This window comes from Schistocerca nitens, chromosome 2 (assembly GCF_023898315.1).
Source record: "Schistocerca nitens isolate TAMUIC-IGC-003100 chromosome 2, iqSchNite1.1, whole genome shotgun sequence".
Classification (NCBI taxonomy): domain Eukaryota; kingdom Metazoa; phylum Arthropoda; class Insecta; order Orthoptera; family Acrididae; genus Schistocerca; species Schistocerca nitens.
In genome coordinates this window covers 1,040,002,611-1,040,290,968 of record NC_064615.1, presented here as the reverse complement: position 1 = coordinate 1,040,290,968, position 288,358 = coordinate 1,040,002,611, and the positions used below count along the sequence as shown (strand labels likewise).

Below are 288,358 nucleotides of genomic sequence, written 5' to 3'. Positions count from 1 at the left end.
TGTTCTATTTCTGCATTAGTATTACCAAAGGTTGCTGTTGACATGATTTATTACCACATACACAACATTGTATGTCACAATGATTATTGAGTAGGCACGATCTGTTTAGAGTTAGCATGTAACAGGTCTAAAATCCGTGGCACTTCCATACACCAGACTGTTACTCGTCCTGACGTCACACCTATCCATGGTTCATGGCTATTTCTGGGCGTGCTCTGTCGTAGCAGAAAGCAACACCAGCTCTGCTGTGAACACCCGTGACAGGAATGTGACGTTTCTAAATAAATGTATATCTTTTAATAGTAGTGTCCTTTTTGTGTATACTGGCCTGATCAAATGCGGCCCAGACACCGCCAATCGGCCTAGCTAACGTATGAACTGTCCTACATTATGATACTGTGATACTGTGTGTGTGTGGAGGGGGGGAGGCGGATGGAGGGGGTGTACACATGCATAGCTGTAAAGTACAGTGTATAGTGTTGAGTTACAGCACGTTTAGAAGTTGAGGATGATGCAAAACAACAATAATAGTCTCGAATTCATAGATACACAATGCAAACTACTTTGTGGGTTTTATTATTTCAGAGGGAATGGAATTTTCTTGTCATCAGTCATTCCAGTTTCATTCGACAATTTTTTTGGCATATCACGTTCCTTATATCTAAATAAATTCTTTCTAAATGACTCTACATACTTTAGAGATCCCCACGACCACAATTTTTTTAGATCTTCTTCATGTTTCCAGATGTTACTGCTTAGTTAAATTTAGGTCAAATACATAACGATACGGTAAGTATAAGATTTATTCTCAGATTTTCTCATAATATTTCCGAATTAATTCTTTTACGAAGGATGACATTAAGAATAATATGTTATTTGGGTAGAGGAAAGGCTGCACAGGAAACTTAGACCCTCTTATTGGATTATCCGTTCACAATTGGTGGTGGTGATAGGCATGATAGTGAAGATTATCGCAAAAGTGCTTCTACAGAGTTTGAGGAGATGGACGATTATTCAGACTGAGAACAGACTAACGTAAAATACAGTATGCTATTTGAAGAGGATGAGACTGAAGAGTTTCATGCAGCTATGAGGAGGAAGAACAGTAAAGGCATAGAATCGTTACCATGAAAAAGGCACCAACAAACAGCTTTCATGTGTGAAGGTTGCAATCAAAAATGGTGTACCAAAGCATATTAGAAATCTAGTGTCTTATCCAAAATAACATACTGACACTGTGAAAGCAAAATTTTAAGTCACAAAAGAGGAGCTAGGCAGGCTGAATACATTGAGCTAAAGGCTTTTCAGTGGCTGGCTTGTATACAACAGGATCAATGAATCTCGATTTAATGTGGGATTCGCATGGCTTCAGAACTGAATTGCACTGAAAATTTCGCAATACTAGCAAATTGTCCAGAACCAGTACGCAAGTTCGGATATTCGCCCATGAAAATCTAGAAGAAATTGAAGAATATATTAAAACATTATAGAGTTAGTGGAGGAGGCTATTCAACAAAACTTTTCAATCTCTCTCTACCAAAAATAAAAACAGATTACTGAATTCAACAGACTTTTATTGATTTCCAAAATGCTATTTATTTAGTTAACAGAAATTGCAGATAAAATATAACTTCCGGAGTAGAAGCTGGATGATGCACCTTGTAAGTTCCGGACGTATTTCCCTTAATGGGCTATAGGAAAAGGTAAAACGCTCTCTAAAGTCATACATCAAGCCAAGCTAGTCTTCCGAGCCCATATACGTGTAAAACGAGCTATTTGTGGTGCGGACTCAAGAACGTCCTGCTGAGGGCTGTTTAAGGAACTGTCAATACTAACTACTGTTCTCAATATATTTATTCATTAATGAAGTTTGTCATTAAAATATATCTTTTTTTCAAACGAACAGCTCAGTTCATGAATTAACTACTGTCACAAAGACATAAACTCACTATGGTTCAGAAAATGTCCACTATTCTAAAACACACATTTTCAATAACATATCAGCAGCCATAAAAAGTTTACCTAGTAAGAAAGTTCAGTTTGAGAAGAGACTAAATGATTTACTGGTTGCCAACTCCTACTCCATTAATGAATTTCTTAGCAGAATTCATTGATGTATGTATGGTACTCATTGATGAATTACTTAGCAGAACCGACTGGCCAGGGTGGCCGAGAGGTTCTAGGCGCTACAGTCTGGAACCGCGCGACAGCTACGTTCGCAGGTTCGAATCCTGCCTCGGGCATGGATGTGTGTGATGTCCCTAGGTTAGCTAGGCTTAAGTAGTTCTACGTTCTATTGGACTGATGACCTCAGAAGTTAAGTCCCATAGTGCTCAGAGCCATTTGAAGAATTTGAACCGACTGATGCATGTGTGTTAATAATATCACATAATGTGGATACTGTGAACAATCTGACTTCTCTACAAATTTTTTGAAATAATGCGATCATTGCAATTAAGTGTTGTATTTTTTTTGTATTTTATTATTTGATAACACGTGGCTGCAATAGGCTAAGACTTACCATATACTACCAAGTGTATTGAACGATTAATATTTGGTGACATATTTTATTTTATTTTAAATGTAAATATGCCTAAGCGTTTTTTTCTTCTTTTTGACCAATTCCACACTCACAAGGGCAACTTCATTTGGGATCTTTGGAAGGTACTTTAGCGTATCTGCTCATGTTTTGTAAGTATTTGTTGTGAAACATGGCAGAAAACAAGAATACACATCACAGAGGATCCCTCACTATGGGTTAACTGGTATATAAAGTACAGATAATCTAATCTCTAATCTATACATATAGGATGAGATATTTTTGAGGACAGTGAGCGAGTGGTCTAGTGAGTAGAGTGGCAATTCCTGGACCTGGGTTCAGTTCTTATTGGCACTAATTATTGTGCCATTTTATTTTTTTCTTCTCAATGCTAAACTACTCATTATAAAATTTAAATATGTTTAAAGAATAAAATTTATAATATGCTTGTTTCAATAAGTAACAGATTCCAAACGAAGTTGACAAACGACCTGCAAGTGATTGAATACACAATAGAAAACAATGAAAAAAGAAAATTGCTACAAAGAAATCCCGGTGCATCTTCCCAACGACGCCAACCAAAGTTACACAGAAAAGATCTCCCCTTAAGAGATATAGTAAATTGTAGAAACGCTCCCACTTACCCACTTGCAAGATAAATGTCAAAAATCTTATCAGAAAACTACAAAATGTAAGAGGTCAGGACTATCAGAAAAACCACACAACTGATTCAGTACATAAAAGACATACAACTTCCAGACACAGCCACCCTCCTGTCATTTGATGTAGAGAGTATGTATTCCAATATACCAATAACTGTAACAATAAACATTATAGAAGAAAATCTTAAATCATGCAGTACACTTCCATATGAATACATCAAAGAAACAGTCAGGCTTCTAGAGCTAATAACAGAACTATTTTCAGTTTAATAATGAATACTATTTACGAATTGAAGGATTACCAGTGGGATCCCCAGTGTCTGGAACCATAGCAAACATATCTATGAACCAAGTAGAATAGATTATACTTAACAAACTAGTGCCAGATAGGTACAACATCCTATACTGGATTAGATATACAGATAACATCTTACGCCTGACAGATTAACCAAACAATAAAATTGACCAGTTACACACAGAGATAAATTCTATTCATGAAAGATACATTTTACAATAGAGAAAACAAACAAACAGATAAAACAAACAGATAAATTTATGGGAAATCACCATAACGAATAAAAACAACCAGTACACATTTGACATAAAAACCGACAACAGACACAGTTATACATGAGACATCGCAATGCTACAGTTCTCAAAAGCAGGCAGCACTTGGATACATGCTCCACAGTCTAAACACAGTACTATTAGATATAGATAATTACAAAAAAGAAATGAGTACCATAATTAAAATAGCCACAAACAAGGGACGCAAAGAGAACTTAGTAACAAAACTGGACAAGAAAATCAAGAAAGAGAAAAGAACAAACGCTCGGCTGTCACCAACACAAGGACAAAATCAAACACAAACAAATACACAAAATACAAGAATAGAAACAACACAATTCGTGAAAGAAACATAAAGTAAAAAGTAGTACACAGTGACATACAACCACAAATATACACACAGAAAATCAAATATTTTCAGAAAACGATACACAAGAATAACACGCCAAACCAACAACTCAATTCAGAAATACTTCCCAAAAACAATAGGAAAAACTTATGTGTGTCATAAATCAGGAATATACCAACTGACATAGGTCAACCAGGGCGACATTTGACGCCAGAAACAAAGAACATATAAGAGCATGGGACAAATCACTTACACCAACACCAACATAAAATTACAACAAGAGACACTGACATAGAAATCGTAAGGATAAACAGCAACAACAACACCCCCTCACCTTACAAGATAACTACCACAGCCAAAAAACCATAACAGAAAGAAAAAACTCATAAATGATCAGACCAACTTGGCAAACTACACGCTCTTTAAATTGATTCACCACTCACTATAACATTCAATGTACACATATAACTACAGGCTCCATTTACCACTGCCATCTTCTCTCAGATTCTGTCATATAATCACCGTCCAGGCCAATCGCCGAATTCGCCTTCAACCCCCCCCCCCCAACCCCCTCCCCCCACTGAAAAAAAGGTCAACCTCCCCCACTCCTCTCACGTCTCTACCAACATACAACACAATTTCACTATTTCTCTCTCTCTCTCTCTCTCTCTCTCTCTCACTCTCTCTCACACACACACACACACACACACACACACACACGAAGAAAATACAATAGTTTCACAGGGTCGCAACACTCACAATGTTAACGAAAACAAACAAACAGACAAAGACTGTGGCAGTGCGTAATGAAAAACAGTTTAAGAAAGTGAAATCTTTCGACACCAACTGCTGCCAGCAAGGAGGGAAGGAAAAGAATATGTAAAGAAGCACCGTAAGTAACTTGTACACCAACTTTATGAAGAAAACGCTGTTTTAATCTAAAACAATCAAGATTGCACAAACGTATGTATTCAATGTGAGGAATATCCACGGAAGGTGCTTTATAAATAAAAGCGAAACGCGTCTGGTGTAATTATTTTTAATTAAATTGCAGTCAGCTCAAGACGGATAACCTATAGTAATAGAATGAAATTTATAAACATGGAATTAGTATATTCAGTTTAATTACGATTATTACTCTTGTAAGTCAAAGGCCACTACATTGTATGTAGCACGATGGTATAATTTTGCACGAGCCGCTACTGTATATTGGACAGCTAAATTAGAGGTAGGCATACATGTTGTCAGTGGATAGCACTAACCCTAAGTGAACAGACATTCGAAACAAATTGAAGCAATTTGTAAGCTTTATTACAGTAGTTTTTTATTAACATCTGACGACTACTTAGAGCCTGAGGTTTGCAGAGTAGTACTTTCAATACAGTTTATTCTAAAATAATTGTCAAGGGCTGCCATTGGCAGTGACCATGACCTTCATCTACTACAGCGGGAAAGAGTCAGAGATTTTACTATCTTCCAAAGCAGCCTTCGTTGACGTCAACAAGATAAGACGGTTACTTCACTGTCAACAGTGGCAAACAGAGTCATCGCGCATGACAGCCGAACAGATGGATTTCTTTTAAAGACTCTGACGTTAGCACACCTAGCGAGAATTACTATCAATTTATCAAAACTCTATAGTGACTGAATTTTAACTGAAAATATTTAGTATTACCGATTAACTTATTAGTGGGAAGTTGTCTCGCAGTCACCATTTGGAAGACTAGCGAGAATTACTATCAATTTATCAAAACTCTATAGTGACTGAATTTTAACTGAAAATATTTAGTATTACCGATTAACTTATTAGTGGGAAGTTGTCTCGCAGTCACCATTTGGAAGACATGCTATATAAACATAATTAAACGTATACCAGTTCTTGTGTATCAACTAGTGATTCCTTGTTTCGATGTCTAACATGGCTTTCATGACAGTAGGGAAGATTAACAACCGTTTAGCAAGACTGAGCACAAGGTAGAGTAACTACATGGCAGAAAGTACAAAAAACGGCAACATTATATCTGTTGTAAGTCGTTCAATAATTTTACTAAATAAAGACACAGAATATATTGTTACAATTGATAATTGCTCTCAAAAGTCTTTTTAAATACTGTATGTTTTGTTTCGTTGGAACGCTTAACAAATATATGTGAATTAAAGAAAATGAAAAACCACCCTTTCATTTCAAGTAATTTTCGTATCTACAGAAACGATGAAAAGCTTGTAAGGGGGTTGCAGGGTAGGTTTTATTGAGAATTAATTATTAAGAAAAAAATTCGTTCAAATGCGAACATTCTTAGGTTAGGCTTTACCGTGACTGTTACTGACATTAAATGAAACAACAAGTTTACTGTTACCAGTCACCGCTTTATTTTATTTTTTCCACGACGCGTTTCGAAGGTTTAAACCTCCATCATCGGGTGGATTTACATTAGTTAGTATTACATATGTGTGTATGTTGTGTTACGATTTTGGAGGAACTTGTGGCACTGCCTCCAGTGGTCACAGGTTCCTTTTTCTGTCGTAACACTTCACATGTATACTGCCACAGACGTCTGTGGGTATGTGAGTTACCACTAGTAATGCCCATCATCAATTAGGATGTGCCTTTCTTTCAGAAGTTATAAATTTAAGCTAAATGAGCAAAACCTAAGGTCGTTCGGTTTGAGGAAAACAAACGAAGAACACATTTGGCGATACTTTGTCTGACAGACTGCTTGAATGTGCGCGCGCAATGATCTGACGGCCTAACTTCAATGCTAATTAAATCACTAAAGGCCCAATTTATTTTTATGCTACCATTTATTTCTCAGCACATCTTACCCCGCAACACCCTTAAAAGCTTTTCAGACTGGACTGCAAAGAAGGAATCACCGTGTTCCATGTGCTCCTTGTGATGAGCAATTGACTACCATGAGCTGATCTTATTCCCCAGTAAAACAAAGTGCAATTGAAATAAATCGTTGTAGTTTCATCTTAAGTTACATTGAGAAGTGTCTGTTTTTTATTTCTTAATGGTGACTAGTTTCGGACACTTGTTTCAATTTGCAAACCATCCGTGTAATTGTGACGAATTCAGGCGATGTACCATGTACAGAAACTACTCCTGCAGTAATGAAAGTGCTATATAGCAAATTAAACCACATAAGAAAGTGGTATACGCAACTGAACAACAGCAAATTACAGCACGTTTAAACGTCTTACGTGGTGCAATTTGCTGCTAAGTCGACCATACGCTACTTTGATAACTGCAGGGACAGTTTCTGTGCATGTATTTGTCACACATCACGGATGGTTTGAAAAAAAAATTTCACAAATGCGCGAAACTAGTAATCATCAAGAAATAAAAAATAGAACCTTCTCAATGCAATTTGTGACGAAGCTACAAGGATTTATTTCAATTACAAGACAAGCTGCGGGCCTATTGTTTCACTGCAGCATGCTGCAAGTTTGTAGAACAAATAGTGGTGTTGCGATTGTATATCAGATGTTTTTAGCCTATAGTGTCTTCCGATAGCCGGCCGAAGTGGCCGTGCGGTTAAAGGCGCTGCAGTCTGGAACCGCGAGGCCGCTACGGTCGCAGGTTCGAATCCTGCCTCGGGCATGGGTGTTTGTGATGTCCTTAGGTTAGTTAGGTTTAACTAGTTCTAAGTTCTAGGGCACTAATGACCTCCGCAGTTGAGTCCCATAGTGCTCAGAGCCATTTGAACCATTTGTCTTCCGATAAGCGGAAAGATACGCAACACGAATGCCAAACAAATTGCTCGCCAAGTTGTATATTTCGCGAACGGAAACGGAGACTGTACAATGAAACGCCGAGATCTCATCTACATCTACATGGATACTCTGCAAATCACATTTAAGTGCCTGGCAGAGGGTTCGTCGAATCGCCTCCACAATTCTCTATTATCCCATTCTTGTATAGCGCGCCGAAAGAGCGCGTACGAGCTCTGATTTCCCTTATTTTATCATTGTGATCGTTTCTCCCTATGTAGGTCGATGTCAAAATATTTTCGCATTCAGAGTAGAAAGTTGGTGATTGGAATTCCGTGAGAAGATTCCTCCGCAACGAAAAACGCCTTTGTTTTAATGATGTCCACCGAAATCGTATATCATTTCAGTCACACTCTCTCCCTATTTCGTGACAATACAAAACGTGCTGCTCTTCTTTGAACTTTTTCAATGTACTCCGTCAACTCTACCTGGTAAGAATCCCAGCTCTAGGAAAAGAATTGGTTGCAGACTACCTGTAGAGAAGAAGAATTTCAAATAAAGATTTTCTTCTATCTGTCATACAGGCACTCTGAAATTCTAGGAAATAATCGGGAAGGGCGAGAAACCGATACAAGTGAAACCAAAAAAAGTACTAGAAACGAAGTCACCCCAAATACATAGGGCTAAAGCTCGATCGTGCCTTAACCTAAAAAACAATCCTGTGAAAACACAGACAGAAGATATGCACCATCCACAAACTGACAAGCACCATCTGGGGACCGCTGCCCAGAGAATTCCACACATCGTCACTAGCTCTGTGTTGCTCTGCTGCCGAATGAGTCACACCAGTACGGAGGAATTGTGCACATGCTAACCTGTTTGATGTGGCTCTTCATGAGGAAGGTAGCGTGGTCACCGGCTGCCTAAGACCGACGCGTCACTTCGTCACCGAGATATTTCCCTCACGGGAGCAACACCTCCAGACGTAAGAATACAAGTAGCAACAGAGATGAAATGAAGAAGGAGGGGAGAGATCCGAGGCATTCACTGTCCGGAAATCACGCTTATCCATCACGACTGAAATCCTGCTTACAACGGCGCCAATATCAACTTCAGCAGAAGTCTACCGCACTGAGCTTTGGAGGATAAAGTCCCCCGGAGGATTACGGGCCACTAACGAGAAGCTACCATCAGACTGCCATCTCCAGGTCGAGCTCAGGGATGACAGAATCTAATTTGAAAAGTGGGATATCAGTGATGACGACTTTTAGTGAATGTGATACAACGCAGAATTCTGAACGCTTGCTAATTTGCAATAATCTGAGCGAACCCTATGACGTGGACGACTACATTGCTGGTAAAGGCTGTGACGTTCTTCCTGATGGAGATTTCTGTCCATGTATGAAATTCTCGGTATTTTTATTATGAAGTTTTTAGTTGTATTGTGCTTTAGTATTCTTTGGACTTGGAAAAATGAAAATACCTACCTTACTGTGGGAACTTCTGAAAGTATGGAGAAGAATCATGGGTATGATAATTGCTTACGTTAACAGCATGGTGGGGAAACTATGTGATCTGTACTTCGATGATCACTGTATCGAAAATTTAGAGATTTCGACTGCCGATTCTGTTACGAAATTTCCTACTAAAACTATGTCTCCGATCAATACCCAAAAACGGAGCTTTGCCTTTCATTTCTACTGTAATTCCTGTACATCACACTTCTGATCTCACGCTCTTTTCATTGATCATCCTTCTTTTAAAGCAGAAATTACCCCTATAGTCTATCAAAGAGACACATGCAACGGCTTACTGTGCCGACATTATAGATATTCACTAACAGCGTTAAATGTTCTCACACGGCTCACAAATTGACAGACTTTTGTTTTTGATTTCTGGAGGCGCCCATTCAGCCAGCTCAGCAGTGCAATGTCAGTCAGGATGATACGAACGTAAGGACAACACAACACTCAGTAATCAGGTGGAGAAAATCTCCGACACGGCCGGGAATCGAAACCGTGTCCCTTCTCTTCGTTATCCGGTGCGAGGACGGCGCAGCTTCTGAGGATGACATTTGATAGGGACTTGTAACGCCATTTTTAATATTTTAAAAACTGAATACTTTGACCAGATGCATTGCCATAGGGCAGTGAACTGATCACAATTAATTACTATCATACATGTAACGAGGGGCTGATTAATCATAGGATTAATCTAGATACTAATATAAAACCGAGTGTGAACAGTACGTTTCGTATAGCAAAATAGGATCATTAACTACTACATAATACACTCCTGGAAATTGAAATAAGAACACCGTGAATTCATTGTCCCAGGAAGGGGAAACTTTATTGACACATTCCTGGGTTCAGATACATCACATGATCACACTGACAGAACCACAGGCACATAGACACAGGCAACAGAGCATGCACAATGTCGGCACTAGTACAGTGTATATCCACCTTTCGCAGCAATGCAGGCTGCTATTCTCCCATGGAGACGATCGTAGAGATGCTGGATGTAGTCCTGTGGAACGGCTTGCCATGCCATTTCCACCTGGCGCCTCAGTTGGACCAGCGTTCGTGCTGGACGTGCAGACCGCGTGAGACGACGCTTCATCCAGTCCCAAACATGCTCAATGGGGGACAGATCCGGAGATCTTGCTGGCCATGGTAGTTGACTTACACCTTCTAGAGCACGTTGGGTGGCACGGGATACATGCGGACGTGCATTGTCCTGTTGGAACAGCAAGTTCCCTTGCCGGTATAGGAATGGTAGAACGATGGGTTCGATGACGGTTTGGATGTACCGTGCACTATTCAGTGTCCCCTCGACGATCACCAGTGGTGTACGGCCAGTGTAGGAGATCGCTCCCCACACCATGATGCCGGGTGTTGGCCCTGTGTGCCTCGGTCGTATGCAGTCCTGATTGTGGCGCTCACCTGCACGGCGCCAAACACGCATACGACCATCATTGGCACCAAGGCAGAAGCGACTCTCATCGCTGAAGACGACACGTCTCCATTCGTCCCTCCATTCACGCCTGTCGCGACACCACTGGAGGCGGGCTGCACGATGTTGGGGCGTGAGCGGAAGACGACCTAACGGTGTGCGGGACCGTAGCCCAGCTTCATGGAGACGGTTGCGAATGGTCCTCGCCGATACCCCAGGAGCAACAGTGTCCCTAATTTGCTGGGAAGTGGCGGTGCGGTCCCCTACGGCACTGCGTAGGATCCTACGGTCTTGGCGTGCATCCGTGCGTCGCTGCGGTCCGGTCCCAGGTCGACGGGCACGTGCACCTTCCGCCGACCACTGGCGACAACATCGATGTACTGTGGAGACCTCACGCCCCACGTGTTGAGCAATTCGGCGGTACGTCCACCCGGCCTCCCGCATGCCCACTATACGCCCTCGCTCAAAGTCCGTCAACTGCACATACGGTTCACGTCCACGCTGTCGCGGCATGCTACCAGTGTTAAAGACTGCGATGGAGCTCCGTATGCCACGGCAAACTGGCTGACACTGACGGCGGCGGTGCACAAATTCTGCGCAGCTAGCGCCATTCGACGGCCAACACCGCGGTTCCTGGTGTGTCCGCTGTGCCGTGCGTGTGATCATTGCTTGTACAGCCCTCTCGCAGTGTCCGGGGCAAGTATGGTGGGTCTGACACACCGGTGTCAATGTGTTCTTTTTTCCATTTCCAGGAGTGTAATAAGAAGTGTTCTTCTCTTATGCATTTTAAATTTATACACCAAATTCATCAGTAATTTAATTTTCAAACACTAAATGCAAAACTAATTAGAGAAATCATAATCACATACAGAAATTACAATCACGTGATAGCATTCGACAAACATTCATCGATTTCTCTTTATTATTATAATACAGTGAAATTGCTTCCACAGCTTTCCACGAATAACTGAATAAAATAGCTATTTTCACCAATCACTTCATGAAAAACTAGCTAATTTCCGCTGCACTGAAGAAATAATCGGTAGCTTTAAATAACTTGGATATTGGATAGTCTGTGTACATTCAATAGGTGCACCTTCGTTACCTGTGTTCGATGGTGGTTGGGAGAGGGTCTTAAGTATTACGTTTCTGCCCTGTAACATGCTACAGCACAATCGCAGCTGATAGTGAGTTAGTTAACTCTTAGGGTAATTCCAGTTTACCATTTAATTAAAAGCAAGAAAGAGAGTCCTTCTAATGATTTACAAAACTCCTATTTATTAGGAGGTACTTCATGGTCAGCTTTTCAGCAATAATATTCAACATCCCGCTACATGTAACACAATCAGTTTCTCCCATGTCTTTTGTACTTAGTTTACTTTACCTCGTGATATGCCACCCTTCATCAGAAGTATTTTGAATGTCTCTCTTCTGCTCTGTTCTGCTTCGTTCTCCTCTATGTACAACTTCTGCACAATGACTTTAGTTATGGGTTCTATACATTCCACTGTCCATCTACAGTTTCGGCCTCTACAGCTTCCTGTAGTAACATGTAAGTTTTCTTAACATGTATGCCATATCTTGTTCCACCTTCTAGTTAGTGTTTTCCATGTATTCCTTTCATCGCGCATTCTGCGGAGGAGCTTTCCATTTCCTATCAGTTAACTTAATGTTCGACATGATTCTGTAACACTGCATCTAAATCCCCTTCAGATTCTCATCTTTTACAATTCCACACAGTTCATGAATCCGTATAACACAACATTCGCTACAGAGGTAAGATATTAGTAACTTCTTTCTCCCCTTTTACAAAAGAATCATCGATGCACAAAGCCACAGTCCTGTATCTTGCTCAGGTGAAGAATTTTGGAATATGCGTTTTGCTCGCGTATTATGACGAAAATGTCCTCTGTAGGTACCAACATTGCTTCCGAAAGCGACTGTCGTGTGAAACCCAGCTCACTCCTATCGTCCACGAGACCAAGAAAGTCGTAGAAACAGGCACCCAGGTAGTTGCCTGTTCCAAGACTTCCTGACGCATTCGATACAGTTCCGCATTACCACCTAATGAACAAAATTCCAGCGTACGGAATAACAAATGTGACTGGATTCAAGAATTTCTAGCAAAATAAACACAATATGTTATTCTGAACGAAGAGAAGTCTTCAGATGTCATAGTAACATCGAGAGTACCCCGGGAGAGTCTTACAGTCCCATTACTTTTCACAGTACGGGGTGTCCCACAAAACTCAGCGAAGTCATAATTTCAGAAAAAAACAAAACATGAGAAATACTGTTGGCCACTGATGCACCTATGCCAGGGGCTCACAGATGGGAGGGAATGCATAATTCATAAAGGTCAACGTACGTCACTTTGAACACAAAGATTTTAAACGACACTTTTATTGTGTTTCTAGACAAGAAAGCTAAAAGTACTATTAGTGATGTCAGACTTGGTTTCACTATTCTAAACCTCACACATTCTGAAATATTAGACTTTAGAGGATGTCTTCACAAAAGAAGACTAAATATTCCAGAATTCGGATCGAGAACAGCTGCCAACATGAGTAAAGTAGAAGTAAATATCCTCAGAGTAGTGAAGCAACTTAAATCACTTAATAAAAGCAAGGCTTCTGGTCCAGACGGTATACGAATTAGGTTCCTTTCGGAGTATATTATGCCTTAGCTCCATACTTAACAATCATATACAACCGTTCCCTCGACGAAAGATCCGTACCAAAAGACTGGAAAGCTGCACAGGTCACACCCATATTCAAGAAAGGTAGTAAGAGTAATCCACTAAATTACAGGCCCATATCGTTTAACATCGATATGCAGAAGGATTTTGGAACATACATTGCTTTCAAACATTATAATTACCTCGAAGAAAAATGTCTATTGATACAGTCAACATGGGTTTAGAAAACATCGTTCCTGTGAACCACAACTAGCTCTTTATTTAGTGTTGAGTGCTACTGACAAGGGATTTCAGATAGATTTCGTATTTCTGGATTTCCGGAAGGCTTTTGACACTGTACCACACAAGCGGCTAGTAGTGAAATTGCGTGCTTATGGAATATCGCCTCAGTTATGTGACTGGATTTGTGATTACCTGTCAGAGAGGTCACAGTTCGTAGTAACTGACGGAAAGTCATCGAGTAGAAGAGAAGTGATTTCTGGCGTTCCCCAAGGTAGTGTTATAGGCCCTTCGCAGTTCCTTATCTATATAAACGATTTGGAAGACAATCTGAGCAGCCGTCTTCGGTTGTCTGCAGACGAAGCTGTCGTTTATCGACTAATAAAATCATCAGAAGATCAAAAAAACTGCAAAACGATTTAGAAAAGATTTCTGAATGGTGCGAAAAAAGTGAGGTCATCCACATGAGTGCTAAAAGGAATTCGTTAAACTTCTGTTACCCGATAAATGAGTCTAATCTAAAACCCGTTAATTCAACTAAATACCTAGGTATTACAATTGAGAACAACTTAAATTGGAAGGAACATATAGAAAATGTTGAGAGGAAGGCTAACCAAATACTGTGTTTTACTGGCAAGACACTTAGAAAATGTAACAGATCTACTAAGGAGACTGCCTACACTACGATTGTCCGCCCTCTTTTAGAATACGCTGCGCGGTGTGGGATCCTTACCAGACAGGACTGACGGAGTACATTGAAAAAGTTCGAAGAAAGGCAGCACGTTTTGTATTAACGCTGAAATGATACAGGATCTGGGCTGGACATCATTAAAAGAAAGGCGTTTTTCGTTGCGACGGAATCTTCTCACATAATTCCAATCACCAACTTTCTCCTCCGAATGCGCATATATTTTGTTGATCACCACGATAAAATACGGGAAATCAGAGCTCGTACGGAAAGATATAGGTGTTCATTCTTTCCCTGCGCTATATGAGATTGGAATAATAGAGAATTGTGAAGGTGGTTCGATGAACCCTCCGCCAGGCACTTAAATGTGATTTGCAGAGTATCCATGAAGATGTAGATGCAGATGTATACAACGGAGCCACTGTATCTAACCAGGGCAAGGGTTGCCTACACTGCCATGCAGTCTCCTGTAAACAGATCACAATTAGTAGGAACGATCTATTTACACTGTCCAGTCAAATAATATCTCCTGCTCGGGCCTACTGTACTGCCGTCTGTGTGAAACAGAAAAATACGCTGCGACCCATTTCAAGTACTTTTGAGACACTGTTTTCCCTGTTTTGGATTGGCTTGTGACATGTGTGGTCATCTCGTCGGTATGTCGGTCTTCAATAATGAATAAGAACTAGGTAAGTCACGATAATTCAGCAACAGCTCTGTCAGTAGACGCTGAGCGCTGATCAGGTCAACGGCGTCCTTCAAGCCATAGCATTTCCAACATCTGCACGTCCCGTGGAAACAAGCATCTGGACACCTACGAAGCATCAACGTACAAACACAGCACCTAACAATGACATCGAAGTTGCTGTTCTGGCTGCTGTAGCTCACAATCCTAAGATGAGTGTAGACAGATTACGTGCGTTTCTCGTATAAGCCGCAGTAGTGTGTGAAGAATTTTGCATACGCATACTTTCATTCGTATCACATCTCACTGTACGGGAATGACTTTGAAATTTGCATTTAACTCTAACGTTTTGCACCTCAGCGGTTGGAAGGTCATCTGACTTCCCACGTGACACGTTGTTTACGGATGAAGCTTCGTTCACAAATCATTGTCATATTAATCGCAGAACATGTGGCAGTGGGCCGTGTTAACTGTCCAGTGGCTTCGCGCGGCAGCTCATCAACGACAGCAGGGTGTCATTGCATGATGCGGCATCATTGGTAACCGTATTGTAGGTCCATATTTATCAGGGAACATTAACCGGAAGGCGATATGCATGGCTTGTGCAAGACACTCTACCCCTTCTCCTGGAAGACGAGATCGGAAACGCTTCTGCCAGCAGAACTGATGCCCCACACACTAAGCACAGGTTTCTGGGAAAGCTGCCGATGCCGTAGACCCAAACAGTCGGATAGGACCGGGGATTCTGTGAGCCGACCAGAACGGTCCCCCGAGGTGAAGCCGTTAGATTTCTTTCTCTTGGGCGCACCGGAAGAACGTGTATACCAAGAACCGCCAACGATAACAGAGGATCTGCAACAACGTATTACCGCTGCGTGTGGAAACACTACAACCCGTGCAACGCTCACTTGTTCACTGTCTCTACAAGTGTACTGATGAGCACGGTGAGCACTTGACACGCCTGTTGAGGTGACGCAGGTACATCGGACGTGACGTTACCGGTCGTCTGTGAGTGCGTCTCCGTACTGGATATTATGCAATAGCTGTGTTTAGGAGACTTCAGCCACTTATTTTTTACTAAATTGTACCTCTCGTTTTCAAGTCTGTAGAAAAAATACGTTTGCCATTTAAACAGAGACCTAAGTTTATGGTAAAAGTGACGTTCGTCGACATTTTTCACATTTTGTTCCATTCCGGAAATACACTGAAGGTCCCATGAAACTGGTACACCTGCCCAATATCGTGTAGCGGTGTAGGGTCCCCGCGAGCACACAGAAGTGCAGTGACACCACGTGGCATAAACTCGACTAATGTCTGAAGTGGCGCTGGAGGGAATTGACGCCATGAATCCTGTAGGGCTGTGCACAAATCCGTTAGAGTAGGAGGGGGCGGCGATCTCTTCTGAACAGCAAGTTGCATGGCGTCCCAGATATGTTCAGTAATATTCATGTCTGCTGGGTTTGGTGGCCAGCGAAAGTGTTTAAGCACTGGAGAGTGTTTCTGGAGCCACTCTGTAACAATTATAAACATGTAGGGTGTCGCATTGTCCTGTTGGAATTGCCCAAGTCCGGCGGAATGCTAAATGGACATGAATGGTTGTAGGTGATCTGTCAGGATGCTTACGTACGTGTCACCCGTCAGGATCGTATCTAGGCGTATCAGGGTTCCCATATCCCTGCAACTGCACACACCCTACACCATTACAGAGCCCCAACAGCTTGAGCAGTCCCCTGCTGACATGCAGGGCCCATGGATTCATGAGGTTGTCTCCATACCCGTTCACGTCCATCCACTCGATATAATTTGAAACGAGACTCATCCGACCAGGCAACAAGTTCCCATTCATCACAATCCAATGTCGTTGTTGACAGGCCCAGGCGAGGTGTAAAGCTTTGTGTCGTGCAGTCGTTAAGGGTACACGAGTGGCCGTCGGCTCCGTAAGCCCGTATGGATGATGCTTCGTTGACTGGTTCTCAGCCGGCCGCTGGTGGCCGAGCGGTTCTAGGCGCTTCAGGCTGGAACCGCGCGACCGCTACGGTCGTAGGTTCGAATCCTGCCTCTGGCATGGACGTGTGTGATGTCCTTAGGTTAGTTAGGTTTAAGTAGTTCTAAGTTCTAGGGGACTGATGACCTCAGATGTTAAGTCGCATAGTGCTCAGAGACATTTGAACCATTTGAACTCGTGCTCACACTGACACTTGTTGATGGTCCAGCATTGACATCTGCAGCAATCTGCGGAAGGGTTCCACTTCTGTCACGTTGAACGGTTCTTCCAGTCGTCAGTGGTCCCGTTCTTGAGGTATCTTTTTCCGGTCGCAGCGATGTCGCAGATTTGATGCTCACGGTGCATTCGTGAAATGGTCGTACAGGAAAACACCAACTTCATCGCTACCTCGGAAATGCTGCTTCCCATCGCTCTTGCGCCGACTGTAAAACTACGTTCAAATTCACTTAAATCTTGATAACCTATCATTGTAGCAGCAGTAACCGATCTATCAACTGCGCCAGACACTTGTATTATATAGGCGTTGCCGACCGCAGTGCCGCCTTCTGCCTGTTTACATATCTCTGCGTTTGAATACGCATGCCTAAACCAATTTCTTTGGCGTTTCAGTGTATATGAGGTGGCAGAGATAGGTGGCGCATCCTGTATATATAAATAAATGACATACAGGTTAGCATACGAAGTTGAATGAGGTTTTTGGCGGGTGACGCTGTTGCATTCAGAGAAGTCATGACACTAGGAAGTGGTAAGGAAATGCAGAAAGACTTGTAGACGATTGACGCTTTGTGGAAGGAGTAGCAATTGCGCCTCAACATGAACAAATGTACAGTATTGCGAATACATGGTCAAAGAGACTTTGTTGTGTGACTGCACAAACGCTGAACAGTCACTGGAAGCAGCTACCTCTGTAAAATATGTAGGAGTATGCTTATAGAGCGACTTGAGATGGAACGCCCACACAAAATTATTCGCGAGTCAGGCAGATGCAAGACAGATTCATTGAAAGAGTCCTCAGTAAATGTTGTCTATCAACAAAGGAAGTGCTTACAAAACACTCGTTCGACCAATACTGGAATATTACTTGTCAGTAAGGGCTCCATATTAGATAGGACTGGTTGAGGAAACAGAAGATCCAAAGAAAGATACTCAGCTACCTCCAGTGGCACACGCTGCAAGAGAGGCGTTCTGCGTCACGATGTGGTTTATAGTTAAAGTTACAAAAGCACATGTTCCTAAAAGAGTCAACAAACATATTGCTTCCTCCCACATGTGTCTCACGAAAAGACCACCAAGATAAAATTAGAGAGCTCTGAGCCCACGCGGAGGCTTACCGGCAATCGTTCTTCCAACGAACTTTTCGCAATTGGCACAGGAAAGGAAAACGTGAAACTGGTATACGAAGTACCTAGCGACACACTCCGCAGAGTGTCTGGCGGAGTATATTTTGCAGATGCAAATGTAGAATACATACTTGGAGACGTACCTTAATACATGAAGATATTCGCTTGTCATTGTAATAAAATCGTAACGGGTGTCTTGCCGCATAAAAAAAAGTTATGCAACAAGAAACCTGTGACGATTTTATTACCTTAATATGCATACACTGAGCTTCCGAATTCGCTCTTCTGTCTCACTGTGGCCCATGGCTGCACCTCGGAGAGAGAACACTTTAAAGCACTTCCGTACAGATATACTTTATATGCCCACAAGTGAACACTGTCGTAAGTTTTAATTTATGCCCTGTTTGCTTCTTTAAGATGACTGGTTCATGACTTAAAGCTTAGCATTACTTCATCAATGGCTAATTTTCTCTGTACTTCATTATAAAGCGTATAAATGTTAGGTGTTACGGCGTAAAGTCAAGCGCCGGCACGCAGTCGGGATCCATTGAGCGGAGAGGGCTGTGAAAAGTTGCCAACCAATTGCACGCTGACCGACCCATCTCCAGGACGACAACGCGACAGCACCGGCATCTATGCGAAGGGAACATAAGTGCCGCGTCCGACTGGCCGCGGCCCAATTCTGCAGCATCGACAGGACTAATAACTAGGACAGAAGCATTAAAGCTTTGCTCGTACATTCTGTGTAGCTCAAACTTGGAATTGTTATACTGAAGAACAATGATTATTTTGCATGTCGCCATTTGCTTGCGACACATCTATGTATACCGCAAAGTTAAGTATTATCGTTTACTTTTCGTAATAAAATTCATTAATACGATTTGCTTGAATTGTCTAGCGATCCGAGAAAACAGGTTTCCTGGACACCCCATGTTCGACGACTAGGCACGATTCAACATTATGAATAAATACCTCAAGTATGTTCTGTGACCTATGTACGAATTGACTTCAATTTTATTTTGTCTCAGTTTTGCTGACTTCGTATTTGATAATATGGAACCTTTGAAAACAAAATAAAATAATTAACTGACATGCATCCACAAATATATTTTGTCATTTGGTTATTATGTTAGCGTATGCCAAACTACGAAAACCCGGAGTCACGTCAAAATTGGTACACAATTACACAGGTTTGTCAAAGGTATCAATAATATTTTATATAAATGTACTTACACTCATCTACACGGAAAAAGGACACATTTATATTGCTCATTTTTTCATAATTCCAAAAACAAAGTACATCAAAGGATATGTGTGCACTTATGAACAATTTTCCACTACCCATACGTGGCATTAGAATACGCATTAGCAGTTTCACGCTGTTCATTTATTCCTGACTATCAACATACATATACGTATTGAAGAGGTGGATATATCTTCTCTGAAATTCGGAAAATATAAAAAATTCCAGAACACCTACGGAGGTGAGGTTGATACTCATACAATTTTTGCTTCAAATACGTTAATCAGCAAGAATGTATCCACTACCTCACCTAGGGAATTAGAGGGAGTACGGCCGAAGGTAAGGAATAAGATTAGTTTCGCAGTGCGTCTACAAATTGAAATCTCGTACGAAAATACCGAGAAAGTGCGTACGATCGGTGACTCAAGTTCTATGAAATCGTTCACGACGTGCGGCAGTAATTCCATATGATGAAAGTATCCGCAGGATGGAAATCAAATTTGCTAACTTCTGGTCAAAAGCAAAAGCGATAATGAAGCTGGAGCAATGTCTGGACCGTTTTCAAAATGTGAGATGGGCCCAACACTTAACGTGAGATACAAAATGTAACTCACAACAACCAGTGAAACATGGGGATCTTGGACAGAAAAACCTGAAGTCGAATCCATCTTCCGGAAGAGGTTTGCCGGGAGTTTTCTAGAGTGAATAAAGAAATTATTCGTACAGATAATTTAACAATAGCTAGCGAATAGCATATTAGACTTCTGGGTCATCTGCTTTAAGAATTCCAGAGAAGAGACCTGAACTGCAAAAAAGAAAAGAATGTCATTATAAGAATGAAAGGTTAATATTTTCAGAGCGTCTGCCTTAGATGGTAGGTACTTCACTGTTGGTTATACCGTACAAAACATTAAAGAATATCCACATTTTGCAACTGCATTTTATTTTTGTGTTTAAACTAACATGTTACATGCTGTAGTGTTATTCAGTGGTATACAAAAAAAAGAATCATTAGAGAGAAGATTGTGCTATTCTTTTTTTAAATTTTCAGCAATAATGGAAGTATTAATGAGATGGTTTTAACATGCAACGCAGCTGAGGTGTACACTGAAATAATGCGTACAGGGCTAAATTTCGGTGCATACACGGAAAATAATACTCAGATCACTTTATATTAACATACATATAAATTGCAATTTGCCTGGAAATGGCACCATGTTGCCAGAACGTATCTTGCTAATAACTATTAATAATAACTGACAGAAGCTGTAAAAATTGTTTCATATACAAAGAGAATGTTTTTAGTAACTATTTCTTCAGCTATAAATATTTTATTTTGGTATTTAGTACGTAGAATTCTAGTGTTTCATAGCAGCATGCTCATACAACGTAACACTGACATTTAAATCAAAGACTGTAGACTGAACGTTATTATTAGTAGGTAAACAAATAATAATTTAAAAATTATTTCCTTTGTATCATACTTAACACACCTAAAAGGAGTTTATCTGAAAATGGAAGTGAAATTTGGTTGCAAAAGTCGAGTAATGTATAGTCTTCTCTACAAGATAAGGTAGGAAAGTCATTAAGCAAAGGGAAAAGTAAGGGATCTGATACACGCGTTGTTGGATGATACACCTGTTTACGTGATTGTGTTTTCTCTAACGTCAACCTATTTCAGCACCTAAGTATATTCGTATTTTTCAACTGCTCTGAATTCAATGAAGACGTTATGGTACTCATAAATGAGTATTCTCCAGACCTTCCTGCATCGCACTTCAGACTTAAAATACGCCCGCTTAAAAGGGTTGATCACTGCGCATTGGCCTAGAAATGGACTACGTCGAAACACATTTGACCAAAAAAAACGAAAGCTTCCACTGCCATGACGAGAGATTCTCGTTACTCAAAATGGATTACTTCGAAACATATTTGACAACAAACACTGAAAGCTTTTACTGTCATGACAAGAGATTCTCGTTACTTTCTTAGAATTACCGGTAAAAACGTACTATCGTTACTGATGTGTCGGCAGCTGGGCCAACACCTTGTAAATAGAGGTGGCTAAAAAGGGCACGCGAGACTAACGCAGACGGGCGTGAAGTACTGGAACAGGATACGTAATTAATGCTATGAAGAAAAGAAAGGAGCTTCTCATATACTTATCTTTAATGTCTTCTTGTACATCTCTATGGTGAACACAAGTGAGACTCTAATTACAATCACTGTAAGGCTAATGGCGCCTTGCTAGTTCGTAGCCATTAACTTAGCTGAAGGCTATTCTGTCTCTCGGCTAATGAGAGAGAAAGGCTTAGTACGTCTAGTCGCTAGCTCTGTCGTCCGTACAACTGGGGCTGAGTTCGAGTCAGTCTCTCGAGACCTGCCCTGTGGTGGCGCTAGGTTTGCGATCACACAGTGGCGACACGCGGGTCCGACATGTACTACAGGACCGCGGCCGATTTAGGCTACCACCTAGCACGTGTGGTGTCTGGCTGTGACACCACAGTTACAGTCTGAACAAATAAAGTACATGAGACGACGGCGCTATGTACAGGGGACGTACGAAAATACGGAAACACCGAAAACACAAGAGGTTACCATGCATAATATAGTGTAGGAAAACCACTGGCGTTCGAAACAACTTCCAGTCGTCTCGGAGTGGATCAATTTAGATCCCATGTCGTTTTTAAGAGTGTCTTATACTGTTCATTCTTTCGGAAAATAGTTGCAAGTTTAAGTAACTATGGTGGAGATGGACAGCGTATCCTTCTCTCCAAACTCGACCACAAAGACTCAGTAAAATGGTGGTCTGGTAACTGTGGTGGCTAGGGGAGACGCGACAATTAATCCTCTTGCTCACAAAACCAGTTCGGGACGATGTGAGCTGCGTAAACAAAGGCGTTGTCTTCTTGGAACGCTGCATCGCCGCTGAAGAACAAACAATGTACCATGGAAGGTATCTGATCGACGAAAACCCGCCACTTAATTTTTTGTGGGTAATGGGACCTTACAATCATAGGGCTCATGTTATACTACGATTTGGCTGCCCAAATCAACACCGAACCCGTGCCATGTTTCACTCTTGGGTCGTAAACTCGACCAGAAGCTGTAAATAGTGTCCAGCACGACTCTTCCACAGTCTGACACGTACCCTCAGGACGAAGTTTTATTAGCAGGGTGTATCAAAAAGAATCATCCGATTTGACACTATATCTCTGAAACTAAAACACATATAAAATGAATTCTGTTTTTTTGATGAACGGGAAACTCAAAAAGTTTTTTTCATACCTTTTCATAGGTGTTCAATATGCCCTCCTTGACATGCACAGCATATGCCAATACAGTACTGTAATTGTTCCAACACTGCAGCGAGCATATCTTGAGTTACAGCTGAAACATCCCCTTTAGAAAAATATTAATGACTGTGCTGATGAAACCTCTTACGTTATTTGATTTTCAAACAGCTGAGCAAAACTGAGCGTACTCAGACATTTCTTTCTTTACTTATTCTGATCAACACTGAACTGACACACAATATTTTTAGCGCAACGCAATCTGACTTTTAATAATCCCTACAAAAGAATGGCCCTGACTAACATTAAACTATACCTTTCACAAATCACTTACCTCACAAAAATCTTCGTTACTCGAACTACTGCAATATAGCGAGCTGCAGTACTGCCAGGTAAATAAACGATTCTACTATAGGCACTAACTACTGATAGGCATAGTTAGCAAATGAAAGATTTTGGTAAAGAACAAACAATGTATGTACTTTAATAGTGTTCAAAAGTCATAATATATATATATATCAGTTCATGACATCCTGTCTTACAAATTTCCTTTTTCTGACGGACACACGTCCAGATCGTCCGCTCTCAAAATTCTGCCATCTCTCTCCCCACATCCACCAATGCTGTCTCTCTCCCCACATCCACCACTGCTGGCGGCTCACCTCCAACTGCCCAACGCTACGCGCTGTTCACATCCAACTGCCCAACACGACAATAGCGAATATTCCAACAATGCAAATCAACCACAGACTGCACACAGCACAGTCAGTGATTTTCATACAGAGCGCTACGTGGTGTTACCAACATAAAAACCTTAACAGGCTACTCACACAGCTTCCACAGATACTGTTATGCGCTATGTGAGTTCACTCACTGTTGTTGGTAACGAAGGCACATTAACAGAGTCTTTTATAAACTCCGCCAAGAAATAATCACATACAGTATGGTCGGTGACCTTGGAGGCCAGTAATGTAAGGAAGAATCATTTCGTCTAGTGCGATCGATTCATCGACAATACAGAACTTGACACGTTGTTCTTTGTCATCTTCACGAAGAGCTTGCAGTAGCTGAATTTTGTATGGTTTCATGTGTAAACGTCGGCGCAAACACACGCCAGACGGAGGTCGGGGGCTTGATGAGCTGTCGAGCATTGTGAATCTATGGCGGATGCATTCGACGTCTGCGTTAGACACTCGGGTACACCCCATCGATTTTCCTTTACACGAACAACCTATTTCTCGGAATTGTTCATGCCATCGTCTACTGCTTTGTGCTATACGAGGATCCACATCATACGTAGTAGGAATGTCGTGCTGAACAGTTATTACCGACGCACACTGCGCAAAACACAGAACACAATACACTTTCTATCGTCCTGCACCACTTTTACTAGAATTCAACGGGGCGTACACTGCTCCTACTTAGCGGGAACCATGTACAACTCGAGATTTTGCTCTTTCCAACAAGTACGTTGTTCACACACGTGTCTCAAATAACATTATAGTTACGATTTTTTAAAAATCTGATGATTCTTTTTGATACGTCCCATACAATGCGACAGCAGCTCTCCAACTTCTGAATACAATGCCGTATCGTTTATATTGATTAGTAATTCAGTTTTTACACAAGGGAGCGTATGTAGTGCAATAAAAATCGGCAATAGTTAACATATTACACGACAGTGGACGTTATTTAGTTTCCTAAGCAATCTGAGAGGTATGAAACGGCTCTTTTACTGAACAATGTCGTTTTACGTCACGCACAAAAATTTAAAATATGAGTTGTGGACACCAGAAGTCCTGTACTTTTGGAGGACTTAGGTTTACCCAATAATGTGAAGTTTGGTTCGCTACATTTCAGCCAAATCAGCGAATGTGGAACGTAGGAAACTTGTAAGGAATGTAATAGGCCATTGACGTGTCACATAACAAAACGTCAAAAGCATTGAAACTGTTTCCTAATAAAGAAGAAACCGGTTAAGTTATTGTTGCTATCTGTGTTCCACAAACGAAGAGAATTTTAGACACAGGAGTGTTCTGAAGTAAAGGAAATTGTATTTAGAAAAACATTCGTCCACTAGAATGTCGAGTAAAACGTAAGAATCAGCGACTCATCATTCACCATACCAAATTGTTACGTTTCAAGGAAAGTACGTATCATAAAGACAACAGAAACCAACAAAAATTGATGCTTCTCATGGGTGAAATACGATATTAATCTTGTCTTGCTTTCACCTGAGTGTGCAGTAGCCGAAAGGACTAATTCAAGAATACGGTGTAGCTCATGTCAATTAATCACTGATATTGGGCTGCTTTTAATTTATCTCACTATCACCCATGGCTCTTGATATTACTCATGCTTCGAATGCAAAAATATAAATAACTATTTATTTAGTTTATTACAAATACAAAACTGAAGAGCCAAAGAAACTGGTACTAATATCGTTTATGGCCCCAACGAGCACGCAGAAGGGCCTCCACACTACGTTGCATGAACTCAACTAATGTCTGAAGTAGTGCTGCAAGGAAATATCACCATGAATCTTGCAGGGCTGTCCATAAATCCGTAACAGTACGAGGCAGTGGAGGTCTGTTCTGAACATCAGTTTGCAAGGGATCACAGATATGTTCAGTAATGTCTTGGGAGTTTGGTGGCCAGCCGAAGTATTTAAATTCAGAACTTTCCTGGAGCCACTCTGTAGTAATTCTGGACGTATGGGGTGCCGCATTGTCTTGCTGGAATTTCCCAAGTGCGTCGGAATGCACAATGGACTTGAATGGATGCAGGTGATCAGAGAGGATGCTTACGTACGTGTCACCTGTCAGGATCGTATCTAGGCGTGTCAGGGGTCCCATATCACTCCAACTGCACACACCCCACACCATTGCAGAGCCCCAAGAGCTTGAGCAGTCCCCTGCTGACATGCAGGGCCCATGGATTCATGAGGTTGTTTCCATACCCGTGCACGACCAATTTGAAACGAGACTCGCCCGACCAGGCAACATCTAATGTCGTTGTTGACGGTCCCAGACGAGGCGTAAAGCTTTGTGTCATGCAGTCATCAAGGGTACATGAGCGAGCCTTCTGCTCTTAAAACCCACATTGATTACGTTTCGTTGAATGGTTTGCACGCTGACACTTGTTGATTGGCCAGCCTTGAAATCAGTAACGATTTGTGTAAGGGTTTCACTTGTGTCACATTGAACGATTCTCTTCAGTCGTCGTTGGTTCCGCTCTTGCGTGATTTTTTTTTTTTTTTGGGGGGGGGGGGGCAGCGATGTCGAAGATTTGATGTTTTACCGGATTCCTAATATTCACGGTACGCTCGTAAAATGGTCGCAAGGGATAATCCCCACTTCATCGCTACCTCGGAGATGCTGTCTCCAATTGCTCGTGCGCCGATTGTAACACCACGTTGAAAGTGACTTAAATCTTGACAACGTGTCATTGTAGCAGTAGTAACCGATCTAACAACTGCGCCAGACACTTCTTGTCTTATATAGGCGTTGCCAACGGTAGTGCCGTATTCTGCATGTTTACATATCTCTGGCACTTCAGTGTAACTAAAAAGAAGCATTAAACTTATGGCTGGCTTTGTCGCCGCTACGTTCCAGCCGTCAGACGGTTATGACTTTCACAGCAGTGGGTGTCGTGACTGCTTATGTTAGACGGTGACTCAGCCGACCAAATGACGTTCTTACATTGCTACATAGTCCCGATTTTATAACTTCGCCACCAACTGAACCTGTCACGGGAAACTACGTTACCGACGACTGGTTTTGGATTTCCAGCTCGCCCTGTAATTCCCTGATTATGGAGCTTCCTACGTGTCGTCTGGGTGCTGACGGGGTTTGTATGTGTGATATTCACTTCTGCAGTGACTTTTGCAGCTGGCGTCCTTTTATTTTTCGTCACAACCATCTTCAATGACCGTCTGTCACGATCACTCAACACACGCTTCCGACCGCATTGTGTCTTAGCAGATAGTGTTTTTCTGCTTCTCCTGCATGCAGTGTAAATCTTCGATACGTTTCCTCTTGAAATACCAAACACTCCGGCTACCTTGGTTACGAAAGCATCTGCCATACGAGCCTACGTTCGAATGCACTTAGCTCCAACATAAAACACTCACATCCACACAGGACACTGTTCTGACCACGACTCACACTTTTAACATATCGAGGACATTACACAGATGCCGCTCATGGTCAAATACATCAGCGTAATCTGCAGGTTTGGCTAGATTCTGCGTCCACTCTCGAGCAGGAATTTCTCGCGGTGTTCCCACGTATTTGCCCGGGCCCTGTACACACCCTTGAAACATTAGGCTGGCCTTTTTTCTCGCTTCCTTTCCTACGTGAGAGACATGACACATTACTTTCAACCATACGGTCGGTGTTTATGCTCTTTAAGTAGGGTATTATTACACAAGGTTACGTGCCTCAGCTGCAAACTTTCACTGCTCTCTACGGCGTGCAGCTACCTTGAGCAAGAGTCCATTTCCTAGCTTTGTTCTCCGATGTCTTTCCGCACACTTCGCTTCTCGCGCAAACAATTTTCGCAGCTGACAATGAGCACTAGACAATGAACGAGGTTTATCTAGCATTTGTGTTTCTGTACGTACAAACAGTATAATTCAGAGTAAATCGCGTCCGCTGAGAAACTGTCATTTCATTCTTTATTTATTTTGAGTTGGTTTCTCGTCAATAAAAAAAAATGGTTCAAATGGCTCTGAGCACTATGGGACTTAACATCTGTGGTCATCAGTCCCCCAGAACTTAGAACTACTTAAACCTAACATAAGGACGTCACACACATCCATGCCCGAGGCAGGATTCGAACCTGCGACCGTAGCGTCATTAAAACATCCAGTGTAATTAGCCGATGCCAAAATTTTGTTATTTATTCTGTAACAGTATTAGTGGTCTTCCTTGAAACACATTTGCAAGGATATTGTGCAGGACAAGGAGGTGCAATTGAAGCACAACAAAAATAACGTATTTCAAGAGATGTAAAGGGATAACATGGGGACAGCTAGTTGGCCGTAGACTCAAAGTAGGAACCACTCCAGCATTTAGGGAAACCATGCAAATCTTAGCCGGCCGCGGTGGTCAAGCGGTTCTAGGCGCTCAGTCCGGAACCGCGGGACTGCTACGGTCGCAGGTTCGAATCCTGCCTCGGGCATGGATGTGTGTGATGTCCTTAGGTTATTTAGGTTTAAGTAGTTCTAAGTTCTAGGGGACTGATGACCACAGATGTTAAGTCCCATATTGCTCAGAGTCATTTGCACCATGCAAATCCTAAATCACGATGGCCGGAGGAAGAGTAGGATCTCCGTCCTTTCGAATGCAAGTCCAGTCTGTTTACAACAGCGCTACATCGTTTGACTTATTCCTAGAATACGACACTGTTGTGCAAAGAAGTTATTAAATAATGTTAAAAGCGACTGCTATATCATTCCTTCATTTCATAGTAACAGATCCCTATCCCCGACACTTTTGATAATGTAACACTACACACGCCATAGCTGAGAGCAGGATCATAGCGAAGATATTTGATTTCTGTTTTGTGTACAGCAACATCCCATTTGTTAGCCTGAAAAAAAGTTAGAAAACAACTTCTATTACGAGTGAGATGTTGAGCTCTAACTGCTAGACAGACACACACATACACTGCATGTAGTATCTATCAGTGACAGTGCTGTTCTTGTGTAGAATGGGAAGGTGAGCAATCTTTCTGAGTTGTACCGAGGGCAGATTCTGATGGTCCGGAGGCTCGCTACGAGCATTTCGGGAACTGCACGACTTGTCGGGTGTTCTAGTGCTGCGGCGGTGCCCTCATCACGTGGTGAAACAGACGTGAAAACATGTCCAGACGTCGTGGAATTGAGCGGCCATCCGTCACTACAGATGTCAGACATCGTAAGCTGGGCAGACTGGTAAAAGAGGACAGGCGGCTAACAATGGCGGAATTAACAGCAGGCTTTAATGCTGTGCAAATTGCGTCTAAGTGTACCAAACGATGGTCCTCCGCAGTCTACGCCTCATGCATGTGCCTATGTTAACACCACGACATTGGCAACTGCGACTGAAATGGGCACGTGGCTGTTGGCACTAGGCTTATGCTCAGTGGCAGAGCACATGGTTTCATGAATCCCGATAACTTCATCATATCGATGGGAGAGCGCGAATCTGCCGTCTTCCAGGGGAACAGTTCTTTGACACCTGTACTGCGGGGCGAAGACAATCTGGCGGCGGATAGGTTCAGTGGAGCTCGTGCAAGACCCCATAACAGCCAAGGTGTATCATACACTGCTTGCATTTTGTTGTTGTTGTGGTTTTAGGGCGCACAACTACAGTGGTCATTAGCGCCCAGACTAAATTATGAATGCACTGCGAGGCACAATGCTAAAACAGCAACTAAAAAGGACATCACTATAAAAGGCACATTAATAGGCGAGGTATTAAAAGAAAACAGCATAATCAAATGTCCTTAGACAGGTATGTCAAGTGGATAAAACGAAGAACGCGAGCAGCTGCTCCTTGGTCATACGCTAAAAATTCATCCAGAGTACATGGCAGCCCAATATCAAATGGTTCAAATGGCTCTGAGCACTATGGGACTCAACTGCTGAGGTCATTAGTCCCCTAGAACTTAGAACTAGTTAAACCTAACTAACCTAAGGACATCACAAACATCCATGCCCGAGGCAGGATTCGAACCTGCGACCGTAGCGGTCTTGCGGTTCCAGACTGCAGCGCCTTTAACCGCACGGCCACTTCGGCCGGCATCAATGCGAAATGTATTAAAATTCGGACAGGACGTTAAAATGTGGCGTACCGTCAGCAATTGCCCACATGGACAGAACGGCGCCGGCGCAGCCGTCAGCAGATACCGGTGGCTGAACCGGCAGTGTCCAATCCGTAACCGGACCGAAACGACCTCCTCCCGCCGAGAAGGGCGTGAACAGGTCGTACAAGCCGTGAGGAGAGGTTTCAAGGCTCGAAGCTTGTTTTCAGTAAGTGTAGAAAAATCGGCATGCCACAGCGATAAAATGTGCTGACAAATGACCCTGCTAAAATCAGATGAAGGCACACAACAAGAATATGTCCAAGGCTGGAGGACCGCAGCCTTGGCCGCGGCATCTGCAGCTTCGTTCCCAGGGATACCGACATGGCCACGAACCCACATAAAGGTAACCGGAGAACCGTCGTCCGCCAGCTGGAGAGCGTTGGATCCGATGCACGAAAGGGTGAATCGGATACGGATCACTGAGGCTCTGGATGGCGCTCAGAGAATCAGAGCAGATGACATAAGCAGAATGTCGGTGGCGGTGGATGTAAAGAACAGCCTGATAGAGTGCAAATAGCTCAGCTGTGAAGACTGAACAATGGCCATGGAGCCGGTATTTCAATCTGTGTGCCCCGACAATAAAAGAACACCCGACACCGTCATTGGTCTTAGAGCCATCTGTATAAATAAAGATCGTATTAGGGAACTTCGAACGAAGTTCGACAAACCGCTAGCGGTATACCGAAGCTGGGGTAACCTCCTTTGGGAGCGAGCTGAGGTCAAGGCGAACGCGAACCTGAGCCTGGAGCCAAGGAGGCGTTTGGCTCTCGCCCACTCTAAAGGTTGCAGGGAGTGGAAAATCAAGTTGCTGAAGGAGGCGACGAAAGCGAACTCCAGGGGGTAGCAGGGCAGATACATACAACCGTCAACAACTGTCGAATGTAAGACCTAAACATTTTGTTGTCACCACGAATGGGAGAGCAACGGGACCGAGGTATAAGGACGGTGGGAGAATCTCTTAGTAGCGCCAGACGTTGATACAGATACGGTCGAGAGAGTCGTCAAAAAAGACGGGTGGTCGGGCATGGATAATAGCGACAGGCATACCGACAAAGCAGTATATTGCGCCGGTAGGTTAGTGGCAATTCACCGGCTTCAGCATGAAGACTCTCGACGGAACTAGTAGAGTCCGCAAGGCGTAACCCCCATGTTGTATAGAGGTGAGGCGGCGTTAGATGGACGGCCGTGCAGAGGAGTATACAAAGCTCCCATATTCCAGCTTTGAGCGGACGATCGACCGACATAGGCGAAGTAGGACGGTTCGATCCGCTCCCCACGACGTACCGCTGTGAACACGGAGAACATTTAGGGAACGGGTACAACGGGCAGCCAAATATGATGCATGTGGAGACCAGCTAAGTTTCCTGTCAAATTTAAGACCTAAAAAATTTTGTTGTCTCCACGAATGGGAGAGCAACAGGACCGAGATGTAAGGACGGTGGGAGAATCTCTTTGTAGCGCCAGAAGTTGATACAGACCGTCTTCTCGGCAGAAAAACGGAAGCCATTGGCGACACTCCAGGAGTAAAGACGGTCAAGACAACGCTGAAGACAGCGCTCCAGGAAACATGTACGCTGCACGTTGCAGTAGATGGTAAACTCGTCCACAAAAAGGGAGCCTGATACATCAGCTGGGATGCAATCCATTATTGGATTGATCGCTATGGCGAAGAGAGCGACGCTCAAAACTGAGCGCTGTGGCACCCCATTTTCCTGGCGAAAGGAGTCGGATAGGACAGAACCCACACGTACCGTGAACTTTCGATCCATCAAAAATGCACGAATAAAAAGAGGGAGGCGACCGCGAAGGCCCCATGTATGCATGGTGCGGAGAATGGCCGCCCTCCCGTGTCGTGAGCCTTCTCCAAATCAAAGAACACACACATCTTTCAGACTACGTACACCCTTTCATGACAATCATGTTTCTCGATGGAACTAGTAATTTTTAACGCTATAATGCGCCATGTCACAAGGCAAGTAGTGTGTTAGAGTTGTTAGAGGAAGACCCGAGCAAGGCCCAATTAATGTGCTGCCCCCCGCCCCCCAACTTTCCGGATATGAATCCGATAAAACACATCTGGGATGTCATGGAACGTGACGTCAGAGCTCATCGTTCCCCTCTCCGGAATTTCGCCAATTAGCTAACTTGTGTGTGCATATGTGATGTCAGCTCCCAACAGCAATTTTCTATAACCTCACTGCTTCCATATTATGACGCATCGCTGCTGTTATCCATGCCAAACGTGGACACACCGACTATTAGGTAGGTGGTCATAATGTTCTGGTTGATTATATATAGGACGTCCCTCCCAAGAGACGTCAGCCGCATTTTCTCTGGTGTTTCAGTAGATATCTGTAATTTCATTTTTGCAAAATGTAACTGTAGTCAACCACAACATATAGCCCTCATCCCATTGTCGACGAATATGGCCGATTTGTTTTCAGTTAAAAACAAAAAGACATTTAAAGTGGAATTCTACGTGACAATTCCATAGAGGGGTTCCAGACTCGTCTTATGCGTTGTTTGTTTTATCGTCATCTATTATTAGGGGCCGTAAAATACAAAGAACAACCGATACTCCAGCTGTCCCGACCCATGCTGACTGCTACCGCCATGGAACAGCGCTGCTCAGTCGCTGCTGGAGTATTGGTTATTCTTCGTATTTTAATGTCTCTTGTAATATATACCGATAAAACTAGTACTGTAAGAAAATAATTTGAGATCACTCTATGGAATGTACGCGTAAAATGCTGCTTTAAAAATCATTTTTTTTTGTGTTAAAAAATATATCGGCTCAACCACTTGTTTATAGTGTAAAACACTAAGATTGATGCGTTTCGGAAGCCAAGCTTCCATCACCAGAATAATGAAAAGAACCTGTTAAAACTCGCTAAAATGGAACATGCACCAGGCAGCTTGGAAGACACGGCTGCAACAAGGGAAGTAGCCACGATGTTTTGATTTTATTATCAATTGTGCCTGGTGCATGTTCCATTTTAGCGAGTTTTAACAGGTTCTTTTACTTTTTATTATTCTGATGATGGAAGTGGGACTCCCGAAACACGTCAATCTTAGTGTTTTACACTATAAACAAGTGGTTGAGCCGATATATTTTTTAACATTGACTTTCACAACCACGACCTCTCATCCAGTATGGATAAAATCAAAACGGCATTGTGTTTCGCATGAAAGACTTGATGAGCAGCACTTGGTTCAGTTGACTTCAGCTACACACTGGTAAAATGAAGTTACAAATATCTCCCAAAAGATAAAACAAACCGCGTATGATATTACCCAGTATATAGAACGTGCATTTTACACGAAGAGTCAGCGGCCCCTAGCGACGTCGTTGCATGTGACCCGCAGTGTTACATACATCTGGTCTTCGTCAACGATGCACGACACTTCCATATTGGTTCAAATGGCTCTGAGCACTATGGGACTTAACTTCTGAGGTCATCAGTACCCTAGAACTTAGAACTACTTAAACCTAACTAACCTAAAGACATCTCACACATCCATGCCCGAGGCAGGATTCGAACCTGCGACCGTAGCAGTCGTGCCCTTCCAGACTGAAGTGCCTAGAACCGCTAGGCCACTCCGGCCTGCGCTTCCATATTCTCTCGCTCGCTACGTAACAAATGAACATGATCTTTTTGAATGAAATTCAATATGGTTAAATTTTGTACTGGTATAGATTTTCGCTGGAGGCTTCGGTTTTCGAGCTATTCAAGGAAAATATACGTAAGTGGCCTTCAAATACACCTCCAACTCCACACTCATCTCTCACTAGTCAGGACTTCGTATTGTTCGCGGTACTCCCTCCTACCACTGTACAAAAATTTCCGACTACAGCAACTGTATGCGACCTTTTGCTTGTCTGTATTGATTGGGCTATTACACCACCACCATAGTCGACTATTTCATCAACATTATTAATTACCCGTGAGAGTAATGTAGAAAACTACTTTTGTAAACGTTACGCTAAAACCAAACCAGACATGGAGACAAATTGATCTAAACTTAACGTTTAGAAGCCCAGTCGTTTCGTAGTCAGACGAACTGACGGATACATCGATGTAATTGATTATTTTATGGTATTAAAATCCGCAAAATTGTCAAGTAATCCTAACATAAACGTTAATTTTCCAGTTTACACGTGTTACATTAAGCCAGTTGCTTAATAAGGCCAGCTAATGAAGATCAAAAAAGGTCGAATGAATGAAATAATTCGTGCTGTCGCCAGTTTCTGTACAGTGGTAGGAAGGAGTGCGATGAACAACATACTGGAAAACCTGACCGGTGGGGGCTGAAAGGGGAGTGGGGATGCGTTTGAAGGTCACTTTTGCACGTTTGTCTTGAACTGGAAAACTAAGGCTTCTAGCGAAAACGTATTCCAGTACAAAATGTAACTACATAAAATTTCTTACATTTTTACGTTATAGTACACAACTCAGATTTGCACTTCTACTTCTCCGGTCGTTGTTTTTCATGACGCCAAGATCAACGATCTTACTTACAGACGTAAACGCTTCTATCGTTTAGCTGCTATCTGCTTATAATGATCTTTGGCCTCCGACGAGCTTACCAACGACGTTTTTCAGCATCTTTCATTCCATTATATGCCAAATTTTAATTGTAATTTCAATTTATCTGCCGTGTGCCGATTATTCCCAAACCAGTTTGTTGATCTGAAAACAGAAAAACAGGCGCACTGAATCACATTTCTGGATGCGGACGAGAATTTTTTCATTGTTTAATAGGACGACTCAGGCCTTTCAGTTTCTGGTTCGTAATAGATACAGAAATCTTGTAATATGTAGCTGCGAATTTATTCCACAACAAACAGTCGAAATTAGAAAACCACCCCCTCACAACAGTTTTACACCAATTGGTGCACTGACCCCTTCTTCCCCACAGCCGAAACAATTACCTTTCATTCGCTGCTCAACACTTTTCTTTTAAACCTGTAACCGGTGTATCCAGAGAATATTTGCATCTCTGGAATTTGTACATACTTTGGTTGTCTCAAACGCTAAGCGACAATTCTGAATTGCTTATTATTTGTGTGCAATCTCTAGTTAGAATATTGGTGTCGCTGGAAAACGTGCTTGATTCATTATCACTGACCGGCAGCAACAGTGAGTTGACTGTTGATGGTTGGAGTGCTGACACATTATCTGCGAATCCAGTAATGCTGCCACCTGATGGGTTATACATGTGGATCGTATCAACCTGTGCCACATCAAAACAGCCTGAAGATGACGCAATGAAACGTCAAAACTGGTAGCGACTAAATAAAATAAAATCTTAAGGACGGCTGTAGGCGTTTTTATTTTTTGTCACGATAGTAAAAGGCCGTAGTCCCAGAAACTTCCTGCTAAAAGGATGGACATACAAAAACACATTGAAAGTACCTCAGTGAACATATAAATGTCCCTTGGCGTAAGCCTGAAGGTACGCTACTGGCCACTGAAATTGCTACACCACAAAGATGACGTGCTACAGACGCGAAATTTAACCGACAGGAAGAAGATGCAGTGATATGCAAATGATTAGCTTTTCACAGCATTCACACTATGTTGGCGCCGGTGGCGACACCTACAACGTGGTGGCATGAGGGCAGTTTCCAACCGATTTCCCTTTACACAAACAGCAGTTGACCGGCGTTGCCTGGTGTAACGTTGTTGTGATGCCTCGTGTAAGGAGGAGCCTATCGCGATTGCAGTTTATCGTATCGCGACATTGCGTTGGTCGATATCCAATGACTGTTAGCAGAATATGTAATGGGTGGGTTCAGGAGGGTAATACGGAACGCCGTTCTGGATCCCAACGGACTCGTATCACTAGCAGTCGTGATGTCAGGCATCTTATCCGCATGGCTGTAACGGATCGTGCAGCCACGTCTCGATCCCTGAGTCAACAGACGGGGACGTTTGCAAGACAACAACTATCTGCACGAACAGTTTGACGAAGTTTGCAGGAGCATGGACTATGAGCTCGGAGACCATGGCTGCGGTTACCCTTGACGCTGCGTCACAGACAGGGGCGCCTGCGATGGTGTACTCAACGACGAACCTGGGTGCACGAATGGCAAAACATCATTTTTTCGGACGAATGCAGGTTCTGTTTACAGCATCATGATGGTCGCATCCGTGTTTGACGACATCGCGGTGAACGCACATTACATTGGAAGCATGTATTCGTCATCGCCGTACTGGCGTATCACCCGGCGTGATGGTATGGGGTGCCATTGGTTACACGTCTCGGTCACCTCTTGTTCGCATTGACGGTACTTTGAACAGTGGACGTTAACATTTTAGATGTCTTACGGCCCATGGCTCTACCCTTCATTCGATCCCTGCGAAACTCTACATTTCAGCAGGGTAATGCACGACCGCATGTTGCAGGTCCTGTACCGGCCTTTCTGGATACAGAAAATGTTCTACTGCTGTCCTGGCCAGCACATTCTCCAGATCTCTCACCAATTGAAAACGTCTAGTCAATGGTGGCCGAGCAACTGACTCGTCACAATACGCCAGTCACTACTCTTGATGAACTGTGATATCGTGTTGTAGCTGCATGGGCAGCGGTACCTGTACACGCCATCCAAGCTCTGTCTGACTCAATGCCCAGGCGTATCAAGGCCGTTTTTCTGGGTACTGATTCCTCAGGATCTATGCACCCAAATTGCGTGAAAGTGTAATCACATCTCTGTTCTAGTATAATATATTGGTCAAATGAATACCCGTTTATCATCTGCATTTCTTCTTGGTGTAGCGATTTTAATGGCCAGTAGTGAAATTTCACGCAGTATTATATCTTTCCGTTGAGAACTACTACTTCGGTGTAAACGCTACGTAGACCTCAGTCACATCAATTTTGTTCACTTAGGGACAGCGCGAAACTATCAACGTCTTCCAGAAGGCGGGGAACATGGTATCATCTTCATTAAACTAACTCGATGATTGAAAACCTTTGCAGGCATCTTAATCATCATCATCATTAAGATCATCTTCGACGAATGGTTAGTGATGTGGATTCACAGAGCTGAAAACAGCAAAGTAGAAGTAACAGACAGTTGCAGAACGAACAAGCATGCACCGTACTGTGTGTGCGTTGCATGAGGCGGGTGGATGGATACAGCCTGGTCGCTTCCGCTCCTTGCATGCCCCGAAGGCATTAAAGAGAACGGAGCGGTGGTTAGTCACGTGATTATCTCTCCATCTCACAGCAGCACTTACCTGTTGGAGGCTGCTCTCAGAGAGGTACGCTTCCGCCTTCGTTAGCCTTTTTATGCGACGTATAACGTCAGTACGATCTGATTCAATTAGACAATCCTACTTTACAGCCTTACACCTACGTCACTGTGAGAGTACATTCAGCGCTAATAAGTCAGATGTAGATAAAAATGCATTTAATTGTAATTTTTATCAGCCTGCATTTAATGTAAATGCGCCACGCCGCATTTAATCAGATGCTCAAGGTCTTGACTCCAATTAGCGTTTCTGGAACCATGAGTTATTAAATTGCAACCGACTACGAGCGTGTATATTAAATTCTAAATTTTGTACTTGAAATGCATCACGCCAGACCATTCCGCATCGTACTGCATCCTCGATGAAACGTTGAAATTAGTGTACATCGCGTATTACAGAACGTAAAGTGAAATAAAACTTTCCGGCACTTTTCTACAAAATCTGATTTTATTAAGACACATTTTCTAATTTTGGGGAATTTAGATTAAGCAAATAATATCTAGTTTTTCTTGAGGTAATTGGCAGACAGTAAGATTTCAGTTGTGGCAAGGATAAGATATTAAGAAAATGTATTTCCAGCTGAGGTGGTGTAGTCAACCATTCATCTGATGAAGAAGAGGCCGTTCGTTGAAATGACTTTGATTAAGCCTTATTTAATATTTAAATTATTTACGATTATGGGATTAATGTAATCTACAAGTGGTCCATGTAAGATTTAATACCTAAAACATTATAGTTGAGCAATCAGTCATATAGACAGTCGATGGAGAGTAACTAACTAAAGACCTCAGCTGTAAAAAGTGATGATGGAGCTGCTAATTTCGAGAAAATGCGTGCTAATATTTTAATAAAATCTCATAAATTATACATTTCAAGTATATCCATTGGGGTTATTTATTCAGATAAGCCATTGTTTTCCAATGTTTCTGGAGTAATGATATATTTTTAATACCGAAATCTCTGTCCAAAATTTTTTTCTGAAAAGTACGTCATGATTTAACATTGTTTACTTGCATTGACTTACCACTGTTTACATGCTTCACGAGTTAACGAAAAAATGATGTTAATGTGGTGTCACCGCTAGACGCCACACTTGCTAGGTGGTAGCTTAAATCGGCCGCGGTCCGTTAGTACATGTCGGACCCGCGTGTCGCCACTGTCAAGATCGCAGACCGAGCGCCACCACAAGGCAGGTCTCGAGAGACGAACTAGCACTCGGCCCAGTTGTACGACGACGTTGCTAGCGACTACACTGACGAAGCCTTTCTCTCATTTGCCGAGAGACAGTTAGAATAGCCTTCAGCTAAGTTAATGGCTACGACCTAGCAAGGCGCCAGTAACCATTTGTAACGTTGCACGTACCTCAAGATAGAGTCTCACTTGTATCATCCAGAATGCTGTATACCAAAGGACAATATAAAAGTTTAGTGTTCTAGTAGCTACGTTCTTTTCTTTATCACATTCATTACGAATCCTGTTCCAGACTTAACGCAAGACGGCGTGAGTTGACACGTGCCCTTTCGGCTACTTCACTGTGGACTGGCTGCCTTAACAGTCCACTACATTGGCGACGCGGATTACTCAGGATCTTGTTCTTTCTCATTGCTTACATTTACTTGTGTCATGGCTTCGCCACATTCTCCAGATGTACTGTCCGAATTTTATCGCTTGCAGAATCAGCAGACGCAGGCCTTATTGGATGCCCTTAGACAGCTCGTCCAGGGTCAACGCGCGCTGCAAAACGATGCGGCCGCTTCATCGCTACCGCAGCCACACCATGCTGTTGCACCTCAATTTAGGCCCTACGAGGCGGCCAACGAGACATGGCCGGAATGGTCCCGACAATTTGGATTTCATCTCGCCGCCTACAGAATTCAAGGTAATGAGCGGCAGCCGTTTTTGCTTTCGTGTGTAGGTGTGTCCACCTACCGTGTGATAGTGAAATTGTTTCCCCGGCGCGACGTAGCGACTCTGTCATACGAAGAAATTTTGTCTGCTTTAGATGCCTATTTCAAAAAAACAGTAAATGACGTTGCAAAAAGGTATGCGTTCTTTCGTACAAAACGTACGGCCGGTCAGACTAATAGGGAGTGGGTTGCAACATTGCAAGGACTTACTAGGGATTGTGCGTTTGAATGTGACTGTGGGCTCCCTTATTCGGATACTATGGTGCGTGATGCAATTGCACAGAACGTTTCTGATGTTCGCATATGGGAACAGATTTTGAAACTAGTTAATCCCTCCCTTCAACTAGTGATAGACATATTGGATAGGCAAGACACACTTGACTTTGCTCAGGACTCATTTGCAACTTCGCCAGCCGTGTGTCACATTAACCGGCCCGCCGGGCCCGCTGCACGGATCGCTAACCTGCCCTCGCGCACGTCCGCGCAGCCACGTGTCCCGCGCAAGTAAGCAAATGCAGTGAAATCATGCCCGCGGTGTGCAACTAGACATTCGCGTGCGAACTGCCCGTCACGCCAAGCTATTTGCTTTTACTGTCATAAGAAAGGACATGTTCAAAGTGTTTGCCAGACAAAGCTCAGATCCGACACTCCCAACCATTCCAGGCCCTTTGCTTTGCGCCGGAATCGACCCAAGGACAATCGGGCTCGTGAACCTTCGCCCATGGACATTCATGTCGTTAATTCCACCCCATCCAGTGCCACTTTCTCAAACAGTGCCTGTGTTCGTCCCACAAAAAGTGTGCGTCGACGTCGACGGAAGTCCCGTCCCGTCGCGCATGATTCTGTTCCAGTGTCTGTTCAAGTTGCACAAAACAGTCGCTCTTGTCGTCAGCAGGACAATAAACTTTTTGTAGATTTGGACTTTGCCGGACAAGTGATACCGTTCCAGCTCGATACCGGAGCTGCAGTTTCATTGCTCAATCACGCCATGTACAAACAACTGGGCACACCTCCGTTGCGTGCTGCACGTGTTAAGTTAAATGGTTATTCCGGACAAGCTATCCCTGTGTTAGGACAGTGCACTCTTCTTGCTACATACAAGGAACAAACAAAACTTGTGTCATTTTACGTTCTTCGTTCTTCTACTGCAGTGAACTTGTTTGGTTTAGATTTATTTCAGTTGTTTAACTTGTCTATCGTCAATCAGGTCCTATCAGTGAATCAGACTGTGCCTTCCGCCAGTGTTTCTAGTCTATGTGACGAATTTGCAGACATTTTTGCACCGGGCCTTGGTTGTGCTAAGAACTATGCAGCACATTTGGAACTGAAAGTCCACGCGCAACCGAAATTTTTCAGAGCGCGCAATGTTCCCCACGCATTGCGTGATGAGGTCGCCAACCGCTACGATATCTTCGATCGGTCCACTTCTAAGCACGGCAACGCTGATGCGTTGTCCCGTTTGCCTGTTGCTGAGGATAAAGCATTCGATTCTTCCGAATTCATTGATTCGGAACCCGATGACGTGGTCGAATCGTTTCCGATTGATTTTCGTCATGTAGCTACAGCCACAGCTCCTGACCCTGTCCTTGCTACTGTTTTACGTTTTGTTGCTACGCAATGGCCCTTGTCAAAGTCGCGGATCGAGGATCCGTTGGTTCGCCGATTTTTTGCTCACAAGGAGAGACTTTTTGTACGACGTGGTGTTTTGTTGTTGCGTTCTGATAATGATCAGTCCAGAGTAGTGGTCCCACGTTCGTTGCAGTCCTCTGTCTTACGGCTTCTTCACCAAGGACATTGGGGTATAGCGCGCATGAAACAACTTGCTCGTCAGCACTGTACTTGGTTCGGAATCGATGCTGCGATTACGAATATGTGCTCTTCTTGCATGGCGTGTGCCGAACAACAATCCGCGCCGCCGCGGAAATTCTTTGCATGGCCGAAAGCCACTTCCCCTTGGCAACGCTTGCACATAGATTTTGCCGGTCCATTCTGGAATGCTCGATGGTTGGTTGTGGTCGATTCTTTCAGTAATTTTCCTTTTGTTGTCCGGATGTCATCCACGACGTCTTCTGCCACCATACAAGCGTTATCCGCTATTTTTTGCTTTGAAGGTCTTCCGCAGACTATCGTTTCCGACAATGGCCCGCAATTCATGTCCGCGGAATTTGTCATTCTGCAAGGCCAATGGTATTCAACATCTGACATCCGCGCCGTTTTCGCCTCAGTCAAACGGTGCCGCTGAACGATTGGTCCGGACTTTCAAGTCACAGATGTTGAAGTTGAAAGAGTCGCATTCTCGGGAGGATGCGTTATTGCTCTTTTTGTCCTCGTATTGCTCTCAGCCCCGCGATGGTCGCTCGCCGGCTGAGTTGCTCCACGGTCGTCCTCATCGAACCTTGATGTCTTTGCTGCATCCGCCGCATCAGGTTCCTGTGCAGCGGCAGACTCCTGATTTTGCTCCTGCCGACGTTGTCTTCTATCGCAACTATCGGGGTTCATGGCGTTGGCTCGCAGGGCGCATTCTTCGCTGCCTCGGCCGCGCGATGTATTTGGTTTTGGGGGCCTCTGGTGAGGTGCATCGGCATCTCAATCAGCTGCGCCTCTGCCGTCACCTGGGTTCTGCCGCTCCCCGTCTGCTTTCAGCGACGGTGCCGTCCGGTCAGCGCCCTGGGGACCCATCTACTGGCTCGCCTCATCCCCAGGTGTTACCGACGATGCCTTCCATTTTGCCCCATGGCGACGCGCCGCTGCCGCCGCCGCCTGTTCTCCCGCCGGCGCCGCCCGCATTGGACGCTTCGCAGCAGCCGCCCAGCGCCTCCCTGGGTCAGGCGCCGCCGCTCGCTTCCGTGACCAGCTGTCCTCCGCCATGGAACTCTTGCCCGCTCCGGCCCAGATGTCGTCATCGCGCGTCGGATCCCCCGACGCAATGGAGGTCGACCCTTCGGCCCCTCCTGTATCATTACGGGCGCATACACCGCATGTTGACGTGCACCCTGGACTAGGCTTTCAGGTGTTTCCTAGCTCCCCTCGGACCGAATGGCCGGGTGCAGGTGGCACAGCCTCGCCTGTTGTTAGGCTCCCCACCTCATCGCATACGTCAACATGGGGTCCTCCCCACGGCGGGCGGAAGCCTTATAACACGACCGTTCGCCGATTTGCGGGGGAGGAATGTGGTGTCACCGCTAGACACCACACTTGCTAGGTGGTAGCTTAAATCGGCCGCGGTCCGTTAGTACATGTCGGACCCGCGTGTCGCCACTGTCAAGATCGCAGACCGAGCGCCACCACAAGGCAGGTCTCGAGAGACGGACTAGCACTCGGCCCAGTTGTACGACGATGTTGCTAGCGACTACACTGACGAAGCCTTTCTCTCATTTGCCGAGAGACAGTTAGAATAGCCTTCAGCTAAGTTAATGGCTACGACCTAGCAAGGCGCCAGTAACCATTTGTAACGTTGCATGTACCTCAAGATAGAGTCTCACTTGTATCATCCAGAATGCTGTATACCAAAGGACAATATAAAAGTTTAGTGTTCTAGTAGCTACGTTCTTTTCTTTATCACATTCATTACGAATCCTGTTCCAGACTTAACGCAAGACGGCGTGAGTTGACACGTGCCCTTTCGGCTACTTCACTGTGGACTGGCTGCCTTAACAGTCCACTACAGTTAAGAATCACAAAAAAAGAAATTTTAAATTTCCAAATTACTTCGGCTTATGATACTGAGATTTGCTGTACAAGTTTTTACAAAAATAAAGCACAACAACCTCAAAAATTAAACAAGGATTCAGCACAATAAAAATTAATTTTACAGTCATCTTACTACAGCACCGAAACGAATCTAAGGGTGGCCCTTAACAATTCTGCCATTGCACTGCCACGTAAACAATCATTAGGAACGCAACTCAACATTGTTTGCTTGGGAAAATAATTATTAATATTAACCCAATTAGCAACAACTTTTGAAATGTATTGGCCCACAGGAATATATCCAGGATCTTTATGAGAGTCTTAGTTATTCATATCACCCTTGGTTTTGCACAAATCGACCCTGAAAAATATTTTTCAGGTACAAACACTGCACACGTCACTAGTAATTGCTGTCATGAATTCGGCATTTACCACTGTTTACATGCACACCTCCTGACAAAACTGCCATTACCGAGAGCCTGAAATTATGGATAGAGGTGCCATTTCCCGGTTCACTGTGGAACTCTCAACTAATATGAATATAGCACATCACGTACCGTACTTAACATGCGGTAACTCTTACTCACTGTCTGTTCCTTGTCACTGTTTACGGCCGAGTTCTTCAACCATGTGAAATGTGTATGGATAAAACGATAATAAAAATTCATCACCAAAAGAGAACAATAGTTGTTCTGATCTACCAGACAAAAAGTACTGAGGCATTAGCTAAGGAAGTATGACAAGAAATATTATCAATACCGAACAAGAGCTTTTTAAATTTTCTCCGATGTTGTCTGCAGCGCACTGTACACCATTGTGTCGAAAAACTGTCAAATATTAGCTTCTTATACAGTTATGGCAACTTTTTTAGTAGTCTCAATTGCAAGAAACAATGTTTTCTGATATTTTATTTTATTTAGCCATACTGTCATAATAAAATCTATACACATCCAAGCGTAAGATAAAAAGATAATAGACGCTTCAATAAAAAAGCAAAGGCTATGTAAGTGAATAAATCCAGATAAATGCATTGATATGTAAAAGTATCTGTCATTTGTTAAACAGTGGAAGTGTGTTGAAGGAAGAAGCTCTTCCCGTTAACCCCTATCGTTTGTCCCGCTTGGGAATGTAGAAATAGAGACGTTGTGTCAAGAAGGGCAAGTACTTTATTCGAAAGGCATCAGACTGAACGCAAATCGCGTCTTGTTGTTTGAGCACTGTATTCCGAATAGAAATAGCAAGTCCGATTCAGTTTTGCTATAACTGTTTCAGGCAGAAGTTAAATATCTTTCACGATCAATCTACTTGTTGAACAATGGTACTTTCATTAGCATCCACTGCCTGATACATTCATTAATCAGTAAGCGACAGCTATTTCATTTTTCACTGAGCTAATTCATATTTTCAGATGTTGGGATGTAAATCTTTAATTCATTAACTGCATACTATAGTCCGTGTAAAACTAGTAAATAGTTTACGACTGTCAATTGCCGCCACGGTGTTGCCAAATCGGCCGCCGGATATCGCTCGGTTACAGGTAAAACACAAACATGCTAAGTCACTTCACAAATGATATTACTGTGTAACGCGGAGCAGTGTTGGAAGCGACCGATGCAAGGTATGTCGAAAATGCGAGATGTTCTGTCGACAGCTGATTTGAAGCGACCGATGACTGAACTGTGACAGGAAACGCATTTTGTAGCCCCGAATTGAAATCTCATGTCGTAAGCTGACCGCAGCGTCGTGATGTGCAATGTATCCGAGAAAGACCTTTGACAAGATTCGAACCTACGATCTTCATCAAGGTAGGTAAATAGTCGTGACGCTGAATCCAATCTGGTGTGGAAGCATCCAGTTGTTTTTAATTAGCACTTTGTATGAAACTTGTGTATTTCATTAGAATCGTTATGTGTGTGTGTGTGTGTGTGTGAGTGAGTGTGTGGGTTTGTCGTATGATGTATAATGAAATAAAAGTACCAGACTCATGATTCGGGATCGAAACACAACAAGAAAGAATACCAGACAAGGAACTGAAAGTGAGCTGACCAACTGCTGTGGCACTTTGGCAACAGATAACGGTTGGGGCGCGTCGTTGAGCGCTCTGTTTGTAGGAAACCAACTCCAAGGCATATAAGTGTCAATTATCAAATAATTTAAATCAGACTATAGTTGGGAGATTCATTGAACTTTGTCATTTTCATACTAACTCACTGATTCCCGACTAAGGAAACGTTACACTGGAGGCCGCAACAGACGATTTCGGATATTTCTAGATGTTTTAGGAATATTAATTACTGTATGTACATGTATGAGAAGTTACTTCATTGTTGCGTGACGACGGAAATAATATAAAAGGCAGACAAAGAAAAGGAAGAAACTATATAAAATGATATTTACATGGATTCAATACACACACACATACTCACACACACACACACACACACACACACACACACACACACACACACACACACATGAGAAACACGATTAGAGAGGAAAATTTGTCAGCTCATCGAAAATTGGGCAGCTCATCAAAAACAGTTTACCAGATCAGGACATTTTACGTTTGCTTCTTAGCATCAGCTCATGAATCTTGAAGTTTGCGGGAAAATTGTCCTATCCCATCATTAGTTATACCAGTTTATAAAATGCAAGAAATTTAATTACAAGCATTGTTGAGTTCAGTGTTTGTGACAAGAAGGCTGCTGACGCGCATAGTGCTTAAGATATCGATGCGACTCTAGTTTGACATCCCAGTACGCTCCTTTACGCGAGCTGAGCGAGATAATGTAACACTGCCAGCTGCAGTAATTATAAGTACGCTTGTGTTGGCAAAGCGAGTAAATTTAATCGTAAAGTATATTTTGTAGTATAAATGTTCGCCTGCTTAGCTGGGTGGTAACGTGCTTGCCTCCCGTGTAGTGGTCCCGAGTTCGATTCCCAGCCGGGTTCGAGACTTTCTCCGCACGTGCACTGAGTGTTGTGTTGTGCTCATCATCATCATCGGTATCACCGGTACACAAGTCGCCCAATGTGGCATCGACTGAAATAAGACTTGCACTTGGCGGCGGGACTTCCCCGGATGGGGCCTCCCTGCCAACAGCGCCATACGCTCATTTCATTTTCATGTAGCATGAATAAAGCTGCCAAAGGAGAAATCGTAGGTCCTACAAATTGAGTATAGGATCTGGATCCTGAGGTTGTAGGCACGACCGCCATTGACGTCGAGCTGCAGAATTGGGGTAGAATTCTTAAGAAAAACGAACAGTGGAATTGATATTTCTCGTGGTGTGTAGATTTTAAATGTTGATGACGAAGAAATCGTTTTGGAGATATTGCGGAAGAAAGCACGATGTAGCACTGCTGCCAAGGGAAAAGAATAAAGTTAATAGAGAAGAAATTTATGTATGTAAACGTAATATGGTCTCACTACACCGATGGACCATAATCACGTAAAGATAACAGTATTGGTGCAGAAACAGACAAGAACAGTGTTAGGTATAAGGTATCACAGTCGCAGTACCTCAATGCATCACAGGATGCAGATCTAAACAATGTATGTAGTGAATATGTGAACGGATTTTCGAAAAAACCTGGGATAATCAAGGGATACCAGAATAGTATGGAAGTTATACCTCTCAAAGTCTACTGTTCCTCAACATACCCTATTCTGTAGACAAAGCGTAAGACTGTAAAAAAATAAATAATGAAAATGCTTAACTGGAGGGTAATAGAATGATCATTTTTGCCATACAATAGCACCATATTGGCAGTAGGGAAAGCTAATGGAGAAGTACACCTAGTTCTGGATGCATGTGAAATAAATAAAATAATCGTGTCCATAAGAACACGACCAGGAATGTTAGAAGAACACATTCAGAAGTTTCATGATGTACGATACCTGATGAGCATTGATCTCCTAGATTCCTATTGGCAGATTTTATTGACAGAATGTTCTAGGAGATACGCTCCATTTTTACTCGGAGGTTGAAGTCATCAATACTTCGTTTTTCATTTTGGGCTTAACGTGAGTGAGAGAGTTTTTATTACAGCCTGTGTTAATGTGTTGGTTGCGGAACTGCTAAGTAAAGTCACACATTATGTGGATAAGTTGGTCATTGCTAGGCATTGCTACATATACGTGGGAGGGTCACCTGGAAATAACAGAGACACTGTTGAATAAACTTCTCCGTTCTAGAGTAACCGTCCATTCAGAAAAATCCTAATTTGGAAGGGAGAAATTAAAGAGCCTGGGTCGTACTATCTCCTTAGAAGGAATGATTCCAGATCCAAACAACACTGAAACCATAGAGGATTTCCCACACAGGAGATAAGGCGTTACTGGGCCTCGCTTCGCTTTTAAGTCATTTGGTGTCACTCATCGGCGACAACCTGTTAAAATTTTTAAGGAAAACACCACATAAACCGGGTATGAGTAATCATTTCTGTATAACTATCGATGTGTCCTACTGTGGATTGGATTCTTGCCTGTTTCATGTAACTGATAATTATGGATCAAATTAAGTGCGCATTATTGACTATACGAGCCGAGTATTAACGGAATGCGAGCGATCCTATTCAGCAACAGAACTGTAAGCTTTAGTCATGATATGGTCTTTCAAGAAGTTCAGTATGATACAGGATGGTCCACTGATAGTGACCGGGCCAAATATCTCACGAAATAAGCATCAAACGAAAAAACTACAATGAACGAAACTCGTCTAGCTTGAAGGGGGAAAGCAGATGGCGCTATGGTTGGCCCGCTAGATGGCGCTGTCATAGGTCAAACGTATATCAACTGCGTTTTTTTAAAAAATAGGAACCCCCATTTTTGTTACATATTCGTGTAGTACGTAAAGAAATATGAATGTTTTAGTTGAACCACTTTTTTCGCTTTCTGATAGATGGCACTGCAATAGAGATGGTTCACTACTCTAGCAGTAACGAAACAAATATTTTATTGTGTTGGTATTGTACGTAAATGTATCCGTGCTCAGAGACATTTAAAAAAAAACATCACTGTAATTCTAGGAGTCTGAGCGTTGAGACTGAGGTTTGTCGCAGGAATAGGTGAACGCTTTAAAAACCAATGTTATTAGACTATAGCCAAATGTAAACAAATGTCAAGATTTACTCGAGTCCGTCAATTAAACAATCGAACATAGTCTCCAAAGTGACAACTTGTCAGTTTATGAAGCAGGTGTACAAGAAATGGTAAATTTAACATCAGTCCAACTGAACGATCCCCATGTAAATAGTCACTCTTGGCTGAATCATAGAAGTAAGGTCATGCATAAGGACTCAGGGAGGCAATCATGGGTAAGAAAAGAAATACTGTGATATTATTTTTAATTTATCCATACTGTCGTAGTAAAATACAAGTATATACCCACCCAAGAGTAAGATAAGAGGTAATAGACGCCTCAAGAAGAAAAGCAAAGCCTATGTAAGTGAGTTAATCCAGATAAATGTAGGCCTATCGATATATAAAAGTATCTGTCATTTGTTAAACGGTAGAAGTCTTTTGAAGGAAGAAATTCGTTCCCATTGATCATTCTCCTTTGTCCCACTTGGGAATGCAGAGACGGTGTGTTAGGAAGGGTAACGTACGTTGTTCGAAAGGAATCAGACCGATGGCTGATCGCGTCTTGCTATTTGGGCATAGAATTTCGAATAGAAATACAAAGTCTGATGCAGTTTTGCTACTATTGTTTAAGGTAAAATTAAAGAAAGTTTTTTCAGAGTCAATCTGCGAATCGAATAATGGAACGTTCATCAGCAGCCATGGCCTGATACATTCACTATCAGTAAGTGGTAGCGATTTCATTTGTCCTACAGGAATCCACATAATACTGACAAAGATAATATTTTCAGATGTCTCGATGTAAATCCAATAGCCATATTGTCGCTTCTGCGATGTGTCCTTCAGGCGGGAAATCTTTAATTCGTGTGCTGCATACTATTGAGCTGATTCATTTAACTTTGTCATTTTTCATATTCGCTCAATACTGCTCGACGGAGGATAGATTACAAGCCCCTGTACAATATCGTTGATGAATCATAACACAAAATATCAGTTTTACGAAATAAATTAAGACGAGACTTATTTTCAAATTATTTATACTTTTCTGAAAAGCATGTAATAAAATCTAAAGTGAAAAAAAGTCTAAAGCTACCACCAGACCGATTGATTTGAACACCAACCTCGTGGCTTACATGACTCCCAGCCTTTAATAATGGGACCTAGCGTTCATGATGGTGATCGAGCCACGGTGCAAATTAGCTCTTTACATTTTAACAAACATTACGAGAGGTAAGCGAGAAATGAAAACCTACGACTTACTGGGGATTGAACAAGAGACCTGGGAATCTATGAACTGACACTTCAACACTGAGCCACCGGACACTGTTCCTGAAAATTGTCTGAATAACGTATAAACTATTTTGGCTATATGGAATGTCAGATATCACATAAAGAATAGTTCTGTCTCCCCAGACCAGTATTCGAGACAGAGATCTAAAAGTGAGAGCATTTACTATGTTCTTCGAACTTCACTAACAAGTTTTAATAGAATGAAATTACAGTGTAATCCAGAGCATTAGCTGCTTACAAGCGTTGATAAATATCAGTGGGGACTGTTGAAATTGTGTGTCCCGATCGGGATTCGACCCAGGATCTCCTGCTTACGTGGCAGACGCTCTATCCGACATTTTTGTAAATGGATTTTTTTTTTAGATAATGGTGTAACAATAAACAATATAGTCTGCTTCTATCAGTACAAATCAATAAAAGGCCATGTCCCTCTCCTTGGGCGTGTTCTCGCTAATCGTGTTATACGTCGCGTTGGTGTCGGGTATGTCTTCACGTATGGTGGTGGATCCTCTCCACTATCCTGGTCCTTTCTGGTTCTGAATAATTACAGGCAATAATTACATTCTCTTACCCGGTAAACCAGAACTGGGTGGGAGATCAAGCAAGGCACTCCATAAAAAACTAGCTTAATATGTTCCATATCTCGGATTTCTCATAATCTGTGAGTGATGTTCCTGTAGTACGGACCAAAAGTCGAGTACATTCTTACTCCCCTCTCGGAAAATGTAAAGCACAGTCAGACTCCGAATCCAAGTCACTGCGTTTGTCTTCGTTCGGGGATGCAGTTTTGCTACTATTGTTTAAGGTAAAATTAAAGAAAGTTTTTTCACGGTCAATCTGCGAATCGAATATCTGGGGGAAGTAGTGTCCGTGGTTCTATTGCTTGCGGCACCACCCGAAGGAGGAAGGTGATCATTTATTGGACCAAACAATACACGACCACCGCCGGCCCGTATATCAGGTAATGTTCCTCTGTGTCTATAACATTGCACTGTGGACACAGTGGAGCATCCAAAGTACGCGCGTCCCCGTATCTTGGTGTACATGGTACACTGACCATGTCACTTTTGGCTGTCGGAGCTCTACGGCATTATTCTGCCGTCGTCGAGGCAAGATGAGATGTACGTCACGTGCGGTTGCCGTCCTGGTAGTCGGTAGTTCCATATGTACATAACTGTGTTCCGCAAAAGAGGTTCGTATGTGGGCAAGCGATGATGAGATGTGAGCCACCACTACCGGTGTCAAACGAGAACGTGGAACCAGTTCGTGTACCAAGGTGCCCGTCAGACTTGTCCGGTGTCGTGTCCACATCGTGCTTCCGTAAATAGTCACTGATTGGTCGCGGACGTGGACTAGTCCCAGACCTCCACGACTGCTAGGAAGGGCGAGGGTTTCGCATCCGACCCTAAAAAGCGGACCTGTGCTCACAAAATATCCTGCCAGGATTCGGTGCACCAACACTCCCAGCGTAGGAAGAACTTGGGCCAGGTTGAGGATTCGAGAAGGTAGATAAGTAGTGGCGAAGGTGATCCGTTGTATCATGACCAGAGCCCTTAACCTGGGACTTCTGACATTCGCACGAATTGTTTGCAGAAGATGTCTGTAGCTCAGTGCCGCCGTGCGTCGAACGTCTGTAGTGAAGATAATTCCTAGGCATTTCATCTTGTCTATTGGCTGTAATGGCGCTAGACTTCCTGTCGGGAGTCCTCTCCCGATGTTCATCGCTCACGACTTTGCCGTTTTCATACGACTTCCCGTAGCCAAACCGAACAAATTAATCCAGTGCTGCATATAAACTTGTTGTGCCTCATCGTCATTCCTTGAGGTCGATTTCGGAGCCCGCAGAGCAGCGGCTTGACAGCTGTGGCATACAGTATCGTAGACAGCGGGAACCCTTGCCTGACCAATCGTAAGATGGGCCCCACCATGCACCCATTGATGAGCACTCTGGATGAGCCGCTGTGGAGTAGTCGCTTAACGACGGTGACAAAACTCTCTGGAAACCTCGTATGCGTCATCACTTCCACGAGATAGGCGTGGCTCACCCTGTCAAAGGCGCGATCGAAGTCTATCGATATCATGCACCCTGGAACCGACATGTTGTTGCCAGTTCGATCACATCCCGGTAGTCGCTGAGTGCAGTTTGTATATAGCTATACCCTCCTAGATGACTTTGGTCGAGTGATATCACTTGGCGTAGTACGCATTTAAAGCGTGCTGCAAGTATCCTGGAGTAGATCTTGTAGTCGCAATTAATAAGGGTCAGGGCTGATAGGCCTGAATCCTTGTGCCACCAGACGGTTCGTGGATAGGGATGATAATCCTTTTAAGAAGGAAGATGGAAGAGACAGATTGGAAGAAATCAATTCGTTGTACATGTCATTCAATCGCGGAATCATGAGAACTTTAAACGTACGATAAAACTGTACCGGAAACCCTTTGGGCCCCGGCGACTTGTCGACGCTCCCTTTTCGAGCTCTTCTATGACGTCGTCTTCTGTGACTTCCACCGTTAACTCTCGGTCGGCCGCCGCGTCGAGGCAGGCGAATAGCGTTCGTGGCACCTCATGAAAGGCTGCCTGATCGTGTTTCGCTTCTTCATAGAGATGACCGTATTGTCCTCAAAGGCGTTGGCGATGTGTTGTTGCGTTGACATACGGCGACCGTCCGGCAATACGACCGCCTGTATTAAGGTTCTGCGGCTACGTTGTTTTTCTCTGATAACGTGATACATCGACGGTGATTCTCCACGGACACATGCCCTTGCGCGTACTGCAACACCCTCAACACGGCGTCGCGTTATGGTAATTATTTAGGCCTGCTCTCGATTTATAGCGGCACTCCGATCCTGTGAAGGCGCTTGTAAAGAAAGTTCCCGGAGAATCGTGAAAAGGGAGATACAGTAGCCACATAGGTAAAGGAAGTTATATATATATATATATATATATATATATATATATATATATATATAACATTCCACGTGGGTAAAAATATATCTAAAATCAAAGATGATGTAACTTATCAAACGAAAGCGTTGGTATGTTGATAGACACACAAACAAAAAACACACACACACACAAAATTCAAGCTGAATTTTGTGGGTGTGTTTGTGTTTGTTTGTGTGGCTATCAACATATCAACGCTTTCATTTGGTAAGTAACATAATCTTTATATATATATATATATATATATATATATATATATATATATATATATATATAACAGGGTGAGTCACATAACGTTACCGCTGGATATATCTCGTAAACCACATCAAATACTGACGAATCGATTCCACAGACCGAACGTGAGGAGAGGGGCTAGTGTAATTGGTTAATACAAACCATTAAAAAATGCACGGAAGTATGTTTTTTAACACAAACCTACGTTTCTTTAAATGGAACACCGTTAGTTTTGTTAGCACATCTGAACATATATACAAATACGTAATCAGTGCCGTTTGTTGCATTGTAAAATGTTAATTACATCCGGAGATATTGTAACCTAAAGTTGACGCTTGAGTACCACTCCTCCGCTGTTCGATCGTGTGTATCGGAGAGCACCGAATTACGTAGGGATCCAAAGGGAACGGTGATGGACCTTCGGTACAGAAGAGACTGGAACAGCACATTACGTCCACATGCTAGAACCTTTTTATTGGCCTTTTTCACTGACGCACATGTACATTACCATGAGGGGTGAGGTACACCTACACACGTGGTTTCCGTTTTCAATTACAGAGTGGAATAGAGTGTGTCCCGACATGTCAGGCCAATAGATGTTCAGTGTGGTGGCCATCATGTGCTGCATACAATTGCAATCTCTGGCGCAATGAATGTCGTACACGCCACAGTATATCTCGTGTACTGTTGCCGCAGGCTGCCGCAATACATTGTTTCATATCCTCTGGGGTTGTAGGTGCATCACGGTACACATTCTCCATTAACGTACCCCACAGAAAGAAGTCCAGAGGTGTAAGATCAGGAGAACTGGCTGGCCAATTTATGCGTCCTCCACGTCCTATGAAACGCCCGTCGAACGTGTACCTCACCCCTCATGGTAATGTACATGCGCGTCGGTGAAAAAGACCAATAAAAAGGTGTTAGCATGTGGACGTAATGTGCTGTCCCAGTCTTTTCTGTACCTAAGTTCCATCACCGTTCCCTTTGGATCCCTACGTAATTCGGTGCTCTCCGATGCACATGAGCGAAGAGCGGAGGAGTGGTACTCAAGCGTCAACTTTAGGTTACAATATCTCCGGATGTAATTAACATTTTACAATGCAACAAACGGCACTGATTACGTATTGGTTTATATGTTCAGATGTGCTAACAAAACTAACGGGGTTCCATTTAAAAAAACGTAGGTTTGTGTTAAAAAACATACTTCCGTGCATTTTTTAATGGTTTGTATTAACCAATTACACTAGCCCCTCTCCTCACGTTCGGTCTGCGGAATCGATTCGTCAGTATTTGATGTGGTTTACGAAATACATGCAGCGGTAATGTTAGGTGACTCCTGGAAATTGAAATAAGAACACCGTGAATTTATTGTCCCAGGAAGGGGAAACTTTATTGACACATTCCTGGGGTCAGATACGTCACATGATCACACTGACAGAACCACAGGCACATACACACAGGCAACAGAGCATGCACAATGTCGGCACTAGTACAGTGTATATCCACCTTTCGCAGCAATGCAGGCTGCTATTCTCCCATGGAGACGATCGTAGAGATGCTGGATGTAGTCCTGTGGAACGGCTTGCCACGCCATTTCCACCTGGCGCCACAGTTGGGCCAGCGTTCGTGCTGGACGTGCAGACCGCGTGAGACGACGCATCATCCAGTCCCAAACATGCTCAATGCGGGACAGATCCGGAGATCTTGCTGGCCAGGGTAGTTGACTTACACCTTCTAGAGCACGTTGGGTGGCACGGGATACATGCGGACGTGCATTGTCCTGTTGGAACAGCAAGTTCCCTTGCCGGTCTAGGAATGGTAGAACGATGGGTTCGATGACGGTTTGGATGTACCGTGCACTATTCAGTGTCCCCTCGACGATCACCAGTGGTGTACGGCCAGTGTAGGAGATCGCTCCCCACACCATGATGCCGGGTGTTGGCCCTGTGTGCCTCGGTCGTATGCAGTCCTGATTGTGGCGCTCACCTGCACGGCGCCAAACACGCATACGACCATCATTGGCACCAAGGCAGAAGCGACTCTCATCGCTGAAGACGACACGTCTCCATTCGTCCCTCCATTCACGCCTGTCGCGACACCACTGGAGGCGGGCTGCACGATGTTGGGGCGTGAGCGGAAGACGGCCTAACGGTGTGCGGGACCGTAGCCCAGCTTCATGGAGACGGTTGCGAATGGTCCTCGCCGATACCCCAGGAGCAACAGTGTCCCTAATTTGCTGGGAAGTGGCGGTGCGGTCCCCTACGGCACTGCGTAGGATCCTACGGTCTTGGTGTGCATCCGTGCGTCACTGCGGTCCGGTCCCAGGTCGGCGGGCACGTGCACCTTCCGCCGACCACTGGCGACAACATCGATGTACTGTGGAGACCTCACGCCCCACGTGTTGAGCAATTCGGCGGTACGTCCACCCGGCCTCCCGCATGCCCACTATACGCCCTCGCTCAAAGTCCGTCAACTGCACATACGGTTCACGTCCACGCTGTCGCGGCATGCTACCAGTGTTAAAGACTGCGATGGAGCTCCGTATGCCACGGCAAACTGGCTGACACTGACGGCGGCGGTGCACAAATGCTGCGCAGCTAGCGCCATTCGACGGCCAACACCGCGGTTCCTGGTGTATCCGCTGTGCCGTGCGTGTGATCATTGCTTGTACAGCCCTCTCGCAGTGTCCGGAGCAAGTATGGTGGGTCTGACACATCGGTGTCAATGTGTTCTTTTTTCCATTTCCAGGAGTGTATATATATATATATATATATATATATATATATATATATATATATATATATATACACAGGGTTGTCCATTGATCGTGACCGGGCCAAATATCTCACGAAATAAGCGTAAAACGAAAAAACTGCAAAGCCGTAACTTGGCTAGCTTGAAGGGGAAAACAAGATGGCGCTATGGTTGGCCCGCTAGATGGCGGTGCCATAGGTCAAACGGATATCAACTGCGTTTTGTAAAATAGGAACCCCCATTTTTATTACATATTCTTGAAGTACGTAAAGAAATATGAATGTTTTAGTCAGACCACTTTTTCGCTTTGTGATAGATGGCGCTGTAATAGTCACAAACATATAGCTCACAATTTTAGACGAACAGTTTTTAACAGATAGGTTTAAAAAATTAAAATTCAGAACGTAGGTACGTTTGAACATTTTATTTCGGTTGTTCCAATGTGATACATGTACCTTTGCGAACTTATTATTTCTGAGAACGCATGCTGTTACAGCGTGATTACCTGTAAATACCACATTATTGCAATAACTGCTCAAAATGATGTCCGTCAAACTCAATGCTTTTGGCAACACGTGTAACGACATTCTTCTCAACAGTGGGTACTTCGCCTTTCGTAATGTTCGCACATGCATTGACAATGCGCTGACGCAAGTTGTCAGGCGTTGTCGGTGGATCACGATAGCAAATATCCTTCAACTTTACCGACAGAAAGAAATCCGGGGACGTCAGATCCAGTAAACGTGCGGGCCATGGTATAATATGCTATTCAATACCACTTCAACAGCACGCGAGCTATGTGCCGGACATCCACCATGTTGGAATACATCGCCATTCTGTCATGCAGTGAAACATCTTGTAGTAACATCGGTAGAACATTACATAGGAAATCAGCATACATTGCACCATTTAGATTGCGATCGATAAAATGTGGTCCAATCATCCTTCCTCCAATAAGGCTGCACTATACGTTAACCCGCCAAGATCACTGATGTTCCACTTGTCGCAGCAATCGTGGATTTTCCGTTGCCCAGTAGTGCATAATATGCCAGTTTACGTTACCGCTGTTGGTGAATGACGCTTCGTCGCTAAGTAGAACGCGTGCAAAAAATCTGTCATCGGCCCGTAATTTCTCTTGCGCCCAGTGGCAGAACTGTACACGACGTTCAAAGTCATCGCCACGCAATTCCTGGTGTATAGAAATATGGTACGGGTGCAATCGATGTTGATGTAGCATTCTCAACACCGATGTTTTTGAGATTCCCGATTCTCGTGCAATTTGGCTGCTACTGATGTGCGGATTAGCGGCGACAGCAGCTAAAACACCTACTTGGACATCATCATTTGTAGCAGGTCGTGTTGACGTTTTACATGTGGCTGAACACTTCCTGTTTCCTTAAATAATGTAACTAGTCGGCGAACGGTCCTAACACTTGAATGATGTCGTCCAGGATACCGAGCAGCATACATAGCACACGCCCGTAGGGCATTTTGATCACGAAAGCCATACATCAACACGATATCGCCCTTTTCCACAACTGGTAAACGGTCCATTATAACACGGGTAATGTATCACGAAGCAAATACCGTCCGCACTGGCGAAATGTTACGTGATACCACGTACTTATACGTTTGTGAATATTAAAGCGCCATCTATCACAAAGCGAAAAAAGTGATCCAACTAAAACATTCCAATTTATTTACGTACTAGACGAATATGTAATAAAAATGGGGGTTCCTATTTTTTAAAAAGCAGTTGATATCCGTTTGACCTATGGCAGCACCATCTATCGGGCCAACCATAGCGCCATCTGGTTTCCCCCCTCAAGCAAGACGAGTTTCGTTGTTTGTAGTTTTCTCGTTTGATGCTTATTTCGTGAGATATTTGGCCGGTCACTATCAATCGACCACCCTATGAAAGTGGTAAGTATTTATTACAAAATGTATGCAGATAGTTGGTTTGTGTGAAATGTGTTTTTCACAAATACATTTACTCAAGTTGAGTTAAAGTAAAGAAAAAGTTGAAGTTTAGCTTCCAATACCAATTAGTTTTTTTAAAAACTCATTAAGTATTCTAAAGGAATTAATTTCTTGAAAAAAAATTTTAGTAGCTTTGATCTAGTTGATTAAACTAAAGAAAAGAAGCAATATTCTGTTTACTTACTTTCGTTTTAAATCAGGTTAAACGAAATATAAAATATGTAAACAATGTCTTGTAATAATAAGTGATTGTGTTTTAGGATGCATGTAAAGAAAGTAGTCTTAGATGGAAGTATAATTTCAAGGACAATGTTGCTTGTAAACCCTGGAAGGACAAGTATGTGGAGAATGGAGGAATGTTATGATGCTACAACGCAAAGGTGCCATAATCAAAGACCTGGGAAATGTACACGGTGACTACAGTGGTGTGCTTGTGCTAAGGTAGGATAAAAAACTATTATTAAATGGAAGGACACAAATTGCAGTGCCTTTAAATAAAAAAGCGGAAAAAGGTAACTTCAAAAGACTTTCATGAAATAGTTATTAAAATGTTGAAAATTTGTTTTGAAAATATGTATCAATATTGACAAGTAAGAAATGATTTTTCGTACAGAAATTAAAAGGTTTAGCAAGGTTAGTTGTAGACTGCCAAGTCTGGAGTAAGAAATTTGTAATTTTAGTCTATAAGAATGAGAATTTTTTGAAAGATTTAAAATTTGAAACCAGGATCGATAATTTTTTATAATTCTCCTGTCTGGATCCTCTGTATCGGGAGAATGACTATTGGATGCACATTGACAGAAGGTCAGATGTGGGTTCAGCCGAATACGTTGCTCTAATGTCCATCGACCAGACTACAGTAGTGGACAGAGACAGTCAAGAAACATGTCAAGAGAATGTTTTTGTGAATTGTTCTGCTTATTTCTTGAAGGCTTTTTTTGTTTTGTTATGTTTTACAGTTTGGTATATGTTTTTAGTATTGTGAATGATGCGTGAATGTGGTCTAAAGTAAATATGTAGATCAATGTTATGCTGAAAAACACAGTACGAACTAGCGTGAGAAATTTTTAAGAGAGTGTGACTGTAAAGGACGGGGAATTTTCTATCATCATATGTTAACTAACAAATATCTTCCGGGAATTCAGCCAGGTAACACTTTTAGCGACCGCCGATATTTCGGCGGGAGAACACCCCGCCATTTTCAAGGCAAACTGCATCGGACAGGCGGCGTACATGCAAATTTAATACCTCGGTTCTCCGACAGAAGCAGGAAAGATAACACACACACACACACACACTGAACACTAGTGCCACCAAAGATGACCAAAGTCAGAGCTATCGATAGTGAGACTATGAATTCGCAGGTGAGGCAGCATTGACTCTGTTCCTCTGTTTTTTGACAAGGGAGAGAGCCGGATTCCAAACAGACTTTAAACAGAAACCTCCATCCCTGTTAACGAGGTTGCTCGCTAATTAAATCTCAACTGCCTCCCTAATGACACTGTCCCAATAACTGGACATGCATGCCAATATCTCGGTGTTGTTATATAACATGGGGTGACCATTATCCAAGCAATGTTCGGCAATAGCAGATCTATTTGGCTGCTGTAATCGTGTGTGCCGTTAATGCACAGTACATCTGTCCTCCGCGGTCCTGATAGTTTGACCAATATATGCCATGCCGCAGCTACAAGGAATACGATATACACCCGCCTTACGCAGTCCAAGATCATCCTTAACGGAACTCAAAAGTGCTCTAATTTTAGATGGAGGTCGGAAAACACATTTCACATCGTATTTCCGTAAAATACGACCGATCTTATTGGACGTGTTTCCTACGTAAGGCAAAAAGGCAGTAGACTTAGGTGTTGACTCATAATTATCATCAATCACCCGATGTACAGTTGGTCGATAGCGCAACGCACGTTCAATCTGTCTATCACTATAACCATTTTGACGAAATGTAACTTCAAGATGGGACAGCTCAGCTGGCAAAGTCTCAGCGTCAGAAACGACATGTGCCCTGTGTACCAAGGTACGAAGTACCCCTTCACGCTGAGCCGAATGGTGACAACTATTAGATTGTAAGTACAAGTCGGTGTGAGTACGTTTCCTGTAGACTGCATGTCCCAATGATCCATCATCCTTGCTCCTAACCAACATGCCGAGAAAGGGAAGGCAACCATCCTCTTCCACCTCCATCGTAAAACGAATGTTCGGGTGGATCGAGTTCAGATGTTCTAGAAAGACATTCAAATTCTCCCTACCGTGAGGCCAAACAACGAAGGTATCGTCAACGTATCTAAAGAAACAGGCGGGTTTTAAAGGCGCCGACTCCAATGCACGTTCCTCGAAGTCTTCCATAAATAAATTTGCGATCACAGGAGACAACGGACTACCCATCGCAACTCCATCTGTCTGCTCGTAATACTGGTCATTAAATAAATAGTAAGTGGATGTCAACACATGCCTAAAGAGATTAGTTAAATCAGCAGCAAACCTGGCTTCAATTAACCGCAACGAATCAGACAGAGGAACACGAGTGAAGAGAGAGACCACATCGAAACTCACTAAAATATCAGAGTCATTCAGCCTCAGTCCCTCCAAACGACGTAAAAAATCAGCTGAGTTCCTCCTAACTTCCTCTGCAGCGTCAGGAGGTAGTTTGCAAACTGCCTGTTCAATTGAACTAATAAAATCAACTACCGGCAAATTCTTCGGAGTGGGTGTAAAATTTAAACCCTTCCCTATCACGGACAAGGTTGCGTCGTCAAAAGTTTTCTCTGTGAGATTTATCACAGAACGTCGAGATATAACATCCGACTCCGCGCGATGAAAACGTTCAAACTTTGCCAAATGCCGGGTAGTAACGGAGTTGTACTCCCAGTCAGCTTGGGTCCATGAGGCACCGTCCAACCAATTCCAAGTGAAATCAGACACTTCAGATGCAACCATTAAATGAAAACGATACAATTCTTTGGAAACAGAATCCAAAGGTCGACGAGTAAAACGAATCCTTTCGCGAACAAGAGCCAAGCCAGCACGTTGCTTGATACGATTGGCGGCAGGAGAATTAATATGGTGCACAACCTTAGTAAATGTTGGGACATGATTTTCATCACGACACCTCAATAAAAACGACAAAGCACATTGCAGTCTAACTCGACAGCTACGAAGTTTATCCAACTTACGTAAACACCGATACATTTCCTCCCCGTAGAGGTAAACAATGTGAGACCTGAGTTTCTCCTGGCGTATACAACTTTCAAATAACTTCCGGGAATTCAGCCAGGTAACACTTTTAGCGACCGCCGATATTTCGGCGGGAGAACACCCCGCCATTTTCAAGGCAAACTGCATCGGACAGGCGGCGTACATGCAAATTTAATACCTCGGTTCTCCGACAGAAGCAGGAAAGATAACACACACACACACACACACTGAACACTAGTGCCACCAAAGATGACCAAAGTCAGAGCTATCGATAGTGAGACTATGAATTCGCAGGTGAGGCAGCATTGACTCTGTTCCACTGTTTTCTGACAAGGGAGGGAGCCGGATTCCAAACAGAGTTTAAACAGAAACCTCCATCCCTGTTAACGAGGTTGCTCGCTAATTTAATCTCAACTGCCTCCCTAATGACACTGTCCCAATAGCTGGACGTGCATGCCAATATCTCGGTGTTATTATATAACATGGGGTGACCAGTATCCAAGCAATGTTCGGCAATAGCAGATCTATTTGGCTGCTGTAATCGTGTGTGCCGTTAATGCACAGTACATCTGTCCTCCACGGTCCTGATAGTTTGACCAATATATGCCATGCCGCAGCTACAAGGAATACGATATACACCCGCCTTACGCAGTCCAAGATCATCCTTAACGGAACTCAAAAGTGCTCTAATTTTAGATGGAGGTCGGAAAACACATTTCACATCGTATTTCCGTAAAATACACTTAGGTGTTGACTCATAATTATCATCAATCACCCGATGTACAGTTGGTCGATAGCGCAACGCACGTTCAATCTGTCTATCACTATAACCATTTTGACGAAATGTAACTTCAAGATGGGACAGCTCAGCTGGCAAAGTCTCAGCGTCAGAAACGACATGTGCCCTGTGTACCAAGGTACGAAGTACCCCTTCACGCTGAGCCGAATGGTGACAACTATTAGCTTGTAAGCTTGTAAGCACCTTATCCGTGCTAGGGAAGGGTTTAAATTTTGCACCCACTCAGAAGAATTTGCCGGTAGTTGATTTTATTAGTTCAATTGAACAGGCAGTTTGCAAACTACCTCCTGACGCTGCAGAGGAAGTTAGGAGGGAGGCATGCCGTGTTGTGACTAGGGCTCGTCCACCCAAGAGTAATGTAACAGCAGCAGAGAGGGCTCGGGGTTTCAGGTTTTCCTGATTTAGGTTTTCCGTGATTTCCCTAACTCGCTGCAGGCAAACGCCGGGATGGTCCCGAAAGGGCACGGCCGATTTCATTCCCCGTCTTTCCCCAATCCGATGAGACCAATGACCTCGCTGTTTGGTCTCTTCTACAAACCAAACCAAACCAAAACTATTTCTACGTGCGTAGAGGGGACTTAGTGGATAACGGTTTGATGAGGTGCCCATGTCCGGAAATGTACGATGTCGATTTAAAATGGGTTTGAAGATCACGGCACTTTCAAATCTACCGCATCATGGTACGGTACGTACTGATGGAACTGCGCAGCTCAAGTATCGAGAATGTTTTTCGGATCGCCTCAGTGCGTCACGCAACCTACCATTTCCGTTCGATTACTGCGACGGCTGCGAGGACCTAGTAAATTAGCAACTAGGGGGGATAACTGCGGTGCTCCAAAGGCGTCCGCCAGGGTTTGTGGACCCGCGTCTATGTAAGGATGCGTCGCCCATACGCCTCGTGCAACAAACATCAGGCTCGACATACGAAACAGTTCCTGTAGAGAACAGAAGTCAGATATCGTAGTCTCCGCCGTATGTGTACCGTGAAGCGATAAATTTGAAAATGATCCTATCTTCAGACTTATCTTACATCCAAACGGTTCATTTTGGGACATGAGTTCTTTATTAAAACAATCTGCTGAGTCTTCTCTGCCGCTCTTGTAAGCCTGCGGTGGTATTTGTGAAACACCCAGTAAGTTGTACAATGACGAAGCTGTTACTGGATTTATCAGATACAAAGATGGGAATCTGTTGCCGAAACTCGTAATGGGAACATTGTAATTGCTGAGCGAATTTGAGGTGATAAATTATTTTATAAACACCTATAAATATCGTTTTCTTCCATTTGACAATACACCGTTCTTATAAAATATTTTCAGGTCCCTACAGAGATTAATCTTCATATTTTACGGCTGTTAGGATGCACAGTTACTTATCGTGGATAGTGTAACCGAATAATAATGTATCTGTATTATCTATTTAAACACACTTACACGTATTTACATTTACTGTACCAATCGTCATCCTGTTCGGGCCTCCCTGCAGTACGCTAGTCTTCTGGTGTCGCATCCGTCTTACAGACAGCAGCATCGTCTGTGAACAGTCTCACAGAGCGGCAGACATAGGGTCATTACGCTAAGCGTGACTCCGACGCCTGACAGAAGACTTTTCAGTATTGCCCAATGCTAGGGGCTGGATCCCAGTTCGCCTGCCGACTTCCCCGTCGGCACACGGAAAGTGCCTTCGATCGTCAACGCAGAGCGTGCTGAGTCCAACGAGGTGCTTAACGCTCAGAGATGATGCGGCTTATGTATATGGTGCGTATACCTCAATGTGGTATATGCGATCGCAGCACACTCCAGTGGCGGCTGTCGGCCTTATCTGGCTCGCAAATCACACTGTTTACGAGATGGACGGGCGTAAAATTTCTACGTTAGATCTATTAAAACTCAAATCTCCTTCATTGTCCCTTTGCTAATCATGCTGTTTTGTCTGTAATATACATAAACAAAACTTCAGTATCCATGAACACGTTCTAAAGCAAATGGCAAGTCAATAAGGACATTGTGTTATAAAAGCTGTATTATAAAAAGTGCAAAACAAAAGTTCAATAGTTCTCAACATAAGATATAAATTATTTCATCATTTTCACTCTTTAGTGAAACTCTAAGGTCATTCTGACTTCATCACTGTTCCTAAGCAGTAGCAGAATCATTACAACATATGAAATACGAAACATCAAATAACTTGCAAAATATCTGATTACAAGTAGTGCTAGTTGTATTTTCGGCAAAGTCAAATAAAAAAAACTCACATTTATATTTACATAACATTGAATACTTTAGGATACACTTGTATTAAACTAATAAACATCAGAATCCATTAGGTTAGTAAATAAATCTTTTGGTCCACTGGGACGTGAACCAGCAACACAGCACCCACTACCATGCAATTCAGCATCTCCACTCATCACTCTACACTGATCATGATTGGTGTACGACCATATTTTGCATCTAATCACCTCCAGAAACCTTAGGTATGGCATTAACGGACATTTCACTATCACAAACTGTACCAAGGAAAAAGGGTTTTCGATGGATGCTCAATGTGCTGTTGCTTTGAAACGGCATACTCTCAAAATACGCAATTTACAATACTACGATAACCACCAGTGCAACGTTTCCCGTCATTTAATAACAACAAACGTACAATTAATGACGGGTTTTACAGAGACCATTAATTTGCTGGTGCTTCGTGTTGTGACCAGACTAAATTTATTTCTTCCAGCCGTCACTGTGGGTTCTTTGATTGCTCTTAGAGAAGGCTCATCACGCTAGAACACATCAAAGGAAGTCCTACATCACCCCAGTTCCCAGAACTCGTGAAGAAAAAATGGCTCTGAGCACTATGGGACTTAACATCGATGGTCATCAGTCCCCTAGAACTTAGAACTACTTAAACCTAACTAACCTAAGGACATCACACAACACCCAGCCATCACGAGGCAGAGAAAATCCCTGACCCCGCCGGGAATCGAACCCGGGAACCCGGGCGCGGGAAGCGAGAACGCTACCGCACGACCACGAGATGCGGGCGAACTCGTGAAGACAGACGTTGACTGTGGATATTGTATCACATACACAGTCCCTTTGACTGTTCAGATATGTCACTAAATCCGCCCAAAGTTGCAAACAACCACGCATGAGCAGCGCCTATTAGACGAAGGGGGTCCGGCAACCTATCAGTTACAGTCATTCCACTACGAAGGAGGTACACGGCTCGCGTTGTTTGTATTTCAATCATGCCTAGACGGTCAATACTGCGTTTCGATTGCGTCCGCATTGTTCTTTTGTGCCAGGAAGGGCTCTCAATAACGGAAGTGTCGGAGTGAACCAAAGCGATGTTATTAGGACATGGAGGAGATATAGAGAGACAGGAACTCTCGATGACATGCGTAGTTCAGGCCACCCAAGGGCGACCAGTGCAGTGGATAACCGCTATCTACGGATTATGGCTCAGAGGAACACTGACAGCAACGCCAACATGTTGAATAATGCTTTTCGTGCAGCCACAGAACGTCGAGTTACGACTCAGACGGTGCGCAATGGACTGCATTATACGCAACTTCATTCCCGACCCCCATGGCGAGGTCCATGGTTGCAACCACGACACCATGCATCACGGTATAGGTGGGACCAACAACATGCCGAGTGGACTGCTCAGGATGGCACCACGTTCTCTTCACCGATGAGTGTCGCATATGCGTTCAACCAGACAATCGTCGGAGACGTGTTTGGAGGCGACCTGATCAGGCTGAACGCCCTAAACACACTGTCCGCAGAGTGCAGTAAGGTGGAGGTTCCCTGCTGATTTGGGGTGGCTTTACGAGGGACAGACGTACGCCGCTGGTGATCATGGAAGACGCCGTAACGGTTTTACGATACGTGAGTACCACCCTCCGACCGATAGGGCCACCATATCGGCAGCATATTGGTGAAGCATTTGTCTTCGTCTTCATGAACGACAATTCGCACCCCGATCGTGCACATCTTGTGAATGACTTCCTTCAGGATAACGATGTAGCTCGACTACTGTGGCCAGCATGTTCTCCAGACGTGAAACTTATCGAACACGCCTGGGACAGACTGAAAAGGTCTGTTTATGGACGACGTGACCCACCAACCACTCTGAGGGATCTACGCCGAATCGCCGTTGAGGAGTGGCACAATCTGGACCAACAGTGCCTTGATGAACTTGTGAATAGTATGCCACGACGTAAGCAAGCCAAGCATGCATAAATGCGGTGTGTACAGCAGTCTGGACCACCACATCTGAAGATCTCGCTGTTTGGTGGTACAATATGGAATGTGTGGTTTTCATGAGCAATAAAAATGGCGTAAATGATGTTTATGTTGATCTCTATTCCAATTTTCTGTACAGGTTCCGGAACTCTCGGAACCGAGGTGATGCAAAACTTTTTGTTTTGTGTATTACATAAATGAACAGAAGATTTACTTAACTTTCCCACAGTTCTTTGCCATAGGATTGCTGGATCATTTACAACTGTAATGGACTAAGAAAGCATCAGTTAACGTACAGATTAAGAAATTGTTCTCTTGCAGTACAAATGCAACATTTACGAAGGTATGTTTCATCAGAAAATTTAACTGCCACCGTTCTATACGATGACGTTGACTGTTGTAGCTGAGGTGTCGACCTGGCTGAGATCTCGCACGCTCGACCTAGTGTACTGACGTCGGCGTGAAGGTAGTGCTATGCTGAGAGGGACGGCGTGTCTTGTGGAGTGTTTCCCATTGGCTGGTGTGGATTGCAGAGAGTCCTCTGGAATGGTATGCGCGGGAGGGGAGTGATAAGGTGCCAAGCCACTTTACAAACATATCTTAAAAATAAATTTATTGTTAGTCTCTTCAAAACTTTAAACACTTGAACACAGATGGTCAGTCCAGAAAAATTAAAAAAAACTCTGATAACCAGAATTAAAAAAAACTTGTTAACTTTACAACTCTCACTCATGACAGAAATATAATGTTGATAATATACAATACGTACAAAGAATTCCAAGAAACTTCAACTATAACCTTATCTCCTTAAAACAATTAATCACAAGTTATCACAAACGGCTGACTCCAGATATCAGTCAAGACAATCCATTAAACAACAGATACAATCCAGAATGAGATTTTCACTCTGCAGCGGAGTTTGGAAGGTAGGAGACGAGATACTGGCAGAAGTAAAGCTGTGAGTACCGGGCGTGAGTCGTGCTTCGGTAGCTCAGATGGTAGAGCACTTGCCCGCGAAAGGCAAAGGTCCCGAGTTCGAGTCTCTGTCGGGCACACAGTTTTAATCTGCCAGGAAGTTCCAACAGATACAATCCTTGCAGATCCATTGAAAACCAAGGGATAAACAACAGTACTTAACCTGTGATGGCGGTGGTGGTGGTGGGGGAGGGGGTAATGCGCCACAGTATTCGTATTAGCTTCACTAATGATAGGTTGTTAAGAGCATTACTCGCCTTTCTCTTTACGATAGCTCACTGCTGATGCCTTCTCGTTAGACTAAATTATGATACCTGTAACATACACCTGTTAGCGCCAGGACTAGACAAGAAGTCACAGTGCTAAATTGAGATGCTTAATAAGGCCAACAAACACACGTAACACCCCCCCCCCCCGCCCCCAAACACACATACACACACACTCACACTGAGAGAGAGAGAGAGAGAGAGAGAGAGAGAAAGAGAGTAGTAGTAGTAGTAGAGGGGTTTTTTGGGCGCACGACAGCAAGGTCTTCAGCGCCCGTTCAGTAACTTAGTGAGACGGGCGTCAAGAAGAAAACTCAGAACATTTATATAAAACGGAACATAAAACACGAGAACAATCATTGAAAAATATGTGCTCACCCACACCGAAGCGTGGGATGAAGCAGGGCGTCAACAGTAAAACATGGACAACACAGGAAGAAAATGATAGAGGGTGCCAAAACAATGTAGCAGATGGAAGTGGCTGGCTGACCACAAGGAAAAAAGGGGAGGAGTCAGCCACTCTGCAATACACTAAAACCTCCAGCCTAAAAGTTTAGGCCAGAGGCCAGACACACCACAAAACTTAAAAACCCTAGACACACTCGTCTCATCATTAGCTAAAACAGAAGGCAGATCCCCATCAACTTGTGCTTCTGCCCTTGCATCACGGTATAAAATGCAGGCTGTTAAAATGTGCCGGACAGAGATGTGCACACCACAAGCATCACAAAACGGAGGATCCTCCCGCCGTAATACAAAGCTATGTGTGAGAGGACAGTGCCCGATCCGAAGACGTGTGAGGGCCACCTCTTCCCGCCTGAGCAACTGGCAGGAGGAACGCCACGGCCGAGTGGTTGACTTTATCGACCGCAGTTTATTGGCCGCCACCGCCAGCCATTCGCCCTCCCACAACTCCATGCACTTCCTGTGGAGTGCAGCAATTACTGACTGCAAGGGGATAGGACACTGGACCACATCCTGCTCTCTGCAGGCCTCCTTGGCAGCCCGATCGGCCTGGTCATTGCCCCATATGCCGACATGACCAGGCACCCAGCAGAAGGATACCTCTTTACCCCGCCGTTGGAGCAAGTACAGTTGGTCATATATCAGCTGGACCATCTCCTCAGTCGGGTATAGGTTCTGCAGTGATTGTAAGGCACTAAGAGAATCGGAGCAGAGAAGAAATCGATCGCCCCGAACACGATGCATCTGCTCCAGTGCCTTCAGGATCGCGTGGAGCTCCGCTGCGAAAACGGTATATTCAGCAGGGAGGCGAATCCGGGTAACATGATCAGGGAACACCACAGAACAGCCAAGGAAATTCTCCTGTTGGGAGCCATCAGTGTAAACGACAGTGAAACCGTGATGCACATCTAAAATGTTAAAAAACAGTGACTGGAATGTAAAATCTGGCGTGCCATCTTTCTTAAAACGAGTCAAATCTAAAATAAGTTTGGGTCTCCGGAGGAGCCAAGGTGGAGATCTGCTCCAACCGCGACGTAAAACACGAAGACCAGCCATAGACATCGCAGCGAGGCAATCCTGTGCGCGAATCCCATAGGGCTGCGTCGTACGTTGCCGGTTATGAAATAGCCGTGCCAGAGGAGGCTGAGCAACGGTATGGTATGCAGGTGTGTATGGTGTGGACAAAGTTTTATACGCCTGGCGTACCGTAAGTAGCCGTCGCCGCATATGAAGTGGCGGTTCACCAGCCTCTGCACAGAGGCTTGGTATGGGGCTAGTTCGGAATGCCCCAGTGGCCAACTGAAGCCCTTCATGGTGCACAATGTGGTGTCACCGCTAGACACCACACTTGCTAGGTGGTAACTTAAATCGGCCGCGGTCCTGTAGTACATGTCGGACCCGCGTGTCGCCACTATGTAATCGCAAACCTAGCGCCACCACATGGCAGGTCACAAGACACGGACTTGACCTCGCCCCAGTTGTACGGACGACATAGCTTGCGACAAGACGTATCACGTCTTCCTCTCATTTGCCGAGAGACAGATTAAATAGCCTTCAGCTAGTCCATCGCTACTACCTAGCAAGGCGCCATGTGTATCATTGCTAATTGCTTACTACTATGCAAGAGATGTATTTCATCAAGAACAAGACTACATTAAAGTTAAGTATATTAAAATCTCTCTTCTTTTCTTTATAGTTTTCATCCAGTCTCCTGTTTCAGAATTTACGCCCGTCTGCGTTAGTTTCGCGTGCACCTATCCACTCATTGTGTCGAGACCTTAGGGAATCGACACAACAATATTTTGGCGACGAGGTGTGGTGCCGCGCCCACGTTGCAGTCTTTGTGTTCTACTTGCTCTAATTTGCTTGTGTCATGGCTTCGCCGCATTCTCCAGATGTACTGTCCGAATTTTTTCGCTTGCAGAATCAGCAGACGCAGGCGTTATTGGAAGCCCTTGGACAGCTCGTCCAGGGTCAACGTGCGCTGCAAACCGATGCGGCGGCAGCCGCTTCATCGCTACCGCAGCCACACAACGCTGTCGCACCGCCATTTAGGCCCTTTGAGGCCCATAACGAGAGCTGGACTGAGTGGGCCGATCAGTTCCGGTTCCACCTCACAGCTTATGGAATTCAAGGTAAAGAGCGGCAGCCGTTTTTGCTTTCTTGTGTCGGTGTGTCTACCTACCGTGTGATAGTGAAATTGTTTCCCCGACGCGACGTAGCAACTCTGTCCTACGAAGAAATTTTGTCGGCTTTAGATGCCTATTTCAAAGAAACAGTTAATGTTGTTGCAAAACGGTATACGTTTTTTCGTACAAAACGTACGGCCGGTCAGACTAATAGGGAGTGGGTAGCAACTTTGCAAGGACTTACTAGAGACTGCGCGTTTGCCTGTGAATGTGGCCTCCCATATTCAGATACTATGGTGCGTGATGCAATTGCACAGAACGTTTCTGATGTTCGCATAAGGGAACAGATTTTGAAACTAGTTAATCCCTCCCTGCAACAAGTGATAGACATATTGGACAGGCAAGACACACTTGACTTTGCTCAGGCATCATTTGAACCTTCGCCGGCAGTGTGTCACATTAATCGGCCCGCCCGGCCCGCTGCACGGGACGCTAAGCGGCCCTCGCGCCCGACTTCGCTGCGGCCGCCTAGCTTGCAACCACGTGCGCCGCGTAAGCACGCAAATGCAGTGAAATCTTGCCCGCGGTGTGCAACTAGACATTCGCGTGAAAATTGCCCGTCACGCCGAGCTATTTGCTTTTACTGTCAAAAGAAAGGACATGTACAAAGTGTTTGCCAGAAAAAGCTTAGATCAGACACTCGCAATAATTCCAGGCCTTTTGCTTCGCGCCGGAATCGAACCCAGGACAATCAGGCTCGTGGACCTTCGCCCATGGACATTCATGTGGTTCATTCCCACCCGTCCAGTGACACTTTAGCTAACAGTGACTGTGTTCGTCCCACCCAAAGTGTGCGTCGGCGTCGCCGGAAATCCCGTAAAGTTGCAAGTGCTTCTGGACCTGTATCAGTTCAAATTGCACGAGACAGTCGCTCTTGTCGTCAACAAGACAATAAACTTTTTGTGGACTTAGACTTTGCAGGAAAAGTGATCCCATTCCAGCTCGATACCGGAGCTGCTGTTTCATTGCTCAATCACGACACGTACAAACAACTGGGCCAACCGCCATTGCGTGCCGCAAATGTTACGTTAACTAGTTACTCAGGACAGCATATACCTGTGTTAGGACAGTGCAGCCTTATTGCAACATACAAGGGACAGACAAAACTTGTGTCCTTTTATGTTCTTCGTTCCTCTAGTGCAGTGAACTTGTTTGGCTTAGATTTGTTTCAATTGTTTAATTTGTCTATTGTAAATCAGGTCCTATCTGTGAATCAGACTGTGCCTTCCGCCAGCGTTTCTAGTCTTTGTGAAGAATTTGCAGACATTTTTGCTCCGGGCCTTGGTTGCGCTAAGAACTATGAAGCGCATTTGGAACTGAAAGACAACGCGCAACCGAAATTTTTCAGAGCGCGCAATGTTCCCCACGCATTGCGTGATGAGGTCGCAAGAACATTAGCCGAATTAGAATCTCAAGGTGTAATTGAACGTGTGCAGGCTTCTCTCTGGGCCTCACCCTTAGTCATTTTGCCAAAACCTTCCGGAAAACTGAGACTTTGCGTGGACTTCAAGGCAACTGTGAATCCACAACTTGTGACTGCTACTTTTCCTTTGCCCCGCCCGGAAGATCTTTTTGACAAACTGTGCCCGGGAAAATATTTTTCAAAATTGGACCTAGCAGATGCGTACTTGCAAATACCTGTGGACGAAGAATCCCAGCGCGTCTTGGTGGTAAACACGCATCTTGGCTTGTATCGCTTCAAAAGACTGCCATTCGGGTGTGCATCCGCCCCTGCTTTATTTCAGCAATATTTACAAACTATTTGTGCGTCGGTCCCTACGGCTGCGAACTATCTGGACGATATTGTAATCTCAGGAAAGACAGAAGCAGAACATTTGCAGAATCTCCGAACATTATTTCAGGTATTGCGTCAGAATGGTCTTCGCTTGAGGAAGGACAAATGTGTGTTTTTTGCTCGTGACTTGCCGTACCTGGGCCATGTCCTTAACGCCCAAGGTATACATCCGAGTCCAGAGCACCTTCGTGCCATTCAGGACTTGCCGTCACCGCAGAACTTAAAACAGCTACAGAGTGTGCTGGGTAAGGTCAATTATTATCATAGGTTTGTGCGCAATGCTTCTTCCATTTCAGCTCCGCTTCATCGCTTACGCCGTAAAGGTGTTCCGTTCGTCTGGACGACGGAATGCGAACGCGCCTTTCGCCAGTTGAAATCGGCGTTACTTTCAAATACTTGCCTTACGCCATTCGATCCCCGAAAACCCCTTTTGTTGATGGTAGATGCATCGGATTTCGGGATCGGTGCTGTGCTTGCGCACAAGGATGGCTCGCATGATCGCCCTATTGCCTTTGCGTCAAAATTGCTCTCATCTGCGCAAAGAAATTATTCACAAATAGAGAAAGAAGCTTTAGCTCTAGTGTTTGGTGTTACCAAGTTCCATGACTTCTTGTATGGTCGTCACTTTACAATCATCACGGACCACAAACCTTTGACATCGCTTTTTCATCCGAACAAACCTGTACCTCCACGTACAGCGCAGAAATTCATTCGCTGGTCTCTTTTTCTCTCGCAGTACCGCTACGATATCTTGTATCGGTCCACTGCTAAGCACGGAAACGCTGATGCGTTGTCCCGTTTGCCTGTTGCTGAGGATAAGGCATTCGATTCTTCCGAACTTGCTTGCATGTTCATTGATTCGGAAGCCGATGACGTGGTCGCATCGTTTCCGATTGATTTTCGTCGTGTAGCTACAGCCACAGCTGCTGACCCTGTCCTTGCTCCCGTTTTGCGTTTTGTTGCTACGCAATGGCCCTTGTCAAAGTCACGGATCGAGGATCCTTTGGTTCGCCGTTTTTTTGCTCACAAGGAGAGACTTTTTGTGCGACGTGGTGTTTTGTTGTTGCGTTCCGATAATGATCAATCCCGAGTCGTAGTGCCACGTTCGTTACAGTCCTCTGTCTTACGGCTTCTTCACCAAGGACATTGGGGTATAGTGCGAACAAAACAACTTGCTCGGCAGCACTGTACTTGGTTCGGAATCGATGCTGCGATTACGAATATGTGCTCCTCTTGCGTGGCGTGTGCCGAACAACAATCCGCACCGCCGCGGAAATTCTTTGCATGGCCGAAAGCTACTTCCCCTTGGCAACGCTTGCACATCGATTTTGCTGGTCCATTCTGGAATGCTCGATGGTTGGTTGTGGTCGATGCTTTCAGTAATTTTCCTTTTGTTGTCCGGATGTCTTCCACGACGTCTTCTGCCACCATCCAAGCCTTGTCTGCTATCTTTTGCATTGAAGGTCTTCCGCAGACTCTTGTTTCCGACAATGGCCCGCAATTCCTGTCCGCAGAATTTCAGTCGTTCTGCAAGGCCAATGGTATTCAACATCTGACATCCGCGCCGTTTTCGCCTCAGTCCAAACGGTGCCGCTGAACGATTGGTCCGGACTTTCAAGTCGCAGATGTTGAAGTTGACAGAGTCGCATTCTCGGGAGGACGCTTTGTTGCTCTTTTTGTCCTCATATCGCTCTCAGCCCCGCGATGGTCGCTCGCCGGCTGAGTTGCTCCATGGTCGTCCTCATCGAACTCTGATGTCTTTGCTGCATCCGCCACATCAGGTTCCTGTGCAGCGGCAGCCTCCTGCTTTTGCTCCTGGCGACGTTGTCTATTATCGCAACTATCGCGGTTCACAGCGTTGGCTCGCAGGGCGCATTCTTCGCTGCCTCGGCCGCGCGATGTATTTGGTTTTGGGGGCCTCTGGTGAGGTGCGTCGGCATCTCAATCAGCTGCGCCTCTGTCGTCGCCTGGGTTCTGCCGCTCCCCGTCTGCTTTCAGCGACGGAGCCGTCAGGTCAGCGCCCTGGGGACCCATCTACTGGCTCGCCTCATCCCCAGGTGTTACCGACGATGCCTTCCATTTTGCCTCATGGCGTCGCGCCGCCGCAGCCGCCGCCGGCGCCGCCAGCAGCGGACGCTTCGCTGCAGCCGCCTCGCGCCTCCCTGGGTCACGCGCCGCCGCTTGCTTCCCGTGACCAGCCGTCCTCCGCCATGGACCTCTTGCCCGCTCCGGACCAGATGTCGTCTTCGCCCGTCGGGTGCTCCGACCACATGGAGGTCGACCCTTCTATCTCATTACGTGCGCATACACCTCATGTTGACGTGCACCCTGGACTAGGTTTGCAGGCGTTTCCTAGCTCCCCTCGGACCGAATGGCCGGGTGCGGGTGGCACAGCCTCGCCTGTTGTTAGGCTCCCCACCTCATCGCATACGTCAACATGGGGTCCTCCCCACGGCGGGCGGAGGCCTTATCTCACGACCGTTCGCCGATTTGCGGGGGAGGAATGTGGTGTCACCGCTAGACACCACACTTGCTAGGTGGTAACTTAAATCGGCCGCGGTCCTGTAGTACATGTCGGACCCGCGTGTCGCCACTATGTAATCGCAAACCTAGCGCCACCACATGGCAGGTCACAAGACACGGACTTGACCTCGCCCCAGTTGTACGGACGACATAGCTTGCGACAAGACGTATCACGTCTTCCTCTCATTTGCCGAGAGACAGATTAAATAGCCTTCAGCTAGTCCATCGCTACTACCTAGCAAGGCGCCATGTGTATCATTGCTAATTGCTTACTACTATGCAAGAGATGTATTTCATCAAGAACAAGACTACATTAAAGTTAAGTATATTAAAATCTCTCTTCTTTTCTTTATAGTTTTCATCCAGTCTCCTGTTTCAGAATTTACGCCCGTCTGCGTTAGTTTCGCGTGCACCTATCCACTCATTGTGTCGAGACCTTAGGGAATCGACACAACACACAACGTCCAAAATCTTTAAGTAAGAAGGCCTCGCAGACCCATACACCGTGCACCCATAATTGAGCCGAGATCGCACAAACGCCTTGTAAAACTGGAGCAGACAAGGCCTGTCAGCTCCCCATGTACTGTGGCTAAGACATTTTAAAATACTTAAAGCCTGAAGCGACCGCCGTTTCAGGTCTTTAAGATGAGGTAACCACGTGAGCCTCGAGTCAAATTGGATACACGTCTCGGTAACCTCTTGTTCGCATTGACGGCACTTTGAACAGTGGACGTTACATTTCAGATGTGTTACGACACGTGGCTCTACCCTTCATTCAATCCCTGCAAAACCCTACATTTCAGCAGGATAATGCACGACCACATGTTGCAGGTCCTGTACGGGCCTTTCTGGATACAGAAATTGTTCGACTGCTGCCCTGGCTAGCTTATTCTCCAGATCTCTCACCAATTGAAAACATCTGGTCAATGGTGGCCGAGCAACTGGCGCGTCAGAATACGCCAGTCACTACTGTTGATGAACTGTGGTATCGTGTTGAAGCTGCTTGGGCAGCTGTACCCTGTTTCACTCAATTCCCAGGCGTATCAAAGCCGTTATTACGGCCAGAGGTGGTTGTTCTGCGTACTGATTTCTCAGTATCGCACCCAAATTACGTGAAAATGTAATCACATGTCAGTTCTAGTATAATATACTTGTCCAGTGAATACCCGTACTGTTAATGGTCAGTAGTGTATTTGACAATTCCCGATCAACAGCAGTGCAAAAAGTTTATTCCAGTCATTCGTATTCCCCAAGCACTCAATAAGGCAACAGCTAGTTCACAAACTCCTCCTCGGTTTACGGAAAGCAACAGGGTCAGCCTACTTAATCGTACTAGAATTATAAACAATTCAGTGACTTTCCACACAGCTAATATTTACGTAATGGGTGAATAAAAGGAACTTACTTCAAAGCACAAACTATGTTAAGTACGGTAAACTAACAACAACAGCATATGATATTTCTTTAAATTGCACAACGTGCCAAATTACAGCCATCTGAAATTAAGACATTTCTTAACGGGCGAAAGAAACTTGAACAGTGCAATGTGAGCAAATTACTATTATTAAATCACTCAGATCAACCAGCTGTTTCATAACGTATAGGCTCAGTAATGGAGTCCGGTCACAGAATAGTACGAGAGATGTAACTTTAATAGCCGGCCGAAGTGGCCGTGCGGTTAAAGGCGCTGCAGTCTGGATCCGCGAGGCCGCTACGGTCGCAGGTTCGAATCCTGCCTCGGGCATGGATGTTTGTGATGTCCTTAGGTTAGTTAGGTTTAACTAGTTCTAAGTTCTAGGGGACTAATGACCTCAGCAGTTGAGTCCCATAGTGCTCAGAGCCATTTGAACCATTTGAACTTTAATAGTGGCAACAATTTATTTACAGCTCATACAAAATAGGTACGTGTTTTAAAGTTGTCAGCAGCATTGTGCGTAACCCGTTGCCAGCGAAGTGCCAGTTGTGTTGACAGTTCGAGCGGCGCGGTGTATTGCTCGACAAATTTGTAGCAGTTCTGAAGCGAATGCCGTGAAGTGTTTCCTTCAGTTTAGAAATCGAGCTGAACTCACGAGGGCTTGAGTCAGGGGAGTGCAGTAGGTGGTATAGCACTTATCAGCCCCATCAGTCAAACAAATCAATAACAGCTTGTACTGTACGTGCGTGAGCATTGTCCTGCAAAATAATGGTCAGGTCCTGCAGAAAGTGGCATCACTTCTTTCCCTATGCTGTTAATTTTTGGAAGACAGAGACAGAAGTGATGACACTTTCTGCAGGACCTGACCATCATTTTGCAGGACAATGCTCAATCACGTACAGTGCAAGCTGTTACTGACTTGTTTGACTGATGGGGCTGCTAAGTGCTGTAACACCTACTGCACTCCCCTGACTTAAGCCCTCGTGAGTTCAACTCGATTTCTAAACTGAAGGAAACACTTCACGGCATTCACTTCAGAACTGCTACAAATTCTTCGGGCAATAGGCCGCACCGCTCGAACTGTCAACACAACTATCACTGCTAAGAGTCTCCTACGACTTCCGCACCGCTGGCAACGGCTTATACACAATGCTGGTGACTACTTTGCAGGTCAGTAAAACTTAGATGCACGTATTTCTTTTGCACGAGCTGTAAACAAATAGTTGAACCTATTAAAGTCAAAACCCTCGTATATAATACCGTAACTGTTCTCGTACTTCAGCTGTAACCAGGTTGTGGGAGACGCTTAATGCTTTGAACAGCCTTTTAGCCACCAAACCAACCAAACCAACTAACTATCACTGCTGTTTGTGAACACCAGCGCACACTGGCCCCTGAGACTCGTGTACAGTACCTTCGTCGGACTCGTACTCAGCGACCACACCGACTGCGCACAACACGCCCTCACTGCACTGTCCACTCGCTCTCTCACTCGGCCAACACCCACGTGACATGCCATCTCGCACCACTGCGAAACCAAACTTGAAGGACTCGAGGGCAACCGACAAGCCACGCTCGCTTAAATAAGCCTTCCAGTCAAAGACCCTCAGACCAGCGTCTCTGATCGGAAGACTAAACCACGGACGACCATCGATAACCAGAGAGGCACTAGTCTGGCCGCGAAGCCATCGCGCAGAGCTCATTCTAATGGATACGTTATCGATTTGCCTTGCCAACTTCGGTGTGACACCGTGACCTCAGGACGATAACACGACTTACACAGGCTGCTGCGAAAGAACGCCGACAAACTTCGGTGACTGGTTCCTTATAAAGAAACAAGTAAAAATCGTCTAGTAAAAATTGGCCCCAAAATGAGAGGTATGAGCATTTGTTCATCTTTGCTTTCCATATTTTGGGTTGAGGAAGTACTGACCAAATCAAGAAGAAAGTGTCGGGTAAACATGGGCTCTAAAATGAGAACCTTAAAAAGCATTAGCAATTGCTGATCTTCGCTAGTGGTAAACACATATCTTCTATTGCAGAAGTGCTCCTAGCTCTTAAGGTATGCATTTTAGATCCTTTGTGTGTTAGAGCTTTCTTTTTTGTTTTGGTGCAAGGAACCTATTTCTAAAAATTGTAGTTTTTTTTTTTTTTTTTTTTTTTTTTTTTGTGTCGCGCTGTGTATACCGGTACATGCACTTCAGCTGGAAACCAATATTTCGACCCACTATTGTGTACTGTACATAGACGGCATCATGTGATGCAGGTGGCGTTCTTAGATCTAACTGGTGTACGTCCAAATCTTGGAGGTATAGTAAAGGGAGATGGCGCTATAGTCTTACGCTGTACGCTGAAGCTGGCACCGCCGTGTACTATGCTCCAAAACATTAGTAGGGAATTGTGTACGATTGCTTTTTGTTATTTATTTCTCTCTTCCAAGTAACACTTTTTTTAATAGTAAATACTGAAGTGCTTTGGTGAGTAACACAGTATCAAACAAGCACATCCAGTGGTTTTTCTCTTCCTAAATGTATATATGTTCTAGTAACAAGACGAATTTAGCCTCCTTAATGTAATTCTCTCTTTATTACAACTTTTGAACAACCAAGAACAGGAATATATGATGTGAAAAGGCTGATTGCCTAATCAAGCATTTTTCTTCATAAGGACTCACGAATATGATATTCGGTCTACACCCTGTTCTCAAAAATACTGCGAAATATTTGGCTGTGTTTGGTCGATTCCCAATCTTTCCTTCTCACTGCTTTCATCCAGAGGGCTTTTCGAATAGGACTGATAGCAAATCAAATTACAGAAAGAAAGCCACTGCAGTGAAATTAAACAGCAAACCGAAATTCGTGTACATAAAAGAAAATATCGTTTGAAGCAGTCCACTGAAGAATGAAATGTCATTCTTTTGCGCTATAGACTATCATCAAAATCATTAGTGCACTTCTAAATAAGGCAGTCTGGCAGTTTTGATAAAAGTGCTTCCAACAGAAGCCAATGTTTGGGGCAGCTAACGTTGTGGATGTCGGCCTCAAGTGTGTGACGTCATAACAAGTCCATGGTTCAAATGCACATTGAGAAAATGTCGAATGCTAGATATTGCTCTGTACGTTAGGGAAGAGTCCTCAACATGCTCTCTCCATGCTGTGGCGTCAGAAATTAGCACGCTCAATGTTGACGTTCGAACGGACGGTCCGTGTGCCGACCCGTCTACCCCGCAACGCTGTGGCTAACATCGACGAGTTGCTGCGTCAGCCTACTGGTGCGAGAGGAGCGCCGGTTCGAACTGGCTGCCCCCGGCGGGAATTCAGAAGCTATTTCACAGCACAGTTTATACGGAAAACAAAAGTGGAGGAAGTTGTTTCAGCACCTGAGTAATAAGCTTCCAGTTCAAGTTCTCATCAGTATAAACCCCAAAAACATTTGAAGCGTTCTATCCTGTTTACTGGCTCCTGTTCATGTGCCTCATAAATTTTTGATAAGACTTTGTTTATTGTAATCAACAGCTTCGTCCAAATTAAAGGTGAGTTCCTTACGGAGAACCACAAATACAAGATCTGTTCAAAAAATTCCGAAACATTCGTAATTTCGTGACCAGCTGTGATGGGACGGCTGCGTTTAATGTCGAAAGTTTCATTGTTGTATATTAGCTATTGTTCAGTGCTATCCTGAGTAGTGCGTTGCCACGGGGAGTGACCGCGCGGTTAGAGGAGCCATTTCACGGATTGCGCGGACCCTCCCGCCGGATGTTCGAGTCCTCCCTCGGGCATAGGTGTGTGTGTTGTCCTTAGGATAAGTTAGTTAAAGTAGTGTGTAAGTCTATGGACCGATGAACTCAGCAGTTTGGTCCCTTAGGAATTCACACATACACACACACATACAAGTAGAGCGTTATTTCGCACAGTTTCCGAATTTCGAGATGGCACAGTAAGTGGAGCAAGGCGCCTGCATTAAATTTTGGGTGAAACTCAGGAAAATCTTTGCAGAGACCCACCAAATGATGCAGGTAGCCTACGGTGATGAGTGCTTAAGCCGTACGCGGCGTTATGAATGGTTCACATGGTTTAAAAATGGCCGGACGGAAGTTAATGATGACCCTCGCTCAGTACGCCCTTTGCCGTTTATCGACGACTCTCATGTCGGCTACGTCAACGAAATTGTGCGTGCCAATCGAAGACAGACTGTCCGAGATTCAGTTGGATCATGTCATGAAAACCTCACACAGTTTCCTGGAATGCATCGTGTTGCCACCAAGTTCGTTCGCGGCTCATCAGTGAAGACCGAAAAGAGCGCCGCTTTGCAAACTGAAGAGCTTTTGGATCGCGAAAATGAGAATGAGATGTTCTTGAAGAGAATCATAACTGGTTCTGAGACTTGAGTTTACGGTTATGATGTTAAGACCAGTCTTCACAATGGGTCGGCAAAGGTTCTCGAAAACCAAAAAAAGCTTGTCAGGTCAGGTCAAATGTCAAAGTCTTGCTGACAGTTTTCTTTGACTTTGAAGGATTAGTTCATCATGAATTCGTGCCACAGGGAGAAACTGTTAATCGATGGTACTATCATGACGTGTTTCGAGGAGAAAATGTGAGAAGGAAACGGGCTGAAATGCGGCGAGACAATTCATAGCTTTTACATCTCCACAACGCATCCGTACATTGATACCTGTTGCCCAACGAAATCTTTGTGCTGCTTTATCCTCCGTACTCTCCAGACATGGCCGCTGCTGACGTTTCTTTATTTTCGGAGAGCCCTGTTGAAAGGCCGAAGATATGCAACGATAGACGAGATAAAAGAATATTCGCAGGCATCGGTTTGTGCGATCCAGCAAGAGGCGCACCGAGACTGCTCCCGGAAGCAGAAACGGCGTTGGGAGCAAAGTTTTAAACAATTAAAATGGCCTATAACGTAGTTACAAATTTATGGGAAAAGACATTTTTATATTAAAAAAAGTGTAATTACTGACTAACAATAAAAGACAGAGGCAGTGCTTACATTTCACACACAGAATAATTAACAAGCCAGAAGTGCTTTAGTCACAAAATACTGTATATAAAAAAAAGGAAAGCGTGAAAGCGAGCCACTATGGGCTGCTCGTACCTGTATAGCCACAGGTTGCAACGTTAACAAGTGCGGGCAGGTGAACATGACATTGTATCGACAGTGCCATCTGGTAGCCGCAGGTATAACTTGGCGCTGGGAGCGGTGTATCGATTGTGGATTAAAGTATTTTAGGGCGACCGTGCACAATAAGTAAAAGGTAAGAGTAGAAAAATTTTGTGGGCAGAGTTCTAGAATAGTTCGAACGGACCTGGCATATGCAAATGGTTGAGCTACCGCCTGTTAAGCGAGGGCGGTGGAGACGGCTGGCGCCTCGTTGCGTTCGCTTCCCGACCGGAGAACAGGCGGCGGAGTAGGGCGCTCCGCAGTTTCTTACGGCCCGCCGGAGGTGTTACAAGCCCTTCCGCCGGCGGTTGCAGCAGATGGCGGCCGGATAGCACCGGAAGACATCTCGGCCTCCTGCCGCTCTCGCAATTAGACGGAAAACCCGGAGAAAGAGGAGTGTAGCAGTCGGGTGGAGGGGGCAGGGGCTGGCTGGTTCGTCGCCCCCGCCGCGGCACGCCGGAAATTACGCGCCTCCAGCGGCACCGGCGGAAAGCTGCCAGCCTCCACTTCTGCACGACGCCGCCCCGCGCCGTGTCGTTCGCTTGTTACGTGACGCACGGCGCCTGCACCGCCGCCGAGGCCTCGCTTAACGCCACTGCTGGAAGGCGCCTTGTGCTGCACTGCGTACGTGCGTTTCCTGTTACGTCTTCTACAAACCGTGACAGCTCGTGACCGGTCGTGCTAGGATGAACGTACACCATTCAGTCGTCAACAAATACGTATTAACTACATACTCTGAAAATCTTCTGTATAAACCACACAGTGCGTTAAAAGTGCCTGCGAATAGTTGGGGATCTACTAGAAGAAGAAAGTGTGGCAACAGTTCGAGGGCTGACAGTTGTAGCACCGAACTAGTAGAAGTAGTAGTAGTAGTACTAGTAGAATAGTATTCTGCCTTACGGTAGGTCTTGTCATGGGTTACGCCTATTCCACTTTTGTCTATCCAAAGCGAGTCTTTTCATTTCTAAAAATTTGTCTCCTTTTATATTGTCCAGCATTTGATATCTCCATTTTCCTCTCCCCCTTTTCCCTCCACCATTCCTTCTTTTCATTTCTGAATATTTCTGTCCTTTTATATTGTCCAGCATTTGATATCTTCATTTTCCTCTTACCCATCTTCCCTCCACCATTCCTTCTATTCCTTCCTTCAATAAACTGTCCCTCCTCAAACAATGTCCAATCCAGTTCCGTTTTCTCTTTCTGATAACTTTCAGCATGTTTCTTTCTTCTCTAACTCTTCTTCATATTTCTCCATTCCTTACTCGGTCTTCCCATTTCACTTTTTCCATTCTTCTCTATATCCACACCTCTGGTGCCTCCAGTCTTCTTTCATTTTCCTTTCTCAATGTCCCGGTCTCCGCACCTTATAGTGCAACGCTCCAGATGTAACATTTGGCAAGTCTTTTTCTCAGATCTTTGCTTAGTGGTCCACAGAGTAATTTCGGTTTCCTCTTGAATCCTTCTTTTGCCATTGCAATTCTTTTCCTAATTTCTGTTGACCAATACATATCATCCATTAGTACACTTCCCAAGTAAAAGAAGTTATTCACTTGCCCTATTTCCTCTCCCCTATTTTCATACGGCATATTCTCACTTTTCCTCCAATTACCATGTTTTTCGTTTTCTTCTTGTTAATCTTCATTCCAGTCCGATAAAAATTGTTTGGCAATTACCATTTGTCAATTGCTGTGATTTCTCGCTGTCACAGGTTACCACAAACAGTCCTCACAATGGCAAAACGATCTGCCGCGCTAGCAACCGATGAACAGTCTTCGGTGCTAGTTGGTTGCAGATTACAGGCGACACACGCAGATTTCAAACGAAAAGGAATGATAGAAAGAATAGTAAGAGCAAATAAAAATGTCAATGCGACAATGAAAAGGACGCGGAAAGGTTTAAAAATTGAAAATTGCATTTTGACCAATTAATTAAATAAATATTCAAAGTTTTTTGATAAGATTTAGAAATAAAAAGAATTGGCCGTATTTCATTATATCCGATCCTACCACCTTCTACACCAGGTTTATACGCTAACCACTGCGCTATGCCACTATACTTGTTACATTTATTCTCTGACGCCCACCTGCAACGGTCAGCTGTATCCTTCAAAACTCCACTTCAAGCAATGTTGTGCGAAGCTTGCACAGTATAACCCGATCTCTGTCACAACTGTATATGTGATGTTGGATGGCGTCCTGTGCGGAAGGATACAATAGCGCTTGGTTAGTACCGTGTATGAAACCTGCGTATTTCGTTAGCATCATGGTGTGTGTTGGTGCACTATTTGTTGGTGTGGTTGTCATGTGTCAATATTCGGGATCCAAAAACGTCAAGAAAGAAAGCGGGACGAGAAATGGAAGTGGAATGACCTATTTTTGTGGCAGTTTGCCAACGGCGAACGGTTGGGGCATAATTTTCAGTACTCCTATTGAAGGAAATCAACTCCAACGCGTGAAGTGTCAGCTGTCAAGTAACTGTAATAGGCCTATGGTGTGTCAACTAATGTAATCGTTTAATCGAATACTATCAGCCAATGGAAGGTGGGTCAACCACTTCGTCTTACTGCCAACATGAACAAGAATATCGGATTTCTAACAGACGGGCAATGCGTGTGTTTCACTGTAGCTGGGAATGAATGTCTGGTGTTAGCGGCAGCAACACTCAGATGTTAAGTCCCATTACAGCGTCTCTAAAGTGATTATGATTCAGCCTTGCTGCGAAGTGTCTCCTTTGCTATCTCGGAAAGAAGTCCTCTCTCTCTACAAATTGATACAACCTCTCTGCCGACCGTTGTGGCCGAGCGGTTCTAGGCGCGTCAGTCTGGAACCGCGCGACCTCTACGGGCGCAGGTTCAAATCCTGCCTCGGGCATGGATGTGTGTGATGTCCTCAGGTTGGTCAGGTTTAAGTAGTTCTAAGTTCTAGGGGACTGATGACCTCAGATGTTAAGTCCTATAGTGCTCAGAGCCATTTGAACCATTTGAACAACCTCTCTCTTAGCTTCGTACAGAGGTTTCCCTCTGGATGAGATCATGTAACCGATTGACCAGCGTGCATTGCTCACAGTTCTTATTACAGCCAAGAAAGGTATTCCTTCAAGGCACTCACTCGTTTGGCTAGTTAGGTCTAAAATTACAGAATCATAGCTTTATTTTTCTTTCTCTGATAACAGAATTTGAATTTCCTGACTGAAAACTTTATTATTATTGTTCTAAGAATGTTGCAGCTTCTCCCTTTAACTTAAAATGCAAGTAACATGGATTTTGATACTATTGTACCCTCGACACCCACGTCATTACGAAAAATGTAATTGAATATAACGACTGATAACATTAAAACGTAAAATAAATATCACAGGTACACTATCTGATCAAAAGTATCCGAACACCTGTTACTGCACATTTATACGGGGCGTGTCCACCTCTTGCGTTTATGACACTCCCGAGGACACCTTCAATCTGAGGAGGAATTGCAGTCCATTTTTCTTCAAGAACCAAAAACAAAGAAAAGGTCTGCATGGAATCTTAGGTCTAACTCATCCCAAAATTGTCACACCCAGCTCAGGTCAGGACTCTGGGAAGACTAGTCCATTTGGAAATGTTATAGTTCACAAATCATTTCTGCAAAGATGTTGCTTCATGACAGGGTGCACTGTCATGCTGATACAAGCTGTCATTGTCTCCTATCTGCTCCTCCACCATACGCAATGCACATAGCAGTAAAATATTTTCATCTACTTCCGCATTTAGCGTGTCCTTAACGCCGTTAAGCGGACCACACCCTAACCACGAATAACACCCGCATGCCGTAAAACCACTTCCTCTGTACTTGCAAGTTAGCACAACACATGACGGCATGTAACGTTCTCGGAGAAATCGCTAAAGTCAGACTCTTCAGCTGCATTACCGCATCGTACAGCGTGATCGATCACTCCAAATCTCTCGTTTCCAAAATGGCTCTGAGCACTATGGGACTCAACTGCTGAGGTCATAAGTCCCCTAGAACTTAGAACTACTTAAACCTAACTAACCTAAGGACATCACACACATCCATGCCCGAGGCAGGATTCGAACCGGCAACCGTAGCGGTCGCGCGGTTCCAGACTGTAGCGCCAGAACCGCTCGGCCACCAGCGGCCGGCTCTCTCGTTTCCAGTCATCCATTGTCCAGCAGCGTTGCTCCTTAGAAAACCTAAAGAACTACTTAGCAATGACTACAGAAATGTGAGCCTTATTAGGATATGGTCGAACACTGGATCTTATTCTTTTTAACTCTCTGTGCATGGTATTTGTGCTGCTTGGATTGCTGGTTGCACTCTTAAACTCTCTAGTGATTCCCTCCTCAGATATTATACGACTTTTTACAGACGCCTTCATCATTGTTCAGGATTCCCTGTTCGTCACTACACGAGTCTGACTGGTGATAGATTAAATATGCAAGGTTGTTTCTTCACTTTTCCACTTCACAGTCACAACACAGGAAGGGTTGAAATGTTCACGATTAACTTGTTACTCAGGTTAAAAGCATTTCCGTATGTCATAGGGATGTCCGGATATTGATCAGGTAGTGGATATTACTATAATCCACTAGTGAGGTCTTTAATATAAATTTCAAATTGAATGCAGCACCTGCTTTATTACAACCTGCATAGTACCAGGTCAATGTTCCAAAAATTATTATACCCAATAGATTTCTTCTGTGACAACACGAATTTATCATTCCCGAAGTCCCCCACAATGGATATGCTAATAGACGCTGTTATGTTCTCATGTCAAAATTATCCCTTCCAGTATATTTCGGAAACAGTTCCGGTTTACTACACGTTCTCCAGTTTGAGGGAGACATAAGAACTATCAAGCACTTAGATGGGTGAACACCTGGTCTGCTGAGTGCTGTTGGCAAGCGGGGAGCACTCAGGCCTTGTGAGGCAAACTGAGGAGCTACTAGATTGAGAAGTAGCAGCTCCGGTCTCATAAACTTACATACGGCCGGGGGAGCGGTGTGCTGACCACATGTCCATCCACATCCACATTCAGTGACACCTCTGGGCTGAGAATGACACGGCAGCCGGTCGGTACCGATGGGTTCAAATGGTTCAAATGGCTCTGAGCACTATGGGACTTAACTTCTGAGGTCATCATTCCCCTAGAACTTAGAACTACTTAAACCTAACTAACCTAAGGACATCACACACATCCATGCCCGAGGCAGGGTTCGAACCTGAGACCGTAGCGGTCGCGCGGTTCCAGACGGTAGCGCCTAGAACCGCTCGGCCAACCCCGGCCGGCGGTACCGTTGGGCCTTCATGGCCTGTTCAGGCGGAGTTTAGTTTTAGTACAATTTTCGGATTTATTACACAAGCTTCCCATTGCTAATTAACCTTTACCCATCGTCTTCCCTCACCATTATTCTGCAATTACTTAGTGGCACGTTGCATAAATTGCGAGTACCGCTCTGGGCTGACGAAGCAGTGTTCGAATTTTTCCCTAATTCCCTGAGACCCCATGAACCTAGTATTAGATAAGTGCTGCACATGAAAAAACAGTATTAAATCCCCACTTGACATGCAATGAATACGAGTAACCGCAAGAAGTATTTTATGGAAGTGGGTTCGCTTATGCAAATAAGGTGTTCACATTATCTACTCAATGACCTAGCAATATCAATTTATTTGTAAAAACATAAGAAAAACAGGGTCGGCACAAGCTACAAAAGCTTGAAAATGATAAACTATTGAAATCGCTGTTGCAAGAAATGGCGCAACATCAATAACAAGTGACACATAACCTACTTTTGTGTGAAATCTGTGGAGGAATGTTGTTGATAAGTAAATAAATGCACCTTTCTATCTCATAATTCAACGACAGATATTACCTCACTTTAACTGTTAGAAGGAGAGGAAAGAAGACTTCTATCCCCAATCAAAGCCAGCTTCTGCTCACCGAAATCTTTCTAATTCCAAACAGGAGCAACTGCTCTCTACAAACCAACGGAATGAGGCTGATTCGCTCGGCGTGGCCCGTCACATGAGCTCAGAGCAGTGTGCTCTTTCCATCCCCGTGGCCAATCGCAAAGAAGACACAATTTCCAATTACAAGAACTTAAAATAAGATTCGATTTCCACAAGAATACTCAGCACGGAAGAGGAATCAAGTGCGCTCCTTTCTGACGCAGACGCATACCGAAACTCCCTCCCACAGAGTCTCATGTAGGCATCAAGTATCTCCACTACAAGAATGCAAGTCAAAAATCAGGTATGTAACTAAAAGTTCCCTATGCTGTAATATGTCTCTGGAAAAGATGTTATGTTTTATGAAACTGCCATCGCATTCATTAGTATCAAGTGTTTTAACAAACAAAGTCTTCTGGAATTCCTTTGGCTGAGTGAACAGCACTGAAGGCTCGACTTTCTTACTCAGTGTGTCCCTGAGACACAGGTTGGCGCCTCAATGGGCCAGTAAGTGGTCAGACCAGACGCCGCCTGCTTGCCCATCCCATGCTCTCAGCCCGTTGTAAATTTCTCTCTTTGCGCTGTCATAGGACAACAGAGCCTTAGCGGGTACTAGCCTGCTGCCTACTGTAACACACGCAATGATGTTATTCTAAATGCGAGACGGCGGTAATGAGATGCAATTAACTGAAGAACCCGCTAATTTGAACACAGTTGTCATACATTATCAAATAAGAAGAAACGTAAATATTCAGTGAAATATCGAGTGGAAAATGAGAGGAGGCGGCCCAGATAAGGCTGACACCTCTCGACAACTCCGTCATAGGGAAAGAAATTGAAGCCAGCTGGGTTACACTAAGAAACATGATGTATCCTTTCCAGGCCATTTCTCACTAAGCCCACTGTTTTGAAAATTAAAAGAAAGAGTGGAATTGGATATGGAAAGACAGTTATGGCAGTTTCACCTCCGCATCAACATTCTCCTCATGCATATCCAGTATTAGCCATGGCTACACTTAAGCTCAAAGATGGAGTCCAGGCACATTTTATAGTTAATTTAACATTGAGTCCAGTTTTTGAACCTCTTTGACATTTATTTAACAAGGATGGTATTCCACATAACTCAATCACAATTGTTAACTTATTAACTTATGAAGGGTAGCTCCTCAACAGTTGATACATTTATCATCTCACATATCATAATGGCTCCAGATCATACTGATCTGTACAAGTAAGTTTATGAAGGTGGTACTTACAAAATAATTAGAAAAGTAATAAAAATACAAAAAAGTCCAATATATAATTGACATACATACTTATAACTCCATAACATGCATATAAATGTTTTCAAACTTTATCAGCAAGGGAAAATACACATATGCCCTAGCACAGGTAACACTGCTCAAAAAATGGAAAACGAAATCTATCTTTCTCTCCAAAATCTTTTTACACCAAAACAACATCACAGGTTTTGAAACTCACATTTTAAAAATGTCAGTTGGTAATGAAAGCAATAAATTTAACGTATGCAACTAAATATTGTTACAATCCCAAATTTGAAGTGAAAAACTTTCATCAAAATTATGTTGTAATTGTCCCTACATACAAATAATTGATCATCTCCAAAAAACAATAAGCTAGCTAGTTACTAAAGTCGCTTACCTCTGCTAAATCTTTCAAAAAGTACATTTTTCATACATTTTGTACTTGTAAACGTATTTTAAAGATGGTACACACTGTTGCAACACATTACTCAAAACAAATTTCGTATCAAAGAAAGATTAGCACGATACAATAAAAAATTTGCCTTTCTTGGAGGCACTATATTAAAAAAACAAAATTGTTGGCATGAACATAGATTTCTGCTGTCACTTACATACTGTACGTTGCAATGTAATCAACTTAGAAAGACAATGAAAAATGTACAGTACTAGTGGGGTGTCGATATCTACTGTTGGATATAAAGAACTTCTCATATAGATATATTCTAAAAAAATTGTTGTTTCATATTTTTCATGTGGGACATTTTTGAATAAATATTGAATCATTTATGTAAATTTTTATTTTGAATATTAAATTCGATTGTGTACTAATGGGTATTATCGACAGAGCTGTAAACTCTTTGAGTTTATGTGTAAAGGGATAGGCTTGGCAAGTGTGTGGTGTGAAATGGGCAGTCTTGATGGAAGAACTGTCGTAAAATGAAGCTAATGTGTTTTTTACAACACTACTAATGGAGAAAATATATTTTGTTAATAGCTCAATGTGTCTAAATATTTCTGAATACAATTGTTTTCATGTTCAGAAACTTTAGTTCATTGATTAATCACTGGAAGCCATCTGAAAAGCCCAATCCATTCACCAGTTTAAACTTTCTTTGTTATCAGAAGTAGGATCCAAGACCAGCACCATATTCCACAGAAGACAACAAGACCACCAAAGAAGTAATAAGATAAGTAATATTTTATAACTACAAATGAGGATGTGGGATCAATGCAGCTGACATAAGATAAATTATCAACATTTGTTTCTAAGGCAGATCATTGGACGTTTAGCATTAAAGACCCCATTGCAACATACACTGACATCTTACACTGCAAATGAGGAAAACATCTGCTGCTAACCTCCAAGTTCGTTGTCTGCGACATCTAATACGTGGATTAGCTCACAGTGGCTGGTAACCAGACAAAGTTCGTTTGTGCTGTTGGTGGCATCTTGGGTTGTTGCAACTACACCCCTCTGTAGATTATTGGCATTGTAGTTGTTGCATGAGGTCTGATTCTGCCGATGGTTTTGAATCAGGCTACAGAAAAGGTTTTGTTACCGGAACCTTGACTGGTTTCAATGTGAGTGCAGTTTCAGAAATTTGGTATAGGTTGCCCAAGGAAAAGGATAATTACGATCTACCATGCAATACTATAGCGGGTAATATCTACTCAATTAGTAGGTTTCAGAAAAATCTTCATCTTATATAAGCATGATCAGCTGGTTTGCTGAAACACCCAATGAATACTGACAGTAAGGTAAAAGGTTTCATCTTCCTAGCTTCCCATGGGTGCCATTGTACACCGTCTTTAGACTTCACTTACTCGTAGCTCAGTCCCTCATGGATGTTCAACTAATTTACCAACCTGTTCAGGTTTGTTGTCAGGAGGCTCGCCTGAAACTGGATCAGTCGCCGCCGTCACCTCTGCCGCCAGCTGCACTCAAGGCCTGATGGTAGTCCTTCGGCGACTTCGACAGACAGCTCCATGTCACATGTTGCCCTTGAACAGAGTCGCAGGTTATGTCTTGACCAGACCACAGCATACATTTGCTTTCATTGAGGACGCCAGCTGACGTCCCACTTGTCACTGCGCTCGACGCTTTGGAATTACAGCTCTTACGTCCGCTCCACCATCTGATTCGACTGCCTCCTTCCCTTTTGCTCCACCCTACCGTTTCCATCGTGTGTCAGTGTCCCCCGCGCCCTCCACCCGACCTTCCGCTCCAAATTCCTGCACATGCTTTCACAACCGGCATTATCAAGTACGTCCCTTAATACATTCCTACACATTATTAACCAGAATGTTCGCTGAACTACTTCTAAGGTATCTTTACAAACAAACAATTATCATTTTCATTAACGACTTTATAAACTGGTTTCATGACAGAAAATGGCTTTACGAAAAGTTGTGCTTCACTAATATTCACCACCTGTCATCAATTTTACAAGAGGAATCACAATATTCATCTGAAACGCTAACTTTACAAAATTCAAAATACCTACCTGCTAACTCTCTGGTCATTTTACAATACAGTCATGAACTTCCTGATCTTCTAAATTTACAGTTCAGATTATCCTATAACTTCTACATTCTGTCACCCACCCTCTCTCACAGACTGGTGGTTAAAAGTTAGTATTCAACAACTAGCATTAGTATCCCATCACCTTCGCAGTCTCGTACGCTCACATCTCCCTCATGTTCACATCTTACACAGTTGCTGTAGTTACATCACCTCATGCTCAAACTCTCTTACCCTTACGTGTACTTCTATACATCTTTCATGCTCCCAAACTCTCTTAACGTAATTGTAATTTATGCACATACATTGTAAATCTAGCCTCATGGCACCTAGTATCCATCATGCATTGCTGTATGGTCCACTTAATCTCTCTCATGCCACAAAACGAAATAGAACAATACTTCTGATACTCCCTGTTCCAAATCATTCATCACCTCGTGGTTTTCGTATGTTTATAGATCGTCGACTTCCGTCGTTTACGTCTCACACCTCATTATTTCTTCCTCCTTGGCCATATTTTCTCTTCATTTATAGCGAAATTGTCCATCTGATTGTATATCATCACATTGTTGGCAATGAAACATAAAATTTCTGCACGCCTAGCATCTTCACATCCTACTCTTTTCAGTACCTCCTCGGTTTCGCATCTTGTCTATCTTTGCTTCTGATATGATTCACAACAGCAAAAGAAAATTTCATTTTGTAAATAAATTGTTTTACTTTACTAACCCCATGTTTTCTTATATTTACTTTACTATGTTTCGTCTATATCGTGTACACTTGTCTTTTTTACTTCAAGTTTCACAAAATTTTTCTTGTGGCGCCTTATCCTTTACCATTCGTGGTACTTCATAGTTTCTAATGAGGTTTTCTCCTTGGTTATCATCATGCTCTTCTAGTTCGCTTTCACTTCGTCTAAAATGTTCACACACGGAAAAGTTAGTTCATAGATTACATCAACGTTTTACTCAGATACATTCCTCAAATACTGTCTTCTATTGACATGATATAATGCCCCGATTCGACTTTTTGCTGTGTAAGCTCGTCTCCTCTGACTATTGGCAGGATCCGAAAGTTGCCTGCTAATTCTATATTTATCCTCGCTGACGGTCTCCAGCCTACATCGTAACTCTTCGTCTCGTAAATCCCATATACACTCCTGGAAATGGAAAAAAGAACACATTGACACCGGTGTGTCAGACCCACCATACTTGCTCCGGAAACTGCGAGAGGGCTGTACAAGCAATGATCACACGCACGGCACAGCGGACACACCAGGAACCGCGGTGTTGGCCCTCGAATGGCGCTAGCTGCGCAGCATTTGTGCACCGCCGCCGTCAGTGTCAGCCAGTTCGCCGTGGCATACGGAGCTCCATCGCAGTCTTTAACACTGATAGCATGCCGCGACAGCGTGAACGTGAACCGTATGTGCAGTTGACGGACTTTGAGCGAGGGCGTATAGTGGGCATGCGGGAGGCCGGGTGGACGTACCGCCGAATTGCTCAACACGTGGGGCGTGAGGTCTCCACAGTACATCGATGTTGTCGCCAGTGGTCGGCGGAAGGTGCACGTGCCCGTCGACCTGGGACCGGACCGCAGCGACGCACGGATGCACGCCAAGACCGTAGGATCCTACGCAGTGCCGTAGGGGACCGCACCCCAGCAAATTAGGGACACTGTTGCTCCTGGGGTATCGGCGAGGACCATTCGCAACCGTCTCCATGAAGCTGGGCTACGGTCCCGCACACCGTTAGGCCGTCTTCCGCTCACGCCCCAACATCGTGCAGCCCGCCTCCAGTGGTGTCGCGACAGGCGTGAATGGAGGGACGAATGGAGACGTGTCGTCTTCAGCGATGAGAGTCACTTCTGCCTTGGTGCCAATGATGGTCGTATGCGTGTTTGGCGCCGTGCAGGTGAGCGCCACAATCAGGACTGCATACGACCGAGGCACACAGGGCCAACAGCCGGCATCATGGTGTGGGGAGCGATCTCCTACACTGGCCGTACACCACTGGTGATCGTCGAGGGGACACTGAATAGTGCACGGTACATCCAAACCGTCATCGAACCCATCGTTCTACCATTCCTAGACCGGCAAGGGAACTTGCTGTTCCAACAGGACAATGCACGTCCGCATGTATCCCGTGCCACCCAACGTGCTCTAGAAGGTGTAAGTCAACTACCCTGGCCAGCAAGATCTCCGGATCTGTCCCCCATTGAGCATGTTTGGGACTGGATGAAGCATCGTCTCACGCGGTCTGCACGTCCAGCACGAACGCTGGTCCAACTGAGGCGCCAGGTGGAAATGGCATGGCAAGCCGTTCCACAGGACTACATCCAGCATCTCTACGGTCGTCTCCATGGGAGAATAGCAGCCTGCATTGCTGCGAAAGGTGTATATACACTGTACTAGTGCCGACATTGTGCATGCTCTGTTGCCTGTGTCTATGTGCCTGTGGTTCTGTCAGTGTGATCATGTGATGTATCTGACCCCAGAAATGTGTCAATAAAGTTTCCCCTTCCTGGGACAATGAATTCACGGTGTTCTTATTTCAATTTCCAGGAGTGTACTTGACGGGCCCGACGGTCTCTGGTGTGGATAGTTAAAAACACCAAATCTCTCTGCATAGTCCCAGCCGTAACTGATGCTGACAAAATATAACCCTTTTCTACTTAATCTCCATATATAGTTTTAGACCCTGCAAACAATCTCCTCACGCTATCTTCCGATCAATTCCATCAGGCTCACTGCATCTATGTTTGTCTTCACGTGACAGAATACCTAGAAATTCTTGCTGTACATAATTCATCATTTCCACACTTGCTTAACTGGATATCTTTCCTGATTACCTGCTATGTCGTCCCGTAGCCTCTTCTCTGACTGCATCTACACATTTCATAAAACCTGGTTCCTTGAGCGTCTCACCGGCAGTTTCTATGCTCGACATTACGTTTCGTTCGACCATAATCATCCCACCTACATATCATCGCGATTACACCCATAACCCTTTGAAAACTGTCACCAAAATGAACAACTGAATTCAAACATTACAAATCATCTCAAAGACGTGCAACTGCTTATTCACTTTACAGTCTTGAAATAAGTCGTCAATCCTAATCCTACCCTGACTGCTTGAGCAATCACTTCCTTCCACAATTATTTTATCCCTAAAAATCAAACATAATTTGTTAAATCATTTTATTCCCCTAAATTTCAAAATATTTCTGTAACTAAATGCTCCTTGCATCTTCAGTTACTCACTTTATAACTTTACGTTCACCACATGGTGTGTCCCATATTACGTCCCTGTTTCGATTACTTTTAGTGTCATAGAATTGTAGATATTATAAAACCGATTAACAAAAGACAGGATGCACGGTGCATACTACTGCACATATTCCATTCACATGCGGTAGTTCGTTCATTACTTGCTGAAAATCGTTTGATAAGGCATCCCATGACACGTGGTGATACACTATTCTAAGCCCGATTCTGTTGATCTTATACTGAATTAGATGGAACAGCAGGTACATCTTGTATTAAATATGATGTAAATAAAACAGTCGTTTACTGCAGTTATCATGCTTAAATACTTTGCAGTAAAATGTTAACCTACAATAATATGAAAAAATAGCACATCAAGTGATCTCCAGAGCTACTTAACGCGTATTATGCTCTATTGAACAAGTTGTATTGCAGTATGTGGCGCATTCTGATCTTATATGATATGTTTATATCTAATGAAACTTAATTACCTGATTGTTCAGCGGCGCTACTTAGAGCCCATACTTTGTATACAGTCCTACAGTCAAGATTACTTTTAATGTCATAGAAATTCAGATATAAATACGATTAACATCTGCTAGGATGGATGATGCATACTCCTACACATATTCCGTTCGCGTGATGTATATTGTGAGTATAGTATAGTCTGGCACCTATTTGATGACGCTTTACAACCTATGTGTCACTTTTTCGTGCATAATAATACTCGTTTGCATTCAGTTTGAGGTACCGACTTATTCCAATCCAGAGTGGAAAGTAGCTATCACAAAAGGTTCAAAACTCCTACAAAAAGGAGCTATGGAGATCTGGCATCAGTAAACAGATTTCTCACAAGCAGACATATACATTTAAACATTTTCAGAAAAGCTTCCGGTATGAAACAATGGGATATATCACAAGTATATTTAGATTATTTACTAACACCGTTGATATATAGTTCCAGTGTACTGAATTTTTCTCAAGACATGGTGCAATAATTACTTGGTGTCTGCGAAATTGTTTGCAAATCAAACGTATTTATTTCTTGATATCATCGTTGGCATTTCCAGCGTTATTGTTGGATGTTCAATTAAGCAGAAACCGAACTTTTACGTGACTTAATAATGGTCAGAACCTGCTCTCAAAGGCTAACTTAGTCTAGCACGGAGAAATTGGTTGAAGTGGTTTCCGAGCCGGAGGTACACATAGTGTCGGGTAGTTCGCCACAAGACCTTTCCTTTAAAATGTTTTGTAACAAAAATTCAATTTAATGATTCAGAAATTAACTCAAATTCCCGAAATAACTAGAAAAGAAGATGCCATTGCATCCGAAATTACAGGACTTGTGAACAGGCAGAATGTAGCTGAGAGCCAAACAAACTGACGAGATCACTGCATTTAAACAGCCACATCGATCCAACACTGAAATTGAAAGATGAACACCTTACTGTTGAACAGGACAAGACTATTAGCGAAGGAATTTATTCACAGAGTAAATTCCTAGTAGTTGAATTTACTGCTTGGTCGGCAGCGAAGGACGAGCAAATTGCATATTTTGCTGACACGAAAACACATGAAGTGATATGTCAGATTTTCACCAAAGTTGCTGAAATGAAAACTACTCTCAAGTGGGAAGTGCAGAGGGTTAACAAAAAGCTGAATTAGGATTTTTCGCTTTGGCGAAATGTTGTCGATGAATAATTAGGCGAAGTGAAAGTAGAACGAAGTAAGTGGTATCGTCCTACACAGTATGTCGGCGGCTGGTTCGGAAGGAAACTTCGATGCAGAACGAACATCGAAAAAATTATACGAGCTCAGTTCGACTCGTTAGCAATCGCGTAACCAAATTTAGCATCCGGCGTGAGGATGGTGTCGTATTTGTCAAGTAATGTTGAAAGAAAATTTAATCATCGTCTTCCGGTTTTTTATCCTGGTCAGTAGAATTGTCAATCCGATTGGTTTGTAAAAACCTTTCGAGCACAGATGCCACATTAGTTGTCAGTTATGCAAAAAATCGCTTTTGTGACGGGCCCTGGACTTGCCTTATTGGCAACAGTTCTTACCGAATATTGCAAAACCTATGATGGCTTTGAATTATCTTATTTCTACATCTACATCTACACCTACATGATTACTCTGCAATTCACATTTAAGTGCTTGGCAGAGGGTTCATCGAACCACAATCATACTATCTCTCTACCATTCCACTCCCGAAGAGCGCGCGGGAAAAACGAACACCTAAATCTTTCCGTTCGAGCTCTGATTTCTCTTATTTTATTATGATGATCATTCCTACCTATGTAGATTGGGCTCAACAAAATATTTTCGCATCCGGAAGAGAAAGTTGGTGACTGAAATTTCGTAAGTAGATCTCGCCGCGACGAAAAACGTCTTTGCTTTAATGACTTCCATCCCAACTCGCGTATCATATCTGCCACACTCTCTCCCCTATTACGTGATAATACCAAACGAGCTGCCCTTTTTTGCAACCTTTCGATGTCCTCCGTCAATTCCACCTGGTAAGGATCCCACACCGCGCAGCAATATTCTAACAGAGGACGAACGAGTGTAGTGTAGGCTGTCTCTTTAGTGTCCTGCCAATGAAACGCAACCTTTGGCTCGCCTTCCCCACAATATTATCTATGTGGTCTTCCCAACTGAAGTTGTTCGTAATTTTAACACCCAGGTACTTAGTTGAATTGACAGCCTTGAGAATTGTACTATATATCGAGTAATCGAATTCCAACACTTTTCGTTATTTAGCGTCAACTGCCATCTGCCACACCATACAGCAATCATTTCTAAATCGCTTTGCAACTGATAATGGTCTTCGGATGACCTTACTAGACGGTAAATTACAGTATCATTTGCGAACAATGTAAGAGAACTGCTCAGATTGCCAAATGTTCGTCAATAGTTGTTCAGGCAAAGTAATGCAGAGACGTCTTTAACCCTGAGGCTTTCCAAGTACTCCAGGGAAACCTGTGAAGTAATTTAAATAATACGCAACTGAAACCTGATTCTGGGACCATCCAATCTCGCAGCATAGCGTGATAAGAATATTGGAGGCTAGATTAGAGAAAAACTGGCTCATGTACCTGAATATAATGTTGAGTAATTTATGCCGTTATTGGGTTTGATTCAGATGATAGACGAAATACATAAGCATATTATCAAAATGATAAAAACAGCAATAACAGTTCACTTGGTAACAAAACTAGGCAACTGAAGGTTGGTGGAGATCACAATAATGGTAACGCTAGCAATGGGAGTATTTATCATAATCACTTTAATATATGAAACCAGAGAAAGCAGGGTTATAGATTGAATCCTGGCTATTCAAACCAAACATCAGCCAGCTAATTATTACACAAATGTTAATAGGCAGAGGACTAATTCGTGTGTAAACGACACAGCGGAAATCGTCCAACTGCCTGTTCCAACCCCTGAAACCAAATTCGACTCCGTCTAGCCCCAGACAGTTGGCTGGAAAATGGGAAAGGGGCAAAGAAGAGAATATTAGACTGGTAAGATATGACTGTGGCAGAGCCATTTGAGAGTAATTGCGTGCTGATACATAAATTGTCTGAATGATCCTCAAATTGTGATGTGGTCATCTGTACATGCCCTAATAGGAAAAATTCCTACAGTAGTATCTTTTGACACGGGTGCTGCAGCCATTGTAACCTCCCATGGTTTCTTTGAAAAGTTGTGTCAGACAATGCTTGTACCCACCATGACAGTTATCAACTGTAGGGTCGTGCGAGCTAGTGATATTCGATCTCAATCTATGAAATGGCAGTCTCGCGTTTCACTGACCATAGAAAATGTAGCATTGATGAGTATTGTCCTTGCAGTCAAAGAATTAATTGTAGGCTGCATAACTGGCATGGACTTCTTACGTGAGAAGAAGGCAACAGTAGACCGCTCCATGGAGAAATGCGCAATATTAAGCCGCAATATTAAGCGACTGACATGAGAGAGCAACTGATCTCTTAAAGACAGACCTGGGCCATAGAAATTATTGCCAGGGAATAATAGCGAATTTATGTGTAAGAAGAATACAAAGCTGTATCAGCAGCATTCCAAACTCATTAATAACCTCAGTATAAAACAGCACATCGAAATAAAATTATGGTAAACCCAATGTTACACTCAAAATCAATGAACAGGCTTTGTTGATGCCGTACTGTGATGTGCTTAGGGTTGTGTATTTAAATCCGTTATCACTAAAGGCTACCGTTGTCATTTGAACGTCACACCACACGAACCATTCTACTTACTCTCTTATCCCATTCCTTCATCAAACCGGAAAACCATTTCAAAATGTTAAAAAGGGAAGTAACTAGGCCGTCTCCAAGCCAATACCGTAATACTTCGTTGGCTGTTGCTAAAGTTGGGGACAGTATTAGATTGATAAGTGATGCAAGATCAATAAACAAAATAGTTATACCTTTGAGCACCTAGTCTGAAAACTCTGAAGAGCAGAGACAGAGGTTCCTCAGGGTTAAATATTTATATCCAGATACTCAAATAATAAGAGTATTTGATGCACTTAAACACTTAAAGAACTATTTTGACTAATAAGTTTAAAAGGTTTTGTCTCTTACTTATATAACACTATTGTGTGTATTAGGATAATTTTCTTGGTTTTTTTTTTAACTCATTTGCGAAATAAGAAAGAAACTGTTAAAATGAACAGCTACTTTCTTGTGAACTGAACGTGTTTAAAGAGACAAGCATAGAAAATAACTGGCATGCTAAATCGTCAAGAATAAACACTTGCCTTTTGCTGCAGGGTCAGGTTGATAAAGAGTAGTGTAGTCACTTCGTAGGTGGAATTGCATGTGAAGCCAGTCCTAGGTACGAAAAGAAACTGCGGTGTCTAGCCGGGAGAAAGTGCGTGTTTTCTTTACGCTGTGCAGTTATAATTAACCTGAGACTGGCTCGCGCCGGAATTAACTGTCACGCTAGCTGAACCTGTGTTGCTGTTGGAGTGTTGCGGATAAGTTAATTCCAGACTCGGCTACATGCAACGACAGAGTGGCATCCTAAACTACGAGAAGGCTTAAGTGTGCTCTTAGTGACAGAAAACTAATGAAAGTGTGTGAAACCGACAAAGGAGAAATATAGTAAATAGAAAATGCCTGAATCAACATCCTAAGAGATCACAATTCTCTAATACACCCAATTCCACAGTGTTGTTTAAGTTCGTTAGGGAGAGAAAAGGAAGTCCTCGGCACCTGCTGTTATCTGATCATATTGTGTTCTTCCCACGAGAAGATTTTAAATGTTATTGGTTAGTAATTTTGATGTTTTTCACTGGTTCATGAATTTCGCCACCTGATGAGAAGTGGCGGGCCCAGATGTATCTTCCCTCACTGTCCTATCTCTAGGTGTCTGTTCACGACATGAGAATCACTAGGCTGAAACCCAGATCACCTGCTCTATCTGACTACCTCAGGTACTGATGTACTAGAACCAAGAAGACACTTTTGCTGTTTATCACAAGCCTTTGCAACAATTCATGTATCAGAGTATTTTGATAACAAAAGGATAACACGCACAATACCCATTGATAAAACATACCTGTATTCCAGGCTTCACATTTTGAAATGAAAGTCTAAACATCACTGTAATCAAGCAAAATTTAGTAGAAATTTTGAACTCAAATATTCAAAGTGTTATGCAACGCAAAACTATAAGTTTAGGTATAAATTATTGCTTCGTTGATATCCCAGCAATGAACCTTGAATATTTCGAAAGACTTCGAAAAGGATTTATCAAAATTGTAAAATTATTGATACTGATCATCTACATACATATCTCGCAAGTCACCGTACGGTGCGTGGCGGAGGGTACCCTGTACCACCACTAGTCGCTTCCTTTCCTGTCCCGCTCGCAGATACAGCGAGAGAAAATAAGACTATCTATGTACCTCAGTACGAGCGCTAATTTCTCGTATCTTATCCTCGTTGGCCCTACGCGAAATGTATGTTGGTGGCAGTATCGTTCTGCAGTCAGCTTCAGATGCTGCTTGTCTGAACTTTCTCAGTAGCGTTCTTCGAAATGAATGTTTTCTTACCTGCACGGATTCCCACTTGAACTCCCAAAGTATATCCGTACACTTGCATGCTGATAGAGCCTACCAGTAACAAATCTAGCAGCTCGCCTCTCCCTTGCTTCGATTCCTTCTTTCAAACCGGCCTGGTGCAGACCCAAAACACTCGACCATTACTCAAGAACAGGTCGCACCAGCGTATAACCGGTTTCTTTTACAGGTGAACCGCATTTTCCTAAAATTCTCCCGATAAACTATAGTCGACGATTCGTCTTCCTTGCCACAATCCTCACATTTTCGTTCCATTTCATATCGCTTTGCAATGTTACGCCTGATATTTAAACGACGTGACTGTGTCAAGCAGGGCACTAGTAATACTACAGGTATATCCGAACATAACGAGTTTGTTTTTCCCACTCATCCGCGCTAACTTTCATTTTTCTACATTAAGAGCTAGTTACCATTTATAACAAAAACTGAAAATTTTGTCTAGGTAAATTGTAATAACCTACAGTCACTTGGAATCGACACCTTCCTGTACACCACAGTATCATCAGCGAATAGCTGCAGATTGCTGCCCATCCTGTTTCCCAGATCATTTATGTTTATAGAAAACAGCAACTGTCCTACCGCACTTCTCTGGGTCACTCCTGATGTTGCACTCGTCTCCGATGAACACTCGCCGGTTTCTTTTACTTAAGAAGTCTTCGAGCCAATCACGTATCTGAAAGCCTATTCCGTATCCATGTGCCTTCAACAAAATCAAATTTTGGCAAATATCACACAAATTCATAATTTGCATCGTAAGTACATGTTTCATGTGGCTGAAGACCTTGTTAATAGTTTTCCCACGTTTTCCACAAAATTGTGTCCAAACGGGAAGGCACGAAAGAAGATTTATACTGAAAGAAAGCATAGCCTCATGAATATCTAACAATCTAAGAACAGTGAATCTTGTAATCTATGATATAATATTACAATTAATGAAGTAGATAAATTGAAATCTTATCGAAAACGACGTCCTATACCACTATAAGAGAATGCAAGACGAACGTTTTCTTTAAAAAATTTGTTGTGTAAGTTCAGTCTTTTACAGATAATATGTAAATCTATGTTCAATCAATATGTATTTTTATTTGTAATTTGCGTCATACTATTCTTTTAGTATGATACTACTACTTTAGGATTCCTTACTGCTTAATACTTCCACTCGCTCATTCGTGTGTGTTAATAAAATGAACACAATAGGACTCAAAACCCGTTTCTGTCGATGATATTGTACTGAAGTGGAAGCAAGTATGCCATAGAAAAATTGCTATATTATAAGAATTTAACGCAGTTATCGTATTTAAATATTAGTAAAACCTTGACCTATAATACTATGAAAAATATAGCGCATCTAGTAAAGTGCAAAATTACTTACAGAGACCTTAGCTCTATTTAAATGTAATATTGTAGTATACCGTGCATAATAATCTTATCTTGTGTATTTTTCCGTAATTAAATTTAATTCTCTGACCGTTCAGCGACACCAGTTAGAACCTACACCTTGTATGCGAGCCTTATAACCGAGATTGTTTTTATTACCATCAACATTCTGATTTTATAAATACAATTAATATCAGGTTGGACAGACAGTGTATACTACTACTATTCTCCATTCGTGTGTTGTATATAACAGACATACTGTAGCTGCTAAATCTCGTAATCTTAATAGCACACTAGAGAACAGTAACGGTTGATTGTTGATTTGAGGTAGATTAAGTTTCGCCTTTTGACAATCCTTGCACACAACTAGCGCCTTCCACTTCCTTAATTGCACGCCGTTTACGTGTCATGTGGCCCTCAAAAACACGAAACAATCCATCGGTCCAAAATAAGCTTGTTGATCAGTTATTGAGGGACGCATAGCAACCACTGAGACATATTCAAACGCCTTATCTTAAATAACACACCTTTCCTCAGCAAGTAATACTGCCTAACCGGCGTACAATCAACCTGTATATCTTCTCTTCAGTTCTCGCAATGAAGGGTGTTCATTCTGCTCCATCTGCATCTCAGACAAAGATAATATACTCAAATTCTAGAACTAGAAGTATCCAATGTGCAAGGTACCCATGAATACACATTGCTGTTAATAGAAATTGCAGATCCTTCTTATCTGTAAAGATGATACAGTGAAGCGCCAAAGGAATTGGTGCAGGCATGCGTATTGAAAAACAGAGATACGCAAAGAGGCAAAATACGACGCTGCGGTCAGCAACGCGTATGTAACCCAGGTGGTGGATCGTTTACTGCTGATACAATGGCAGGTTATCAAGATATAAGTGGGTTTGAATGTGATGTTATAGTCGGTGCACGCAAGATGGAACATACAATCTCTGGAGTAGAGATAAAGTGTGGATTTTCCCGTACGACCATTTCACGAGTGTACCATGAATATCAGGAATCCGGCGAAACATCAGACCTCCGACATCGCTGGGGCTGGAAAAAGTTCCTGCAAGAACGGAACCAACGACTACTGAAGAGAATCGTTCAACGTGACGGAAGTGTAACCCTTCCGCAAATTTCTGCAGATTTCAATGCCGGGCAATCAACAAGTGTTAGCGTGCGAACCGTACAAAGAAACATCATCGATATGGGCTTTCGGAGCCGAAGGCCCACTCGTGTACCCCTAGTGATTGCATAACACAAAGCTTAACAAAGCGTCACTATCGACATTGGACTCTTGATGACTTGAAACATGTTGCCTGGCCCTGCGAATCTCGTTTCAAATTGTATCGAGCGGGTGGATGTGTACGGATATGGAGACAGTTGATATTTGTTCACTATCAACTTTCCTTGTAACTAGGATACAAAGCACTTAACTTAACACAAAGCTTAACAAAGCGTCACTATCGACATCGGACTCTTGATGACTTGAAACATGTTGCCTGGCCCTGCGAATCTCGTTTCAAATTGTATCGAGCGGGTGGATGTGTACGGATATGGAGACAGTTGATATTTGTTCACTATCAACTTTCGTTGTAACTAGGATACAATGCACTTAACTTTGCTTCTCAGACAACGCGCAATGCCAACTCCGGTACTGCGCGTCTACAGTATCTGCGCTGCACCAAGGTCCGTAAAAAAAATAAGGTTGAGCAGTAAGCGTTCTGTCCTGCCATTGGCTGAGGCTGTGACGTCACGAAGGAACCGCCGCTGCCTCTGGAACAGCGCTACAAGACGCAGCCCGCGCATTTAAGCGATGTATTTGTGAAATGTTTGTTTCTACAGAAATAGTAAAAGGTAAATTGTTATTCTGCTATTTCTAGAAAGTTACTGCTATATTCTGTAGCTTGTCCAGCTTTAAACAGACACTGCTGAGTGCTGACTTTAATAAAATCAAGCGTCTATAGATCAAACTATACAAAAATAAGTGCAAAGTACAGTTTGTTTTGCAGTACTCTACGAAGTAAACGTTCGAAATGAGCATTCAATTTTCTAACTTTGGCTCTGGGAAAAGGGTTAACTTATAGACAAGCTCTATGTAACGCTCATTTATATTCTGTTTACATCATGTCTACAAAAACACTGTCGTTTTCACTCAAGAAATTATGCAATTGCCTTATTTGTAGGAAGCATTTGAATTACCTACCTGAACTGACACACACACACACACACACACACACACATACACACACACACACACACCACACATTCTAAATTTTCTCACACTTCAAACCTCTGGCTTTAAAATTCACTTATATAAAAGGGCATTGAATCAAAAAAAGTGCTGCAAAATACGATTTACAGGAAATAGTGGTAAATTAACTTACCGAGTCCGCCGTTCAGCAAAGTTGGTATGTAATGTGGGAAACAATAAGCCAATCCTTGGCACTGTCAGTGTAGAGTCTTGCTAGATGTGAAACAAACACAGTCAGAGGACCTTCACTTCTATCACTAAGTTTATATATTATTTAACTTTCACAAATATTGTTTATTTAGATTCTAAAGCGATGACAAATACCACTTCCTTGCTTTCCGTTGCTGAGCGGCAACCGCTTTCTTCGACTTGTCCTTTGCAGACAGCCAACGCAGTCGGATAAATGTTGTCGTCCTAGCGTAAATCTTAATGATTTCTGGGTGAATAGTGGAGAATCGCTCGGTAAGTATAGCGCACAGGTTCTTGATGACACCAGTTTCCCTGGACAAACTGTCGTGTCCATGGATCTGGGCAAAAATTAATTCAAATTTGCTAATTGTTTCGAGCCACGTTTCTGAAGGCACAAGCAAACCCCCACGAGAAACCATGCCCAGCCATCCTCTCGTTGTCTCCTCAGGCAGTGTCAGTAACTCTCCAGTTGGTGTGGCCAGTGATCTGTCATACTGTCTGCATCGATAAGCTACATATCCAGCAAGATATTTAAATCCTTCAGTGCTACAATCAGAAGCCAGTGACATTGGAGGCACATCGGATTCTCCTACTCCAAAATCTAAATCTTCTATCTCCTTCTCTCCTTCAACCGTTGCCAACTCCTCAGACATATCAGGCAGGATATTGCCAAAAACAATTGCAGTCACGAATCTTCCTTCTTCATCTGGCTCAACAGACTATGCGTTTGCTCCCAACAACAACAGTCTTATCCGGCTCTTTACCTCGAATGGCCATGGATGATCATAAAAACGTCTACAAAGATAACCAAACGGAAACGACAACACGCATGAAACACAACACGGACGAACCACGACAACACAAAGCTCAGACGTACACATCGCGCGCGCTAAGAGCTGTTCCTCAGTGACGTCATGCGCAGAACGTCAGAAATGGGTTTGCTTCTACGAAGCAGTTACTGCTCCCTCGTGCGCTGCACGAATTCTGGTCGCAGAAGCAGTTACTCCTCATTTTGAGTTACCCTGGAGTGAGCCACGGTCTACAGAGTGACTTGAGCAGACTGACCAGAATTTGTTATTAATGAGGATTTATGTGATTTTTGACATCTTTGCTGCGAGAGAGAAAAATTCTTTTATTGATTTGATGAAGATATCTTAAAAAGATATTAATTAATTTTCTTTGCTTTAATTACACTCGAGCTGCTGCCTGTACAATATTACAACATGGTATTCAACACAGAACTTTCCCTACTTCTTAATCAGGTAAGATTAGTGACAATTCAGAAAGCATGAACTCAATTAGTGCAACCTTTTGTAATCTATGTTGAACACATATATTCGGTAATATCATTCCTTTGCGGTTCTTGATTTTAATGAAGAATACTTACATAAAGTGACTTTTCTATGTCTTCCAATACACGTTTTAAAAGAATCTGCATTAACATAATTTGCCACGTCATCATCCATTTCCCAATCTTTGTCATCATCCATTTGCCAATCTTTGTCATTCACAAGATAAAGTTTCACAATTTCAAATTAAAATGCACACACATTACGCAGTGTCATTTCACATGGAGTTCACCTGTAGTTAGTTTACCGCTCATTAAAAGAGACGCTAAGCAAAATAGAGATAAAAATTACATTTAAATTTCAGAGGACTTCCTACTCGTTTGGCCGGAAATCAGTTGCAGTTTCCTCAAGTTTCGTGTCAGTGAAGTAAAGAACTATGAAACAGTGTCACGATTTTTGAAGGGAACTTAGATAGAATCTGGTGTTCTTTATTAGGTGATTCAGTACACATTGTCGGAAATCACGCAGTCAGATTAACTTCTGTTTCGATTCATTGTTTGGAGTAGACTCAACTACTTACACAATCTTTCAGAAAATCCAAGCAAAGCAACTGCCAGTGCAAAAACAAATAAATAGAAAATTGTTAATAATTATTATTATTTTTTAAAGAAAGTTTCAGTAATTCTACTTACGTTTCGCTTTGTAAGCGGAAGCTTCCATTTTTAGTTTGAAACGCTATGACTCAGTTTTGGACACGTTGTTGGCAGTCACCTCTAACTGTATTCTACATCTTCCAAGTGTTCACCATTTCATAAAACTGATGGCAGTTTTTTTTCCGAAACTGTCACATAACATTTAATTATCTGAAAAGTAAATCAAATTAAACTACTAATGCTACATGAACATTAAGAGGAATAAAAACAAATGCCTATGTTTGCAATTCTAATTATCTCTGTCTTTCCTATCCTGCTTCTTGTAATGTGCTGCAGCCTTTGGTTTTTAGCTGGCTGGCGAAATCTAAGGATCACGAGGGGAGCTACATGGGGCAAAAAAAATGTTTCTGCTGAAAGCAAAGGCTCAGCCGTCTACACAGTGATAAGAGCTCTCCGCCAGCCGAACATGGGGGGATTGACAAGTGAGGGTAGCCCAGCCCATTATAAAGTTTCATTGTGTATGAAGCACAAAGAATGCCTTTTAGTAAAGAAAAGATCTGGACAAAAGAAAAAAAAAAACGACACTGCTTGCTTGGAATCCAACTATCAGGCATGAAGAAGGTCAGCTAGAATTTCTGTTCAAAATTTGGTAAGCCTGATTGGCTCATAACGATTATTGGTACCAGGGTACAGTTCCCATATGTGTTTGCGTGCACTCTCCCTAATTGGCCCAAACTATAAATCTGACGTATATTGGGCGAGATCTTTAGCGTCCACCCCACACCAAGGAAGAACTGTACTTCATTGGTTAATCACGGCAGAATCTGTAAAAGTAGGTAATTTGATAGCATGTTTATACATTATCATTGGCTCGAACTTACAAGGTTTGTTGCTAAGAGACAGCGAGATTCCTGTGGATGAGGAACCAGAAAAATTTTGTAGAGGAGGGTAAGAAAATACTTGCTCCTAGGGCACAATAGAGAGGACTCCTCCACAGGGCTTTATACAGTGATGTTTCATCTTAGAGCTGCAGAGCGAGAATCCTTCAACTTAGAGCAGAACTCAAATAGCGAGGCTAAACATACACTCATGTTCAGAAAAAAACAGAGCACTTTAAACGACTAGAGATAGGACGTTCATATTCGCAGAACATGTAAATTAGTATGTTCTTCTGTTCTTCAGAAATGATCAGTATTTGAACCATGTAGGTCCACGGGCTCAAGAACAACATTGATATCGTGACGCAACACCACCTACTGGTAAAATGTGCATGATGCTCTCGTTGTCGCTATAAACCGAAGGTAATGGATCAGTGTGACTTGAGCTGACGTGCAGGATGTCTCGCAGATGAATTCGCGAACTGCACCGTCAATAATTGCATGCCAACTAGTGATGGGCTAAACTGCGATTTTCCGATATCAGTGATTTCAGTGAATGCTACTTTTCAGTATCTTTTATTCTTAACTGCGATTTGTCGCAGTTAAGAGTCGCAGTTAAGGAACATAGGTCGTGTATCCCTCCGCCACTGCTATTTCTGCGACTTCTGCTACTTCTGTGACTTCTGTGACTTCTGCTACTTCTGCGACTTACCACCATATGAAAAAGTTACATCTGTCAACACAGAAAATTGCATCGCAACAAACCTGTCATTGGCAAGTATGTTTTACGTTTTTTCTTCCGTTGGCTTTAATTTTGTATTAAAGAAACAACTGTAAAAATATTAATAGTGTAATTAATATGTAAGTAGCCGTACAGTACCGTAATAGTTCGTGTTTAGAAAATGAATTCTAACATATTGTAATGTTCACAGGCACTTGAACTACATTTCAATCACTCAGTAAAGTGATAACTCAAAATATCATTGTCAGCAGATCTGAAGAAATTTGCCACTGCGTCTTTAGACCGTTTTCGTCAGACGAGAGGTTAGTTTTTAAGCGTTTCGATGGACTTAATTACTTCAGTGAGATCGTTCTTGAAAATGTGACATTCATTATAGCAAATATTAGCAATCTACTCTGTCAATTATATTGCTAGTAATTAGTGACAACAAAAATTGTTTAATAATCCTTGGGTTTTTGCAGACGCAGTTCTGACTCTGATTACTGGTTGCTGTACGTATCTGTCCACATCAAGGCTGTTGAGAGAGATTCGTGAAGATAGCTCTTAGAGGATTTGCTGTTTAAAAGTGAAATAATTGTGAAATAAGTGTGTGAATGATTAAACTGTGTTTTATTGAAGATGTTGTGCGATTTTAAAGGCATAATAAATGTTAAATACAGTGAGTGAATAATAAAAATCTCATTTTCCACATGTTAAGCCGTCTAATACCCGTAATTTTCCGCCACTTACTTCTTGGTAAACACTTGTTGGAGAGTGACATGCCGCCCCCCCCCCCCCCCCCCCTTTCTCCACAATCTTGGTGTGACACTGACCTGTAACGTATCCCGAAGTCTACAATATGCATTTTGAGGCTTTTGATGTGAAAGTGGGAAGTACAGATCTTCCAGTTAAATCGGGGAAAGCTTAAGTGCATTACTTGAAAGTAACACAGGAAAAGCTTACTTATGTAGGTGGTAGTAGTGTCGGCAAAAAGTTCTTGTGTGTGAAGTTGCCATGTAGAACACCAGGTGTAAAACTTTTCTCCCGAGTCTTGAACTGTGTCGGAACAAAAGTGAGGCATTCATATGACTGTTTTCATTTCACTACACTTATACAGATGTCTGAGTTCTGCTGTGTTAACATTGCAAAGTCCTGTAGGCATGTGGAGTATTAACCAAAACTGTCATATTGGAAGCAGAATGAAACACATTTGTTACGTTACTTCATATTTTCAGGAGAAAAAGGCAATGTTGCTTCTTATTAATATAATACATTCAGAGTCACAGCAGTATTTGACCAACCATAACTGATGCTGAATGTGCATGTCGTCATATAATATGAAAGGCTTATTTCAATAGTGGTACAAGTCCATTACCTCCACTTTTCTGTCTATAATGCTTCTGAAATTAATGATCCAAGCAAACATAAATAAAGGTTCGTCTCTAGCAAGAAGCCATATGCTTGAATATTTCTGGTATCTCAACTGCAGATTTTTCATCGCTCATTTAACTTTACGACTCTGTATCTCAAAATGAACAAAAATGGACTTGTACCACTATTGAAATAAGCCCTTCATATGCACACATAGCACATCGATCTCGTGAGGCACAAGGCTCTCATTACGAAGTACGTCCGTCGGTCAACAGATGGCACTAGGAAAAGTATGTTAACTGCGCATTTTAGTTGCTACTTGCGACTCTTAGTTGTGATTTGTCACAGAAATCGCAGTTTGACTCGGTAGCGAATAGCGTAGTATGAACTTTGCTCAACAGATGGCAGTGGTAACTGCGCTTTTTAGTTGCTACTTGCGACTCTTAGTTGCGACTTGTCACGGAAATCGCAGTTGGACTCCATAGCGTACCGCAGAGATGGACGTAGTACGAACTTTGGCCAACAGATGCCACTGTTAACCGCGATTTTTAGATGCTACTTGCGACTCTTAGTTGCGACTTGTCACTGAAATCGCAGAAAGCAGTGCTAAATTCGACCAATGGATGGCTCACGTCTTTCAATGTGAAATACTACTTGCGACTGCTAACTGTGACTGAAATCGCAGTTAGATTCTGTAAAGTTGCTACTGTGATATCTGTGACTTCTCAGTCACTGTGATTTCTAACAGATACGCGATTTCCTGCCCACCACTAGTGCAGACTGATTCACGGAAGACTGTTGAACACTACGAGATCGGCTAGATCGCACCATCCAGACAATCACCCAAGAAGATAGGCACCTCATCCGAATGGCATTGCGGGACAGTCCTGCGTCCTCGGTTCTGGCGCAACAGTGAAACAATAAACTGTCATAGATGACCGCCCATCGCCGTTTACTATGGAATGGATTATGTACACGTCGTCCAATTCTTCCCCTACATTTGAAGAATGTGCAGAAACATGCCGGAGTGCAATGGTGTATTCAACAACGTCACTGGGGACAGAAATGGCATCAGATGGTATTTGTGGACGAATACAGGCACTGATTGTTTGAAAATGATGGCCGCATTTTGATTCGCCGCAGACAGGAGCAGCAGCATAATTGTGACTGCATTCGCACAAGACTTACAGCGCCAAGTCAAGGCCATATAGTTTGAGGTGCTATTGAGTAGAATAAGAAATTACAATTACACTTGGTGCGTGTCCAGGGCACTGGGACCACTGTGACCTACGTGAATGCCACCCTGCGATCAGTAGACATACCCTTTCTGCATAACACCCCGACGCTGTTTTTCAGCAAAACAATGCACGACTACTTGTTGTTGCACAAACATGTTACTTCTTGGTGCCGTAGGATGTTAGCCTTTTGCCCTGGTCCGCAAGATCACCAGACTTGTTACCAACCGAAAATTTGTGGGATATGGTGAAACGACAATAGCAGCAGTGTGACCCACTGCCAACACCATAGATGAACTTTGGAACGAAGTGAATGTAGCACGGATTTCTATACCCCAGGACATCATTCGGGCCTTAAACGCGTCGATGCCATCACGCATAGAACAAGTTATCAGGACCCACGGTGGATGCTGTGCCTACTACACAACAGGACACTTCAGGATCGCCTCATCTCTATGGGAGTAAATGTGGACCAAGCTTACTTCTCTGATTATGTACTGAGCAGACGATAGCTGCAGTAACGGCTGAGAATTCTACACTCATGTTCAGAAAAAAAAAAAAAAAAAAAACAGAACACCTTGAACGACCAGAGATGGTACGTTCATATTCACAGAACATGTATATTAGTATATTCCGCAGAAATGTAGCATTTCAGTCTCCTCGATTCTTGCCTAATGACTAAGTATCGCAATGCTGATTTAATTTTCGTAGGCAGCTAGCTAGGCACTCAATACGGTCAGGCGAGAGTGCTTGCTTTTATAGTTCTCTTTGCACGTTAAGTTACACGTTGTGCATAAGCAGTTCTTTTATCGTTTCTATCATGTATTCACTCATAAGTCCAGAGATTATTGTACGTGTTTTCAACTGCTTGTTTCCTTGATAATTAATTGATACTTGATTCAGCTGATAAAACAAATTTGTCGTCTTTTGTGATAATCGCCAACGGGCTTGCCGCAGTGGTAACAGCGGTTCCCGTCAGATCACCGAGGTTAAACGTTGTCGGGTTTGGCTAGCACTTGGGTGGATGAACATTTGGTTATCCTAGCGCTGATGGCAAGCAGGGCGCGCTCAGCCCTTGTAATTCAGGAGCTACATGCCTGAGAAGTAGCGGCTCCGGTCACGAAAACCGACAATGGCCCGGGGAGTGGTGTGCTGACCAAAAACCCCTTGATATCTGCATCCGTTGTCGCCTGTTGGTTGAGGATGACACGACGGTCGGTCGGTACAGTTGAGATTTCTGTGGCCTGTTCGGACGGAGTTTAGTTTTAGCTTTTAGTAATAAATCGGATCGTTATAGTAACCCTTAGCATCTCTCCATTGTTTGATGGATACTGTTATCAATATATCTGTGTGAGGCGAGGCACCCACATTCTATGCTTAATTGGGGCACTGCTGGTAAACTGATTAGAAAAACTGTTTTCCGTTTTGAAACTGGTGTTTTTAATTCGCTTGATCTTATGGGGTGTTACTTACCACTGAGGATGGGTACTGTAGCATCTCAGCGGTATGCGAAATGCTCAACCGACTCCTCACTCTATGAAGCATTCAAGACGTATTGTCAGATCTCTGTTCAGTTTTAGACGTCTGATGCGCAATTCTATGTTTCCGTTCCCTTCAACTTGTCTGCTATATTCTGAGACACAACTGCTGCATCCTAAACTACAATGTCTATTCACCACTGAGAACATCTCTTCGTCGACTTACAAGCAACTCTGAGTCTAGTTTAAGGGTTTCTATTCATGGTAGATTAAGCTATCCTGTTCGCAGGTCAGATACGTAATGATTGAATGGCAAGTGTAAAAAACACATAGCAGATGCCATATCATTGATGCAGTTCTGTTTGCAACATTTTGTGAGATAGACTTCCAGCAGTTGAACGTCTTTCAGGAATGACGGTAAATTATACCTGCGCCTTTGGTCATGCAAATCAATCGACGTGAACATGACGACACACTCCAGGCATTTTACAAGCTGCATTCTTTTTCAGCGTGCATCCTATTACTTGATGCAAGCAGTAGTGCTCGCACAGACCTCTTAGCCAGTACCCATTACCACCACCGCACATCACAATTGTGCTATGAAGGTGAGGCCAACGACACCGTTGCCCATGTAGCACCACGTGGTCGTCGGGCTATATGGAGTTCTTTTTGCCGCGCTTTGGTGTTATCTTATATTTACTTACAGCAGTTAACACTTATTTTTTATGTAAAAGTACAGGAATTCGGAATAGGAAACTATAAATTTATAGTATAATTTTTTAACAAATGAATAAAAGAAGACAGGAAAGAGTAGATAAAGACAAACTTTCACCGACATAATCTGGAGAATGAGACTTGGTACTGACCTTCAGCATCCCAATGTAGTGATACTCATTTTAGTAATTATCCACATGAACATCCCTCTTGGGGAAAAATCGATTCATTCAGTCCATGCGGATCTAATCTGTGTCAGTGTTGTTGGTCAGAGTGCTGTGTAAGTTGATGTTTGTTAGGCTACACAACAATTACTACTTCTGAATAATTTAGAAAGCCAATCCTGCCTCGGTGCTGAGGGTCATGCTATTACTGACACATCTCTAGTAGTAACCGTGGGGGGGGGGGGGGGGAGGGGGGAGGCGACTGTTGACAGTTGGGTTGTGCGTATGAAAGCAGCGACAACTTGAAGCCAACTCCAGGTCCCCATGGGCAGCAGCAGTGGACAAGACCTAGCGTGCAGTGCTGGATGATGCAGAGACAGTCGGCGGGTATCACCTACCGAGAGGTGGGATCAGCTTCAGTCAGCGTTGATGGGAGAGGGCGGACGGCACTGGGCCTCGTATGGCCCTCTGGCCATACTTCTTTTGGTTATCAGGGTGGCTGACAAGATCCTGGCCAGTCAGTTGAGAGTGCTGCATCGAGCTAGCTGGTTAAGATCGACAAACCGAGACGGACCCAGGAAAGCAATAACTGTTGTGGAGTCAGAAAGCCAGGTGAAGGCTGCAGATCAACACGGAGTGTGGTCCCAGATGTCAAATTGACATCTACATGTACGGTGTTTCTCCCGCACTTCCAGAAGATACGGCAGCTGGGAGACACCGAAGAATTGTCGAAGGAAATTTCCGTTACGACGTTTCTAAAATGGACATAAGACTGACTTGTGTAGTTGAGGTGGTCGTCAGCTGTATGGGTGCTGACGTTAGTGAGTAAAATTTTAAAACCAAGTGGTGCTGTGTTGCTCCTGTACTGCCAGAGCAGTGATTACATAGTGGTACTCGAATCGAAAGGGCACATAGAGGCCATAGTCCGTCTAATTGCGTCATAGGTTTGTAGCTGTATGACCAGTTTGTGATTGAACGCGTATCAGCTTGTAATGAAATGTAATAAAATCTGACATCGGCCACAAATCGACAATGAATTGAATTCAAGGGCGACAACTGGAAATACGTGCTGGACCGAGACTCGAACACAGATTTTTCACTTTCGGTTAGCGGTCACCTTATCTGCTTTGGCTGTCGGAGCTTGCTTCCCGTCCGACCCCAATTCTCAAGTCCCTGTAAGTCCATCCTGATAGTTGATGGCTGCGACACCTCGGCTGTTCAACATAAAATGTCAGATCAAAACACCTTCAGCAATTTAAACTCCAAATTTTATTTTATTTTTGCTATCAGTTTCTGCGTCACTCAGCTTCAGGCCCCCAAATCGACGCGCTGTAAGAATTCCATCTCTGGTACCCTCAATATAGGGGCCAGCATACGGTGACTGGAATCTGTACACTTCTTTTTAACCAAGCGATCCCTTCAGTCATCACCTGCATAGTGATGAGTGCAGGTGATGATTAAAGGTATCGCTTTGTTAAGGAGAAGTCCCAGTGTCTGAATGCTGGCCACTATTTTGATCGTACAAGAGGTGGAGTTCTTTCAGCACATCGGTCAGGGACCCTGAAGACTGCGTAACGCTAAAACTGGTAGCAAAAATAGAACTGGAAATTTAAACGGCTGAAGGTCTTTTGATTTGACACTTTTAATTCTCAAGTTGTCACACATTACTTGGGTCAGACGGAAAGTGTGTTCGGATAGACAGACAGTTAAGGCGACCTCTTATGTAAACTCGGAAATGGGGTTCGATTTCCACTCCAGCACAAATTTTCACAGTAAGGTACTACACAACACTAACTTCCAAGAACATACATGTAACACATTATATATATATATATATATATATATATATATATATATATATATATATATATATATATATATATATATATATATACTCCTGGAAATGGAAAAAAGAACACATTGACACCGGTGTGTCAGACCCACCATACTTGCTCCGGACACTGCGAGAGGGCTGTACAAGCAATGATCACACGCACGGCACAGCGGACACACCAGGAACCGCGGTGTTGGCCGTCGAATGGCGCTAGCTGCTCAGCATTTGTGCACCGCCGCCGTCAGTGTCAGCCAGTTTGCCGTGGCATACGGAGCTCCATCGCAGGCTTTAACACTGGTAGCATGCCGCGACAACGTGGACGTGAACCGTATGTGCAGTTGACGGACTTTGAGCGTGGGCGTATAGTGGGCATGCGGGAGGCCGGGTGGACGTACCGCCGAATTGCTCAACACGTGGGGCGTGAGGTCTCCACAGTACATCGATGTTGTCGCCAGTGGTCGGCGGAAGGTGCACGTGCCCGTCGACCTGGGACCGGACCGCAGCGACGCACGGATGCACGCCAAGACCGTAGGATCCTACGCAGTGCCGTAGGGGACCGCACCGCCACTTCCCAGCAAATTAGGGACACTGTTGCTCCTGGGGTATCGGCGAGGACCATTCGCAACCGTCTCCATGAAGCTGGGCTACGGTCCCGCACACTGTTAGGCCGTCTTCCGCTCACGCCCCAACATCGTGCAGCCCGCCTCCAGTGGTGTCGCGACAGGCGTGAATGGAGGGACGAATGGAGACGTGTCGTCTTCAGCGATGAGAGTCGCTTCTGCCTTGGTGCCAATGATGGTCGTATGCGTGTTTGGCGCCGTGCAGGTGAGCGCCACAATCAGGACTGCATACGACCGAGGCACACAGGGCCAACACCCGGCATCATGGTGTGGGGAGCGATCTCCTACACTGGCCGTACACCACTGGTGATCGTCGAGGGGACACTGAATAGTGCACGGTACATCCAAACCGTCATCGAACCCATCGTTCTACCATTCCTAGACCGGCAAGGGAACTTGCTGTTCCAACAGGACAATGCACGTCCGCATGTATCCCGTGCCACCCAACGTGCTCTAGAAGGTGTAAGTCAACTACCCTGGCCAGCAAGATCTCCGGATCTGTCCCCCATTGAGCATGTTTGGGACTGGATGAAGCGTCGTCTCACGCGGTCTGCACGTCCAGCACGAACGCTGGTCCAACTGAGGCGCCAGGTGGAAATGGCATGGCAAGCCGTTCCACAGGACTACATCCAGCATCTCTACGGTCGTCTCCATGGGAGAATAGCAGCCTGCATTGCTGCGAAAGGTGGATATACACTGTACTAGTGCCGACATTGTGCATGCTCTGTTGCCTGTGTCTATGTGCCTGTGGTTCTGTCAGTGTGATCATGTGATGTATCTGACCCCAGGAATGTGTCAATAAAGTTTCCCCTTCCTGGGACAATGAATTCACGGTGTTCTTATTTCAATTTCCAGGAATATATATATATATATATATATATATATATATATATATATATATATATATTAGTGCCCCTTGTAAAATTGGTTTCTGCAGCCTGATGCCATATTCGAGTACCTTTTTATGACATGAATATATTTTTCTAAGGTTAAGTGTTATTGTAGATTTTTCGTGCACATTTTGAAATTTTTATATGGAATTACTTTGGGGCGAGTACCTGTATCTTTAAATTTTGTTCATTTGAAGTTAACGAATTTGAAGCTCGAGAGCAACTTTTTGCCATGTTTATTTATGTATGTGCACTGTCAGTGTCAATTGTTAATGAAATTTATCATTTGTTGCCAAGGCCACAATTACACAACCCCCAGACAAATATCACTCGCACCGAAAGCCTATATCATACGTGAGAATTCTGATTTCTCTAATTTTATCATGATTGTCATTCATCTCTAAGTAGGTGGGGAACATCTTTTCACACGGGAGGAGAAAGCTCGTGACTGAAAGTCTCGTTCAATAATTTTTATTCCACTTCAATTGCCACTCGGAGTGGCTGCGCGGTTTGAGGCGCCATGGCTCGGACTGGGCGGCCCCTCCCGCCGGTGTTTCGAGTCCTCCTTCAGGCATGGGTGTGTCTCTGTGTTGTTCTTAGCATAAGTTAATGTAAGTTACTTTAAGTAGTTTGTAAGTCTAGGGACCGATGACCTTAGCAGTTTGGTCTCTTTGTAATTCACGCACATTTGAACATTTTACAATTCACTTCTTATATCGATAATTGTATCTCCCCTATTTCATGATAATACAAAGAGTGCTGCCCTTTTTTGACCGTTGTCATTGTCCGTCGTAAGTTCTGTCTGGTAAGGATCCCATGCAGCGCAACTACACTCCAGAAAAGGACGGTCAAGCGTAGTGTTCTGGTTTTCTTTAGCACGTTAACTTACACGTTGGGCATAAGCAATTTTTTATTGTTTCTACCATGTATCCACTCATATGTTCCGAGTTTTGTCGCGAATAGTAGAAGATAGAATTAAAATCATGTAGGCTGTAGGCTGGAAAATTATTGCTGCAGATCAAGCGAGGCGGACGTGACGAGACTATCTCATATGTAATGTGTAATGTGTACTCGACTAACAAGAGCGGAGTATGCAGTATCACGAGGCTCAAGCACAGTTAGTGGCAACCCTTGGACACAGCAAACAGTGGAGAATGGCTAGTTCATCACGTAGGCATCACATGCTGCCGCGTGACTAGCCTACTCAGGGCTCAAAGTTCGGGGGTGCTAGAACCTGCTAGAACCTTCTAGAACAAGTGTTGCCGGGTGCACTACCCCCTATAAAAGCGGATAGCCGCTAGATCGAAGGACAGTGATGGAGTGAGGTACTTAGGACGCCGGTCCACGTTAGTCTGCGTCGGGATGCTGCAAGAGTTGCAGGAGAATATTGAGCACAGCAACAAGTAGGGACTTAGGCTGAATCAACACAGCTGACACTTATTCTGGTGCGCTCGCCTCTGCTGTATTAGGACTTAGGTTTGGGAAGTTAGGAATGGCAACTGCATAGCCAGATAGACAATCATTGGAGACTGTATATAGAATCTTATTAAAATCACAAGTGCCAGGGGTACTTCCAGTATAATCGTTCTATACATCGAGTGTTCATACATGAAAGCTTCCCTAAGATCCTATCCTAACTCACCTTGCAGCCTTCTCTACAACGGAGCAGTGAGGAGTTGGCGGCCCACACCACCGAGACCTCATGCCAAGTAAGTTCTCTGACGCGCACCAACGCAGTCCTTCCACTCCCTCTCAGGACACGTCAGTGGGACGCGACAGTTTATTGTGCGTGTTTTCAATCCCTAGTTTCCTTGATAATTAATTGTATACTTGATTCAGCTTATAAAACAAATTTGTTGTCTTTAGTAATAATCGCCAAAGGGCTTGCCGCAGTGGTAACAGTAGTTCACGTCAGATCACCGAGTTTAAACGTGTCGGGCTTGGCTAGCTCTTGGGTGGGTGACCATCTGGTCATCCTAGAGCTGATGGCAAGTGGGGTGCGCTCAGCCTTTGTAAGGCCTATTCAGGAGCTACTTGCCTGAGAATTAACGGCTCCGGTCACGAAAACCGTCAATGGCCGGGGGAGCGGTGTGCTGAACACATACCCCTTCATATCTGTATCCGTTGTCGCCTGTTGGTTGAGGATGACACGACGGTCTGTCGGTACAGTTGAGCTTTCTGTGGCCTGTTAGGACGGGGTTTAATTTTAGCTTTTAATAATAAATCAGATCGTTGTAGTAACCCTTAGCTTTATTACATTTGTTGCATCTTCTAAGAAGTGCACTGTCATTAAAAAGCACTCTTTCGTTCACCTTCCCCTCAACAATTTCTGTGTGATAATCCCAGTTTACGCTGTTCGTAATTATACTGCCTAGCTACGAGAGGTTTCAATAAGTAATGCACCACATTCTTATTGGCAAGTTTTGGTTGAAAAGTGCGCAAATTGTTGTGAGACATCCTGGAATATCGCTGCTTCAGCCTCTAAAGTTTCATGAAGTTACAGTAGGTGGCCGCATCATACATCGGCTTCAATACGGTATCTGTAACGGAGATACGTCCCAAGTAGAAAGCTGTCCATGAGTTTCTTTTGGCTGGAATCCATAGTATCGTAGATATTCGTGGCAGCTGGCGGAATGTCTTCGGAGACCTAGCAGTGAAGAAAACCACGGTGAGTCGGTGGGCGAAGCGTCTGTCACCATCGCAATATAGTCGCGCAACCGTGTCCGACCACACGCGTGCTGGCCGGCCGAAAACAGCTGTGACTCCTACAATGTTGGTATGTGCGGGCACTCTCAACCGACATGCCACGAACATGCCAAAAAACGTCTCCTTTGCCATTATAACGCAAAATCATACACAAGTCTCCGCACCCGAGAGGAGCTCAGAAATCTTTATTGGACGGTTCCTCCTCATCTACCCTACAGCCCGAAACTCGCAGCATCAGACTTCAGTCTGTTTGGCCTAATGAAAGATGTACTCCATAGAAAACAGTACGTCGTTGATGGGGAGGTTATTGATGCAGCAAGATCTTGGCTTAGACGTAACCAATAGAATGGTACCATGCAGGTATACTGCCCTCCCACTGAGGTGGCGTATGGCCGTCGCATTGAACGGAGATCATGTTGAAAAACAAGGTTTTGTAACCAAAGGAATGGGCAATAACATGCTGTAATGGAATACTGAATAAAACCAACCTTCTTTCAATAATAAATGTATTGTATTATTTATAGAACGCCCCTAGAATTTAGTCAAATCTACAAGTTTTCACCCCTAGATGGGATGACAGTCTATATGCGATTTCTCTAGCTCCCACCGCTTCACGAAATTATTTTGCGTCCAGACATTTCTGCCAGTCACTTCAGAAACCAAAGGCAAGCGTTTCAATTGAACATTATCTACTCCCACTATTGGTGCTACTCTGCAAGGGTGCAGCTTCTTACCAGGGCTTTTACATCTTGTCTTCCACCAGGTGCTGTAATACATACACCAGCTATCATGGGAAAATCCCTCACCCGTGAGATCAGCCTAGTCAGCCCTGCACGCCATCCATTTAGGAAGGTTAGGGAAACAAAAAGAAATGGCTCTGAGCACTATGGGACTTAACATCTATGGTCATCAGTCCCCTAGAACTTAGAACTACTTAAACGTAACTAACCTAAGGACATCACACAACACCCAGTCATCACGAGGCAGAGAAAGTTAGGGAAACATCTGCCAATTATCCCCAGGCCGAGGAAAAGTTCCTATCTCACAGACACTGGAAAACGACTCTATCATCTACAATATCGGAGAAGATCAACACAAAAGCTCGGTCGGGAAATGATATATCACGTTGTATTGGTGCTTCAGGGAGTAAAACTGCTGAGATTACGAGCACCCAAATCAAAAGAGTTTCTTGAAGTTAGTTGCCACATAGGAGACCAAACGACATTCGCTAGAGGGTAGAACTAAGAGAAGTAACGACATTGAGCCGGGAACGCTAGTTGAATAGCTCAACTATATTGGAAATATTAAATGAAATTTTACCACAACCCTCCCATTTTAATGGGCGGTTCCTTAATAGTTGCTAGGACAACCCGTGAAGCCAGAAGGAAATAAAATTACCTTCGACATATTGGTACGACGAGTGAAGAGTAAAATTCGTTCTGTTTAAACATCGGACAATTCAGATCATGAAAATACATTAAAGCGCAAGGTGTTAAAAAGTGATTACGCGTTCGAAAGTGGCACACAGTCAATGGTTTGTAAGCCCTAGCATTACCAAGATAATTTTTGTTACATGTTATACCAAATGGGGGGGCTTCAGCGGCTCAGAAAGACAGTGGAAATTTAATTTGTCTTAATGCAAGTTTATTTACTTCTGATACCGCTGAAAACTCTTAGAACTGCTTAGACAGTATTCTTGTACACTGGGTAATAATAAATTAAATTATAATGGAAACAAAATCTACAAATTCACTTTGTATAACTTTTGTCCCAGTAACGTTAATAACTGTGTTCTCTTATACAAAAAACATCTGTTTAATTTCAGTCCACTACATGAAACAAACAGAAGCTACTGTCTCATTCTGAAACACATTCTTCACACAACAGTCTTCTTGCTGTGTTTTCCATAGACGTGTTTGCGGCACTGACACTAAGAGCAGGTGACGGTTGATTTTTTCCAACTTTTTGTACTTGATCATTTTAGAGGCAGCTTCTTGGCAGCATAGGGGCACCGTACACTTGTACCTGGCTCTGCTGTTGATAGTGAAAGTTCCATAGTGCAGCTAAGCTTCCATAGTGTGATGCTTTCCATTGCCATTATTACTGGCTTCTGGAGCCTGCACAACACCTTATTAACTGAAGACCTAAGGTTGTGAGAAAAACTCTTCTGCGATTTAACAATTTTTTTTTCCAATTTGGAATGTTGAGAAAGAAGAATGAGTATTCATTTATTGCTACTATACCAAAGAGTGTGTAGACGTGGAACATAAGCCAACTTCTTCTTTCTCTCTTTGTGCTGTAGTGCCTTGCCATCTTATCTCTGATGTCCACGCCTCCCTTTGTAGAATTACAAAAAAGATTTATGTTAGTCTTTTTCTAAACTTCACTAACAACACCTGTGTGATAAGCCGAAAGCATCAACAGCAGTCGCTTTGTTTCTCATGGACTACAGTTGATGCGAGAGTAACTGCTGGCCTCTGTGTCTGAGGACCAGTATATGCAAAGATAGATGAGCGTACGTTGGAGCCAGTTATAGTCTTCAGCTCTTTAGGTATGTGTCGTCCGTTCCAACAGGTGTGTAGTGAAAATCATTCCATAGGGCCTTAGTCAAGTGTAGTATCGATCTGTGCTAACACTGTGGCCTGATTCCTCAGTTGGCTTTATTAGTCTCTTTACAACACGCATTGGTCCTTTAAGGTGTTGTGTATTTCCAGACTTTCCTATATGGACGTCCATGGTGATTGCGTATCTAGTCTCAGAATCAAAGAGCATTCTAATTAGAAAGCCGTATTTTCCACGTTTTTCTTTCAGAAATATCTTGATTGCGCAGTGACGGAACAAAGACAACATTTTCCCTTACTGTCTTAGCCCCTGTACTTTGTACAGAAAGCCGATAGTTTCGTGGTGGCTTCGTAACATATACGCGTCCACTTTTGGCAACAAATTTATCAGAGTTAGTATCAATAGCATGTGGTGGGTTAGGCTGAACATCATCTTCATTCTCAGAGGTGAATCAGTTCCACTTTCTTCTACATAAGCATTCACTTCACTTTCCTCTTAAACTGATTCGTTGAGACTTCTTACCACACTCTTTCAATAGAACTATCACGCAAACATTTTCTCTTCATGTTACTTCTCCAACATCAACAGAATCAATAAAAGTAAAAACGGTAGACTTCATAAAAATGTGTTTGAAGATAACAATGCAAGAGTTCGTTTCGTTTTAAATATTTCGATCCAAAGTCTCAACCGCCTGAAATTTTTCCTTGGTATTGCCGACCTGGGAGGGGGGTTTGGAGGGGGAGCTTCTAAGGCCCACGGAGAATAAAATCAAATAAATGTGTTGTAATTAATTTTAATGTAGTAATCAACAATTGGCTTTGATTTCAAGATATACTACTGGTCATTAAAATTACTACACCACGAAGATGACGTGCTACAGACGCGAAATTTAACCGATAGGAAGAAGATGCTGTGATACGCAAATGATTAGCTTTTCAGAGCATTCACGCAAGGTTGGCGCCGGTGGTGACACCTACAACGTGCTGACGTGAGGAAAGTTTCCAACCGATTTCACATACACAAACAGCAGTTGACCGGCGTTGCCTGGTGAAACGTTGTTGTGATGCCTCGTGCGAGATGGCGAAATGCGTACCATCACATTTCTGACTTTGATAAAGGTCAGATTGTAGCCTATCGCGATTGCGGTTTATCGTATCGCGACATTGCTGCTCGCGTTGGTCGAGATCCAATGACTGTTATCAGAATATAGAATCGGTGGCTTCAGGAGGGTATTACGGAACGCCGGGCTGGATCCCAGCGGCCTCGTATTACTAGCAGTCGAGATGGCAGGCATCTTATCCGCATGGCTGTAACGGATCGTGCAGCCAAGTCTCGAACCCTGAGTCAACAGATGGGGACGTTTGCAAGACAACACCATCTCCACGAACAGTTCGACGACGTTTGCAGCTGCATGGACTATCAGTTTGGAGACCATGACTGCGGTTACCCTTGACGCTGCATCACAGAGAGGAGCGCCTGCGATGACGTACTCAACGACGAACCTTGGTGCACGAATGGCAAAACGCCATTTTGTCGGATGAATCCAGGTTTTGTTTACACCATCATGATGGTAGCGTCCGTGTTTGGCGACATCGCGGTGAATGCACATTGGAAGCATGTATTCGTCATCGCTATATTGGCGTATCACCCGGCGTGATGGTATGGGGTGCGATTAGTTACACATCTCGGTCACCTCTTGTTCGCACTGACGACACTTTGAACAGTGGACGTTACATTTCAGATTTGTTACGACCCGTGGCTCTACCCTTAATTCGATCCCCGCGAAACCCTACATTTCAGCAGGATAATGCACGACCGCATCTTGCAGGTCCTTTCTGGATACAGAAAAATGTTCGACTGCTGCCCTGGCCAGCACATTCTCCAGATCTCTCACCAATTGAAAACGTCTGGTCAATGGTGGCCGAGCAACTGGCTCGTCACAATACGCCAGTCACTACTCTTGATGAACTGTGGTATTGTGTTGAAGCTGCTTGGGCAGCTGTACTTGTACACGCCAATGCATCCGAATTGCGTGAAAATGTAATCACATGTCATTTCTAGTATAATATATTTGTCTAATGAATACCCGTTTATCATCTGCATTTCCTCTTGGTGTAGCAATTTTAATGGCCAGTGGTGTATAAATATTGAGTCGGTAGGCCTACGAGCCCCCACTTCAGTTTTGGTAATACCAGGGGGTGGGAGTGCTGCCTTACGGGCTGCTATGACTGGAAAGACAGAATGTCCCTACGTAGAGAAATGGCGAGATCGTCCGAGGGAAGAGAATATACAAAACACGTGGGTTGTAGAGTCGAAAACTTGGAAGCAGCATCAATAGCCTCATCATATAACATGCTGACATATATAGGAATCCAGTCGAGCAATATATGTGTGCCAGCATCAACGCGTGTTTGAAAGTATTTCTGAGCCTTTTGTACTGAAGAGTGATACCTCTACTTCCATAGAGGCTCTGGAGAGCATTGAGACAGAGCAGAGATTTTGAGATACTGTGTCAGACGGATTAAAAGATGATCTGACAAAGGGCAAACAGCTCTGTAATAAAAACCGAACACTGGTCTGCGAGGGTGTATCAAAAAGTTTCGAGACTAACTCTGTTTACGAGAACGTGTCTTACGTGTCCACGTTTACGCACTACTTGGTCATTGTGCACATCAGTGTAGCGTATCTAGCTTTTCTGTTACTGCTAAAACATTTACTGGGAATGTTCCTTTCGAAGTGAGTGAAGCACCTTCAGCGTTTCGCAATGGATCTCCGCAATGGTCGCAAAACGGCGACCTTTGAGCTGGATCTTGAGCTTCGGGAAGATGACGAAGAATTCGTGATGTATGATACGCGAATGTCTGAAAAAAGATGAAAATGGCTTGGTCGCTCTGCAGATCTGCCTCACCGTTTACGGTCGTGCAGATGATGGGCTCTTCAACAGTGAAGACTGTCGCTATGTCTCAGATTCGTACCCGTGGACCAACGTTTCGTCACCTGTAGTGATACTTGGCAGGAAAGACGGACCATTCACGGCATGCTGACGGAACTCTTGACATATTTCGACGCGGTGTTTCTTCTCGTTGTGAGCTGGTAGCCTCTGCTCAAACTTTGCAGCCACACGCTGCATGTTGAAATCGTGCGTGAAGATTGCCTGAACAGTTTCGTACGACACACCAACAATGTTGTGGATTGTTCTCCGACCATCCTTAGGCACAGGCTGAATCTGTTGGAGTGTTACAGAGTTGTCATGCCCACTCGCAAAAGGAAATATCAAAAATCCTCTTCACCAGCAACGAAGGTACATTCCGCCCACAGTCTTCCTTAGAGCGATCTGAGTAAATGAATGTGCTCTGTCCAAACTGCGTGCTAAGCTTTAGAAAAATCGAGAAAATGCTCGAAGATAGGCTACTGCTCTTCGGAAGGGAAATAAGTCCACATCAACAGTTACATTCAAACATTACTTGGCAAACCACATAACGCGCATGGCAGAAGGTTTCTCCTACCACCGCCCATCGTTCCCTCTCCTCTTACACTGATAAAAAAGACCATGGGAAGACCGAGCGAATCCCGTTTTCTCCTAACTTGTCTTCGTAGCGAGATGCATGTTTGTGGCAGTGACATCGTTCTGAATTCTCTGTTAAATTCCGCTTATCTAAGCTTTCTCAGTAGTGATCGCGTAGATCTCAATAGCGTTTTGCAAAAAGGTCTTCCATCCTCCGATGATTCCAATTCGAGTTTACACAAGAATTCTGTAATAACCGCATGCTGACAGAACGTATCGTTAACGAATCTAGCAGTAGGCGTCTGAAAAGCTTCGATATTTTTCTGTAATCCGACATGAAGTGGAGATCAAGCACTGGACCATTATTCAATAATAAGTCGCACAGGTGTTCGGTACGCCGTGTCCTCTGTAAATGAGATACATATTGCTACCAATTCTCCCTATAAACTGAAGCCGATCATTCACATTCCCGACAGTCGAACTCACGTGCCCGTTCAATTCATGTTACTATTGGACCTTACTCCAGATAGGTAATCGATGGGACTGTGTCAGGCACTCCACCACTAGCACCGCACTCGATCATTACAGGATCGTGTCTCCTACACATATACATTATATTTTGCCATATTTTCGTAACACGAAATAAAAACTTTATCCATGTCATCCCGTACCCTCCTGGATTCGCTGAAAAAGGACCCTTTCTCGTACACTACAGCGTCATCAACGAAGAATCGCAGACTGATGCTCACCTTATCCGTCAGATCGTTTCGGTGTATAGAGAACAAGAGGGCTGCTGTAACGGTCCTACCACAATTCCCTGATGGTAGCTTTCTCTCTGATGGACACCCGTCATCCAGGAAAACGTGCTGGTTCCTCTTAAGTAAAGAACCTTCGGGCCACTCGTATTTCTCAAAACCTACTGCGTATGCTCGGACATTTGCAAACAGTCTGTAGTTTGACACTTCGCCAAATGCTTTCCTGGAAACTGATGTGGAATCTGCCTCTTACCCTTCAGCCACAGCTCGTGGTATATTGTGTGAGAAAAAGAGCAAGCTGTGTTTCTCACGAGTGATACTTCCTCAAACTGTGTTGGTTTATGAATTGAAGCTTTTCTCTCTCAACGAAATATTTTATATTCGTCAATACACAGTGTATCCTAGATATGTCGTGACACACTTTAAGTGGTTGTAGAGGCTGTCTTGAGGAAAAAGTCGAGAATTGGAACCTGTGTGCTGGTGACCTCAAAGATGCTATTGAGCGTCGAAGTTATTAACGATGGCTCCCGTTTCTAGGCTGCCCCTCCGGCAGAAAAAGTTACTTTGTACGCTGATTGACCGTAGATGGAACGGCTCGCAGTTTGCTCAGTGGTCGCGATTGATTGCCACGACAAGTGGAGTACTGAGACTGGTTTGATGCTGCTCTCCATGCTACTCTATCCTGTGCAAGCTTCTTCATCTCCCAGTACCTACTGCAGCCTACATCCTTGTGGATCTGCTCAGTGTATTCATCTCTTGGTCTCCCTCTACGATTTTTACCCTCCACGCTGCCTTCCAGAAATAAATTGGTGAACTTGATTCCTCAGAACATGTCCTACCAACCGATCCCTTCTTCTGGTCAAGTTGTGCCACAAGCTCCTCTTCTCCCCAATTCTATTCAATACCTCCTCGTTAGTTATGTGATCTACCCATCTAATTTTCAGCATTCTTCTGTAGACACACATTTCGAAAGCTTCTATTCTCTTCTTGCCAAATTACTTATCGTCCATGTTTTAATTCCATACATGGCCACACACCATACAAATACTTTCAGAAACGACTTCCTGACTCTTAAATCTATACTCGATGCTAACAAATTTCTCTTCTTCAGAAACGCTTTCCTTGCCATTGCCAGTCTACATTTGATATCCTCTCTACTTCGACCATCTTCAGTTATTTTGCTCCCCAAATAGCAAAACTCCTTTACTACTTTAAGTGTCTCATTTCCTAATCTAATTCCCTTAGCATCACCCGACTTAATTCGACTACATTCCATTATCCTTGTTTTGCTTTTGTTGATGTTCATCTTACATCCTCCTTTCAAGACACTGTCCATTCCATTCAGCTGCTCTTCCAAGTCCTTTGCTGTCTCTGATAGAATTACAATGTCATCGGCGAACCTCAAAGTTTTTATTTATTCTCCATTGATTTCAATACCTACTCCGAACTTTTCTTTTATTTCCTTTACTGCTTGCTCAATATACAGATTGAAGAGCATCGGGGAGAGGCTACAACCCTGTCTCACTCCCTTCCCAACCACGGCTTCCCTTTCACGTCCCTCGACTCTTATAACTGCCATCTGCTTTGTGTACAAATTGTAAATAGCCTCTCGCTCCCTGTATTTTACCCCTGCCACCTTCAGAATTTGAAAGAGAGTATTCCAGTCAACATTGTCAAACGCTTTCTCTAAGTCTACAAATCCTAGAAACGTACGTTTGCCTTTCCTTCATCTTTCTTCTAAGATAAGTCGTAGGGTCAGTATTGGGGAACCCAAACTGATCTTCCCCGAGGTCGGCTTCTAGCAGTTTTTCCATTCGTCTGTAAAGAATTCGCGTTAGTATTTTTGCAGCTGTCACTTATTAAACTGATAGTCCGGTATCTTTCATATCTGTCAATACCTGCTTTCTTTGGGATTGGAATTATTACATTTTTCTCGAAATCTGAGGGAATTTCGCCTGTCTCATACATCTTGCTCACCAAATGGTAGAGTTTTCTCAGGACTGGCTGTCTCAAGGCCGTCAGTAGTTCTAATGGAATGTTGTCTACTCCCAGGGTCTCGTTTCGACTTAGGTCTTTCAGTGCTCTGTCAAACTCATCACGCAGTATCATATCTCCCATTTCATCTTCATCTACCTCCTCTTCCATTTCCATAAAATTGTCCTCAAGAACATCGCCCTTGTATAGACCGTCTATATACTCCTTCCACCTTTCTACTTTCCCTTATTTGCTTAGAACTGGGTTTCCATCTGAGCTCTTGATACTCATGCAAGCCATTACCTTACATGAATGCGATGCTCTATTGCCTCGATTGGGTTTCGGGACTTACCCGTGGTCTACAGTCTGGCTTTAGCTGTCGCAGCGGTCGCACGCTCCTCAAGTTTGCTCCGTGAACGTTCAGTGTTTACGCCAGTGTTTTCGAGTTTCTTGCTCGTTTATTGACGTTTTGTACGTGAATTAAGCGTTATCAATTGAGCATTTTGTCTTCGTCGTGTCATCTTTCTACGTAGTGCTGTTGGGATTTCGGCGTTGTCCGAGATTTCTTCGCTGCAGAACACCATGGCAAACTCCGTGAGAAAAAACACCGTGATTTTCACCTTCGACAAGTACACCCGTCGAGTACAGCCCTCTGCACTTGAAATACACGACTGGATTACCGAGGTAATTGGCCTTCATTCTGAATCTGTTCATACCATGCAGCTAGACTCTGATGAATACTGCATTTATGTAAAGTTCAACGATTCCGTGAGTGTAGACCGCTTTCTGGCAAAATTTGGTTATGAAATGGAATTTATACACCGTGATGGTACTAAAAGTACTGTAAAACTCCGGAATTCCGAGTCTGTAATTAGGAATGTTAGGGTTTTGAATATTCCCATAGAAGTAGACAACTCGAAAATTAAAGATGTCCTTTCAAAATATGGGGTTGTCAGGCAAATAGTCAACGAAAGGTGGGCTTCGCATTTCAAGCTGCAGTGCTTTAACGGCATTCGCTCCGTGGAGATGGAAGTGAAGGCAAACATTCCCTCCCACATCTTTGTTGACGGGCACAAGGCGCATGTTATGTACTCAGGGCAAACCCCTACATGTCATGTATGTAACGAGTCTGGTCACCTCCGTCAGGACTGCCCTCGCCGTGTTTTTGTGCTAACAAATAACCTTACGCAACGCCGGAAATTAACACTCAACGATTTGTTGCCAGCCAGTAATACAACAGAGCCGGCGGCTGTCGTGGATCCTGTTACTACCTCTGAAAATGTTGCACTTAATGTTAATGACTTTCCGTCTTTAAAACCTGCATTAACTGCTGAAATTCCGTCCCGTGACAGCGAGATTCTCACTAAAAAGCGTCCTCTAGAGGACACTGAAAAAAATGTTGATGAGGACTCTTCGTGTGAAACACCCGTTGCCAGGAGGCCGAAGCCCAGTCCTGAAGATCTGTTGGAAGTGGAAAAAGGAGATGAAATGCAGGTCTATGTGGCTCCCACTTCCGCACAAGGACTTATACCGCCACGAACAGATAGTGACGCAGCTGGTAGTGACCTTTCACGGAAATGTGACCCTGAGCCTGAGGTCACGACTGAAATAACCGCATCAAGTGCACAGCCCATACAGTGCGAACAGTACGAGGAAGTACCAAGTAAACAACCTGCTGACTCCGAAGCGCAACGCCGCGCCGAAGGAGGAAATAAACAAGCATCACCGCCTCGCCAGCAAGACAGCACAACAGACACCACGCCGGAACCAAATATTGACGACTGGCAAGCCACGGCCGTTGCCCCATTCAGCCACCGCCGGCGGCAGCGACCGACACCGGGTCTTGCTGTCACGCGTCATCAAGCGAAAGCCACACTAGAGAAAAAAGACATAAAAAAATGGCTCTGAGCACTATGGGACTCAACTGCTGAGGTCATTAGTCCCCTAGAACTTAGAACTAGTTAAACCTAACTAACCTAAGGACATCACAAACATCCACGCCCGAGGCAGGATTCGAACCTGCGACCGTAGCGGTCTTGCGGTTCCAGACTGCAGCGCCTTTAACCGCACGGCCACTTCGGCCGGCAAAAGACATCAAGAAAAAGAATATTAAATACGAAGTCATCAGGGCCAACACTGACGAGGAGAAAGAGAATGGCCACAGTGACTTATAGCAATGCATTGTCGGGATTTCAGGATACTTTTCTTCTCAAACTCTTTGTTTGAAAGCAGTGCAAATTTACTAGGAATTTAGTACATGTATTGGGCACACAGCTTGTAAAGATCGTGCCTTGTAGGGAAGCACGATGCTGCTATAAACATACCGATCCTCATCCCAAATAGCTTCTTCTGGTATGTCTGTGATGCAAGCTTATAGCATTACTACTATTAACATTAATAAAATACAGTCACCCTTGAAATTGGCAGCACTAAAAAATTCTTGTACCAGTCCGGGACAGATATCGCGTTGCTAAAAGAAGTTGCGATAACGGAATTTCGGATCCCAGGTTTTATTGAAATTGTAAATGTTTCTAAGGAAGCCAGTATCGGTACAGCCTTTCTTATAAGGGAAGGCATTCCGGTGACTGAAATCGAACGACTAGAATCAGGAAGAGCCATAGGCATAAAAATATTCGATGTGACAGTGCTTAACCTTTACGCCCCATCAGGAAATTCCCACAAATTGGATCGTGCGAAGTTTTTTTTCAAGATGAACTGATTTATTTATTAAGGAAAAATCCGTGTTCTCTTATAGTAGGTGGAGATTTTAACTGTGTTTTAAACCAGAAAGATCAACAACCCAACTTCAACTACTCGCCACAGTTAAAAAAGTTAGTAAGTGAACTACACCTTAAGGATGTGTGGGAACTTCAGCACCCTACGTCAGTCGGGTTCACGTATATAACCAGCCACTCCCGCAGCAGACTAGATAGAATTTACGTGTCACCAAATTTGCAAAATTATTTATTAAACGTTGAAACTATTCCCGTGTATTTTAGCGATCACAGTACACTTTTAACTTGCTTTAATTTAAGTGTACAGCCAACCCGTCGATTCAGAGGCCAATGGAATTTAAATATCTCTGTTTTAACTGACGAAGAACTAGAACAGGAAATAAGAGTAGCGTGGACTATGTGCCTCCGCACAGTAGACAAGCACCCAACAGTCACTGACTGGTGGACTAGGAGGGCTAAACCAAGGCTGCGGAAAGTTGTCATGCAGTATAGTGCAGCGAGGCACAGGGAGTTGAGGAATACAATGGAGTTTTACTATAAAGTTTTAAGAGACTTATATCAACAGGCCCATGATGACGTAATTCGTCTGAATGAAATCAAAAAAATAAAAGCCAAGTTATTAAGCATTAAACGGCAACAGATGGAGGGACTCAAAATTAAATCGAAAGCCACATCAGTCGTAGCAGATGAAACAGCTTCTCTGTATCACTTGGTGCGGCATGCTAAAAACAGACGTCTAACTTTAATTGATGAAGTCCAGACGCATACTGGTACGAGGCTCACATGCCAGAAACAAATACTGGACGAAGTCCACAGGTACTATGAAACCTTATATGCCCCTACCACAGTGGAAGATGCTGCTCTCGAGGACTTTCTCACTATTTTAGGTCCACTATTGTCGGGAACAGACAACGCTGACATCCTGTCACCTATTACTAAAGATGAAGTGCATGAGGCAGTGCGTAACTCACCTCTCAAAAAATCTCCGGGACTTGATGGCCTCCCTGTGGAATTTTATGCCCGCTACTGGTCTATAATTGGGGACAAGATCACTTCCATGGCAAATGAGGTCCTGAACGGAAAACCGGTCCCTGCAGAGTTTAAGGAAAGTAAAATAGTATTGATTCCTAAGAGTAAAGGCAAAACCAACTTAAACAATTTTCGGCCTCTTTCGCTACTAAATTCTGATTACAAAATAATTTCGCGTATTATCAACAAAAGACTCTCAGCCTTTTCCAACAAAATATTGAGTCATCATCAATCTTGTTCTCCGACCAGAACGATATTCGAAAGTCTATCTGCATACAGAGACGTCATTGCAATTATCTCAGTGACAAGTATAAAATGTGCGTTAATCTTTATAGATTTCAACAAAGCTTTTGACCGCGTTAGTCATAGATACCTCTTTGCGACGCTGTCAAGAATGGCTTTCCACCCCCAGATTGTGAACATGCTAAGGAATATTGCAACAGGTATAAATGCGAAAATAGCAATAAATGGCCAAACATCTAAACCCATACAGATAAGGCGAGGGGTTCCAACAGGGCAGTCCCTTATCTATGTTTTTATTTTCTGTATCTTTAGAGCCCTTCCTCCGCACTGTCCACGCAAGATTAACAGGCATAACATTGAGTGGCGAGAAAACTGTCATACGAGCTTATGCTGATGACGTGGGCGTTGTAATAAGAAATAAGGAGGAGACAGTTACACTGGAAAGAGAAATCCAAAGGTATTGTCTAGCGTCGGGAGCGACAGCAAATGAAAACAAAAGTCAAATATTGAATCTACGGGGCTTAGATCACCTTCGACTGGCATGGGCAAAACAAGACAACAAACATAAAACTTTGGGAATAACCTTAATGGCATGTCCGATGAGGATGGCTGCTTTTAACTGGACGGAAACTAGGAGGAAAGTTCATGGTGCTGTCATGGAGAACATCCATCGAACTACGGACCTGGTGCAAAAAGTCAGATTCATCAACTCCTGCGTTTTGTCTAAAGCGTATTTCACTGCGCAGGTATTTCCAATCCCTAAACTAGTAGCGAAAGGGATCATGTCCACTGTTACCAATTGTTTATGGAGAGGAGACATATTCAGGGTTGATGCGACTACCGTTATACTGGATGTCAGAAAAGGGGGCCTCGGTTTGGTGGATATTCGCAATAAAGCGTCTGCTCTGTTCCTCAAACGGACTTTCCATATACTCAGAGAACTTCCACAATGTATAACCACAAAGCTCTTTGAGGCTGTGACACCCCATAGCCTGCAAGCACCGATTGATGTGCGAAGAATTAATGCCCGTCTGCAGTATGTGAGGAACTTTTTCCTCGAAGCAAGTTATCTTAGTGACAAAATCAGAAGCAACACACGTATCACAGCGCGCGACATCATATTTGAAAGGAAGTTAAATGAGGGTAGAAACAAAATTGAAACGAAATTCCCAAATTGTGACTGGAAAGCTGTATGGCGGAACATCAACTATGCCGGGCTATCTACAGACACTATTTCCGCATGGTACAAAACAGTTAATAATGTCATCAGCACTAACGAGAGACTATATGGGATCGGTTTAAACCAGACACACCTTTGTGGAAAATGCAATCTGGTGGATACACTCATCCACAGATTCACCTGTGGTGGCCATGTGCATAACTGGAATTGGATCAGGCAACAAATCGCTTTTCTCACCAGATCCTTTACGGAATATATAACGCCATTGCTCCTCCTGAGACCAGACATGACATGCTTTCCGAAATTAAAAACCAACGCCATTAGCTCGTTATGTCATCCACACACTTGGGTCGGACAACGAGATAGAATTCCGCGTTTACATGAAGTGTGAATATGCAAAAATCAGCACGTATCGCAACCACAAGAAGCACTACGGCAACATGCTGAAGATCATTTTTGAAAGAATGGGTGTTGGTTAAATATGTGGAACCACTACAACACCTTGAACGAGAACGAACAGAAGAAAATTAAAAGTCACTTGGTTTCTTATTATTATTTACTATTACCTTGCTTCCGGAACACACACACGTCAGTGTTCAGTTTCTACTTAGAGAAGAGGTTTCATTGTCTTTCTTACATCGGAGAATGGAAATATTGTGTTAAGATTTCTGCACACTTACTGCTATGACCCAACAGGGAACATGAAAAAGGGGTGGGAGGGGTTTGGGCCTCGACGCACTGGCAGTGCCGTGAACAGACCTCACTGCTAGTGCGGCGTGTACCACGCCCTGACCATCCTAAAAATACAAAAAAATAAATAAAAAATAAAAAGAAAATAAAAGTGGTTAATAAAAATTGGATTGCTGGGAAGAAAGGATGGATAAAAAAGTGGATAGAGAAAAGAAACAAAAAAGATGGAAAAAAGTAAAAAAAAAGGGGTAGCGTCTTTGATTCATAATCAAAACGTCTTCGGTCCCGGGTTCGATCCTCGCCACTGCCTAAATTTTGATAAATAATCAGCATTGGCGGCCGAAGACTTCCGGCATAAGAAGTCAGCCTCATTCTGCCAACGGCCTTCTCAAAAAGGGCGGAGGAGCGGATAGAGGTTCAGGGCACTCTCTTGTCCTAGGAGTGGGAAATTGCCCCTAAAGACGGAAGAATCAGCAATGATCAACGACATGAGGATGCAGAAGGCAATGGAAACCATTGCATTAAAGACACGTAACGTGTATCCACAGGACATGTGGCCTGTAATTGAAGAAGTATCATGATGATCTCTCCATTGACAAAAGATTCCGGAATAGTCCCCCATTCGGATCTCCGGGAGGGGACTCCCAAGGGGGAGGTTACCATGAGAAAAAGATTGAATAATCAACGAAAGGATAACGTTCTACGAGTCGGGGCGTGGAATGTCAGAAGCTTGAACGTGGTAGGGAAACTAGAAAATCTGAAAAGGGAAATGCAAAGTCTCAATCTAGATATAGTAGGGGTCAGTGAAGTGAAGTGGAAGGAAGACAAGGATTTCTGGTCAGATGAGTATCGGGTAATATCAACAGCAGCAGAAAATGGTATAACAGGTGTAGAATTCGTTATGAATAGGTAGGTAGGACAGAGGGTGTGTTACTGTGAACAGTTTAGTGACAGGGTTGTTCTAATCAGAATCGACAGGAGACCAACACCGACAACGATAGTTCAGGTATACATGCCGACGTCGCAATCTGAAGATGAACAAATAAAGAGCCCGCATCTCGTGGTCGTGCGGTAGCGTTCTCGCTTCCCACGCCCGGGTTCCCGCGTTCGATTCCCGGCGGGGTCAGGGATTTTCTCTGCCTCGTGATGGCTGCGTGTTGTGTGCTGTCCTTAGGTTAGTTAGGTTTAAGTAGTTCTAAGTTCTAGGGGACTTATGACCACAGCAGTTGAGTCCCATAGTGCTCAGAGCCATTTGAACCATTTTTGAACAGATAAAGAAAGTGTATGAGGATATTGAAAGGGTTATGCAGTATGTAAAGGGGGACGAAAATCTAATAGTCATGGGCAACTGGAATGCAGTTGTAGGGGAAGGAGTAGAAGAAAAGGTTACAGGAGAATATGGGCTTGGGACAAGGAATGAAAGAGGAGAAAGACTAATTGAGTTCTGTAACAAGTTTCAACTAGTAATAGCGAATACCCCGTTCAAGAATCACAAGAGGAGGAGGTATACTTGGAAAAGGCCGGGAGATACGGGAAGATTTCAATTAGATTACATCATGGTCAGACAGAGATTCTCAAATCAGATACTGGACTGTAAGGCGTACCCAGGAGCAGATATAGACTCAGATCACAATATAGTAGTGATGAAGAGTAGGCTGAAGCTCAAGACATTAGTCAGAAAGAATCAATACGCAAGGAAGTGGGATACGGAAGTACTAAGGAATGACGAGATACGTTTGAAGTTCTCTAACGCTATAGATACAGCAATAAGGAATAGCGCAGTAGGTAGTACAGTTGAAGAGGAATGGACATCTCCAAAAAGGGCCATCACAGAAGTTGGGAAGGAAAACATAGGTACAAAGAAGGTAGCTGCGACGAAACCATGGGTAACAGAAGAAATACTTTAGTTCATTGATGAAAGGAGGAAGTACAAACATGTTCCGGGAAAATCAGGAATACAGAAATACAAGTCGCTGAGGAATGAAATAAATAGGAAGTGCAGGGAAGCTAAAACGAAATGGCTGCAGGAAAAATGTGAAGACATCGAAAAAGATATGATTGTCGGAAGGACAGACTCGGCATACAGGAAAGTCAAAACAACCTTTGGTGACATTAAAAGCAACTGTGGTAACATTAAGAGTGCAACGGGAATTCCACTGTTAAATGCAGAGGAGAGAGCAGATAGGTGAAAAGAATACATTGAAAGCCTCTATGAGGCCAACTGAGTTACACAAGCACGACTCACGCCCCGTCCTTTACTAGCAGAAGTAAAGCTGTGTGGGAAGGGCGTGAGTCGTGCTTGGGTAGCTCAATCGGTAGAGCACTTTCCCGCGAAAGGTAATGGTCCCGAGTTCGAGTCTCGGTCCGGCACACAGTTTTAATCTGCCAGGAAGTTTCATAACAGCGCACACTCCGCTGCAGAGTGAAAATCTCATTCTGAAGAAACTCCTCGATCGAAAACGCAAACGTAGGTCGTGTGTCTAAGGGGTTTGAGAATACGTGAGCTGCAGTACGGGACTCTGAGGTCCGTAAGCAATTGTAGCGACCCGCAGCGGCCGCGGCACAAAAGACGGAAGAGCTCGGTGGGCAGCTCCCGGCGCCGCGGCCGGCCGGCCGTGCGGGACTAATGACGGGAGGGCGGTCTGCTAATTGGGGCGGCTCGGCGGCTCGTCTCGCCCCCAGCTGAGCCGCGCGTGTGCGCGCGTGTGTGCGTGACTCGCGTGTCCCGACGGCTCCTCGGCGGCGGAAAGGAGAAAGCACGGGAAGCGCCTCCGCCAGCGCCGCTATATAAGCCGGCGCCGCCCAGGGCCTGCTATCAGTCATTCGTTGCCCACCAGCAGCCCAGGCAGAGCAACAATGAGGATCACGGTGAGTTGCGGCTTCCACAATACCTACCTGCCGCCCCTGTTGTCCTTCCCAACGCAAGGGCCACGTTACATATTCCATCATCGCGACTATGGTTCTCTGCTTCCCCTCACTCTACTCATTTTAGTCGTAACATTTCCTCTCTCAGCTCTCTAGTAGGTACTTACGTTTCCCTACGCAGATTTGAAATACGTAAACCGCTTTGTCCGTGGTCTTCACCCTTTGACTACCAGGTTCATTTAAAAAACATTAATTTTTGTAAGTAATGCCTTAGTCAGAAGTAGCAATATGAAAAAAAAAAAAAATATTTCCCCCCGTTTCGTTTCCCGAGGGGACTGGGTTGTGCTGTGGTAGCACATACACGGTAGCACACACGGGGCTATTTATGAATACCCCAAAAATGGCTCTAAGCACTATGGGACTGCTGAGGTCATCAGTCCCCCAGAACTTAGAACTACTTAAACCTCACTAACCTAAGGACATCACACACACATGCCCGAGGCATGATTCGAAACTGTAGCGCCTAGAACCGCTCGGCCACTCCGGCCGGCTATAAATACCTCCTGGGTTTCAGAAGAAGACTGTGCGAGAACTACAAGACATACTAGAAAGAGGCACAGTGGACAGAGCGTCTCTCCAGATTAATTGTAACTCACACTACAGGTGCTCAATATGGGCTTCGTTTTCGATGTGGCAAGGGTCAATTCGTTGATGCAAGTTGTTGACACCGTGTGTCGGGTAAGGGGCGGAGGCAGCCCGTTTGGCGAATCTGGTAATTGGGCTGCCTATCTGCAGGTGTGAAGTAATTGGATGCGGGTTAACTTGAGAACAATGCTATCTACAGGATCAACGTGTAATTATGATAATTCTACTATTAGTAGCCTTCCCTTTACTAGTTGGACACATATCAAGCAATAACATACAACAGTCCTCTGATAACCTGTCGGGGACAAATACGTCACGATCGTTGACAGAGTGTTAAATATTAAAATGAAACTGTATTTAGAAGTATCGTCGCAAACCTAGTAAAGGACAAGCATTCGCTAGTTCCAGTCTAGCGTTTCTGCATCTACAATTACACTCCGCAAACTGCTGAACAGTGTGTAGCGGAGAGTATTTTGTGGACCACAGTCACTAGCGCTTTTTCATAGTGCGCAGTATTGCTGGTAAGCCTGAGTGTGTGTTCGAATCTCTCTGATTTTACCATTTGTGGTCATTCCGTGAGTTATGCGTAAGAGGCACAAACGTATTGGTTGATTCTTCTAGGGGTTCACTATCTCGCAACTCTAACAGTAAACCACAACGCGATGCAGAATGCCTCTCTTGAACACCTGCAGGTAGAATTATCTGAGCATCACCGTCACGCGTTCGAGCTAACTGAACTATGCTCTAACTAAAGACTCTGAGCTTCTTTTCCCTTTTCTATTTCCTGTATCACTCGTGTATGATGCGGACATTGGACTGACGAGGAATAATGAAGTTCTGGTCTAATGAGTGTTTTTTAAGCTATGTCTTTCGTGAAGTAGAATCAAATGAGCCAGTTCTTAATTGCAAAAACTGGAAAAGTTTGGTGTAAGGAGAGTAAACATTGGATGATTTAACAGTGGAAAAACGTTGTTATAGTGACGAATCACACTACACAATGAGCGATCCGTTGGTAGGATGTGAGTATGGCAAATGCCCGGTGAACGTCGTCTGCCTGCGTATGTAGTGTCAACAGTAAAATTCTGAGGCGGTGGTGTTATGGGATGGTCGTGTTTTTCATGGTGGACGCTTGCTGCTCTTGGTATTTTGTGTGGCATTATCACAGCACAGGCCTACATTGATGTTTTAAGCACCTTCTTGCTTTCCACTGTTTAAGAGCAATTCGTGGATGGCGATTGTATCTTTCAACACGGTCGAGCACCTGTTCATAATGCACGGTCTGTGGCGGAGTGGTTACACTACAATAAAATCCATGTAGTGAACTGGCCTGGGAAGAGTCCTGGCCTGAATCCTGTAGAACACCTTTGGGATCTATTGGAACGCCGACTTCGTGCCAGGCCTCACCGACCGACATCGATACCCCTCCTCAGTGCAGCATGTCGTGAAGAATGGGCTGCCATTCCCCAAGAAATCTTCCAGCACCTGACTGAACGTTTACCTGCGACAGTGGAAGCTGTCATCAAGGCTAAGGATGGCCAACACCATATTGAATTCCAGCGTTACCGATGGAGGGCGCCACGAACTTTGAAGCCATTCTCAGCCAAGTGTCCGGATACTTTTGATCACATGGTGTCGCTTGGTTTCATGTGACCTTAGCTTTCGAACTGGTTTCTACACATAAAATTTTCAGTCTCCAGAAATGTAATACGCGAGCATAAAATACGATCCAAAATTTTACAACACATCGACGTCGGAAATATTGGCCTATAGTTTCCGTAGTTTTAACAATACTCTATCAGATTAGGCCTCGGAAGGCCCAACTGTAGCGACCGACCGCCGTGTGGTCCTCAGTCTACAGGTGTCACTGGATGCGGATATGGAGGGACATTTTGTCAGCATACCGCTCTCTCTACTGTTTTCAGTTTTCATGATCGTAGATCCTCAAGAAACCTCAAAAGGGCTGAGTGCAGCCCGCTTGCCAATATCGCTCGGCATCTACATCTACATCTACATTTATACTCCGCAAGCCACCCAACGGTGTGTGGCGGAAGGCACTTTACGTGCCACTGTCATTACCTCCCTTTCCTGTTCCAGTCGCGTATGGTTCGCGGGAAGAACGACTGTCTGAAAGCCTCCGTGCGCGCTCTAATCTCTCTAATTTTACATTCGTGATCTCCTCGGGAGGTATCAGTAGGGGGAAGCAATATATTCGATACCTCATCCAGAAAAGCACCCTCTCGAAACCTGGCGAGCAAGCTACACCGCGATGCAGAGCGCCTCTCTTGCAGAGTCTGCCACTTGAGTTTATTAAACATCTCCGTAACGCTATCACGGTTACCAAATAACCCTGTGACGAAACGCGCCGCTCTTCTTTGGATCTTCTCTATCTCCTCCGTCAACCCGACCTGGTACGGATCCCACACTGATGAGCAATACTCAAGTATAGGTCGAACGAGTGTTTTGTAAGCCACCTCCTTTGTTGATGGACTCTCCCAATGAATCTCAACCTGGTACCCGCCTTACCAACAATTAATTTTATATGATCATTCAACTTCAAATCGTTCCGCACGCATACTCCCAGATATTTTACAGAAGTAACTGCTACCAGTGTTTGTTCCGTTATCATATAATCATACAAAAAAGGATCCTTCTTTCTATGTATTCGCAATACATTACATTTGTCTATGTTAAGGGACAGTTGCCACTCCCTGCACCAAGTGCCTATCCGCTGCAGATCTTCCTGCATTTCGCTACAATTTTCTAATGCTGCAACTTCTGTGTATACTACAGGATCATCCGCGAAAAGCCGCATGGAACTTCCGACACTATCTACTAGGTCATTTATATATATTGTGAAAAGCAATGGTCCCATAACACTCCCCTGTGGCACGCCGGAGGTTACTTTAACGTCTGTAGACGTCTCTCCATTGATAACAACATGCTGTGTTCTGTTTGCTAAAAACTCTTCAATACAGCCACACAGCTGGTCTGATATTCCGAAGGCCCTTACTTTGTTTATCAGGCGACAGTGCGGAACTTTATCGAACGCCTTCCGGAAGTCAAGAAAAATAGCATCTACCTGGGAGGCTGTATCTAATATTTTCTGGGTCTCATGAACAAATAAAGCGAGTTGGGTCTCACACGATCGTTGTTTCCGGAATCCATGTTGATTCCTACATAGTAGATTCTGGGTTTCCAAAAACGACATGATACTCGAGCAAAAAACATGTTCTAAAATTCTGCAACAGATCGACGTCAGAGATATAGGTCTATAGTTTTGCGCATCTTCTCGACGACCCTTCTTGAAGACTGGGAGGTCACTCACCCAAGTGCTGGGCAAATCCGACAGCGCTTAACTTCGTTGATCTGGCGGGAACCGGTGTTACCACTTTGGCAACGCCGTTACCACTGTCTCAATAAACAATGTAAATAGTTGTGATCATTTTATGCTCCAGAGCTTAATAATATAAAAGTTTGTAAAAACCATCACAGCTGTATTTCAGGTTCGTTCGAAATGAACATGTTCAGGTGACCAAAAGTTCATAAACAATGTTTGTAATTAATTCTTAGAGAGTAACAGAAATGTGCAGGTGTCATCACTCAAAAATAGCTACTCACCATACATAACGTTAAAAGGTACGTTATGGAACACGACGAGCATAGTGAACTACTTCGCCCACCATCTAGCGTAAGCACAGTCATCAGTACATGCAGAATAGGTGACAACATGCTGCGCTATGCAGACTTTGGCAATACATTACGCAAACACCACATCCGCTATAGAAGACACGCAAATTCACCTCCTACATGGGCTGCTCTGTACCGTTACGGCACAGCAAGCTGTCATGTTTCGTGGGTGTAGTAATAGCTGCGCTTGTTCCAGTGCGTTCGTCGTGTTGTACCGTTTAACGTTAGTATGACGATTAGACATCTTTGATTTATGACAGTGACATATTTCCAGTAATTTTTGAGAATTACTTATGATGATGTTGATGAACTTTCGATCAGCTAAAGATGTACATTTCAAATGAAACGTCTTGTGACGTAATAAATGAACCTGAAATACAACTTTGGCCGTTATCTGTAAGTATTTAAAGAAAATTTTTGACACTGTATCTGTAACACTCACTTCGAAATTCTGAAGGTAGTAGGGATAAAATACAGAGAGCGAAAAGTTATATACAACTTGTATGGAAACAGACTGGAATTATAAGTGTAGAATGACATGAAATGGAAATCGAAATTGAGAATGGAGTAAGACAGCCTCTGTAGCTTACATCCATTCAGTATACTGAGCCTGTGGTAGGGGAAGCCAAGGAGAAATTTGAAAGATAATTGAAGTTCAGCGAGAAAAAAATAAAACCTTAAGGATTACTGATAATATCGCAATTTCTGGCAGACACTACGAAGGACTTGTCAGAACAGTTGAAAACTATATGTAAGATGAATATCATTAAAAATAAGCCATTGCTGAGGCATTGAGGGATGGGACATTAAAACTAGTAGAAGAATTTTGCCATCTGAGCAGCAAAATAACTGACAGTGTGGCAGATAGAGAGTGTATGAAATGCAGAGTTACAATAACAAGAAAGGTGGTTAAAATTGTTGGTGTCTAATATTAATTTAGGTATTACGAAGAATTCTAGGAGATATTTTGAAGAAATGTTTCAGAAGAATTCAAAACAATAAACAGGTGGTTGGACAACTAATGAAAAGGTGGGGAATCGAAATGGGGAGAAAATAAATTCATGGCACAACGTGATTAAAAAAGTCATTAACTTGTAGGACATAACCTGAGGCATCAACTAACAATAAATTCCTAATGCAGCGAAATGTGACAGGCAAAAGTTGCAGATGGATACCGAGGCCCGACTACATAAGCACGTTAAAACAGATGTAGATTATAATAGTTATGAAAAGATGGGGATGCCCTCACAGAGTAGACTAGCCGGGAGAGCTGTATGTTGTAATCTTGGGACTGAAGACCTCAACAACAACAATAAATCATATCAAACGAACTCTGGGATACTTCCTCCAAAGCACACCATCTGTGTCATACTTTGCCGCTGCTTTCATAATCCCGTTTCTTTACGCTTTACATTTTCGATAATACAAAGAACCCTTCGGGCCTTCGAAAAAAAAATGGTTCAAATGGCTTTGAGCACTATGGGACTTAACTTCTGAGGTCACCAGTCCAATAGAACTTAGAACTACGTAAACCTAAATAACCTAAGGACATCACAAACATCCATGCACGAGCTAGGATTCGAACCTGCTACCGTAGCGGTCACGCGGTTCCAGACTGTAGCGCCTAGAACCGCTGGGCCACCCCGGCCGGCGGGGCCTTCAAAGAAATATTTAATGAGCGTCCTTTTAAGGCAGACTTATGCCTTACGTTGGATACCCATTTGCTGTGCAACAGTATTTGGACAACAAGTTTTATCTTTTTACTAAAAATGAAACTCCTCCAGCTGATGTCCCACCATCATCCAATTGAAATATGGATGTACGAAGAGTTTTATCTTTGTACACCGTGGGTCGCAATCCTTTTTACTCTCTCTCTGTACCCAAAATAATAACCGATTCGTTTCTAAAATTAGTGTCTATGGGGCGTCCAACAACCAGTATTTGGTCCATCCCTTAGCTAAAATATATTTATTACTTTCAGCTTCTTATCTGTCGAACTGAGATAAGGAACTTTCATGTGGAAAGAAGATTAGGGAATAACTTCCGTAGGTGACGAGATCGTCAGAGATGGAGCATAAACTCGGGCAGGTCAAGAACGGGGAAGGAAACAGGCGGGATCACTTTCAGAGGAGTCGCTACGGCATTTTGTCTAATTAATTTAGGGAGATCGCAGAAAACCAAAACCTCGTGTACGTACGGGATATAGATCCCGCTTCTGCCAAATGGAAGTCCAGTGCCCAAAGCTACTGCGTGACTTCTCTCGTCTATTCAAGCTATATCATTTTAGAGAAACAGGTCGTATAAAATAATATCCCAGAAACTTTTTAAAAATTATTATTATCGTTATTGTTGTTATTAATATAATTATTATTACTAAATCTGAACGTCAAGAAGCATGTAATTAGCTTTAGTATTGTTGCTCTTCTTCACTTGCCAGAATTTCTTAATACTGTAAGTATGGGAGGGTTGCATTCTAGTCTCCATACATTTTTTAGTTTCAGGAATTGTTCTGTTAGATGGATGGGACGTGATGTTATGAGACTCGATCTTCTGTCTGATGGCATTCGGATGTGGCGACCCGATCGCCAAGTGGGAAATCAATGCATTTCGCCACTAGAGTCCTGCGGGGGGAACCACACATTTTTGCGTAAGGAGAAAAAGCCTACCCATGGCCAGAAAACTCCTCGAGGCTCTTTACTTGCTGTCAACACAACAAACTGCCAGCTGTAGTTATGGACTAACAACCCATTTGATGAGAGGCCTCGACGGCCACTGATTCGTTCGCCACTGGTTCAAGTCCACCAACTAAAATCAACCATGAACGCCGCTTGACAAAAATAGAACCGAAGCTTTCAAAATTGTAGCGAATTATGGATTCATAATTCGCTGCACTGCAGAGCCCGATTTCGTTCCTCATTCCTAATTGAATAGAACCTATTTTAAATGTCTTGCGCCGAAAGGAAAAGTCCATTGTTCATAGATTTCTAAGAACTTAGCTGACACCAATTTCTGAAACAAAATTTGTAGTTCAGATATATTCCTTTAAAAGACAAGAGATGCAATTAAAATTGTTTTCGTTGAAAATGGACCACTCCTATGCGAAAGTACACTTTAGTAAAAATTCCTGGCAAAGTTTTTGGAAGCTGTTTTCCAAACTAGGAATATATAACCATTTTTTCCAGAATCCATTTTCAGGGACAATAAAAGACTTACACGTGTAGTCGGCTTCAAGGTCATTAGATACGGAGCACTATAGTGGGAATGAAGAAGTATTTATCTCTTAGAAGAACTATCTCACAATTTGCTTGGCGTAATCTATTCGTAGAATAAGTAATATTTGGATGACAGGGAAGAATTATAAAACAGTTCATGAAAGATAATGAACCTGATCTCTTAGTCCCTGGACACCTCGCTTGATGGAGGAGTTGTACGACCAACTCCTGTATGTGATTGTCTGCTACATTTCAGGACGACAAAACAAACAGTGATAGAACTAAAAAAAAAAAAATGAAATGAGCATATGGGATCGGTGGCCGGGAGGAACCAACCGCGGAAATTCCGCCTCCAGGTAGAAGTCTTATTTCAGGCCACGCCACATTGGGCGACTTGCGGATCGATGTTCAGGACAACACGACACCCAGTCTCCGAGCGGAGAAAATCTCCAAGCTGGCTGGGAGTCGAACCCGGGACAGCTTGCATACGAGGCGAGGGCGTTACCATCCAGCGAAGCAGGTGGACAGTGGTAGTACAGTACTACGGAAACATTGGAGATCCTCTTGACGAAAACATTCCAGAGGTAAAATAGGGCCCCACTCGCATGTTCCGGCAGGGAATATCGAGGAGGATGTCATCAGGAAAAACAAAACTCGCATTCCACGGATCGGAGCTTGGTATGTTAAGATCCCTTAATGGGGAACCTAGGTTATAGATTTTAGAAATGGAAACTGATAGGTTAATGTCAAACATAAGCGGAGTAGTGAAGTGCGGTGGCAGGATGAAAAGGACTTCTGATCAGGTTGGTATAGAACTAATGTAGGAGTATTCCTACTAAAGAATAAAAATATAGGAATGTGGGTATGGTACTATGAACAAGGCAGCGGATGCATTATCGTAGAAAAGACAGACAGAAAGCTAACACTCACACTATAATACAAGTTTATTTACAGACGATTAAGAGACTGAAATAATGTATGATCACATAAAGGTAGTTAAGGGTTGTAGTTAAGGGTGTCGAAAATTTAATTATTGTGAACGATGAATTCGATGGTAGCGAAAGGCGGAAATGGAAGAAAAGGAGCAAACGAACTGAGGGAAAGGAATGAAGGTAGATGCAATCTAGTAGATTATATATAGAACATAATTTAATGATTGTTCTGAATACGAACTGCAGATTAAAACTGAAGAAATTGCAGACAGATAGGAAATTAAGAAGATGGAACCTGGATGAATTATATTATTACTGGGAGTTTCAGCCGGCCGGGGTGGCCGAACGGTTCTAGTCGCTTTAGTCTGGAACCGCGCGACTGCTACGGTCGCAGGTTCGAATCCTGCCTCGGGCATGGATGTGTGTGATGTCCTTACGTTAGTTAGGTTTAAGTAGTTCTAAGTTATAGGGGACTGATGACCTCAGACGTTAAGTCCCATAGTGCTCACAGCCATTTGAACCACTGAGAGATTCATAAGTAGCAGTAACCAACTTTGGGCAGAAACAAGGAATGGAATAAAACCGAAGACGATTGAGTTGTTTTAAGAGATAGGGCAGGAAGCAGAGGATCACATACGTAAAGAGAAGAGGCCTAGTAGAAATTCTTTGATATCACACGACATGCTGAATTTAACTGACAAGAGGAAATAATGCAAGAGATGAAACAGACGAAAAGGAATGCAAACATCTATAAAACGAGATTAGCAGAAAATGAATGAAGAAAATGCTTAAGCAGGAATAGTTAGAGGACAAAAAAGAATTATAGAGATTTTTGGAGAAATAAAAGCAGCTGTTGAGTGTGGAGGCTTCAGCTGACAAGCCATTACTAAGCTGAAAGCAGAAAGATGTACAGAATATATAGGGGGCCTATGTAAGGGAAACAAACTTGATAACAATAATATAGAGAGAGAATAGGAAGTAGCTGAAGATGATAAGGGAGATATAATTCTGCGAAAACATTTGACAGGGAGGCGATAGACCTAAATAGAAAGAAGGTCCTGGCAGTAGACGACAACCCGTCACAACTACTGATAGACTTACGAGAGACAGCCATGACAAAAAATTCTACATGGTGTGCAAGATACCTATCTGAGACAAGGGATGTACGATAAGACTTCAAGAAAGATGTAACAATTCCACTTCCAAAGAAGCCAAGAGCCGACAGGAATGAGTAATATAGATCCATGCGAGTAATAAGTCACGATTGCAAAATACAGACACAAATTATAACCAAAAGAATGGAAATACTGTAGAAACCGATCTAGCGAAAATTTGACAACACGCGAGACAATACTGACCATACGTTTCATGTTGGAAGACAGGTGGAAGAAAGACATACCCATGTTTATAGCTTTTACAGATATTAAAAGTTTTGCACTTGGAGAACTACATCCTCTTTGGAAACGACCAATCTGAAAGAATGAAAAATAATCAAATAGGGAAGAAGTCTTCGTCTATTTGATTTCTGTTTGTCGACATAATAAGTAAACGACCGGCAAATGTATCATTAAATCCCAAAGTAAAATTATTTAGTGGCCCACATTCCTGATGCTCTTCCCACGTATTATGTACACTGATTTTCCTGGTGACTTGTGTTTTGCTACAGAGTATAGAGCTGCAAATTAGGTTAGGAAGGTTAAAAGTCATTGTCACTTCCGACGGGAAGAAAGACTAAACGACTAAAACGAAAATATTACAAAAATTTTACAAATTTAACAATATTAACTAACTCTACCTGAAGCATAGAAAAGATCAGAACTGGTAGAAATGTTTTAAATCTGACTCAGCTATAGAAAATTCGACAGTTAAATATCAAATGGTATAAATCTACGAAATTAAAACTAATTTTACGTTATAACTCGAAACCATAGGAACTCAGACATATTGTACCAACGGAAATGAAATGAGATTGTGCGAAATAATAAACATAAAAATAAAATTATGTGATAACGGATGTTTGTTTCTACTTTCTAGTGCTATGTAGTTTGCTAAGAATCCCTAGAAAGTACTCATTAAAAAGTAGTAGGTACATGAATACTCCAATGACTAAAGTCTTACGTGCAATTAGACGTTGTGTCGCATTATTTAGGGAAGGGAACTTCAGGGTGCCTGACAGAAATATGATAGACACGGACAGAAATCCATCGATAGTTTGGCTATCGTTCGTCAGGTGGTATGTCTATTTCAAACGATCTGCAACATCCGTCGCGCAACGTCGGGCTACTGTGCATGTAAAACACTGTCCAAAAATTAACGCGTAACAAATGTGTGGGCATTACTCGTGGAGAGATACACGCGAAATTCCTGAGATTCGAAAAATGTTGTATTGTGCAATCATCCATGATATTATTTCTTCTTGCCACTCAGGTTAAAGACTGCAATAATTAGGAGAGGTATGCACGTTTGACTACGAAACTCCTTTTTGGTGGACGCACATAGAACATTGTTTTTCGCAGTGGAAAACATCTCTGTTGTGTGATTCCAGAAGGTTTAAAGACACTTGACTGGTTGCCACAACCCTTCATTCAACTGAAAACGTTTTCTGACCACAAATGTGAAATAGGTGGAAATCAGAAATTGCCGAATCCATTAAAGAAAATGTATTTTGAAGGATTTCGTATTTCCAATTTCTCTATATTCCCACTGCAAAAGCGTTTTTTGGAAGCGTCATTAATAACACACTTCATTTTTTAACGGCCAAGGGTCTTCGTTCGTATTCTTACATTTATTTTGTAGAGAAGTCTGTCTTAGAAATCCATAGTTACTGTTTTAACATTTGAAAGTTAATCTATAAGAAGAAGCGTTTTTGTGTCACACCAATAGAAAATTTCTGGCAAGTGAAACAGGCTTCAAGTTTTTTGGTGCAGCCACTCTTTATAAGCTGTTTCATTTCTTTAATGACAGGGTGAGTCATCCTGTCATTCGTAATTCCTAATACCAACTGTGAAAATTTTCTAATAAATTCGTGTAAGCATTTGGTTTTATTCAACGCACCCATTCTGTGCGAAATTTTTTCTTAGTTAAGCCTTCATATCAAATTACACACAGTGATTTGAGCCAAACAGTCCTTTCTTATGGGTATTGCACACAACTATTTGTAATTTTGGAAATGTCGAAGGATAAATACCATACTGAGTACTTTCCTCGATTTTTGTAGCCTTAAAAAGAACTGTAGTTTCATGTGTTCAATAAATTTAAAAAGAACTAGATTCATGTGTTAAATAAATTACGCCTTTCCTAACTCATTCCTCACAACCACTAATCTTTCTTGGATATACGTTCGTTAGAGGTAAACAACACAAGCCAATTTTATCGTGGCATATTATTCGAACTTATTCCCTTAAAAGAAATACACGATATCTTGCTTTTAAAAACTTTTATTGACAAAATACTTCGCTGCTAGAGTGATGACTCACGTGATTGGGCGACATGTATCGTCTCCGTACAAGGTCGATAAGTTTTCAGTTTTAAATAACAAGTCTTCATTTATGACACTTACTGACGACATACAATGTGCATGATCTCTTTGGATTATTTCTATATAGGTACTTCCCATGTTGGATAATGACAAACTTCACGATGGTAATTTTGATACGTGTAACACAAACAGTACCATAACGCTTCTGCTCTGTGACGCACTGAGATCGACGTCGGAGTATAGTAATGTCTATGATACTTCTTAGAATGAGAATTGGAGTGCCGTTTGACGCCCTCTCGATGCAACGCCGCAGAAAGGTGAAGTAGAAAATAGCCAGCAGCGATTCATGAAGCACATTTCCATCATTCACCTGAAAGCGATTTTTGGGGATACATCGGAACACACAAATCAGGATAGAAGCTTCAATCAGCCCCGTTATCTTTAGACACGCAATGTGGCCATACCGAGCCTCTTTCCTTGGTGAGGAAGCTATGTTAGACGTTTAGCGATGTCTAATCTATTGAAGATGATGCACTGTTTGATTTGGAGGAAGCTGCCATGTTGACGAAACTACCCAGCCATTGCCCTGCAGGGAAACAGCGGAATAGGATAAGAATTGCAGAACTAAGATTTGAGGCCCACTTGTCCCAAAGCGAGCGCAGTGTCAAAATCACAGCGCCAACTCGTTCTGCCACAATCCCGGAGTGCTGAAGCTATAAAAGGACACCGTAACAATATTTTAAATTGTTGGTGTTTTCTGTAGTATCATGCCGTTGACCATTTTTTTTCTGTGACCCCCTGTATGTGTACAATAGACAATATGACCGATAATCTCCTTTATGTATTGAAATCTTCACTTGCTTCAACAAATCTTCCCTCTGTCGTATATTCCATATCCAGGCTACAACGGTTGTTATTAATACGTGTACTATGTATGTTGCAGAGGGTTGCTGATAATTAAGTTCAAAATGGCTCTGAGCACTATGGGACATAACATCTGAGGTCATCAGTCCCCTAGAATTTAGAACTACTTACACCTAACTAACCTAAGGACATCACACACATCGATGCCCGAGGCAGAATTCGAACCTGACTTAAGTGCCTAGAACCGCTAGGCCACAACGGCCGACACATAATAAATAAGGAGGTTTTCCCTAAAATCGGCGAAGAAGGGAAAATGTGTAACACACTGACTGAAAGAATGGAAATGATGAACGAACGGGTTGAGAAATTACGGAAAAACGTCTATGGTATTTGGATCGTGAAGAACAGGAATGGTAGAGGAAGAGACATGGCGTAGTATTTTATCTTGGCTGCAGAGCCATTAATAGAATTACTGGTAGAAGTTGCTTCAGCTGCCAGGACAGCGTGTTGAGATCCTTTCTGTTCGTGTTAATTATCTTACAGACAATATTAATAGTAACCTCGCTTCTCTCAGATAATGTAGTTATTGATAATGATGTACTACCTGCAAAAAGCGGTGCAAATATCGATTCTGATCTTAATAGGATTTTAAAGTGATGCAAAGACTGTTAATGTACAGAAAAGTGAAACTGTACACTTCAGAAATAGCAAAAATGTTACATCGTTCGACTAAAAAATCAGTGTCATAGCTGAAATCAGTCAGCTCATACAAATACATGGCTCTAACAATTTGTAGACATATTAAATTGAATTACCACTATGGGACTTCACATCTGAGGTCATCAGCCCCGTAAACTCAGAACTACTTAAACATAACCAACCTAAGGACAGTACACACAGCCATGCCATGACCGTAGCAGCAGCGCGGTTCGGGACTGAAGCGCCTAGAATTGCTCGGCCACAACGGCTGGCTATAAAGCTATAGGAGAAAGAGAGTTGGGTGACAGAGGAAAAGACGAATTAAATGGAGGCGAAAAGGGCCATAAACCTACTCCATGAAGTGAGGAAGAAGAAAATACATTTGTAGAATAACTAAGGATTTGACATGGAGACTCTGCTCATGGTAGGAAACCGTAGCAGGCCTCATCCAACCAGTCACAAGACTGTACTTCCCACCCCCTTCTTCCCACACCCCAACCCACCCTTCCCCCCTCCCCTCCCCCCGCTAAAAATCATGATACTGCCTCTTTATTTGTAAGGTCAAATTTTCGTTGTCAGGTTATTGCTGTTACTCATTCGTATGTTCTATTACCATCTTATTTTGCACCTACTCCGTTCCTTTAATAAATTTATCGCCACGCAGGATTAGCCGAGCGGTCTCGGGCGCTGCAGTCATGAACTGTGCGGCTGGTCCCAGCGGAGGTTCGAGCCCTCCCTCGGGCATGGGTGTGTGTGTTTGTCCTTAGGATAATTTAGGTTAAGTAGTGTGTAAGCTTAGGCACTGATGACCTTAGCAGTTAAGTCTCATAAGATTTCACACACATTTGAACATTTTGAACAATAAATTTGTCTGTTAATTAAATAGACACCCTAGCTGCAAACAGGCGTTGCACGGGGAGCGTGCAAGGGATAAGTCCCTGCAGACGCACTATCCTCTGTGCCCGCGGGGGCTCAGATGGATAGAGCGTCTGCCATGTAAGCAGGAGATCCCGGGTTCGAGTCCCGGTCGGGGCACACATTTTCAACATGTCTTCAATGAAGTACATCAACGCCTGTTTGCAGCTAGGGTGCCTATTTAATTATCATTTCATTTCTAGCAAAGCTGCATGGTCATCCACGGTAACTGTTCTTTCGGGAACAGATACTACCGTCATATATAGTTAAATTTGTCTGTTAATAGAACTATTTCCGCCCAAAGGTGTGCGTAGTTTTCCTGGCGGCGTGCTACCTGTCGTCCGCCGAAGAGGCCGCTAAAGCGGAGGAGAAGAAGACCAGCAAGACGGAGAAGCGCGGCCTCTACGGCCTGGGCATCGGCGGATACGGAGGCGGCTTCGGCGGCGGATACGGGGGCGGCTACGGCGGCGGCTACGGCGGCGGCTACGGCGGCGGCTACGGCGGCGGCTTCGGGGGCGGACTCGGCGGCGGCTACGGCGGCGGCATCGGCTACGGTGGCGGAGAGGTGAAGGCCATCACTATCACCAAGGAGGTGCCGGTGCCGGTGCCGCAGCCGTACCCCGTCACGGTGGAGCGGAAGGTGCCCTTCCCCGTGAGGGTCCCCGTCAAGGTGCCGGTGGACAGGCCGTACCCGGTGAGCGTGCCGCAGCCCTACCCCGTCCCCGTGGAGAAGCCCGTGCCGTACCCCGTGAGCGTGCCCAAGCCCGTCGCCGTGCCGGTACCTCAGCCCGTGGTCGTCAAGCAGCCGGTGCCCGTCGTCCTCAAGGGCGGCTACGGCGGCGGCTTGGGCGGCTACGGGGGCGGCTTTGGAGGCTTCGGTGGCGGCTACGGAGGCCACGGAGGCTTTGGAGGCGGTTTCGGAGGCTTCGGAGGCTACGGACATCCACACTGAGCCTGCTCTTCCTCTTCGCCCTCATCTTACCATAGTCGACGCTCACGGGAGAGCTACGCCACCACAGCTCACGACAGGATAACTCGCTCTTTAGCAACTACTTCTTTGTCTTCGAAAACATAATCAAAACAAAAGACCAATGATTCATTTCTTTGATACATATAAATAAAATTTTATACCCTACTTTCCCGTTTCATTATTTTATTGTTATACTATTTTCCTGTCTTACTCTTATTTGTAGAAGAAAAAAATGGCTCTGAGCGCTATGGGACTTAACTGCTGAGGTCATCAGTGCCCTATAACTTAAAACTAATTAAACCTAACTAACCTAAGGACATCACACACATCCATGCCGAGGTGGCGCGGTTCGAGACTGTAGCGCCTAGAACCGCTCGGCCACCGAAGAGGCTAGCCTATCAGCCTCTTGTAATGTACAAAGATATTCACCACAATTGTCACCAACTGCGTGGAGATGGAAATTGTGACTGTCAAAACTTACACTGTATTTCGCCTATACACAACACTCTGCAAATTAATCATAACAAGACGATTAAAATTTAACTGTGAACATTTTACTATGTATGTACGATGGGTATTCCGTAAGTCATGGTAGCCATGGTATAACTTGCGATAATGTCACAACATACGTATTCTCCGATGTGCCACTGAACCGGTACAGCAATGTGCATCTCAGTATCAACGTAAAATAGAGTTCCAGTAGAGGTGGTCGTGGTATAGCTTGAAATCAAACACACGCATTGGAACTCTAAGTAAATTTATTGTGCACTAGTACAAACGGAACTAAAATGAGTCAAAATTTGCTACTATTCTTCAAACTAGTCTCGCAGTGCATACACAGAGCATTGATAACGATGGGGAAGGAAAAGAATCGCATTGACGCTGTCATAAATGTATGCCCTCTGTTGCCGAAATGCCATGAGGACATTCGGCCATTTTCGGAAAGCGCCTCCCACGCAATATTTTCCTCAGTCGTGGAATGATATCGAAATCGCGTGGACTGAGTTCTGTTAAGTTGCATGAGTGCGGGAGGATCCATCTTGTAGCATGGCCAACGTCACCCCGAATGTTCCATGCACTGGTACTCAGCCATCTTCGCATGCGTTCACAATGTGTCAGTTGATTTCGGTAATGTTTGCCGCGTGCTTTCGAATGTATTTGCTGCCATTATAGTGATCGCACTCTTTCGCAAGATACGCCACAGTTGCCTTTACTTATCGAATGAACCTCGTATATTAGAATCAGGAGCTTACTGAATACATTAGTAATCAGTCCACCTTTTGCTTTAATGAGCTGTTGAACACGTTGTGGCATTTAGAGCATACACTTTCACCACCCTTACTAATATGCGGTCTTTTGTTGAACAATCAGTTTTACCAAGAGGCCTTTTAACATTACTCCACAAAGTTGCTGTGGAATTTGTGTCCGGTGAATAATAAGCCCACTGAAGAACATTGATCCTCTTTCCTTCCATGAACGTCTTGAGTACTTTAGGACTATTAAACGGGGCCAGATCAGACGAAACGTTTCTCCGCCATTTGCAATGATCTGTAGGAACGGCACAATCCTACACCTAAGAATTTCCTTCTAAAGTATTTGGTTGAATTCATCATACCCTCATCTGTTAAATATGCTCAGTTCTCACTGCCTCGTGGAGTGCTTCGCCTGACAATCCTTGAACAATAAAATGTGACTCTTCACTGAAAATTACATGTTTCTAGTCGTTGGAGGTGGCCCGTTCCAACCGTTTTTCTCCATAAAAGGTGTTAACAGCTGTTTCTTTACTGGCTTTCGTGCCTTCTGCCCATAATAAAGGCGCCTGCAACGTACCGTTTAATAGACAGCTTCAGCCCCAGTAACCAATAAATCTCTCTGGAGGTACTTTTTGTCTTGTGATAACGTATTCTACTGTTTAGAAGTATTGTCCATTTTATGGGTGATTATTCGTTTTCTTCCACATCTGACTTCTCTACGGAGACAATGAGGCAGTATCACTACATGTCCCAGTAAGTGTTAAAACACTATACTTTCCCTCACTAAAGACGGAGTTAATCACAAAGCGCACGTATTTTTGCCCGATTCTTACGTAAAAGGTCCATTTTAGCACAAACACAACGTTTTTCTATCAAGAACAAAGAAATAACACTCACTTTTGTACATACAAGTAATCAACTGAACAGTAGGGGACCTACAGTTACTCTTCATAATCCGGTCAACAACAATCCTCCAAGATTCCAACAACTGGTTGGATAAAATCGGTTGTAACTAACAAACTTCAATTAATTGTAAAATATGAGCTTGGCCCAATTTACCCTACTGGCCATTAAAGTTGCCACACCACGAAGGTGACGTGCTACAGACGCGAAATTTAACCCACAGGAAGAAGATGCTGTGAAATGCAAATGATTGGCTTTTCAGAGCATTCACACAAGGTTGGCGCCGGTGGCGACAACTACAACGTGCTGTTATGAGGAAAGTTTCCAACCGATTTCTCATACACAAACAGCAATTGACTGGCTTTGCCTGGTGAAACGTTGTTGTGATGCCTCGTGTAAGGAGGACAAACACGTACCATCACGTTTCCGACTTTGATAAAGGTCGGATTGTAGCCTATCGCGATTGCGGTTCATCGTATCGCGACATTAATGCTCGAGTTGGTCGAGATCAAATGACTGTTAGCAGATTATGGAATCGTTGGGTTCAGGAGGGTAATACGGAACGCTGTGCTGGATCCCAACGGCCTCGTATCACTTACAGTCGAGATGACAGGCATCTTATCCGCATGGCTGTAACGGATCGTGCAGCCACGTCTCGATCCCTGAGTCAACAGATGGGGACGTTTGCAAGACAACAACTATCTGCACGAACAGTTCGACGACGTTTGCAGCAGCATGGACTATCAGCTCGGAGACCATGGCTGCGGTTACTCTTGATGCTGAATCACAGCCAGGAGCGCCTGCGATGGTGTACTCAACGACGAACCTGGGTGCACGAATGGCAAAACGTCATTTTTTCGGATGAATCCAGGTTCTGTTTACAGCATCATGATGGTCGCATCCGTGTTTGGTGCCATCGTGGTGAACGCACATTGGAAGCGTGTATTCGTCATCGCCATACTGGCGTATCAGCCGGCGTGATGGTATGGGGTGCCATTGGCTACATGTCTCGTCATCTCTTGTTCGCATTGACGGCACTTTCAACAGTGGACATTACATTTCAGATCTGTTGCGACCCGTGGCTCTACCCTTCATTCGATCCGAGCGAAATCATAGATTTCAGCAGGATAATGCACGACCGCATGTTGCAGATCCTGTACGTGCCTTTCTGGATACAGAACATGTTCGACTGCTACCCTGGCCAGCACATTCTCCAGATCTCTCACCAATTGAAAACGTCTAGTCAATGGTGGCCGAGCAACTAGCTCGTCACAATACGCCAGTCACTACGCTTGATGAACTGTACACGCCATCCAAGCTCTGTTCGACTCAATGCCCATGCGTATCAAGGCCGTTATTACGGCCAGAGGTGGTTGTTCTGGGTACTGATTTCTCAGGATCTATGCACCCAAATTGCGTGAAAATGTAATCACATGTAAGTTCTAGTATAATATATTTGTCCAATGAATACCCGTTTATCATCTGCATTTCTTCTTGGAGTAGCAATTTTAATGGCCAGTAGTGCACTTGCACACTACTGTAACTCCCACATACAAGTCCTGTTCACAAGAAATTATGACAAAGCATAATTCATGCATAAAACGACGGTTAGAGGAGTCATCAACAGTGGGGAATAAAGGCAATTGAACATCAGATAGCACACTAAGCAGAAAGGCGAATTCCTCTTGCAGAATGACACAGCCATAATCTAAGTTTGTAGGCAGGAGTAGGTCGATGTTGCGTGGATAGCAGACAGTAACTGGCTTTCAGATAAACTCCCCGTAACGAATGACAGCAGCGGCCGCGCCTATGTGGACAGCTGCTTCTGCTTGCCTATTCTGTCGGATGCTTGAAAGCACTACCCACTAGTGGCGCCGCTTCCTCGCGGTGTGGGTCAAGCCACCGCACTCAACCATGCTTATACAATGAATAGCCAAAGAAACTAGTACACCGGCCTAATATCGTGTAGGACCCCCGTGAGCACGGAGAAGTGCCGCGACACGATGTGGCATGGATTCGACTAATGTCTGAAGTAGTTCTGAAGGGATATGACACAATGAATCCTTCAGGTCCGTCGATAAATCCGTAAGAGTACGATCGGGTGGAGATCTCTTCTGAAAAGCACTTTGCAAGGCATCCAAGATATGCTCAGTAATGTTCATGTTCGGGAAGTTTGGCGGCCAGCGGAAGTGTCTAAACACAGAAGAGTGTTCCTGGAGTCACTCCGTAGCAATTCTGGACGTGTGGGGTGTCGCATTGTCCTGCCCGAATTGTCCAAGTCCGTCGGAATGCACAGTGGACATGGATGGATGCAGGTGATCAGACGGTATAATTACGTATGTGTCACCTGTTAGAGTCGTATCTAGATGTGTCAGGCGCCCCACATCATCCAACTGCACACGCCGCACACCATTAGAAAGCCACCACTGGCTTGAACAGTCCCCTGCTGACAAGCACCGCCCATGGATTCGTAAGGTCGTCTCCGTACCTGTACACGTCCATCCCCTTGATACAATTTGATACGAGACCAGGCAACATGTTTCCTGTCATCAACAGTTCAATGTCGGTGTTGACGGGCCCATGGAGGCATAAAGATTTGTGTCGTGCAGTGATCAAGGGAACACGAGAGGAGCCTCGGCTCCGCAAGGCTATACCGATGATGTTTCGTCGAATGGTTCGCACGCTGGCACTTGTTGATGTCCCGGCATTGAAGTCTGCAACAATTTGCGAAAGCCTTGCATTTCCGTCGCGTTGAACGATTCTCTTTAGATGTCGTTGTTCCCGTTGTTGAAGGAACTTTCTCCGGCTACAGTCGTGTTGGAGATTTGATGTTTTTCGGGTTCTTGATATTCACGGTAGACTCATGAAATGGTCGTGCGGAAAAATCCCCACTTCGTCGCTACCTCGGAGATGCTGTGCCCCATCGCTCCTGCACCGACCTTAACAGCACATTAAAACTCACATAAATCTTAACTACCTGTCATTATAGCAGCAGTAACCGATCTAACACCTGCGCCAGACACTTGTTGTCTTACATAGGCGTTGCCGACCGCAGCGCCGTATTCTGCCTGGCTACATATCTCTGTATTTGAATACAAAGGCCTGTACCAGTTTTTCTGGCGCTTCAGTGTAGATAGCGTAACTAAGAATCTTATCGCTTTACGCGTCGGATACAGAGGAAAACGTTCGATTTTAATTGAACAGAAGAACTATCTGGCTCTAGAAGTGAATATGGCACGACTGTCCATTTACAAATTGCGGACGTAACTATAGTGTGAATTTCTACTCTGTCCATGATTCATAGATTTTGTGAAAATGTTAGAGTGGGTTTCAACGAAGTTTTTTCCTCTGAGAAAATGGCGTACTGTCCATGGAGATCAAGCCATGTAATGGTTAGGATCTGTATCGCAAATGGTTCAGGCGAAATTAAACATCAAACTGTGTTACCCGAAACTGCATGTTGAGTAAACTATTTAATTTTGACGGCGAATGTACCTAAATATTTACTTCGAAACCGTAATGAAGCTCATCAACATGAGAGCTGAAAAAAGCCCGCTTCTCTTCCATGGTTTCCGTAAAAGTCAAGTTTCAATTGGTAAAAGAAACATATAAATTACGAAAATTCCAGCAATCCATATCCAATTCCATAACAATATTCTAAGTCCGAAAGTAACTCTGTTGCGCTTTCACGACTAAACATGCTGTATCTTCTTCGATAAAATTTGGTATGGAAGTAGCTTAAATGCTGAGCAAGAACATGGACTACCTTAGAAACTGTGTAGCACAGTATATTTACTGATCTGGAGAATATAAAGCTAAATATGAAACAATAGTTACCATTGGAAAAAGCTATTTACTCTTTGACTTTCGAGCTTTATCATAGTTGTGTAAATGCATTTGTTGTTTGATAACGTATAAACTACAATGTTTAAAAAATCCGATACGTGTTTAATCCATACTTCCTCTCCAATATCAGTCACAAACCCGCCACATTGGAGCCGCTGAGCGTCATGCGTCATTACAACTTCTTCGTTTTATTCAAATCTGCGTGAACAGGTCTTGGTCCTGCTATTGACGGTGACGGATTACGGTCATGGAATCCCGGGTTCAAGTCCCGCCTAAGTCTGTCATTTTCTGCTTGTGTATGGATGTATGTATTGTTCTCATCATCATTTTATCATCATCGACGTGCATGTCACAGATGTGGAGTCAAATTAAAAGATTTGCACCAAGCTCCCGAACATCCCAACTGGCGTCATCCGGCCAATAAAGCCACATGCACACTTCATTTAATTTTACAGATACGCGAGTGCAGCCATGGGTAACAGAATACATTGGTTATACAATCCTAATCGTGTTTAATCCATGCCAATCCACGCTTCCACACTACATTCTATTATAAGTACGAAAGTAACCATGTCTGTTGCATTTTTACGATTAAACCGCTGAACTGATGTCCATGAAATTTGGCAAGATGAAGAATACAGGCTATTTTACAAGATACTTATTGATTTGAATAATATTTAGCAAATTAAGGAAAAATGTTTACTTTTTGGAAAGGCTATTTACTTTTTCATCTTTGAATTCAACTTTGTATTGTGTTGTATTGTAACCGGGGACCTAGAAACGACGGAGAGGCTCCGTCCCCGTCGCAGCCGCCGTGGTCCACAACCCCACGACGACTACCGCAGTCCACTTCACCCCTCCGCCGCCCCACACCGAACCCAGGGTTATTTGAATTCAACTTACTTGTGAAGATGCTACTACTGGTTGATACGTTCTGCGTAATGTGATTCAACGTAATTAATGCAATGCGTAATGAAGTTTCAACATGTTTAATCCATACTTCTATACTAACACCACTATTATATATTGCGAAAGTAACTGCCCCTGTTACGTTTTCACGATTCTACCGATGAACCGATTGCGATGGTTTTTGGTATAGAGATAGGTTGAACCCCGACTAAAACCACAGGCTACTTTAGGGAGCTGTATCTTTTTTAGTATTATTAATGTTTTAAATATGATGTACGTGAGTTGCATACAGACGAATCTGGCGCGACTGTTGGCAACACATAGTGTCTATAGAATTTTACGCGACAGTGCAAATCCAATGTTATTCTGCACGTGGTTTACAATACTGAGTTCTTATACCACTTGGCATAGTTGAAGAGTTCTGGTGGAGATACGACAATGAAACCGGACGGCAACCGGGAGAATCATATTTAAAACTGTTACTATAAGACTCGCCCTTGCCTGAAGATACGTAGTCCATGCACTAGGGAGAATTTCAGAATAAAAACAGTCTTGGCTGCGAAGTTATTTAATATCAGTGGCGCGTTTCACCCTTCTGCAGCATCGTCAGATTGTGTAAAACTCGCTTTCTACATAACCCATCCGTCATAGAGGCATATAAAATGGAAAATGGACGCAACATTAACTCAATATCCTTGCACTCATTTTCCATTTTATGTGTCACATATCCAGCTACATTCACACAGCCTGATGATACCACAAAAGAGTGAAGTGCGTCATTGATATTAAATAATTTCGCAACCAAGACTGATTTTGTTCTAAAATAATTCGTAGCTGATTACTGTAGAACCCTGCCAAAATGGAATTGATTTATTTTTACATGTTGATGCTGTATGTATTCGGCAGTAAATGGATTACATTTAGCTCCGACGACATTCGTCCGCTACTGTCTGTGTGTTCGCATGAACTCTTCTACACCCACTCACAGTTCTACTCTGCGACCATCGATATATCACTTGTTCGTACGGTCAGTCCACTTACTAATTACAAAGACGTACATGAAACTGAAATATTTCACACTCCAATATACACATATTCATGATAAATTCCTATGTAACGTAACACAGTAACAGTGAGCTCAGATCTACTTTTTACAACAGAACTAACACATAATTTGACAAAAATATGTTAATGCTCCCGTACTGCGGCGATGAAGAGAAAAGAAAAGAAAAAGAGATAGCACCACTCAGAATTAGCAGCGTCTTCAGAGTTTAAAATGGTTAAATATTGTTGAAAATGCAGCGGGAACCTCACATCACTGCTTCCAGATTGTGGCTTTGGTCTGAGTGTGGCCAGTGGTTCGTTGATAACGAATGCGGCATTGTAACATTCTCATGTGATTGTGTCGCATCAAAAACAAAACTAAATAGGCAAAAATACTGTAGTAACTGGTGTAGAGAAACCAATAATTGATCTCCCATGTAAGAATACTGAACAATATGAGTACGTATGTCAGCTTTCCATCTTCCATTGTAGTACATCAGGATAGTAAGATATTTATAATTTAAACAGGAGTCACTTCATGAAAACTAATTTCAACGGTCCTGATGAAAGATAACTGGTTCTTGAACTGGAATATCGTAGATGGTAAGCGTACTCTGAAGTATGAATCACATACGTTTTGCTAGCTTGGATGTACTAAAGACACACAGAACGTATAAACTTCAACACAGGATGCAAAGCTAGGCTAATACAGCTAGGTTGGAGCTGGACAGCCAATTTCATTTACACTAACATAGGGCGTATTATAGCAAAAAGAAGAGTGGAAATCAACAACGAAGTAGTAGAACCAGTTGATGAGTCCTGTACTCAGGGCAATGTAAAGTAACGATTGGATGAATAAGGGAAGAAAGAAACTGAAGAACCAAAAGTGTTTGGAGTGCTTTAGTGAACTGCGCACTATGAGCAATACTGACCCTTATTTCTCAAGATTGTTACGAAAATGTTGCTACATAGATACAGAAGAAACATTCACATCTATTATTAGCTAACGTGTTCTCATGTTGCTTATATGAGTACAGCACTGTGTGTTAGAACTATTGTCTGTCATTGTGTACTTTATTTGCTAAGTCACACAATATACAGATGTGTTTTTGATACACCTAAAAATTTATCAAGACTTTTATCGATGACACTAGATTCTGTAACACTGGAAGTTCACAAGTCACTGTTGTGGCAGTTGCCTCCTTATTAGAAATAACAATAGTCTTTAATTGCCTCCTTTCTCTGAGACCAACTCACTAAAATGACAGACACCGCGAAAATCGAAGGTGTACTGTCGAAACAGGACACTTTGGCAGACGTTATATAACGAGGTCGATCGAAAGATGAAATCATTGTGTTAAAACAATGATTAGGGGAAATTCTGAATTCATGTTTTTTCTTCGGGTTCCCTGGGACTATAAGAGGAAAAGGTATTTGTCCATGGAACAAGTCGCTGTATAATGCAAAAAATTGCTCCAAACATAAAAAAGAAATTAAAAGGTAAGAGAAGTAAACGAAAAGGCTGAAAGGTGTGTATATCATGAGAAATCGAAGTTTTTTTTAAATGTGTGCCACTATGAGCGTCTTTGGCTGCCTGAACACATGGGTGACAGATATTCTTTTGCTACCAGAAGTTGAATTATTAGAAAAGTAAGAGTGTTCGAATGAGCGAGCCAACTGGCCAGCTGCAGAGAGAGAGAGAGAGAGAGAGAGAGAGAGAGAGAGAGAGAGTGTTAAGTCGCCGCTGAATGACAAGGTTTCATGGTGGACGTGCCGTACAGAGCATGAATTTTGTTTAAGATGCTCTGTGATCAGTCACTGAAAATAGAGGAGAATTTTAGGACGATATTTTGGGAAAACTGTAATATGCATTGAGTTTTATTTGCTGAATGCGTTAGCCAAATAATTATTGTAGAGCATAGATTATATTGTGTTTAACACTGGTCAGACAACAATTATCAATCACGTGTTCAGAATCGTAATACTTTATTTTCACCATCTACTTTCAGGCAAAATTATTTCATTAGGAAAGCAATGTGTAAATTTTACGTATTTCAAATATTATTTGTATGAGTTAATTTTTGTGGTATGTGACAATTCTAGGAAAAAAATTATAGTTCACGTTAGAAAAAGAGACTTTTGTGTTATTAAAAGGACTTCAATACAGTTCCGAAATACCCTTTTATTACTCTGAAAATATTTCATTGAAGCTTATGGAAAGTATAGTTTAATTGAACTGTCATGCCTTGCACTGTTGCGTTTAAAGCTAGCTGCATTTTTAGAAAAATAACAACATTCTCGTCTGCTTACGCAGCCTAAAATAAGATCATGCAAAGAGCCCCTCTGCGATCTATTTCAGAGTAGTTCAGCCCTTTACATTCTTGCAGTATGCAGGCACAGCAGCGCTGAGTTAAATCTTGCATAGTAGGAAGCAACTGTAATGCCTAAAGAAATCTTATGTTATGAAATTAGGAGCTGTTTCCATTAGCAAAATTTGAATATAATTCAGTAGATGCATGTTCTAGCAGGCGATAGTATCAACAGGCAGTATTTAGTCACTGAGTGGGACCGTTTGAGGAGGAAGCCATTCTGCGTAGTGCTGATAACCATCATGTGTATTTAATTTCATTAACAAGTAGCCAGATTCAGCTTACATTTATTGGCGTCAAACACATAAAAAATAGTTTCCATAGCTAATGTTCTTATTCAAAATTAGGGCAGCTAAGCATGTTCTAGATCAGATACAGTTAAAAGGAATTGAAAGGTCACACACTATACAGGTCTTTTAAATAACAAATTTTAGCTGGTAACTTTCCAAGGTATTTGTGACAGTTAAATAAATAAGTAATACGTTACAGTGAAACACTCTAAATAAGTGCAAGGAACAGAACAAAAAGAGAGTCCGAGAGGTAAGTTTCATCCTAGATTGTCACACATTTTAACTTTCACAGCATAAAAAATTTTAATTCTCCATTATTATATTTGCATGGGTGAATTTGATGGAAATAAGAGATAGTGACTGTCATTTTAAGTTATATTATATTTCATGCGTTTTTGATTTTAATGTTTTAACAACATTCGTTTCGGAATTTTTATCGCTAATAGCCTCACCTTTGAGGGCAGTAAATGCACAATCACACACAGAGACACACAGATCTTAGTTTAGTATATGAAGTTTATCGCTATCGTCAATCATTCCTACTGTAAGTCTGTTGTAAAAGGAAGCTGCAAAGGAGTCTACATCAATACACAATGGATAGTAAGTGTTATTCAAATAGGAATTGCTTCTGTGTCTACTTTTCATTGAGTGAATTCTGCAGATTCCTTTAAAGTAGTACATATTACCAACAACTAATACAGTGAATGGGAACACAGGTTAAAAAAGTAAGTTCTCCAATTAAAGTGAGATATCATTTATCAGAACAAGGAAAATGTCTGCGAATAAATGAATTTAGCTTATTTTACGTAATATCAAAGCCGATTTCAGTTTCCTACATTTAACGTAAGACACAAATGTGGAGGAATATGAGACGTAGGTTAGTGCGTCAACTGTACGACTGCATTTCGGAAATAGAAAAGCGGTAGAATCCTATTAATTTGTGGTGATATCTGATTACACATTCACGAAAAGTATGTTGCGTTTATAATCTTATCTTTACGTCAAACAGAATTTAATCATTACGAAGTGTCAGTGTGGATCTGTTATGAGAATAATTAATCCCTGCGCAAAATCAACTATCAAAGTATTTTTGAACTCCTGATTATCTTTCCCCACGGAGTACTTCTCATTTGAACTCCGTGGGTCATTTTCATTATAGTTATTCCTGAACTTTTAATGTGAGATTACTTGCAGCGCATTGATGTCGATAATTTACTCGTCCGGCCCTCAAAGATTCGTGTCATGTTGGTCATTTATTCTTGTTTGCCCGCTACAGACTCTGCTGTTGGCATCCATATCTGACATGTCCAGTTATTTGCACGAAATATTTCTCTTTGCATTCCCCTGCATCTTATTCGGTTGTGATAATTGCTTTTATGAACTGCAGTGTTCGCAAACATTTGCAGTTCTGCTATATTCTAACACTTCTCTCAAAGAAAATATAAGCAGAGAGCGTGAACTGTGATAATATACGAAAATGAAACTACAGCAGAGTGCCCGTTGATGGTAGTGGGCTCATTGAGCTGGAATGTCAACAATAAACTGCACTGGGAATTAACGAGTGAGTTCCTCAAAAGTTCGAATCTGGGAGTTGAAGATGCCTTCAACGTCTTTCACAGAAGAACCCACAATCAAGAATAAGAAACTGAGTTTTTTAACATCCCTTCTACGGCGTGTGCTACATGCACTGATGCTATGTCATTATTTATGTAAGTCAGCATAAGCTTGTCTATCGTGATTGAGTTGGACTTTGTACGTACATACTATGATATAGTCTTCAGATGCTTTGAAGAAGAGAAAGAAGACTTCGTGGAGGCTAAATCCAGATCCACAGAATTTTCTTAAATTCATTTGTGTTGTAGAGAAGCTCAAGACATTTGTCATTCATGATAACATATCCAAAGAGACGGCTTTCTTTACCAATGACGCTCGTGAACTGATAGAAACAGGAATTGAAGTTATAAACATCATATGGGAAAAGACATGGATCGCCAAATTGTAACAATACGTGTTGAAACATGTAATTACCAATCCATTGTACCACATGGAAGAAGACGTTTTGTAACACGTAACTGCCCGCCCATGAACAATTGTCCGTTCAGTTCATGTCAATCACGTGATAGTTTTGCGGGTCATATGGCGAGGAATTACAACACATTCATTCCCTGACCGACTTGTTAAATCTATGTGATTTCGATTTTAAGGCAGGATAGTTCCCACAATGGTGGTGTCACTAATTTTCCAGGTGATATTTACAGATGAACGTAATACAACGGAGGGTCTTCTTATATCCAGCAATGTGAGCACAGCTCCAAGTCCACACACTAAGGCACCAACTGTAGATGTATATAGATACCAGATGAGATTCTCACTAAATATCCGGGCCGCTGCAGGCGTAGTACACCTTATAGGACACACATATTACGAGATTATTTGAAAGGTGCACGGTGTTAGAACATGATGGAGATGGTCTTATACGAAATTTTGGAGGTAGTTCATCTGCAATTTTCCGCAAAGCTGTTGTACGAGCATGACTGTGGTTCAACACAAAACAGTCGCCTGCCCCAAGTATATCTCAGACGCTAAGAGAAACTGGAAGGTTGTAGCAAGTCGCTTTCGTCTATCTGCTCCCCTTATCTTACTCTTCCCGATTTTTTCCTACAAGTTTATGTAAAGGTGATTTATATGCGGCACCAATACGAACAGTATGTTAGCTTATTGTTTGCACTTTTACAGCGTTTGTTATCATAAGGGAATATACTCTTGTTCTTGTGGACTTCAGTCTGAAGACATAATGCAGTTCTCCAGGCTAGTCTATCCAGTGCAAACCTCTTCATTCTGCCTAATTGCTTGTTAGTAAGTTTGTTTACTGTTCTCAAGCCTGTCAGCTGTCCTCTTTCATTGAATTACAAAAAAAATTAAGTCCACATTGTGCTGCTATTACTACCACTAGCTACTACTACTACTGCTACTACTACTACTGAGAAATAAAATTCGTATTTTACTCACTAGTAACTCGTTATAATTCACGAATTCCGCACTGCAAAATCTGAAGCATTAGGGAGGTAGCAGAGGCACAATATGACAAAAAAAAAAATGTCAGCAGTGCAGAAACGAGGGATACAACCGACCTCGGGCGCAAGACAAGTCAATACAATATCTGTAGCAGCATTCCTGGTTTACTTGAAGAACTGCTGTATATATCTGCGATTAAGATTGTCAGCTACTTGTGGCAGAGACCTTGACTTTCTCAACAGTGGCGCCATGTGCTTAACCTTTTGTGATAGGGTTCATTTCGAAAATAATCATATGGACTACCATAATTCCTTTTTTATACGTGCCTAGTAATAAATGTGTATAGAAAATGTCAATTTCTGTTCAGAAGATATCACATATTGAGATAATAACAGAAACTAATGTTCCCTCTCTGAAGATTGACTGTTGTGGTTCTCCGTTTTATTCACAACAAAGTGAAGTTTTCGCATACAATATTACTGGTTTTGACTATGATCCAAACAGCTTTTGGTAGTAAATATAGAAATAATACAGTCGCTCATGAAAGAGTGCTTTACAGAATCTCGACACTGTTGTATTTGAAGTGCATGCAAATTATGAAAGTACAGGGTATTAATACTGAACTATATGAAATAAAATCTTCATAAATTCTGAATGGTTTGCGTTAGGACGTTCAAACTGCATGTCTGGCCTCGGGGCATGATGTGAATTAGTATGATCACTAAGGTTTGATTAAGCGACGAAGCCCACTTTCATTTCGAAGGGGTTCGTCAGTAAGAAAAACTGGGCCATTTGGGGGACTGTGACTCCGCTTTTCATGATAGAGAAGTCTCTTCGTCCTCAACGGGTGACTGTGATCTGCAGTGTCCAGTCAGGGAACAATCGGTGGGATATTCCTTGATGGCACGGTGACGAGCCAACGGTACATGGGGGTTTCGGAAGATGATTTCATTCCCATTATCCAAAGTGATCCTGATCTCGACAAGACGTGGTTCATACGAGACGCAGCTCGATCTCTTTGAAGCAGAAGAGTGTTTGATGTCCTGGAGGAGTACTTTGGGGACCGCGTTCTGGCTGTGGGGTACCCAGAGGCCACTGGCATGGGCCTTGATTGGCCCCCATATCTTCCGGGTTTGAACACATGCGATACCTTTTTGTCGGGCTGTATGAAAGACAAGCTGTACTGCAATAATCCCAAAACCATTGCTGAGCTGAAGACAGCCATTCAGGAAGTCATTGACAGCATCGATGATCCGACACTTCAGTGGGTCATGCAGAATTACGCTATTGATCTGCGCCAATGTTGGTAGGCATATCGAACATGTCATAACCTAAATCCGAATACCTGTAGTGACGCTTACATGTTGAATAAAGTGTGTACACGTCGTGGTATGCAACTAATTTACGTTTTCCTCATATAGTTCAATAATTTTCACCCTTCATTTATTACACTGAGCTGTTTCTGACACAGTAAAATAAACCGGCTCTCTGTTACATTAAGGAAATATGGTTTACACTGTATACTGTTGGCCTAAAAAACGCACCTCAGTGACAGTATATTTTCATTAAGGGAGGCAGAGCTTTTAAAACTTGTCTAGCCACTGGGGGTTTTTTACACGTTGACTTAATGTAGTGTTTACAATATATGATGTTCTAAAAAGTGCTGAAGGTAATCATATTTTTAATTGTGTGATGGACAAAGAAAGTAATGTAACGCTTTTTGTAACAAATTCATATCTAGAGTAATCTCGTTGGCTTCATTTGACTTTTCCATCTTATTGTTGATGTTAGCATGTAACTATATAACTGATGTGCACGCCACACATGCACGAGTTACCACACTTGACTAAAACTAGTATTGAGATTGCAGATGTAATTAAAGTGATACAGAGTAGTAGCAATAAGATTCTGAATCAGTTAAAAATAGACATACATAAGGATCACTTCAAAAAGCTTATGTAAAATCACTATTCATCACTGAAGTATAAAACAGAGCGAAATGAAATTTACTGATAAAGCAGTACCGTATTTGGCATAAACATTTTTAGTGGTGTATAAAATAGACTGATGAACTTTTCTGATAGGGCACTACAGATTTTGACACAGACAGCTTCTGGTAAAGAATAAGACCGAAAGAGATGAAATTTAATGATGAGACAGCACATTATTTTACACTGATGCGTTTTTTTTAGTGAATTGTCTAAATAAGAGAGTGAAAGACAGAGAAGACCAGAGACACAGATAGAAAGATGAAATATTGATGTGGAACATAATGAAAATTTGTGTGTGTCTGTGTTTGTGTGCTTCCATAATTTTTGACAAAGAATCAAATACTTCAACAGGGCATCAGTTTACACAAGTCAGTTTTAGCTTACACAGTTTTACATGTAGACATACTGTAGTATTGTAATGTAGAGCTGAATACTTTCAACGTGGCGGTTACATACTGGGTAGGTGTTCCATTTCAATGTCTGGTAAAATAGTTCACTGTCATCCGTTGTTTGACTTTAATGGGTGTTACAGATTCATTTTTAAATTTCCTTAGAGTTCCATCTTGCTTTTTTTTACATTTCCCCTGCCACCGCCATCTTGCATTATTTTAAATTTTCCTGCCAGCGCTATCTTGGTGACACTACGCATTCAAGGTTATTGGCCCTCATATGTAGACGACCCTGATAACTCCTGCACTTCTCGTGATCATTTAATTCAAAGTATTCCTGAATCTGCATAGATTTACTACTTACCAATATGCGTCCTACCAGTCAAGTCCTTATTTTAGTAAAGTTATCTTACAGACAGTAAAACAAAATACGTTTATGCTGTGCACAATTTGTACGAAAGATTATGACAGTTTCTATCTTTATTGTGATGCTGATTTTTCTTATCCAAGTAGTGTAGACACATATTTGAAGATTTTATTTAATTGATTCGGTAAAGTCCCCAAAATAACTCAGATATTTTACTTAGCATGCCGAAGGTGTGAAACATTGAAAAAAGGGATTAAAAAGAGAAATTATTCTGATACTGCTGTAGAAGCTTGATTCAGTGTTCCCAATCATATATCTGTCGTTCATAAATTTTAAATGCTCTTCTGAACCACAAATTTTCAAAGCCTCTTACAATAATGCCGTGTATTATCCAATTAATCTTTATTGTATGTGTTTCAAGTAATATAGTAAGTGGACTGTCTAATTTTTGCGGATAATTTTTCTGTGTGATATACTACAGAGTAAGGGCGATTGTATTTGACACCATGCAGCTGAACGACGCTACACAGAGCTTTATGCAAAATAATTAATATTAAACAAGTTGGGTACCCAGCTGTTACGAGTGTCGTGTTGATCGGCACTGAAGGTAACCGATAGTTGCTGAAGGACAGTATTGACATCTCACACCCATTCAAGATCTCGTTGTTGTAATTTTGTCCGAAAGGAATAGCATTTTTCAGTACCACCTAAGGCTGATTCACATGCAAACAAGCATCAGTGAAAGTTAGAATAGCTGTTTTAAAATTTACCTTCAGAATCTTATCATACTTGGCTCAATATCTGTGCAACTGAAAGAGAAGTCTTGACTTCCACCTAACTCGAAAATTCACCATACGTGAACTAACATTATTTTCTCAGTGGGATTGCCTTTCCAAGTTTGATACAAGGACACAGTAAATATTAAATTGGGATTTAACTCTAGAAACATGAAAAGTGTGTATTAACGTAAGCCGTCTTTTCAAGTTGCAGTACATCCAATTTATGGAATTTAATACACTCTAAAAGCCTATTTAAGAAATTGATTAACTATTGTGAAAAACTGTAAGTATACTGAACAATGGATTAGTCTTCCTCAGGAGAAATCAGCACAACCTCTAGACTTGATGTCTCAGTTTGTTAAGGAAGAGTCTCCCAAAGTTTATTCAGATAGGGCATACCCAGCTAACTCCATTAAGTAATGATTAGATTTCAAAAAGTTATCAATATGAGGGTGTTAATGGTTTAATTACTGCTGCAAATGGAGCCAGACCTTTTCTGTATGATTACGATTGGGTGATTTAGTGAGACATCGATGTGCAGTTGAGTGTGTCTAAGTGACTGAGGATTCTTCAAAACCAGAAGCGTATGCATGCAGCCCTACAAACACGACAGCACCCCCAGCGTACTCGTCATGACGTAGAAGTAAGAGCTGGAATTAGTCACCAAGAACATTTTCGATTCATACTGAGCTGTCATTTGGGAATGGCATAACAGGCTGAAATGGCGATCATTGATTAATACATATGACAACAGGAAACTCTTGCCCTTACCATAATGTTGATATAAACATCCTATTTCACGTTCCTGGTTTCATGGAAGATAAAAAGAAATCAGCCTCAAAATATTACAAGTCATTCTCCAGCCCAAACTTCACCTTCCTGACACTTGGGATTAAACACTACATTGGTTCACTGGTGCAATAGACGAACTGCGTTATTTGAGAATAGGCAACATTTTGATGCATCACATCACAACCATCTTCTATTCTCCTCATAGAAAATTGCTTATATCACACACACTTGCTGTGATGCAGAGAAAGGAGGCAGTGATGGTTGTAGGACAGAAGATGTTCAGTGGTGTCCATCGTAATGTCACTGTAGGTGCGAATGATGGAGGGTTCCCATGAACCTGGTGGATGCAGAAGATAGTGCCAGTACACCTATCAGGAGCGATTGCCAATAGCCAGTGGCGCCTAACACGAGTGTGCAGTGATGGATGTGACACATATCACCATGGCTGGAACTTGTTTCGGAGGTAGCACTGGAGACGCTTTTCGGTTTGGAAAGATGTAACTCATGACCACACTGTGTCTCTAGTACCATCACAAGCATTCAAGCTGCTGAACCCCTGTAAGAGCAGGCCCATACACCCACGCCAGGTGGATAACCCTGGGAAGGCAGGTAGCAGAGTGCTTAAGGGAGTGGTGTCAGAAGATGGAGTAAGAACCCCAGTTGCCGCTCATGGAGCACCTCGACAGTCTTAGTCAATCAGCAAGGTGTGAGAGGTGCTCAAAAATAGGTTGAGGGATAATGTGGAGGAAGAGTATTCAGCAGCTTTCTTCATTTTCTGCTTAGAGGTCCGAATGAGACATTCCACCTCACCACTGGAGGAAGATGGAATGGAGGGCTGATGTTTTATGCCATTGGTCACACAGGACACTTTGAAGGTAGACGCCATGAACTGGAGCCCATTATCAGACACCAAAGTGCAAAGTAACCCTTCGATGACGAAAACCTGGGCCATGGCAGTGAGGGTGACGTCGGTTGCAGTGGACAGCATTTTTCTCTTAGGGGTATTGCGAGCAGGCATCCGTGATGAGAAATCACATAAATCCCAAAAACGGATATGCTCTGTTGTGGTGGATGCCTTAAAAGGGACAGTGGGATGCAGACCAAGATGAAAACTAGTGTGGATGTGCTGGGTCCACACCATGCACTACTACTCTCTCGATGCTGCTATTGATACCCAGCCAGTACACATGTCGGCAAGCCAACGCCGTCATGTGGGACATGCCCCAATTATTCCAGTGCAGCACTCAAAAGGCTCGTTGCTGCAGTTCAGCTGGAATAACTGCCCAATGTGGGTCAGTCTCATATCCGAAAGAAGCACGCCATTGGCACTAAGAGCCTGTGAGGAATGTTTTTGAAGGGGTTGATCTCGGTCATCAACTGGTGGTGAAGTAAGTGGCTCACCCTAGGATCACGTATTGGAGGGCCTGCAGCTGGGTGGGGTCATGGCATGTGGCAGGGGCTACATATGCGGACATAATGAGGAAACGTCCAAAGATGCATGTTGCGCAATTTTGATGCAGAATCAGACTCCTTTTCGTCAAAATGAGAGTCCATTCCAGCAGGATAACATAAAAAGGCATCGGCGTTTGGATGTTGTTTCATGGTCTTAATTCAGATGGTGCAGTAGTTGTATGCACTCATGAATAAAGCCCTGCACTGGATGCATGAGTTGGTTTGGGAATTTATCAGGGCATGAATAATGTAACAAAGTGTTTGTGATTTGTAATTGGAGAGAACTGTGTCGCAATAGGTAGACATGAAATCTTTTAAAGGTAAACACCATCGCCAGTGCCTCGTTTTAGATCCGTGAATAGTTGTCCGTGCAGGGGACAATGGCTTGGAAGTATACACAATTGGCTGTTCAGAGCTATCCTCATTTCTATGTGCTAGAACTGCCCGATACCGTAAGCAGTTGCGTTGGCCGCTACAATCACTGGACGTTTGGGAGAGGAACGCGTGAGACAAGGGGCAGATTTCAGCATGGTTTATGATTGGGTGGAAGCCTGATCACAGGCATGTTTCCAGTTGTAGGGCACCCCTTTTTTACACAAGTGATTGAGTGGTTGTGCAATGTGGGCTGCTTGTGGTAGGAATTCGCCCAAAAGCACCTGCAGTTCAGGTAAGTTCCTTGGATGGAGAAGGGAATCGATGGGGGCAACATTACGATCAACAGGAATGATTCCTTCTTTGGTGAGTAAATACCCCAAATTACAGCAGAATGAGATTTTTCACTCTGCAGCGAAGTGTGCGCTGATATGAAACTTCCCGGCAGACTAAAACTGTGTGCCGGGCCGAGACTCAAACTCCGGACCTTTGCCTTTTGCGGGCAAGTGCTGTACCATCTGAGCTAGCCAAGCACGACTCACGACCCGTCCTCACAGCTTCAATTCTGCCAGAATCTCGTCTCCTACCTTCCAAACTTCACAGAAGCTTTTCTGCGAACCTTTGAGAACTAGCACTCCTGGAAGAAAGGATAACCTAGATAACAATTAGGCGCTACGGTAAGCCACCGCCACAACGATGACAGCAAGGTGACGAGTAGTGGAAAGACAAATCTCAAAACACCACCAAAAACAGTAACTAGGTGACAATCAAGGTAAGTATGAAGCAGTCCCAGTACAGCGAAGTCAGATCCGACAGCATCAAGTGCGAGCGCTGAACTGACCATTTGCGCACTGCGCGGCCGCTTATATTTCCGCTTCGGGGAACGCTATTGGGTTTCCGTACTCGCGTGGCGAGACCTCGGCGCTCTCACCTTGCAAGTAAAACGCTGGGCAGTCGCGGTGTCCCTTAACGGCCACCTAATTCCATCTTCTCTGGCGCGCATTCTGCCTCCGCGGCGCGCGATACCAGAACATGCAACCCAAGGTTACTTTGTCAGGAAACGAAGCAGAGGGGATGGAAGATTAGAGTTCAACCTCCCGTCGTCATGAAACGAGTCAATACACAGTTTACACAATTATAATTAGATAATTGACAAAAAAGAATCAATAAATCATAAAACATTGTGACAGATAGTAAATGCAAACACAATGCAGAGAAAAGCTCTCAACCATTGCGAAGGAATTCTTCCCTTGAGTAGAAGAAGTGTGCCACAACGAAACCTTTCAACCCATATTTCAATACTTGGGGTTCATTGTTAAGATATTGTTTTCAGTTCTAATGGAAGCCGACTGAAAATGAAACTCACTGAATAGTGAACACCTTTGTTATAATGGTTAGGGAAATGTTATCCAAGTGCAGTTCGTTTTTCAATCTAGTGTTCACTGAATGAGCACGAGTGGGTCGAAAAACTTCTCAGAAGGTGTCAGTGCGGGTTTCACAAACACCAACCACGGGAAGCTCATGTTTCTCTTTTCCTTCAAGACGAGCATGGAACTCTTGTTCGAGGGAACAAATTTGTTGCTGTAGTTCTTGACTTTTATTACGTCGTCTATTACACAAAATACTTGCTTAATGAAGAATAAACAAATTATGCGACTCTATCAACGTCTTCCTTCCGTAACACGTTAAAGAGTTATGACACGAAAGATACTGTTCATGATGCGTATAAACAGCACTGTTTCGAGACAACGTAATTCTATTCAAGGTGATCACGACATTAGAAAATTGTTGACAAAAGCTGGAAAATTTAAAGACAATTATCGACTGCTGAAAATATTAGTAGGTGACACTCAATTAATTTATTTTAATATGCCGAAATAGACAAAAGGATGTCATCTTCCTGCACGGTCAGTGATAAGCCACAGGAGACGGTCCTAACAGTCAAATATCTGAGTATTCGTTTTAAGTGATTTCATACTGAAGTAGTATATAAATCACATCATCTAAATGACCTACGAAATCCTAGTTTGAATAGCTCTTGAGTGTTGTACGTTATTCTCGGAGCATTAGAAGTTGGATTAAAAACTGATCACTGTAGAAAATTCAATGAGAAACTATGTGAGAAGTGACGGATTTAGAGGAAAACTATTGAAATTATTCTGTTTCTTCAAGTATGATCCGCGAAGTATCTTTTGCTGACTTCTGAAAACTGCTGAAGTGATGCAGATGACAATGATAGTTAAAAGGGAAACGGAGAGAAAAAATTTCAGTTCTTAATTAGCGGTACAGTACTTACGAAGACACGAAGAACGAAACATGAATCACATTGTACGCTCTTAGCTGCAGGTTTCAGTACGAGCAAAATCCCTTAAGCCGTCCTCACAAGGGATAAGACAGCTAACATTAATGTGGACGCGGTCGGGACATTGCTCCTCACGAGACACAGCGCCATAGGCACAGGGAGACGATATGGTTATCGTAATTTTCGCTCTTAGCGTTCTCTAGCGGCCGATGACAACTTCATTTGGTTGGCAAACCACACAGTTTGTTTACGAAAATGGTTTCGCGTAAAATAGACGCGGTAACTCTGTTGCGATGGTCGAAGAAGGTTCTGAACTCATCGATAGCTTGAACAGCATATTGCTGGTAGAGGAACGCCACAAGAAGCTACACAACGGTCTGTGATAAATAGGTATACTAGTAGAAATCATTGGTTAACTCAACTGAATTTTCATTCCAGTTTCGGTTTTAAATTAAATGTTAGTGTCCAGTGTCGGTTTTCGCATTATCATATTCGTATTCTCGAAGTATCATTGATTAACAATGGCGTAAAGCACTTCACAACACAGGTTTCATACCGAGATTAGCTTCGTCAGTACATTCGAATGGAAAAGGAGATTTTTTTCAAAGCTACTCACCATCGCTGAAGAAGATATTTACCTGAAAATACTAACGCGAAGCAGTCCTTAAACCCACAGATCAGAATGCGTATTTATTTTACAGAAAGTTTCATAACATCAAAATTTTCTAGTGTGTAACTTGTGTTTACTTTCAGAGATAGGCCGGTAGTTGCGTATAGGATTTCTAGCCACTCGGGAAATGTTCCAGTCGTTGGCCTTTGCTACAAGATTTGAAGCAAATACATTATTAATAATAAATAATATCGACTTTTGAGAGAATATATCTATTAAATAAATAAGGAAACACCTATAATCCTTTAGAAAACAAAAGATAAAAATGTTTTCGAAGAAGGTGGAGGCGAAAGCACTATTTTGGTTTTCACTTATCAGAATTCACGACGCTATACACTGCCCTGAGATTCGAAACGGCAACGCTGTTCCCATGTATATGGCACTCGCTCTCCAAAGACAGTACCTATAAAATTTGCTATTTAATATTTATTAAGCAAATTGTACCTAAAAGACGCACTTCTGATAGTTCATCACTATGCGTAGCAATGAAGAGGTATACTTTCGTAGCACACAAGTAATAACACTAAAAACAACTAGAGCAATCTTTTATCTACCAATAAGTAGTCTTCTGTAATTTTGTTACAAACAATCCTAGCCGAAACGACACGTTTTCGAGAGATTCTCAATTTGTTGATACACTGGAAGAGTTCATATCCATAGGCGCAAAAACTACAAATACGATGTTTAACCCCATACAACATGGCGGATACTGATGTTCTGCTTGTAACGCAAAACGATGTCGCATCCCACTGGTCATGTTCCTCTCCGTGGGGCAAAAATACGGCATTCCAGATTCTTCATTTCACGCTCCGAAATGGAGTAGATTGTGGAATTCCATGCTGTGACGTCAGCAGTACCTCGTCCACACATCCTCTTACGTTTTCACGTCCCTGTGAGACAATGGTTTCAGAGTGGCACGTCAAAGAGTCTTGGAATGAAAAATGAGTTGACAAAGAAAAGGTCCATTCGAAAGCTGACTAAGAAATGCTCCATACTCTGCATTCCACATCTTCTTTTGATGAACAGAAAACAGCACATATCTTTGTAGGTTGGGGGAAGATTACTTTCCATATGATTCCGTCCGATTTCGACGAAATATTGTCGACGTACGGCAGGAACGACCTGGACTTGAACCTAGGCCTCTCTTCTTCATCTTTTGAGTGAACGAGTGCTGATATGAAGTGGAGAGTAAATGTTATCTTTGGACACAGCTCGCCTGCAAGGCTGTCTCCATGAGACACTGAAAGGTGGCTACAGTGAGCCACAGCGGCAGAGATCGCTAGAGAGCATTGTTCCGCCGCCTCCACTGGCAGTGATTATTGAGATGTCTTAGTGGGCAGTGCTTGTCCAGGACTCGTAGTAGTCAGTTGGTGTTCAGATGTGCTAGTAGGGAGTGCTTGCTGAGATGTGATACTGAAAGGTTCTTGTTCAGATGTGGTAATAGCGAGGCGGTGTGGAGATATATTGTAATTATGAGAGTGATTTTGGTCAATATATGAAGGTAACGAAACTTGATTTATTTTTCATTATTTCCATGTTTTAAATAATGTGTCATTACAGGTTCAGTCAACAAAGCATCTGGCTTGGGTTCTTGGATTAGAGTGTAATTGTGGTTCTCTTGAGTAATTATGGTATTTGTATTTTCTTTAATTAATTCAGTATAATGTTATTTAAAAATTGTTGTGTTGTTGAAGAAGAACCGTGCCAGATGCGTACGTTGAGTCACACTCCCACACACAGAACAGTTACTCTTGTGCTTGTTGTTGCGTTGGTTTTATAGTTGCTGGGGACTTAATTAATTAACTGTGTTAATGAAAATTTCCATTTCATTCTTTGTTATTGTTCTAAGCAGTCAGATTGCGTAATAATAATAGTCAGGGCCAACCGTTACGAGACTTCGTAATCGGACAGACTAATACTAAAGCAGAAATTAAAATTATTTTCATTGCATTCAATTAAGCCTACATGCACGTGGCGTCCACTGCTTCGGATCGTCCCTTGGAATTCTTCTGATTGTAGAAATAGTAGACAGTAGGATCGTTGTAGTAATTTGTAGTTAGTAATTGTAGTCTATATTGCATGTGTAGATTTGGTAATTAGCATTCTTCTAATGGTATTTTTCAAAATTTAATTTTTATTGCCTTGTATACGCGTTTGACAATTTAATGCAATTATTTCAATTGTTCGTTAATCGTGTTTGAGGGAAGCATTTCGTGTGAAGGGTATTGTTGGAGATAAAGTGTCATTGTGTGTAATTTTCATATAGTGACGAGTTTTGTATGTTTTGTAAATGATTACGCGATCGATGATAAAGGCAAAAATGATGGATAGTGAGAATGACGAAATTGTTAACATGGCGAACTCGCCAACAGAGGAAAACAGTATCATGAATAATGGAGTTGAAAACAATGTAATAAGTCGGGAAAATAGTCCGGAACCACTTCAAAATTTTTCTCAATCAGAAAATTCACAGAATCCGAGATTAACGGCAGAAGATTCTGGAATTGTATCGAACACAGATAGCTTTATGGCTATGCAGAAGGAAGTTAGTTTTGCGGGAAATGTTAGGGGCGAAAAGAATTTTGAACCATTTAATACGGAGCAGTTGATGAGTGCAATATTAAATTTTCGATCTGAATTTAAAACACAAATGGGAACAATGGAGCAGTTTCGATCTGAATTTATAACAGAGATAGGAACAATTAAAACAGAGATGGGAACTTTGGGATCTGAATTAAAAACTGATATGGGAACAATGGAAACACGGTTAGACTCACTGGGATCACAGTTAGGATCTGAACTGAAAACAGTGGCAACACGGCTAGAAACAGAGATAGAAACAATGGAAACACGGTTAGATTCACGAATAGGGACATGTTTCAAAAACATGAAAGATGAATTAAAGAAAGAAATTAGAGAGGAAGTACAACCGATTTTGAATTCTCACAATAATAGATTAATTGCAGTAGAGATTAGACAAAGGGAACAGGATAGAGAACAGGAAGAAAGAGATCGCGTGATAGTACAAAAATTTTCAGAGCTAAATTTACAATGTGCACACGATAAGGAAGAGATATTTGAGAGAATCGAGGAATCCGTACCAAATGACAGATTAAATAACCTAACACAGCAATATGAACAGTTAACTACCAAATGTGTCAACACTGAAACCCGAGTCGCGACACTTACGGAAGACGTAGGTAAACAGAAAGAAAAAATAGGTGACTTATCGGAAAGAGTTGAGGAGATTTCAGATAAATTGACATATCTTAGTTTACATGGGGACAGAGATTCAGAGGATACAGCTCCATTACCATTTGCAGAAACCGAAGAGTACCAGAACATAAATAAGCATGTTGAAAATCAGGGAAAATTTAATGAACGCGTTAAAAGGGAAGTTGAGGCATTACGAAAGCAAGTCAAACAAATTGAAGGCGAAATCGTAGGAAAAGACAGCAGAAGAAATTTAGAATCACAGATAGCAGAGGGCTTTGAAGAAGATAATTTGTTTCATTTACGGGACGCAACAAGAGAGCGCCAGGCGCGCGAACTTGACAATAATCGACATTCAAACTGGGACAGACGCGGTAGGTCTTTGTCGCCACGAGGCGAAAACTTTGACTATAAACACTTTTTGACTGTTCGGAAATTTAAGATCTTCCGCAATTCTAAGAATGACATACATCCATGTGCATGGTTAGATCAATTTATGTATGCACTCGCACCAAATTGGCCACTAAGTCACAAACTGGAATTTATGTGTGGATATTTAGAAAACGAACCGGCGACGCGGATGCGCGCACTCATTAGAGATTGTAATAATCTGAATGATTTTTATCATGCATTTCTATCGGCATATTGGTCCGAAAACACACAAGACAGAGTCAAACATAGTCTGATTATGCAGCGTAATTTTAAACAGTCTGAGTTCCGCACGCCGGCAGAATACTTTGAAGACATGATTCGAAAGAATCAGTTCTTGTCCAACCCTTATAGCCCGACTGAATTAATTCGCATTTGTTTAACTAAGATGCCACAATCCATAAGACAAATTGCTTTAGCCGGAAGATGTAAAGACGACATTGAGACTTTTAAGACTTTGCTACAAGAACTTGAGTATGACAACAACGACGGGACTTCTTGTAATTTTTTCAGTAGCAGTAATTACAATACATTTTCAGAGAAAAGGGATAGTGATCGGAACGGACGTTATTTGGGTAACTTTGAGAATGACAGACGTAACAGACAGGACAATAGATACCAGCCTTATGACAATAACAGACGTTCTAACAGAGATTACACAGACAATTATAATAGCGGTAATTCTTACCGGAATGATCAATCATACGGAAACAGTAATCGGTATCATCAAGACAGAAATTATTCATACAATAATAGAAACTCTTACTACAGAAATAACCAGGGTAGTAGGTCTAACAATAATTTCAGAAGTGACAGTCGAAATTATACAAGAAGTACTTATGCAGACAGACAGGAAAACAGAAATTTTAATAACAGACACAACCAAGAATTTGCATCTAACAGACAGGAAGGACCTAATTGGCATCCTCCGCGTGACAGAAATTCAGAGAGAGAAGTGGAAATAGTAGAAATTGATCCGCGAAATGTCGGGAATAATCAAAGACGTGACGCAAACAATCGACAATGACTAGCAGCTTCGGCTTCTGGCAGCAATATAGACGGTTCAGAAAGTAATGACACTACGACTTTACACTACGTACGCCTGGAAGACATGAGAGACATTTTGCTAGATGAAAAGGAAAATAATGTAGACGCATTTTTACATCCTGTTATTGAAGTATGTGTGGGTAAGAATAAGTTCACTGCAGTTTTAGATTCTGGGAGCCCATTGAACGTCATTAGTGAATCAGTTTTTCGTATATGTGAAAGAACTATTGCCTGTCCTGTGTTACCTATTTCTAAAACTACAATTCGAGGAGCGATTTCTGGAAAAGGTGTGGAAGTTAAACAACAGACCAACCTAAATTTCATTTGTCAAGGATACGAATTGTCTGCTAATTTTATTATTGTTCCATTACTCAGTACACAGATTATATTAGGTATGGAGTTTCTTAACACACATAAGGCAATTTTGAACTTTAAAGAAGGAAGTGTGAATTTGACTGTTGCCGGAATGCCGAAATGTTTGAAATTTTTCGAGTGTTTAGCAAGATCTAAATCAGATACAAAATGTTTAAGGTTTCTTACTTCTGATGCTTTCGTTGAGCATTATGACGACAGTGTGTTTATTCATGACAATGACAATAGATACAGAGACGCGATGGAGGATATAATTAGTAGCGAAGAATTAATTAATGAAAAGGTTAAAAATGCTGAAGTGCCAGATGACGTTGCAAGAGAAGAGCTGCACCATATTTTGACTTCACATGCTACAGTGTTTAGTCATCACACAGGAACTATACAAGGCTTACAATATTTATTTAAAGTAAAAGAACACACACCATTTCGCGGGAAAACGTACGCTATTCCTTTGGCTTACAGAGACAAGGTTAAGAATGAACTTCAATACATGTTAGATCAGGGCATTATTGAGCCAGCAGTCAGCCCGTATACCAGCCCATTACACGTTGTTCTTAAAAAGGATGGGTCAATTCGTTTGGTTCTGGATTCCAGACAGATAAATAATATTATTATTCCTGAAACTGACCGTCCACAAAATTTAGATGAACTTCTTCAACATTTCCATGGAATTAAAGTTTTATCCACGATTGATATGCGCGCAAGTTTTTGGCAAATAGAACTCCACCCTGATTGTAGAAAATATACTGCCTTTTTAGCCTTTGGTAACTGTTACCAGTTTCGGAAATTACCGTTTGGACTTACTGTATCTTCTGCAGCATTCATTCGTAGTTTAAATGAAATTTTACCTGTTTATCTTCGTGACAATATTACTTTATATGTTGACGATATTCTTATTGCTAAACGTTCTTGGAGTGAGCACAACAAAATTTTGTATTCATTATTACGTATTTTTGCACGAGTTGGCATGACAGTGAACTTGGAAAAATCTGAATTTGGTCGATCTCAGGTGAAATTTCTCGGTCACATTATTTCTACAGAAGGTATTCTTCCTGATCCAGAAAAATTAGACGCTATTCGTAATTATGCTGTTCCTTCCACAAAACGTGATGTTCGTAGTTTACTTGGTGTCTGTAATTTTCTTAGACGCTTTGTTAGATTGGACAATTTGGCCACACCTCGTTTATGTGAATTATCTGGAAAAAATTCTAATTGGTGTTGGGATGAGGAAGCTCAGTCAGAATTTGAACAACTTCGTGATGCTTTAGTTGCTGCCCCACTTCTTTCACATCCGGATTTATCTAAAGATTTTTGTTTGGCGACGGACTCATCATACAAAGGCCTAGGTGCACATTTATTTCAAGAGATAGAAGAAAACGGCGTTGTAGTACAGAAAACTGTTGCCTTTGGAAGCCGTGTTCTCTCTAAATCAGAGAAGAATCATTCGATTACGGAACTTGAAGCTTTGGCTGTTGTATGGGCCTTCACAAAATTTCGCACATTTTTGTTTGGCAGACATACTAAGGTTTACACTGATCATCGAGCTCTGGAATTTCTTATGTCGACAAAATTAACTCATGGCAGATTGTCACGATGGGCGTTGTACCTACAGGAATTTGATTTTAGTATTGTTTACATACAGGGATCTTCAAATATTGTTGCTGATGCTTTATCACGTGCACCTATGGGTTTGAAACAAAGTGCCGAAGAGGACGGCAAAGAAAACCATTATTGTTTGATGTACATTCAAGGTGTTGCGTTTGAGAACTTTATTTCGTCTTCGCTCCAGGACATCGCTAAGGAGCAAAATAAGGATCCAATCTGGAAGGACATTAAGGAGAAGTGGAGGAGAAAGGAAAGCGTAGCGATCAGACAGTATTATTTAGTTCGCAATGATATTCTTTTCAAACGAAAATCGGTCGACAACTCTGTTTGGTTAGTTTGTATTCCTGATGAGTGGGTCAATAAATTGATTTGGTACACACATTTCAGTTATGCGCACTTTGGTCCCAGAAAATGCTTTCATAAATTACGAGAAAATTGCTACTTCAGTAATATGGAAAAACGTATTCGATCTGTTCTTGCCAAATGCAAATTATGTCAAAAGGCTAAGCCGCCAACAGTTTCTCACAGAGCACCGTTGTTTCCTATCATTCCAGCGAAATTAAAGGAGATGGCTGCAGTCGATTTGTTCGGTCCAGTGGTTCGTTCTACTAATGGTTTTGCGTATATTTTCGTAGCAGTGGAATTAACATCAAAATACGTGTGTTTTACACCATTACGCAAAGCAACAGCTCGTTCAGTATCTAATGCTTTCATCAAACATTTTCTTAAAGAAGTTGGTCATGTTGATAAGGTTATATCAGATAATGGATCACAGTTTCGCTCTAAAATTTGGCTTCGTACTCTACGGCGTCGGAAGATTAAACCAATTTTCATTTCACTTTATCACCCTCAATCTAATGCTTCAGAGAGATGGATGAAGGAAATCAATAAATTGTGTCGTCTTTATTGTCATCAGAATCACAGAACGTGGGATCAGTATCTTCATCTTTTTCAAAACATTCTGAATGAACTTCCTAATGATTCAACTTCTTTACCGCCTACACTGATATTAAAGAATAAAGCACCGACAAATCGCATTTCTGAAATCGTTCCTTTTCCGCCTTCACGGAAACTGCGGCATTCTGAAGTTGTCAACCTGGCTCTACAAAATATTGCATCGGCGGCTGCTAGAAGAGAGAAATCAGCTAAGCGTCCTGGTCGTTTAAAAATTTTGTCAGTTGGTCAGAAGGTGTTAATTAAGTCTCATCGTTTGTCTCACAAAGGAAAAGGCTTGTGTCGCAATTTTTTTCTGCTTTATAACGGTCCGTATAGAGTTCGCAAAATTATACATGATAACACTGTTGAAGTAGAAACTCTTAAATCTCGACGCTCTAAGGGAATACATCACATATCTAACGTAAAAATTTTTGTGGAATGACATACTTGTGAGAAACCAACAGTTTACGTAAACATGGAGAGAGTACAAGGATACCGCGCTGTGTTTGGCGGCGGCACATACTCAAAGCAACAGTCAGTCTGCGCGCCGCACAAGGCAGTCGTTGACCGCAAACAATTACCTTCCTACGTCACGCGCCTACAGCTGATCGAGCGCTCAGTGCGAATGCACTGACAGACGTAAACAAATACACAGTCTAATTTCTCCGACTAAATTCTGTATAAAGCTATAAGGACTTCATAAATTATGTTATTAACGTTCAGTATTTTTCAGGATACGGTTGTATAAAGTATTTAAGACCTTCAGGTAAATTCTATGCGTGTCCGACGTTAAGACGACTTGCTTTGGAGAAAATTTTCAGGAAGAAGGTCATTTCGAAGATGAAACTAATAAACTAAAAAGGGTAACTATTAATTGAGTTTATTTTTCAGGTAACATAATTTCACTTAGGTACGTACTTTAGACGTAATTTGCTGCTCGCGATTACGTGACTCATACTTTGTGCTAAATTTTATGTTCTATGAAATTACTTGTGAAGCGACGTGCTTGTGTACATTTACTGATTTTGACAATTATTGATTAATGAACAGTGTTATTACTTGCGTATATTATGCATCGCTTGGCTGCTATGCTTTTTCACTGACGTCATATTTTTTTTATTATGTGCCTGCTGTGCTTAGTTATTTAAATTATAATTGTCACCTGATTAATTGTGCTGATGTGGTTAGATATGTAAGTTATACTTTGTGATTTATCTGCTTGCGCCTTCATGTTTACTTATTAAGATTACATATGAAGATTTATTTGCTTATGGCGATGTGATTCTAATGACCTGTTTATTGTGTAAGGCATGTTTGCTGCTGTGCGTATGGATTGCATATTTACACATTTCTGTTTTGTTGTCATAACTACTCTTCAATCTAGTATATAGAAATGCTGATATACTGTGTACAAATATAGAGTTTAGGTTACACTGTGGTATTAATTATAGATTGTTCACTTGGCAGAGCCTCGTTGTAGGGATTGTGCTGCATCCACTTGTTGACATTCTGTTCTCTACTGGTATATTTACTCGCTATTGCATGTTTTGCTTACGCTCAGTGCCTTATATTTTTAAGATAAGAAAATGAACTGCTATAATTCGACGAACGACATTAGTAAAAGAAAGTCATAGAAGTCACATGAGCTGAGGTTTTATGGAAGCTGTATAAATTTATGCTAATAGGAAGGAAGCTAACGACATGACAGACCAAAACTAGGTTTAGACCATTGACAGTATTACACTGCATTTTTCGTGAGCAATTGAAATAGGAAGTGACACTTGACACAAGGAATACTCCACATGATTGCTTCTGCCATGATTCTTGAAGTGGTGTACACACTGTGAAATATTATGATTATTCACACTCCGTAATCGTACTTAATTACTGAGAGTTATTCGAACTAAGTCTGTTAGAGGTCATGTATGCATTTCTTTTATTTAATGATGGACAAGGAACCAAAATGTATCTTATAATTTATAATGAGTAGAAAATTTGGGTCAGATGGAATACACAGAGGTTGTGTGTGGACAATGTGTCTTCGGATTGTATGGGATGCTGAATTGAAGTTGCACTAGGATTTTATCTGTACTTGTTCGAGGAGACTGACTAGAGGAAAGAGTTGTTATGGAAGTGAAATGATATTGGTGCTGAGGTTTATATGTATCGACGTATTATTGAAGTATTAAGATTAAGTGATGATTATTGGAGTTTGGTGGATAAGAGGTAAAGTAAGTGAGGAGCATATTTTTTTTTGTTGGTCCATATGGAACAAGGAGGATGAAGATGGCAGACTAGAACACTCAAGTAGAAAGAAGATTGCCTACACACACACTTTGTTAAATCAATAAGCAGTATACATTTTTTTTGAAGAGAGGAAGTATTTGCATATCTTGGTTCACTGACAGTTGTTCAGCAACAGTACAATTTGATCTGGCTTGGCAAACATTGGTCTTGACATGATGACTATGACGTTGACTAACTATTATTGACTGTTATACATTGCTGCCACTACTACTTGGTACACATGATGAACATCAAATCTTGGACAGAGTTACATTTACACAGTTAACACTATTCAATTACACAGTAGCACTTAATGAGGATGAAAGATGAGTGGATGTGTTTTGTGTGTTTTCCTTTCCTAATCCTACCCACCTATCTCCTAAATATTATTTTATTTGTTGGTAGTGGCTTGCACTGACACCCATAAATATTATAGGTTAACTGTTATTGTGTACTGTAATAGTTAATGTGACAATTAACTGATATCATTTGTGTGTTTATTATGATTTGTATGTTTAGTGTAAGAGCATTGATTATATTTTGTTAAAGAAATTGTATGTGCATTCAAACTATTGTTCATGACTGAACTGTCTCAGTAGTTATGGTGAATAGTATGGACTGTTACTTGCACTTTTTCTACATGATTGGTGCCACAAGGACATGTTTAATTTCTGCTGATGAACTGTGTGATCAGTGATTGTAAAAAAAAATTATGGACTGTTACTTGTACCTTTTCTACAATATTGGTGCCACTAGGACATGTTTAATTTCTGCTTATAAACTCTGATGAACAGTGTGATCAGTGACAGTGTATTTTATTGAACTGCTTCTGCTGAGAAATGTGACTTGTTGCTGTGTGTACCTGCTCAACATTGCTGGGTACCACTGATGGACTGTTTCTACTGAAAAGAAGTCACCTGTTGCTGTGTGCACCTGATCAACATTGCTGGGTGCCACTAATGGACTGCTTCTACTGAAATGGTGTTACTTGTTGGTGTCTGCACCTGCTCAACATTGCTGGGTGCCACTGATGGACTGCTTCTACTGAAAAGATGTAACCTGTTGATGTCTGCACCTGCTCAACATTGCTGGGTGCCACTGATGGATTGCTTCTACTGAAATGAAGTCACCTGTTGCTGTGTGCACCTGCTCAACATTGCTGGGTGCCACTGATGGACTGCTTCTACTGAAATGAAGTCACCTGTCGCTGTGTGCACCTGATCAACATTGCTGGTGCCACTAATGGACTGCTTCTACTGAAATGGTGTTACTTGTTGGTGTCTGCACCTATTCAACAGTACTGGGTGCCACTGATGGACTGTTTCTATTGAAAAAATGTTACTTGTGGTATTTGCACCTGTTGACCATTGCTGGGTGCTACTGCTGGAACTGTCAACTGCTTATTCTTGGGCTATGGAAAGCGTTTATGTGAATATTTGTATAAACTGATTTATTGTGTATTACTGTTTGTGGAAAGTTATGAGACTCTTACCTGCACATATTCGTCATTGCTGACGCTATTGATTGAACTGTTTAACCACATAATACTTGTATAAACTGTTATGTAAAGTCACATGTATGAAAGAATTTGTATTGCTTACTGTATTCTATATAATAGGTTATTGAAAGGTCAGTGCAAAGCCAAAATTTTATCTAGTTATATGATATTTACGTATTAATATTATCTTTTATTTTTGTCTGTATTTTTTGACGAATTTGGTGGTATTTTCACCACCAATGCTGGCAAAAATACCATCAAATTCTAGCCGTGGAGGAAGGGCATATGAAAGGTGGCTACAGTGAGCCACAGCGGCAGAGATCGCTAGAGAGCATTGTTCCGCCGCCTCCACTGGCAGTGATTATTGAGATGTCTTAGTGGGCAGTGCTTGTCCAGGACTCGTAGTAGTCAGTTGGTGTTCAGATGTGCTAGTAGGGAGTGCTTGCTGAGATGTGATACTGAAAGGTTCTTGTTCAGATGTGGTAATAGCGAGGCGGTGTGGAGATATATTGTAATTATGAGAGTGATTTTGGTCAATATATGAAGGTAACGAAACTTGATTTATTTTTCATTATTTCCATGTTTTAAATAATGTGTCATTACAGGTTCAGTCAACAAAGCATCTGGCTTGGGTTCTTGGATTAGAGTGTAATTGTGGTTCTCTTGAGTAATTATGGTATTTGTATTTTCTTTAATTAATTCAGTATAATGTTATTTAAAAATTGTTGTGTTGTTGAAGAAGAACCGTGCCAGATGCGTACGTTGAGTCACACTCCCACACACAGAACAGTTACTCTTGTGCTTGTTGTTGCGTTGGTTTTATAGTTGCTGGGGACTTAATTAATTAACTGTGTTAATGAAAATTTCCATTTCATTCTTTGTTATTGTTCTAAGCAGTCAGATTGCGTAATAATAATAGTCAGGGCCAACCGTTACGAGACTTCGTAATCGGACAGACTAATACTAAAGCAGAAATTAAAATTATTTTCATTGCGTTCAATTAAGCCCCCATGCACGCGTGGACAAGCACTGCCCACTAAGACATCTCAATAATCACTGCCAGTGGAGGCGGCGGAACAATGCTCTCTAGCGATCTCTGCCGCTGTGGCTCAGTGTAGCCACCTTTCAAGACAACATGTTCCCGATGCATCAACGTGCGAAGGACACGTATAGGTAGTGATGGGTGGTGCTACCTAGCCGCCTACAAATACAAGGTTGTATGTGTGGGCTTACGGTAAACGGAATGGCCTAATGATCCATCTACTCTCCGATTGACCACGACGTTCAGAAATGGCAGCCAGCCGCTCTTCCCCATATCCAACGTAAATGTGATATTCTCGTAGATAGAAGTCAGATGCTGCAAAAAGAGAGACAGTTCTTCTTCAGCGTGCGCCCACGCTATAGAAGTATCGTCCACATATCGCCAGACGACCTTTGGTTTAAGTTCCCCCAAATTAAATGCGCTGTCCCCAAACTCTGTCATACTCGAAGAGGGCGCGAAACCCGACGTAAGTCGCTCATATAGCGGCTGCTTTTGCGTATGCGTCTTCGCGCTATCTTTTTTATATAATGTTAGCGATGTGAACTAGGAGTCTCCAGTGCAAAACGCACTCCTGAGGATAACTGAATGGTTGTCAGCTCAAATATCGTGGCCAAACGTCGACAGAATACGGCTGCATTCGCGCAACTTCATGGGATACTCTTTAAGATGGGAAAACCGTAAGAATCACAAGATCAAGTGGGTTATGATAGAATTATCATACGTATGATGAAGACAACATTATATAAAACTCGGAATATATGTTTCACCACTGAGGAACGGAGCAGGGAAGTAGTTCAAGTGCTAGCACTATTCTGTACAAAAAACGTAATAACTATATTGCTCATATAGAAGGAAACCCGAACAAAATAGTAAAACTAGCTTCAGAAATATAGAGAAGATACCAGGCAAGAATGGATACCACGCAAGTCCATCCATCAATGAGCTGATGGGGTGATGATGGTGATGTTTGGTTTGTGGAGCGTTCAACTGCGCGGTCATCAGCGCCCGTACAAAGCCCGACGTTTGACACAGTCCAGCCTAGCCACTGTCACTGCCACGAAGCCGATGAGGTGGAAGGCCTGTAGAATGCGTCACAGAAACTGATAAATTCCAGCAGATGAAGGCTGAAAGGTATATCACAGAGTACATTGAACAGAGATGCTCAAATGTAGTTTCGGTTGTGTTGTAGTGTCGCTAGTCAGCAGTGATCGCTGGTACAATGTGTGTTGGGTAATGTGTTTGAGTAAATTTAAACGGAGACATGTAGAGAGTAACTTTAGGTGGAGAGATGTATGGAGGACTTTCAAGTTAATGACGTGTTGTATCTTATGTGTGTTGGATACATAATAATTTGCTACGGGAATTAATGATTTTTTATGTGCAAGATACCACACTGGAAATAATTAAGGTAAAGAAAGTTGTTTTGTTACCAATGCAATACGCGTATTCATAATTGACGATTGAGACAATGTGTAGCCCTCACATCCAACGATTTTGCAAAGGTCATTGTAACTGCATAATCAGTTTATTGTGTGTTAATTGTGACAATTATTAATTTTCAAAGAGACAAAATACATGTTTTACAGTTGTATTGTATTGTACTGAACTGGGTACCTTAGAAACGACGGAGAGGCTTCGTCCCCGCGGTAGCCCTCAGTGGTACAAAACCCCACCGCCGCCGTACACCGAACCCAGGGTTATTGTGCGGTTCGGTAAATCAAGTTTTATGCACCATGGGATACATAGGCGTCTGGGTCCATGGCGTGAAACGTCTGAAAGCAAACACCCCTCAATAATCGTCGGGAGAGTCTAGGCTCGAGGACGAAGCATTATGTTCTGGGATGTTTTCGTGGCATTTCCTGGGTGATCTCGCAATTTCGGAAGGCACAGTGGATCAGTACACGCTTGAATCTATCCTTCGGGTCATGTCCACCTCCAAGTACAGTTTGTATTTCTTCATAACGATGGCATCTGCCGGCAGCGCAATGCAATGTGCCACATTGCGCGCAGTGTGCATGCGATGATCGAAGTGCACCAGGATGAGTTTACTGTACTTCCCTGGCCACTTAACTCCCTTGATTTAAACTCAATCGAGAGTCTGTGAGTGCACATCGATCGGGTTGTTCGCGCAGTGGATCCTCAACCGAGAAACCTAACGCAGCTGGTGACGGCACTTGAGTCAGCATGGCTCCAAATCCTTGTAGGTACCTTCCAGAAACTCACTGACTCAATTCCTGCACGTCTCGTATCGGTCCACGTTTCGAGAAGGGTTATTAAGTCTTTTGACGGGTGGTCGCATTATTGTTACTGTTGGGTTATGCAGCATATCAAATTATGTATTTAGATGGGCATCGTACTTACCAATAAAACAAGCAATAATTTACCAATGACATGTTTGCAACCGGGAAATATGGTGATCCTAGAAACAAATCAATCTAAAACTAAATATCTTTTCTTGCAAGGCAAAATGAAAGAAACGTCAGATGAAGTAAACAATAGTAAGATCATGATGAAGTATTACAAATTCAGCAAAACAGTTCAGAAATGTCTTACAGAAGATGAAAGAATATACTAACGAAAAATGGTAATACAGAAAATTGAAAAGATATGGACTTTGGAGAAAATAAATCGGAGTCGTATTCGGACAAACGTCAAATGGCGTAATTAAACTTGACAGATGCCACATTAACAAAACACGAAGTGAAAAATTGTACAAGAATCTCAAGATTTCTTTAAATATTTGTGTAGCTACTACAGATAAAAATGAAAATAATGGCATTCTGCTCGTAATGCCAGACGATGTTTATGAGGCCTGTGAGGGAAGTAAAAGTACGTGCGAACAATAGTGTTTCTAGCGGCAGGAAAAAGACACGTAAAACTGTTTACAGAATGTTGTGCAGGAAGATAATTTCCCAAAAAGGAAAAAAAATGTTGTAGTAATTGTACTTCACAAGAAGGGAGAAACTCGACTTAGTTGCCGTGATGTGAAAAGTAAAGATATTTTGATTTTCAATCATATAACGAAAAAGGAATACGCACTATCGATAAGCAACAAGGCCATAGACATATTTAAGCTAACGTTAGCGCTATCCATAATTTAGCCAAAACCAGCTATCGGACATTGAGGGTCTTAGTTGAGCTCAGATGTTTTGTTAACCGGTTCAGTTCTTACTTACAGTTGAATTTAATGTAAGTGTTGTCTTTTGTTGCTTTTTGTGCTATGTGCTGTTCGATTGTTGCTAATTATTGATAATTTTGTAGCAGGACAGAAGAGGAAAACTGGTTTTGATGCGTGCACTAGCGTTATGTTAAATAAAAAATAAGTCCACGCTACTAAAAAAACTGCTGAGTCATCGGGAAATTGGAAATTTGTGGTAAGTTCTATAGGACCAAATTTCTGACGTCATCGGTACCTAGACTTACACTCTGCTTAAACTAACTAATGATAAGGGCAACACACACACCCACGCCAGAGGGAGACCTTGAACCTCCGGCGGGACAGACCGCGCAATCCGTGACATGGTGCTTCAAACCACGATGTCAAACGGCAATATTTTTAGTTGTAAAAACGACTACTACTCATTTCTCGGGGAAACAGTACCAATTGTTACTGTTGGTTTGCATAAGATTACGACAATATAGGTAGTTTAGCAAATTCTGAGTGGAACCCAGGATTTTGGTCTTGGACTGACCACATTGAAATTTTGTATCATTGTGCCGTTTCCAAATTCTCAGGAGTAAGCAATAGCGTTTTCTTACTACGTCATATTAACAACTTTAATAATAGCGAAAAAATTTTCGAAGGTGAGGGAGAACTGCATTCCCACTTCCCTCTTCCCAGTCGGCCGGTGTGGCCGAACGGTTGTAGGCGCTACAGTCTGGAACCGCGCGACCGCTATGATCGCAGGTCCGAATCCTGCCTCGGGCATGGATGTGTGTGATGTCCTTAGGTTAATTAGGTTTAAGTACTTCTAAGCTCTAGGGCACTTATGACCTCAGAAGTTAAGTCCCATAGTGCTCAGAGCCATTTTGAACTTCTTCCCAGATTCACCACTTTCAACGATATTTGCATTGGAAGGTGGCTGGTGACGGTCATTTTGTACTATGTATCTATGCATAAAGATGGCTCACTTTCCGAACAGCGATCTGTCATGTCTTCAACTATTACTATAAGATCGATGTTCTACTATAAAATGTCTGATTCGTAATATCCTTGGAACACTGAGTCCAACAGTCACAACTCTAACGCATTTGTTAATAAACGTTATATAATCGATAACGTGTGTTGTACGTCGTAGATCAGATTATTAGCATCAAAGACTGTATAACCATATTACAATGAGGCTGCATACATTAGAAGTTTAGCTGAGGTCTACGCAGGAAAAGAAAAAAAAATGGCTCTGAGCACTATGGGACTTAAATTCTGAGGTCAAAAGTCCCCTAGAACTTAGAACTAATTATACATAACTAACCTAAGGACATCACACACATCCACGCCCGGGGCAGGATTCGAACCTGCGACCGTAGCGGTCGCGCGGTTCCAGACTGTAGCGCCTAGAACCGCTCGGCCACCCCGGACGGCCAGGAACCAGTGTTCAGATCCCCAAACTGTAGCTCATAACAGTAGCGTATTCCGTTTGGTTAATAAATAAATAAATGACGTTGCTGTAATTTAAAGTTGATTGTTCAAATAATAATTTAAAAAGAAGTTTTCATCATTTAAGAAAACTGAAGCAATCTTGTCATCATTGGTTCTTATGCTTTAAAATATTACAACATATTGTACTACGAAAGTATGCATAAAATCGCTCAATTATGGAACGGCAATCATCATGTCTTCAAGTTTTATTACAAGGACGATGTTCTACTGTAAAATGTATTATTCGTAATATTCTTGGAACAGCGACTGTACCTTTTTGAGTGATTTTATGTAACACCTTTTTATTGGAAGTTCTTTGTGCACTGTTGTAAATACATTATGATCCCTTAAAAATAGTCAAACAGTGTAAAGCAAGGGGTATACGATTCGAAAGAAATCATGTTTGAACTTGAGGTAACTTCTATGCAGATTTTCAAATTACACATTTTTTCATTGATATCTCTGCAAATGATTACACGGGAGAGGTAGGCAAAACAATTTTTCTAGCTAAATTATAATGCTTTGAGGTATTAGAACATATTTTCCATTAACGTCGCAAAATTTTTAAAGCGTAAGATCGTATGTTATGACAGCACAGCTCTGTCGAAACCGGTCACACAATAAAACGCTTTTTTAGGGACCTTGCCTTTCGAAATTTTCTTCAGTTACCATACACTGCTGATCGCCCCCATAATGACAATGTGAGGATCCTATAATGAATCAAAATCTTCATGTGCATATTAACGCCTGGTGTGCCTGTTACTTTAGACGTACCTTTCAACAGGCAACCCAGAGCCGTGCAAGTTCTTCGTCTCTAACGACCGTACCAGCAATGGGACATTAACTTCTGCCCTTTCCTTTTTCGTTACACGAGTACAGCCCTTATGATACGCCATTAGCACGACTTACTAATGCCTAAGTCGAACAAATGTGGTCCCGAAATAGGATTATCTCAACGTTCCCCTTAAACGACGACATATACTTCCATTTACTCTCTTTCTCCTAATTATGCTCTTTTACTCTACTAACAGATTGTTGTAGTGCTTCCTTTAAAATACACTCCTGGAAATGGAAAAAAGAACACATTGACACCGGTGTGTCAGACCCACCATACTTGCTCCGGACACTGCGAGAGGGCTGTACAAGCAATGATCACACGCACGGCACAGCGGACACACCAGGAACCGCGGTGTTGGCCGTCGAATGGCGCTAGCTGCGCAGCATTTGTGCACCGCCGCCGTCAGTGTCAGCCAGTTTGCTGTGGCATACGGAGCTCCATCGCAGTCTTTAACACTGGTAGCATGCCGCGACAGCGTGGACGTGAACCGTATGTGCAGTTGACGGACTTTGAGCGAGGGCGTATAGTGGGCATGCGGGAGGCCGGGTGGACGTACCGCCGAATTGCTCAACACGTGGGGCGTGAGGTCTCCACAGTACATCGATGTTGTCGCCAGTGGTCGGCGGAAGGTGCACGTGCCCGTCGACCTGGGACCGGACCGCAGCGACGCACGGATGCACGCCAAGACCGTAGGATCCTACGCAGTGCCGTAGGGGACCGCACCGCCACTTCCCAGCAAATTAGGGACACTGTTGCTCCTGGGGCATCGGCGAGGACCATTCGCAACCGTCTCCATGAAGCTGGGCTACGGTCCCGCACACCGTTAGGCCGTCTTCCGCTCACGCCCAACATCGTGCAGCCCGCCTCCAGTGGTGTCGCGACAGGCGTGAATGGAGGGACGAATGGAGACGTGTCGTCTTCAGCGATGAGAGTCGCTTCTGCCTTGGTGCCAATGATGGTCGTATGCGTGTTTGGCGCCGTGCAGGTGAGCGCCACAATCAGGACTGCATACGACCGAGGCACACACGGCCAATACCCGGCATCATGGTGTGGGGAGCGATCTCCTACACTGGCCGTACACCACTGGTGATCGTCGAGGGGACACTGAATAGTGCACGGTACATCCAAACCGTCATCGAACCCATCGTTCTACCATTCCTAGACCGGCAAGGGAACTTGCTGTTCCAACAGGACAATGCACGTCCGCATGTATCCCGTGCCACCCAACGTGCTCTAGAAGGTGTAAGTCAACTACCCTGGCCAGCAAGATCTCCGGATCTGTCCCCCATTGAGCATGTTTGGGACTGGATGAAGCGTCGTCTCACGCGGTCTGCACGTCCAGCACGAACTCTGGTCCAACTGAGGCGCCAGGTGGAAATGGCATGGCAAGCCGTTCCACAGGACTACATCCAGCATCTCTACGATCGTCTCCATGGGAGAATAGCAGCCTGCATTGCTGCGAAAGGTGGATATACACTGTACTAGTGCCGACATTGTGCATGCTCTGTTGCCTGTGTCTATGTGCCTGTGGTTCTGTCAGTGTGATCATGTGATGTATCTGACCCCAGGAATGTGTCAATAAAGTTTCGACTTCCTGGGACAATGAATTCACGGTGTTCTTATATCAATTTCCAGGAGTGTATGTTTCGATCGACCTTCTGTTCCTTAGCTCTGCAACTGAGCTAGTACATCAGCTGTATTGTCCTTTACATCTGTTATTAAAATCTTTCTGCTCGCTACACTGTACCAGCTACTCATCGCTTTTCCTAGGATGAGGGTATCCGATACAATACGAATGCAAAAATCATAGTGATGTAAACGTGCATCTTATTTCTGCAGTCATTCTGCCTACAGTTTACAATTTCCCTCTGTAGAAAGCTGGTTCATTTTTTTATGTACGATTGTTGTGAGATATTACGGACAAAAAAATGGTTCAAATGGCTCTGAGCACTATGGGACTCAACAGCTGAGGTCATAAGTCCCCTAGAACTGAGAACTATTTAAACCTAACTAACTTAAGGACATCACACACATCCATGCCCGAGGCAGGATTCGAACCTGCGACCGTAGCAGTCGCGCGGTTCCGGACTGAAGCGCCTAGAACCGCTCGGCCACCATGGCCGGCTATTACGGACAAATTATCGTTATGATGGCTTTTTATAAGAACGGCAATACAGATGAACTATTTTGTAATGATCTTTAATGGTTACATTAAGTATGGGTAACAAATAAAATTTCGTGGTCTGGCTCGAGTACATTCTACCTTCATAGAGTCACGCCTACTCCACTACCTCTCACAGCCGGAGAAAACTGCATGGCGGAGGATTCACGCTCCGATAATCAGGTCCGAGTCGGTCTTTAAGACCTTCCCCAACTTCTGCAAGTAACTGCACTACCTCTCTGCGCTAACACCCTTCACTTCATCCGTTGCATGAAAAAGAAAATATATTCATATGTTTAAGCTACCGCCACTAAAATTGAGTAGTGCACTGCCGATGGTTTTCAAAAAATTCAAGATTTTGGCGTCGATGTGACATGCGTAATATATGCACTATCTTGTACGAGGGACAACAGCAGCCATATGTAAACATCTCGAATAATAATCACTTGAATACTCTTGTAAATTATTTATTTAACGACCGTTTTCGTAGCGTAGTGGCCACGTCATCAGATTAAATCTGTTAAATTGGAAAAAGCATCCGCTACGGTTGTGGTCGAATAATAGTTATACTCAGTAGCATTGCTAGGAGTTTTACCGCCATAGGTGAGAACAGAAATGTAATGCTCTCTCTTTTTTACTACGTTCGTTCTCCCAGATATACCATCCCCCCCCTCCCTCCACGACCACCATCATGCAACGACTCAACAATGCTAATCACCTATAGTACTTTTAATCATTAAACTAAGGTGAGAAGATTCCCCCTTACCTGGGGACGGACCCCAATTTTCATTCTTACTTCTCAATTCCTTTAACCCCTGACCGAGGACAACAAATGTACTCAGTTTCTTATTCTATTGTTTTCGGCATTTTGATTTCTCTTCTTTTTTCATTTTTTAGCCTCATTCGTGCATTTCTTTCGCTGTTTGAATTGAAATTAATTTTTTCCGCCCTTTCTCTTCCATAAATTTTTCCGTCCTAGGGGGTCGCCTAGTCTTGTCTAATGGCAGTGACGACCCTGGTTACGCTCAGTATCGAGAAATAGCCCAAATTACTTACGTGGTGAATCATGACCTTGAAATTCCAGCGCTGACAGGACCGAACATTCCTTTTCTATGACAAAATGACGCAGTTAGCGAATTGTCAGGTAAGTGTGAAGTGTGAGTCTATCCATATTTCCTCTTATCTGACATTCCGCTAACTGCGTCATTTTTACATAGACAAGGAATGCTCGGTTCTATCAGCGCTGGAACTTCAATATCATGAATCGCCAAGTAAGCAATTTGGTCAATTTTTTACAACTGAATGTTACTAATATTCGACCACAATTGTAGCGAACTCTTTTTGTAACTTAACGTATTTAACCTGATGATGTGGCTTATACGTCACGAAACCGGTCATTAAATTGATTATTTAAAAGGACAGCCAAGCAGTTGTTATTGAATATGTTCGTATACTAACTATAGTACTATACTAACGTATAGTTGCTTGCACTACCTGTCTACCTTGAGGTTCCGGTGAGAGCACCTACGATATTGCTATAAACATGATTTTCATTGCTCCCTGTAAAACTTCACTTCTGACCTAAACTGGCACAACGAGTTTTTTTAGTAAGTACTCTCACTGAGAACAAGATTGTGATTTCGTTGAGCTACGGACGATCAAGTTGAAATCGATGTTAACTGTGTTTCGTTGTAGACCTACCTCAGCGATTTTCAGTTGTAGTATTGTGGAGGGTATAGTGTAGTAGCAAATTATGCCTATGTCTCGTTCTCATGTAATGCGACGTCTCGTTACGACGTTGTTGACTGTGCAAACACTGTTGTACAGACATAATTATTCCTGAAGAATAAGTAAACAATGCAAAGCAAACGCTCTACCATTCGAAACGAATCACGTTTGAACCTACAATCTCTACTGTTCAGATATTCAAATCATAAATATTTTGTCAACATCTCTGCGGATGAGTACATTGGCATGCGGGGAACATTATTTTCTTGCTAAAAAGGAAGGTAAACAAGTAAATTTGAACAACCACATTATGAAAAGAGCTCAGGACGTTATAAGCCGCGAAGTATTCTGTTTTCAATAAGATTTATGTTATATCTCGTGGTTACAATGTAAGTGAAGCTACTCACGGAGGTGCAGTGTGTGCTGCAATTATCATATGGCAGTGAAACTTGTTAGGTATGCAAATGCGTTAATACTGATTTAAGCTGGGAAATAATTAGTTCCAATTTTGGTTACCAGGTGCAAATATAGCAGTGTACAGCACTTCGCCTACGTCTCCGGTGGACATATTAAACAAACTGTGTAAGCGGAGGTTAACAATAAAATCAGTATTATACGTTTCTCACTTGTTTTACTTTTTCTGCCCGCATCCCGTTCTTAATCCTTTACGAATGTAATCGTTTCTATACGTCTTTCATGCATCCACAGTGCCAGATCTACACATGGTGGCCAACCTTGGAACTAATTTTTTCCGACGTAAATCGGCTCCGCATTAACGCATTAGCACGTCCACCAAGTTTCGCTGCCATACGATAATTACACTCCATTCTGGACCTCAATGAGAAGCTGCACTTTAATTGTAGCCGCCTGGTACTTGTTTTGGTGAGCACAATGTTGCCCACAATTTTGTCATAAACACTAGTGATTACATATGGTTATAAGAGATACATTCAGCTGCACGTTTTAATTTATATTATTTGCGTGGTACATGTACATAATATGCACCAATATGCTCGTAACGTGAAAGCAATATACACTATACATATACATAAAACACAGAAGGTGATCAAAATGATGTGATCCAACAACGTCTTGCTGTTTCTTTTGATGAAAGAAAATAATATTGCTCCTAAAGAGCAAATATGTCTGTCTCATTCCACACTGGAACGTAATGTCACCAGCAGAGCAGAACACTAATCTACTCGAACTGTAAACGTTATTTTCTTAAGGAGTCGTTTCTGTACCTATAATTTAACTCCATGACGTAAGTGCTAGGAATACAACGTGTTGCGGCAGTGCAGACAATGTCAGTCTGCTGGCACAAATGGAGTGAAAGAGGCACTAATACTGGAAAGGTATTTTGTAACAATGTCCTTGCTGGCAACAGGATACGACGTTAACCTACACTGGCACTTTGACACTAATAAGAAAGTAATATTTCCGTGTAAAAGATTCAGTTATAGCGCCGTTCCCGTGTGAAGTGAGGCACTTAGAGCAACAGGCGAGGCGGAGAAAGCGGGCAGTCGACATTCGTGAGGTCCTTTCCCACATCCCACATACACTGAGCCCGTATAAAAGCTGGCCCCAGTGGCCAGAGAGGTGTCAGTCATTCGTTGCCTCCAGCCAATCCAGCACGCAACAATGAGGATCCAGGTACGTACTGTAGCACCAACGTTTTGAACTCCAATCTTCACTGTGTCCGCAGTGGACGCGAACTGACTTCTTTGCATTAGCTCTCTCCGATCGTTTAGTATCTAGCGTGTCAGATGGTGGTCTCCTATTACCGATAGCTCCTTTCGAAATCGTTAGCTTTGCAACATCTAAGTGTACTTTCCAGTTTTGCAAGAAGAGTATTACAGTTTTCTTTTCTTTTCTATGGACTGTATGCAATAAGAAATGCTGTCTTGTTTCCACAGACGACATAAAAAGTGGTAGATTTTAGTTTTTATGCATTTAAGGACGTATTAGACTACTTTACTAGATACACCTCTCATGCCGCATTTTTAAAACTTGCGGAAAACTCATGGAATAATTTTATTTAGGTACCACTTTCGGTGCCTCATTGGCTCAATCTTTAGGCTCCTGGACAAATCGACAAAATTATGACGCTTACAGTAGAATAAAAGTCTGTTAGGCAACATCAGTTGCCGTTAAAATAAATTTGCAGTACATATGCATTGGTAACCAGGATAAAAAGAGACATCTGAAACACAAAGACATTAAAATAAAATGTGTGAGATACAAACAAATGTTGATGTTGCAGAACAGATTTGTATTCTATTGTATGCCTGGTGATTTTTTCGATTTGTATAGGAGTCTGAAGATGGCGTAAATAACCCACCGAAACTGGTATCGTAACAAAATTATTCCATACATTTGCCGCTGTTGGGTATTTCTTTTCTGTAAGCCATCGACCAGTCACAGTCCCTTTCTTCCTTATATGCAAGATATAATTACAGAATTCTTCTCGGCGCTGTCCATGTGATTTCCTTTTTATTATCTTGTCTTCTGAAGACAAGGTTCAGCTGTTCCATCTGTCGACCAGACTGATAATGCTGTGGCACTACAGACATCAGTGGATGCAGTAGTGTCCTACGCTGAAGTACCAGTCAACTGTGTAAACGAAATACGACTCTGGTATGAAGACGGCATCCCTGAAACTAGTTACTAGGAACCTAGATAATAAAAAAAGCGACTTGGTCTTTGTCGAGATTACTGACTCAAGATAAGTCGCCAAAATTTCCAAGACGGTATGTCTAAAATTAAGTCCTACCATACCGTTATTGCACTTGAGATTTGATGTGTCTTTCGACTCTAATCAAAGTGTGGGCTGTGAGATGGATGTTGTATATGCACACGTTTGAAATTCGCTTTAAAACAAAAGATGTAATTCAAAGGATACAAGATGAAGTGAAATTTTTCTGAATCCAGTCACAACTACTGCAGTAATGTAGGATATTTCACATAATTTTTATTGAGGAAGTCAAGTACATCTAACATGTTATCCACACATGAAAAAAGTTTTGCATCACCCGGTTCCCAGAACTCCTGAAGATAGACGTTGACTGTGGATATTGCATCACAGACACAGTCACTTTGACTGTCACTAAACCCGCCCAAAAATGTAAACAGCCATGCTTGAGCAACGCCTATCAGACGCCAGGGGTTCGACAGTCGATCAGTTCCAGTCATTCCATCAGGTAGTTAAACCGTGCCTAGACGGTCATATACCTTCAACCAGACAATCGTCGGACATGTGTTTCGAGGCAACCAGGTCTGTTCAAAATGGTTCAAATGGCTCTGAGCACTATGGGACTTACTATCTGAGGTCATCAATCCCCTAGAACGTAGAACTACTTAAACCTAACCAACCTAAGGACGTCACACACAGCCATGCCCGAGGCACGATTCGAACCTGCGACCGTAGCGGTCACGCGGTTCCAGACTGAAGCGCCTAGAACCGCAGGGCCACAACGGCTGGCTCAAACAGGTCGGGCTGAATGCTTTAGACACACTGTCCAGCTGTTTTTGGTGGCACTATGTGGGGCCGACGTACGCCGCTGGTGGTCATGGAAGGCGTCGTAACGGCTGTACGATACATGAATGCCATCCTCCGTACGATAGTGCAACCATATCGGCAGCATAATGGCGAGGAAACGTCTTTATGGACGACAGTTTGCGCCCCCATCTTGCACTTCCTTCAGGATAACGACATCGCTCGACTGGAGTGGCCAGCACGTTCTCCAGATATGAACCTTATCGAACATGTTGGGGATAGATTGAAAATGGCCGTTTATGATTGGCGTGACGCACCAATCACTCTGAGGGATCTACGCCGAATCGCCGTTGAGGAGTGGGACAATCTGGAGCAACAGTTGCTTGATGAACTTGTGGATAGTATGCCAGGCATGTATCATTGCAAGAGCACGTGCTACTGGGTATCAGAGGTACCGGTGTGTATAGCAATCTGAACCACGATCTCTGAAGGTCTCGCTGTATTGCGGTACAATATGCAGTGTGTGGTTTTCATGAGCAATAAAAAGGGCGGAAATGATGTTTATATTGATCTCTATTCCAGGTTTCTGTACAGGTTTTTGGTATTTTGCTTTGTTACAATACGTTACATAAACACTGCATATTTAAGAATTTCACCAAATAACTTTTAGAATTCAGGATATCGTGTTTTGCTAAATGATGTATCCATTAAAAAATCCTGTGGGTATGAGATTTACATGTGCGTTCCAGACTTTGCAAACAAAATTTGCGCTGTAATAATATTTTGGTACTGTCATATTCTAATATAATTACGGCACGTGTTGAAAGAGTTTGCTCGATTGCGTGATTACTTCGCACCAAAGATCGATCAGTCAGTCGAGCGAAACAGGATTTCGTGTCGTGACGAAAAACTAGTAATTGATTCACGCTCAGATGGTAACCGAAGTAATCTACATCTACACCTACATCCATACTCCGCAAGCCACCTGACGGTGTGTGACGGAGGGTACCTTGAGTACCTCTATCGGTTCTCCCTTCTATTCCAGTCTCGTATTGTTCGTGGAAAGAAGGATTGTCGGTATGCTTCTGTGTGGGCTCTACTCTCTCTGATTTTATCGTCATGGTCTCTTCGCGAGGTATACGTAGGAGGGAGCAATATACTGCTTGACTTCTCGGTGAAGGTATGTTCTCGAAACTTGAACAAAAGCCGGTACCGAGCTACTTAGCGTCTCTCCTGCAGAGTCTTCCACTGGAGTTTATCTATCATTTCCGTAACGCTTTCGCGATTACTAAATGATCCTGTAACGAAGCGCGCTGCTCTCCGTTGGATCTTCTGTATCTCTTCTATCAACCCTATCTGGTACGGATCCCACACTGCTCAGCAGTATTCAAGCACTGGTCGAACAAGCGTACTGTAACCTACTTCCTTTGTTTTCGGATTGCATTTCCTTAGGATTCTTCCAATGAATCTCAGTCTGACATCTGCTTTAACGACGATCAACTTTATGTGAACATTCCATTTTAAATCACTCCTAATGCGTACTCCCTGATAATTTATGGAATTAACTGCTTCCAGTTGCTCACCTGCCATATTGTAGCTAAATGATAAGGGATGTTTCTTCCTATGTATTCGCAGCACATTACACTTGTCTACATTGAGATTCAATTGCCATTCCCTGCAGAATGCGTCAATTCGCTGCAGATCCTCCTGCATTTCAGTACAATTTTTCCAAACCATTCCTCTTTCATTAAACTCTTACGAGAGAAACGAAGCGCTGTTGGATCAGGCAATCATTCTGGTCATTTTACAGGTATCACTCCACCCTCCTACCTTACAACACCAACTCCTTGAAATTTGCTGGCAGATTAAGACTGTAGCGCCGTACCGCCTCTCGAATCCAGAACCCTTACCTACCTTCTGAGTTACCCAGGCACAACTCACGACCGACCACTACAACTCCACTCCCAGCAATTTCTATGTCCTGCCTTGCAAACGTGAGAGTCCCAGTCCGGCACACAGTCCAGGAAGTTCCAGGTCAGAGCGCATTCCACGGCAGACTGAAAATTCATTCTCTACGGTTCCTTGTTTTTCTAACTGGGCTTATAACCAGAACAACTAACGATGGGTGGGCTCTGGTGCTACTGTTAGCTAATTAAATGTACGAAGGTAATGCGAATTACTGGCATGCCATGGAACATTCTGTGTCACATGTTTGACTGCAAGTATTTTTAGATTATTGTTTATGTACTAAAGTTATACACTACTTTATGGAGTTCCTTCCTATGGTATGGACGAGGGACTTGACCATATGATATATTTCAGAAAAAGTACCACCACATCTGTGTCTTGAGAATGTCTGTACTGGTTCACACGTCTTGTTTCGGTGGCACGTTACTGCCATCCTCAGGCCCCACCACTGTCAAAAGAGTACTAGAATCCCTTGGCGCATTTATTGTAGAGTCCTTGTTGCTAGTACATGTGGGCTAGCTTTCCTCAGGAATTTCTCCTCGACCAACGCTTACTAGTAACATGGACTCCACAATAAATACGCCAAGGAATTCTAATACTCTTTTGACCGTGTGGGGCCTGAGGATGGCGGTAACGTGCCTCCGAAACTAGTCGTGTTGGACAATAAAGACATTCTCAAGATACAGGTGTGTTAGAATTTTTTCTTACATGTATCTACTGCTATTTTTTGTACTGTGCTAAACATCATGCTGTTAATAGTGCCTGCGTCGTATATAATATTGTCGCTATAAACAATGGAACTATTCTTCAAGTTCCGTCGCTCCTCAGTTTATCTTCTTCAACCACCGTTTACAACAAGCTTATAATCAGAATGATTCATTAGAAACCATATGCTATCAAGCAGTGAGAAGAAATCAAGCGAATTCTGGCAACAACTCATTTAGCAAAATTACAAAAAGCTCAGACTGATACAGGCACAGTGAACCTACTCTCTTTTATGTATAACTTGAATCGCTTATGGAGGCAGGAGCTAACTACACCGAAAGAGGAGATGAAGACAGGAATCTGTCTTCTGGGTAAGTATAAATGATCGTAGGCCTAAATGTTATTTTGCGAGCACAGTCTTGAATACGATCCCGAAGCTAAACATCTCCAGACTTGAAAGCAGAAGTTCTGCAAAGCTTTTCATTTATTTGTTTGTTTATTATGTGGCATAGGTCCATCAAAAAAAAAAAAATTCGAGGACACAGCGGTAATGAGACTTTCTTCACTACTTTAGTTACACACTTCTGTCCTGAGAAATTAGTTTCTCATCACTTCTTATGCTTTATTAAATAATATCTCCCTCTCTCTTTGTATGTTAATTAGTAACTTCTATGTTGTGCATCCTCCTTATATTCGTGTGCTATGTCGTTTTTACGAATTTCTCTCAACTGGGTTTAAATCCGTGGAGTTTGGTGACAAGAGAAGTTCGGTAAACTCATGGCTCTAAGCACTATTGGACTTAATATCTAAGGTCATCAGTCCCCTAGACTTAGAACTACTTAAACCTAACAAACCTAAGGACATCACACGTATCCATGACCGGGGCAGGATTCGAACCTGCGACCGTAGCAGCCGCGTGGTTCCGGACTGAAGTGCCTAGAACCGCTCGGCAAGAACGGCCCGCTTTCTTCAGTTATTTCCACTTCCTGTCTCACTACATAAATAGATATGTTGCCTGCTTTTGAGTAAGCTCGTATCCATCTTAGCAACTAAATTTTCGTACTTCATGCTTTGAGTTTCTCTTCCATGAAGAAATGCGGGAAATAGTTGTATAAGAAATTGGTTGCAAAACTATTTTTCCCAAAGTATTTGAGTTCGAACTGAATCTTTTGCATAAAATACGTCAACAGTCTTTTAAAATTTCAACATGATACGTTTTACAAACTTGATTCAACGTGTGTAGGACTCCATATACGTACATCATATTCTCTTAAAGCGTTAAGCAATCGTCTACATAAACTAAAATAAAAATATCTTGGCTTCACGTTTAAGTTGCTTGATATTCTGATCTTGGACCTCGATTCCTTCTTATCAAGAAGAAAAAACGGAAAAAGAAAATTAAGGTGACTAAACACTTATTTACGGGGAAAAAGTTAGTTTTGTTAGTAACATGCAAGCCGATTTCTCTTCTGGCTTGTAGATGATCATGAGCAAATATTTTATTAATAAATAGACTATTCTAATACACTCTTCGGCATCGTATTTTATCCATTAATATCCCGGGTAATCTCCGGTCACACCGCAATGTCACTGAGTTCTGACGGAACGCACATGCATCCGGCGGTCCGAACTCCGTAAATGGAGAAGCGAGGTTTTTTACACCACGGTCACGTGCTCCCTTGCTAACCACTACCGACGCATTCCTCCTGGTCAGTGTACCCTGTTACAGGGGAAAAATTATAATAGAAACCGGACTGCCACTTAAATTTCATGCTTTTATTTTCCTTTGAGACTATTTGTACCTCTACATCCATAGTCGTATCTTCATGATACGTGTTAATGACTCTGTAAAGCCTAAACTAATATTGCCTTCAAAGGTGTAATATAAAAACAGAGACACGAGTTAATATTTGTCAACTTCGGCAATCAGTTGAGAGTTTTTATAGATGTGTCTAGTAAAAAAATATTTGATCTTGTCAATTTCATAGACCCGCATAATTTTATGTGTATTTAATGTTGGTCTACCGGCTGAAAACCGATAACAAATGTTGTAAGACAATAAGCAAGTGTAGTGTGTTTTTCATTCACTGTGGTACTGATGTTTTAGCATATTTTAACATCGTTGGCTAGGATTGAATCTTACAAGTTGAAAACAATAACCCTAAGCGATTTAAGCAACACGGCACGCTACAGACTAATGAAAACCGCAAGAATTACATTCCCTCGAAATGTTGTACATGAGATGCCAAGAAAAGTAGAGAACGTGCTTATCACGTGCCTAGAATCAATACAAAATGAACACAGTTCCAGGGAATGAATTTTTTGCCCCAAGTTAGAATATACGGGGTTATTCTAAATGATGGAGTCATTTTCTAGACTTCGTATTTCTTCAAGTACAAATCCGAAATGAACAAAATGGGTCAATCATTAAAAGTGGAAGCTTCAAAGTTTCTTCCTATTGTTTAATATGAATTTAATAAATTTAGTAATTTGTTATTAATTAGTTTTTACTAATTATTTAATAATTGGATGTGATAGATGTTATAAATGAGGCTACCGTTGGCTGCACGGCAAACATCGACGCGGTGTCTGCTGTTACTGAGTGCACGGTAGCGGTGATCCGGTTCCGCAGATCGTTCAGAGCGGCTAGTACGTATGAAGCTTCCTTCACAAATAACCCCATGAGCAATAGTCGCAGGATGTGAGATTAGGGGATGTCGTTGGTCAGAAGTGCAGAGCCTGGTCCTGAAGTCCCGTGTGACCGAACCAGCACTGAAGAAGGGAGTAATTCAAACAGCCTTATACATCACGGTGACAATGGGGTGGAGCTCCATCCTGTTGGAAAATGCCGCGGGAACTCTACCGGCCGCTTCTTAAACCATCATCGCCCGCCCGCCAAAAACTTTGAAACTTTCTCTTTTCATTGGCGTAAAGCTTGGTCATTTTGATTTGTCCTTGAATACATACGAATTTTTGAAAATGGGTTCATCATTTAGAATAACCGTGTACATTAAAATGTGTAAATGCAGATGATACAGCAGAAACAACGCCAAATAGACTGTTGATGTTTATGGAATTCTCAAAAATATTTAACTATGTTACCACTTCAGTCTGATTTCGGACTGAGAGCAGCTTTACTGTGATAACATACTCATGCCAGTTAAGGGGGCGGAGGAAGAAAGTGGTGCCCCAGTTTAGTGAGAATTAGCCTAATCATCTTACGTGCTGTGTATCCGAATGAACCACCGGCTGGTAATAAGTAATTCTAGACGTACCAATAGGAATAAATGTCGTCTATACATGATGGTCATAAACAAGCTAAATTGCTTCTAAAGATGTTGTAGCGTACGCTGTGATGAGAAATAACTACAAGGGAAACAAATTCGATACGTTGCACCCTTTCCGAGTTAATTAGCACTGAAGTCAGCCAATCAGGCCTTTGCGCGCGCAGTATTAAGCTGCTCGCCAGTTAGTGTCAGTTATTTTCACAGTGTAGATGACAAAGCAGGGAGACTGCTCAGCAAGGTCGGAGTGGCAGAGCGGCTGTATGCGCTACAGTCTGGAACCGCGCGACCGCTACGGTCGCAGGTTCGAATCGTGCCTCGGGCATGGATGTGTGTGACGTCCTTACGTTAGTTAGGTTTAAGTAGTTCTACGTTCTAGGGGACTGATGACCTCAGAAGTTGAGTCCCATAGTGCTCAGAGCCACGTGAACCGTCCGCGACTGGTCAGTCTGTGAATCGGATGCGCTCCTTATAACAACACCATGTCCAATTTCTTGTACCGCTCTCTTCTTCTGTCTTAGGAAACCAAACGAAGACCACATTTGGCGATACCGTCTCTGGCGGGCCGATAGAATCTGCGGGCTCAACGACCTGACTGGCTAACTTCAACGATAATTAACTCCGAAACGGCGCAACGTATCGAATTTTTTTTCTTAACAATTATTTCTGAGCACAACCCACCTTGCAGCACCCTCATAAGCTTTTCAGGCTATTTCTGAGCACTCTGTACAAATAATTCTTTTTTCTTTGTATTTATACGGACATATAATATTCAACGACTCAAACTCATTTCTTGTAGGTTAGCACTTTTTCCGGCCTATCCCTTGAAAAGATACATATTTTCCAAGATAACGCTGTTTCTGATATTATACCATGCTTCGCAGAGACCATTGTACACCACTGATTTTCCATAGTGTATGGTACAGTTCTCAAAGCATAGTAAACATTTAATCAATTATCGGAACTGTTGTGTTGGCTGAAGAGCCAACACCGTGTTCCAAGAGGACACCGAAATGCACGCGTTTTAGCTCACGCAGGCTGGCGTGAGGAGGGAAGGACTATACTGACGTGAGGTCTGGAACATGGCAAGGAATTAGAATTCAGAAAGCGGACATAATTAGTTTGATATTTAACTTTAATCCCTTAATGATGAACGTCGCTATTGACTGTTCATGATTCATAATATTATCTGTTCAGATTATAGTAACTGAATATGGCGCCTCGCTAGGTCGTAGCAAATGACGCAGCTGAAGGCTATGCTAAACTGTCGTCTCGGCAAATGAGAGCGTATGTAGTCAGTGAACCATCGCTAGCAAAGTCGGCTGTACAACTGGGGAGAGTGCTAGGGAGTCTCTCTAGACCTGCCGTGTGGCGGCGCTCGATCTGCAATCACTGATAGTGGCGACACGCGGGTCCGACGTATACTAACGGACCGCGGCCGATTTAAAGGCTACCACCTAGCAAGTGTGGTGTCTGGCGGTGAGACCACAGGAACTGTAGATGAATGGGGAGATTAATGACGTCATCTGCCTACAATTCCGACATGTAATGAGCAAAATGGTTCAAATGGCTCTGAGCACTATGGGACTTAACTTCTGAGGTCATCAGTCCCCTAGAACTTAGAACTACTTAAACCTAACTAACCTAAGAACATCACACACATCCCTGCCCGAGGCAGGGTTCGAACCTGCGACGTAGCGGTCGCGCGGCTCCAGATTGTAGTGCCTATAACCGCTCGGCCACTCCGGACGGTTTTAATGAGCAATGACACTGATCAGTCACTTGTTTGTGTACATAATAGACGCATCTTTTTCCTTTCAGATTAGCGTTGTATTTTTGGCGATGTGCACCGTGTCCATTGCTAAAGAGGCAGTCACTATCAAAGAAGGAAGCAAGAAGAACGAAAAGCGAGGCCTGCTGGGTCTAGGAGACGGCGGTTTCGGTTACGGCGGTGGCCACGGCGGCGGCTTTGGCGGCGGCGTTGGAGGTGGCTTCGGGGGTGGACTCGGGGGCGGAATCGGAGGCGGCGGCTTTGGAGGCGGCGGCGCGGCCGCTGGCGGCGGACAAGTGACCTCCGTGACCATCACCAGGGAGGTGCCGGTGGCGGTGCCACAGCCGTACCCGGTGGCCGTCGAGCGCAACGTGCCGGTCCCGGTAAACGTGCCCGTCCACGTGCCGGTGGACAGGCCGTACCCGGTCCACGTGCCACAGCCGTACCCCGTCCCCGTGGAGAAGCCGGTGCCTTACCCCGTGAGCGTACCCAGACCCGTCGCCGTGCCGGTGCCGCAGCCGGTGGTCGTCAAGCAACCGGTTCCCGTCATCATCGGCAGCGGCGGCTCTGGTGGCTTCGGTGGACTCGGAGGCTTCGGGGGATCTTCTCTCGCCGGCCACGGTGGTTTCGGCGGCGCTTTTGGATCTTCGTCCTTCGGCAGCCACGGAGGATACGGCGGTGGCGGCCACGGAGCGCACGTCAGCTTTTCGTACATCGGACACCATCACTGAGATTTCAGGTTCAGTCTGTTGCACCGAGTCTCACAACAAGAAGCCTGTTGAAACACACATTTATGTTTCTCTTGACCTTCATATCATCAGCCATTTTTGTAAAAAAAAATGAATAAATAAAATTCATTCAGATGTCAGCTTTTAATTCTCCCACTGCTTCATATTAACTCAGATTCTAGACACGAATGTCAGAAGAAAAAATCCTGTCCTGTGTTTACATTCTCACGCTGCTTTGAAATAATATCTCCCAGATTTATTCTACGTGGTACTGTCTCTAGACTGTATCAGACATGGTTTCAAGTAAACTATTTCTTCCGTGTGAACCGTGTCAGAATTTACATATAATTACGTGCGTGTAGACTAGTGTTACATGTAGCTTCCCTTGGGATTTCAACTTGCAAGTTTCATTACAGTATATTGGCATAACCGAGAATCAAGGAAGATCCGTAAGAGATATGATGTTTCAGCGAGATAGTGAAAACTGAGTGGTTACATATGGTAAGTAACAATGAAGTTCGCATCGAATCACCAAAAGAAATAACATGAGGGAAACACAGGCATGAAGAAGGGACTTACGACAAGACATGTGTAAGGACACCAGAGAACAAAAACTGTAGGCGAGAAAACAAATTGGGATGTATAAAAATGGTTGACATGGCTCTGAGCACTATGGGACTTAACATCTGAGGTCATCAGTCCCCTAGAACTTAGAACTACTAAAACCTAACTAACCTAAGGACATCACACAACACCCAGCCATCACGAGGCAGAGAAAATCCCCGACCCCGCCGGGAATCGAACTCGGGAACCCGGGCGTGGGAAGCGAGAACGCTACCGCACGACCACGAGATGCGGGCTAAGTATTTATCCTCACACAGATACATAACGTTAAGAGTCGCCCAACAAGCTAAATGCAATGCCTTTGTTGTAACCTCATTCCGTGATTATAATCCTGAATTATAGTACGAATCTGGGTTAGACCCGTAATCTGCAATATAACCAAGTTGAATTCACTAAAAATTGTTACTTGTTGAGTTCGTTTTGACATCTAATGGATAATAAACGTCAGCAGCTACAAACCTCTTTTTCACCCCTTCCAAATATCTTTTATGAACCAATCAGATATCAATGGAGGTCATAATAAGGGGAGTTGGCACGAAGCAAAGAACTAGAGGCTGAAGTCCGCCACTTTATTCGACATAAAACATCATATTCAGATGTTCTGACTATTTCATGTCTTGAAAATTGTTTGATCAAAACTGCCAGCTTGCGTTGTTTGTGGATGTACTTCCCTGTTATGATTGTAGTCTAATGTCCTTTGCTGTGCAGATTTTCCAGAAGAAAGCAAATTAATACTGAATAAATAAACCGACAACTGCCTGGGATAATATACTTCCTTTGGCTGAAATATCAAGAAGTGGAAGATTCTTCCCGCAATCCGTACGGATTGCTTTCTTAGTCACATGTTATCTGCTATTCTAACGTTCGAACGTTTAATCTAGAAAATTTGTCTGCTTTCTTCTTATGCAGTCCATTTTAAATAGTTGTTTCACCTTATTCAAATGTCTGTATCTAAGATTCATTCTTCCTTGTTGTTTATTTGTAAATAAAGTTGAGAGTAGTCGGCTCTAATAAATTTATCACACAGAACGTGCGTCAGATCTGGGGTACCCAAAATACACTCCTGGAAATTGAAATAAGAACACCGTGAATTCATTGTCGCAGGAAGGGGAAACTTTATTGACACATTCCTGGGGTCAGATACATCACATGATCACACTGACAGAACCACAGGCACATAGACACAGGCAACAGAGCATGCACAATGTCGGCACTAGTACAGTGTATATCCACCTTTCGCAGCAATGCAGGCTGCTATTCTCCCATGGAGACGATCGTAGAGATGCTGGATGTAGTCCTGTGGAACGGCTTGCCATGCCATTTCCACCTGGCGCCTCAGTTGGACCAGCGTTCGTGCTGGACGTGCAGACCGCGTGAGACGACGCTTCATCCAGTCCTAAACATGCTCAATTGGGGACAGATCCGGAGATCTTGCTGGCCAGGGTAGTTGACTTACACCTTCTAGAGCACGTTGGGTGGCACGGGATACATGCGGACGTGCATTGTCCTGTTGGAACAGTAAGTTCCCTTGCCGGTCTAGGAATGGTAGAACGATGGGTTCGATGACGGTTTGGATGTACCGTGCACTATTCAGTGTCCCCTCGACGATCACCAGTGGTGTACGGCCAGTGTAGGAGATCGCTCCCCACACCATGATGCCGGGTGTTGGCCCTGTGTGCCTCGGTCGTATGCAGTCCTGATTGTGGCGCTCACCTGCACGGCGCCAAACACGCATACGACCATCATTGGCACCAAGGCAGAAGCGACTCTCATCGCTGAAGACGACACGTCTCCATTCGTCCCTCCATTCACGCCTGTCGCGACACCACTGGAGGCGGGCTGCACGATGTTGGGGCGTGAGCGGAAGACGGCCTAACGGTGTGCGGGACCGTAGCCCAGCTTCATGGAGACGGTTGCGAATGGTCCTCGCCGATACCCCAGGAGCAACAGTGTCCCTAATTGGCTGGGAAGTGGCGGTGCGGTCCCCTACGGCACTGCGTAGGATCCTACGGTCTTGGCGTGCATCCGTGCGTCGCTGCGGTCCGGTCCCAGGTCGACGGGCACGTGCACCTTCCGCCGACCACTGGCGACAACATCGATGTACTGTGGAGACCTCACGCCCCACGTGTTGAGCAATTCGGCGGTACGTCCACCCGGCCTCCCGCATGCCCACTATACGCCCTCGCTCAAAGTCCGTCAACTGCACATACGGTTCACGTCCACGCTGTCGCGGCATGCTACCAGTGTTAAAGACTGCGATGGAGCTCCGTATGCCACGGCAAACTGGCTGACACTGACGGCGGCGGTGCACAAATGCTGCGCAGCTAGCGCCATTCGACGGCCAACACCGCGGTTCCTGGTGTGTCCGCTGTGCCGTGCGTGTGATCATTGCTTGTACAGCCCTCTCGCAGTGTCCGGAGCAAGTATGGTGGGTCTGACACACCGGTGTCAATGTGTTCTTTTTTCCATTTCCAGGAGTGTATATGTTGTAGGTAGTCACAAAAATCAGTGGCTATTGCTCGTATGGTACAGGTTTTGGAGGGTTATTCTCAGCATGTAATAAACTTTCGAATACTTAGTTCTTCTGGTAAATACAGTTGTTCGCTGTATTGAGTGCTATAATATGATTTGCGGCTCCTCAGTGACTGTATGTATTGATGCCTTTAATATAGTTTCTCCTTTAAGTTTTTTGGGTCTGTAATCTCCACGTGTACTTCCGCTGTAGTAACCAATGACTTTCAAAGAGTAATATAGCGTCTGTTGATGGTGCCATTGTTGTTGTTGTGGTCTTCAGTCCTGAGACTGGTTTGATGCAGCTCTCCATGCTACTCTATCCTGTGCAAGCTTCTTCATCTCCCAGTAGCTACTGCAACCTACATCCTTCTGAATCTGCTTAGTGTATTGATCTCTTGGTCTCCCTCTACGATTTTTACCCTCCACGCTGCAATCCAATGCTAAATTTGTGATCCCTTGATGCCTTAAAACATGTCCTACCAACCGATCCCTTCTTCTAGTCAAGTTGTGCCACAAACTTCTCTTCTCCCCAATCCTATTCAATACCTCCTCATTAGTTACGTGATCTACCCACCTTATCTTCAGCATTCTTCTGTAGCACCACATTTCGAAAGCTTCTAATCTCTTCTTGTCCAAACTGGTTATCGCCCATGTTTCACTTCCATACATGGCTACATTCCATACAAATACTTTCAGAAACGACTTCCTGACACTTAACTCTATACTCGATGTTAATAAATTTCTCTTCTTCAGAAACGATTTCCTTGCCATTGCCAGTCTACATTTTATATCCTCTCTACTCCCTAAATAGCAAAATTCCTTTACTACTTTAAGTGTCTCATTTCCTAATCTAATCCCCTCAGCATCACCTGATTTAATTTGACTACATTCCATTATCCTCGTTTTGCTTTTGTTGATGTTCATCTTATATCCTCCTTTCAAGACACTGTCCATTCCGTTCAACTGCTCTTCCAAGTCCTTTGCTGTCTCTGACAGAATTACAATGTCATCGGCGAACCTCAAAGTTTTCACTTCTTCTCCATGAATTTTAATACCTACTCCGAATTTTTCTTTTGTTTCCTTTACTGCTTGCTCAATATACAGATTGAATAACATCGGGGAGAGGCTACAACCCTGACTCACTCCTTTCCCAACCACTGCTTCCCTTTCATGCCCCTCGACTCTTATAACTTCCATCTGGTTTCTGTACAAATTGTAAATAGCCTTTTGCTCCCTGTATTTTACCCCTGCCACCTTCAGAATTTGAAAGAGAGTATTCCAGTTAACGTTGTCAAAAGCTTTCTCTAAGTCTACAAATGCTAGAAACGTAGGTTTGCCTTTTCTTAATCTTTCTTCTAAGATAAGTCGTAAGGTTAGTATTGCCTCACGTGTTCCAACATTTCTACGGAATCCAAACTGATCTTCCCCGAGGTCGGCTTCTACCAGTTTTTCCATTCGTCTGTAAAGAATTCGCGTTAGTATTTTGCAGCTGTGACTTATTAAACTGATAATTCGGTAATTTTCACATCTGTCAACACCTGCTTTCTTTGGTATTGGAATTATTATATTCTTCTTGAAGTCTGTGGGTATTTCGCCTGTCTCATACATCTTGCTCACCAGATGGTAGAGTTTTGTCAGGACTGGCTCTCCCAAGGCCATCAGTAGTTCTAATGGAATGTTGTCTACTCCCGGGGCCTTGTTTCGACTCAGGTCTTTCAGTGCTCTGTCAAACTCTTCACGCAGTATCTTATCTCCCATTTCATCTTCATCTACATCCTCTTCCATTTCCATAATATTGTCCTCAAGTACATCGCCCTTGTATAAACCCTCTATATACTCCTTCCACCTTTCTGCCTTCCCTTCTTTGCTTAGAACTGGGTTGCCATCTGAGCTCTTGATATTCATAGAAGTGGTTCTCTTCTCTCCAAAGGTCTCTTTAATTTTCCTGTAGGCAGTATCTATCTTACCCCTAGTGAGACAAGCCTCTACATCCTTACATTTGTCCTCTAGCCATCCCTGCTTAGCATTTTGCACTTTCTGTCGATCTCATTTTTGAGACGTTTGTATTCCCTTTTGCCTGCTTCATTTACTGCATTTTTATATTTTCTCCTTTCATCAATTAAATTCAATATTTCTTCTGTTACCCAAGGATTTCTATTAGCCCTCGTCTTTTTACCTACTTGATCCTCTGCTGCCTTCACTACTTCATCCCTCAGAGCTACCCATTCTTCTTCTACTGTATTTCTTTCCCCCATTCCTGTCAATTGTTCCCTTATGCTCTCCCTGAAACTCTCTACAACCTCTGGTTCTTTCAGTTTATCCAGGTCCCATCTCCTTAAATTCCCACCTTTTTGCAGTTTCTTCAGTTTCAATCTGCAGTTCATAACCAATAGATTGTGGTCAGAATCCACATCTGCCCCTGGAAATGTCTTACAATTTAAAACCTGGTTCCTAAATCTCTGTCTTACCATTATATAATCTATCTGATAGCTATTAGTATCTCCAGGATTCTTCCATGTATACAACCTTCTTTTATGATTCTTGAACCAAGTGTTAGCTATGATTAAGTTATGCTCTGTGCAAAATTCTACAAGCCGGCTTCCTCTTTCATTTCTTCCCCCCAATCCATATTCACCTACTATGTTTCCTTCTCTCCCTTTTCCTACTGACGAATTCCAGTCACCCATGACTATTAAATTTTCGTCTCCCTTCAGTACCTGAATAATTTCTTTTATCTCGTCATACATTTCATCAATTTCTTCATCATCTGCAGAGCTAGTTGGCATATAAACTTGTACTACTGTGGTAGGCATGGGCTTTGTGTCTATCTTGGCCACAATAATGCGTTCACTATGCTGTTTGTAGTAGCTAACCCGCACTCCTATTTTTTTTATTCATTATTAAACCTACTCCAGCATTACCCCTATTTGATATTGTATTTATAACCCTGTAACCACCTGACCAAAAGTCTTGTTCCTCCTGCCATCGAATTTCACTAATTCCCACTATATCTAACTTTAACCTATCAATTTCCCTTTTTAAATTTTCTAACCTACCTGCCCGATTAAGGGATCTGACATTCCACGCTCCGATCCGTAGAATGCCAGTTTTCTTTCTCCTGATAACGACGTCCTCTTGAGTAGTCCCCGCCCGGAGATCCGAATGGGGGACTATTTTACCTCCGGAATATTTTACCCAAGAGGACGCCATCATCATTTAATCATACAGTAAAGCTGCATGTAAAGCTGCATGTCCTCGGGAATAATTACGGCTGTAGTTTCCCCTTGCTTTCAGCCGTTCGCAGTACCAGCACACCATGCATACCTGAATATCCTGTATGACATGCAGCTTCATCTGGACTTCTTTTATCTATCAGCTTCGCATCACAGGATTTACTCTGATTAGGCCAGTCACGTGAGTTTTGTGTATCATAGGAAGCCTTTTCATTGAATTTCTTCATTAATCTATTACTTGCTATGAACAGAACATTCTGTAAACATTTCTGACGTAAGCAGTTACAATCGTCGCCTGAAACGTAGCTCATGGTTCGTAATTTTTTTCAAGAAACAGAAATACGCAACAAAACATTTATTTTCCTTGTACTTGTATTCTGTAAATGATTAAAATGGTCATGTTCATTCCCCGATATTCCTGATGCCTCTTTTTCACTGAAGAAAGAACGTTATGCACAATCCCAGTAACAGTAACACGTGAATGCTTCTGCTCAACTTACTGAGAACAACTCTTTTTGAAGCCTACTTCGGATGCACAATGTGGCGTAATTTCATGGCTTTCTTTGCTTTTTTACGAAACAACGTGACAATTCTAACTTCGTTTACAGTGTGCGAGCGACGGGCAAGTATTATTGTAAAGCCTGTCACATGAAGCTGCTGCAGTATAAGATGAAATATAAAGGGAGAAGCTGAAAGCTCTAAGTAGGTATGGATGTGGAAAATTCTATTGTAGAACCGAGTGGACTCTGATAAGTAGGTCAAAATTTTAGCACATATTTTCGAGCACCTTCATCGTGTTTACAAAACACAAACCTTGCCACATCATCGTACTTCCGTTCCTCTATGAGATAACGTTATGAACTAAATTTTAAATTTTGATGGACCTTGATAGTTATTCCCGTATACCGTTCACATACAGGTAATATATATTATTCAAATTTACGTTCAATATTCTATCTGACTAGCACATTTTCCAAATTTGATCTCCTGTATGGCGGATAAAAAATCAATAATCACAGTATTTGCATGGCATCACAGGATTTTTATTGGTTTAGTGTAGGCTTATATACTATGAAAACCGTAAGATGAAATTCAAAAGTAAAATCAAGCGGATTACTCCTGAAAAACTAACAGAGAGAGGTTCTGGTGAGAAGTATTGGGGGAAATGAAGCAAATAGGCAACCGATAGCGTTAAAAGATATAATAATTTGGTGTGAAACTACAAGCTGTTAATTAAAAATTTATTAAAATATATTTGAAAGATCTGTTTAAAAAGCATGTACATGTTACAGAGGTTAGGCCGTCATTACTAAAAACGTGAGTAACACACTTGTTGAAGCAAAATATCAATTTACAGAGCCTAGGCCACTGACACAATTTCTTTATTCACATTGAAGTCTTTTCACTAATATAGGAGATGTTAGTTTAACGCTCATTAACATCATCAGAACTCCCTACTGGTAGAATTTATTAAGTTGCAAATTGCTGGAATGTACTTTTAGAAATGAATTATTCGGTTTTTGCTGTTACTGGTCGCATGCTTAATGATACTTCATAGGTAAGATTTCAGAGCTAGAAAATGTGTAAACTACAATGACACTGACGCACTGTCAGTCCAAGAACAAAACAAGAGCTCATTTCTGCGTGGATGTATACCTTCATGGAGTTCGGTTTCTTCTGTATTTCAGGTATTTTTGACTTTGCTGACATGCTCAAATCACGATAACGTGCCTTGCTTGCTTTTTCCCTCATTAGACACATTTATGGGCTAGCAAGTGTGCATGATTTGAAAGTTGAAAATGTAACGAGTACGAATCAGCATAGTAAACAAACAAGCATTGTTTTCGGACTCTACCTTCATCAGCTATCGATGCACATAAAGTAAAAGGCGATTTAAACAGGTTATGAAAGCATTATTTTCATACCCAATAGGGAAAGGCGGAGCAAGACGGGGAAGGTAATTTTAGCCCCTTACAAAATGGGCAAAAATAAGCAAATAAAAACCGATCTAGCTACAAGTTGTTTACTCTACTATTAAACTATAGAAATACATACAAAGGAACCTGTAAATTTCTTACATATACATGTATCCTGATTAGAAAAAAGTACAATATCCCTGTCTTGCTCCACATACGGGTATATCGTCCCTCTCTCTTCTCCGGTGTTAAAGTGTTTTAATTTTAATGTAAGTTTTGGACGGGTTTCTTCGGAAAAATAAAAAAATATCAATAAAATTGAGTACAGTTTTGTTTGTAATGGTTTAATTACGCGATCTAAACTTGTGGCTAGCTCAAAGGTAATCAGAAGTAGAATGAAACTATTACTGTTAAGCGAAATATTTGTACTCACTATAAATAACTTCATTGGTATCACACCGACTTCATTTTAGTTTAGAATTTCCACGACAGAAATAAATTTAATTGCAAACTCAAAGATATCCTGAAGAAACCTAAACCTTGTGGCCTATTGCAGTTAAATCTATCCACGGAAGTCCGTAAAAATTCTGATAAAACGAACTTTGCAAATATTAATGCTTGAAAATTATGATCAATATTCAAAGTATTTATTACGTTCGCTTGAAGGTGAAGCCCAATATTTAAAATTTTAACTAAATTCCACGCAATGGCCGCCCGACAAAAGAAAGCCTGATGGGCCATCTCCTGCACAACTAACATTAAATAATTCTTTTTCACTAAAATATTTCCACAGAGTGGGAGAGGTTTTGAATAACAACAGGAGAAATTTCCTTTTTACCGTACATTTTAACAAAAAATACGTACATCAAATAGTGTGTCTGAGCAGCTAAGCTACTTAATTCTTCAGCAGCAGAGACAAAAGTAGAATTCCATCTTTGAACCAAGTACTTTTTAACCTTAATGAAATAAGATGCCCGCGATTACATAGAATGACTTTACATTGTATAGTTGCTCTTTAGTACTAAAATACATATTTTATTAACATTTTTAACATAAAAATTATCATATTAACGAATTGTAAGTTTTCTAGTTATCTGTCTTTATACCTACGCTCTTTATCGACAGAAATGCGCTCAGTTTTGTACTTTCCTTACACTTTACATTTTCACGTCTGGTATAGGTTTAGTTTAATTTTCATAGGGCTCTCAAGAGACGTCTCACGGGTCAAGATCTGGAAACAATGTTAATACGATTTTAAAGCTTACAAAAATAAATAGATCCGGAATGCTCAGTAATCAAACAACTAAAGTGTATCTAGGCATGATTTTGTAAATTTTATAGCTTTTTATTAAGTTTTAAGTTCTTTACGATCTTATGCTATTTACCACACACAAAATGTGAACTGCCTCATCTTTATCATCTCCAATCCTTGTGTAAGAGTTGTGGGTCCGATGCTCACATGCAATACAGTATCCAACTTTCTTGGGAGAAGTTGTAGCAGTACAAAGATTGTTCGTCGTCTTATTCGCTGTCCCTCGAACTCATTGTAGGTCTATAGTCTTTTGAGCACAAAGGCTTATTTAACAAAGCAGCAGAGCACGTAATTTTTTACTCAGCAGGAGAGTACTTGTTCCGTTTCTTTCCTTGATTAAGAGGCGTAATATTTGAGAACGCTTTTCGTTTTGATACGGAAGGTTCGGATGAGTATTTTCTTCACATTTCTTCAACAAACTCATCCTTGTAAGGAGATTAATCCAAAACACGTCATCTGAAGGGCTTCCGTTTGCTGTATCATCTACTTTTGGAATAGCTAAAATTGCTTCAGGCTGAGAAATTGAAATTTGGAAGCAGCTCCCACTTGTTCTTCAGATTTGTAGGTGTTTTCCAGTTTGACACAACTGCTTCAGAATCTTGCTGTGGTTTCACAAATTAGACCCAACTGTTCTTGGATGTTCTGGCATATGTTCTTCGGTAAAGCCCTCCGTACCTTCTGCCTTGCCAACTTGCTGAATGTCAGTAGGAAATCACTTTTCTGATACACGTATTTGTCTACAGGCCCAATTCGTACTTTTCTAAATTCGTTCACTGCTGTATTTATGGTGGCTGAACTGATGAAAGCTTTCCGAATAAACTTGCAACCTGATGCAGCAGAACACATTTGCTAGGATTGTTACAAAGTCATGTTCTTATCTAATCTTCGTAAAACCTAGTCAGAGGCTACATAAATGCCATGTCCAAGGGCTGAAGGTGGTGCAAGCAATGTCATGGCAAACACAGCATGACAACACCCTTTCCACGTTCTAAATGGTCAATTTTAAGTTCTTGGTGTGTTTTGTAACCATCGAAAATGAGAAGTACTGGTGTTTTCTTTGCAGCTCCAATATATACAATAAACCTTTTCAACCAAGCTAAAAGGATTGATTTCTTCATTTGTGTGGTTAATCACACTGCTATACACTTATGTCCACTCATCATGGTTTCTCCCTGCACTACACCGAAACGAAAAAGAAATACCTCCACCACTGTTCCTTCCCTACTCTTACACAGTATATAAATACATAGAAAGTAGCTGAATAGAATTGCACGCATACAATAATCTAATAATAAAAAAAGGTTGTAGGTCAAAGACAAAGTAGGAGAAAGGTTATGTTGGCAATATTATAAAACAGAAACCGCAACAATTATTTTAAATTACAAAAAGAAACAGAATACAGTGGTCTGCACAAAAATATGTTGTGAAAAACATTAGAAATGTATAGTGCTGCAGAACAATTAAAAAGTAGACGAAATTTATCAGTGTCTAACACAGAAAAACAACGATGTGCTATCAGACGGCATTTGCCGATGTAAGCGAGAAATCAAGCGCAAATCACTGTAAGTGCAAACCAACATATTCGTAACGGACTGTTTTTCGATCTAAAAGCAAATGTAAATGTAAATAAATTTAATTATAAACCGCTGATGACATTTTACCTCAATAAAACGAAACGGCGAAACGCTTCTGGCGAAAAAAGTCACCAATTTTTGTAATTGCAACGACAGAACAAAAATACCCTCAACTCAAAGACAGATCACTTGTTATCCATCCACTTTCTTGGTCTTCCGCCCATTTCATCACAAGGAAGTAAACTCTAAAACTCCTGTTGCGGTCTTTTTCCGGGGCAAATCAACGTCTGTGGGGCGTATCATCCTGCAGCTGCGACACACATCTCTGCAGTCAGTATGTAGCCACTTTCTGTTAAGGTAACTGCTTCTACTGTCCAGGCCCTTTCAAACCGACAACTTCCGTATCTCCTTTAGGACTGTTAAACCAGTCTTATAACAGCACGAAATGCTGTCTCCAGTAAACTTAAGCTTATATACTCTAGTTTTATGGTGATAAAGGCTTTATTTCGCACAAGAAAATCTTTTGTCCAATCTCCTCCAGCAGAATTGTCTTCTGCATTAAACAGATGTTTGATGTCGTTCCTTTCGGCAGGCTGAAACGCCAGTTGACAACTTCAATGGTTAGGGAAAAATACTTTTCTTCTGGTGATCGGTCCTAACTTTTTCACAACAGCATACCCACGTTCAGCACGTTTCTTATCCACATGTCGTTCAATCAGGTTCCAGCACCCTTAACTGTCGAGCAGCCTTGAAAATACCGTTTATCCTTCCAAAAAAGTATTGGCAGCTCCTTCCACGGACTCCAAAGACCATTCTTGCGAACCAGCTGAAACGAAACACATGGACTCTAATATGCCTACAGAAAACGCCGAGTAATCTGTGTCATAGGACAAGCATATAACATATATTGAAACGTCCCCTTTTGAACAATTTTACAGGACTGTGCTTAAACTGACACACAATATTTTTTTAGCACAACGCAATCTGACTTCCAAAATTCCCTACAAAAGAATGGCCCTGACTAACATTAAACTATACCTTTCACAAATCACTTACCTCACAAAAATCTTCGCTGCTCAAGCTACTGCAATACAGCGAGCGCCACTACTGCCAGCTAAATAAAAGATTCAAACTATGGAAGGCACTAACTACTGATAGCGATAGTTAGCAAATGAAAGATATTAATAGAGAACAAACAATGTATTTACCTTGATATCATCATATATATAGCAGTTCATGACAAATTACAAAACTCCGCCATCTCTCTCCCCACATCCACCACTGCTGGCGGCTCACCTTCAACTGCGCAACGCTACGCGCTGTTCACAGCCAGCTGCCTAGCACTACAATGGCGAGTATTACATCAATGAAAAGCAGCCACAGACTGCACACGGCACAGCCAGTGATTTTCATACAGAGGTGGAGTTACCAATAAAAAAACCTAAACAGCCTACTTACAATATTTTCAATAAGCATTTATTACAGTGGTCTTTGGGCAGATGTAATAATTTTGAAAATGTTACTTTTTTATGTATAATATACAGCAGAGGCTGAAAGCTGTAAAGCAATTTCTATTTATTATAACATATGATTCTAAAGAGTTAATAAAAGCCAGAGTAGAGTAAAACCAGAATAAATTAGGTACTACGCAGTGAGCTGTAGCATTAGTGCGACGAGACGGGGAGCTACGATTCTTTCCTCTCCCCGTCATGCACGCTTGGGGGAAGGGCTGGATGAAAACTGTTCAGGAAAAACTGAATTCATGCACACCGTTTTCAGCAATGGATACTACGTACTAGTGAGGTCGATGTAGTTTCCAGCAGATAGCAGCACCCGACCTATAATATCTAACCGTCCCCATTGTGCATCGCCTTCTCCCCTAGACTCCCAACCCCTTCACCTACTTCTCTTTCTCGTTATTTGAAACGTGTAAACAAAAAGATAATTACATTTACGTGGGCAAATGTATGACTTGATCAAATACACATTTAAGACCAGAAAAATGTTATAAGATTTTTGAATGTTATTGGTGTTGTGCTCCAGCGAACCAGGTGCCAGGAATTCAGGAAAAGGCTAGGCCCCAGGTTATAATATCATTCATTACTTGCCAAGAGATTCACATTAATTAAACTATTTTCTTTTTTAAAAAGGCGATAATAGTAAAACAGTGTAACACAACGGTTTTGAGTTACAGACCCAAGATCCAAAGCGGTCCTGACAAATTTAAAGAAGATTTTTTGACGGTCTTAATGTAACAACGACTAGCACAAATTTAGAAACAGGTGAAATGGTTAACCAAATTTAAACGTCAGAACCTAACAGAACGGCTTTAATTACAGACCAAAATATTTGAAGGTCAAACGTAACAACGACTAGCATGAATTTAGTTTCATGTAAAATGTTTAAACAATTTAAATGTCCAAAGCTAACAGAATGGTTGAAAATTACAGACCAAAATTTTTGAAGGTCAAACTTGACAACGACTAGCACAAATTTAGTAACAGGTAAAAATGTTTAAACAACTTTAAACGTCCTAGTTGACTAAATGGTTTTGAACTATAAATCAGACACTGTCTTCTGGGAGAGCTGAGAAATTTAAGCGACAGAAGGACCAGCAAACAGTACGGCTGACTAGGGAAAACTTGACACAGAAAGGGCACGACACGAAAGCGATCCAAGCCAAAAGACAAAACACACGTGAACTCTGAAAAGACTTAGGCCGACGCGAACCAGAGAAGAAAAACCCTAAACAACAGTCACCGTGTGTACAGCCGCTTCACACACGACCGGTGCGCTCACCCTTGTCAGGCCGGGCCAATAGGACTCATAGACAGCACAACCAGCAGCTGACTTACCAGGCAACAGCAGGGCGCTCGTAAAATGAGCGTCAGGTCACAAGAAGATGCCTAGAGACACCAACAGGAAAATGAGTATGATAACACAGTTTCAGCAAGTAACTGCCTGAACAAGCAATCCAGAACAAAATGTAGACTTTCACGGCCGGAAATATCATGTCCATTATAATTATCCGGGCTGTTATGCCGTGGTCGGTTGATGAATTCTGTGTCGATTCCCAACGTTTCGTCTCCGATTGCGGGAGACATCTTCAAGGAGGTCCGTAGCTCAATGGAAGGTCCCACACACCCACTGGCTCGCTACTGACTGCCGCTAAATTCCGTGTCCGCACGCTCCCACGCCGCGGCGTGACGTCACGTGTTTTGAAAACGTCAGTGCAATTGGCCACTGTCCGTCGCCGTCGATCGCCGTTGCCATCACCCAGTAGTGGACGGGTGGTACACATCTTCTTTAACACCGGCATCCATATACCGTTTAATTTGACGCCCTCCTCCTTTCGGTTGAAATTATTTGGGTGTTTAGCGATTTCGATGGCCTCCCTGTAGAGCCTTTCGTAGTATCCGCTCGTGGCCGCTAGTACTTGCGTCTCCTCGAAACGAATATTGTGGTTCCCTGGCTGGAAAGCATGCTCCGCAACAGCTGATCGTTCCGTTTCTCCTCTTCTACAATTTCCCTTATGCTCTTCCAAACGTTTAGAAACAGTTCTTTTAGTGGTACCCACATAAACATCACCACAGCTGCATGGGATCCTATACACTCCAGCTTTTCCAGTGGTTTGCGAGCGTCCTTGGCAGGCTTAAGGTATTCCTGTATCTTCCTGGTGGGCTTGTAAATTACGGTAATATTCCGCTTCGTCAAGATCCTCCCTATTCTTTCCGTTACATTTTTAACAAACGGCAGGAAAACCTTAGATTTTGCAGTAGCCTGTACGTCAGTATGATTTGTGCGTGGCTGCCTCAACGCACGTTTTATTTCGGCACAGAATTCATCAACCGACCACGGCGTAACAGCCCGGATAATTATAATGGACATAATCCAGAATAAGTCACATCAACACCCGGCAAGCGGCAATTAACAAAGAAAGTTCTCTTTAAATAGTAAAACTATGACTGACGTCCTGATTGTAAGATAAGTTGTAATAATAAATGAACTGTCGTAATGAAACTTGGACTGTCGTAATGTGAAGATAAAGCTGCATTCTAATAAAAATTAATTGTCGTAATGTAAAGAGTAGTCTTTCGTACCGTAAAAGTTAGCAGTCTGATTGCAAAAATTTTGAACAGTATAAACTGCCTGATTAATGAACTTTGACATAAGACCTACGATAATTAGGTTTGCAAAACTCATCACAGATTCCATAACTAAAAGTGCTACACAACACAGAAAATCTAACTGTATCTGAATAATATAAGCTGGCCCTGATTGAATAAAAAAACATCTTAACACTTAGTCCTTACCTATATTCTGTGCAAATCTGGATAAGGCGTTTCAGTACTGCTCTCTCTTGCGCGCCGCTGCAAATTTCTGTATCTACACACAGACACTCGTGAGGTGCAATGAGTTCTCTGTTAGTTGCAAATCGAAGTGTTCTCTCAACACCCTTTGTTTCCTTTCTACTTTCAAAAAAACCATGATCAATTAGAAATTGTAAGACAAAGGTAGGTGAAAAATCAAATACAGGCATAAATGACAAGAGTAAGTTTTTTTTTGGAAACTGTGAAAAAGTGCTCTTAGCTAATTTTAAATTTAATGAACGTCTTAACATCCAAACAATACACGTTCCTATCTTTCAAATCCAGCAACCGTCAGTACAATTGACCAAGTTAGTCAGACAGCGCAGCAATAATGGAAAAAAATAACATCAATCTACAATATTTACCTGTGACATTCCACATCTGATATACACTTACTTGCATTAAATTTCCTCCTTCACAGATCGGTTTCCGTTACAGTCTTGATGTAATCATATTCATTAAACACTTCGATAAACTGAGAATTTACATTTGAAACATAATATTTTAACTGCTTCCTCACTCCAACACAGCTCAACTTTATCTGCTCACTGCGCCTCCGCGCACACCAACGATAATAACCTAACTTCTGCGTTACAGATCTACAACATCGCTGCTCGCTCACAAACGACTCAGATACCAAAATTAAACCTGACACCTATCATTACCCCGTGGTCCAGCGAACCAAAATTTCACAGGCGAGGTGAAGTCAGAGATATTGTTGCGAATGCGACATTTTACTTTACAAAAACTGTATTCTGATAGAAATATGTTGAAAGGTGAGTACAAAAGTTTAAAGATACAAGTACACAGGTAGTAATAAAAATATACCACACAGAAAATAAGTCCAAATTATTGCTGGACATAAACAGTTGCATAGCTGAAAATAAGTAAAAATCATTGCTGGACGTAAACATATTGTTACAAGTATCGTGTTTGTTAAATATTAGGGTACACTCACGGTAGCGCACACTGCGTTACATCTGTAGACTGTCAGTACAGAGAGCCAATACAACACATATACGCACTACACATACTATTGTCCTAAGTACAGAGAAAATCTGTATCACCTTCCTAGGTTGCAACACACACGTAAACTAAATGGCACAAAATGTGTCCTCAGAACAGTAAAACGTGTAATTAACGGCCAACCATAAGTGCGTAGGCGAAGTATATGACACAGCGATGGAAAATCTTGCAGGCCCACAGACAACGAAAGTATAAATATTATTTGAAAAGCACAGTGAGACAATCTTGCAGACCCACTGGCTCTGTCATCAGCAGTATTTGGTATAACTGACCAGTGCAGGACAATCGTGCAGTCCCAGTGGCACTAACATCAGAAAAATTAGGAAGTGGCAGTAATGAGGAGGTAGGAAGCTCAGAATGTACTAAAAACTAGTCCATCCACACTGTAGCAAGAACTTAACCACTCATTACGAAAACGTCTCCACGAGAATATCCACAGTATATATAACCTCAAGTGCAGCATAGGCTAATCAAAAGCCAGGGTATAAAAGTCTACAGTCCCTGATCAAATAAAATATGAGAGCTAACAGTTGATCGCAACGAAAATATTTCAATATCTGTGCAGAGTGCAAGTAAGGTACAACACATCAAATAAAACAAAAGGGTATGTCCGGGCAATGAAATACAATGGTGAAAAAAGCATAAATATTATACCGAGAAACAAAATGAGAAAAATATTACCTTAAAAAGCAAAATAAATACCAGAATACAGTACATCTTAACAGTAACGAGATGGTACGAAACTAGCAAATAACCAGTCTTTCAAAAGCCTTAACGAAGCCCATATGTCAGAGTAATATGCAAACTTAGTTGTTGTGTGACAAGAATCTTTGACCTTAAACAGCGAAAACATCAGAATACAGAACATTTGGACACTAAAGAAGTGGCTTAAAACTAAGCAAGTAATCAGGGTAGCAATATCAGCAAGAAAAGAGTATACATAAAGTCCAAGATGTCATAGTACATACAAATCACATGGGAAGACCCAGTTTCATTCCGTGTAATGTGAAAACTTAGTTGCAGAATGACCGGAATAGTTGCATATAAAGTTATAGTGGTGGCATGTGAAAAATTGTTATTAAGAGCAAAGCATGTCACATCCGGTAACATGAGTAACACAGTTCTATAAAATAATTGATGTATACATTCAGAGAAGTGTGCAAACATAGTTGCTTTGTGACACTTTCCGTACGATTGCAAGAACATCTCTATGTTAACATAAAATATTTATTCTTATATCTAGTCTAACTATCTATCTCTGCAGAATAAACAGACAAGGAAAACATGGGAGCTCCAGTAACTACGGGAACAAACAGGACGTGAGGAGTAAAAGGAAAGTTTGTGTACGGCACTAGGCCTATTGTACTTGTGGAAAGAAATAATTTAAAGTCATTCGTCGTGTGTCAGTCAACATACAAACAAGGACAATTTGGCCAAAATAACGAATATATATCAGACTTGACAAGATAAATATCATCATATAGCGGAAAAAGGGTAATAATCAGGCATCAAGAATTAAGGTATTTAGACCACGGATCACCATAGAGAAAAAGAAATCAAGTCTAGGAAAGCAGCAAGTCACTTAAAATGTAACCCTAAACTCACACCTTCCATACCAGCAAAAAAATATGTCATCATGATATCACAAGAAAAATCACCATCAGCTACACAAAGTCTCCTCTTAACATAATATCTCCAAAAGAAATACATCGTAAAAACTCATCGAAATACTAGAAATACGTACAGGCTTTTTAAAAATGGATTAGTAGAAACTTTGAAAATTCATCAGGTGCAAAATAACGATACATGATCTGCCAAGGTGTCTGCCACATGACGATTACCTGAATGCTTTCCATTTAATTCTGTATGTACCAAGGTCACTGTAGTAAGCTGCTGAAGTATATAGATCTGTCTCTCCTTAACTAAATTGTGGTAAGACGATGGCAACATTTACAAGCGCAAGGGGGTCTGTAACAATTAAGTACATAGGACTAAAACGTGCTTGTGGTAAAAAGAATTTGAAAGAATAAGGTTCACCATGAACATAAAAGAAAATATATGCCTTAGTCTATAATGTAACTGCTTATAGGTAAGGAGCAAATTGCTAAGTACTCTACAGTCCATCCCAAAATATGACAAATAAAGCATACAACTTTCTTAAAAAGACAAAGCATGAGTATGGAAAATGATAAGACACAAATTAGGTGTAGCAGTATCATTGGTGCGAATATGTTTTCTGTAAAGCTGTGTATGTGTTTCCTAACTCATTCAGTCTACACGAGAAAATCATAGCTTTCATAAGAAGAACAAATAGGGAAGATAATGCAGTAGATTATTATTAGGCAAGAAAAAACGGTCGTAGTATATAGACGTAATCAGACCAGAAATGTACATTGCTGTAAGCTGCAGCATGGCTGTAGCCTCTTGTGTTGCTCTAATAGAGAAAAGAAAATAATATTTACTATGTATATGCAGCGTTGCATAAAAATCTCAAGAAAAGAAAGACAACTGCATATGATACAAAAGAAACTTTGGAGCAAATAGCTGTAGAACAGCTACTATTGTCAACCTGCCATGATTGATCCAAACTCATTTTTTATACTTATAAACCAGAAATATCATCGCGTGAAATAAAAGTTGACTTGAACAAAAACAGGGTTCCTAAGTCCTAACTATTAAATCAATATAGTTCATAATCATCATTATCATCATCTCAACAGTACCTTCACATAACACATCATGCACGTAAGCCACAGAAATTACATATCATAAGTAAACACCATGATCAAATACACAAAAATGAAGTAAACTTAGCAACATAACTCATCCGAAATACACCAAAATAAAATTCCCTGTTCTATCTACATCAATTGTCTCCCACTCTGAGCAAATATTTCTTCTGACAGTAGACAAAAATGTATGAAAGCAACAGGCTAAGAATAACATAAGGTGAAAGGTAAAAATTCTACTCAGTAAAAGCATTGTAAATCCAAATATAAGTGCAAATCCAACATTATATGATAAGAAAAGACAAGTAGGCTGTTGTGATATCAGTCCGGTAGTAATCCAGATCACAGTGTAAGTGACTTATCTGTAAAGCAGCGTGAGTGTCTCCCAATCGTGAAATTCCTTGACATTCGTAATATGGTGTACATCCATACTACGTTTGGTTCTCAACCTTTCCACTTCCAAAACATTCGGATGACAAATACGACGAATATGGTCCGTTATAGCAAGGAAAGAATTTGTTGAACAAGCGTTTTCCTTTATGAAGCAATCAGTGTGATCTGACGGGTACTTTTTGACCTACCCAAAATATTCCTTTGAGTCCAGAAGGCTGCTGGCGTTGAATCCTTTTTTCTGCTGCTCGTTTCATGTTTCGTAAAGCTGTTTCCCCAATTTCAATGTGTCGTAAGCAACTTATCGGTACATGTGCTCTGATTCTGTCGTTCAGCATCTTATTTTTCAGTACAAGGTACGAAGAAAGTAAGATAGAAGCGTTGGGAATAGAGCTGATAGTATCCTGAAAAGTGTGAATGTATTTGTCTCTGTGTTTCTTTTGGCAATACAGTGTGCATAGTTTATCACTCTCTTTCAGAACGCGCTTAGCTGAAGAGGCATGATAGTGGGAAATGTGCGAGTCCAGTAACTGGACCTAAATTACGAACCGTTGCCATAAATGACCTAGTCACCGTGGCCAACTTCTGTTAAAAATCTCTTAACAAAGGCGGCGGCTACAGTTTTGCCAGTAGTTTTACGCAAGGGTGTGAATGAAACAACTTTCTATTTGAGTTCTACAGCTACTAAAATATAAGCCTTGTATGCTAGTAACAAAAGGACCGTATAAGTCAACGGCTGCTAGATGACGTAATTTCACAGGAATGATCGGATACAACTGAGCATAAAAGAAAAACGTTGTTTTCTTGGTTTTCTGGCATAATTTGTACTTCATAAGAACATAACGAATGCGTATCCCCATATTAAAGAAGTAAGACGTTTGACGAATAATGAAAAAGCATTTGCGGGCTCCATAATGATCGTAACTGAGTTTATCAAATAGGTGCCCGGGAATACAGAGAAGACAGTTAGAACTGTCAGGTGCTAACCGTTGAAACAAGATGTTATTCCGAAGGAGATAGTAGAATCTGATAGAAGGTTTGTCGCGCCACTGCCGTTTGACGTCTTTCCAGATCGGATTCTTGTCTTCCTCTTTAGTAACGCCGGTCATTGGCGAAGAGATAAAGTATTCGAAAGCTAGTTGTTGAATGTATTATAACACACTGAAATTGGCGTGACAAAACTCTGCTGATGAACCAGAAGGATTACCACCAAATAAGCGAGATAATGCATCAGTGGCAATATTTTGAACACGGGGAATGTAGATGACCGTAAAGCGAAATTGTTCAAATGGCTCTGAGCACTATGCGACTTAACTTCTGAGGTCATCAGTCGCCTAGAACTTAGAACTACTTAAACCTAACTAACCTAAGGACATCACACACATCCATGCCCGAGGCAGGATTCGAACCTGCGACCGTAGCGGTCGATCGGTTCCAGACTGTAGCGCCTTGAACCGCACGGCCACACGGCCGGCCAGCGAAATTGTTGTAAATACACAGCCCAACGAAGTAAACGCTCATGAGAAAGTTTTGCTGACATAAGAAATAGTAACACTCCTCTATCAGTGCACAAAACGACGGAAAAAATTTACCGAAGCGAGAAAACTTCTGACCTGACGTTTGGAAGTGGGTATGGTGATGTCACAGATAACTTGAAACTTATCTGGGTCAGGATCAATGCCAATAACAGACATAACGTGACATAAAAATTTGGTCTTAGATTTGCCGAGTTCAGATTTGCTCAGGTTGACTGTAACACCATGATCAGAAAAGACTTGTAACAACGAATTCAAGGTAACATTGCACCCATCCCAAGTCTTTTCGGATATGAGAATATGATTCACGTAAGTGGTAATCTTATTTGTCAGATATCTGGTAAAATAGGATTCAGACGTCTGATGAATGCTGCAGACGACATGTTTAATTGAAAGGGAAGTTTATAGAACTGATAGCATATGCCAAGACCGAGAAAAGCCGTATATTTACGTCAATTAGGGTGCAATTCAGTTTGGCCAAAATGGATTTTAAATCAAGAGAGGAGACAACTGTGATGCCACGGGAGTATCACTTCCAAGGTTTGCGGTGTATCGGTTTCCGGAATAATAACGTTAATTTGTCTCGGATCGAGAACAAGCCTCAGTGAACCATCTTACTTCCGCCCAGTATGAAGAGGCCTGTTGTGACAGCTGACTGCCGACTCAGTTGACTTGTTGAAGCATGGAATTAATTTCGACTTTAACTCTCTGACGATAAACAAAAGGAATGGTGTAGGGTCGTCCAAAAAAAGTATTGTGTGGCTTAACTTGAAATTCACGAAGAAAACCACGAATAGCGCCAGATACATTATCAAAGCCGTGAGCATGATTTTGTAAGATTTCCTATAATTGTTGTTTATGAAAATGAAAGGTAGCTTTACAATTGTCAACTTTGTTCTGAATCGTATCGAATATGTCAATCACAGTGTCGTCATCGTTGTGCCCACCGTAAGGGTCAGCTGAATTAAATTGTGTGGTGTACCAGTTGATATTTCTGTTTGAAGAAAGAAGATGCGGGCGGTTGACATCTTGTTCCTCGCTAGAGAGGCTCTTATCAAAATCTAAGGATACCATACTGTCATCGTTTTGTAACGTAATACAAGAGTTGTTAAAATCCAGCACTGAATTATGTCTGTTTAAGAAATCGATGCCCAGAGTGACTTCAGTTGTTAGTAATGGAACAATAAGGAAGTTGGCGAATAATGTGTGGCCTTGAATAGGAAATTGTAAATGAGTTTGAGATTTGACTTAAACGCTTTTGCTAGGTACAACACCATTTATTTTGATTTTATTGAGATGTATCATCGGATAAGAATCATCAGAATTGCAGCGGTTGAATGCTGCGTGATTCAGGACAATAACAGGAGAACCAGAATCCAGAACTGCTTTCAATTCGTGGTTGCCAACTTGAATGGTAATAACAGAATTATAGAAATGTTTTAGAGGCTGTTCCGTTTCACGCAACAGTAAATCCCTATGTCTTCTAAGCGAATCTTATGCTCTAAAATGTGTTCAGAATGCGATATGTCCTGTGTTGGTGCGACGTCAACATCATCTTACGTCTGGTCCGCTTTTCACTGCTGCGTAGCGTCTGTACTTTCCGGGACGTTGGCAGATGCGACTTCAATGATTTGAACAGTGCGATGAGGTTCTCAATGATTTTGATTACCTTGTCGCGGATGAAAACGGGAATCTGGTTCATTTAACGATAAGGACTGATTCTTATTAAAGTGCCCTTTATTCCTGTAATTATGGTTTAAATTTATATTTCCCTTTTTTGCGAAAATGATTGTTGCTGTGCTAGCTTTTATGGCAAAGATGACTTGTGTGTTGTCCTGAAATTATCATATTGCTGACTAGACTGCGGGAAATTGTGATTCTGCTGTTGGTAATCATTAGGAAAACGATGATCCTGCTGAGAATGTCATTGCTGATTAGCATTAAAATTTTGGATTTCGTTGTCTAAATTTCTGTTACGTCTTTCATTCCCAACATAGTTACCCTTCTTGCGATTGAAAACCGTACCAGATTGACCACCGTTGTGTTTGTAGTGAAAATTACGGTTGCTGTTAGAAAAGTTATTACTGTTCTTCCGCTGGGAAAACGAGTGATCAATTTCAAGTAACTCTATAACATCACGAAAAGCATTTATGCTAGATGTTTGTACACCTGCTCTTAACGCACTTTTCAAATTTCCTGGAAGTTATGAAATACAGAGGTGGATCAAACATGACGGGCTGAACGGCTCAAGTAAATTCTTGTTTTGTTGTACCATGTATTCGAAGGTTTTGTTAACGTTTCAAAATTAGAGTTGCTGATATTCGGCAAATTTATCCATTTGTCTTTTACAGCACGCTGTGTCGTCTCAGACCAGTAAGCTGCGAGAAAGCGCTTTGCAATTGTTCAACTGAAAACATTGGCGTGCAATAGGTCGCATTCTAGTCGACGGCCGGCAGCTGGTGGCCGAGCGGTTCTAGGCGCTTCAGTCTGGAACCGCGCGACCGCTACGGTCGCAGGTTCGAATCCTGCCTCGGGCATGGATGTGTGTGATTGTCCTTAGGTTAGGTTTAAGTAGTTCTAAGTTATAGGGGACTTATGACCTCAGATGTTAAGTCCCATAGTGCTAAGAGCCATTTGAACCATTTTTCTAGTCGACGGTTCCCCTCCAATGAGCTGCAAATAAATTGTAATTTATGAGAGACAGGCCACTTTAGCGGCAAAGAAACGGTGAATTACTGAATCCAGTCCAAGGGATGTATACAATTAGGACCATTACGAAATACTTTGAATTTGCTGACAGATAAAAAACATCAAAAGAATGCTGTCGGTTGACAAAGGTGCGAGAGTTGTCATATGGTTGTAAGAAGTCTATTTCTCTGAGCGGTTTAGTAAGCGGAGGTTGCGGAGAATGTTCTATATTCTTATCGGAACAATACGTGGCATCATTATGTGGGCAGTCCTGAGAAATGGTATCGCTCCAACTGACAGAGAGGCGAGCAGTAATTGCATCAAGGTCCTGTTTGATCTTGGGATTAATTTGTATTTGTTGCTGTCGAAAGTTTTCAAGTGATTGATATTCTTCTGTGTCGATGAAGTGTACTGGTTATGTACCTTCTGAGCGATGGTCATGATTTAACTTTAATTGTGGTACTTTTTCAGCGAGTTCATCATATTCAGCTTTAAGATTGTTGTACTGATCGTGAATTTTGGTAGTATCATCTTTAAGTGACTGTAACTGTGCAGCATGACTATGCGTTTTCTTTTGCAGAGTAGCAACAATTACACAGGGTAATTTTAGCAATAACTAGTGCTTTGTCTTCTTCATTTTCACTCAGTATAGCAATGATAGGCCTTAATTTGAGGAAGAAATTTCTGAGAACGTACTTCTGGAGTACGGCATTGAAACACTGACTGTGGGAAAACCCGAACAGAGGAGAATCGAAGCATTTGAGATGTGGCGCTACAGACAAATGTTGAAATTAGGTGGACTGGTAAGGTAAGAGATGAGGAGGTTCTGAGCAGAATCGGAGAGGAAAGGAATATGTGGAAAACATTGATAAGGGAAAGGGACAGGATGATAGGACATCTGGGAACGAGGGAATGATTTCCATGGTATTAAAGGGAACTAAAGAGGGCAAAAACTGTAGAGGAAGACAGAGATTGGAATACATCCAGCAGATAACTGAGGACGTAAGTTGCAAGTGCTACTCTGAGATGAAGAGGTTGGCACAGGAGAGGAATTCGTGGCGGGCTGCATCAGACCAGTCAGAAGACTGATGACCCTCCCCTCCCCCAAAAAAAGGGCTTTGTGTGGCCGCTGAGTTTCAGAAATGTATTAAGTTGTTCATCAACAGCTACGTCTCTGTCTGACACATACACAAACGTTGTTAAGGTTGTCATGGGCTGTAATTAGTTCGCTTAAACGAGACGTGACACTTGTAACCCCAGTTGAAAGATTGTTTATACGGTCTGTTAATGTTATGTGTCTGTCTCTTTAATTCGTCAGGGAGAGCTTTCTGATTGTCACGGAGCGCATCTAAAGATTTTTAGGCTCTTCGAATTTGTAATTACGCTCTTCAAAATGAGTGGCCAGTTCATCAAAGTGTTCAGTAAGAAATCATGATTTTTAGAACATTTATCATCGAGTTCTCGAAATTGGTTTGTAAGAGTCTCGGTAGGGTTTTTAATTTCGTAAGCAAAACGAGAGGATTGTTCATCAAAAGTTTCGTAAGTGCCTTGTTTCCATTTTGTTCCTCAGCAAAACGAACGTTCATTATTCTGTGTTTACACTTCACTTAAAACTGAAACAAAAATATCGAACTGAACTTGCTGCGAGAAATTCATATTGTGTGTAGTCAAATAAAGCTGTTGCGTAGCAGCTCTGTCGGAAAACTACCGTAAAGGCTCGGTGTCAGATTTCGGCAAAGGTAGAGAATCTTCATTATTTATTTGTGTGCTATCACTATACTCAGAAAATAAAAGATCAGTATTGCAGCAGATATTATTATCGAAATGTTGAGTTACGTCAGAATCAAGAGTGTCTACAATGTTCGCCCATTGACTATCCGGTTGCAAAGACACAGCATCTTGCATTATTACCTCAGAAATATCGTTAGTATTAATAGCAACAGAATTATCAGCAAAGGTATTGTTGCTGTAATTCTTGTCCTCACCCCCCCCCCCCCGGCAGGGGCCCACGAACCATGGACCTTGCCGTTGATGGGGAGGAGGCTTGCGTGCCTTAGAGATACTGATGGCCGTCCGTAGGTGCAACCACAACGGAGGGGTATCTGTTGAGAGACCAGACAAACGTGTGGTTCCTGAAGAGGGGCAGCAGCCTTTTCAGCAGTTACAGGGGCAACAGTCTGGATGATTGACTGATCTGGCCTTGTAACACTAACCAAAACGGCCTTGCTGTGCTGGTACTGCGAATGGCTGAAAGCAAGGGGAAACTACAGCCGTAATTTTTCCCGAGGGCATGCAGCTTTACTGTATGGTTAAATGATGATGGCGTCCTCTTGGGTAAAATATTCCGGAGGTAAAATAGTTCCCGATTCGGATCTCCGGGCGGGGACTTCTCAAGAGGACATCGTTATCAGGAGAAAGAAAACTGGCGTTCTACGGATCGGAGCGTGGAATGTCAGATCCCTTAATCGGGCAGGTAGGTTAGAAAATTTAAAAAGGGAAATGGATAGGTTAAAGTTAGATATAGTGGGAATTAGTGAAGTTCAGTGGCAGGAGGAACAAGACTTTTGGTCAGGTGAATATAGGGTTATAAATACAAAATCAAATAGCGGTAATGCAGGGGTACGTTTAATAATGAATAAAAAAAATAGGAGTGTGGGTAAGCTACTACAAACAGCATAGTGAACGCATTATTGTGACCAAGAGAGACAGGAAGCTCATGACTACTACAGTAGTACAAGTTTATATGCCAACTAGCTCTGCAGGTGATGAAGATATTGATGAAATGTATCATGAGATAAAAGAAATTATTCAGGTAGTGAAGGGAAACCAAAATGTAATAGTCGTGGGTGACTGGAATTCGAGAGTAGGAAAAGGGAGAGAAGGAAACATAGTAGGTGAATATGGATTGGGGGTTAGAAATAAAAGAGGAAGCCTTCTGGTAGAATTTTGCACAGAGCATAACTTAATCGTAGCTAAATCTTGGTTCAAGAATCATAAAAGAAGGTTGAATACATGAAAGAATCTTGGAGATACTAGAAGGTATCAGATAGATTATATAATGGTAAGACAGAGATTTAGGAACCATGTTTTAAATTGTAAGACATTTCCAGGGGCAGATGTGGACTCTAACCACAATCTATTGCTTATGAACTGTGGATTAAAACTGAAGTACCTGCAAAAAGGTGGTAATTTAAGGAGATGGGACCTGGATAAACTGACTAAACCAGCGGTTGTAGAGAGTTTCAGGGAGAGCATACGAGAACAATTGACAGGAATGGGGGAAAGAAATACAGTAGAAGAAGAACGGGTAGCTCTGAGGCATGAAGTAGTGAAGGGAAGAGAGGATAAGTAGGTAAAAAGACGAGGGCTAGTAGAAATCCTTGGGTAACAGTAGAAATATTGAATTTAAATGATGAAAGGAGAAAATTTAAAAACGCAGTAAATGAAGCAGGCTAAAAGGGATACAGACGTCTCAAAAATGAGATCGACAGGAAGTTCAAAATGGCTAAGCAGGGATGGCTAGAGGACAAATGTAAGGATGTAGAGGCTTATCTCACTAGGGGCAAGATAGACACTGCCTACAAGAAAATTAGACCTTTGGAGAAAAGTAAGCCACTTGTATGGATATGAAGGGCTCAGATGGAAAACCAGTTCTAAGCAAAGAAGGGAGAGCAGGAAGGTGGAAGGAGTGTATAGATGGTCTATACAAGGACGAGGTACTTGAGGACAGTATTATGGATATGGAAGAGGAGGTACATGAAGATGAAATGGGAGATATGATACTGCGTTAAGAGTTTGACAGAGCACTGAAAGACCTGAATCGAAACAAGCCCGGGGAGTAGACAACATTCCATTAGAACTACTGACGGCCTTGGGAGAGCCAGTCCCGACAAAACTCTACCATCTGGTGAGCAAGATCTATAAGACAGGCGAAATACCCTCAGACTTCAAGAAGAATATAATCAGTTTAATAAGTCACAGCTGCAAAATACTAACGCGAATTCTTTACAGACGAATGGGAAATCTGGTAGAAGCCGGCCTCGGGGAAGATCAGTTTGGATTCCGTAGAAATGTTGGAACACGTGAGGCAATACTGGTCTTACGACTTATCTTAGAAGAAAGATTAAGGAAAGGCAAACGTACGTTTCTAGCATTCGCAGACTTAGAGATAGCTTTTGACAATGTTGAATGGAGTACTCCCTTTCAAATTCTAAATGTGTCAGGGGTAAAATACAGGGAGTGAAAGGCTATTTAAAATTTGTACAGAAACCTGATGGCAGTTATAAGAGTCGAGGGGCACGAAAGGGAAGCAGTGGTTGGGAAGGGTTGCAGCCTCTCCCCGATGTTATTCAATCTGTATATTGAGCAAGCAGTAAAGGAAACAAAAGAAAAATTCGGAATAGGTATTAAAATCCATGGAGAAGAAATAAAAACTTTATGGTTCGCCGATGACATTGTAATTCCGTCAGAGACAGCAAAGGACTTGGAAGAGCAGTTGAACGGAATGGACAGTGTCTTGAAAGGAGGATCTAAGATAAATATCAACAAAAGCAAAACGAGGATAATGGAATGTGGTCGAATTAAATCGGGTGATCCTGAGGGAATTAGATTAGGAAATGAGACACTTAAAGTAGTATAGGAGTTTTGCTATTTGGGGAGCAAAATAACTGATGATGGTCGAAGTAGAGAAGATATAAAATGTAGACTGGCAATGGCAAGGAAAGCGTTTCCGAAGAAGAGGAATTTGTTAACATGGAGTATTGATTTAAGTGTCAGGAAGTCGTTTCTGAAAGTATTTGTATGGAGTGTAGCCATGTATGGAAGTGAAACATGGACGGTAAATAGTTTGGACAAGAAGAGAATAGAAACTTTCGAAATGTGGCGCTACAGAAGAATGCTGAAGATTAGATGGGTAGATCACATAACTAATGAGGAGGTATTGAATCGAATTGAGGAGAAGAGGGGTTTGTGGCACAACTTGACAAGAAGAAGGGACCGGTTGGTAGGACGTGTTCTGAGGCATCAGGGGATCACAAATTTGGCATTGGAGGACAGCATGGAGTGTAAAAATCGTAGAGGGAGACCAAGAGATGAATACACTAAACAGATTCAGAAGGATGTAGGTTGCAGTAAGTACTGGGAGATGAAGAAGCTTGCACAGGATAGAGTAGCATGGAGAGCTGCATCAAACCAGTCTCAGGACTGAAGACCACAACAACAACAACAAGTTTTTTGCAAATTCATCGTAGTGCATGATTTGCTGACGATCGAATTAATCGGAATTATAATAGAAAAATATAAAAACAAATCACAGATGGAAAAGACACGTCTAGAACCGTAATATCAAAGCTGAAATGCAAAACAAATTGTTAGCAAAATATGGCTGCGTTAAAGTACAATAATAATTAAAGTAAGTCTGAGAAGTATACTTTTTCTGACTGTTTCGCAGTATATTCCTACGTCGCCCACATTGTTCAAGGATATCGCCAAGTGAAAGTTCTCTTTAAATAATAAGAATATGACTGGCGTATTGTTTCTGAGTGTAAGATGAGAGCTGTAATAATAAATGAGCTGTTGTAATGAATCTTGTACTGTCGTAATGTGAAGGCAAAGGTACATTGCAATAGTAATTAATTGTCCTAACGTAAAGTGAACCGTGACGAAATGTCACGGTTGGTTCTCTGCGTTTCCTCCGTGTCTGTAGCGCTTCCTTTTGAAATCCCCACTTCGCGCTCTGCTGTTTTCTTACCCTAGCCAGAGGGCGCTGTGGCGTTGCTGAGCCAGCTGCCTGCCGAGTTTGCGGGAACTCTGACTGCGGATGTCGGGGTGTGAATGACTGAACAAGGCTCAGTTGATTTAATATTCACCTTATGTTCGTGTTATGCGTATGCTGCTTGTGAAAGTAAACTTGACTCTCACCTTAGTCTGTTGATTTTAAGCGCATCGTCAAATACTGAATCCAAGTAGTGACTTACAATTAAGTAGCTGGATTCTTTCTTTTGTCTTAACGATGCGAGTTAAATGGCAAAGTAGAATTGTAGACCTTAACTTGCTACCTCATTTGCGTGCCACCAATAACAGAGCCTAACCTGTTAACCTATTAAGGCTTGTGGTAAACAAAGGTATTTAAGTATGTTGTTTTAAAATATTATCTGAAATGTGTTAATGGTTTATGTTGCGCTAGTTGATTCTGGGGTATGAACGGAAGTGTTGCCACGTCTGGCGCGTAAGGAAATCCTGCTAGTTTTGATTGTCTTGGAAACTTTAATTGGGCGTTAAACTAGTGTGCTTTAGTCCTGCTTTTGGTTAAGGCTATATTGGGGCTCCGGCATTTGTACTGCAAGCTGCAACATCATCCTGTTGTTTCATGGTTGTGTTGTTCTCAAACTAGGTGTTTGCCCTAAACATGCTTTGGACTGGGCATTTCGCTCCTCAGCACTATACTTGGGTTTTAGCTGAGTGTTCAGTCTATTGACTGTCCATCGTGCGCCACATCGGTAAATGTCAACCTGTCATCAGTTGGTTTTAATGCTGTAGTTAGTTATAAATTAGTACTGGTTCCATTACCTTCTGACCAGGGTTTTGCTCGACGCTTGTCTTCAAATACGCCACTAACCTGGTTAGCGTATGTTGTGGCTAGCTTAAATTAATCACTGCTCAATAGCCCAACACAGTTTGTCGGCCGTCAGAAGCCGTGTACGTGTCATTTATTCTTTATTCAAGTCAATCTATAAGTATGCTATTCTTAATTTTGTTACTCTAGGTAGCAATTAAGTTGCCATTTTTGGGGTGTTTGGATGGATTGCGGCTCCTTGGAGTATAGATTTGTCAGTTCTAGTCAATGTGTAAACTTACTAATTATTTTGCCTTTCAATGGAGTGTGCCTGCCTTGATATTATAAGTCACTGTTTCATAACCAGTTCTTTAACGCGCCTACGTGCATATTTATATTTATGGGAGAACTTAAATTGTATTCGGCTGTTTAAGTAAAGCGCAGAAAACTGAATCAGGTGTTTATTATTGTTCTAGTGCTATTATCTGTCAAGTGTAACACGCGACATTTTCTTTGTCTGTTTCCAAGTGTTACAATAAATGCAAATTGCAGTGAAGTGATGCGCTATTTCAACGATAATCAGTTTTGCAAAACTGATCCCAGATCCCAGAGCTAAAAGTGATACACAAAACGGAAATAATGTAAGTTGGCCCTGACTGAATTAAAAAAAAAAACATAAAAACATTTAGTCCTTACCTCTATTCTGCGCAAATCTGGATAAAGCGTTGCAGTGCTGATCTTGTCCCGCTGCTATGCTAAAGCTGCAAATTACTTTATCTACACGCACACTCGTGAGGTGCAACGAGTTCTCAGTTAGTTGCAAATCGAAATATTCTCCGAACACATTTCGTTCCTTTCCTTCTTTTGAAAAACCCATGATCAGTTGAAAATTGTAAGGGGAAGGTAGGTGGAAAATGAAATATAAGCATAAATGGTAACACAAAGTTTTTTGGATACTGTGAAAAAGTGCTCATAGCTGATTTTAAATTTAATGAACGGCTGAACATCGTACAACACACTTTCGTATCATTCAAATCTGGCAGCTCTCGGTACTGGCACCTATCAGCAAGTTAAACTAAAGTTCGATAATACGAGGGCGGTTCAAAAAGTAACCTCCGATTGGTCACAGTGCGGGTTGTGGGGGGAGTAGCGACGCCATCTGTGCGTTCACGCACTCAACAGGTCAGTCGGCATCAAGCCGTGGTCGAGTGAACGTCGTACCTGCGCTAGTTTAGTTTTTGTGGCAGTTTGAAATGTGTGCTGCAATAGAAAACCCCGCCAAATGTGAAGTGCGTGCTGTCATAAGGTTTTTTACAGCCAAAGGATATTCTGCAGCAGCTATTCATCGTGAGCTTTGTGCCGTGTACGGACCAAGAGTTATGAGTGAAGGAGTTGTCCGTGAATGGGTACGTTTATGTAAAAGTGGACGAGAAAACGTTCATGACGAAGAGAGGAGTGGTAGACCATCATAGGTGACTGACAAACTCGTTCAGACAGTTGATGCAAAAGTTCGTGAAAATCGACGTTTCTCAATGTCGGAGTTGTCTACTGGTTTTCCACAGATTTCTAAGACTCTCTTGTACGAGATAGTGACAGCAAGATTGGGTTACCGTAAGTTCTGTGCACGATGGGTGCCCAAAATTCTTACCGACCACCACAAAACTCAAAGAATGGCCTCTGCATTAGACTTTCTGTCACGTTATGAGGACGAAGGAGAACCATTGTTAAACAGAATCGTGACCTGTGACGAAACCTGGATTAAGTACGTGAACCCTGAGACAAAAGAACAATCAAAGATGTGGGCACATTCAAATTCGCCTACCAAACCAAGAAAAGGCTCGCAAGATTTTTCTGCCAGAAAACTGATGGCAACGGTGTTTTGGGATGCCAAAGGGGTGTTGTTGGTTGAATTCATGGAACGTGGTAAGACCATTAATCAAGACGTGTACTGTGAAACAATAAAAAAGTTACGACGGGCTATACAGAACAAACGCCGTGGTATGCTGACTTCCGGTATCGTTTTTTTTGCACGATAACGCCCGTCCTCACTCTGCTCGCAGAACAACGGCCCTTCTTGAGTCCTTCAAGTGGGACGTTATCAACCATCCACCTTACAGCCCAGACCTGGCGCCAAGTGATTATCACCTCTTCATGCATTTGAAGAAATGGCTCGGGTCACAGCGGTTTGATGACGACGAAGAGCTCAAAGATGCGGTCACAGGCTGGCTCCAGGCACAAGCGGGTGATTTTTATGCAGAAGGAATTTCAAAGCTTGTGAAGAGATACGATAAGTGCCTCAATCGCTATGGAGACTATGTAGAAAAATAGTGCAAAGATGTAGTTGTAAGATGTATATATTAAAATATTTTTATTTAACTCGGTGTATTTTTTTAAATCAACCGGAGGTTACTTTCTGAACGGCCCTCGTAGTATAATTCAAACACTGGCAAGAACCGAGAGTAAGTTTATTAACATAACCAAGCTGCAAACATAGTTTAAGTAGTTTTTAAATAACAATTGGAACTTTTCCAGGTTGAAATCCTGGTTTCATTAACAATATAATGCTCAGACACCAGCACAAGACAGCCTGCAGACCCAATCACACTCTAACAATCAGATAGGAATCTCGCCTTACGACACCGAATGGTTCCAATAAAGAAAATTTCACAGCTCTCTTGCAGTGCACCGAGTATACTAATATATCCGGCCAGATCAGTATTCAAAATATAGTAGGTATCATTAGGCAAAGAGAAAAATAATTGAAACAGAACAATAAAAGACTATAACCACAGTCGTCACACCTGGGAACTACAGCTGAGTTACTTTTCAGGAAAGCAACACAGGGTGCTCAGCGAAAACAGAGGTGGGCTGACTCAAATAGTTTCTGCAAATGATACAAGACCACACTATGGCGCATCCAAACTTCCCAGAAAGCACAAATTTACAACTCGGGGAAGACACACGGAGGGCACGGTAGTGACAACGGAATCCGCTAACGCCTCGGAACTAAATCACACGTCAGGGCCCGCTAACTGGAAAGAGGTGCACTTTCAGAGCACCGGAATCAGCTAATCATAACCGAAGTCGTTTCCGTTGGAACGGTTCCCTCAGAGCGAAACGGTCAAGACACCGATCACCGGCGCGTGACAACAGCCGTTTGCTCCAACAGACTTCCTCCACGTTCCCCGGACACTCCGTTCCACATTCACCCGCGTCACAAACATTTCAAACCGGAAGACGCGAAGCAAGAGCGCCCCTCCGCGACCAGAGGGAAAACGAACCAGAGGTACGATCTACAGAGCGCAGTTATTGGGATATTGGGATTGGCTCAACAGAATGATGTCCAGGTTCCAAGCATTAATGAGCAGGGATGGAATGATAAAACAGGTAAATATCTACCGAGCATCATCAGCCTTATTATCAGCCTGGTATAATACCAAATTATCCATTTCGACATATTCTTATTTGTGTGTGCTGTGAGTCTACTACACTGCCTTATACGAAGCCCAAAGCGGATGTTCGGCATACGATGATCAACCAGAACATTATAACTACATGCCCACTATCGATATAAGCCCGTCCAGGTGATAAGAGCGTCACCTGGTGTGGATTGTCTGCTAGTCAGACGCACGCACGGTGTACGCAGTGTTAATGAGTGTGCTGTCCGTGTGCAGAATGAGGAAGACGTGCCATCTACCTGAGTACGACCTAGGACAGATTGTTATGGCCTCGAAGCTCGGCTCGTGCATTTCGGAATCTGCACGGGAAGCTGGGTGTTCGAGGCGTGCTGCCGTGAGTGTCTTCATTACTTGGCGTAACCAAGGTGGAAGCATTGGAGAAAATGAAACATCTACAGCCGTTCTTATGAAATTATTTACTGTGTAGCTACCATTTTCGGCTCTTCAGTGCAGCATCTTCAGGCCTTAGCTGATGCTGAAGGGGGTTATCATGATCCATATTCACGCTGCATCAGTGGCCAACATCACCGTAACTGTGATGCCAGCACGCCACCCAATTGGCAGTTTATGGTTGGAGTACTGACATCACAGTTACAGATAGTCTGCGTAAGCCAGTTATGTTGGCCACTGGTGCAGCGTGTATATGGGTCGTCATAAACCATTCAGCGTCAACTAAGGCCAGAAGATGGTGCACTGAAGAGCCGAAACTGGTAGCTACACAAAAATAAGGTCAAAAGGACGGCTGTAGGCGTTTCATTTCCTTGCAATAGAGAACGGCCGTGATCCCAAAGACCACCAGGAAAAAGAAAGGGCATACAAAGAGCTGAAATCACGTCCAGGGGCCGGGGCTAGTAGCCATCCTTCATTATAAATGTCGGGCGTCGTAGGCTCGGCAGACTGGTAAAACAGGACACGCGGCGAACTGTGGCGCAACTAACATCAGACTTTAAAGAGGGGCAGAGTACAAGCGTATCGGGACACACTGCACCAAACACTCACAAAGACTGACCTCCGCAGCCGACTATAGATCCATGTGCCAAAGTTAACACCCCAGTATCGGCAACCAAGACTGAAATGGGCATTTGACCATCGGTACTGGACGTTGGTGCAGTGGTAGAGCGTTCCATGGTTTGATGAATCCGGATACCTTCTTTAACATGCTGATGGGAGGGCGCGAATCCGTCGTCTTCCGGGTAACAGCTACTTGACACTGTACTATGGAGAACATTCACGTGGGCATCCATGGGTTCAGCGTAGCTTGAGAAAGACACCGTGAAGCACCATGAAGGACAAGAAAGATCGTACTGAGGTTGCAGACCACATACATCCCTTCATTAAGATTATATTTCCCGAAGGCAGTGGCATTTTTCAGCAAGATAATGCGCCATGTCACATGGCCAGGAGTATGATGGAGTAGTTCAAGGAACACAATGACGAGTTCCAGTCGATGTGCGGGCCTCACAAATGAGATATGAAACCGATCGACCACATCTGGGATGTGGCTGAACGTGGCGTCAGAGATCATCCCCTCCCGACCAGAAATTTACGGGAAGTGTGTGACGTGTGTGCAGAAACCTACCAAGGCCTCATTGCTTCCATGCCACGATGCTTTACCGCTGTTATCCGTGTGAAAGGTGGACATACCGGCAATTGGTAGGTGGTCATAATGTTCTGGCTGATCAGTGCATGTACTACTATAGCATGGAGTACGTTAATTGTGCATTAACTACGTCGTAACTTACGCATTATGTGTGAAACAACGTATTTAAACCGTGCATTCCACGAAAACAGCTGCCGTTCCTAATACGCAGCATCCCATTTATAAGTTATCATTGGTGACATTTTTATGAACGAGTTATGGATGACAACACCGATGTAAGTAATAGCTCATTCCTTGACGAAATCGGCGTAGTAGTTTCACAATACTTTTGGATTACTGTTGGACACACAGATTAATGGTGAAGATTTTGTAGAAGAAGTCCCTTTAGTGAGTGATGTTCTCAACGACAATGTCATCTACACATTAGCTGTATGTATGATACATGACTTCTAGAAATGCAGATCTGGTTCATAAACTCTTCATTTTCCTTCAACAACCGGCACCATTGCTATAATATTCATTTTTTTGTGTGACTAGTTTCGGGTAATCGCGTCCGTTTTCAAACCATGGCATTAGACGTAAGTTTAATCGTGCAGTTCTCACCAACATACATGTGAGGACAGGACTGATGACATGACAGCAGAACGTACGCAGTACTTCTGAACACGTTCCGAAGGCCGTGTACAACGCGTGACACTGAACCTGAGGACGAAGGCTTTTACATGAAGAGTTAAGCTGGCTTGCAGATACGATCCGAAAATGGCCATTACTGACTGAAGCCGGTCATCGTCAAAAGGATTTATATTGTGATCAAAGACTGAAATAAAAAGAATTTAACAATTAACCATGACACTGATACAGCATGATAAACAGCGTACGAGTATTCAATGTGAATTCTTTACAATCAAGTGCAGCAAAAGTATTCTGGAAATTCACAGATTTGGTTCTGTATTTTATAAATGTAACTAGCGGTAATGCAATGTATTTATCCACATTTACATCGACGTAATTAATAATAATGCTACTAATTAATGAAGAACTGAAAACGGAATCCCAGAAGCGCTGGGATTGAAACTTGTAGTGTAGTGAGGACTACAAAAATAGTAACTTAGTTTCCACGTTACTTCTTGAACTGGAGCTAGACCTAATGGGAACGTAATCCCTTAATCAAGGAACAATGGTGGGAGGAGGTATTTGAATCCATAGTAACATGTGTTAGATGAAGAGTCCGTGTATATTTACAAGGAGGTGAAAACAATTCTCGGGGTAGCGATATGTACATATACAGATAGCGGTGGCATCGTGTATACAAGATGTAAAAGAGCAGTGCATTGGCGGATCTGTCATTGTACTACACTGACTTATGAGAAACAGTATCCGATGTAGTTATAGCCGTATGACATGAATTAACAGACTTCCAACGTGTAATGGTATTTGGAGCTAGAATCATGGCACATTTCAATTTATGGCAGCACCTCTCACCACGGACAACGCAGTGGTCGATGGCGTTCACTTAACGACCGAGAGCAGCAGCGTTTGCGTAGAACTGTTAGTGCTAAAACACAGACAGCTCTGTGTGAAATAACCGCAGAAATCGGTGTGGGACGTACGGCGATCGTTCGCATTAAGACACTGCGCCGAAATTTGGCGTTATTGGGCTATGGCAGTAGACGACCGACGTTGAGTGCCTTTGCTAACAGAACGACATCGCCTACAGCGCATCTCCTGGGCTCAGGACCATGACGGTTGGACCTTAGACGACTGGAATATCGTGGCCTGGTAAGATGATTCCCGATTTCAGTTGGCAAGAGCTGATGGCAGGATTCGAGTTTGGGGCAGATCGCTCAAGCCAAAGCCCCAAGTTGTCAACCAGGTATGGTGAAAGCTGGTGGTGGCTCCATAATAGTGGGGGCTGTGTTGACGTCAAATGGACTGTGTGCTCCGGTCCAACTGTACCGGCCAATGACTGCAAATGTTTATTTTCAGCTACATGGAGACCATTTACAGTCATACATGGACTACATGTTCCGAAACAAAGATGAAGTTTTTATCGATGACAGTGCGGCCTCTCACCGGGCCACAGTTGTTAGCGACTGGTTTGAAGAACATGCTGGACAGTTTGAACGGATAATTTGGCCATCCATATCACTCACGGAACGTTTATTGGACATAATCGAGAGGTAAGCTCGTGCACAAAATCTTCCACTGACAACACTTTCGCAGCTGTGGACGGATACAGTGGCTGTATGGCTCAGTATTTCTTTATGTGACTTCCAACGACTTGTTGAGTTTATGCTACGTCGAACTGTTGCACTGCGCCGGACATAAGGAGATCCGGCACTTTCGTCACCTCAGTGTAGAGCACCACACCACGCAAACAAAAATTAGAATACACCTAGGCTACCTCTAGAATCAAACCCACCATCTCCGGCATTCTATCCCAAATCTCTACTTATTGAATGCACTAGGTAGACGCCACTGTCACACTACATTGAATAAAAAATTGAAAGAACACACTTGTCGCTCATGGGATAACAATGCCGCCAAATGTCCATTCTTGACATCCACTTCTTGCCGTAAGTATGCTCAGGACAATTTTTTTTTGTCTTGCTGGTATGCAATGAATCGTGGAGACTGATAACTGTTTCCTCCACGATCACGTAAGTAGTGTTTCTTTTCACTCTCCATCCCCATATTATCTTCAGTAAGACGGAATAAGATTTTCACTCTGCAGCGGAGTGTGCGCTGATATGAAACTTCCTGTCAGATTAAAACTGTGTGCCGGACCGAGACTCGAACTCGGGACCTTTGCCTTTCGCGGGCAAGTGCTCTACCAACTGAGCTACCCAAGCATGACTCACACCCCGTCCTCAGAACTTTACTTCCGCCAGTACCTCGTCTCGTACCTTCCAAACTTTACAGAAGCTCTCCTGCGAACCTTGCAGAATTAGCACTCCTGAAAGAAAGGATATTGCGGAGACATGGCTTAGCCACAGCCTGGGGGATGTTTCAGTTGGTAGAGCACTTGCCTGCGAAAGGCAAAGGTCCCGAGTTCGAGTCTCAGTCCGGCACACAGTTTTAATCTGCCAGGAAGTTTCAGTAAGATGGCTTTCTGCGACAGTGTCTCTCACAATACGGTCGTATCCTTCATGAGGGTTGTTGTGCAGTGTAAGTTGAAGAAAGAGACCAGTCCACCAAATGGTTAAAATCTTTCCGTACCATATTTTATTGCAGCCACAAAGTAATGCTAAACTTTCAAAATCGTTTCTTATGGCGTTTAGCCAATATTTTGCCTCTACTTTGCCCAAAGTTTAACTGCTTGGATATGCGACACTCATGTGAGGCACCAACATTGCTATTCGCGCCCCAGCTGTGCTGAAGCTCATGGCAGATGTGCGTGGACGGTTATCAGTGGCTCGTGATCTCTTGTGTCAGGTTATCTAGCAAGTTCTTCAGTTTCAGTGATAGATCCATCTACTAAATCCACAGCTATACCCCATAAATGACAGTGAAGTTCATGGTGTAACTGTTTTATTTTTTGTGTATAACAGATGGGTTCTTATTCTAAGTTTCGTGTGTGTCTGTTTTCAATGTTGACCTGAACAGCGCAAGTGTTGTGATTTCGTATACGCTGTCTGATACAAACGGTCGCCTGATCGATCTGATACTGCGAAACTGTACTGCAGTCAGCTTTTACCCAAACTAATTGAAAACTCTATACTAAATGAGCTACCCTGTGAAATTCTGTATTTTGCAGTGCAGTAAACAGTGGTACAATGCATGACGTCACAGTACGTGCCTTGCAATTCCAACACACGAAACTAACACAGCAAGAATTAGACATAAAATTGCTAGCTGAACTTTGAAATAATAACTGTCCAAAATGCTTCAATTAAAATGACCTGTAAATCTACGCACGTAAAGTGACCAAATAAAATTCGAAACTTTAAACACACACGCGAATGTAGCACAGCACTGAAAGAGTAAGAAAGTCTGCATAAGAAATGAGATGTGAACTAAAGTTTGCCTAAACTGAAGCCTATGATTATTTTGAAATGCAGTACTTAACTGTGAATTATTTGCAGTATTCTGATTGTAATGTTTCATTGTCACTAACAAATTTTGTGACTTACCTTGTGATATCGGAAACTCGGTATTGCTCGAAAGTGTTGAACGGCAGTGCATCAACAAACCAGCCACAGAAAAGAAACCTTGCACAAGTGCAATGCAAGGATAAGCAACTACGCTAACCACCTCATACATTAAGCCCGAACGTACCATGTCGTCCGAACAAGATAGCCAGGGCGAAAGCATCACAAGCGCAAAGACGCGAGGAAGTTCCAGTGCCATAAGAGACTCGCCACCTGCGCGTCAAGGGCGGCGCTAAGGTTGAAGATATCGACTTCGCCTCGGCCAATTGCCTGCCGAGTACAATCCGCCCATGACCAGACGACAACGGATAGAAACCTATTCTATAGATAGGCTATCACTTCCCGCTCTCTTGGTTATAGATCATCGTTCAAGGCTGACTTAGACAGGGAACGTCGTTTAGTAACCTCTTAGAAGTGAACAGACAGTTGTAAACTACATTTGCTATGTGTTGTGTAGTTTACCTAAGATTATTTGCACCTATCCACTGAAGGCATTTTTTTGTGTTACATTACATGCAGTGTGGCAGACTTCATTATTCAACAAGTCACAAGAATAAGTAAACCTTTTTTACTCATTTCTGTGACTTTGTTGGGTTGTTGTAGAACCTTCGTTCTCCTACCCTGTTACCTGACCCCAAGGCATAACTGTGTAACAGTTGCATGGAGAAATTGGCTTACCGGTGTACTGCATCAGAAGCCGTTTCACGAACTCACAAACTCGGCCTACCGTAACACAAGTAGCAACTCGGCATCCACAGCAGCAGCGACGAGGCCTTTACAAAACTGGCGACGAGCGTTTACAAAAGAACGACTGTATTCTTCTAAGTGCAATGCGGCATCACATGATTAGAAAGCAAAACTTTCTAGAGGAGACGTTCGTAGAAAGTAAATTTACTGAACGAAATAGGAGAAATTAGCAGTCAAAAACTGTATTGTGACTAATGAAGCTCAATCTTCAACAATCACAACAATCTTTACGGAATGGCTTTCTCATTCATAAATATTACTGTGCCACGTAATACAAGACAAAATTTGCAAAGGAGTTTCGAAAGTATGAGAACAAGCCATTTTAGTAGGTGGTTTTTTTTTCACCCTCGTCGAAACAATAGAGAAAAATCATGCTAAAAATTACACAATGAACGAACAAGCAGTGCAGCCAAATTACCTGGATATCTTTACGCTTTTCGAATCAGTCTTTACAAAATCATGTTTCCAAAAAGCAACAACCTCTGCATTTGCACCTCAGTTTTCTGCTAGTTATTTCCAGACCGCATAGCAGCGTGACAACACCGTACACTCTCACGTGCTTCTCACTGAATGCTCTACTGGCAACAACAATGCTACTTGTAACTTAAAATTTTTAACAACAAAAATTTGTTCATATAATTTATCAAATATTCGACATACAGTATTCATATTGGAATAATTAGATTCCTAAGAGTATGTGGGTTACGAAGCTAAAGATGAGACATTTTCTGTTTTCCTTTTCTTAGAAATAGCGATGTGACCCTTTCTTTCTGTCTCTCCCTGTCCTTGTTCCTTGTGTTCTTTTGTGTCGCTCTGGAGAGCACTGATGACTATTATTGTATTGGAAAAGTTCTGATCTGGGGAAATGTATTGGAAAGGAGAATACATTGGATTTTATTTGACAAAGCTTCAACCTGCGAAAAACTGTGAATGTAAGTGGACAGATGATTAAGATTTTCAAGTCTTAACGAAAATTGTTTAGTTAAAAAGGAGAAATAATTAATGTGAAACAGTTTTGTGGACTTTTAAAGGCAGTGACTTTATTAACTGACTTCAATAATATTAACTATCAAATCCACGCTATGCGGTATAGGTGCAGTTCACTTGTGTCAATAGCTTGTCGATTCTCGTAACCTTGTGATATGTCTGGCCAGCATTGTTTCCGACGATACTGAAATTTGAAACTCTTTTTGAATCTGCTTAACAGCTAGAGGTGACTGCCTTTATTAGATATCAATGACTTTATCATGACACTGACTCTCAAACATCGATACGGCTAGAATATTAGTTAATTATTGTGTCGACTCTAGTGCAAGGTTATTCCAAAATTAATACCTCCCAGAGACATTAAAGTCGAAAATTAACCAAACTTGAGAGGGACTTCGCACATCAGCACTGGAGGAAATGCCACATACTGAAAGTCAAAGATCATATTGCTTGTATTCAGAACTATTGAAGACTCATGTCTGAAAAATATCCAGTGTACAGGTAAAAAGTACGACACATCGAGTAAAAAGACAGCTCACATTACTTCCACTGAAAACGAAAAGCAAGCTGACCAAATCTCATACAGTTTCTTCATGTTTCAGTTGCGTATGGAGCGCACGCAAAATGATTGCGTAAAGGGTACTGTGCACTGTAATTAATCCTGTCCTTGCGACTGCTACAAATTCTTACCCCCAGGTGTTCGTATGAGTGGAACGATTCCAGTTGTCTCTCATTGATACTATAGTCATATGATTTCCTTTTTTTTTTTTTTTTTTTTTTTTTTGTGAAGCGACTTGTCAGTCTTTGGACCACTTCAAAATCTTGTAAAGCTCTGACTGAATATTTGTGCAATATTTGTGCAGATGTTTTCAGGAAGTTTAACTTATCATTATAGATTAGGGTATCATCTTCAGAGAGCCTAATTACATCTATAGAGGTTCAATGTATGATGGAAAACATTTTTGTAATAATGTTTTACCTTGCTTCAAAGATTCTTACCTGATATATTCATTCGCAAAATAATTATTTTGTTCAAATCCTGAAGCTATACCTGTTTATTAAAGATAGGATTTAAGCTAGTGATAGCCTGAGACCTGCAAAATCAAAAAGACATTTGCTTATGAAACGCTCATCCTACTCAAATTAAAATGTAAATTGCTTTGAACGACTATTGGAATCACAGAAAATCCAAAAATAGCCTTTCGAATTCCACACACTGGGGAATAAGAAACACTTAAGGGCTTCCTGTGAAGCCCCTTAGTCGATCACAAAGAAAGAAAAGAAGGACTTTCTTACGACAGCGACGTCGTTAGAGACAGAGTACACAGCCTCAGATTACAAAAGGATGGGAAAGGAAATCGGTAGATAACTTTTCAATGGAACCATCGCGGTATTTGCGTGGGGCGATTTAGGGAAATCACGAATAACTTATATATGGATGGCCGGACTTCAATCGAGGAATTTGTGTTTACTTTAGAAACACACAATTAACCATAAATCTTCGTGAATCAAAAATACTTCGTCACGTGAATCGTTTTACATGTAAGAAAATATGCCTGCGATTGTGTACTCAGAGATAGTTTTTTCGCGATGTAGCAGAAACAAAATAGTGTTAGTTATAGTTTTGTCTGTGTTGTGATACATACAACACATATGTTCAACATAGAATTTTCTATTATGTTTAGGTACCGCCTTATGCTTTTATTCGCTCAAGTAGATTTAATCCACCTCATACTGGAGAAACGAAAACTGTTTTGTGCATGGTTATAGATATAATGGTTGCAAAATACCTTACTCCCCTCAAAAGGCAAACTGACTACACTACGATGCCACAGGGCCTATCCCCCCAACGGATTCCTTCATTAACTATGATTCTTTTCTCCACAGTCTTTGTACTCCTCCACTAGTTGTTCTAAGTACCAATTTAATCTGCAGCACTCTCCTCAAAATCCCATTCGAAAAGTTCCTATTTTGTTCCTGTTTATAACTGCCTATTTTCCACTTTCCACTTTTATCTGCACTGAAAATAAATACTTTCAGATAATACTTCCCAATACTTAATTCTGTATTAGACTAGCTTAGCACCCGCCACTTCGCTCCACAGTCTGTATCGTCTGCACGGATTATTTTTTCTTCAAAGTAAATTCTGTGTTGTTACGCCTATTTCTACCATCTACAAAAGAGTTTGAGATGCTTTGCATGGCTGCCAGTCTCGGCATAATTAAAGTGTTCCAACAGGTTTAATTAGAATTCTTCCCTATAGCGAGTTAAAAAAAGAAAAAGACAAATCGGATACGTGGTTTTATAGTTACTAGCGCGAGTCTGTTAAACAGCTTTCTTTGATTTAGTTCACAGACTGCAACACCTCCTAAAGATTTAAAGCTAATTAAGGCCATAGAAGCATGGTCTTTTCCGAATGTACTTCTGAACAAAAAGCAATTCTGCTTTCATAACGAAATGTTTTCATGAACCTTTAAATTCCATATTTTATCCCCTTAAGAGTTGAACTTCCAAAGGCACTGAAACACATATTTTCTTGCTTCCAGCTGAGGAGTCAAATAGCAAGTTTCGTAGATACAGCTTTAAAAATGGTCTGGTAGTCTTTAATAGCGCTTTATTCAAAAAAAATATTTCACCCACTATTTCATTCCCTGGTTCATTTTCCGGAAACGATGGATCACGTATTTTTGTGTTGAACAAGAAAGCTGTCTGCGACTGTTCAAAATCTTTTTTCAACGACATGGCAAGTTTTACAAATCATATTTGCAATATCAGATGTTTATCTTTATAGAGAGGTGTAAAACAATATATCAAAATTTTAACAACGGCAGATAATCGAAAATAAAAGCCATTGTGTCTGCTACTTAAAATTTTCAGCTCTCAACTTTAAAAAAGTTCATTAATGAAAAAGTTGCTAAGGCCATCCTGAAGCCTAAAAAAGAACCCAATAAAAACACCTTGAGAATGTCGAGAGATGGGCTTTCACTGGTTTTTAAACACACCTGTTTTTAAGGTTTGACAGTAAATAAACACAAACCTAGTCGCTTTTATTATCCATTACATACCATTCCGAAAAATATAACTGATAAATTCCTTAATACAAATATCAACTCCTGAGGTTGCACATATAGTTTTCGAAACCGATGGTGTCTTTGAATAAATATTTTAAACAGTGCCCGTGGTCCTTTTTATTCAACATGGAATTATTTCATCTGTGGATGCCCTACATGCAAAATGTTACGTTCATGTATCTTTTTTTTATTTCTGACTGAGAAACCTAATACCATTTTTCGTATCCTAGCTTCAAACTTTCCTTAACAGCGGCATATATTCTAATCACTTTTCACCCCCACTTCGAAAAATTCTTTCTTAAAGGATGCCTATAGTTATAAGATCACAACTCTCTATGTTCTAATATAACGAAATATTTTAATAAACGTTTTCATTCCCTATTTCACACTCGACTGGTTGAATTTCCAAAACCACTGAAATATTTATCTTAAAACTTTCACCGAGAAGCCAAATACGAATGTTACAAGATTTAGCTACAATTTTTTTTTAAATCATGAAGCATTGCAATAAAAACTTTCGTCTCCTATTTCTCCCACTTAGTTGTTGAATTTCCAAAAACCTCAAAGAAAATCATTCTTTTATTTATAATCAAATAGCCAAATACAAATATTCATAGATTTAGCTTTAAAACGGCTCTCATAATGAAATATGTCCCATGAAATTTTTCATCCCCTGTTTCTTATGGGTGAATCTCCAAAAATGCTGAAACACTTATTTCTGTATTTCTGATTGAAAGCCCGAACACTCGTTTTCGTTCTTCTACCATCAAAAGTGCCTAATAGCGATATATTTTCAAAAACGCCGTCATCTCAATTTCACCCAATTAAAGTGGAATTTCGAAAAATTCTTTTTTAAACGGTGACCACAGTTTAAGATTAACATCCTTCTCAAATTTCAAGTTTGTATCCTCAGCGTATGGGCTGGAAGATAGTGAGTCAGTAAATCCGTCTGGTCTTCTTTTTTTTTTTTTTTTTACGTACAGAGAGATAATATTTCTTTCTACTCCCAGTCGGTCTCGTATCGGTTCTACTTCAGCCATCGGCTGTTATTTTGTTGGTCGAATAGCAAAACCCGTCTACTACTTTTTGGGTCTCATGACCTAAACTAACTTCTTCTGGCTTAATTTTACAACAGTCCCTTACCCTTGTTTAACTGTTGTTGACGTTCATCTTATAAATTCCTTTCAAGACACTATAAATGCCGTTCAACAAATCTTTCAAGTCGTTTGGCGTCTCCTACCAAATTAACATGTTATCGGCAATATATGTTCTCATCCCACTTCTCATTCCGATGTTCTCTTTGGGTTCCATTTACTGCCTGTTCAGTCCAATGTTTGAATAACGGGTGGGGAGAGGCTGCTACCATGTCCCTTTTTATTACTGCTACCTTCAGAATTTTCAAAGTGAATTGCAGTTGACCTGCCCTCTAAATCAAGAAATACTATATTGTTGTTATCCTTTGTTAAGATCTAAAGATTTTTCACAATAAAGTGGCATCTAAGCAAATACTGAAGTCGGTTTTATAACTTATGAGTTGTAATATTAGTATCTGTTTCGATAGCTTAAATAAACTTACATTCGATAATCTAACCATGCAGGCTCATAAAAGCCATAAAATTTGTGTACAAATTTCTTAGATCGTCGCTGAGCGGCGACCACCTGATATTTCAAAGAATATCTCACGCGCCACGGCGCAGAATACGAAGTGTTCATAAATTGTGTCGGTAGCGATATTTTGTGTTTCTTATTTTTTGACAGCTGAAGAATTGTAATCCTCTCCTGTTATCACAGTCCTGGTGCATTTTTTAAAGACGGCAGTCCGTAATCACTAATTAGTTATTATAAAATATTACTATTGTTCAGTGCAGAATTTATGTGTGCATCTAAGATGAAATATCGAGGATAGAACATTAAAACTGTACGGAGCCTATTGTTAGCAACACTGACTAAGGTAATTAAATTGGTTATTGTGCTCTCAAATGCTGTAGTGCCTGCTTATTACTTAACGTATTTCTGTGCTATCCATCTCCTATTAATGGCAACAGAAGTAACGGTGTTTTTATAGTTTTCATACAGCTACCAGGAACCGACTGCATGTTCGCAAACGTCGTAGTTAAGGCAGAAGGCGCATGGCCATTTACCTTGTTTGTGATTTAAATCCAATTTCTTTTAACGTGTGGTGTAGTTAGCAAAGAAAATTTCCAGCTCTGTCTGGTCCTTTAGGTTTCTCTGTTCGTAGTTGCTGTGTCTCATATCCGATCGTGGTCGAACATGATCACGACACAAATAAAGTGGCAGTGTGAACTCTGTTCTTGATCTTGAGAACGCTACGCCTTCTGCAAATGATTTCAGGTCACATATCAGCTTCTTTGAAAAGTCTTTGCACTTCCCGCCAAGAAGTGGTGCAACACTCACAACAGATTTCTGAATATTCATAAGAGAATAATAATTTAATCGAAATATAAATATTAAAAAAAAAAAAACACCGCACTTGGCGCCCGAATAGGGACTTCACTGAAATCACTAAAAGCAGTCCTCTTGTGTTTGCTGCTAATATAGATGTATCTAACAATACATTAATTTTTCATGTGCACGCTACGCGCTTAAAAAATTGTGGACGAGAATTTCATAGTGGAAAGACCAGCCGACTGCGGAAAACCGAGAAATTTTATATCCAGTTGCCGATTTTCAAGACAACAAACGTAAAGTTACGAAAAAATTTTCATATGCAGTTGTGCCGCTTCAGTAGTACAGTTGTCTTTCGAGCAACGTGACCATTCTTCCTTTTATTTCCATCTGCACATTTAAAAAATCAGTTTAAAATTATTATATTTAGTCAAAATTTAGTAGGATTTTCAACGTAGTGTCTAAATCCCATTGTTGAGTCTTCATTTCAATGTGTAAATATGGCGTCGTGTTACATGTAAAAAGCTTGCGCTGTGTGATAATTTAGTTGTTTAGTGTGTCCGTCTTCCATCTTGTCATCTGCGCCTCTGTTCACAGTCGTTTGTTAGGCGAGTGCAACTCCCATACCTGACAGACAGTACGTGACGTGACGTCACAAGCAAAGGACAGACGAACCGCGTTGCAGACCACGCGTAGCTGACGTAATACTGTTGACAAATAGACCCCGCGAGATGGCGGAGGGTAAATAGAAATTAATCCCGACAGCAGGTGACAGTGACGATATGAACAGCACTCAATTTTCGTTACGCTCAGTTGCAATTAACATGCGAGTGGAGGCGGAGGCTAACGCCGGTGATATGATTGACAAAGACCAAACAATTCAAACGATTCCCGCGGGTAGCAACCCAACTGTAGATAGGAATGCAATGCTCCTTCAAATCCACAACTGGATGGCAAATAAGTATAGGGAAAAGGAACAATTACGGTTAGAAAAGCAACGAAAAGCAAGAGAGACAGCTGAAAGAGAGGACGAAAACAAAAAGGAACTAATGCGAGCTTTTACCGATTTAAATAAACAATTTGATGCGGTAAATGAAAAATTTGAAGTGGTAAATGGAAAATTTGACACAGTAAAAACTGAAATAACTACCGACTTGAAAACTGATCTGAATACCTAATTGGGAGAGGTCAAGTCGGAAATAAGTGGGCAAATCGAAGCAGTAAGAACTGAGATCCGTAAACAGGTTGAGGCTGAGATTAAGCAGGTATCTAGTAAATTTGATGCAGCACTAGCAGCTGCCAAGGGTGAAATTATTGCTACGGTAGAAGCAAACCATAGCGAAACTGTAGCATTAAAGGGTAATTATGATACCATGTCAAAGGAGGTCGGCGCCGTGAAACTGGTTGTCACTAATATGGGGAAGGAGATAGATGATTTGACGAAACAAGGAGAATCACTTGACATAGAAGAGCAGGTAAAAATTACGGTAAAGGCTCACGCCGAAGCGTTATCCGACCACTACACAGAGTGGATTAAAACCAAAAACCAAAAAGAAAAAAAGGTAATGACAGAACTGAAGGAAGTAGTAAGGGAAGTTACGATCTTTTGGCGGAACCAGCCACCGTGTTGTTTGAGCTAGGACAGATAAGGCGAACATTGGCACAAGACCTTGCTCAATGGAAGCTGCAGGTCACTGAAGAGGTGCAGACACTAAAGAACAAAGCGGAAACTCCCTCACCTCCGATGGGTAGCGAATGGAATCACTCCCCATGTCGAAATGACAATAGGCAAATTCATTACAGCACTCCACTTCATCACACGTCATACCACAGTCCGACAGACACAGTGCATAACCACACTGAAGTTAACAGCCCACCAACACTCCTAGCCCAAATGCAGGAAGAAAGTGTATTGAAACACAAAACATTTCCAACCTTTCACCCGCAAAAACGTGACGTGCGAACAGTTGGAGAGACAAGCAAAGAATACAGTTTGTAACAGGGTATATAACAGATGTCCCCTTATGTGGGATACAAATGACAGACAAGTGCCGGACCTATAATGAAATCGAGTGGATGTTTCTGAACAAATTTTGGAGTGATAGTGTTCAGCAGCGCTTAAGAAAAGAAGTTTTCAATACCGAAATGTTCAATTCGAAACACGGCAGTCTCAGAAGATATTTCGAAAAATATTTAGCAAAAATTAAATTCTGGGACTTGCCAGTTACAAATAAAGACGCGATCATTATTTTGAAAGCTAAATTGCCCATCTCCATAAGGGAGAAAGTAGTTAATGTTTCCGAGGACGAAACTGAAGCATTTCTTTCCATATTGGACTCATTGGATTTGATTCGCGAGGACGCGGTAGCAAATGTTGGTAGCGCTCCGAATGAAGCGAGCAGGCCAAACAGTGGAGGTTACGCGGTCAACAATGGCAATGAGGGAAGAGCGCGCGGTAGCGACGCTTACTACCAACCGTCCGGCGGCTACAAAAATAAACAGGTGTCGTACGGAAATGGACAGTTTCGACCGAAGGATAATAATAAACAACTGTGCAATCCAATGGATAGTACACAACGGCCACAGTACGTAAACTCAACACACAATTATCCACAAAATCAGTACGGAAAAAAACCACCACAGCAAGGACATTATCACAGCGGACCAGTCTTTAACAGAACGCGTGAGTGGAAATCAAATAAATGGCATGGGACGAGTGGAGGACACCAACATTTTTCTAATAATGTCAACACAATACACTACATGGCCCAGAACACATTCCGACCTCCGACAAATATAAATTTTTCCGGCCACTCAAATGATTATGCAGGAAATTCGAAGCCAACGGCAAAAGACTGTACAAATCTTTAATGCGGGAAGTGGATGGTACACTGGCAAAATCCTTGTCCACCACCCTTCATGCCACAGCCACAACACCAACACGAAAAAGCGGAGACGTTAAGGGCGATATCCGATAGGGAGAACCACCACAATCAGGAAAACAATAAACAGCATTTTTTAGCCTCCACAAGAAGCTGACACCAAAATCAGGCAGGCGTTGATTTCATTGACAACTAATGCAAACTTCAGTAAGAAAGCATTTGACGAAAGGTAAATAAGGTTACTGAATATAGAGAAGGTGAGAGAATCTTACTAAGGGCTCATTTTAAACCATCGAAGCTACGAAACAAAAATCGTAACAGGCAGCGCGTTTACGAAGGCCCATATGTTATAGTCAGGAAGCCGCACACAGGAAGTTACTTGCTAGCCGACCCCGTGACTGGAAGGATTAAAGCTATGGTCCATCATAGTGACTTAAGAAAATTCCACAATCGTAACACAAGAAATTTACAGGTGTTACTAGTACGAGGCGGTCACAAAGCATCATCAGAGAACAAGGTAAGTCGTCGACGTCGAATGATAACTGAAGAAAAATGACAAGCCAATAGTTAATGTCCGGAGCTCTTTATACAGTGCTGACTGTATGAGTAAAGTTTGTACCGATCTGTTAATTGAATACAGGTAAAGGAAAATGTTGAAGAGAGAACATAGTATTAGTTTTAAGCTAGTATATAAGTATATGATGCATGCTCGAGTGGTAGTCAGCCCCCGAGACGTATAAATCAAAGAGGAAGGAGTTATCAGTGCCCTTCTCTCAGGCCTTATAATGAAGGATTTTTTTTTTTTTTTGAGAAACTAAAGTGTCTCTGAGGACAAGTTGTAGTCTTGTGTAAAATAAAGGGTCATAACTTTTCCTGACTAGGATCAAAGAATAACAGAGGATATCGTGATGAGAGCGACACATTACCTAAAAAAAAAGAGTAAATTATAATATACTAAAGAACATGTGTATGATCGGATGCTTAGAAGAAGTAATGTATGTGGAAAACTTCATTAGGAAGAGAGTTTTAAAGTCTATGGCAGATAAGTTACGCTGACGCAAATTCGAAGGTGTAGCAAGCAAAAGAAGTAAATGACACGCAAAAAGTAATTGCAGCAGCATAAGCGCTCGCATGTAAATGTTTCTTGTATAGTATGATAATTTTTGTATGTCCAGATTATTTAAATGCTGAGTTTTGAGTTCCTTTATAAAATCGTATCCAAAATACCGACCCCTGATAATCCTTCAATCATCCTATTCCTAGGATCAGCTCGTAGAGGTTTATTAGTACTGTCTGGGCGAAGCAACTCATATTGAAAGCGTGCAGGTTTGCTACGAGATCAGTTAAACTTTGCTTGTTGAAGCCAATTAGAGTGAAGCCACTGGTTTGGCACGCAATTGAGTTTGTTGTCGTTGTAACACGCGATTAGTTAGTCATCGCCCGTATATTTTTAAGCGAATAGTATTCCGCATGGAAAAGGAGGCAGTCTCTCCGTCAGGAGGCTGTCCTCAATTTAAGTAACGCAGTAAACACAAGATAATGGACACACAAATGAAAAGAGTGATAAAAAGAGGCGTGTTCTCAAAGAGGAAGTCATTTAGTTTGTCTTTGAGACAATTTAAAATGTAATAAGAATTTGACGGTAAAGAATAAGGTAGCTGAGTTTATAAGAGGAGACTGAAAAATAGTCTCAAGTGGAAGACGTAAATTTTAACTGGTAAGCAAGAGAGAGCCATAAAGAAAATGGTCGACAGCAGTTCTGTACCGGACGTCACCATTAGATTAAGGATATATATGTATATATAAGCAACTATCTAAATATTATTAGTCAAGGTATCTTGTTAACCTTCTGCGAAAGTGTAATTTTTTCAAAGAGAAAGTGAGACGAAGGACAACGTTTAGCTCACGAACGCCTATCAAAGTGAAAGTGAAAATTTTTGGTTCGAAAAGCGAGTCTGTGTCACGACTCTTCATACCACACCTTGTGTGTATCAGTTTTTATTTTTAACATGTGCAACGGCCGGTGAATGAGTATCGTTCGCCATTCAGCCCTCGCAAGCCAGCAAAATATCTTCTTTTCACTTACCTGTGGGTCCTTTACGGACAGTTGACAAGTGGTACACCGATGTGACTTGGTGCAGGCTTCCTCGGTGAAGCAACAGCAATAATTCTCAAACAACGTGCTTTAAACGCAGCATGTTATCGGCGGACAACACAACACACCCATTCTACGATTGCGTGCCCGATACTGGCCGGTGTTGGTCTGTCAACACTGCCGCGCAGCGGCCTATGACGAAATAATTGATATTTGAAACTTAAATTGCCGGGTCCTCTTGGTTCGCTCCGACAATTATTGAGACGTCATACTACTTTGAAGTACATTGTTCTATAGGTCGAGCTTATAGAGACATTGAAAATTTGGAAAACTTGTGAAAGAATAATGAAAATGTCAGATCAGTCTCATAGTTTGAAAGCATTTTAGAATTATATAGGTATATGTATTTGTTTTTTCTCCACTTAATGTACAGGGTGGTCCATAGATAGTGACCGGGCCAAATATCTCACGAAATAAGCATAAAACGAAAAAACTACAAAGAACGAAACTCGTCCAGCTTGAAGGGGGAAACCAGATGGCGCTGTGGTTGGCCCGCTAGATAGCGCTGCCATAGGTCAAACGGACATCAACTGCGTTTCCTTAAACAGGAACCCCCATTTTTTATTACATATTCGGGTAGTACGTAAAGAAATATGAATGTTTTAGTTGGACCACTTTTTTCGCCTTGTGATAGATGGCGAACGTATATGTACGTGGTATCACGTAACATTCCGCCAGTGCGGACGGTATTTGCTTCGTGATACATTATCCGTGTTAAAATGGACCGTTTACCAATTGCGGAAAAGGTCAATATGTTGTTGATGTATGGCTATTCTGATCAAAATGCCCATCGCGCGTGTGCCATGTATGCTGCTCGATATCATGGACGACATCATCCAAGTGTGCGGACCGTTCGCCGGACAGTTACGTTATTTAAGGAAACAGGAAGCGTTCAGCCACATGTGAAACGTCAACCACGACCTGCAACAAATGATGATGCCCAAGTAGGTGATTTAGCTGCTGTCGCGGTTAATCCGCACATCAGTAGCAGACAAATTGCGCGAGATTCGGGAATCTCAAAAACGTCGGTGTTGAGAATACTACATCAACATCGACTGCACCCGTACCATGTTTCTATGCACCAGGAATATCATGGCGACGACCTTGAACGTCGTGTACAGTTCTGCCACTGGGCACAAGAGAAATTACGGGGCGATGACAGATTTTTTGCACGCGTTCTGTTTAGCGACGAAGCGTCATTCACCAACAGTGGTAGCGTAAACCGGCATAATATGCACTATTGGCCAATGAAAACTCAACGATGGCTGCGACAAGTGGAACATCAGCGACCTTGGCGGGTTAATGTACGGTGCGGCATTATGGGAGGAAGGATAATTGGCCCCCATTTTATCGTTGACAATCTAAATGGTGCAATGTATGCTGATTTCCTACGTAATGCTCTGCCGATGTTACTACAAGTTTCACTGCATGACAGAATGTCGATGTATTTCCAACATGATGGATGTCCGGCACATACGTCGCGTGCGGTTGAACCGGTATTGAATAGCATATTTCATGACAGGTAGATTGGCCGTCGAAGCACCATACCATGGTGCGCACGTTCACCGGATCTGACGTCCACGGATTTCTTTTTCTGGGGAAAATTGAAAGATATTTGCTGTCGTGATCCACCGACAACGCCTGACAACATGCGTAGGCGCATTGTCAATGCATGTGCGAACATTACGGAAGGCGAAATATTCGCTGTTGAGAGGAATGTCGTTAAACGTATTACCAGATGCATTGAGGTTGACGGACATTATTTTGAGCATTTATGGCATTAATGTGGTATTCACAGGTAAACACACTGTAACAGCATGCCTTATCATAAGTGATTTCACAAAGGTACATGTATCACATTGGAACAACCGAAATTTGATGTTCAAACGTACCTACGTTCTGTATTTTAATTAAAAAAAAAACCTGCCTGTTACCAACTGTTCGTCTAAAATTGTGAGCCATATGTTTGTAATATTACAGCGCCATCTATCACAAAGCGAAAAAAGTGGTCCAACTAAAACATTCATATTTCTTTACGTACTACACGAATGTGTAATAAAAATGGGGGTTCCTATCAAAGAAAACGCAGTTGATATCCGTTTGACCTATGGCAGTGCCATCTAGCGGGGCAATCATAGAGCCATCTGGTTTCCCCCTTCGAACTAGTCAAGTTTCGATCTTTGTAGTTTTTTCGATTGACGCTCATTTCGTGAGATACTTGGCCCGACCACGATCAATGAACCACCCTGTATATACCTATTTATTGTGAATAGTAATACTTCCCTGTTGTTGTAGATGTTATGAAACCCTGTGACCAAAACACAGATGCAGATGAACTGCACAAAGCCAATTTTTACAAATGGTCTTAGCAAATAATATTTTCTGTATTATGGTAACTTTATGAAACGTCAAGTGTATATCACTATATGACTACTCAATTTCAGCAATAGACATGTATTTAAAGTCACTAATATTACGAGTGACATGAGGACGGAAGTAACACCTCCGGTATTCTTCCCCTCCTCGTGGGAGGCAGTGTAATATTAGTATCTGTTTCGATAGCTTAAATAAACTTACATTCGATAATCTAACCATGCAGGCCCATAAAAGCCATACAATTTGTGTACAAATTTCTTAGACCGTCGCTGAGCGGCGACCACCTGATATTTCAAAGACTATCTCACGCGCCACGGCGCAGAATACGAATTGTTTGTAAATTGTATCGATAGCAATATTTTGTGTTTCTTATTTTTTGACAGCTGAAGAATTGTAATCCCCTTCTGTTACCACAGTCCTGATATATATTTTTAAAGACGGCGGACGTGTATGTGGCGCGGTCCGCAATCACTAATTAGTTATTATAAAATATTACTATTGTTCAGTGCTATGTAAGAATTTATGTGTGCATCTAAGATGAAATGTCAAGGATAGAAGATTACAACTGTATGGAGCCCATTGTTAGCAACACTGACTAAGGTAATTAAATTGGTTATTGTGCTCTCAAATGCTGTAGTGCCTGCTTATTACTTAAAGTATGTCTGTGCTAGCCATCTCCTATTAATGACATCAGAAATAACTGTGTTTTTATAGTTTTCATACAGCTACCAGGAACGTCGTAGTTAAGGCAGAAGGCGCATGGCCATTTACCTTGTTTGTGATTTAAATCCAATTTCTTTAAACGTGTGGTGTAGTATAGCACAGAAAATTTCCAGCTCTGTCTGGTCCCTTAGGTTTCTCTGTTCGTAGTTGCTATGTCTCATATCCGGTCGTGGTCGAACATGATCAAGTGCGAACTCTGTTCTTGATCTTGAGAACGCTATGCCTTCAGCAAATGATTTCAGGTGACATATCAGCTATCACATACAGTACTTGAGTTTTTTGAAAAGTCTTTGCTCTTCCCGCCAAGAAGTGGTGAAAAACTCACAACAGATTTCTGAATCTTCATAAGAGAATAATAATTTAATCAAAATATAATTTGTTTTTAAAAAAATAACACCACAGAGTCTGGAGTCATACCATCAGCCTTTTGTGGAAACATTATCTTCGCAATGACATAGAAAACAAGAGCAGACAAGAGCGAAAACTATCTCAAAATCGGCATAATAGCGCGTGCATCACAGGTGATAACAACAACAACATACAGAACAATGGAAAAGGAAACTGAGGAGTTGGTGATCAGTTTCGCCTTAGGACAGGTAAGGTCTTCAGAGACGCGATTGTAACTTTTCAATTGATAATGCAAGACTTAAAGAAAAATCAAGACATGCTGCAAGCTTTTAATGAAAAAAATTGACTGTATGTGAGAAATCTTTCTACTCAAATAACGTGTACTTTAGGTATCGTATTCAATCGCTCAGCAAAAGTGATTGTTGGTTGGCCTTGTGTTGCGCATGTGAACAACGTCGTGAAATAAAACTTTAAAATTCAAGGAATGCAAAAGTTTAAATAAGGAAATTGAATTAATTAAATGCTAAAAGAAACTAATTGTGTCTTCAGTGAAAACTATATAACGAAAACTGAATACTGGCGTACATCATGAATGTTGTATGATATGAAGTGCTATGGTTTATTTGGAAGAATTACAAAAATAAATTACTACTCTACACGGAAGAAAATAACTGTTTGAAATTACCAGTACTGTTCAGTGAAACTTAATCAGGGTGTTAGCATGCCACCTGACAATAGTGACCATACATTGTTTGCTCAAGAAAACAAGGCGAGGCCTACCCTGAAATAAAAATGTCTTACGTCTTGTTCAGCATGCTGTTTCTTGTGTGTGGAATATTGACGTTCTTAAAAGTAAATAGAAACCAGCAGATGCAGCAGCTAAAGGAGAAAAAAACCCTACATACTACTATTTTATTTGATTTTGCTAGTGAAAAATAATCTATGGCTCCGTGTGGCGTAAGGTGCAATGCCACATGACAAAATATTCACATTTTGTTACAAGTCATGGAGGTGGGCTTTACTTCAAAGAAAATCGTTCTTGAAAAATTAAAATCAGATTATTGACAAAAAGGACTGAACAATATAAGAAAGCTGTAACATATTAGTTGCGTATTCCGTGACATAATGCAAATAAAGAAGTAAAATTAACACTAATCATAAAACTTATTAGTTATCTGAGGGGCAAGGGTTTCCTTCAATTAACATTTCTGACAAACAAAAATATCGTTCTTCTGCATGCCTCCATTACCTTTGAAATATCTCAGCAATCTCCTCCGTCAATACAATGAACCAGAAAGTATTATGAATGAGTTTTCGTCTCCATAATAAAGTATTGCCGATAGTTTCTCCGAGGTTCACAAATAACACCACACAATCTCTGAAAAACTCAACTGCTCGCTGCTGTGCCTCAAATAAGAAAGAGCCAGCGCTGTAAAACTGACAGACTAGCAAGTCCACCACAGATAAAACCAAACACAGACTCAACGATTTCATTCGGTACTCATGCAGGGGCTCATTCATCATTGTCCCAGTGGAGTTAAGGTGAATTATTTATAATAGCAGCAAACATATGAAAACTTTACACTATCTTTTGCCATCCCCTGCCCCTCCAAAAAATTGTCTTAGCTGTGGTAAAGCAACGATAATGAAATTCTTTTTAAAAAGTTACAAAGTAGTGAGCACAATAAGTTACAATTATAAATAATGTTACAAGGGTTAATGTTTAGGTTACAAAACGTGCAAAAGAATGCGCAAGGAAGAAGCACACGTACTTTTGTCGAGTTATGTAGATTGTAGGTAAATATTTTATCACCTATAACCATCGAAGGTTTCCTTCACTGTCTCATATCATTATTATTGAGGTCAATATGGGAATGCAATTGAAGGTAAACTCTTGCAGCACGCAGCACCAACGAAGATATTGTTAATGTCTCTTGTCATTAACCCTATAGTTAGGAAAAGGAATACAACTAGTGCAATACTTACACATATCTTGAAGCACTGTCGCCGAAGATGCCACTGACCCTGTAGTACAGAACACACAGGTGACCAACGCCAACGAGTATGGACAGTGTAAATTCAGGCTTAGGGCAGCCAATAAGGCCACTGAATGTCCATCACTGACAACGCTGTGGAAGTTGGTAGTAAATGTAGAATCAAGTATGAGCGTTGCCCACTGACAACTCATGTTTCCGGTTGAAGTCTCGTAGCTAAGAACGAGATTTTCACTCTGCAGCGGAGTGTGCACTGATATGAAACTTCATGACAGATTAAAACAGCATGCCGGACCGAGACTCGAACTCGGGACCTTTGCCTTTCACGGGCAAGTGCTCTACCAACTGAGCTACCCAAGAACGACTCACGTCCCATCCCCACAGCTTCAATTCTGACAATACCTCGTCTCCTACCATCAAACTTCACAGAAGTTCTTCTGCTAATCTCTTAAAACTAGCACTCCTGGAACAAAGGATATTGTGGAGACATGGCTTAGCCACAGTCTGGGGGATATTTCCAGAATGAGATTTTCTCTCTGCAGCGGAGTGTGTGCTGATATGAAACTTCCTGAGATATTAAAACTTCGGGCCGGACCGAGACTCGAACTTGCCTTTCGCGAAAGAGAAAGATCCCAATTTCGAGTCTCCGTCCAATACACAGTTTTAATCTGTGTGGAAGTTTCTTGTAGCTAACTTCGCGCTCAGTACTACTGTTTCTTCTAAGCGTGTGCAAAACTTAGGTAAATCCATGCAACTTCATTGAGTTTGTGACTATACAATACATTACTAGTATATGTGAACTGCACATGCAGTATTGTCTCTCTAAGAAATGACTTTATTCCTAGCAAATATCTGAAATAGTACAAGAGTTCTACATGAAAATATAATATGAATTTTATGTACAAAACACGAATATTTGTAAATTACAACAATCTGTGTGATCAGAAAACATCTACCTACAGAAAGAATTACACAATATTCGGTGCCCGATACCAACTAAGGTTGACAAAATATAATAACCCTCTAATGACCATAAATGGCCAAGAAAATGTGAAAGGAAGTCTAGTATACCCACAATAACAGATATCATGTTACAGAAAATGTTTAATTATGCAGAACTAACAACTAACATGAAAAACGTAGGAACAGTGATAACAAAAATATGTACATAAAAAACGTACGTATATTGTAAGAGGAAGAAGGTATACAGACCAAAAGGAGAGGAGAAACAACGGAATGTGTCATGGTTCATGTAAAGGAAAAGGAAAGGGCATTAATTGCACTTTGTGTGATATTGTCTCCTAGTGTCACGTAATACCATAGTGTACTGATAAACTTTCTCACCTCTGTACTGTATGAATGCTATACTTTCCCTGAAACTCATACATTTCTCATAATATCTGTTGTTGAAGTTTACTTGCCAAAAACATCATATTCACATAATAACACATTTCCTGTCAGTTTACCTGCCAAAGACATTATGTCTATTAACCTGGCAAAGATATCATATTCAAATTTCTTTCAAATATTTCGGTATGACAACATTATATAAGCATTATTCAGTCTTCCTATAGTCATTTATGTTTGCACATTACAATCAACATAGCGTACAGGCACTTTAATTTAACCTGTTCATCACCCTCCTTTTACTACATGCAAGCTTATGAGACATATCAATGCAAAGAAAAATCAATTTCAACAAAACAGGTTTCTGTAAAATATGCCCTAACCATTATCTGCTCATCTCTCAAAATAGATTATAATACCTAACCATTATATCTTCCTACGATATTACCATCATTATCCTCATAATCATTATCATCAATTGTCACTAATGCCTTCGACATATTCATCTCTATCAATATCATCATAATAACCACATATAATATACTCATATCTCATAAATAATCAATTGTAAATACCTCCTGCTCTGTTTCATTAATTCATACACAAGAAACACTGCACAATCACACTTCATAAATAATATTACAAAGCAAACAATCTTCATTACTGCATAACTGATCATGAAAAGAAAATCTCCACAAATAACATATTACCTCCTACAATGGTAATGTCTTTCAGACAACACAGTCTTAACTTTAACAACTTGTAATTATTCCTTAAACTGGCAGAAACTCCTTCATATACTTGCCCTTAATTTTTCAATGTTACTGCTATTTGCAAAACTGTCTTTCCATTTGCAAAGTTCAATCATAATCTCAATAATCTGCATCTCTCATCAGAACTGGTACTAAGTCTTTTGTCTTATAGGAGATGACTACTACTCCTTTATGTAAAAATCGTCCAGTTCAAAGCTGTATACTTATTTCGCCAATCTCTGTTTCACATCCACAAAAATTCCCATTGAGATACGAAAGTTAAACGAAACTAAAGTTTATCCTTTTATGGTAGGGGTCAGTTTAAGGTCATCCTTGGGACTATCAGTTAGTTGTCCCAGATTTTTTTTTTTAATTGAAGAAATTTTACCGTTGTAGCAGTGGATTATTCTGTGTGATGTGATGCATTATTTACTGCTGGAATTGCAAGTCACAGTTCTGTAGTGCATTTCTGTCACGTATTGTTACCTGTGTGCCGGGATCTAACCTCAATGAAATTCCACTTGTTTTTCTTGACATGTTTTCCTAAGGGTATTAAATTTACATAAAATGCGAGTAGTTTTTTATTTTTTTTTATTTTTAAACCGAGACACATTTTGTTACTGTGACGAAATGCGTGTAATCGAAGTTTTCAGTTTGTCATTACTGGAATGTACTTTGTAGGCAATATGACACGTTGTTAATCACAGCTCACAAGTCAGTAACTTTGCTTTAACGTATTTACAATAGGGTAGTAAAAGAAGATTGCTTGTAATGATCGACTAAAAAGGATAGAAGGAGGAGTGCACCGAGAAATAGAAAAATAGTTAACACCCAGCTCGGGGAGGCATCGTTCCCCAGTCTATGTATCCAAAAAAGTGTAATGGATCCCTTACCTACTTTTAAACGTCGAAAAATGCTTGAAATTCAGATGGTCACTTCTTTTCGTAATTCCTTTGCTGATATGCTCAGCATAATAGCGCGCGGACTGTTCCCTGTCTTGTGCGCTAGTACATTTTTGTACAAGAAAATAATTACCTAATTTCACTTTGTGAAAGTGTTTGTAACCGAAATGGTCTTTTCGGGTAGAGCTGGGATGTTCTCTATTGCGCCCGATGGGCGGCTGTCTGTCATGTCTGGGGGAAAAGTATTGTTCTCTGGGAAAGGCACAAAGACACCACAAATTGTTAGTTTCGTCACAAGTTTCAGATCGTGGGTGTGAATGTCTAAGCGTGGATTCATTGGTATCGTCATTACTATTCAGTTTGCGTTCGGCACCTGTCACCAGTTCTCGCATACTGTTATGTCATTTTTCTGTTGTTGACTGACTTTAATGTATATTTCTTTAAAATACGTAAGTGACCGGTATTCTTCTGTGTCTGAAAATGGTACAGGATGATTGACATGAGAATCATTGTCGGTATGTCTAGACAAATTTGCCATCCTTTTCGTCAAATCTTCGAATTTATTTTTTAACGTATGTTGTTCTTTTTGTTTGCTAGAGTTCAGTCTTAATGCATGTGCGCGTCCATTAAATGTTTCAACAGTTGGTCGTGAAGTTTTGTGAGTTGCGAGACTACGGTTCTCGGTACAATGTAACTTATTTTTGTGAGTAGCTTTTCTTTGTCTTTCTGTTGTGTAGTTGTTAAATTACCTTGTATGCTGTAAGTCATTTCTAACCCCTTTTCGAATTTCTACAACAAGGTTTCGCTGTTTTTTTAGGTTTCCGAATATGCTGTATGAATTCATGTCTCGCACTTTTAATGTCTTTACCTCTTTGTTCTTGTGATTTTGCATTTTGTTCTGTGCCTTGTTCAAGTGTTTATTCATCTTTAGTAGCAGCTCTAACAAAATTGAATTATAGATCTCCGCACTCATATTTACTGGATTTGCGACAACTGAGAACGTATTGTCAGTAAAACATGTTGGCTCGTGTGCCGTGTGACTGAAAGAAATGGAAGCTAAACCCGAATCGACTATCTCAGTAAGTGGATGTTGCGAAATTTCGCATAACTGAGGCAACATTTCGCGTACTGATTCGTCTTCTGAAATTTCTTCTTCACTGTTGGATAACAGTTCTGTCGTGTTTCCTAACAAAGAAGTCATGTGTGTTAGAAAGTTATTTCCATTCTCTGATATCTCAAGTAAATTTCCTATGTGTATCCACTGTTGTGCTTGATGTGTTCCGTTGATAACTGAGTCATTACTTTGTGATATGATTTGCGAACTAGTAGCACGACGAAATTGTGTGTTGCTATCAATAACGTTGAAGTGTAGAAAACTGAATTATCGAAAAAAAGAAAAAAAGAAAGGAACTTCTATATCTAGCTAAATAACCGAGTAATAAATTCTGTCACGCAACAGAAATATTTGCGGAAAATCTAGGCAACAATAAAATAATTCACACAGTTTGCGCCATTGTCTGCCTATGCAACAAAGATCTTATCATACTCAGCATGTTTTGCAACAGGAGAAACAAAATTTCACCTAAAATAGCACACAAAAATGACAATGAAATTACAATAGCTAAAAGAAAAAGCACAAATGATAGCGCTGGTTTGCTTTCGAGAACTTTGTGTTGTAATGTAAACTAGAGGACTACTCTAGGCGAAAAGGGTCGACATGTGTAAACTTTGTGGAAAAAATGGACTGTATGTCAAAAACTCACCTCAAATGACGTGTACGTCACGTATCGTGTTCAGCTGCTGAGAAAAACTGAATGCTGGTTGCCATGTGTGAACAATGTCGTCAAATACAACTTTAAACTTCATGAAATATTTCTTCATGTAACAGATAAAATCACAAGTCAACACAGCACCAGCACTACTGAATAAGTCTATCACCTTGTACTGAATAATAACTGCCAATAACTGTGTGCGTTTTTTCCCACCGCAGGAAAAATACCCATAAGGATAGTACACTGATTGTGAACTTGTTGCATGTTTGCTGGAGCACTGCAAGAAGATGTCACACGGGCGAGCTGATATACAACGCGCATCCGGCTACCTCAGCCATGCAGCCACCGCAGCAGATTGTTTAAAACTAACATAACTTCATCTCCCCCTAACGTGCACATTGGTAACTTACAAAAAACTAAAATATGTGCCCACCTTACAAGATATTCATACCGTCGCAGGATTGGCATGACGTAGGGTACACTACTGAAAAGTCTTCTTTCATCAACAGTCAATGAATTAATAGTATCTTATGTGAAGCGCATTCATAAAAGAAGGCTTCAGCCAATTCCAGTTTTCTGTTTAAATTATTGCCACCACAACATTTAACGCCGCAACATGTTATGGTATCTGTAGCCACATTCCACCTCCCATGATCCTGCGATTGCTTAAAGCTTAAACGTTTATCATCATACTGGTTACAGATTAAATACACTGAAGTGCCAAAGAAACTGATACACCTCCTAATATCGTGTAGAGCCCCCGCGAGCACGCAGAAGTGCCGCAACACGACGTGGCATGGATTCGACTAACTTCTGAGGGAACTCACACCATGAAGGCTATAGGGCTGTCCATAAATTTATAAGAGTACGAGGGGGTGGAGATCTGAACAGCACGTTGCTAGGCATCCCAGATGTGCTCAATAATGTTCATGTGTGGGGAGTTTCGTGGCCAGCGGAAGTGTTTAAACTCAGAAGAGTGTTCCTGGAGCCACTCTGTAGCAATTCTGGAAGTGTGGGGTGCCCTGCTGGAACTACGCAAGTCCTTCGGAATGCACAACGGACATGAATGGATGCATCTGGTCTCCACATCCACACATCCATCTTCTCGTTACAATTTTAAACCAGACTCGTTTCGACCAGGCAACATGTTTCCAGTCATCAACAGTCCAATGTCGGTGTTGACGGGCCCATCCGAGGCGTAAAGCTTTTTGTCGTGCAGTCATCAAGGGTACATGAGTGATAGTACTTTCAACACTGCAGCCCAGTCAGCAATCGTGATAATATAATATATAAGAAACTATCAGCCTCGATTGCGGTAGTAAAACTAGTCTTAGAACCTTCTTCAGAAGGTATACCTGATTCTATAATATGTTTACGAGGGCATGGTCTAGAAATAAAACTGAAAGTCTGAATAGGCGTAGTCACATTTTGAAAATGCGGTACATAAGTACTAAGTCAACACCAAGACTTAAGCTGCGGCGAGCACCTCGTCTCCATGGACGCCGTGAGGTAGGCCTCGGGAGCTCACGTGAAGCTAGGTAGACCTAAATGACACGTGTATTCAGGCTGTTTTAGTTTTATTTCTAGACCATGCCCCCTTCTGAAAAAGGCTCAATTACTTGGGCAGAAACTTAGATAAAGGTTGGTTTCATTACCGCAATCGAGGCTGATAGTTTCTTATATGGTACATGAGTGAGCCTTCGGCTCCGAAATCCCATATCGATGATGTTTCGTTCAATGGTTCGCACAGTGACACTGGCTGATGGCCCACGACTGAAATGTGTACCAACTTGCAGAAAGGTTGCACTTCTGTCACGTTGAACCAGTCGTCGTTGGACCCGTTCTTGCACGATTTTTCCGGCCGCAGCGATGTAAGAGATTTGATGTTTTACAGGATTCCTGATATTCACGGTGCTCTCGTGAAATAGTCGTACGGGTAAATCCGCACTTCATCGCTACCTCGGAGATGTTATATCCCATGGCTCATGCGCCGATGTAAAACCACTTAAAAACTCACTTAAATCTTGATAACCTGCCATTGTATCAGCAGTAACCGATCTAACAACTGCGCCAGACACTCGTTGTCTTACATAGACGTTGCCGACCGCAGAGCCGTATTCCGCCTGTTTACATATATCTGGTTCAAATGGTTCAGATTACATGTATCTAGTTCAAATGGTTCAGATGGCTCTAAGCATTATGGGACTTAACATCTGAGGTCATCAGTCCCCTAGACTTAGAAGTACATAAACCTAACTAACCTAAGGACATCACACACATCCATGCCTGAGGCGGGATTCGAACCTGCGACCGTAGCAGCAGCGCGTTTCCGGACTGAAGCACCTAGAACCCCCTCGGCCGCAGTGGCAGGATTACATATATGTGTATTTGAATATGCATGCCTGTACCAGTTTCTTCGGCGCTTCATAGTCTATTTCATATGTAGATTTGCCATCATCGTACTTCCTATGATGTAACTAGCAACTATATCTTTCATTTCTGTTGCCAGTTATAAAGGTGTCATACCAGCAGTTATTTATAACAACGAAGGTACTACTGACTGACATTCAGCCACTCTCTCTTTATACGTAACATAGTGTCTAGCAGGTAGCCGATAAATGAGACATTCTACGTACATACATGCACACTGTAAAAACTTGTAATTAGGAGAAGGTGAGATGACGGCCATCCACCGTTGAGAATCTCCGAGGTTTCATTATCATAAGCGTGTCCGCGACGTTTTGCTCGTCAGCGAGAGAAACGAGCAGACGCAGCCAGGTGAACAATACTGGTCCTCTGGCGCCTGGAGGCAGGCGGCGGCATGTAACAACAGGTGCCGGGAGAAAGCGCGCGGAGGGACCGACCGCTCTCCGCCGCAGCTCCTATAAAAGGGGCGCCGTCGTCGGAAGAGGCATCAGTCATTCGTTGCATCCGGCACACACACGAGCAGCGATGAGGATCGTGGTAAGTCACCGGCAAGTCAGAGTCTAAGAACTTGCAATCGACATGGTGCATGTTGTGGAGTAGCCGCTATTCATAGCAATTATCACTCTTAACATCTATCAAAAGTGTAGCAGAACTTAAAATACTAGAGTTAAAACCTACTCGAATCATGAGATCGTAGTTTCTCCATATGGATGCAACGTCCAACTGACTAGAGCCCGATAGAAATGCTAAAAAAATGTAATTAGTCTTCAATCGAAAATCCAAAATTCATTATAATTCCGTTGCAATAGGGATCGCTCATGCAAAAAGATAACATTTTTTTAAAGTTTTTGTTCCAAACAGAGAATGAAAGAATCGTTTGGCAATGTTGATTGGGTACCACGGGTGGTTGGTTGTGTTGCGTTCACAAAGGGGTTTTCTTCATCCGCGCACAACTTACACTTTGCTCGAGGTGTGTGAGAGTTGAATATTAAATGTATTTGTTGAGCGTAATTGATTGTGATAGATTTTAGTGTAGTGTGTTTTAATGTTTGTGGTTTATCATGATGAGAGTGGAAAGAAAGTGAACAATATGCTGCCATGTAGCCTATTCCTCTCGCAGGAGACCACCAGGCTTCGCCATTAACAGTATCTCTTATGTTTCGGATTCAGTCCCGGACAATGGCATAAAGACTAGTGACGAAGACTTTTACACTGCTGTCTCCTTTCCGCTTGTTCGCAGCTCGTTGTCTAGTAGCTAGCGTTGCTGCCTCTGCATGACAGGGTCCCGGGTTCGTTTCCCGGCTGGGTTGGGAACTTTCTCTGCCCTGGAACTGGGTGTTGTCCTCATCATTTCCACATCATTCGTGACAGTGGCTTCATTGGACTGTGTCAAGATCAGCGCTGATGATTGCACAGTTGAGCGCACCACAAACATCATCATCATCATCATCCCTTCCGCTTACTGGTCGAAGAATACTGATGGTAAAAGTTTCTTCCAGCAGAAGGATTTGAACCCATTAGAGCTATAAAATGTCAAATCAAAAACACCTTCAGACTTCTACATTTCCAGTTTTATTTCATTTTTGCGTCCGGTTTCGCTGTTTCGCTAGGCCATCTTCAGGCCGCTTGACCGACGTTCAGGGAGGATCCCGACTCATGAATAATCGAAATAGGGACCACAACAGAGTCGCTGGTGTCCGTAGACTTCGTTTTGAACAACGCGGTCCCTTCTTGCATCAACTGCAATTGCAATTTCTCTAGTGTTTTGCTATGCTTGTGCCAAGAATGGCTTAACAATGCAGTATCTTGTGTTTGCCGATACTGGAGGTTTTCTGATGAAGTGGATATTTTTTGTAGCACATGTGAATTCATGTTTCTTCAGTGGATAACAGTAAGCAAGGAAGCGACCTTGTCACTTGTTCTGAATGTAATATTTCTTAAAATCACAGCGCGAAGGACGCTGACATACTTGTGCTGAAACATTTGCAGAATTATTCACATGCAGGACAAGGAACAGGCCGTAGCCTCACTGAAGGAAATGATCCGGCATTTGTTTGACGTGATATAGGAAATCGCATAATATACAGACTAGACAAACCGGATATAAATATGAATTCTTTTCCTCCCGAAAACATTTTAAATGTCTTAATCATAACGCTGACTCGCTTAATACACATTTCGAGATGCTTTCCGCCAAGTCACTTCTAACATCTACATCTACACTGCTTAACGTGGGTGGCAGAGGGCACTTTGTGTACGTCTCTTAACTTCCACCCATTTCAATTCAACTCGCGAACGGCATAAAGAAAGTAGGTTCTTACTAAGACGTGAATGAGCTCGAATCTCACTAACTTTATTTTAATGGTCTTTTCGAGAGATGTACCTGAGAAATAGCAATATATTGTTTTATTCTTCTTGGAACGTACGCAGACGGTACTTTAACTGTAAGCCACTCGGCGGTGCGGATCGTTACTCTTGAAGCGTCTGACAATGGAAATGGCTGAGCATCTCCGTTACGCTCGCTGCCCTTATTTCTATTTGCTCTATAAACCCTACATTGTGCGAATCCCAAGCTAACGAGCAATATTCAAGTATTCATTAAACTAGGATTTCGTAAGCTGCGTCCTTGTGGTTACCCCACTCTTCTCGAGGATAATTCTAACGAATCATAGTCTGCTATCTGGCCGATCTATGATTGTATTTACGCGGTCGTTCCACTTTAAATCTTTCTGTACGCACAATATCCACATCTTGTTGATGTAACTGCTTACAAATATTGTTCTGCAATCGTGCAGTCATACAATAAAGGGTTTTCCTGTTATTTTTTCCCGAAGACGTTGCATTTAAGTTGATGATAAAATCCAATAAAACAACGTAAGGAAAGTTCAAAAGAATTTTTATTAGTACCTGAGAGAAAACATTAGTCAATAACACGGAATTTTTGTTTTGGAAATAGAAAGGAAATTAGCGAAATTAGAAATTAGAAATGAACTGGAAGCCTTAGTGTGACTCGCCATAACGTATTTACGGTACAAACCGCTCATTTTTTTCAGCGAATGAAATCGTGATTTTATAGATGATGCCGACACGATCAGGAATTAATTATCTTTAAAGGAATCAAAAGTCGTAAGGAATTACAGGTACACGTAACATACTTCCCTGAGCTGCGTAACGGAAGAAATAACCAAAAATGTCAATAGCTTCGCCGAGGAAGATTCCTCTCTTCTCGCCCCACAAAAATATGAAAAAGCGATACGCGGCATTTCATTTCAGCACTATTCATAAATGAAACCATATTTTGTTTTATTTTACGAGATTACAGAGCATCAGCAGCCTCTACAGTGTCTGCAATGAGTGACAATATTCCATGTATCTATTCATCTATGCATTCGGTGTAGTAAATTATCAATTAGTGAAGTAGTACCTTTTAGAGAGAGAAATTTATTTTAGTAGCCAAATAAGTTATGGTATTATTGTCCTAATTGAACATATGCCAGTACTTCATCATGGTTGCTGAATGCGTTAGAAGAAACCTAAGTCTTTCAAGGATGATTTCATTTTATACGTTACAAAATCATTGCTGGAAGCCTGTCATTGTAACAGGAAAAAGAAAAGAAGGTGGACCTAATTCTTAACAGCCATTCGTGAATTTCATTCATCTTACTTCTAATAGCCGTGACTCTTTACAGCAAAGAGTTTCGTTCTAAAGCTCCGTTTATTGAAGTGTGACTCGTATACGTAGTACCAATTGATAATAATCCCGGAACTGGTGTGTAACTCATTTTTACATGTTGCTGCGAGCTGTCGTCACAGTCGTTACGGTATCTAAGCACACTTTCAGGGCCTGTCTCAGATCTGCACTGGCACTGATTTTTCCCCACACGATTTACGGACACTGCTACCACTGTTAGTTCCATGCGGTATTTTCTATTGCCATGTGCGTATTCGTTACTTTGAAGGTTCTGCAATCTTATCAGTCAGCAGTGGCATCTTTTCATACTGTTATTTCATCCATTTAATACCCATCGACTTATTTATTTCAGTGTATTTAATTCATTTCACTTTATAGCGCCTTAAAGACGTCGTTCGTACTGGAATTAATTTCTGATCGACATCTATGAAACGAGTCAATACAAAGGAAATATTTTTCTTCCTAATCTTAGAGTATTTCTACATCAATGGGACCTTTCTTATTTTGTTGCAGTCGACTTTAGTTTTACTGGCGGTGTGTACCGTGTCCCTTGCTAAGGAAGATGGCACTAAGAAAGAAGGAGGCAAGACCGCGAAGAACGAAAAGCGAGGGCTGTTCGGCCTCGGAGATGGCGGCTTCGGCGGTGGATACGGCGGCGGCTTCGGAGGCGGCCACGACTTTGGAGGCGGCTTCGGCGGCGGCTTCGGAGGCGGACACGGAGGAGACCTGGGTGGAGGCTTCGGAGGAGGTTACGGGGGAGGACTCGGCGGAGGCTTCGGAGGCGGAGTTGGTGTCAGCGAAGGCAAGATCAAGGCCATCACCATCACCAAGGAAGTGCCCGTACCTGTTCCACAGCCGTACCCCGTCACAGTGGAGAAGAAGGTCCCCTACCCTGTGAAAGTCCCCGTGAAGGTCCCCGTGGACAGGCCGTACCCCGTCCCTGTGCCGAAGCCGTACCCTGTGCCCGTTGAGAAGCCGGTGCCCTACCCGGTGAGTGTACCCAAGCCTGTCCCTGTGCCCGTGCCCCACCCTGTGGTGGTGAAGCAGCCTGTGCCAGTCGTCGTCAAGGACAGCGGGTACGGAGGCGGCTTCGGCGGAGGTTTCGGAGGAGGTCTCGGCGGAGGCCACGGCAGCTTCGGCGGAGGATTCGGAGGGTCGTCTTTTGGTGGTCACGGAGGATACGGAGGTGGCGGCTTCGGCGGACACGGAGGGTTTGGCGGTGGCAGCTTCGGCGGTCACCACTAGTACAATGTCAGCGGGTCACCCTATCTGCTGGTAGCGACTCATCATCTAGTCTTCTTACACTGACCAGAAAAGCTTGTAAATTTTAATATTTTTCTATGAAATAAATGATGTTTACAAATGATTTGGAGTCGTAATGCATTCCACATCTTACACAGCCACGGTTCACATTTCGTAATTCATTGTGAACACCTCTCCTTGCCTATTCAGATGAATTATTATATAACTTGTGCAGATCATCTGATGATGACTGGCTTATAGGCCGAAACGTGTGCCACTACTGTGACCCCATGTTGAAATATGTAAGAAATAATTTTTCATTCCTTACCTTTCTGTTAAGATAAGAATTACTTTTTATATTACTTCTTTTATGTTTACCATTAACTGGCAAACGTCTTTCTTCTGACATACGTGAACATTATCTCAAAAACAGCAACCAATCAATAGCTTTCGTTATACTATATTCCTCATCCGAGAGGAGGCAGTCATCGGTTTCAGATTTGAACACAGGAATAACATCTTCAGATTTATTGGAAGCTTAAGGCTCATACCGTGTTCTTTTAATTACACGAGGCGTTTAAAGAAGGAGTTATGTTTACCTACAAGAGGCAGCATTGGTCAGAAGTGTAAGCAAAGTATTGTAACGGTATGTCCGGAAACACCTGTTGACGTATGCACCAGTCTCACCTCTCATTCCCGTCTGTGTGCTGCGCAGACGTAATGTAGGCAGTGCTGCGTGGGCTAGGACATATCCCCAAACATCCTTCACACCTTCTCCTCAGTGAATCAGGCACTCCTTCAGATAAACTTCGCTCATTTCGGATTGCGTCACATCCATTGGACACACGCTACTGTAACGTCTGCGCATTGCCTATGGCTAGAGAATTCACCAATGCCTTTAAATTTCCCAGTGACCAGATATACAATAGATTCGTTGTTCCTGACCTACGTAGGAAATCCATCGAACCTGACAAGTTGCGTTGAGCTAATTTCGCACTCCGACCGGGGTGGCCGAGTGGTTCTAGGCGTTACAGTCTGCAACCGTGCCACCGCTACGGTCGCGGTTCGAATCCTGCCTCGGGCATGCATGTGTGTGATGTCCTTAGGTTAGTTAGGTTTAAGTAGTCCTAAGTCTAGGGGACTCATGACCTCAAAAGTTAAGTCCCATAGTGCTCAGAGCCATTTGAACCATTTTTAATGTCGCACGATGCCTAATGATGGCGTTGTTTCCCGCCGTTTACAAAGCACAGACTAACGTTCTCCAATAGCGCTGGTAATTCATCGCACAGAAGTAATGGTAATCCGTATGGTTCTATGTTAACGACAATTCCTTTCATACACTGATACGAAGGCGATCCTGATGCTTCACCTCCACGTCTGCTGGAGGATTTGCGTCTGTCCACATGTGCGACTGCACTAATTTTCTGTGCAACCTCTTTTGAATCCTGTCACTTTTGTAAGCAAAATACAGGATTTTCAGCCTGTATCTCAACTGGAACTGGTCTTCGGACATACAATTATAGGTACTTTTCTTCTAGTGTCGACCAATATTACGTCCTGTAGCAATATGCGTCAGCTTTTTTAAAGGCCCGGTATTTTACCGTGAGATGAAAAGTCTGAGTGAAATGACCGGCAGTCGAAGTGTTATGCGCAACACTCACGATTGTTAATTGAGTAGCGTCACGTACGTAAATAAATAGTGGGATATCAGGATTGGCTCATCATAAATGTTGTGCAAAGTGCATAATTTATTAAACATTATGGTTCTATTAGTATAACAAATTATAACATACGAATTATTCCATGATGCCAATGATAAATTACTAAATTTGCAGAATTTGTGATGAAGCAAATCACTTTAGAGCGTCAGTTTATCGTTACATGTTGGACTAGGGTATCTGCGTGCAGCTCCGTTGCTGTATTGCAGCTTTCTCTACATGCGATGGATATAGCAAAGTAGTTGCTTGGTTATATATATCATATATTCAGTGTACAGTAGTAGAAAAGATTATGGCATTAATGAAACAATCACCTGTAGAACTCGTCTTTCGTCTGCATAATAATCAAAAACTGCATTGTGAATGGATGCTTTCCCGGCGTATACAGCTGGCGAAGAGTTCTCGGGCTTCCAGCCGGGTGGCGGTGTCTTCAAACTGCGACGTTTCGACGAGTGACATACTCATCATCTTCTGGCGAAGTGCCGAGACAAAGAAGATGAGTATGTCACTCGTCGAAACGTCGCAGTTTGAAGACACCGCCACCCGGCTGGAAGCCCGAGAACTCTTCGCCAAAAACTGCATTGGTTAACACACGTACAGATGATTAAAAAATGACCCTGAGCACTATGCGACTTAACTTCTGAGATCATCAGTCGCCTAGAACGTGGAGTTAATTATCCTAACTAACCTAAGGACATCACACACATCCATGCCCGAGGCAGGATTCGAACCTGCGACCGTAGCGGTCGCTCAGCTCCAGACTGTAGCGCCTAGAGCCGCACGGCCACTCCGGCCGGCTACCGATGATTCAAATTCGAAACTAGTTAATAAGTTGTATTTTATCTGGTACTTTAAAATAACTCTAATAATAGAATAATAGAACATATGCTGCATACATAGTGGCTAACACGGTAGACACGCGTTCGGGAGGACAACGGTTCAAACCTGCATTCGGTCATCCTGGTTTAAATTTTCCTTGATTTCCCTGCATCCTTTTATAAGACAGATGCCGGAATGGTTCCTTTGGCAGAGGGAATGCCGGATTTCTTCCGCATATTCCATAATCCGTGATCCGTCTCTAATCACGTCGTTGTCGACGGTACGTTAAACACCAGTCTCCTCCTCCTTCTTCGTACACTACCTACAGTTCTTCTCTGAGAGAAAGCATAACAGTTCCGTAATTTCAAAATAATGTCTAAGTTAGTAAATTTTTCAGTTTAGAGAAAATATAATAAAAATGAAACGTAAGTGCCGACATTTATTTATCACAAAAAAAAAAAACAAAAAAATAAAAAACGGAGCGTCCAATCAATGGACGCGTTGGAGTCTGAAACAACGTTCCAAAAATGACTCTTGAATCCAATCCTTCCTCATTTCCATGGCCTGGTGAACTGGTCTATCTTGTTCACCAAGGTTCCCTGTAATGCTCTTTAAGTGACCATGCCGACGATCTACATCAACATTTATGAATCAAGTGACTTGCAGTGAATGAGCATATACTTGGTCAAGTGCATTATTCTGAAGCTCTTTTTCACAGCAAGAACGCCCTGAATACGTAATATACAACTCGATGTCGTTCAGTGACTACAATAAATGAAAACAATTTATGACTAGTTTCATAAGAGCCACTTGCAAAATTCTAGCTTTCTTCTTCTTTCTACATACATTTAGGTAACTCCCTGCTTCATTGTACTAATCAGGTTACTGATCATGTTTTCAAAAATAGCCTAAAACTGTTTGTAATAGTGGCATATGAACCTGCTTTTGTTATGAAAGTTTGACTATTTAATGTTATTCAGTTATAAGAAGTTTCCGTGTATGCTAAAGTATTGTACACATAGCACAGAGAGCATTCTGTATACAAAGCACTGCAACTGCGTTAATGGCTCAAAAAATACTGCTGTAATCGAGAAAGTAATTTAATCTCCTTAAACTGGTGCTCCCGCAGCAGTTTTAACAGATGTGGCACAGAAAAATTTTTTAGCTTAGTCCCGTCTTCTGCTGCTTTATGTCCACGGAAATCTCTAATTTGCAATAATTGAACATTATTCAAATGGCTCTAAGCACTATGGGACTTAACATCTGAGATCATCAGTCCCCTTGACTTAGAACTACTTAAACCAAACTAACCTAACGACAGCACACACATCGATGCCCGCGGCAGGATTCGAACCTGCGACCGTAGCAGCAGCGCGGTTCCAGACGAACATTATTTTTGAATAGTTCAATAGTATGACGTAATTTCAGAAGAATGTACTCAGGTCACCGAACGTGATGATTTGAATACAAAGAAAGCACAATACACCAAGAAAAATTCAATCTTGATTTAGTACAAGATTACGTCTTTCCGTACCTGAATAATGTATTTAGTGTTTTCTATAACGATTTAGCATTGCTGAATGCAACTACTTTTCTTGACAATGTCTATTATGCAATGTTTCACTGTTCTGCCTCTTCCCATGACGCTCATAAATTACTGAAAGATCGTCGAAATACTTTACAGAACTACAGACATATGTAATATGTTAAGAAGACGATTTGTTACGAAGCCGTTCCGATATGTGTTAAGTCTTCTATTCCAGATTTTCCCGAGTAACCACCATGACACTTATACCATACATGTAGCCGCCACTGGCTATTGATGAGTAAGTGCTCTACCTCATTCGTAATTGCATGTACTGCTTTCTCTCAAGGAATACTTGTCATATGTCTTTCATTAGGTGCATGAGACCTACAACGTCAGAAAGGTTAATCACAGACTCTATTATTCTTGGTCTATGCTTGTTGGTGATATAAGGAACTGTCTGTTACTCTATCCTCAGTGTGACAGAGGTGGTATACTGCACACTGAAGAGTTACTGAACTCGTCTTTCATTTGCATAATAATCGAAAGCTATATTGGCTAACACACAAATTGATGATTCAAATTTTAAATTCATTTATAGATTATATTTGATCTGATGCTTCAAGAAATAACAATAGTTTTGTTCTATCATGTCATATTTTTAGTAGTACAACGTACGTCGCGTAAAACTCTTCACTGTGAAAATGTGCGACAGTTCGGTAATTCCAACATGGTGCTTAAATAAATAATTTCTTCTTGGTATAGGACACATTTTAAAAATCAAACAGTGGTGCAAACAGTTATTTCATACAAAAAGCAAGACTTGTCCGATCAATGAATGCGTAGATAGCTCCACACAACATTGAAAAAATGACGCCTCTGATGTGTGAATCCTCTCCTGCAGTATATCCACGTCATCTTGCTCACCAGGGTTCCCTGGAAAGTTATTTAAATGACTATGCAGACACTTTGCGCCAGTATTTATACCAGGGATACGTCATTTAAAACGAAAGAGCATGTATTCAGCCATGTGCAGATACGTGGCTGCCTTATCATTCTGAAGCAAATTTTTCAAGACAAGAGCGTCTTAAATACGTAATATATGACTCAAAATTATTCAATTACTTAATGAGTAGTTTCATCAGAACTCCTTGCAAATTTCTAGCATTCTTCTTTTTTCGACATATATTCAGGTTGTACTGATCAGTTTAATCAAAACCCTTCCACAAACAGCTGAAACTTTTATGTAATGGCAACACGTGAACTTGAATTTACTATCCTCTTTGTGAGAAAGGCGGTATATTGTATAGCGAAGAGTGTGCGATGATAGACAAAGACTATTACACGATTGAATATTGTTTGGTGGCTTTCAGTTGCTGTATTTTAATAATATCTTCATTGAAAATTAACCGTTACCACTACCATCTTGGACGGAAGTCGCTAATTGAAACAGTTTTGTTAACTTGCTACTGTCTCTTTGCTTTTCCTTTCCTAACTCACGTTAGCTTCTTTTCCTATTAATTTCTGACGTGATTAATACTGACTATAGAGCCTCTCCTACTCTCTCTCACATTAAACAAGTTGTACTGTGGGAAAAATCTCGAGAATGCTCGGGATCTTTTTTCACAGACGGTGAAATGCTTTTTCAATTTACAAGGACAATTTTCTCTTTTTTAAAATAAAGTCAGATAGTTCAACATGCACTTACAGGTGCTACGAGAACATTTTCAACAACGAGTGATCCCTTAACACTCGATGGTTTACGATTTAGTTAAAATGTCAAACACGCACTCACTGTAGAGAAACTGAAGTAATCGTCTCCGGTAAAGGAAAATTACTACTCTCCTGGATTCATAACAGATATACATGGATAACGAGCCTTTTATTAATTATTTTTACTACTGTGAAACAATGGCGACCGAATGGGGAACTAACACTGACTAATGTAAAACTTACCCAGTTCAACCACAAGAGCTTCGAAACACCCCCACTACCGAAGCGATTCTCTTCTGCTCTTAAGAGGAGCGAGGGGTGGAGAATATGCGTCGAGTTTGAAGTGACCAACCAAAATCCCTCACTCCGTCCTATCAGTTACATCCGCATCCGAGCAGTCTCCTCTGTTGTGTCTTCCACCACACTGCCAGAGAACGGTTCCTGTGTTTAAAAGGCAGAAATGTGCGACCACTGTGTCGCTCCAGGTTTCGCCTTTGCATGCTTCTCATAGCCTGTAAGCTTGTGTCAAACGAAGTTAAATAGAGAACGATTCCTCTGTTTAGGCAAGTATGGGGCAGGGGGGGGGGGGGGTGGGGTAGTGAAATTCAATGAATCTCAAACTGCCGTTGAATCCGAAACTGTCAACCAACTCTCTCGTCCCGTTCTTGTTCTGGCCTATTCCCTTTTCTGTCTCCATGCTACGACAATTTTCAAACACCCACATAATCGTTCACCGAGAAAAGGCCAAAGGAAATTAAAATAGCGTCCATAAGAATAAATGAAATAAGATCCTTAACTGGTTCCATCTTTCACACAGCTTTCAGTGTACGTGTGTGGTTCGAAAATCGCCAGGATGAGTTTACCGAGCCGGCCGCTGTGGCCTAGCGGTTCTAGGTGCTTCAGTCGGGAACCGCGCTGCTGCTGCTGTCGAAGGTTCAAGTCATGCCAAGGGCATGGATGTGTGTGATGTCCTAAGGTTAGTTATGTTTAAGCAGTTCTAAGTCTAGGCGACTGATGACCTCAGATGTTAAGTCCCATAGTGCTCAGAGCCATGAGTTTACCGAACTTATCTTGTCACCAAACTCCATAGATTTAAGCCCACCTGAGAACGTGTGGAACACCACGATCAGACTCTTCGCTCCATGGATCCTCAATCGTAAAACCTAGCGCAAATGGCGACGTCACTGGTGTCGTGTTGGCTCCACGTCCCTGTCGGTACCTTTCCATCCTGATTAGTTCTGTTGCACGTCCACGCTGGAAAAGGCGGTTATTTAGAGTTTTGACAGGTGATCACATAAACGTGACAGGGTAGTGTATCTTTCATATTTGTGTATCTTTCTGTTTTGGACATGTTTGAATCTATCTTTCACCGCCGGCCGCGGTGGTCTCGCGCTTCTAGGCGCTCAGTCCGGAGCCGCGCGACTGCTACGGTCGCAGGTTCGAATCCTGCCTCGGGCATGGATGTGTGTGATGTCCTTAGGTTAGTTAGGTTTAAGTAGTTCTAAGTTCTAGGGGACTGATGACCACAGTTGTTAAGTCCCATAGTGCTCAGAGCCATTTGAACCATCTCTTTCACCTTCGTCATTGTGTATATGACATACGGTCCAAATAACAGTCACGACAAACTATGACTTTACCTTACAACTCACCCTTTGTTTCTTGACTTTCAACTTTTTTCTAACTCTCGCTATTTTTTGAATACTACTGCAAATATACGAATAATTTTATCTGTATCCTTCATAATCATTATTGATCTTCCGCAGTAGTATGTAGAACACATTTTTTACATCAGTAAATGCTCTTAGCATTTGGGTTTTGTTCCAGTTTTGCTGCCAGTAACTAACTGGCTAATGCTGATAATCTGATCGTGAAAGCGACAGTGGGACCGGAACGCAGCGCACACATCGTGGTGCAGATTTACGTAGCGTGCCGCTGCAGCCAGATGGGGAAAGCGCGACCGTTGGTTACGCGCTCTGGTGTGTACGTAAGTGGCACCAGCTGACGGCAGATCTAACACACCTGCTGCCTCTCGAAGATGTGTGTCAGCGAGCGGGCTGTCCTCAGCGACACGACTAGGGTCCACTTCACACTAGTCGGGCACGACACGGCAGTGGGATGGACAGCCATTTGCTGGCTTTCACATCTAGATTTCCACACGGAACTTGATTTGAATATGTTTGAGTAATAATCCCTCTCACAACTTCCGCCATCAAGTATGGACGAATATCCTTTGTAGTCGAAATACATCGAATTTGATGGGTTCACAATTCGAAGATTTTTACCATCAATAGCTTGGGGCAATGTGGAAAATTGAACACAGCTTTTCGGTCGGTAATGAAGAGCCTGTTGATGGTAATTGTGACCCTACTGCAGAAAGACATGCATCTTCATCGAAAGGCCGCGCTGCAGTCATGGACTGTGCGGCTGGTCCCGGCGGAGGTTCGAGTCCTCCCTCGCGCAAGGGTGTGTGTGTTTGTCCTTAGGATAATTTAGTTTAAGTAGTGTGTAAGCTTAGGGACCGAAGACCTTAGCAGTTAAGTCCCATAAGATTTCACACACATTTGAATTTTTTTTTTTTTCGTCGAAGGGAAGAAAACGTTCCTAAATGGCGGTCGGTATTCATGCGACGAGTCCGCTGAAAGAAAATTTTAAAACTTAGACTTTTTATGTATTTATCAATGTGGGCATAGTAACATTTATAAATGAAATTCTGATTTTGTCCTCTGTCATTTTTCATCTCCAACAAGGAAGCAATTCAACAGAATTTGCCAGTTTTTACAATAGTCTGTCGAAAGCAAAGTCTTACGTTAACTTATTGTCTTCTTCTCGCATCATATACTAAATGTACACACTCCTCACTTATAAGACATGAACAAGAATTAATTGCTTGCCTTTTATGAGTGGGCTGCTGCAGAAACATAGCATATGACTTTCCAAAGCAAGTGGTCGTACCTGAGGGAAAGTTCGTATGTATTGACGTTTTCTGTACGTGGATGGTTAAAATCACACTACTGTTTGATACTAGGTCTGCACTGATCGCTAGTATTCCGTTTTCCTATCCTATGGTGTTTGACACTAAGCTACACCATCGCGAACTCCTTCGGATTACGATCGCGGAATTGACGCCATCAATAACTCGCATTTACTTCTGAAAGAAGACAGTTATCACTGTCACCACCACTTAGAAATCTATGTTTACTTTTGCCTCTATTTCACTCGCAGCAATGCATTGTATAAAACGTAGCGAAGGGGAGGTAAGCTACACTCCATCACACGCTTTCAATACCAGATTTGTACATGAAGGGCAAATGCTTGAGAAATGTCATTATTTCACAGTGACTCTTACGAATTATGGAAACGTATATGGTCTATTACGAACCTAGGATTCTATACTACCGCAAATGAAAAAAATTGATTTCTTAACCGAATACATTCTGTGAAAATTGGTGAGAAACATTACCTAACTAAAAGAATCACGTGCCTTTTCTTTTTTGACAAGGAAAATAATGAATGAATAGGTTCATAAAACGATGTGGCCTAATCTTATATACCGTCAAGTGTTTGTACAGCTTGAAAATGGAAGAACTCTTCCCCCTTCACCTTCAACCCCCTTCTCCCCCTCGTGCCGTTTCATGCCGTGCACAACAGTAGCCTGATAAGTGTGGAACCGCCATGCGGCATGCCGTGTGCGCGCCGCCGTTTTGACGGCTGCCAGGCAAGTGTGAAAGGGCCCTAACTTTCTGTGAATTTCCAGCACATTCTTTTGTCTCAAGTGGTAGTAAGATATAGCTGATAAGCCAAAATACACGACCCGCAATTAAAAATCCAACATCAAGTAGACCAGTAAAAATCATTTGTTGATGTTGTGAGCATATAACCCGGCTGGTTTATGGAGTCGAACTGAGCTTGCATAAAAGGTATGCATACGTCAGCCCATACCACTTCATTTCTGTTCCAGAGTTCATCAACCGTACTGGCTGGCGAATGGCACCACGCCAATTCCTAGCTGACCCTTGGCGAGACTTCTAAATGACAACACCATTTTAAATATCCACCGTAGGCTGTAAATTTTTTTTTACACAAGATGTACCTTTTTTGTACAATATGTACATTTACGCTACATTACTCGCCAATTTCGGCCTGTGACCATCTTCAGATGCCTCTAATATCAATACCAACAAAATAAAACGGTAAGGAACTTAATTAACTTGGCACATTAAATTTGATAATCCATTACTTAAAGCTGTGTTGATGATATTGTAGAGCAGAGACACTTCTCTGGTGTACCACAAGGCGTGCACTAGGAACAGCTGCTACACTGTCCTGTCTTCTTGACAAAGAGAGACTGACCCTATAGAACGTAATCCGTATTTAGAATGGGATTCAGATTTTACGCAGACTTACGAATAGTTTGACAAATGTCTCTGGTCGCTCTGAGAATCATTCCGGAAGTCGATGAAATTAATCAGTAATTAAAATTTACGAAACTAATTTTTCCCGGCATTTGGAGATCACCGTAGGCTTCCTAATGAGTGACCTGTTGTCTCGTGTGGGGGGAGGAGCTTTCCCAGCCTTTGTTTAATTGTTCATAATAATTCGCAACATAGCGACTATTCACTAAGGCTCGTGGAGTTGTTATTTTGAATTTCTCGTAACGGCTTCCATGCGGCGCAGGGACGTTGGATGATCTCGTCGTTCAGGGGACACCAGCCTCTGAACGTTGAGACCAGGCCTTACTGGCCGGAATGGATCCGAACGTTCCCCCTGTTTAAGTTGACCGTAGGCCTCTGTTTCTGTCGGTGGACGCATGCTGATGTGGTAAAGCACTTACTTAATGTCATTACACTTTGCATATTATAACTGCTCTTGGGGGAAGTGGCAACAAAACTACTATTCACGTTGGTGTGTAGAATATATGAGTCTGGCGACATACCATCTGACTTTCGGAAAACCATCATCCACACAATTCCGAAGACAGCAAGAGCTGACAAGTACGAGAATTATCGGACAATCAGCTTAACAGCTCATGCATCGAAGCTGCTTACAAGAATAATATACAGAAGAATGGAAAAGAAAATTGAGAATGCGCTAGGTGACGATCAGTTTGGCTTTAGGAAAAGTAAAGGGACGAGAGAGGTAACTCTGACGTTACGGCTAATAATGGAGGCAAGGCTAAAGAAAAATCAAGACACTTTCATAGGATTTGTCGACCTGGAAAAAGCGTTCGACAATATAAAATGGTGCGAGCTGTTCGAGATTCTGAAAAAAAGTAGGGGTAAGCTATATGGAGAGACGGGTCATATACAATATGTACAGCAACCGAGAGGGAATAATAAGAGTGGACGATCAACAACGAAGTGCTCGTATTAAGAAGGGTGTAAGACAAGGCTGTAGCCTTTCGCCCCTACTCTTCAATCTGTACATCGAGGAAGCAATGATGGAAATAAAAGAAAGGCTCAGGAGTGGAATTAAAATACAAGGTGAAAGGATATCAATGATACGATTCGCTGATGACATTGCTATCCTGAGTGAAAGTTAAGAAGAATTAAATGATCTGCTGAACGGAATGAACAGTCTAATGAGTACACAGTATGGTTTGAGAGTAAATCGGAGAAAGACGAAGGTAATGAGAAGTAGTAGAAATGAGAACAGCGAGAAACTTAACATCAGGATTGATGGTCACGAAGTCAATGAAGTTAAGGAATTCTGCTACCTAGGCAGTAAAATAACCAATGACGGACGGAGCAAGGAGGACATCAAAAGGAGACTCGCTATGCAAAAAAGGCATTTCTGGCCAAGTGAAGTCTACTAATATCAAATACCGGCCTTAATTTGAGGAAGAAATTTCTGAGGATGTACGTCTGGAGTACAGCATTGTATGGTAGTGAAACATGAACTATGGGAAAACCGGAACAGAAGAGAATCGAAGCATTTGAGATGTGGTGCTATAGACGAATGTTGAAAATTAGGTGGACTGATAAGGTAAGGAATGAGGAACGACTTCCATGGTACTAGAGGGAGCTGTAGAGGGCAAAAACTGTAGAGGAAGACAGAGATTGGAATACGTCAAGCAAATAAATGAGGACGTAGGTTGCAAGTGCTACTGTGAGATGAAGAGGTTAGCACAGGAAGGAATTCGTGGCGGGCTGCATCAAACCAGTCAGTAGACT

General features: G+C 42.2%; 1 protein-coding gene across 1 annotated transcript; it reads left to right on the top strand.

Moving 5' to 3' along the window:
* Nucleotides 1-134,913: 134,913 nt before the first annotated feature.
* On the top strand, nt 134,914-276,537 carry LOC126235522 (elastin-like). The gene is made up of 5 exons (XM_049944240.1): nt 134,914-135,030; nt 149,764-150,408; nt 206,241-206,899; nt 271,867-272,017; nt 275,685-276,537. The coding sequence occupies exons 1-5, from the start codon at nt 135,019-135,021 to the stop codon at nt 276,414-276,416; spliced, it is 2,199 nt and encodes a 732-aa protein (XP_049800197.1). The 5' UTR covers nt 134,914-135,018; the 3' UTR covers nt 276,417-276,537.
* Nucleotides 276,538-288,358: the final 11,821 nt, after the last annotated feature.

Bases quoted from the DNA above. Each gene is read 5' to 3' on its own strand.
- LOC126235522 (XM_049944240.1), top strand. The intron at 150,409-206,240 runs TGAGCCTGCTCT...TTTTCCTTTCAG, and splicing joins GAGGCTACGGACATCCACAC to ATTAGCGTTGTATTTTTGGC. The intron at 272,018-275,684 runs GTAAGTCACCGG...ATTTTGTTGCAG, and splicing joins GAGCAGCGATGAGGATCGTG to TCGACTTTAGTTTTACTGGC.